Source organism: Theropithecus gelada, chromosome X (assembly GCF_003255815.1).
Source record: "Theropithecus gelada isolate Dixy chromosome X, Tgel_1.0, whole genome shotgun sequence".
Classification (NCBI taxonomy): domain Eukaryota; kingdom Metazoa; phylum Chordata; class Mammalia; order Primates; family Cercopithecidae; genus Theropithecus; species Theropithecus gelada.
This window is the reverse complement of record NC_037689.1, coordinates 134,050,014-134,282,394: the sequence shown is the minus strand read 5'-3', so window position 1 is coordinate 134,282,394 and position 232,381 is coordinate 134,050,014. Positions and strand designations below refer to the sequence as shown.

Below are 232,381 nucleotides of genomic sequence, written 5' to 3'. Positions count from 1 at the left end.
CCCCCCCCCCCCCGCCCGGGGCAAAAGAGGAGACCCCCCCCAAAAAAAAAAAAAAAAAAAAAAAAAAAAAAAAAAGAAATGTCAAGATAGGCCAGGCATGGTGGCTCATGCCTGTAATCCCAGCATTTTGGGAGGCTGAGGCAGGCGGGTCACTTGAGGTCAGGAGTTTGAGACCAGCCTGGCCAACATAGTGAAACCCCATCTCTACTACAAATACAAAAATTAGCTGGGCCTGGTGGTGTATGCCTGTAATCCCAGCTACTCAGGAGGCTGAGACAGGAGAATTGCTTGGACCCAGGAGGTGGAGGTTGCAGTGAGCTGACATTACGCCACTGCACTCCAGCTTGGGCGACAGAGCAAGACTCCATCTCAAAAAAAAAAAAAAAAAAAAGTCAAGATAACCGGAGAAGCAGCTTCTGCTGATCAAAAGGCAGCAGACAAGTTTCTAGATGTCATTAAGACAATCATTGAGGAGAAAAGATATCTGCCTGAACAGGTTTTTAGTACAGATTAAAGTGCCCTATTCTGGAAAAGAATGCCAGAAAGGACATTTGTTAGTAAGGAAGAGAAGCAAGCACCAAGATTTTAAGCAGGAAAGGACAGGCTAACTCTACTGTTTTGTGCAAATGCAGTTGGTTTTATGGTAAGAACTGCTCTTATCTATAAAACAGCTAAACCCCTGAGCCTTGAAGAGAAAACATAAACACCAGCTGCCAGTCTTCCGGTTGTATAACTAGAAGGCTTGGACAACAGGAACCCTGTTTCTGGATTGGTTCCATAGATGCTTTGTCCCTGAAGTCAGGAAGTACCTTGCCAGTAAGGGACTGCCTTTTAAAGTTCTTTTGATATTGAATGATGCCCCTGGCCATCCAGATCCCTATGAGTTCAACACCGAAGGCCTTGAATTGGTCTCCTTGTTCTCAAACACAATGTCTCTAATCCAGCTTCTAGATCAGGTAGCCATAAGGACCTTTAAGGCACATTACACATGGTACACTATGGAAAAGATTGTCGATGCTATGGAAGAGAACTCTGATAGAACATCATGAAAATCTGGAAGGATTACATCGTTGAAGAAGCCATCGTTGTTATGGAAAAAGCCGTCAAGCCCAAAACAATAAATTCCTGCTGGAGAAAACTGTGTCCAGCATGACTTCACAGGATTTACAACAGAGCCAATCAAGGAAATAATGAAGCAGATTGTGGAGGTGGAAAAAAAAAGGTGGTGGTGGGTGGTGGGAAGGGTTTCAAGATGTGGATCTTGGAGAAATTAAAGAGCTAATCAGCACCACACCAGAGGAATGAACAGAAGACAACCTGATAGAGATGAGTGTTTCTGAACCTGTGCCAGACAATGAAGAAGATGTAGAAGAAGCCGTACGAGAAAACAAGTTGACATTAGGCAATTTAGCAGAAGGGTTCTGATTATTCAAGATTGCTTTTGACTTCTTTTATGACATGTACCCTTCTATGATGCATGCACTGAAACTAAAGCAAACTGTGGAAGAATTGGTACCATATAGGCACATTTTTAGAGAAATTAAATAGCAAAAAAGTCAGACAGAAATTATCGTGTACTTAATTTCCATAAAGTTACACTAAGTGTGCCTGTGTCTCCTGACTACACTTCAACCTCTTCCACCTCAGCCACCCCGAGAAAGTAAGACCAACCTTTCCTCTTCAGCCTACTCAACCTGAAGACGAGGACAAAGACTTTTATTTAATTAATTAATTAATTAATTTATTTATTTATTTATGAGATGGAGTCTCGCTCCCATTGCACAGGCTGGAGTGCAGTGGCGTGATCTCGGCTCACTGCAACCTCCACCTCCTGGGTTCAAGTGATTCTCTTTCCTCAGCCTCCTGGGTAGCTGGAATTACAGGCACGCACCACCACGCCCAGTTAATTTTTATATTTTTAGTAGAGATGGTGTTTCGCCATGTTGGCCAAGCTGGTCTCGAACTCCTGACCTCAGGTGATCCACCTGCTTCGGCCTCCCAAAGTGCTAGGATTACAGGCATGAGCCACTGCGCCTGGCCAAAGACTTTTATGATCCACTTAATAGCAAATACATTTTTTATCATGATTTTCTTCATAACATTTTCTTTTCTCCAGCTTTTGTTATAAGAATACAGTATATAATACATTTAACATACAAAATATTTGTTAATCGACTGAGTTATCAGTAAGGCTTCTGGTCAACAGTAGGTTATTAGTGATTATGTTTTTGAAGAGTCTAAAGTTATATGGAGATTTTCAACTGCACAGGGAGTGCCTCTAGCCCCCACATTGTTCAAGGGTCAACTATATTTTCTTCATATATACGTGTGTGTGTGTGTGTGTGTGTGTATATATATATATATTTCATTGAAATTTCAATGAAGACTTTTGAAGACTACATAGACCTTTTATCAGCTTCACGACCTAGAAATGTCTTTCTCAAAGACCTGGGAGCCATTTCTTTAAAATGTAAACATCAAGTGAGGTAGCACCCCATCTCCCAGTTTTTGTGGGAGTGTAGAAATCTAACTTTGGTGGGCACCTTGCTCCAAATTGCAAAGCTATGTCTTGTTATAAAGATATGATTATTTTTTTCCTCTAGATAAAGCCAATTAACTAGCACAGAATGTCACCTCAATTACTAGGTAAAGTTTGGGTGAAATATGTGTGACAACAATGCTGCCAAATCTTCTTACTTGAGGACTAGTCATTATTTATTTACTTGAAAACATGTAAATAATGGATTGTATCTGCTTGGCTGTATTAGCGGGTGAGATTCCTTTCTGTTTTTGCAGTCTCTTAGTGAGTTACTTGGAATGTGCATCATGCTCTGGTTTAATGCTGACTCAATAATAAAACGTTCTTTCTCTACTACCATTGTGGAGAGGAATTCTGGGTTAGGAGAAGATTTTGTGTTTAATTATATTTCCCCAACAATTTTGTTGATGAGAACATGGAAATATATGGTAGCTCCTGACATGAGCAGACAACTGACAGTCTGTAACCATAAAACAATCAGGTAGGAGACCTGGAATTATAAAAAGTCTTCTTTCTAGTGCTCTCTTTTTTGGGATTACTACCTAGACAATCCAACCTGTCCAAATTCAATATGTTACTATTAAATAAACATGGGTAATGTAGACTCTAAAATTCAATCAGGGTCATCATATGGTTGAAAAATATGGGAAGACAGGAATATTGCCTTCAAGTCTCTCTCTTAAATAGTTAATATCTCTCTGTCACATTTGTGATGGTTATGCACATGAGAATCCAGTTATGTAGTGGTGGGAGGATGGTTCTTTTGATTTGGATAGATTAACACATCCTTGGAGGGGTTTCATCCTGAACAAATGAGTTCCTGGTATTTATGGGATAAATATTGTTCTAAGAGTAGTGTTAAAAATGATTTAGGGCTGGTCAAAGTACAGTGCTGTTTACAACTAATTGATCACAACTGATTATAGATTTCTTGGTGTCTTCTCCACTCCCACTGTTTTACTTGACTAGCCTTAAAAAAGATTCAGATAGGCTGGGCATGGTGCCTCTCGCCTGTAATCCCAGCACTTTGTGAGGCCCAGGCAGGCAGATCACCTGAGGGCAGGAGTTTGAGGAGCAGCCTGACCAACATGGAGAAACCTTGTCTCTACTAAAAATACAAAATTAACCAGGCATGGTAGTGCATGCCTGTAGCTTGTGATGAGCCGAGATAGCGCCATTGCACTCCAGCCTGGGCAACAAGAGCGAAACTCTGTCCAAACAAAACAAAACAAAACAAAACAAAAGATTCAGATAGCCAGATGAAAAGAAAAAAGAGGGGAAATGCAAAAATTAAAGGCACTTTCTTTTTCATGGAGACCTCCTCCTCCTTTCTCTGCTGTGCCTGCTCCCTCTGCTTCCCCTGCATGTCCTTATCCTTCTTTGCTTCTAACTGACTGTAGTGGCTCCCAGGCAAGGGGGAGGTGATGATCTTTTAGAGAATAGATTTCCCTGTAAAGGGAGATGAAGGTACAACTTTCTACAACTACCTGCTCTATTTGAGGATACAAGTTTGCCTGGTGGCCTAGCCCTGAGTCTACTTTATGTTTTAGACCAGATTCCACCTCCAGGAGGTCTTATCATCTACATACCACACAACACACAACTAGAAAGGCAGAAATAATAAAGAGACCTTATCATGGGATGATTGAGAACTTGGATAAAAGACTGTGCTGTGGTTTGAATGTGTCCTCCAAATTTCATGTGTTGGAAACTTAATCCCCAAATTCGTATTTGATAGTATTTGGAGGTGGGGCCTTTGGGAGGCAGTTAGGATTAGATAATTTCATTAGAGTAGGGCCCCCATGATGGGACTGGTGGCTTTATAAGAAGAGGAAGAGAGACCTTAGCTGACATGCTGTTACTCTTTTGCCATGTGATACCTTCCAGCACGTTATGTCACAGCAAGAAGGCCCTCACTAGATGCTGGCTCCTTGATGTTGTACTTCCCAGCCTCCAGAATCATAAGGTAAATAAACTTCTGTTCTTTATAGATTACTCAGTCTGTGGTATTCAATTATAGCAACAAAAAATTGGCTAAGACAGACTGTGTTCCCATATGAGGCAACAGAATGGAGAGTAGCTGCACTTGTCAGTTGGAAAAAGACAGGCAACCAAGGTATTAAACTTATGAATGTCAAAACTGGAACTGAAGTGTTGTGTAGTTTACATTTTTATTGTCTCAATGTGAGGAAAACCAGACCTTCCTATTTGGATAGCCAGCAAAGCTGATGCCATTGAGTAGCTAGCTACCCAGGACTCTTGGGTGGTTCAGATCCTTTTCTTACTCATTTAAAGGCTTCTCTTCCCTGTGCCCCAGAAATATGCAGTACTATGCAGCATGTTTTCAGTTTACAGCCCCATGTGTGGAGATGTGTACTGGCTACTGCATGGAATTTTGCAATGAGCAGACTTTGATCCTTTGATGGAGCAAGGATGTTGGTGCCCAGAAGATTACCACATCAGGGGTATGGTGGCCAAGAGAAGTTGACTATCCACCATCCCCCACAAATATGGATAATCTGAGGATAGAGGTTCCTTGAAACCTTTCTTGTAAAGAGGAACTGGAAGATATTGCAGGTGTTCACTCATACGACAGGTGAGTACCTCATTAATTTCCATCAGTGACTTGTTCAGGCATTCTAAAAATTTATTGGCATGGATCCAAGGTCATATAAAAATTGCCCTCTGGCTCTAACCACCTTTATTTTAGCTCTCTCACTGACTATCCAAACCCAAATTAGGGAAAAGGTAGTAGGATGGCAAAGGCAAACTATTATTCAAATCTTAGCAGCAGCTACTCAGTTTTGGGATAATCTAAGAACAAAAAAAGAAAAGAAGTGATTAAAGTTTGCTTTGTTCTCTGCTTAGTTAGAACTCTTTACTGAAGAGAATAACCCCGCAATGACCAATCCAGAAAGGGAAGAAAGAAAGATGGGAGGCTATATGTTGTTATTGCAAGAAGCCAGGGTGTTGGAAGAGGGATTGCAGAAGGACACTCTGGATGATGCAGAAACTGCAAAGATAAGAGAATTAGGAGAGCCTAGAACAAAACTTTCAGCGAGGAAATACTTGGCAGATGGTTCAAAATTGACAAATTGAGGGAATCCCAAAGGTGAGAACTAGTGGACTGTAATGTGTCAATAACTTTTCCCATCTGGTGACAGGTTAATACAGGTTATGAATGTTTTGGGTCAGCCTTCTACTTGTCCCCTTTCCTCTGTCATTCCCATAGAGATAGGTCCTTTGACTAAGGAACATGTGTTCTTCATTTCTCCTGAATCTCCTATAAACCTACTGGTGAGAGACCTGCTGTGCAACTTAATAGCTACTGGATTCTGTACTGTGGATGAAGTGTCTGTGGAGCCTTTTGGGAGAAGGCACCTGATTTGGATACTATATACTTCTGAAAGAAAAGAGGTATGGCAAAGAGTGGCAGTCTCATACTGTGCTGGAAAAGTCCCCACAAGCTGAAACAAGTCACTTAAATGTGAAGTAAAAAACTATAAATCTTCTAGAATAAAACACAGGAGAAAATCTTCATGACCTTGAGTTAGGCAAAGATTCTTAGATACAACACCAAAAGCATGACCCATAAAAGAAAAAATAAATAAACTGAACTTCATAAAAAATGAAAAAAAAATTGCATTTCAAAATATTCCATTGAGGAAATGAGAAGACAAGCCACAGACTGGGAGAAGATATTTGCAAATCATATATCTGATAAAGGACTTGTATCCAGAATGCATTAAGAACTCTGACAACTCAATCATAATAATGATAATAATAATCAGACAACTGAATTTAAAAGTAAACAAAAGACTTGAAGGAGCATTTAATCAAAGGGAATGACAATATTGGATTAATTTGAGATATAAAAAATAGCTTAACAAAAAGATGAGCCATGGCTATGTGTCAACAATATCCTTTGTTGAGACCTCAATTAAACATAATAAAACCAGTTATAAAAGAATTAGAAGAACATGTAATCCCCATGCTTTGGAAGGCCAGGTTAGGAGGATCCGTTGAGGTTAGGAGTTTGAGACCAGTCTGGGCAACATAGTGAGACCTCGTCTCTACAAAAAATAAAAATAAAAATAAATTAGCCGGGCGTGATGGCAGGTGCCTGTAGTCCTAGCTACTTGGGAGGCTGAGATGGGAGGATCACCTGAACCTTGGAGTTTGAGGTTACAGTGAGCCATGATCACACCACTGCACTCAAGCCTGGGTAACAGAGTGAGACCCTGTCTCAAACAAACAAACAAACAAACAAAAACAAAGGATAATTTAAAAGGAGTACTTACCCTGTAGTAATCCCACATTTCCAGTAAAGAAGAAAGGTAAATTTGATAAACGTGGGTAAGCTCTGTATAGATTTGTACTGATTTTAGAGAAGTAAATTAATTTGTGGTCCCATTAACACCTGTAGTTACTAATCCTTCATCTATTCTGATGTCAGTATCGTCTGAAAAAAATATTTTTGTTTTTCTATGCTCTGCCCTCCCTTCCTCTCTCTCTCTCCCTCCCTCTCTCTCTCCTTCCCTCCCTCATTTCCTTCCTCCCTTCCTCCCTTCTTTCCTTCCTTCCCTCCTTCCCTTCTTCCCTTTTTTCCTTCCTTCTTTTGTTCCTTCCCCCTCTTTCTTTTCTTGTAAGTGGACAAGTCTAAATTCTTATTTGCTCATAAAGGAGTCTGATGCTTATGGCAGACAATTCCTCAAGGGTTTTGAGACTCCCCCTACTGTTTTATCTAGTCATTTACAGAAACACTTAGAGAAATTTGTTTCACCAGAAGGATCTATAATTTTTCAAAATATAGATGATTTTGCTGGTAGCTTCAGAAACTAAGGAGCAATGCAAAACGAACACTTTGACTTTGTTACAATTCTTTGCTTCACAAGGGCATGAGGCCTCACTAGATAAATTGCAACATTGCTTTTCTGAGTAAACTATTTAAGACATCTGTGTTCAGCTGTGGGCCTTAGAGTGGTACAATCTAAGAGTCATCTCATTTTGCAGATCTAACGGCCAAATGTAGTGCTGTGGTTGGAATGTTTATGTCTCATTCTCTCCCCAATTCGTATGTTGAACCCTAATCTCCAATGTGATGGTATTAGAAATAGGGCCTTAGGAGGTGATTAGGGTGTTGCCCTAATGAATGGGTTGAATGCCATTATAAAAAAAGGCCTCAGAGAGCTTCCTGGCTCCTTCCATCATGTGAGGATGCAACCAGAAGGCACCATCTATGAGGAAGTGAATCCTTACCAGACACTGTATTTACCAGCATCTTGATCTTGTACTTTCTAGCCTCCCAAAATGTGATTAATAAATGCCTATTGTTTGTAAGCTACCCAGTTTATGGTATTTTGTTATAACAGCCCAAATGGACTGAGACACAGTTTTGGTACTAATACGGTATTAAAGAGAGTAGATTCCAGGTTTTGCAGAGTGGGCAAAAACCTCTGATGAAGCAACTACATGATAATCCTTCAGATCTTCTGGTTTGGTTCCTAGAATCTGAAGAGGCTTTTGAACAGCAGAAATTGGTGATAGCCTCTCTGTTAGCTTTGAAATGTCCAAAGTTTGAAAAATCTGACCTGATTTATGTAATATTCCTGTTCAAAATGATATAATAATGTTTATGAATTGGTAATGTAGTATGGCTAAAAGTGACCCACTTAAAAAGCTTCCTAGCTGCAGCGACTTATCACATGGCTTCGGAAGCTTATGCTTTATCTGCAATTAATTCTGCATAAGCAGATGAGTTAATACCAGTTAGTAGAACTGCAATTCTTAGTTCTGGAGTAAAAATAAACATAAAAATATAAACATAATAAATATATGTTTGGTGTCTGTCATGCAACAGATAACATTTTTTAAATAGAGGATTTTTGACTTCAATGACAACTAAAAAAATCACATGGAAAATTGATAGCTGATTTGTTAGGGACTTCACACCTGCTTTCTCAGGTACCAGTAATTCATTTTGCTGATAGAGCTGTAAAAGCTGCTTTTATTTATTTTTGATTTTTATGTTTTAGATAAAGTCTCTCTGTGTCACCCAGGCTGGAGTGCAATGGCACGATCTTGGCTCACTGCAACGTCCGCCTCCAGGGTTCGAGCGATTCTCCTGCCTCAGCCTTCCAAGTAGCTGGGACTACAGGCATGTGCCATCACACCCAGCTAATTTTTATATTTTTAGTAGAGACAGGGCTTCGCCATGTTGGCCAGGCTGGTCTTGAACTCCTGACCTCAGGTGATCTGCCTGCCTCGGCCTCCCAAAGTGCTGAGATCATAGGCGTGAGCCACTGCGCCCTGCCAAAAGCTGCTTCTAAAACATGGCTGGCTCCAAACTTAGAAGCTCTATTTTTAATACGACAAGAAGTTTTTGTTCATTTTTTAAAATGTGCTTCACAAAAAGAAATGAGCAAATGAATTGAAAAAGGAGCTAAAAGAAATTTGATTGGACTGTGGGAATTACCTAACAGTAATTCCTATACTTCAGTCCCAATTTGCTTGGTTAGTGGTGGTGTGTCATCGACACAATGATGTGAACAAAAGAGGAATTTTAAAGGCATTAGACCCCTACTAGGCCTACCAAAAAGATACAATTGTTCACAACATATTAAAGAGATTTGCTATGTAATGTATGCTATTGATATGCTATTCTTTACGGGCACTCCATATATAAGCACAGGAAGTTCTCTGTAACCAACTTTACCAGGAACGTGGTGGCAGTTAGATTTCACAGAACTAATGCTTATAAAAGGCAAGAGATATTGTCTAGTTGTGGTATGTATGACATTTGGATGGCCTGAAATCTTTCTGTCTTCAAAAGCTGATCTTCAGTTAAGCAAGATGAATAAACTCTAAAGATCTACTGTACAACATTGTGCCTATAGCTAGTAATACTATATTGTACTCTCAAAAATTTGTTAAGAGGGTAGATCTCTTGTTAAATGTTCTTACCGCAATCAAATAAAATTTAAAAAGCTGATGTTTGGAACAGGAAACCAAACACCGCATGTTCTCACTCATAAGTGGGAGTTGAACAATGAGAACACATGGACATGGGGAGGGGAGCATCACACAGTGGGGTCTGTTAGGGGATGGGGAGCAAGGGGAGGGAGAGCATTAGGACAAATACCTAATGTATGCAGGGCTTAAAACCTAGATGACGGGTTGATAGGTGCAGCAAACCACCATGGCACATGTACACCTATATAACAAACCTGCACGTTCTGCACATGTATCCCAGAACTTAAAATAAAAATAAAAAACTGATGTTCAGGCAGTGGTAAAGTTTCTCTTAAAACTCACAATTCCCACTTCTGGGATACCAGAGCACATTGACTAGGACAGAGGAAGTCATTTTACTTCTACTGTTGCCCAGGAATTATGCCAAATGTGTGCAGATTCCTATAAACCTCAGTCCTTTGGACAAGTAGAGTGAATGAATCAAACTCTAAAATTAAACTACTTGGCCAAGATTTAGTAATCTAACACGTTAAAATGGCTTAGAGCTTTGCCACTAGCCTTATCAAAAATTAGAGTGACCCCTGCAAGTAAGCATAGTATCTCTCCCTTTGAACTTATGGTTGGCAGGCCTATGAACTTGGGTCTGAGACCATGTTCTGTTCCCAATTTAACTGAATCCTCTCATAATAATGTTCAATAGTTAAAAGGCCTTCTCTTTTCCCTAGAAACCCTGAGACTTAAAGTTATAAGGACTTGCCTGAGTCAGTCTGCCACCCTTATAGAACAGTAGACTTCATCCACATAAAGGTATTTCAAAGGAAAGACAGGTTGTCACACCATTGGGAGAGACCCTTTCAGGTGCTGCTGATCACTCATACTGCTATCAAAGTGAAGGAGAACCATAGCTGGATTCATGCTTTCTATGTGAAGCCAGCACCGCAGGAGGACTAGACAGTTGTTCCCACAAAGAACTTTGCTAGAGTAATGGATATTGGTACTGAACTCAACTGAAAAGAGGTATTCTTTATTTTTAAAAAAATGTTTTCATACACGGTATCACTCTGTCCCCCAGGCTGGAGTGCTGGAGTGCAATGGTGTGATCTTGGTCACTGCAACCTCCGCCTCCCAGGTTCTAATGATTCTCTTGCCTCAAAAAGATGTATTCTAAAAAATTGATTGCTATTCTCATAGTACTACTCAGGCAGAGGTTATTTGAATCACCACAATAAAGAATCACATTTATTGGAAAGCAAACATTATTATTACACCAAAATTTCTGCACTCCCAGTAATGGTTCCTCCAACTACATATTTCCAATGAGCTCTAAACTGTACTCCCATTGTGGATATGCTCTGGATTATTGGCCAAGTACAAGTGAGATCATCCTCATTAGTAATTTTTGATAATAACAAAGTTAAAGTAATTAGTATGCATCCAGGTACTCAAGTTCTAACTTTAACACAAAAATGTTTTATTAACTGGCTTGATTGAAAGAATGACATAAAAAAGAAAAATATCTAATTAACAGATGAACAGAAATCTGGCACCTACAGATTACTAGCAACCACAAAAGACAGATATAGTGTCACTACTAACATTGGGAGGCAGATTTTCTCCAGTATGGGTGGATAAACAAAGGTGGATGCCTGTTATTTATAGAGATTTAGCTGACCGTTATATAACTATTTAGACCAGTGGAAAAAATGGCCCATAGGATGGATTTTTCCTTAAGGCTTAAAACACTAAAGTTGGCTGGACATGGTGGCTTACACCTGTAATGCCAGCCCTTTAGGAGGCCAAGGCAGGTGGATCGCTTGAGCCCAGGAGTTTAAGACCAACCTGGGCAACACAGCGAGGCCTCATGCCCTACAAAAATATAAAAATTAGTTGGGTGTTGTGGTGTGTGCCTATAGTCCCAGCTACTTGGGAGGTTGAGGTGGGGGAATTGCTTGAACCCAGGAGTTTGAGGTTTCAGTGAGCTATGATCATGCCACTGCACTCCAGCCTGGGCGACAGAGTGAGACCTTGTCTCAAAAAACAAAACAAACAAACAAAAACAAAAAAAGAAAACACGAACAAAAAACCAAAAACCAAACACAAAGCAAATTAAAGTTGTGCACATTAAACACTAGAAGTTCAATCCGTACTCTAAAATCAGTGTCTTGTAAGACTTTTAACTAGATGATGGCCATGGATTTCTTTCTACTTCTCATCTTAAAACAAAGTTATTTAGGAAGATGGAGCAATCACTGAATGGCCTAAATTACCATGTAAATGTGATGTTACTCATGTAATTGATGGAAACTCAGGAGAAATTTATTGGGGCATCAAAGAAAAACTCTTAATTAAAAACTGAAATTAGCATGGTTCTGAGTTAAGCTACTCTATAGGCTTGGATTGGGCAAGACTTCATGAGGAACTACAAAATATTGCTCCATAGTTAATTATTTGAAAGTGCAAGCAATAAAGAAATCACAACAATTTGTAAAATTAATGTATGAATGAAACTTTTTTTGTTGCTAATTAAGACTTCGGGCTTCTGCCATCTTTTCAGCCTCAGCTGGATAGGCACAGAGACACTTCTGAAAGGAACATAATGGTGGCTGCCCAAGGAGAGCCCCAAGTCCAGTTCAAATTGGTATTGGTTGGTGATGGTGGTACTGGAAAAACTGCATTCATGAAATGTCATTTGACCAGTGAATTCGAGAAGTGTGTAGCCACCTTAGGTGTTGAGGTTTATCACCTTGTGTTCCACACCAACAGAGGATCTATTAAGTTCACTGTATGAGATACAGCTGGCCAGGAGAAATTTGGTATACTGAGAAATGGCTATTATATTCAAGCCCAGTGTGCCATTATAACATTTGAGGTAACATCCTGAATTATTTACAAGAATGTGCCTAACTGGCATAGAGATCTGGTATGAATATGTGAAAACATCCTCATGTTGTATGGCAACAAAATGGATATTAAAGATGGGAAACTGAAGGAAACATCTATTGTCTTCTACTGAATAAAGAATCTTCAGTATTATGACATTTCTGTCATAAATGCCAAAAAGTATAACTTTAAAAAGCCCTTCCTCTGTCTTGCTAGACAGCTCATTGGAGACCCTAACTTGGAATTTGTTGCCATGCCTGCTCGTGCCTCACCAGAGGTTGTCATGGACCCAACTTTGGCAGTGTAGTATGAACATACTCTAAATCAGAGGTTGCTTGGACAACTGCTCCCCCAGATGAGGATGATGACCTGTGAGAATGAAGCTGGAGCCCAGTGTCAAAAGTCTACTATTATAGGCAGCTGTTCTGTGATGTCAAGTGGTACACTGTGTGTGCCACTTTATTATCTAGCTAAGGGCAACATGTGCTCCATCTGTGGGATGCTGAAGGAGATGAATGGGCTTTGGAGTGAATGTGACAGTTTAAAAAATACCTTCATTGTTTGGACCTGCATATTTAGCTGTTTGGGAATGCAATTGATTTCTTCTTGAGTTTCAAATGTAAGACTGCTACTGTCACATCACAATATTCAGTTGTGCCTAACTGGCATAGAGATTTGGTATGAGTATGTGAAACATCCTTATGTTGTTCAGTGGGGAAATTTTGTTTGTTACTGTCATTGCCATTCCTTTTTGTTTAGAATCAGAATAAAAGTGTATTTCAAATATCTTTTAAAAATCTAATTTAACTATTCAGCATTAGTATAATATATTCAAAGGTTTTTTCCCCAAGGCAGATAAAAATTTCTAAAAATTTCACTTTCTACAAATTTAGTAATTCTGATGTTCTATCATGCTTCTAATAATTGCTTTGCTTTGTATTTTACTACAGATTTGCTGATTTTAGATGGCTACAACTGCCCAGAGAAAGGGGAAAAAACCACAATAAAGATAACTAAAAAAAATTTCACGTTACTATTTTATAGTAATACAGGCAGGAGATTGTAAGGACAGATACAAATTAACAGTAAGAGGCTTAGTTACCCCAGTTGAAAATAAGGCATGAGATTTCTCTCCCCTCCTTTTTTCCAGAACATTTATTTGAGAAAACTTATAATTGTAAGCACTTTCTCCTCTCTTTTAAATGTGCATAAATCCTTTTGCAGACTAAATAGGTCTTTTGCCATCTTTGTGACCCACAAATATCTTTCTCAAGAATGGACCTAAGAGTCATCTCTTTGAAATGTAAACATCAAGGGAGAAAGCATCCTCATTTCCCAGTTCCGGTGGGAGGGTAGCAGCCTAACTTTGGTCGCCATCTTACTCCAAGTGTCAGAATCACTTCCTGTCATAAAGATATGAGAATTTTATTTTTCCCCTGGATAAAGCCAATTAGCTAACACAATGGTAATGGTAACCTGGTGTCTTAGTCTGTTTGTGCTATTATAATGAAATACCACAGACTAGGTAATTTATAAACAACAGAGATTTATTTCTCATGGTTCCAGAATCTGGAAGGTCCAAGATAAAGGAATGGACAGATTTGGTGTCCGGTTGTTACTGGAAATGAGTCCTGATCCAGACCCCAAGAGAGGGTTCTTGGATCTTGTGCAAGAAAGAATTCGAGGCAAGTCCATAGAGCAAAGTGAAAGCAAGTTTATGAAGAAAGTAAAGGAATAAAAGAATGGCTACTCCATAGGCAGGGCAGCCCCGAGGACACTGCCCATTTTTGTATTTTTTTAGTAGAGACGGGGTTTCACCGTGTTCGCCAGGATGGTCTCGATCTCCTGACCTCGTGATCCGCCCGTCTCGGCCTCCCAAAGTGCTGGGATTACAGGCTTGAGCCACCGCGCCCGGCCTACACTGCCCATTTTTATGGTTATTTCTTGATTATATGCTAAACAAGGGGTAAATTATTCGTGCCTCCCCTTTTTAGACCTTAGAGGGTAACTTCCTGACGTTGCTTTGGCATTTGTAAACTGTCATGGTGTTGGTGGGTGTGTAGCAGTGAGGATGACCGGAGGTCAGTTTCATTGCCATCTTGGTTGTGGTGGGTTTTAGCCAGCTTCTTTACTGCAAGCTGTTTTATCGGGAAGGTCTTTATGACCTGTATCTTGTGCCAACCTCTTATCTCATCCTGTGGCTAAGAATGCCTTAACCTCTTGGGAATGCAGCCCAGTAGGTCTCAGCCTTATTTTACCCAGCTCCTATTCAAGATGGAGTTGCTCTGGTTCAAACGCCTCTGATGTGGGTGAGGGCTTGATCTCTGCTTCCTTGTTGCTGCATCCTCTGTCTTAATTAGCCCAGAAAGACCCATGTTGGACTTCTACAGAACTTTAAGATAATACCTGTGTGTGTTTTTTTAAGTCACTAAGATTGTAGCAATTTGTTACTGCATCAATAGAAAACTAATAGAACAAGGTATTTCCCAACAAATGAGTGCAATTCTATGGAGAAGATTGCAGTTATAAGCTGTTAGCAGCAGCACTCCCAGGAACTGGAGGGTGGGTGCACTCGTCGTTAAAGGGTTGGCAGTGTCCACTTTAGTAAATCTGCCTAATTCTGGGATGCAATTTAAGGAAGGCTACTGTTTATGATTTTGGTTGCTTTTTGTTGGTTTGTTTTGGTTCTTTTTAGAGAGCTATTCCTTACCTCAAGGTAAAAAACATATTCTCTTACATGTTCTTTAAATACATTTTTAGTTGGGTTTTACACATATAAAGATTTAATCCATCCCTTCCAAAATTTGTGTACGTGTGTGGTAGGAGGTGGAAATTTACCTTTTTCCAGATGATAGCGAATTGTCTCAATTTCATTTATTGAGGAGTCAGTCTTCTTTCCCTATTGATTTGAAATATTATGTCTATCATAAACCAAATCCACAAATGCACGGGTTAGTTTCTGGGCACTAGTGATTTGCTCACCTAATCCCAAATCAGCACTACACTTATTTAATTATTATAACTTTACAGTATGACTTCGTATCTTATGAGTAAAATTTGTTTTCTTTATCTTAAAAAATTGTCTTGGCTTTATGAGGGGGTGATGATGGTATTGGTGATGTTGACTTCATCTCTTATTTAAATATATATATGTAAATATATATGTAAACAATTTTATTGAGATGTAATTTACACACCATACAATTAACCCACTTAAAGTGTACAATTCAGATTTTTAGTATACTCACAGACATGTGCCAGCATCGCTGCAATCAACTTTAGAAACCCTGTACCAAATAACATCCTATGAAGAAACCCTGAAAGAAATTCCTCATTCTCCCCTCCCCCTGAGCCCCTGGCAACCTCTAATCTACTTCCTATCTCTATGGATTTGCCTGTTCCAGATAACAAATAAAAATGGAATCATACAGTGTGTGATCTTTTGTGTCTGTCTTTTTAACATAATGCTTTAAAGGTTCATTCATGATGTAGCCTGTATTGGTACTTCATTCATTTTTATGAGTAAGTAATATTCCATTATAATGATAGTGACTGGAAGCAGCCAAATGCCTAGGCAGATAGAGGTGGGTCCCTAGTGAAACCCCACCTTCAAACCCAAAACAGCCTGAAACCCAGGGCCCAGAGTGAGAACTTCTATTCCTGTTTGCCTGCTCTCTCCTGATTGGTTCTTTCTGAATAATGCCTTTTAACCAATTGAATGTTGCCTTTTCCAATACTACCTAGGGCCCACCCTGTGCACGTCCTCTACCTAAAAAGACCCCAGACACAGTCAGTAGAGAGAAAGAGATGACCTGACTTCAGGGAAGAGACCTCCTGACTTCGGGGAAGATGACCTGCCCTTCCCATTCCCTTTCCAGCTCTCTTCTCTGCTGACAGCCATTTTAATTGCTCAGTAAAATTCTCTACCTTCACCATCCTTCAGTTGTCGGCGTGACCTCAGACGTGCACCACCACACCCGGCTATTTTTTTGTATTTTTAATAGAGACATGGTTTCACTATGTTGCTTAGGTTGGTCTCGAACTCCTGATCTCAAGTGATCCGCCCTCCTCAGCCTCCCAAAGTGCTGGGATTACAGGTGTTAGCCACTGTGCCCAGCTGACATTTGATATTTGACAAAAGTACCAGAACAATTCAATGAGAAAAGATAGCCTTTTCAACAAATGGCAATGGAACAATTGAAGATCCATTTACAAAAAAAGAACCTCAAACTAAACTTCACATCTTATGCAAAAATTGATTAAAAATGTATCACTGACCTAAATGTAAAACATAAAAAGCATAGGACAGAATTCTTTTTTTTTTTTTTTTTTTGAAACGGAGTCTCGCTCTGTCACCCAGGCTGGAGTGCAGTGGCACGATCTCGGCTCACTGCAAGCTCCGCCTCCCGGGTTCACGCCATTCTCATAGGAGAGAATTCTTAGGATTTAGGACAAGGCAGAGTTTTTAGACTAGACACCAAACATATGGTCAATAAAAGGAAAAACTGACAAATTGGACCTCATAAAAATTAAAAACTTCCTCAGCAAAAGCCTGTGTGGAGAGGATGAAAAGACAAGCTACAGACTGGCAGACTGGGAGAAAATATTTGCAAACCCCATATCTGACAAAGGACTAGTATCAAAATTTCATGAAGAACTCTCAAAACCCAACAGTAAGAAAACAATCCAACTAGAAAATGAGCAAAATATATAAACAGACATTTCACTGAAGAGGATATCCAGATGGCAAATAAGCACATGAAAAGATGTTCAATATCATTAGCCATCAGGTAAATGGAAGTTAGAATTATAATGAGATATCACACATGTATCAAAATGGCTAAAGTAAAAAATAGTGAGAACACCAAATGCTGGCCAGAATTTGGAAAAACTGATCACTTGTATGTTGTTGAGGGGAATGTAAAATTATACAATCACATTGGAAGTAAATTTGATGGTTTCTTACAAACCTAAACATGCAGCTATCACACAGCCTACCAATTTCACATTTGGGCATTTATCTCAGAGAAATAGAAACTTATGCGTACACAAAAACCCATACACAAATGTTTGTACTTATTCATAATAACCAAAAGCTGAAAGCAACCCGTATATCCTTTCATGGGTGAATAGTTCAATTAACTGTGGTACATCCATGATGGAATACTACTAACCAATAAAAATGAATGAACTATTGACACATGCCTTTTCAACAATCATGTGACCTTCTCAATATCCAGCTAATGAACTTCCTTTGTAATTAACCATCCAGAGTAATCTCCTCTTGCTTGCAGCTAAGAAAACTGATTGATACAAAGAGAAATAAATGTAAGAGGAAACTACAAGAAACAAGAAGTAGAAGTCAGTGAATGCCTTGTTAAGGTTTATAGTTGCCTAAATAACCAAAACCAAAAAATGATACCATAGATAAAACTAACAGTCAGGTGATAGGCTGAGAGAAGATCTTTTCAATGTATAAAATTGACAAAAACTTAATATTCAAAATTTAAAAGGAATTCTTCAAAAACTACCTGAAAAGACTGGCAACACCATAGAAAAATGGGCACAAGGCCAGGTGCAGTGGCTCATTCCTGTAATCCCAGCATTTTGGGAGTCTGAGATGGGTGGATCACTTGAGGTCAGGAGTTTGAGACCAGCCTGGCCAACATGGCAAAAACTCGTCTCTACTAAAAATGCAAAAATTAGCTGGGTGTGGTGGTGGATGCTTATAATCCCAGCTACTCAGGAGGCTGAGGCCAGGAGAATCACGTGAACCTAGGAGGCAGAGGTTGCAGTGAGCTGAGATCACACCACTGCACTCCAGCCTGTGTCACAGTGCAATACTTTGTCCCAATAAAAAGAAAGAAAAATGGGCAAAGCACTTGAATAAGCAAATCACGTAAGGGGAAACCAAAATGACTAAACGTGTATGAAGAGATGCTCTACCTCACAAGTAATCAGAGAAATGCAAATGAAAACAACAATGAGATATAAGTCTGGACCCATCACATTGTCAAAAGTAAGTTTAATGATCAAGTGGTTGTGAAAATATGAGAGGATGAGAGCAAATCCTTGGATTCTGCTAGTGTGAGGTTAAACCTGTGCAGCCATTCTGATGAGCAATCTGGCAGTGCCTAGTGAAATTAAGAATGTGTGCAACCCAGAGCAATTCGACAGGGGAAAGGAAAGTCAGTTTAATGGAGGGTACTTGAAAAACTGCATATTTATATGGAAGTTAAACTAGATCTTTGACATCCCTACTCAATACAATACACAAAATAAATTTGAGAGAGATTACACACTTAAAGGAAAAACTAAAGCTATAATGCTCTGGAAGAAAACGGGAGAATTTTCTTTCTTTTCTTTTCTTTCTTTTCTTTCTTTCTTCTTTCTTTTTTTTTTGAGACAGAGTCTCACTCTGTTGCCCAGGCTGGAGTGCAGTGGCAAGATCTCGGCTCACTGCAACCTCCACCTACTGGGTTTAAGCAATTCTCCTGCCTCAGCCTCCCGCATAGCTGGGATTACAGGTATGTGCCACCACACCTGGCTAATTTTTATATTTTGGATAGAGACGAGGTTTCACCATGTTGGCCAGGCTATTCTCAAACTCCTGACCTCAAGTGATCCACCCACCTCAGCCTCCCAAAGTGTTGGGATTACAGGTGTGAGCCATCGCACAAGGCCAAAAACGGAAGAATTTCTGTATGACCTTGGGATAGTCAATGACTACTTAGAGGACACACGATACACTAATTGCAAAGAAAAATAATGGATAAATTGGACTTCATCAAAATGGAAAAATGAATGCTCATGAAAAGATACCTTAAATAAGCAAGCCAAACACTGGGAGAAATATATGTTTTTTAATTTTAGTTTTTAATTTTTGTGGGTACATAGTTGGTATATATATTTGTGAGTTACCTGAGATATTTTGATACAGGCATGCAACACATGTTAATCACATCAGGGTAAACAGGGTATTCATCACCTCAAATATTTATCATTTGTGTTTCAAATAATCCAATTATACTTTTAAAGTTATTATTATTTTGAGACAGGATCTCACTCTGTCGCCCAGGCTGTAGTGCAGTGGTGTGATCATGGTTCACAGCAGCCTTGACCTCCTGGGTCCAAGCGATCCTCCCACCTGAGCCTCTCAAGTAGCTGAGGCTACAGGCGTGTGCTATTACACCCAGCTAAATTTTATCTTTGTAGAGACAGGGTCTCCCTATGCCCAGACTGGTCTTGAACTCCTGGGCTAAAGCAATCCTCCCACCTTGGCCTCCCAATATGCTGAGATTACAGGCATAAGCCACTGCACCAAGCCTCTTTTAGTTATTTTAAAGTGAACTATTAAATTATTTTTTACTATAGTCATTCTGTTGTGCTAGCAAATACTAGCAAATACTAGGTCTTATTCATTCTTTCAAACTATTTTTCTGTATTCATTAACCATCTCCCCTTCCCCCTCCAACTCCTGTCCTAGCCTTTGGTAACTATCCTACTCTATCTCTATGAGTTCAATTATCTTAATATTTAGCTCACTGGGAGAAATATCTACACTACAATGCACCTGACAAAAGTTTTGTATTCAAAATGGATGAAGAACTCCTAACTCAATAATATAAACAGAAACCAACTTTTAAAAAAGGGCAAAGCATTTAAACGCATTTCTGAAAGAAGATATGTGAATGGCCAATAAACACATGAAAAGGTGCTCGACGTTGTTAGCCAGCAGAGAGATTAAAATTACAACTACTATGAAATATCACTACACACAAGAATAGCTAAAAGCCAAAAGAATGATAACACCAAATGTTGGCAAAGATGTAAAACAACTGAAATTTTCATATATGCCAATAGGAGTATAAAATGATACAATCACTTAGGAAAACTGTTTGACAGTTTCTTAAAAAGTTAGACATGTATATATTTTACAGCACAGCAATCCTACTTCTAGGTATGTATTTCATAGAAATGAAAGCTTAAGTTTACAAAAAGTCTTGTATAAGGACAATCATAGCAGCTTTATTCATAAGAGCCCCAAGCTAGAAACAGAGCAGATGTCCCTCACCAGAAGAATATATAAACTGTGGTATATTCATACAGTCAAATACTACTCACCGATAAAAATGAATAACTACTGATGTATGCAACATGGATGAATTTCAAAACTATCAGGTTGAATGAAAGAGGTCAGGTAAAAAGAAGTACATACTATAAATTCCCATTTATCTGATGTTATGGAATAGGAAAGACTAACCTATAGTGATAGAAATCAGATCAGTGGTTACTTCAGTCAGGAGGACATGGGATTAATTGGGACAGGGCATGAAGGAACTCTCTGGGGTGATGGAAAAGTGCATATCTTGATTTGAGTTACCTGAGTGAGTGCATTTGTAAAAACTGGTTGAACTGTACTTTCAGATCTGTGAATTCTGCTAAATGTAAATTATATTTCATTTTTTTTCAAATACAAATATAAAACCTGCTGTTAGAATACACCTCAACCGGCCGGGCGCGGTGGCTCAAGCCTGTAATCCCAGCACTTTGGGAGGCCGAGGCGGGTGGATCACGAGGTCAGGAGATCGAGACCATCCTGGCTAACATGGTGAAACCCCGTCTCTACTAAAAATACAAAAACTAGCCGGGCGTGGTGGCGGGCGCCTGTAGTCCCAGCTACTCGGAGGCTGAGGCGGGAGAATGGCGTGAACCCGGGAGGCGGAGCTTGCAGTGAGCCGAGATCGCGCCACTGCACTCCAGCCTGGGCGACACAGCGAGACTCCGTCTCAAAAAAAAAAAAAATAAATAAAAAAGAATACACCTCAACCTCACAGTAGTGGTTACCTGGGTAAAGGAAGAAAGTAGAAGGAGCTAAAGTGAATGCCTTATCTGTACTCATAACTTGAAATGAAGAAAGAGAGAGAGTGTGTGTGTGAAAGGGAGAAAGAATGCATGTCCCATGAACTTGCTCTAGTATTCCTCCTAATTTTTTTTTTTTTTTGAGACACGGTCTTGGTATGTCGTCGAGGCTGGAGTGCAGTGGCGTGATCTCGGCTCATTGCAACCTCCTCCTCCCAGGTTCAAGAGAATCACTTGCCTCAGCCTCCTGAGTAGCTGGGATTACAGGTGTACACCATCATGCCTGGCTAATTTTTTTGTAATTTTAGTAGAGATGGGTTTCACCATATTGGCCAGGATGGTCTCGATATCCTGACCTCGTGATCCACCCACCTCGGCCTTCCAAAGTGCTGGGATTATAGGCGTGAGCCACCGCACCTGGCTTTTATTTTTTTTATTAAAGGATAACTTGCATACTGTAAATCTTAATGAATTTTTACATATAAATAGACTTGTGTACTCATCACCCAGAATACTGCCATCAACACAGACAGTGCCTCATGCCCCTCCACAGTCTATACCATCTACCAGAAAGAATCACTATTCTGATTTGTATCATTGTAGATTAGTTTTACCAGTTTTTGAACTATATCTGCATGGAATTATACAGTATTTACTCTTTTATGTCTGTCCTCTTTTGTTCAAAATTATATCCATGAGATTAATCCATGTTGTTGGTCATATCAGCAGTTCATAACTATTAACATTTTGATGTATGTCTTTTCAGAAGTTTTTCTATACACACTCAGACACTAAAATAGTGTCTATGTTATGACCTTTTTCTCTTTTTCATGTCATACAGGAATGTATCATCTTACAATTGTTTTGTTTGGGTTAAAAATTCAATACATTCTTACTGTATAAAATGAAATGCTACTGAAATACATAATTTAAAAAGAAAAAGTCTCCCACAATTTCCTAATACACCCACAATAGCACTAACATAGAGGAGGTCATGGACATTTTGGCATTTATCATTCATTCAACAAGCTTTTATTGAATGCCTTTTATGTGCTAGGCATTTTTTTGACACTGAGGGTATAGCAGTAAACAAAACAAAGCCCTAGCTATCATGAAACTTACTTTATAGTGGGAGCTACTAACAAATAAACAATTAAATATGTAATGTAATATCAGGTTAGTGATAAATGCTATAATGATGTTAAAAAAAGAGAGAAGGAGTGATGGTGGATTTTCAATAGTATGGTCAAAAAGAAGGCTTTTGGAAGAAATAATATTTTATGAACAGAAAGAAAAGCAAGTGCAGGCCAGGTGTGGTGGCTCACACCTGTAATCCCAGCACTTTGGGAGGCCGAGGCGGGCAGATTACCTGAGGTTGGGAGTTCGAGACCAGTCTGGCCAACATGGTGAAACCCCGTCTGTACTAAAAATACAAAAAAATTAGCCAGGCGTGGTGAGAACCTGTAATCCCAGCTACTCGGGAGGCTGAGGCAGAATTGCTTGAGCCTGAGAGGCAGAGGTTACAGTGACCTGAAATTGTGCCACTACACTCCAGCCTAGGCGACAGAGCAAGATTATGTCTCAAAAACAAAAAAAAAAAAAAAAAAAAAGGAAAGAAAGTGCAAAGGCCCTGAGGTTGGGACCTGCATGCATGCAAGGAGGCCAGTGGGTCTGGAACAGACCAACCAAAGAGAACTGTAGTAGAAAATAGGGTTTGACATTCTGGACATAGGAAACGGCAAAGATTTCACGATGAAGATACCAAAAGCAATTGCAACGAAAGCAAAAACTGACAAATGGGATCTAATTAAACTAAAGAGCTTCTGCACAGCAAAAGAAACTATCAACAGAGTAAACAGACAACCTACAGAATGGGAGAACATTTTTGCAAACTGTGCATCTGACAAAGGTCTAATATCCAGCATCTATAAAGAACTTAAACAAATTTACAAGGAAAAAACAACCTCATTTAAAAGTGGGCAAAGTACATGAACAGACACTTTTCAAAAGAAGACATATATGCGGCCAAGAAACACATGAAAAAAACCTCAACATCACTTATGATTAGGGAAATGCAAATGAACACCACAATGAGATATCATCTCACACCACTCAGAATGGCTATTATTAAAAAGCCAAAAATAACAGATGCTGACGAGGTTGCAGAGAAAAGGAAGTGCTTATACACTGTTGGTGGGAGTGTAAATTAGTTCAGCCATTATGGAAAGCAGTGTGATAATTCCTCAAAGAGCTAAAAACAGAACTACCATTCAACCCAGCAAACCCATTATTGGTATGTACCCGAAGGAATAGAAATCATTCTGTCATACAGACACATGCACGTGTATGTTCACTGTAGCACTATTCACAATAGCAAAGACATGGAATCAATCTAAACATCCATGAATGACAGATTGGATAAAGAAAATGTGGTACATAGACACCATGGAATACTATGCAGCCATAAAAAGGAACAAGATCAAGTCCTTTGCAGGAGCATGGATGGAGCTGGATGTCATCATCTTATGAAACTAATGCAGAAACAGAAAACCAATACTGCATGTTTACATTTATAAGTGGGCGCTAAATGGTGAGAACACGTGGAGACATGGAGAGGAACAACAGATACTGGGGCCTAGTGGAGAATGGAGAGCAGGAGGAGGGAGAGGATCAGAAAAAAATAACTAATAGGCACTAAGCTTAATATCAGGGTGATGAAATAATCTGTACAACAAACCCCCATGACACGAGCTTAACTATATAACAAACCTGCACATGTACCCTTGAACTTAAAATAAAGGTTGAAAAAAAAAAAAAAAAAGAAAACTTGAAAGTAGGCAAGGGTCAGATATTGTAGGGCCTAGTAGTCTATCTAAGTCCTTTGAATTTTATTCTAAATATGATGGATCTATTCTAAATATGATGGAAAGTTCCATATTCTAAATATGATGGAGAGTTGAGAGCAGGTGAAGGAGATTACCTCATCTGTGTTTTAAAAGAATTATTCTGGCTCCTGTGTAGAGAATAGACTGCATAAAGGAAAGAATAGAACTGGGTACCCCAGGTGAGGAGTTATTGGCAGTGATCCCGGTGAGAGACAATGTGGCTTAGGCCAGGGTAGCAGCAGGGGAGGAGGTGAGAGGAGCATTGGTTCTGGACTTGTGTAGAACTGACAGGACTTGTTAGTTGCCCTGATACAAAGTGTAAGGAAGAGGATACAAAGTAAGAGGAAATGAAGCACAACTCCAAGGTTTTTAGACTTGATGATTTCAGTATTCACATGGATCAATCAAACCTCCTTGCCTCTCAGTTCCTTTAGGAAGAACTGGCTTGATGCATGCATTGGGCGAAAAGGTTAGGTGCCCAATTTGGGTCATATTGAGTTTGAGATTAGATCATCCAAATGGAGATAGTGAGTGGGCAATGGAAATATGAGTCTAGAGTTCAAAGTAGAGGTCAGGGCTGGGGATTTACTGCCATGAAGCTGGATGAAATCACCCAGGGAGTAAATGGAGATAGAAAACTGAAGCTGCCCAGGGCCTGAGTCCTAGAGCACTCCCATATTTAATAACCTGAAAGAAGAGGAGAAACTGGCAAAAGAGACAAACAGAAACCAAGGAGGCCAAAGGAAAACTGTGTGGAGTCATGGAAGCCAAATGAAAAATCTGTTTCAAACAGAACCACTGCTATGCCATATTATTCCTGTGTGAAAATAAAACAATACAAACAAAAAGCCCTATCTCTTCCTCAAGTAGAAGAAAATAATTAATATTCTATTTATTTCCAGTAAGAGTGGTTACAAAACCCACATACTCATTTTGTATAAATTGTACATATCAAATATTGAACACAAAAGTATAGACAATCCCAAAATTTAATCACAATTAGCAACTCAAAGCCACCAGGATATAATAATTTATTATAAAATAATTTCACATCTTGCTTTTATCAAAACAAAATTCTTTATGGCGGTTTCAATGCTTGCTTGCTTGCTTGTCACTATACATGACAGTCTTTCTTTTAACACTGTACATATTAGGTAGTTCTTAATAAATTTTAATTTTGGGAAGCTACATTCTTTAATGGTGGTCATTGTTGACAAAATTAATATATCCCGAGAGCTCATGAGCTATTTGGAAATGTACTGATAAATTATTGCTGCAAATATGTTGCAGCACTTCAACAAGAGTCTTAATCGGTTTTTTTATTTTTTATTTTTTAAGACAGAGTCTTGCTGTGTCACCCAGGCTGGAGTGCAGTGGCATGAACAGGGCTCACCACAGCCTCAACCTCCTGGGCTCAAGCAATCCTCCCACCTCAGTCCCCCAAGCAGCTGAGACCACAGGTATGTGCCATCACATCTGGCTGATTTTTAATTTTTCGGTTTGTAGAGGCAGGGTCTCCCTATGTTGCACAGGCTTGTGTCAAACTCCTGGGTTTAAGTGAGCCTCCTGCCTCGGCCTCCTAAAGTGCTGGGATTACAGGCACAAGTCACGTCTGGCCTAGAGTCTTACTAGATTTTAGTAATCAACTTTTTAGTTCCAGATTTTAGTTCCTCACACATTAAAAATCATCAGTATCACACTCCATATATATTTTCATCAGTCATTTCAATTGTAAAATTTTTGTAGATGTATTTGTTAATTTTATTATTGGTTTATATTATTATTTTATAATAATTAAGTTTTATATGTTTTTTAGAACACTGTAAAGGTAATTATACTTGGCTGAATAATGGTCCCCCAAAGACATCAGTTCCTAATTCCTGGAACCTGTAAATGTAACTTTATTTGGGAAGCAGATTTTTGCAGATGTAATTAAGTTGAGGATTTTTTTTCCCCCCCGAGAGAGGGTCTTGCTCTGTTGCTCAGGCTGGAGTGCAGTGGCACAATCTCAGCTCACTGCAACCTCCACGTCCTGGGCTCAGGTGATTCTCCCACCTCAACCTCCCGAGTAGCTGGGACCACAGGTGCCTGCCACCTTGCCTGGCTAATTTTTTGTATTTTTGGTAGAGACAGGGTTTCACCATGTTGCCCAGACTGGTTTTGAACTCCAGGGCTCAAGCAGTCTGCCTGCCTTCACCTCCCAAAGTGCTGGGATTACAAGCATGAGGCACCATGCCCAGCCCAAGTTGAGGATCTTGGGCTTAGGAGGTTATCCTGGATTGTCCAAGTGGGACATAATGCCATCACAAGTGTCTTTATAAGGAAGAGGCAGCGGGGAGACTACAGACACACAGAGGAGGTACTGTGAAGACAGACACAGATTGTGGCTACAAGCCAAGGAATGCCAGCAGCCACCAGAAGCTGGAAGAAGCAAGGAATGGATTCTTTCCTGAAATCTCTGAAGGAAGCATGGCCCTACTGACAGCTTGATTTCAGACTTCTGGCTTCCAGGAGACTGTGAGTGAATATATTTCTGTTGTTTTAAGCCACTGAATTTGTGGTAACTTGTTATAGCAGTCATAGGAAATGAATACAGCCATTATAATCTTTATTTTAAATTTTTCCTTTAAATATGACATTTTATTTACTTATCTATTTCAATTTGAAAGCACGTACTGTTTGTTAACTGACCAGATTAAAAAAATAATCACAGTAGACACCTTAGTTCATTCTTCTAAGAAGCCTGCTGATCTGGTCCTCCCTGTTGCCAGCATCTCCACCTTCTACAAAATGGGAGGTCTTTTTCTTCATTCCACCTCGTGGAGAGGAAAATTTGAAGGGCCATATGAAGTTATTTGTTTCTTTGAAGCATTTTTCCAACAGTATAGATCTCATTAACAAGATCATCCCTGCAGACGATACTGTATTTACCAAGAGATCGAGCAATCAAAGTGTTATCTGTCAAGGCAACTCATTTCATTTCTTTTTTTTGGAACCCCAAGCATCAGTTTATAAAAGGAGCTTTTGTCTTTTTTTTTTTTTTAATTTTGTGCCACATTTTATTTTTATTTATTTATTTATTTATATTATACTCTAAGTTCTAGGGTACATGTGTACAACGTGCAGGTTTGTTACATATGTATACACGTGCCATGTTGGTGTGCTGCACCCATTAACTTGTCATTTACATTAGGTATATCTCCTAATGTATATCTGCTATCCCTTCCCCCTCCCCCTCCCCACAATAGGCCCCAGTGTGTGGTGTTCCCCTTCCTGTGTCCAAGTGATCTCATTGTTCAATTCCCACCTATGAGTGAGAACATGTGGTGTTTGGTTTTCTGTTCTTGCGATAGTTTGCTGAGAATGATGGTTTCCAGCTGCATCCATGTCCCTACAAAGGACACGAACTCATCCTTTTTTATGGCTGCATAGTATTCCATGGTGTATATGTGCCACATTTTCGTAATCCAGTCTCTCACTGATGGACATTTGGGTTGATTCCAAGTCTTTGCTATCCTGAATAGTGCTGCAATAAACATACGTGTGCATGTGTCTTTATAGCAGCATGACTTATACCTCTGGATATATACCCAGTAATGGGATGGCGGGGTCAAATGGTATTTCTAGTTCTAGATCCTTGAGGAATGGCCATACTGTTTTCCACAATGGTTGAACTAGTTTACAGTCCCACCAACAGTGTAAAAGTGTTCCTATTTCTCCAAATCCTCTCCAGCACCTGTTGTTTCCTGACTTTTTAATGATTGCCATTCTAACTGGTGTGAGATGGTATCTCATTGTGGTTTTGATTTGCATTTCTCTGATGGCGAGTGATGACGAGCATTTTTTCGTGTGTCTGTTGGCTGTATGAATGTCTTCTTTTGAGAAGTGTCTGTTCATATCCTTTGCCCACTTTTTGGTGGGGTTGTTTGTTTTTTTCTTGTAAATTTGTTTGAGTTCTTTATAGGTTCTGGATATTAGCCCTTTGTCAGATGAGTAGATTGCAAAAATTTTCTCCCATTCTGTAGGTTGCCTGTTCACTCTGATGGTAGTTTCTTTTGCTGTGCAGATGCTCTTTAGTTTAACTAGATCCCATTTATCAGTTTTGGCTTTTGTTGCCATTGCTTTTGGTGTTTTAGACATGAAGTCCTTGCCCATGCCTATGTCCTGAATGGTATTCCCTAGGTTTTCTTCTAGGGTTTTTATGGTTTTAGCTCTAACATTTAAGTCTCTAATCCATCTTGAATTAATTTTCGTATAAGGAGTAAGGAAAGGATCCAGTTTCAGCTTTCTACTTATGGCTAGCCAAATTTTCCCAGCACCATTTATTAAACAGGGAATCCTTTCCCCATTTCTTGTTTTTGTCAGGTTTGTCAAAGATCATATGGCTGTAGATGTGTGGTATTATTTCTGAGGGCTCTGTTCTGTTCCATTGGTCTATATCTCTGTTTTGGTACCAGTACCATGCTGTTTTGGTTACTGTAGCCTTGTAGTATAGTTTGAAGTCAGGTAGTGTGATGCCTCCAGGTTTGTTCTTTTGCCCTAGGATTGTCTTGGCAATGCGGGCTCTTTTTTGGTTCTATATGAACTTTAAAGCAGTTTTTTTCCAATTCTGTGAAGAAAGTCATTAGTAGCTTAATGGGGATGGCATTGAATCTATAAATTACCTTGGGCAGTATGGCCATTTTCATGATATTGATTCTTCCTATTCATGAGCATGGTATGTTCTTCCATTTGTTTGTGTCCTCTTTTATTTCACTGAGCAGTGGTTTGTAGTTCTGCTTGACGAGGTCCTTCATATCCCTTGTAAGTTGGATTCCTAGGTATTTTATTCTTTTTGAAGCAATTGAATTGAACTCAGCTCTGCACTAAGCGGACCTAATAGACATCCACAGAACTCTTCACTCCAAATCAACAGAATATGCATTCTTCTCAGCACCACATAGCACTTATTCCAAAATTGACTACATAGTTGGAAGTAAAGCACTCTTCAACATATGTAAAAGAACAGAAATTATAACAAACTGTCTCTCAGACCACAGTGCAATCAAACTAGAACTCAGGACCAAGAAACTCAATCAAAACCGCTTAACTACATGGAAACTGAACAACCTGCTCCTGAATGACTACTGGGTACATAACGAAATGAAGGCAGAAATAAAGATGTTCTTTGAAACCAATGAGAACAAAGATACAATATACCAGAATCTCTGGGACACATTTAAAGCAGTGTGTAGAGGGAAATTTATAGCACTAAATGCACACAAGAGAAAGCAGGAAAGATCTAAAATTGACACCCTAACATCACAATTAAAAGAACTAGAGAAGCAAGAGCAAACACATTCAAAAACTAGCAGAAGGCAAGAAATAACTAAGATCAGAGCAGAACTGAAGGAGACAGAGACACAAAAAACCCTTCAAAAAATAAATGAATCCAGGAGCTAGTTTTTTGAAAAATCAACAAAATTGATAGACCTCTAGCAAGACTAATAAAGAAGAAAAGAGAGAAGCATCAAATAGACGCAATAAAAAAATGATAAAGGGGATATCACCACCGACCCCACAGAAATACAAACTACCATCAGAGAATACTATAAACACCTCTATGCAAATAAACTCGAAAACCTAGAAGAAATGGATAAATTCCTGGACACTTACACTCTCCCAAGACTAAACCAGAAAGAAGTTGAATCCCTGAATAGACCAATAGCAGGCTCTGAAATTGAGGCAATAATTAATAGCCTACCAACCAAAAAAAGTCCAGGACCAGACAGATTCACAGCCGAATTCTATCAGAGGTACAAGGAGGAGCTGGTACCGTTCCTTCTGAAACTATTCCAATTGATAGAAAAAGAGGGAATCCTCCCTAACTCATTTTACGAGGCCAACATCATCCTGTTACCAAAGCCTGGCAGAGACGCAACAAAAAAAGATAATTTTAGACCAATATCCCTGATGAACATCGATGCAAAAATCCTCAATAAAATACTGGCAAACCAAATCCAGCAGCACATCAAAAAGCTTATCCACCATGATCAAGTGGGCTTCATCCCTGGGATGCAAGGCTGGTTCAACATACGCAAATCAATAAACGTAATCCAGCATGTAAACAGAACCAAAGACAAAAACCACATGATTATCTCAATAGATGCAGAAAAGGCCTTTGACAAAATTCAACAGCCCTTCATGCTAAAAACTCTTAATAAATTCGGTATTAATGGAACGTATCTCAAAATAGTAAGGGCTATTTATGACGAACCCACAGACAATATCACACTGAATGGGCAAAAACTGGAAGCATTCCCTTTGAAAACTGACATAAGACAGGGATGCCCTCTCTCACTACTCCTATTCAACATAGTGTTGGAAGTTCTGGCTAGGACAATCAGGCAAGAGAAAGAAATAAAGGGTATTCAATTAGGAAGAGAAGAAGTCAAATTGTCCCTGTTTGCAGATGACATGATTGTATATTTAGAAAACCCCATCGTCTCAGCCCCAAATCTCCTTAGGCTGATGAGCAACTTAAGGCAACTCATTTCTCATTGATTTTTCCATAACCACGCTTGTAGATTAGGTCATTTACTGACTTCAGCTTTGGGTACCCCCATGCAATATATGGTTTTACAATCATCAACTTGTTAATTGAATCCTTGTTGAGCTTCTCAAAGGTTCCATTGAAGAAAGTGAAGAAGCTGCAACACCTTTCGGACCTTTGGGCTCAGAGCATTGCTACCTCTGATCCTGATGATAAATGCCAATTTGGGTTTGTGGGTACATAGAAAGTTGCCAGCTTTTCTTGCCATCCTAGCTATTTTGATTTCAGCTCTGTACATTTATCTATATTCCTTGTGACAGTGCTTCATTTTTTTCATACAAAAACTTCCTCCTAGCCTTTCAAAGCATCTTTTGAGCAAACTTCTTTCTCAGGCTCTGCGAAATTCCTCCACTTTTTCTTAAGGGTTTCTGGAACAGCAGGAAACTTCTCTTTGATACCCTATGGTTTCAGCCAGAAAAGAGCTAAATATGATATTTTATACAATGCTTCTTTTTCTTTTGAGACGGAGCCTTGCTCTGTGGCCCAGGCCAGAGTGCAGTGGCATGTGATCTTGGCTCACTGCAACCTCTGCCTCCCGGGTTCAAGTGATTCTCCTGCCTCAGCCTCCCAAGTAGCTGGGATTACGGGCATGGGCCACCATGCCCAGATAAGTTTTGTATTTTTAGTAGAGACGGCATTTCACCATGTTGACCAGGCTGGTCTTGAACTCCTGACCTCAGGTGATCTGCCTGCCTTGGTCTCCCAAAGTGCTGGGATTACAGGCGTGAGACACCGCAATCGCCCAAAATGCCCATTGACCCCAACGTGATAGGAACGATTTTTTTTCTTTTTCCAACTTCTATTTTAATAATAGGTTCAGCGAGTGCATGTGTAGGTTTGTTACATAGGTAAATTGCATGTCACAGGTGTTTGGTATACAGATTATTACCCCAGGTAATGAATATAGTACCCAACAGAATACCATTCTCAACATAGGCCCTGGCAAAAATTTCATGGTGAAAACTTCAAAAGTAATTGCAACAAAAACAAAAATTCACAAGTGAGATCTAATTAAACTAATGAACCTCTGCACAGCAAAAGAAACTATCAACAGGGTAAACAGACAACCTACAGAATGAGAGAACATATTTGCAAACTATGCACATGTCAAAAGTCTAATATCCAGAATTTATAAGGAATTTATATAATATTTTAAAATTTGAATTTGAAATTGATCATAGATTGGCTCTATGGGGTTATATAGATCATATATGGGCTCAGATATACAGTTGAAATGAATTGTCTTTTGCCTTTTTCTAGTGTTTCTATATTGGAGAAGTTGGTGTCAATTTTAAGAGACCCTACAATTTGTTTAGCATTATTAATAAATTTTTCTTAAATAGTACATTCAGTTTTTGTCAAATAATTTCTAACTTCTTTCAATGCTTTAAAGAGAACCTGTACTTGGATGATAAATAGCCTTTTCAATTGTGATGACATGCCAAACACTGAGCTCCTGATACTCACCAAACTCGCTGTTCCTCAAAGAACTGAGAAAATAGGATGTTGAATTGATCGTGTACAGTCATATTGAAATCACCAATCTGAAATCCCTGAGTTCTTAAACTTAGAGTCTTTGAATTGTAAAAATATTAAAATATCTGTGATTGTGAATAGCATTGCTTTTAAGGCTCTTGTGCAATGGACAACCTGAACCTCTTTTCTGCACAGAAAAGCACATTACATACAGTATGAGAGAACATGGATATTTAATGACATTTATTATGCATATTAGAATGGCATCTGTGAGGGGAATAGTGTTTGTGAATGAAGGGAAAAAATGGGAGGAGAGTTTTTATATGTATGATAAACTGAGTGGTATGATCAATTTAACCTTCTGCATCTGAAGTTGAGGAAACATCTAATGAATATTCAGTAAAAAGAGCTGCGTTTCTAGTCCTTTTTTTTTTTTTTTTTGAGACAGGGTCTCACTCTGTCACCCGGACTTGTTTTGACTCACTGCAACCTCCACCTCCCGGGTTAAAGAGATTCTCCTGCCTCAGCCTCCCTAGTAGCTGGGATTACAGGCGTGAGCTGCCGTGACTGACCATTGTATTTTTTTAAATAAGGACAATTAAGCATCTATTTTTACAAAGGGGATCAGACCATATGTGCTATTTTGCAATTTGCTTTTTAAACTTAGTATATTTTGGATATCTTTCCATGTCAGTACATGATTTATGTCATTCTTTCTAGAAGCTGCTTAAGTATTTGATTTGATAGGTGCATTATAATTTAAATCAATGCTCCATTAATATTTGATTTTTTAAAAAAGAGTATTTTGTGTATTTATTATTTTATGGCAGAATGCCCAACATAGAGCAATATTGCAAATATTCAACTGTGCAAAAATAGTATGTGGTGGTTTAGTACAAGTGGGACTGCTTTAAAAAAAATACTGAAACAAAACTTGAGGGTACCATAAGAAACATTTAAACTAAGTGGTTTCTAGATCTGCTTAGCTTGAGATCTGTCCTCTGTAGACCTATAATGATGGTTGCTGCCCCCGACCATGATCAATATACAGAATAATCAGTTCCAATGATCAAATGTGATCACAGCGGGTCTCCTTCTCTGTATCTTTCTACAGACATGTCTACAGACATGATCTGGCCTGGGTAAAAAGACAATGGAACTTTCTCAGTGGTTGAAAATAATAAGCATGGTACATATTCTCATGATTCTCTTGGTTCTCATTTCTATTTAGATTGCACTTAGATGGCTTCTTCAGTTTGTCATAAAGAATGAGCATTCCACCAATGCCCCTGAGAACATTGGACTATGCATCTTTGTTAAAGGCTTTTCCACATTCATCTTTAAAATCTTCAACTCACAATATATGAAGGTTCCATTATGTATGATGTCAATTCTTTGTGACCAGACTGCATCATCACCTACCCCATCGTGGTATGGAGTAGGGAAGAGAACACACTGGCCATCCAATTTGGTGATTTTACACAATAGTCTTCTATGCCTTTGAATTTTTTCCCCTTGGCAGATTTCCCAATATTCGTTGCCCAATGGGTTCTGGCAAAACCTAAGGAGTAGGAAAAGCTGAAAATGACTTCTGATGTACCACCAGAGGCCAGATTGTCAGCAAAATGCCTCCAGAACCCAAGTTGCCCCTCCAGAAGAAAAGTATTCACTTCTCCTTGGGAAAGCAGACTGTGTAATCCTCTATGCCTTTGTACTGTTTGTCAGAGGCAATATTTTTACACACACATTGTACCTCTGGCATTGTGAGACCACTGGGCGTCTTTCATTTCAAGAATATTATATAAATGAAATCATACAGCATATAACTTCTTGAGACTGGCTTTTTTTACTCAGCATAATTCCCTTGTGATCCATCTGAGTTGTTGCATATATCAATAGTTTATTCCTTTTTAGTCCTGAGTAGTATGCCATGATATGCATGTACCACAGTTTGTTTAACCATTTAACTATTGAAAAGCTATTGTACATTATGTAAAGTGTACAATTCAATGGCTTTATGTATATTCATAGAATTGTCCAACCATCACCAAATCAATTTTAGAACATTCTTGTTATTGCTCCCCTTCCCCCTTAAAACCCTCATACCTATGAGTGATAACTTATCATTTCCTCTCAACACTCACCCCAGTCCTAGGCAACTGCTGTTCTACTTTTATGTCGTTAGGGGTTTGCCTATTCTGAATATTTCATATAAGTGGAATCATACAATATATTATCTTTTGTGTCTGACTTCCTTCATGTAGCATAATGTTTTCGAGGTTCATTCAAGATGTAGCATGTATCCGTACATCATTAATTTTTTATGACCAATATTCCATTATAACATTTTATTTATCAATTTATCAGGTGATATGGACATTTGAGTTGTTTTCAATTTTTACTGTTATGAATAATGCTGCTGTGAGTACTTGTATATAAGTTTTTGTGTGGATATATGTTTTCATTTCTCTTGGAGTGGAATAACTGGGCCATATGGTAACTATGTTTAACATTTTGAGGAACTGCAAACTGTTTTCCACAGCAGCCCCATCACTTTACACTCTCACTAGCATTGTATGAGGATTTCAGTTTCTCCACATTCTTGCCAACGCTAGTTATTGTCTGTCTTTTTTATTATTGCCATCCAAATGGGTATGAAATGGAATCCCATTGTGGTTTTGATTTGCATTTCTCTGATTGCTAAAGATGTTGAGCATCTTTTCACGTGCCTATTGGCCGTTTGTACATCTTCTTTGTAGCAATGTCTACTCAGGCCGAGGCAGGCGGATCACAAGGTCAGGAGATCAAGACTATCCTGGCTAACATGGTGAAACCCCATCTCTACTAAAAAAAAAAAAAAAAAAAAAGTAGCCAGGCATGGTGGTGGGCACCTGTAGTCCGAGCTACTCGGGAGGCTGAGGCAGGAGAATGGCATGAACCCGGGAGGTGGAGTTTGCAGTGAGCTGAGATAGTGTCACTGCACTCCAGCCTGGGCGGCAGAGTGAGACTCCGTCTCAAAAAAAAACCCAAAAAAACAAAAAACAAAACAAAACCACCACTACCACCAACAAAAAAACCCAAGAAATGTCTACTCAATTTTTATCCATTATACTTATTTGTCTTTTTATTATTATTTAGTTATAAGAGTTCTTTATATATTCTAGATACAAGTCCCTTATCAGATATATGATTTGCAGATATTTTGCTTCCATTCTGTGGGTTGTCTTTTCACTTTCTTGATGGTGTCCTTTTGATATGGTTTGGCTGTGTCCCCACTCAAATCTCATCTTGAATTGTAGTTCCCATAATCCCCACATATCATGGGAGGGACCTGGTGGGGGGTAACTGAGTCATGGGGGCAGTTACTCCGATGCTGCTGTTCTCGTGATAGTGAGTGAGTTCTCACGAGATCTGATGATTTTATAAGGGGCTTTTCACCCTTTTGTTTGGCACTTCTTGCTGCCACCGTGTGAAGAAGGACATGTTCACTTCCCCTTCTGCCATGATTGTCGGTTTCCTGAGGCCTCCCCAACCATGCTGAACTGTGAGGCAATTAAACCTTTCTTTCATAAGTTACCCAGTGTTGAATATGTCTTTATTAGCAGCATGAGAATGGATAAATACACCTTTGAAGCACAAAAATTTTAATTTTAGTGAAGACCAATTTATCATTTTTTTTCCTTCTATTGCTTGTTGTGTTGGTGTTATATCTAAGAAACCATTGCCTAAGCGACGTTCACATAAATAGTCATTCTGAACTATGAGGTGACAAGCTAAGTATGGCAAGGAGGCAGGAGAGTAGAATCCTGGGTCTCTGATGATTACGAAACTGCATTTTAGGCTTGGAAAGCCAAATTCTACATTTATTTTACACAAGAGTGAGATAAAGTATTTCATTTTTAAAAATTAAGACCCTCTGTTCCTTAAAAGGCACCATAAAATGAAAAACAAAGATATAAGAAGATATTTGCAAACACATATAAATGACATAAATTTCATATCTTTAATGTACAGCAAACTTTCACAAACCAGTAACAAAAAGACAAACAACCAAATAGAAAAATGGGCAGTAGGAAGGAGTATCTCACAGAAGAGGAAACATATATGGCCAATAAGCATATTAAATGCTCAACCTTATTAGTAATCATAGAAATGTAAATGTCATACCCACGAAATAACAAGACTTTAAGTCTGAAATATCAAGTGTTACCTATGACATGGAGCAATGGGAAATCATACCCTGCTTGTGGGAATGTAAATTTGTATACTCATTTTAGAAAAAAAAATGATTTGGAGATACCTATGAGGTCAAGGAATTGTAGTGGGAGTAACAAGCAAGCTGGAAAGATGGTAGGTTTTTTAGAAAATGTAATGTTGGGCCAGGCGCGGTGGCTCATGCCTGTGGTCCCAGCACTTTGGGAGGCTGAGTCAGGTGGATCATGAGGTCAGGAGTTCGAGACCAGCTTGACCAACATGGTGAAACCCTGTCTCTACTAAAAATGCAAAAAAAATTGGCCAGGCCTGGTGGTGTGCACCTGTGGTCCCAGCTGCTCAGGAGGCTGGGGCAGGAGAATCGCTTGAACCTGGGATGTGGAGGTTGCAGTGAGCCAAGATGGCACCACTGCACTCCAGCCTGGGTGACAGAGCGAGACTCTGTCTTGAAAAAAAAAAAAAGTAATGTTGGAATTCATGACTTAGGAGACAGAGAAATTTGTGTGATAAAAAAGTACAAGGTGTAACCTTCCAAGAGGTTAGCTAAAGTGGAGAGGAAGTATACATTTAAGATAATAAGATGTATCAGTTGGGGTCCAATCAGAACATAGGCACTACATAGTAATTTTTTTTTTCTTTTTCTTGAGACGGAGTCTGGCTCTTGTCGCCCAGGTTGGAGTGCAATGGCATGATCTTGGCTCACTGCAAACTCTGCCTCCCGGGTTCAAGCTATTCTCCTGCCTCAGCCTCCAGAGTAGCTGGGATTACAGATGCCCCACATGCCTGGCTAATTTTTGTATTTTTATTAGAGACTGGGTTTCACCATGTTGGCCAAGCTGGTCTTGAAGTCCTGACCTCAGGTGATCCACCCACCTTGGCCTCCCAAAGTACTGGGATTACAGGTGTGAACCACCGTGCCCAGCCTATTACATAGTAATTTTAACAAGAAAAGTTTAACATAAAGAATTAACAATAACAGGGGATTGCAGTATTGAAGGATTGGCTCGTAATAAGGGAAGGAAACTCTGAAAAATATGGGATAGCAGATATAAATAGCAGACAATATAAAAATAATGTGTAATGGCTGATACCTCTAGAGCTGTGATAACCCTCCTCTCCACCCAAGGCTGAGATCCAGGCCTTATTGGAGAAGTTGCTCTGGTGCTGAGTCGGTAGAACTTATTGGACGTACATTCTCTGGAACTTGCTGAAATATATCCCTCTACGGTGCTGGTTCACATGGAAGGTGTCTCATCAGAGATGCTTTGCTGCCTAAACACTCAAGGGTAGTGCCTGGGGAGGCTGCTACCTGCTGTTTGTTGGGAAAACCAGTGCTGCAGTAGGTAGGCAATAGGAAAGCTGGGAGCTCGGCAGGAGCTTGTGGAGTGAGCACACAGAAAACAGGAAGTAAAACCCCTTCTTCCTGCAATGTCTCTCCACCACTGCCTACTGATAAAACTTCATATCATGCCAGCTGGCAAAGTCAAAAATATTTCAAGGCCCCAGGTCCATTTTCGCAGAATAGGCATAAAGGGGAAATGAGAGGTAATAAATTGATTACAGGTTGAGAAGGTCAAGGAACTGAGAGGTCATGATGTTGGATTGTTGTTCTTGTGGATATTGAAATGACCCAAGTGTTGGCAGAAATTAGAATGGGGTAGAAGATTAGAGACCAATAAACTCATTTCTCTAAGTGTGACCTTGGTCTATCTGTATCAGAATCAAGTGGGATACTTTGAAAACACAGATTCCTTTATCCCACTGCAGATCTTCTGAACTAGAGTATCTGGGAAGAGAGCTCACAAATATTATTTTTAAATAAGTGCCTTGGTAGATTTGAAATGAAAGAGAATCGGTTAGTAACATTTTAAACACATGAAACTAAATAGTAAAACAGGTACCAGTGTACCCAGCATTCAGTCTTAATAAATGTTCACATTTGCCTTATTTCCTGAAGATCTTTTGATTTTTCATGAAATGTTACCTATTTTAGCTTACGTTCCACGCCTCACAGGAGATGATCATATGAACATTGTTTTCTGTCAATCACTGCTTTAGGCAATAGAGAGCCTTTGAGGGTTTTTGAACAGGGGTATTAACACTAGAGGTGTTTTTGGAAAATCAACCCAAATGTGCCTTGTTAGAGAGTTCATTAGGATGAGAAGATGGAAGTGGGAAAGCCCTTGAAGAGGCAGGTTCAGTGGCCCAGAGGGTGTGGTACCGAGGTTCTGAGGTAGGGTGAGAGATCTTTGCTTTTTTTTTCTCATGCTCTTGTGTGAAGCCTGCTCTTTGTGTTGCTGTGACCCCAGTCTTTGGATTCCCCCTCTCCCCACATTCCCTCAGTTCTTCAGCTCCTTTCTATCTTCATGTGAGTCCCTAACCAGCCTGGGTTTCGTGGGTACCCATTTCACCTATATGCTTGCCACTGCCCTGGAATTCCTAGATTTGTTGACATTTTAGCACACCAACTGTAACTTCCAATCTTTATACAAATAGAACTGGTTCTTTTGCCTTGAGGCAGTGGCCTTGCCATTCTGATATACTTTATTACTCATAGTAATATTTGCTGTAGTGAGTGTCCAAAACGAGGCCGAGTTTTATCCAGATGACCTTGGTGAACTCAAGCCTGTTTTGGAGGAGGCTGGGTTCACAAAATTTACTCAGGCTTTGTTCTTCATCAGAAGATGTAAGTGATTCCTCAATAATACTGCCAGATTTTCTTTGTCTGTAGAGTAAAATTTTGATGAGCAATTGTGAAAACTGTTCAAATGACATATAAAAATGTGTTTAAGTTCGTCAGATTTGGGAATTTTATTTATCAACAAATGGATTATGTTTTTATTTCCATTACATAGATTTGGCCATGGGTCAACGTCAATGAGAACTTTTGATTGACTATACTTATTTTGCTTAAGTCACAAGTACATCAAACAAACCTTGTTATAGAACTATGGACAGACACAATAATATGAATGAGTCTGAAAATGATGATGTTGAGTTAAAGAAGCCAGGAAAAAGATAGTACCATACTGTGTACTTCCATTTATATAAGATTCTTGAAAATGCAAACTAATCTATAGACACTGAAAATAGATTGGTGGTTGCCTGGGATTTGGAGGCAAAGGGGAAAGAAAGAATTGAAAGGGCACAAGGAAGATTTGGGGGGTGATGGAAAGGTTTATCTGGATTGCATTTGTGTGATTGTATCAAAGATGTATGTATATGTCAAAATTCATTAAATCATATATATGCAGTTCCTTATGTGTCAGTTACAGCTTAATAAAATGGTAAAAATCATTAACGAGAAAAAAATTTGTTTTAAGTCATTTAAACTAACCAACAAACAAAAAATCCTTGCTATAATCAGCTACTGTCTATATCAGGGACGCCATCTGAATACATTCATTCATTTATTCATTCATTCATTCAACATTTTTTAACATCTACCGTGTATACCTGGCAGTCTGCTGGTAACACAGTGTTAAATAAAACAAACAAGACCCCGAGTTTAGGAAGCTTACATTCTGGTGGAGGAGTCAGATCATCATATCAACAAGTGATAATAGTGAAGTGTGACAAGTGTCCTGACAGAGCAAGAAAGGGCAGCTTTGAAAATGTTTAGTAGGGTTATCTAAGCTGATTCTTTGGTAGTAGATGCCTGAAGCTGTGTTGAAAAGAATTCTGAGGCTTAGCAGGAAAGAGCTATAAATGATCTGATGTCTCCCATGCTTGAGGAGAGGTGATGATGGTAAGTGCCACACATTTGCCAACATAGAGTTATACTATTAAAGTTGGCCTTATCATACATTTCCCAATAGTATGCCTATTTCAAGTGGTTGTGAAAATGTTTGAGAATGATGAAGATCTCTTGTTATAGACTGTTTTTTTTTTTCAGAGCAGTATTTTGAGTGCAAAGTGTTTTTTTGTTGGGGAAATATGAATCTTCCACATTGTAGTGTAGATAGAGGACAAGTGCTCTTTTGTTCTCAAACATTCTATTTTTTCAAATGTATTTTACCCACTTATGTGACTGAGTCTGAGCCTTTGCTTAGGGTACTGCAGCTGGATTATGTAGTGGAACCAGGTCCAGAAAAAGAATTGCTAAAGAATGCAAGTAAACAGGATGTCAGATGTTATCCTTAGCCTATTTCCCTAAACATAGCTTTTTGGCTGCAAAGTAAAATGCCATTCTTCTAGCTTCTGCTTATACACAGTGATGGCTGACAGCAGGCACAATCTTCGTTTGCTTGGCACGTTGTCACCATGCAACTCAATGTGTTTTGCAAGGAATCATCGTGACACACCATCTCTGGGAGATAGTATGAGGACATCCGGTTATTTCTTGGAAGAATTTTCTGCCTACCTTCTTTGAGCCCTGTTGTGCCAGCGTATCTCCCCATGAGGCTCAGATCTGTCTGACCTAAGAGCCAGTTGGCATCGTCCTCCTAACAGAAGCCAGATTTTCACTGGGGCTAGACTATTTATTGACAGTGTTTTCCCAGACTGGCCCATGAGTGTCTCATTTCCAAGGTCCCCTGAAGTGCTGGCTCACCTCTGTTTCCCAAAGCACTTGCTTGCTTGTCTCTCCTCCCTCCCCAGCATCCTTCTCACTTTCTTCCCTTATAACTTCTCGCACTCTGTGTGCGTGTGTGTGTATGCGTGTGTGCATGTGTTTTTCTTCTTCTTTTTTTATCCTAATGAGTTTGTTTTACAGGTTTTGAAAAGGAAAAACCAGTGTTATCCAGGATTGTTACGTTAATTCTTATCTGTTTCCACGTCTTGGACCGTGATCTCTGTGGTTTTAAAATCCTGTATTTTGAGTGGGTTCCGCTGTTGTTTGAGAAAAGTTGCTTTAAACCTTTGCTCTGCAAGCACCCGAAGAGAACTCATAAAAAGGAAGACAACAGCAGATGCAATCGCGGATGTGGCTTAGTCCTTGCAGCTGCCCCAGAGTGCTGTTTGGAGTGTACTGTCCTCAGTAATGAATCCAGAAGAACAAATCGTGACATGGCTTATATCTTTGGGAGTTTTAGATTCCCCTAAAAAGACCATCTGTGATCCGGAGGAGTTTTTAAAGTCCTCGCTGAAAAATGGGGTAGTTCTGTGCAAACTGATCAACAGACTCATGCCCGGCTCTGTGGAAAAGGTAAGGGAAATTCGTAGTCTCTTTGGGATTGCTTATCACCAGAGAGTAGCAATCATATAACTCTTGAGATTTTTCTATTTCCCAGGCCGTGGGAGTCTCCTACTTTAATATTTTTCTAAGAGTTAGACACTTTTTCTTACTGTTTTTGTAGTTTGAAAATGTAAGAAAATGAAATGTTGTTCTTTAGTAATTGGCCCCCAAATTGTAGTATAGGGAGAACCTGTGACACTACTGGCAATAGGGGACAAGGAGAACACTCATATCACAAGCTTGCTCTATCGTGGAGATGCATGTTACATCTCCTTGTGTACCGAGGACATGTTTTGAACTTGGGGTACTTATGAGTCTGTGGAAAAATAGAATGATTTATAGCAGATCTTGGTGGTGTTTTTTGGCAGTTTGACTAAAATCAGTGTAGATTTCGTTTTACAAAAATCCATTGAAGGAGAGACTATATAGCAACTAAGAGTAATAATTCAAAATGTCACATAAAGTTTGTAAAAGCAATAGAAACCAGATATATGTTTCAAATGCAATGTGCGTTCAAAGTGAAACTAACTTTACTCTCTTTAAAACAATTCAAGATTTTTAATAGCTGGAAACCCATGATCACAAGAATAGGTAATTTCTTAAGTAGGCACTTTAAGTAGCTTAAAGGTACAATTTTACATTTACTTTCTTAAGGTCATCATGGACTGTGAGTATATCACTTTTGCCTGCATGGACCAGTTTGTATTTTTATTGAGCAAATAAATTTACTTATAGTTTCTTAAACTTGAGAAAGAGTGATTACATAGTGATAAAATGTAAAGAAATGGGATCAAATGTAGAGAACAGCCAAGGGGAAATATAATTTTATTAAATTATCAGGGGGAAGCGAGGAGAGAGAGAGGTACCAGGGATTGCTTCCTTTCTTGAAAGCAAGAACTAAGCTAAAAAAACTGTCTTGGTCTCCCTAATTTGCCATCAGCACACTGGAATAGAAGGCATGAGAGAAAGCTTGTAAGTAGACATGACTTGCCACTAAGGGTTTGGTGACATTTGAAACAAAGATCGACCGTTTAGATTTTTGCATCACTTCCTTCAGTGGTTATTTCTCTTCCTGGATTGACAGCAGTGTTGCCCCACACCTTAAGAAGCCTGCTTTCTCTAGTTATCAGCAAATGATGAATATACTTTGCTTGGCATGGGATGACAATCTCCAAGTGACATTTCACTGTGTTCCTCTAGTTTTGTCTAGATCCCCAAACTGAAGCTGACTGCATCAACAACATCAATGACTTTCTGAAAGGATGTGCAACCCTCCAAGTGGAAGTAAGCCTACCCCGGGTGCCTTCCCTGTTGTTATTGTTTTTTTGCTCTGCTAATCAAGATTGGTAGTAAAAGTACTTGGTTTATTTTCACTGTCGTTGGCCACTGAGTTAAACAGAGGTAGCAGACTGGTGGTCCCCAGTAATGGATTGCTAGTCTGTCTTTTCCAGAAACCAGTTCCAAGCAAAACAAAACAAAATCAAAACTCAAACAATGATGTCTTTTATATACAGCATCCAAGCCCTGTAAACAGGCTTCCAGTGACAGAGCTTGTGTGGGTGTGTTCCCCTACTAAGGGGGAACCAAAAGCAGGCCACTGACTGTTGGAGAGGGTCACTGTAATCCTCCCAAGTTGAGAAAAGAGGAAAGGCCATTGTTACTCCTTCCCATTAACACTTTAGAACAGAGGCCTTGAAAAGCTAAGAGAACTTGGCTCTGAGGTAGAAATTGTGTAGTAAATTTTGTTGCATTATTTTATATTATATGGATCCCTACAGTGTGTATAGGAAGTGTTGCTGAAAGGGAGTTGATACTTCCACATGTGCATCAAGTTGCTTAACTTCTCTGTGCTTCATTCTTTTTATCTGTAAAATGGACATGCTAATAGCCAACTCATGGGATTGCTTTAAGAATCAAATAAGGCTGGGCATGGTGGCTCATGCCTTTAATCCTAGGCCAAGGCAGAAGGATTGCTATAGCCCAGGGGTTCGAGACCAGCCAGGACAGTATGGTGAAATGGTGACTCTACAAAAAATACAAAAATTAGCCAGGCATGGTGGCGTGTGTCTGTAGTCCCAGCTACTCGGGAGGCTGAGGTGGGAGGATCGCTTGAACCTGAGAGGCGGAGGTTGCAGTGAGCTGTGATCGCACCACTGCACTCCAGTCTGAGTGACAGAAAGAGACCCTGTCTCAAAAAAAAAAAAAAAAAAAAAAAAAGAATCAAATAAGATACTGCGTAATAATTTAGGGCCAAGAGCTCCAACTTCATAAGATCTATGAGATAATTTATGTACAGTCCTTAACATAGGGCCTTGGGACAGAAGAAGTACTCTATATTAATAGATTAGCTTTAGTCATATTATCTGTGGACAAATAGTTGTGGTTTAAGCATTGACTCTAGTGCTAAACTTCTTGGGTTCAAATCTCAGTTCTCTCTTACTAGCAGCTTTGTGACCTTGGGCATGTTACTTAACTATGACTCTAGGCCTCAGTCTCCCGACCTACAAAATGGGAATAATAGTGGCACCTAACTCTTAGGATTAGTGTGACCTTTTGTAAAAATATTATCTCAATAGTTTGGGGGGAACAGGTAGGTGGTGTTTGGTTACATGGATAAGTTACTTAGTGGTGATTTCTGAGATTTTGGTGCATCCATCACTTGAGCAGTGTACACTGTACCCAATGTAGAGTCTTTTATCCCTCACCCCACTCCCACCCTTCCCCCTGAGTCCCCAGAGTCCATCATATCATTCTTAGGCTTTTGCATCCTCATAGCTTAGCTCCCCTTATAAGTGATAACATATGTTGTTTGGTTTTCCATTCCTGAGTTACTTCCCTTAGAATAATGGTCTCCACCTCCATCCAGGTTGTTACGAATGCCATTATTTTGTTCCTTCTTATGGCTGAGTAGTATTCCATGGTGTGTGTGTGTGTGTGTGTGTATGTGTGTGTATGTGTGTGTATGTATATATATATATATTACCTTTCCTTTATCCACTTGTTGGCTGATGGGCATTTAGGCTGGGTCCATAACTTTGCAATTGCAAATTGTGCTGCTATAAATATGTGTGTGCAAGTGTCTTTTTCATATAATGACTTCTTTTCCTCTGGGTAGATGCTCAGTAGTAGGATTGCTGGATCAAATGGTAGTTCTACTTTTACTTCTTTAAGGAATCTTCATACTTAAGGTTTTCCATAGTGGTTGTACTAGTTTACATTTCCACCTGCAGTGTAGAATTGTTTCCTTTTCACCACATTCATGCCAACATCTAATATTTTTTAGTTTTTTAATTGTGGCCATTTCTGCAGGAGTGAGGTGATATCTCATTGTGGTTTTGATTTGCATTTCTGATGCTTAGTGATGTTGAGCATTTTTTCATATGTTTCTTGGCCATTTGTATATGTTCTTTGAGAACTGTCTATTCATGTCTTAGCCCACTTTTTGATGGGATTATTATTATTATTATTATTATATTTTGAGACTGAGTCTCACTCTGTTGCCCAAGCTGGAGTGCAGTGGTGTGATCTTGGCTCACTGCAACCTCCACCTCCCCGGTTCCAGCGATTCTCCTGCCTCAGCCTCCTGAGTAGCTGGGATCACAAGCGCCCGCCACCACATCTGGCTAATTTTTGTGTTGTTAGTAGAGACAGGGTTTCACCATGTTGGCCAGGTTGGTCTCAAACTCCTGACCTCAGGTGATCCACCCATCTCAGTCTCCCAAAGTGCTGGGATTACAGGCATGAGCCACCATACCCAGCCTATTTGTTTATTTTTATTATTTATTTATTTATTTAATTTTGCTGATTTGTTTGAGTTCCTTGTCGATTTTGGATATTAGACCTTTGTCAGATGCATAGTTTGTGAATATTTTCTCCCACATTGTGAGTTTTCTGTTTGCTTTGCTGATTATTTCTTTTGCTGTGCAGAAACTTTTTAGTTTAATTAGATCCCATCTATTTATCTTTGTTTTCGTTGCCTTTGTTTTTGAGTTCTTGGTCATGAACTCTTTGCCTAAGCCAATATCTAGAAGAGTTTTTCCAATGTTATCTTCTAGAATTTTTATGGTTTCAGGTCTTAGATTTAAGTCCTTTATCCATCTTGAGTTGATTTTTGTAGAGAGGTGAGAGATAAGAGATGAGGTGAGAGATGAGGATCCAGGTTCGTTCTCCTACATGTGGCTTGCCAATTATCCCAGCACCATTTGTTGATTAGGGTGTCGTCTCCCCGCTTTATGTTTTTGTTTGCTTTGTCAAAGATCAGTTGGCTGTAAGTATTGGGCTTTATTTCTGGGTTCTCTATTCTGTCTCATTGGTTTATGTGCCTATTTTTATACCACTACCATGCTGTTTTGGTAACTACAGGCTTGTAGTATAGTTTGAAGTCAGGTCATGTGATGCTTCTAGATTTGTTCTTTTTGCTTAATCTTGCTTTGGCTATGTGTGTTCTTTTTGGGTTTCATATGAATTTTAGTATTGTTTTTTCTAGTTCTGTCAAGAATGATTATGGTATTTTGATGGGAATTGCATTGAATTTGTAGATTGTTTTTAGCAGTATGGTCTTTTTCACAATATTGATTCTACCCATCCATGAGCATGGGATGTGTTTCCATTTGTTTGTGTCATCTATGATTTCTTTCAGCAGTGTTTTGTAGTTTTCCTTGTAGAGATTTTTTTACCTCCTGGCTTAGGTATATGCCTAAGTATATTCTTTTTTTTGCAGCTGTTGTAAAAGTGGTTGAGTTCTTGATTTGATTCTCAGCTTGGTTGCTGTTGGTGTATAGTAGTGTTACTGACATATTGATTTTGTATCCTGAAACTTTACTGAATTCATTTTTCAGATCTAGGAGCTTTTTGGATGTGTCTTTAAGGTTTTCTAGGTATACGATCATATCATCAGCAAGCAGTGAGAGTTTGACTTCCTCTTTACCGATTTGGATGCCCCTTATTTCTTTCTTTTGTCTGATTGCTCTGGCTAGGACTTCCAGGACTATGTTGAACAGAAATGGTGAAAGGGGGCATCCTTATCTAGTTCCAGTTCTCAGGAAGAATGCTCTCATATTTTCCCTGTTCAATATAATGTTGGCTGTGGGTTTGTCATAGATGGCTTTTATTACCTTAAGGTATGTCCCTTCTATGCTGATTTTGTGGAGGGTTTTTTTTTTTGTTGTTGTTGTTTTTTTTTTTTGAGACGGAGTCTCGCGCTGTGTCACCCAGGCTGGAGTGCAGTGGCGCGATCTCGGCTCACTGCAAGCTCCGCCTCCCAGGTTCAGGCCATTCTCCTGCCTCAGCCTCCCGAGTAGCTGGGACTACAGGCGCCCGCCACCACGCCCGGCTAGTTTTTTTTTTTGTATTTTTAGTAGAGACGGGGTTTCACCATGTTAGCCAGGATGGTCTCGATCTCCTGACCTCGTGATCCGCCCGCCTCGGCCTCCCAAAGTGCTGGGATTACAGGCTTGAGCCACCGCGCCCGGCTGTGGAGGGTTTTAATCATAAAGGGATGCTGGATTTTGTCAAATGCTTTTTCTGCATCTATTGAGATGATCATGTGATTTTTGTTTTTAATTCTGTTTATGTGGTGTATCACATTTCTTTACTTGCATGTGTTAAACCAAGCCTGCATCCCTGGTATGAAACCCATTTGATCATTGTGTATTATCTTTTTGATATGCTATTGGATTCAGTTAGCTAGTATTTTGTTGAGAATTTTTACATCTGTGTTCATCAGGTGTACCGGTCTGTAGTTTTCTTTTTTGTTATGTCCTCTTCTGGTTTTGGTCTGAGGGTAATACTGGCTTCATAGAATGACTTAGGGAGGATTCTCTCTTTCTCTGTCTTTTGGAATAGTTTTAGTAGGATTGGTACCAATTTTTCTTTGAATGTCCAATGGAATCATGTGATGTTTCAATGAATTCAAATATATGAAAAGGCCCCAGAAGAGTGCGTGGAATGTAGTAAGTATTCTCAGCGTGGTAGATATTATTATTAGCAATACTGGTAGCTTTGCCCCAGATAAACTTTGCTTCCTTCACCATTTTTCCTAAAGTTAGCCCTAGGGCCAGGTTATATCTGACTCAGAATATTTTATTCCACTTTCCCCTATTGCCCAATTTGCACCCTCTCTCTCAATCTCTGTTTCTTTCTCTCTCGCTGTTTATGTGTGGGTCTGAGTCTGTGACTTTTGAGGTTGGTGTGATGGGCAACCACTTTATATCCCTTATAGAATAATGTCTACTATGGAATTTTTTCTTTTTCTATTATGGTCCAGACTCTTCAGGAAATTTAAAGTTTTTCTTTAATAAATACTGTGATATTTTCCTTTTTTTTTTTTTTTTTTTGTTTGGGAGACAGAGTTTTGCTCTGTCACCCAGTCTGGAGTGCAGTGGTTTCATCTCCGCTCACTGCAACCTCTGCCTCCTGGGCTCAAGCGATTCTTGTGCCTCAGCCTCTCAAGTAGCTGGGATTACAGGCATATACCCGGCTAATTTTTGTATTTTTAGTAGAGACAGAGTTTCACCATGTTAGCCAGGCTGATCTCAAGCTCCTGACCTCAAGTGATCTGCCTGCCTCGGCCTCCCAAAATGCTGGGATTACAGGCATGAGCCACCGCACCTGGCCAATACCATGGTATTTTTTTTTTTCAAATAAAAACATGGTGAAGTTGCCAATGATTTCTGCATTCTAAAGCTGCCAGAAGGTTTGCCGGGCTTCTTTGCAGTTCTAAGAATACTGAATGATACAGAAATACCTTCCAGGTTAGGCATTGTTCAGGATTTTTCTGATAACTAACGCTTACTCCTTTAAAGAACCAATGCTTAAAATATTCTTCCACTTTGAATAGAAATATTTTTTTAAAGTTATGTTTATTACTTTTATTTTTTTATGGGACACTTCACAAATTTTTGTGTTATTCTTGTGCAGGGGCCATACAAATATTCTCTATCTCATTCCAATTTTAGTATATGGGCTGCTGAAGTGAGCACAAGATAGAAATATTTCTAAAATGTATGTCTTAATTTTCTCTCTTCTTAAATAAGAGACACTGGAAACATTTTTATCTCTTTTGGATAATTCTTGCTGACCTGAACATTATATGAATATTGTAATGAGGCAATATCTGGCATCGTGGTTAAGCACATGCCTTCTCTAGTTTGACAGACCTAGATTAGAATCTTGGCTTGGTCAATTACTGGCTGCATAACTCTGGGAAAGTTACTTGACCTCTCTATGCTCCTTTTTCCTTATCTGTATAATGGAGACATTAATAATATCTGCTGTATATGATTGTTTTAAGGATCAAATGAGATAATACATCCAAGGCACTTAATATAGCACTGCACATAAGGCATGCACAATAGCTGTTTTCTGTGGTGTTATTACTAGGTAATGTTCTTTGCATTGCTGTGTGCAAAATTATTCTTGTAAGGGATATATAGGAGCCATATCAAGGCACTCCTAGAACCCAGAAAGAAGACTAATAATCAGTACATAAGGAATGAGACCGAAAGCTGAGCTGGGGAGCATAAAGCAGCCAAGAAGACTCATCATCTTGTCTCAAGCTTCCAGGTAGCTGGAAGACAGACCTAAACATAAATATTTGCAAATGTCACTGGATAGAGTCTCTCTCAGGCCCAAAGTGCCTGGCACAGTGCCTGGCATAGGACATACCTAATAGATTTTTGTTGACTCTATAAAACTGTAGATGTACAAAAAACAAGAAGAGCAGGACTTGATTGTTGCTTAGAACACACTATTATTTATCTAAAGAAAGAATACTGGCTTGAAATTGTCAGCTTGAAAATGCAGAAAAATGGAGCCGCAGATGCAGCACCAGACCGACAAACTGAGTGTTGGGCTCTGAGGCATGGTGACCACATTAAAAAAGCTGTTGCCTTCTGGTCCTCTGGGTGGCCAGTTGGCTTCTCCAAGTGACTTCCATCTGTGTGTTCTCATATGGCTACAATGTCTTAGGGTCTTTAGAGGATCACACATTTAGTAACTGATCAGGAAAGTCTGCTGAGACATCTGGGAACAAAGTGCTCTCTGAAGCACCCCACCATCTTCTTGATAGTGTCCTTTGTAACACAATTTTTTTGTTGCTGTTGTCTGTTTGTTTGAGAAGGAGTCTTGCTCTGTCGCCCAGGCTGGAGTGCAGTGGCACAATCTCGGCTCACGGCAACTTTGGCCTCTTAGGTTCAAGTGATTCTCATGCCTCAGCCTCCCGAGTAGCTGGAATTACAGGCGCCTGCGACTATGCCTGACTAATTTTTGTATTTTTAAGTAGAGATGGGGTTTTGCCATGTTGGCCAAGCTCTCCTGGCCTCAAATGATCCACCTGCCTCAGCCTCCCAAAAGGCTGGGATTACAGGCGTTAGCCACTATGCCTGCCCCATAAAAGTGTATTAATTAGACATTTTTGTTTTTTATTTTCAATTTTTGTGGGTACATAGCAGGTGTATATATGTGTGGGGTACATGAAGTGTTGTGATACAGGCATGCAATGTGTAATAATTCCATCATGGAGAATGGGGTATCCATATTCTCAAGCATTTGTCCTTTGTGTTACAAATAATTCAATTATACTCTCTAAGTTATTTTAATATGTACAATTATTATTGACTATAGTCACCCTGTTGTGCTATCAAATAGTAGGCCTTATTCATTCATTCATTTTTTTTTTTCATTTTTTTGTACCCATTAACCATCCCTACCTCCTTCCCTACTACACTTCTCAGTCTCTGGCAACCTGTCTTCTACTCTCTATGTCCATTAGTTCAATTGTTTTGATTTAAGTGAGGACATGTGATGTTTGTCTTTCTGTACCTGGCTTATTTCACTTAACATAATGACCTTCAGTTCCATCTATGTTGTTGCAAAGGACTGATTCTCATTCTTCTTTATGGCTGAATAGTACTCCATTGTGTATACATACCACATTTTCTTTATCCATTCATTTGTTGGTGGACACTTAGGTTGCTTCCAAATTTAATTTGCCAACAGTGCTGTAACAAACACAGGATCGCCGTTATCTCTTCCATATACTGATTTCCTTTCTTTTGAGTAACATACCCAGCAGTGGGATTGCTGGATCATATGGTAGTTCAATTTTCAGTTTTTTGAGGCACCTCCAAACTGTCCATAATGGTTGTACTAATTTACGTTCCCACCAGCAGTGTATGAGGGTTCCCTTTTCTCCACATCCTCTCCAGCATTTGTTATTGCCTGTCCAAAAATTTTTAATTTTGATGAAGTCAAATTCATCTCTTTTGTTACTTGGGCTTTTGTTGTCATATCTAAGAAACTCTTTTGTAATTAAATGTCTTGAATTTTTTTCCTGTTTTCTTCTAAGAATAATATAGTTTTACATTAAGGTCTTTGATCTATTTTGAGTTAATTTTTGTATATGGTAGGAGATAGGGGTCCAAATTCATTCTTTTGCATATGCACATCCAGTTGTTTCAGTACCATTTGTTGAAAATACAACATTAACCAATTCCTCCATTGAATTGATTAATGTAGCTATGTAGTAAGTTTTAAAAGCAGAAGGTATGAGTCCTTCAACTTTGTTCTTCATTTTCAAAATCACTTTGGCCATTCTGGATCCCTTGCATGTCCATGTGAATTTTAGGATCAGCTTGTCAATTTCTGCAAAAAAAGACCAGCTGAGATTTTGATAGTGATTGTGTTCAATCTATAGATTGCTTTGGGGAGTGTTGCCATCTTAATAATATTAAATGTTTGGATCCATGAACATGGGATGTATTTCCACTTATTTGTCTTTAATTTAATTCAGCAATATTTTGTACTTTTCAGTGTACATGTCTTATACCTTCTTGGTTCAATTTATACCAAAGGATTTTATTATTTTTGGTGTTATCAAAAAATAGGATTGTTTTCTTGATTTGGTATTTAAATTGTTCACTGCAAATGTATAGAAATATAATTTTTTTTTGAGACAAGATCTTACTCTGTTGCCCAGGCTGGAGTGCAGTGGTGTGATTATAGCTCACTGCAGTCTCAAACTCCTGGGCTCAGGTGATTGTCCTACTTCAGCCACCTGAGTAGCCGTGACCACAGGTGTGGAGCACCATGCTTGGCTAATTTTTGTATTTTTTATAGATACAGGATTTCACCATGTAGCCCAGGCTGGTCTTGAGCTCCTGCGCTCAAGTGATCTACCTGTCTCAGCCTCCCAAAGTGCTGGGATTACAGGCATGAGCCACGGTGCCTGCCCAATTGATTTTTTCATGTTCATCTTGTATTCTTCACTTTGATAGAACTTATTCATTAGTTTGAATAGTTTTTTAGTGGATTCCCATATGGTTTTCTTATACAAGAGTATGCCATTGGTGAATAGGGATAGTTTTACTTCATCCTTTCCAATCTGGATGCCCTTTATTACATTTTCTTCCCTAATTTTTCTGGCTGGAACCTCCGGTACAATGTTTAATAGAAGTGATGAGAGCAGACAGTCTTTCACCATTGATATGATGTTAGATGTGGGTTTTTGGTAAATGCCCTTTATCAGATTGAGGAGGTTTCTTTATATTCTGAGTTTGTTATAAATGTTTTGTTTTGTTTTGTTTTTATCATGAAAAGGGTTTGATTTTGTCAAATGCTTTTTCTACGTCTGTTAAAATGACCGCTGGTTTTTGTTTATTATATTTGTGTGCTGTATTACATCAATTTATTTTCATATATTAAATCAATCTTGCATTCCTGGGATAAAAACCAGTAGATTATGTTATATATGCACATAGAAATTCGTGCACATCTGTGATTATTCTTGAAGGATCTTTCTTCATAGAAATTGGATTACTGTGTGAAATTATGATAGATAATGTCAAATTGCCCTACAAAAATGTTATACCAAGTTACACTCTCACCAACAGTGTACACAGTGTCTTCTTCCTGTCCCTGGCAACACTGGATATTATTTGTCTTTAATGTTTGCTAAACTGATGGATGAAAATGGCACTTCATTTAATGCTGTAATTTGTATTTCATGATTACTAATGAGTTTGGACATCCTCTTATCCCTTTATAGTCTATTTGCATTTCCTTTTTGTGAACCAAATATATCTTTCTTATTTTCTTACAGAATGGAGAAGGCAGGGAAAATGCTCAGATCCTAAGTGAAAAGTTTCCAGAATATATGGAAGAATCCTCCTGTCTAGGTAGAGGGTTACTGATGTCTCTCAACAACAAAAGTTCTGGCAATGGCAGTTTTATTTTTGTGTTGCCCCTGAAGTTGGTGAGAGTTGGGGGCACCTACAATTCTTCTGATCAGTCAAGAATGGCCTGGGTAGTACCTCTTTGATTGCATTGTCCTGGCTACAACTACATGATCGACTGGTCTCTGAAAGCTGTAAACCTATGGTTTTCCTCTTAGCCAATCCTTTCCCCAGAAGGTAATCTGCCTTTGTCCTCAGCCACCATTACTACCAACCCATTGCCAGGGACACCCTACCATCTCCAATTCTGCTCCTGAGCCAAGTTTATTATTTATTTATTTATTTTTGAGATGGAGTCTCGCTCTGTCACCCAGCTGGAGTGCAGTGGCGTGATCTAGGCTCACTGCAGTCTCCACCTCCTGGCTTCAAGGGATTCTTGTGCCTCAGCCTCTGAAGTAGCTGGGATTACAGGTGCCCGCCATCATGCCCGGCTAATTTTTGCATTTTTAGTAGAGACAGGGTTTTGCCATGTTGGCCAGGCTGGTCTCGAATTCCTGACCTCAAGTGATCCATCTGCCTCTGCCTCCCAAAGTCCTGGGATTACAGGCATGAGCCACCGCACCCAGCCCCAAGTTTATTTTTTAAAAAGATATTTCATTCTGGAGGGATTACATTGAATGTATATGAGGTTCAATTAGTACTTATTTCACTTTCTTTCTTCCTCTTTCCCTCTCTTCCTCCTTCCCTCACTTCCTCCTCTCTTACTCCCTCTCTTACTCTCTCTCACTCTCTTTCTTTTTCTCCCCCTCTCTCTTTCTTTCCAGTACCAGCTGGTAGCAGTATGTTTTTTTCTCTGCCCCCACCCCCTCATTCCCTCCTGTCTCCCTGAGTCACTCCATCTGCCTTGTCACCGGAACAGCATGGGTGCCCTCCCCAAAGTGAGGTTTGTGGGATGGACGATTTGCCATTTCCCAGGGTCTGCTCTGCAGGGAAGGAGTTCTGAAAGTAAGGCAGCTCTACTAATGATCATGAGTCAAGGCTAAATATCTAGCAGCGCAATGCCTCCTGGGAGGAGTTAGGCACAAGGCCCAGCAACTAACTAGTAGTTGTAATGGGTATCAGCAGATCTTTCAAGCCCTGACCCTGCCACTTGTGTGAAGTCAGGATCTCCTTTTCCAGGCCTCAGTTGAGTCATCTGTAAAATGAGGAGACTAGAGTAGGGGTTGGGTAATGTCTGGTGGTTGTAATGTCTGTTTTTAACTGGCCCATTTCCATCAGTTTCTGCTAGGCAAAGCTTTGCATATTTAGCTGCTCAGTTGGAACTAGTAGGAAGACCAAAGAGGATTTTGGCAAGTTCTTTTCTTCTGTTGTGCAAATCTGACATGCTTAATGGAATTTCCAAGAGTTACATTAAACGTCACCCATGAGTCTGGCCATCCTAATGTTTTACAGAGTGCATTGTATTTCTGTAAAGATTAGACTTTGAGTAAGATTTTAAATATTTCCCATCTATCATGAACGTTTTCGTTCTCTCTCATAAGAGACTATTTGATTTGGGGCCTGTTATCGGAAAGGCCGGGAAGGGCATCGAGGATAGTTGGAGGCAGGGTGGTATGTGAAGGGCCTCTGGAGAGCCAGCGCTTCTCGGGTGTCTCGGCGGCTCACCCTAGAGTTTGGGGGTTCTGAGTTGCATCTGGGGGTGAGGGAGGAAGCAGGCCACCAGAAAGGGCTAGTCCATGAGTCCGGGAATCCCGCCTGAAGCTCTGGCAGTGACCCGCAGCATGCCAGGCACCACCGGCAGCCCTCCCGGTAGGGGCTGAAGCAGACGGCGGCAGCATGCGCAGTGTGGCCGCCGCCAGTACACCGCGGCTTTTGCTGCTGCCACAGCTACCAGGGCTGCTGCTGCTGCTGCTGCTGCTGCTGCTGCTGCTGCTGCTCTGCCTGCGCCGCTGTCACTTCCAGTTCCTACTTCTGCGATCCAGGTCCGGGTCACTGCTTACCCGCTGCTGGCCCAGTGCCTCCAGGCCGCTTTCCCTCCTCTGCTCGGCTCTGGCTCGGGCTGCGGGCAGGAGGGGACCGGCATGGGCAGCTGAGCGTGGTCTGGAGAAGCCTCGCGGGCTGGCTCCCCCGGCAGTCGCTACCCTCCAGTAGCCGCCCTGCGCACCCTCGCCCGGCTCGCAGCCAGCGCACCCAGCGGGGCGCGCCCCCGGCGCCCCCAGTTCGGCCCCGCGATCCTCCGCCCGCCAAGCGGTACGGCTATGGCAACAAGAACTTGAGGACAAGACTCTGACTTCCCTTTAGATTAAAAAATAATCTCTGGGCTGGAGAGGTTGCGGGAGCGGCACAGAGTTTGGAGACGGGCGCCCCCTCCTCGCCCGCGTCCAGGCGCAAAGTTGCAGCAGCCCCTCCCCGCTGGGGCGAGCCTAGCCCAGCTCTCCAGTTTCGCCCTGGTGGCGGCCGCGCTCAGGGCAGGGTCCCAGCTCCGGCTGGGTTGATCGGTTCCCGCAGCCTTGGCACAGGCTTGCCCGCCCGCTCCCCGGCCCCGTGACTCGGGAGGGCGAGCGGCTTCCAGGAGGCGGCGGCGGCACGGCTGGAGTGAGGGAGCAGCCGGAGGACAGGCGGGCAGCGGCCGAGCCAGGTGACCTGCCTGGGGGCAAAAGGGTCAGGGGAAGGGGAGCGCGCGAGGGCCCGGGGGTGGGTGCCGAAGGACCCCCTTTGGAGAGGAACCGCCCTTCTTCCCCACTGCCGTGGCTCGCAGCCCCAGCTGCGGGGTCCGTTCTCTGCCAGGGCCTCACAGTTCGCTAAGATCCAGGGTGCCGGGAAGGGGGAGATGGGGGCCGAGGGCGCAGAGCGAGGACGCGCCAAACTTAGGGGCGAGTTGTCCAGCTCTGGCCGCAAGGTTTGCATCCCACTGGATTCTTTCCTTCCCCCAGAACCAGAGCAGGAGTTAACAGTACCATTTTTAATACTAATTTGATGCCCTCCCAACCCCGAGCATCCATACATTTGGGGATGTTTTCTGCGTTGAGTACAGAGATCTGTCGCAGAAATGGTTTGTGGATGGAAAAGACCTGTATTCTACAAGCTGTTCCAAAGTGCCTGTAGTTAATTTCAAGTTTTCATTTTCTAGTCATTTAGGAACCCAACAGGTATATGAGCTATTTCGTTTCTTAGCTCTACGGCGGAGAGCCCTCAAGTTTATCTCTGCCTCTTCAAAGGTCTTATATTTTCATTTTTGATTTGTTATTGTTTTTGGATATAGGGATAACTCACATGATATTTTTCCCTTTTCTTAATGTGTAGTGGGAGTAAAAATACAGTAAATGAATATATTTTCCTCTGCAATTATGTGTATTTTGGTCGATAAAAGCTTCGCATAAACAAAAAGAACCTTACAAAATAGGATAAATTTCAGTTGATGTTCTGTAAAGTATTAATAATTTTAAAGGCAAGATTCAAAGGTTCAAACTGTTTTTTTTTTTTAAACTTATATTTGCCTGGAAAACTCATAGTGTCCTTGGACTTCCTATCTTAATTTTGACATTGACCATGGTAAGAGGATCTCTGATGACATCATTTGCTCCAGGCACAGTCTGGAATTCTGTGACTGAGAGCACCTCTCTCCAAAACATAAGGCCTGGTCCTGCCCTTGTGCTTCAGCTGAGGCATTTCCAAGGATTTCTCTTCAGCAAAGTATTATGCTACGTGCCAGGCAATGCTGCAGTCCCTTCTTACATAATAAGCCAGCTTCAGGCCGGTGTACACTTTGGGTGTGCTTAGAGCAATTAAAACAAGGGAGTGTTCTGTCTTAGTCTGGGTGCTGGGGCAGATGATTGGAGTTTTGGACAAAGTAAATTTCCAGCTACTATTCTCATATTGCATTTCTTTGGTGCTTAATTTTTTGAATGCCTTCTACTTATCTGAAACTCCCCATGCCCTTGTAAAGGATGTAGGAGAGATGGCATTACTTTCACTTGACAGAGAAACAGAAAAGTTTAGTTAATCGAAGTCATACAGCTTATCACTGGTAGGATCAAAACTCTAACCTGCATCTCCAGCTTTCAGCCTAGGTTTTTTCTTTGTTCATTTGTTTTTACTAAAACGTGACATTTTATACAAAAGTGTTTTATTTGGCACATTTTATGGATGGTATGTCTTCCAAGCTACTAATTTTTCCTATTCTTTTTTGCCTACTCACATCTCAGCCTTGTCTTTGCTTGTGCAGGGCTGGTGCTGTTCTTAGGGGTAAGGACAAGAGCAGAGTTTTCCAAAGGATGGTCTGTGGTTTGTATTTACCTACAGTCTGCCTCCTCTCCACTCACATTCAGGGATAGCAGGTGCTGAATAGAGTGAGTAGCCAGGGCCCCGAAATTTCTGATATTCATTTGACATCATTAGTCCAAGTATAATATTACTTCAATCTTTACAAAGAAACTCATTCAGGAGAGGAAATTGAAGAGTATGAGTTTTGTTCCTTTATAGCAATCTGTTTATCACTGTGCTTAGGACCGTAGATGCAAAGGAGGAAAAGGAGTTGAGTATCTGCCATTTCTCAGGCACCTCCTATGTTCCAGGCACTATGCTAGGTGCTTTAAGTCTATTATCATATTTAACCCTTGCAACACTCCTGGGAGGTAGGTGGCATTGTACTCATTATACCCTGGTGGAAACTAAGGTTTGGAGATGATCCAGACTGATGCCTCATCCTGCCAGTACCAAGAAGAACCGGAATGTAATCACTGATGTACTTGACTCCAGAACTCATTCCCTTTGTCTTGTGCTAGGCTGTTGCCCCCAAAGCTAGTAATAAATATAGGAACACCTAGCTCCTTTGTGTTCAGACATGGCTGTACATTGGAGTCAGTTGGGATGCTTTTTAAAAATACAAATGTTGGAGTCTTGTAACCCAGAGATTTTGAGTTAATTGGTCTGCAGTGAGGCCCAGCCACTGGTATTCCTTTTTAAAAAAATGCTTAAATCAACTTTATATTTACATTCAGGAAGTTGCACAAATCCTAAGTATATAGTTTGGTGAATCTTCACAAACTGACACACTTGTACAGTCTGCACCCTTACTAAGAAACAGAAGAGTATCGGTGCCCAGAAGCTATCCTCGTGCCCCTTCCCAGTCACTATGCCTCACCAAGGGGCACTACTATCATGACTGTCCACCACTATCATAGTAGATTCTCTGCCTTCCTGCCTGTTTTGATACTCTGTATGAGTGGACTCATACAGTATGTACTCATTTGCATGAGGTTTCTTTCACTCAGCATAATATTTGTACAAGTCACCCATGTTGTTGCAGGTAGTAGTGGTTCACTTTTTTTCTTGCTGTATAATATTTCATTGTGTGGCTATACCATGTTTTGTTTTTCTATTCACTTGTTGATGGACATCTACATTGTTTCCAGTTTTTGTTTGCTGTGAACAATGCTGCTATGAAGATCCTTGTGAGTATCTCCTGGAGCATATGTACACCCATTTCTGTTGGGTTTTATGTATTACAGTGGCACTGGTAGGTCATAGGGTCTGTATGTGTTCAGCTTTAGTAGGTACTGTCCAGCTGTTTCCCAAGTTGGACAAGCCTCGTGATTTTTTGTTTTGAAAGCTCTGCAAGTGATTCTAATGTGCATCCAGAGTTGAGAACCATTTCCCTGGTTTATCCACAGTTCAGCAACCTAGTGACCTCAAGTGTCTGCCACTAAACTGAGAACCATACAGAAGGAGATCCCAACTTTCTTCTCAGCCTGGAATCTTCTGGACAGTCTTCTCAGCAAAACTGGGCAGCTTACACCCATTTTCCCATAATCCCTTGTGCCAAGCTATCTTTATACTGCTCGTCCACCCTTGCTTTGGTTTATTTGTGAACACATCTGCTAATCTCAGAACTTTTCAAAGGTAGGAACTGGAGCCTGATCATCTTTATTTTATTTCTTTATTTATTTTGAGACAGAGTCTCACTCTGTTGCCCAAGCTGGAATGCAGTGGTGCGATCTCTGCTCACTGCAACCTCCGCCTCCTAGGTACAAGCGATTCTCCTGCCTCAGCTTCCTGAGTAGCTGGGATTACAGGCGCATACCACCACACCCGGCTAATTTTTGTATTTTTAGTAGAGTTGGGGTTTCACCATATTGGCCAGGCTGGTCTTGAACTCCTGACCTCAAGTGATCCACCCGACTTGGCCTCCCAAAGTGCTAGGATTACAGGCGTAAGCCACCGTGCCCAGCCCTGATCATCTTTATAACCCTAGCACCCAGTACAGGACATGGCACAGAGCAAGTGCTTAGGAAGGGTTTGTTAGATGAAAGATTGATAGAATGACTGAGTACTCAGAGAAGATCTGGGCTGCAAAAGAGACATCCCATCTTTGCACTAAGAATTATGTCCTTTATTCATAGGACACTGCTTCAGGCCCTTGCTCAAAGCCTAATTGCTTTTACTTATCTCAGCATGTTAGCATTATGGGTAATCTGGTTGCTCACCCTGAAACTGATTAGAAATAGCAGATTAAATGAGATGAGGTAAGGTATGTGAAAGCACATTGTAAACTGGAAAATAGCATCTAAATAGAAAGTTGTGATAAAGGGAAATGAGGGGCTGCTCTAGATTAGGTACACTGACAATGGCAGAAAGTCTGTGTATCCATGTATAACATGGAAGAACTGAAATCAACAGCATGTCAGCAAAGGAGACAGAAAATCTATAAAAAGCAGACCCCCAAACACATAACTCTCTGGGGACTTTTGATGTGGTGTCAGGCATGCTGTGTGGTCTAGTCGCTAGAATATGTTCCTTTTCCTGCCTTGGTCTGGGTTTGAGTCCTGATCAGGGCAGCCTTTTTTTCTTCAGAAGTAGTATACCAGTGCAGGGACTAAAGAGCTTGAGCTTTGGACTTGGACTGACCTGGTTGGCCACTTATTAGGTATATGCTAACCTCCTAGGAGGTAGTAGTAATACCACTTATTAAGTATATGCTTCTGGCTGGGCGTGGTGGCTCACGCCTGTAATCCTCACACTTTGGGAGGCCGAGGTGGGTGTATCACTTGAGGTCAGGAGGTCAAGACCAGCCTGACCAACATGGTGAAACCCCATCACTACTAAAAAATACAAAAATTAGCCAGGCATGGTGGCATGAGCCTGTAATTGCAGCTACTTGGGAGGCTGAGGCAGGAGAATCGCTTGAACCTGGGAGGCAGAGGTTGCAGTGAGCCAAGACTGTGCCACTGCACTGCAGCCTGGATGACAGAGAGAGACTCTGGTTAAAAAAAAAAAAAAGTATATGCCTCTTCCTAGGGTTAAATGAAAGAAAGCAAGTAAAGCACTTAGCACTGTCCTTGGCACTGAGTGAACTCTCAATACAATCTAGTTCCTAATTGGAATTTTAATATATCCCAGTAGATCAGTGTTCTGGGATATATTAGATAAAAAACATTGCATTATAAAAAAAAAAAAAGTTCACTTAGTTTAGTTATGTTAAGCTAACTCTGTTTAAGAAGTGAGTCACTGATTTTTAGAAAGATTTCCTTTTGAAGATTTAACATTTAAAAAAATTGAAAGGGTAGGCTGACATGATGGCACACACCTGTAATCCCAGCACTTTGGGAGGCCGAGGGGGGAGGATCACCTGAGGTCAGGAGTTCAAGACCAGCCTGGCCAACATGGTGAAACCCCATCTCCACAAAAATACCAAAATTAGCTGAGCATGATGGCAGGTGCCTGTAATCCCATCTACTCAGGAGGCTGAGGTGGGAGAATCGCTTGAACCCAGGAGGCGGAGGTTGCAGTGAGCTGAGATTGTACCATTGCACTCCAGCCTGGGCGACAAGAGCGAAACTCCATCTCAAAAAAAAAAAAAAAAAAAAAAATTGGAAGGGTAAACTGGGGGCTTTCCAAGAGTTCTGAGGTTTTACTAGTTACATTTGGAATTTAGACAGGGCTAAAACTTGAAATAGGAAAAACAAAATCCAGCCATCTTGTCTCTCAGTTCTATGCTCTATTCGGCAGAGACCACTTGTTTTTGGGAAAACGTTTTTAAAAATAAAGTCAAAGGTAAAATCCTCAAATATTTTCTAATACTTAACACATCTCTAGAAGGCAAAACAAAGTTGAATATTTCTGGGCTTCTTAGATGAATAGTGATGTCAGACTTGGCCTCTGTTCTCCATGCTTAACAGCAGAAATTAATCCTTCAACATTATTAGCATCTTTCACTCACTATTAAAGTGCTTTTGTTTCTGAGTTTAAAAGTCCCTGTGTTTTCATCATAGAAATAATTCAAATTTAGATTACAGCATGTTGAAATGTGTTTAAAATAATTTGGATATTATATTTAATTGGTTTTTATATTTTATTTGGAAGGCTACATAAAGACAGTTTAAATTTCCGTGATATTGCAGCCCAGTGATACCCATGGAACAGAGATTGGAATTTTAAACTACAGTTTCAGACAATATACATGTATTCTGAAGAGTTTTAGGAACTGCTTGTAAGAGTTCTTGTTCTTTCCCTAGCTTATTGACTTGCTGTTGCTCTCAGTGCTTAGCATGGTCAATTTTTAACTGCTGAAAACAATTTGTGTATGGTTTCCTTTATAACAGCTCAGGACTAGAAATATATTTGGGGATTCAGTTGTAAAGAGGAACTGGAGAAGACAAAGCAACTGAATTCTTCAGAGACTATGAATTATTCAGTTGTTAACCACAGTAACTTCTTGAGCTACCATTTTGTGTTCTAATAATAGAAACAGTTTGGATGGATTCCTCTGGGTATTGAAAAATCAGATCTTTTCATTCTTTTCTAGTCTATGCATAAACTAGAAGAATGTGAGAAAAGACTATTTTCAGTTGCTCATGTTTACCTGGATGAACTAATTTTTGTCTTTTAAAACAGACATATTTATTTTAAAATTAAAATAGCTTGAAATTTAAAAATCCACCCCAAAGCAAGATGATCGTTTAAGTTAAGTTAAACAATGCAGTGAATGGTCTTTTATTTTTGGTGATGATTGCCAAAAACCTCCCCCTCTTGCCTTCAGGAAATAAGCAATAAACCTGATGAATTGGGCGTAGTTGAGGGGGAAAATAAAAATCAATGGCTTCTATTTAAAAAACACAGTATGTAATATCTAAAAAAGAAAGACATTGTTTCTGAATTGGAGTGAATGTACCAAATATATACCAAAAGGAATGCATTTTGTTAGAAAATTTGATTAATTATTAGATTCTTCCTGACTGGAGATGTAAATTATCTTGTTTTAAATCTAACTCACTCTAATTTGGTTTTAATGTTGACTGTAATCCAGGCTGTTTCTGGGGACAACAAAACACAATATACCTCTTTATTCAAACCACACAATCTTGGCCAGCTATCCCCTACTCCAGCCGCATTCTAACTTGGTCTTAGAGTTATCATTGAGGTGGCCCTCAAGGATCAGTCTGAGAGGTGATGGGATGTTGCCAGCACAGCATAAGGTATGCAGAGAGATTGGTGATGACATCTGGGGTTAGTACCAAGAGGAAATGCAGGGTCGGGCCTTTGAATTGCAAATGAGGAAGTGTGAAGGCACTTGCCAGTTTCTTAGGGCCCTCACTTTACCAGCTTTTTAGAGGAGGTAGTATATGTCCACTTAGTCCAGAAGCTACTCTGTATCTGCATTTCAGCATGGGCAATGGCACTTCCTCTGCTGTCAGCTGGAAGAAAGACCTATGACACTAGACATCTGTCCGATTAGCTCCAGGCTTTGTCATACCCTGGCAAACTGGGCCTTATCACACAAAGAGATGTATGGGCTTAGAGTGGATCATCCAAAACAGCATGTAGTCACATATCATTTCTGTTGGACTTCTGGCAGAAGATTTACCTTCCTAATTAAGTTCTACTTAGGCAAATCTGGTAAAATCCAAGGTTGATACTTTCTTGGGGACTTGAATATTATTCCAGAGATCAGACATGTCAATTGAGTGAGTGAATAGGGCAACAGGGAAAAGAAGGAATTAAATTAAGGTGAGATAAAATGCAGCAGTTTACAAAGTGGCAAGTGAAACTATTATTAAGGACTTGTCTCAACCTTGACAATAACAAAGATGTTTCCCTACTTCTTGGAAGCATGGACGTTATTTTAAGGGGCATTTTTTTTTTTTTTTTTGAGAGAGTCTTGCTCTGTTGCCCAGGCTGGAGTGCAGTGGTGCGATTTTGGCTCACTGTAACCTCCGCCTCTTGAGTTCAAGTGAGTCTCCTGCCTCAGTCTCCTGAGTAGCTGGGATTACAGGCACGTGCCACTATGCCTGGCTAATTTTTTGTATTTTTAGTAGAGCTGGGGCTTCACTATGTTGCTCAGGCTGGTCTCGAACTCTTGATCTCAAGTGATCTGCCCCCCTTGGCCTCCCAAAGTGCTGGGATTACAGGTGTGAGCCACCGCGCTGGCCTTAAGAGGCATCTTTAAGGTGTCAAACTCTTAACATCGTTTATGAAAAGCCCTGCCTGTGAAGCAGGCCTGAACACTAATTTGTATGTTCTTCGTGTGGAGGTCTCCAGCAAAAAAGAGGTATGTACTAATAATTTCTGAGAAATGTATGCAAATCAGGAGACTGCAGTCTTTCACTAACAAAAGAAGTTTAACGACTTCTTTGTGAGAATATACATTGTGATAGTGGAAATAAGCATTTACACTGTTTGTATAACCACTTTGCATTCTCTGAAGAAGGACTGGTATTTGGGAGTGTGTTGTGTATTGGGGCAAATCTTGATTTGAGATTAAAAAATCACCTTCAAGTAGAGACAACAGAATAGAAAATGGTTTTAGGGCTAATATACCTGTGGGTGACTTCATTTGCCAGATTTTATATAGTGTTCTTTTTATTTCTCATCTTAAAACAAATTTATGTATTACTGCCTGGCATAGACACCAGGTGTTCAATAAATATTTGCTGAATGGATAATGAATGAGTATTTGAATGGAAATGAACTTTTAAAATTTCATTGTAGACAGCTTGTGTATTTAAGAGTCTACATGTAGATGGTCAGGAGTTGACTTTTATTCATAAAAATGACTCTTTAATGGGTAAAAATGAGGACAGAAAGAAAGCTGGGTTTCCCCTAAGATAGCATTACTTTATGCCAAGCTAGAGTACTTGTTTCAAGTTTTTTAAAAATTAAAAAAAAAAGAAAATTAAAGGTGTGAGATACTAGCTCCTGTGATGTCATAAAAGCACCATTTCTGATGTCTCTGAGATCTGAGCTCCTGAATGCCCACCTAACAGTGTTTGGATTGTTTCCTAAGTGCAAATCCTGTTTGGAATAAGTTGGAGTAGGATTCATTAATTAATTGATGTCTGTTAGGCATTGATGAGTGTCTCTGAAAATGACATACTTTTAAAAAAGTGAATCACGCAGATATATAAACGGGAAGAGCCAAAAGTCTTTGCCAAATGAATGACTGAAGGTAATCTCTAAGTAAAGAGAGAAAATAATAATAACTTTGGCACAGCATCCTTTCCTCCAAGTTTAGCTGGTGTTAGGAGGATTTGGGGCATGTGAATTGTAGTCTTTCCAATTACACGTTACCCCTTCTTGCTGCTGGTAAGTTGCTTTGCCATGTCCCGTTGTGCTCTGGCTGTGAGTTGGAGCTAGTTTTAGAGCATGGGCATGAACAGGGGAGGGTGGCTTGTAGTGTTTGTCATTTATTCAGTTTTACAACAAAAATGGTTAAAAATATAACCAATTCCAGAAAAAGCAGTAAAATCCCACAATTCTTTGCAGCTTCTCTTCTCTGTAATGATGAGGTCGTGGTGCTTTGTGATGACGTTTAGAGGAACCTCTATTACCTGGGACAGGCAAGCAATTGAGGATGTTGCCTACACTCAGCACACAGCTTAAAAAATTAGCAACCATAGAGTTTGAAGCACCTTTGGTCACCTCACGGTCACACAGCTTAATTTTGCTGATGAGTACAGGTACATCTAATTTTAGATGTTACATGTTTCCTGGAAAATTGCGTGGTGATTTTTTTTTTTCTTCCCTAAGTGATATCTCTTTCTGAGTTTATTATACTTTCTGCAATGCTTTTTCTTCAAGTATGACTAATTATCTATTGATGAGAACATCTAAACTCTCATTAATTAATCAAATATCTGTTGAGTGCCTACTATGTGACAGGCACTCTTCTAGACACTGAGGATCCAGAAGTGAAAAAAAAATTGAAATCATAGGGCTTGTGTTCTAGGCATAATTTACCTTTAAGTCTCTCTGACAGAGCATCCTGTCAATCAACCAATGAATGGTTATTTATCAAGTATTTTGTATATGTTGAATACTGGGGCCAGGGCTGTGGGGGAATGTGGACTTCAAAGAGCCTACCTTTTAATAGGAAATTCAGGAATAATCTCAACACCTGCATAATGAATAAAGAATACTGGGCTGATAGACCACTGAGAGCTTAAATTTACAATATCTCTACAGACTGTAAAGCTGTAGCTGTTTGGAAAAAAAGAAACATGAAGGTAGGTCAGTGAGGACATTATGGATAGCAACAGGTGATACTACTGGAAGGGCTACTGCTGAAAATGACTAGCAGTGGCTCTTTTGTTTCATGGCCCTTGTTTCTCCCTAGTCTTTGTGTGGAGCTATTTACCACCAGTCTCTGCTGTAAATTCTGGTAGGCTCTGGGGCTCCCACCCTAAATCTTAGTAGCTGCTAGGAAAGCAGGGACCAAGGGAGCCCTCTCTCCATAGGTGAGGCTCCTCTCTAACTGCCTGGATTGTTAAACAGGCAGGGAGGAGCTGCTGACTACTGAAATTTCTGAGGATATTCTCATAGACTTCATATATTTACCTTGATTCTCTCATCACTAAGAGTTCTAAAATAAATAGTACCCTGAATGTCTCGGGCATTTGTTCATCTTTTATATGAAAGGACAAGGAAAAAGCATAAAGGATGTTGGACATTGATTTGGGAACACATGTCTGGCCACTCTTCAATATAAAAACAAATTATTTTCCAAAAGTTCATTTTTAAGTGATTATTAGGGACACAGAAAACATTTTCCCATAGAAACAAGGCTCTACACGGTGATTATGTTTTCTGGCTGGCCCACAACAGCCTGTTGAATACTTAATGTGGCTGAACTATAGAACTCACAGAGGCTAAGTGGCAGGTGTGATGCTGTTTCTGGGAAAATGTGTTCCGCATTCCAATTTGGAACACTAGGGAGTCAGTCCCTGTTTCTGAAGAGGTGGGAGTGGGGGCATTGGGGAAGACACCCTCAGGTCTGGCACACAGATGCTCCAGCAGCTGAGGGTTCACCCATCCACTCCACCCCACAAAACTGGCAACCAGTGTGCTTTTGCAAAGGCTCTGGTGACAGGAGCACAGGAGGAGGGGCAGGAGCCGGCCAAGCCACAATGGCTGGCTGACTGTGAGGCAGCTGAGTCTAGGCCTCCTGCTTCCTGTCCTTGGCTTGGCAAGCGCTATTGACGAGAGATACTTCATTTTTCCCTTTCCTTCGTGCCTACTCTCTTTTTGATGAGATTATTCAAAACCATTTGTTCCTTCTTCTTTTTTCTTTTCTTTCTTTTGATTTTTCTTTCTCTTCTTTTTCTTTCTTTTTCTTTTTTTTTTTTTGTTTTGAGGTGGGGTTTTGCTCTGTTGCGCAGGCTGGAATGCAGTGGTACAATCTCAGCTCACTGCAACCTCCGCCTCCCAGGTTCAAGCCATTCTTCTACGTCAGCCTCCCGAGTAGCTGGGATTACAGGTGCCTGCCACCATGCTTGGCTAATTTTTGTATTTTTAGAAGAGACGGGTTTCACTATGCTGGCCAGGCTGGTCTTGAACTCCTGGACTCAAGTGATCCACCTACCTCGGCCTCCCAAGGTGCTGGGATTACAGGCGTGAGCCAGTGTGCCCAGCCATCAGTTGTTCTCTTTTGCTCTCCCTTTATTTAATCCTGTGACTGGCCCCACTAAGATGCCTATATTGTTCCTCATTAATTCCCCTCTTACCTGAACAGTTATTACTCAACTAAAGATAAATCTCTGTTATAGAGAAAGGGGTTCTCCCCTATAGGAGTGCTAACAAGGAAGAATGAGAGTCCTGTGGTGATGCTGAGGTAGCCATCAGGAATGAGATTGGTGACTTTTAACGAAGAGTGAGGGAGCAAGCTCAGATCTTGGCTTCTGTCATAGGAGCTCCATGGAGCTGAACTTCCTGGCTCTGGATTCCATGAGGTTCGAGTAATCTAGGAGTCCGTATTAGTTATGTAAAGTGACTTTATAGGAATCCACAGAGCCAAAAAGAAAACAGAGAGAGTTAAAGCTGTCCATGATCACAGTCCAAATGCCACGATGCAGTGGCAGCAAGATAAAGCCAGAATTTATAAATAGGTCATTTAAAAATGACATTTTGAAAAATCAGCTTGTAAACAGGTTATAATCATGTTAGGCTGCAATACCCCAGACTCTCTTTGCTCTGATTCTGTAGTACTCAACACAGTTCTGATTATAATTTAGCTCACCAGAGAGATTTCTCTATTGGGAGAGAGTGCTCTGGCCACAAAATGGGAGTATTTAGTCTCCTTAGTGCTTCATTTATTTTTAGTAAAAATTAAGAAATTGGCCTTTTGGTTTATTCATTGGCCTTTTGTGAGCTTGGCTTGTGTGAGTCCATTCTCAAGAGACTTGAGAACTGAAGACCAGATTCTGGGCTTTGGGGACCCAGCCAAGATGCTGCCTTTAAGAGCTCCTATTTAGATGATGGACCACAAGACCTCTCGCTGAGCTCCTTTGCTCAAAGACACTTTCCAGATGGGAAATGGAGCCTCATAAAGGTAGTGTTGCTTTCCTAAGGTCCTCACAACTGCTCAATAGTGACAAAGCTGAGATTGGAGTCACAGTCTTCTGACTCTCACATCAGTGCTCTTTCCACAACACTGTATGTTGTTTCAGCTACAGGCACAGATTAGATCTTGGAGAGAAAGGGAGGAAATAAAAGTTGAGAGCCGGGTTTGCTCCCTTAAGTTTGGTCCATATCAAATAGGAACAGCTATTATTTAAAACCAGGCAGAGTAGAAATGCCACCCACTATATTCTAGTAAGTCGAATACCAGTGGGTAATGAATCCAATTTCTGAGCTAAGAGCATTATTTGTTGCTGACTTTGTGACTGCTTTTAGTAGGAGCTATGTGCACACATCCCAGATCACGTTCACAGAGCCAGGAGCGGTACCACCCAGTGAAATATGACTAAGCAGCTCAGATTTTCTTGCTCTGTTGCACTATGTAATGACATTTCCACCAAAGTTGAGGGGTTAACAGAGGCAGTGTGCTCAGCTGTGAGAATTAGAGAATGTGATTCAAGATGAGCTAAGTTAATTTAAGATTTTGTTCAATAAAAGCAATAAGAACAAGGAAGAGCTGGAATGTTCCTAAATATTTGGAATCTTTTTTAAAAAACAGGCTTGAAGTATAAGCTATATGTCCTTGTGGTCCCAATGAATGACTTGCTTTTCAGTTGATTAGACTTTTAACTCTTGAGTAATGGAACCTATTATAATCACCCCCAACCTTAAATTACCTTTAAATAGAAGTTGATTGGGTGTTACTGAAACCACATGACGTTAAGGATGACCAGTTCTGAACCAGGATAGGGTATGCCTTCTTTTCTAACCAAGATATGGCTAGACTGCTGTGACTGGTTAACTCAGGTGGTTAGAGCATGATGTCAAGAAAATCAGGAGGCTAGGTGTTATTGCACATGGCCCAGATGTTTTAGCTTGGTTCTGTAATCACGAGCTGGACCCCTACCAGACCAGGACCTCACAAATATGGGCCATGGCTCATGAGGCAGACCTGGTTCAACAAATAGGAGGAGCTTAGTGCAGTTTTTCCCCTCTTTTGGCAAATGTGGCCAAGTGCCTCCTGGGTGAAGGCTGACCCTTGAAATGAGAAGGACAGCACAGGAATTAGCAAGGCCCCTGCGGAGACAGTCTTGTAATATGGAAGATTTTCTCTTTGCTGTGATTAGTTGAATTAATCATTTTAGAGGCTATAACAAACTCGATGCAGATGACACAGATGCTACTTGTATTGACAGAAGCAAAGGATTTCTTTTTGTATACAGACTCATGGATTGCTTTTTCATTTTTTCTCTATGTCTCATGGAAACATAAGGCGTGCATGGAGGACTACAATGCCCCTCAGAGCACTTTCTTGTGTATCTTTATTGGCTCCATCATTTTCTTGCCCTGTGACTTAACTACTCTGAGTCTTAGTTTACTCATCCATGGAATGGGGAAAATAATTGTACTGACATCATGGGCTTGCTGGGAGAATCAAATGCACATAAAAAAATATAGTTGTATCTTAGTCTGTTCAGACCACCAGAACAAAATGCCATAAACCAGGTAGCTTATAAACAACAGAAGGATATTTCTCATAGTTCTGGAGGCCAGAAATCCAAGATCAAGGCATATTTGGTATCCTGGCGAGGGCCTGCTTCCCTATTCGTAGATAGTACCTTCTCTCTATTTCCTTACATGGTGGAAGGGACAAGGTAGCTCTCTGGGGCCTCTTGGATAAAGTCAACAGTCCCATTCATGAGAGCTATGCCTTCGTGATCTGATTACCTCTAAATGCCCCCACTTCCAAATACCATTATACTGGTGATTAGGTTTCAACATATGAATTTGGGAAGGGCACAAACATTCAGACCATAGCAGTATGTATGTGATGTCCAAGCGTGGTGCCAGGAATATAGCAGGAGCTCAGTAAATCAGTAGCTATACGATAAGTGAGGGAATGGAACAGGGAGCTGGGAAAGTTTCTTCTCATATGCTTTCTGGCTTTTCTAAGTTTCTAGGGAAAGTGTCATAAAATAGCATACATGTTGAAACTGAGAACTACTCCAAAAGGTTCTATTTGTAATGCTATAGAAATATTAACTTCTTGCAGTTTACATTGGCAGATCCCCAATAATTCGCAATTAACACCTGGTGTTTAGTGGTTTGCAAATAGGTTTTGCTGTCATTGCGGATATCTAGAATAAAAAGCTGTGAGGAAACATTTAAAAATTAAATGTCTGGGCTGGGTGCAGAGGCTCACGCCTGTAATCCCAGCACTTTAGGAGGCCGAGGTGGGCGGATCACTTGAGGTCAGGGGTTCGAGACCAGCCTGGTCAACATGGTGAAACCCCGTTTCTACTAAAAATACAAACAAAAACAAACAAAAATTAGCTGGGCATGGTGGCAGATCCCTGTAATCCCAGCTACTCGGGAGGCTGAGGCAGGAGAATTGCTTGAACCTGGGAGGCAGAGGTTGCAGTGAGTCGAGATCGCGCCACTGCACTCCAGCCTGGGGGATAGAGCGAGACTCTGCCTCACACACACACACAAATAAAAAAAAAATAAAAATAAATAAATGTTTGATTTCATCTGCTGATGTAGGAATGCAACTTCGGTTGGCTATATGTAAATACTTAAAATATCTTTAATAAAGTTTAGTCCCTGTCTGTCCTATTGGTTAGAGTAAATGTTTTTATTGTTGTTAGATTTGAACCTTACATCATCTGATTGCAGGAATGATACCTTGACACCACCTAGCAGTAGTCTAAGAAGTAGTACTTTTTTCTTGTCTGAGTCACAGTAGTGGTAAGATGAATGGAGGGAGGGAATCCTGCTGTTCATCTGGCCTTCACGGATCCAACTGGAACTAACTGGCTTTTTGTGCACCAAAATAGGTATAAAGAAAGTTCAGCTAATCTGGGACTCAGTCACAAACCAGAGACACTGAACAGACTAGTGAGGCTTGCACAGGGTACTAGAAGATGAGTATCATCATGACTTTGCCATGATTTGACTTTGACTTTAAAATTTCATTGAAAATGACTTACGAAAATTACATACAGCATAAATGTGCAAATTTACATTAGCTTTTTAACAGATTCCAGTGCTTTGCAGGCAGCAAGGGGAATTGGTTCTCTATTTTGAATGTATAAATGAGTGGGTACTGTAATCTACCTTTCCCTGTTCTTCTCACACCGTCTCTACACTGGGGAATTCTCCTTTGCTTTATCCTTATTTGGGGACCAGAGCCCTTAGTCTTTCTCCACATCATCATCTCTAAACTTGGTCTCACACTTCTCATTTCCACTAAGACATAAATGACTGATAGTGGCTGAAAATGTGATCCCTCCAGATAATATTTCCATTTTCATAGGGGAGCTCTCTGAAGTGCATGGAAGAAAGATCTAGGGTGGAATTTTCAATATCGTTCAATTTGGGACTCAGAAGGGTATAGTGTGGTGGAGGGTGTTTGTGGTTGTATCTGATTCTCCAGTTACTCTGAAATAATAATGCTTAGGCGTTGCTTTCTCTAGCAGTTCCCAGAGGCTTCTTCCAACTCCTTCCTGTGTAGTTTCTAGTGCCTCAGAATAGGCTTGCAGCAAGAAGAACAGTATCCATGGATAAACTTGAGTATATTGGGGTTTTCTCAAAAGAGAACCGGGTACAGTTCAGGAAGCTTCCCTCAGGCAGATGCAGTGACTCTTGTTGATGCACATTTCATTTTCTGATCAGTTTATTTATTTTCAAAATCAGTCAAGTACCAGTACAAATGAATAATACCAGTGTTGCCATGTATAGCATTTAATAACCCTGGATAAGGAACAACTAAAACCAGAGGGAGAGGTTTTTTTTTATCACAACTTTTGCTCTCATGCCTTATTCTGCTAATATTTAACTTTTGCTTGTTATTTTAGATCTACTCATCTCTACCACACCCACCCAAAACATGTATCCACATGCACACACACATGCACACTCCCATTAGGACCGGTGGGCTAAAAACAAGTGAATTTTTTTGCTTTGCTACTATTTTGGCATACATGTCATTAACATTTTCCCAGTTGATCAGTTCTAAGGGAGATTCAATAAGTCTGAAATCCCCTGAGATACTAGACACTCTCTCTAGTCTATTGCCTCTTGTTCACCCAGGCTTTGACAAACTAAAACAGAACTCTTGTCCATGTATTTCTGGAAAACTTTGAATTTTATGTTGTAGCATTCAGAAATATATTTGGATTGTGTTGTTGTTTAACTCTTTAGTAATATTAGTATTACTCTTTTATCAGAAATATATTAATGTCTCATTTTTAGATGCAACTGGGCTTTTTGGTCATTTTAAGTTTGAATGCAAAACATTCATTGATTAAATGAATAAAGCGGTGAATCCTAGAATAGGCAGATTGGTGTAGGTTTGCATTTGCATGTATCTTTATTGACCCCCCAAAACGTGAAAAAATTGATATTACATATTTTCATTCTAAAAACAGATTATAGGTTTTCAAGAACATGTACAAAAAAGATAGAAATTTGTCTTGATATGGTTCCCAGAAAATATGCAGATTAAAAATGGAACAAATGCCTCTACCTAATGGGAAGACAGACCCTTCAAAATCCTATGCCCATTACCAATCATGTCCCATATAAAAAGGTACATTTTATTTCCGTCACCACATTTGGGGAAAAAATGATGCAATCTGTTTTCTTTAGGAGACTCCTAGACATCCGGGAACAAAATGTTTTTAGAAGGGGCATTTCCATCCAGAAAGTGGGCATCTGGTTACCTACAGATATACATATTTACATTGTTGGCTGGTACATTAATAGATTGTACCTGTGCATGAGAACACTTCTAATTTCAAATATACGTATTTGGGATTCAATATATTTTAACACACTGACTACATTTCAAAGGTAACAGTTAAATTGCATTGTAAACAACAACATCTGATTGGTATCTTCACTGGGGACAATAGCGTATCAGATTGACAGTTGACTGGTAAAGTGAAATGTATTTACTTAATGTGTTTTTTGCCAAGAGTTGAGTAGTATCACACAGGCTAGAGGTCATATTTGGAAAAGTCATCTAAAGCCAGGAAGAGCCCATAGGCCCAGGCAGGCGAATACTCGAACTCATGATGAGCTGAGAGGGGCAAGGTCAAGCAGCAGAAACTGGGAACTGAAGCTGGGAGCGAAGGGCAGACCTGGGCAGAAAGTTTGGGCAACGTGGAATTGGGATCCTAGGCAGTTGGGATGCAGCGGGTGGCAGTCGGAGGAAGGAGAGCAGAGAAAAAGGCACTTCTGACAATGACTCAACTAGGCACAGCTAATAAACTGTACAGATGCAAGCATGTCAAAAAGGCTCCACCTCCTTATTTGTGGACTGTCCAGGACATTCTGTAGGTGATGGACATTAATTGTAACCCATGCATGTGAGCTTCCTGTAACTGGGCTGAAACTATTGATACATTCAGGTCAGAAGAGTGGGTCTGAGTATGCGCTGTTCATTTCCTGGTGGGCGCTGCCTTCTCAGCTTGGCTCTCATTTCCCATTACTGCTTTGCTCTGACTCACTGATGGCCTGCCACATGTCATTAGGCAGCTCAGCTGCTGCTCTCATTTCTCCCAAAGGTATACGGAGGTTTGTGTCTTGGCTTTTGCACTTTTTTTTTTTTTTTTTCCGGAGAGCTGGAGGAAGTGGCCTTTTGATAGTTTTGTTTGTTGAGTTGAATACTTGTAGTGTCTTACGGTTTCAATTTTCCTTTCTCATAGGTATTTGATCCTGATGACCTTTATTCAGGGGTCAATTTCTGCAAGGTTCTGAGTACTCTCTTAGCTGTCAACAAAGCAACAGAAGGTAAGCTGGGCTTGTGATTTATGTGTTCTGGGTGACATTTTTGAATCCATGTGTTTGTGATTACCCTAGGAGCCAACTCTGGCCAGGATTGTTCTCTTGATGCAAATTTCCCCCCTGCTCCCCCAAATATACCCCAACAAATGTCAAATGCTTGAATTTTTCATAGCTTAGGATTTAAAACATACCTATGATAGATGTTATTCTAATGCCCTTAATATAATGATAAGAGCCAAGAAGTTATTCCATTCAAAGCTCTGAATAGTCAACTGAGTATAAAAAAATAGAAAAGAAAAAGGAAAGACCAGTTCCCTTTTTCATAGAGTTTACAAAATACAGCCGTCACTTCCCTTTCCCCACTAGAGACATATTTTTCTCATTGTTTTCTGTATGCCTTTGTCCATGTAAAGGAACCCTTCAGTAGCCTTGCACCAAAAATGAAATCTTGGGTTCATAGGGAGTGAAAATAATATATTTTATTTAAATGTTTAACACCTACCACACTAGAGGTATTAAATATAAATGCTAGTAAATGTGAAGAAAATGATGATACATGTAGAATGTATCCCTGGTGTAATATTTAACCAACAGCTGGATAGTAATAATCATACTTAAAATGCTTTGAGCTCTTGCCCTGGATCTAGGCTGTCAGAAGAGCCACAGGTGATCTCATTCAATCCTTGAAACAACACTGGGGGCAGGTATTATTATTATTAGGTCCATATTACAGATAAGGAAAGTCAGGCCAACAGTTGCCCAACTAGAAAGTTAGTGGCTGAGTTGGGATTCAGACCCACATCTAACTGACTACCGAGCCCTTATGCCCAAGCACGAGGCTTGCTGCTTAAACTGTTGGAGAGTCAAGAGGCTGTGTAGCCAGCATCACCAGGTGCTACAAAAAATGTCAAAGCTATGGTCCCTGCCTTTGAGAAAATTACTGTCTACTTAAGGAGACTCAACTTACCCATGTGAAACAATTAGAGGACAAGAACAGACAATATAATCAAGTGCCAAATAGGTTAGAGCATCTAGGAAGCTATCAAGTAATTATAGTTTTAGTCCAAAGAGCTGTATATAATAGCAATACATGTAAAAATACTTCTCCAAAGTTGTTCTTTTGCTATTTGGAAAAAAAAAATGCTTTTGAGCTATTGCATGGCGTATAGCTGAAAGTACAGCTAATTCAAGTAACTATATTTAACACACATGACAACTATCCAGTTCTAGTCAGGGAGGATCGTGTAATTCTAACATTATGCCACACAAATTATACGTTCCTTTGCCAAACTCTCCTAGCAAGTTTTACAGTCTCTTCCCTTGCCACAGATATTTATAAAATACAAGGAGGTGAAAGTTAAAACCCACAGCATCAAGGAAATTACTTGGATACTGAGCTTGTCGCCTAGGGAATGTTTGGGCTTTAGACTTTTGCAGTTTATATCTTTTAAAAATAAATGGAGAGGAAAAGAACTCTTATTTAAATTTGTCAAGAAGCCAGCTTCTCTCTTTTGTATACTTTCAACAAACTGAAAACATCCAGCTCAGCTCTGGCCTGGTCGAATTTCACAAGGTTTCAAGGAAGAGAAGACTCTTGAATCTGATTGTTAAAAAAAATTATTCTAGTATCAAGATTGCATCTTTCCCAAACACACCTTCTCTTTCACTCTCATTCTCCACCCTGCCCCACACACATCAGGGAGATTTTACATTATATATGCCACACATATTTTTACGTGTGAGTAAGAAATGAGCCACTGAGTTATGGGCCAAAAAACAAAGAGAGAAATTTGAAATATTTCAAAGTAATAAGAGCCACAAACAGCTGTTTGGTGCCCAATATAGTTCTGCCTTGGATAAGAGGGCATAGTGTTGCAACTGGTTCAGGAGGGAAGAGTTGTAGGGAAATGGTTAAGAGAAAATGTGGTTCTGTCGCTGTTTTTCATTCTACTGGAGCGCAATGGCCAGTAAGGTTAAGAACAGGAAGTTGGCCACCAAAAAGGGAAGGGGGATTGAAAAACACTTGCCGTGTTCATGATGATAACAGTTAGAATTACAGCCAGGATGCCTCTGATAGTATCCCGAGAAAGATAATGTTATGTGGTAGATGTTTTTCTGACCTGAGTGGTTCCTTTAACATGCCTTTTCCTCTTTTCACAGATCAGCTATCAGAAAGACCATGTGGACGTTCCTCTTCTCTTAGTACTGCTAATAATTCTCAGACAAACCCACAGGGAGCAGTTTCTAGCACAGTTTCAGGGCTGCAAAGGCAGTCAAAGACAGTGGTAAGTATAGTCCCCAATTCTCCGTCTGTTTTAAAATCCATAAAATTAGATTGATATCCTAGTTGCATCTCCATATGTGGTGAGACAGCCATCCGGTTTGTTTTGGGCATCACTGAGAAAACTAATTATAAACTGAGCACCAATTCAGGCTGGCCCGAAGGAGCAAATCAAAGGCATGTGGTGGGGACAAAAATCCAGATTGACGCTCCAGCTCTGTCCCTTACAAGAATTAGGCAAGTCACTTAACTGAGAATGCTATGCAAACGGAAGTCATTATGGCTACTTTCTGATGGCAATTTGCTATTTTTTTCCCTATCCTTTGTTTTATTAGAACTAAATAGTGCCTGACACATAGTAGGCAATGAATAAATATTGATCAGTATCCTCATTATTATTGTCATTTTTATTTTTCTCTTTCCATTCCTAATGAGGAAGGCCTGATTTTAAATTTCAGTCTATGATGAGCTTCTATATTGGGATCTCCCAGTTGCCTTTTCACTTGGTCTTATTGGGAGCTTTTATTTGGGAGGAAATGCCTCATCTTCTACTCTTTGGGTGAAACCTTTATTTCCTGTCAAAAGCCACCCACTTCTAGTGAGACATTATGACCAATTACTTCCAAAGCATTTGAGTATGTGGTTCTTAACCTTTTTATATCACAGATCCTTTGAAAGGCTGATGAGCACTATGGCTCTACACCCTGGTACCCTCTTAAATTGTATACAAAAGCCCATGTGTATGAACTCGTTTAGACAAAGATCTGTTGTGCTTATCAGATTCTCTAAGGGGTCTGTGACCCTCAGAAAGGAAGTCCAGTTTATACATGACAGATTAGAAATTCCTGACTTCATATATCCATGTAATAAAACTGCAGTTGTACCCCCTAAATCTATACAAATAAAAAAATGGAAAAAAGAATTCCTGACTTAGGCAACTATGGGGTATTTGATCTTTGCATATAAATAAGTCTTAGCCAAATTAAGATATCCTTAGTAATTAGGAGATGGGAGGCAGATTTTTATGGAGGGTAGGTTAGTACATCTTAGTTATATAATTATGTGGACTGTTTGTGTGTTGAGTAGAGGCAGGGTGGAATAGCTTATCCACGGTGGAATAGCTTATCACTCTACTTTGTTATCTGGCTTAGTTAAATAGATAATCTTTAGATAATGGGGAGGGGTCTGGAGAGAAAAATGAAAGCTGTGACCCACTTCAAAATACACATTCTCACAAATGCCAAAGCTTATATACTGTTTTGAGGGATTTATTAATCCCTCTGAGACCCATTCATGGACTCCTAAGTTAAAAACTCAGGACTGAGATGGATTTGGGGTTTTGTCTTTGCTTCCTCCACTTTATTTGCCTAAATCCATATCATTTCTACCCCTGCCTTATTTAGATGAATGCTTAATCTGGTGTGGCTTTTGTTTCTCTAGGAGATGACGGAAAATGGAAGTCATCAGTTAATAGTAAAAGCAAGATTCAACTTTAAGCAGACTAATGAGGATGAACTGTCAGTTTGTAAGGGGGACATCATTTACGTCACTCGAGTTGAAGAAGGAGGCTGGTGGGAAGGCACATTAAATGGGAGAACAGGCTGGTTTCCCAGTAATTATGTCCGTGAAATTAAATCCAGTGGTAAGTGAAGTTTTTAAAAGCCTTTTTGATTGTGACTCTTGTACTTTCTTGGTATTCTTACTGAAAATTGTGTAGTTTTAATTGGTTAACAGAAACTGTTTATACTTGTATGTGTATGCCAAAAATAAGAGTAGAACAGAACTGGGAAAAATCTATGATTAGATATTTTGAAACAAATTGTATTTAGATTACATTAAGGCAGCAGAAAAATAAAAAAAGCAAAGGAATTCAAAGCTCAGACAACTGGTCCACCCTAACTGTATCCCTTTATGTCTACTAATTCTAGCCCATGTTATATAGTACATAGTCCTTCTTACTACTCTAAAACTTACCATGGCAGAATCCAATAATAAGAGAGGCCATGTGCTAACTTCCTTTTTTTAGCCCTAAGCCCTGTAAGCAGACCTAAGACTAAATGCCTCAGACATGAGAGATGATAATGATAGGGCTGCAGGAAGCTGGCCACTTTGATTCTGAACAAGATTGCCCTTAACTCACTGCATACTGCTAACTGTTTACCTTTGTTTGGTAACAGTAGCCAGAGAATGACATCGAATTGCTCTTCAGTAGTGTTTTCTTCTCTCTCTTTCTCTCTCTCTTTTTTTTTTTTTTAGACCGGGTCTTGCTCTGTTACCCAGGCACAGTGCAGTGACTATAAAAGCTCACTGCAGCCTGAACCTCCTGGGCTCAAGTGATCTTCTTGCCTCAGCCTCCCAAGTATTTGGGACTACAGGTGCACACCACCACACCCAGTTAATGTTTAAACATTTTGTGGACAGGATCTCCCTATGTTGCCCAGGCTGGTCTTGAGCTCCTGGGCTCAAGTGATCTTCCTGTGTCTGCCTCCCAGGGTGCTGGGATTACAGGCATGAGCCACTGCGCCTGGCCACTCTTTAGTAGTTTTCCTTAGAGTTCTTTTGATAATTCACTTGCCCTATATTGTTTAAGAAGATAGGCTCCGCTGATATTGCAAAAAACCCAGCAAACCCTTATACATAAAAATATGTCACAATACACATAAAACAGTATTTAGTTATTCACATGACTGCATCTCTTTACTTTTCAAAAATATTTACACAAGGGCTCTTTTGAGTGGTTAGCTCCTCATCGCATCATTTCTTTTGTAGATATCTTACTGCTTTTTCAATGCCTCAAAATTGATACTATTAATTAATTAATAAAATTATAGGCTCACTGTAAGTAAAACGAAACGTTGTGGAAATATACAGTTGACTCTTGAACAACATGGGAATTAAGGGCACTGAGCCCCCATGCAGTTGAAAATCCATGTATAACTTTTGACTCCTCCAAAACTTAACTTCTAATAGCCTACTGTTGATTGGAAGCCTTACTGATTGTATGTTATATGTATTATATACTGTGTTCTTATAATAAAGTAAGCTAGGGAACAGAAAATGTTATTAAGAAAATCATAAAGAAGAGAAAATACATTTACTATTAGTTAGGTGGAAGTAAATCATCATAAAGATCTTCATCTTCATTGTCTTCATGTATAAATGGGATGGGCCTGCAAAGTTCGAGCCCATGTTGTTCAAGGGTCAGCTGTATAATGTAGATAATGAAAGTTCCTCTTCTCTTTGCACCCTCCCCCAGATAACCAGAGTTAGGAGCTTTTTCCTAAAGTGTTTAAGATAAAATTAATTTGCACACTTTTCTGTGTTCTGTGTTGTGTTAAAAGGGATATCTCCTTTAATGGAACATGTTTACTAGCAGACTTATAATTATATACCTATATGGAGACTTCTTAGCATTTTTAATTACTGGGAATCAAGAAGGTTCTGTTGAGCCCTGGAGTATTTCCACAGGCTTTGCCTGGAATTTCTTTGGTTTTGATGATATTCACAGACGATTTTTACCTCTCACTACATCTTTCAATTGATTTAATTTTGTTGACAGGATCCCTGAAAGATTTTCCAGATTCACTCTAACATTGTTCCCTGATACAGTGTCTTTATCTGCAAAACTGAAAGGAGCAGTAATTTTGTCCAGGAATCCCAAGCACTGCTGAGGGGACCTGGGAAGTGAACAGCACACCCTCAATTTGACGACTCTCCTTATAATGTCCCTCATTGTGATTCCTTGTAGCAGTCCGGCCACTCCCTTATAGACTGCCCCAGGTTATTTGTCCTGGTCTTAGGGCTCTTCTTTTTAAAATTTCTTCTATATTCTCTCTGGTTTAGGACTCAGCTTAGGATTCATGTGGCAAGCTCCAGCTCTGATTTGAGCACTTAGGTAACCCTTAGAAGCATCTAACCCAACTGTCAAGGACAGGTCTGAGTTGCTTGGGCCAGGAAATGAGTGCTAGTCAGGGAAGGCCTGGAACTAGTAGTGTACGGAACAACCTCTCTCATTTAGCTTATGACAGCAGCTTCCTAATTGGCATCTCTGCCCCTGTTTTTGTTACTCCTGTAATCCAGTCTAAACTCAGTACCCAGAGTGATTCTTTCAAAATGTATCTTGGGGCCGGGTGCAGTGGCTCATGCCTGTAATCCTAGCACTTTGGGAGGCTGAGGCGGGCAGATCACTTGAGGTTGGGAATTCACAATCAGCCTGAGCAACATGGAGAAATCCCATCTCTACTAAAAATACAAAAATTAGCTGGGCATGGTGGCGCATGCCTATAGTCCTAGCTACTTGGGAGGCTGAGACAGGAGAATAGTTTGAACCCAGGAGGTGGAGGTTGCAGTGAGCTGAGATTGTGCCACTGCACTCCAGCCTGGGTGACAGAGCGAGACTCTGTCTCAAAATAATAATAATAATAATAATAATGTAACTTTTGTCATGGCTCCCCATCTCAAAAAAAGAAAAGGCCAAGGTCATCACAATAGCTTCCAAGGCCCTCGAGGATCTGGCCTTCCATTGCCCTTCTGGCCTCCTCTCTCATCTCTCTTCCCCTCACTCATTCCACTTTAGCCACACTGGTCTCTTGGCTGCCTGTGCCAGACAGGCTCCTGCCTCACTTGGTGTCCCCCTGTCTGAAACACTCTCCAGCTGTCAGCACGGCTGGCTCCCTCACCTCCTTCAGGTCCACTCACTTGTCCACTTCACAGGAGGGCCTTTCCTGGTCACCCAGGAGAAAATTTAACCCTATCCCCACTCCCTCTATCCTCCTTCCCTGCTTAAATTTTTTTGCTTATTATTTTTCCCCATCTAACATAATACACATTTACTTATTTATTTCATTTACTGTTTATATTTTACCATTAGAAATGTAAATACCACAAGGGCAGAGACCGTTCGTTTTGTTTATACTCAGTAAATATTTGTAAAATGAATGAATATTATGGGATAGGTAATTCAATTCTGTTCAGCTTGTTCACTGAGTACCTCCTAGGCACTCAGGGGGTCTATAACAATCTATACCTCATAGACGCCGTCCCCTAGCACCTTACAGTCTAGTAATCAACACAGGTTTGTGCACAACTAACTGTTACAGGCCAGGACAGAGTAAGTAACACAGACAAAGGACTGAGTAAGATGCTGTGGGAACAGTGAAGAAACAATTTGATTAACAATAACATAAGGAGTGCGGAAGCACTTGAATTGGGTCTTGAAGGACAGAAGAAGCTTCTGAATGGGAGAAGAAGATTAGAGGAAATTTTTAAGTTCAAGCATGGAAGTAAGAGTGGATGGTGGGGTAATTTGGGTTGAGAATCAGATGCATGATGATAAGGAATGGGACCTTGAGCTGGAACTACATTAAGAGGTGGTGTCAATGTCAAGTTTTAGGCAAGGGATAACATGGTTTAGGAAGATCTTTCTGGAGGTAACGTGGGGGATGTATTTCAGGGAAGTGGTGGGAATAACCAGCAAGGGTGTAGAGAAACTAGCAGAGGCTACTGCTAAGGTCCAGGCAATCCAGATAGTGGTATGGACTGCTGTGGGGATAGTGGGGAGGAAGAGAAGTGGATGGATGCAGTATATACTGTTGAAATGAAATTTTAAAAACTTGCTGATGATTACTTTTGAGGATAAGGGAACAGATGAGAACAATACCAAGTCTAGAGGTCCAGCTTGATGGTGAGCTCCTTAATGGCATGCAGTGTCATGCACCTAGCCAGCCCACAAAGGTTGATTTCTCTTAATGAGGGCGTCAATCTCTGTCTTGGACACTGGTGTGGTGGAGAAGCATAAGACATGGCTTTTGCCTTCAGGGTGTTCATACTCCATTGTAGAAAGACATCATTAGAATACAATATGATAAGTTTAGTGATAGAGCTAAATACAGGATGCTCTGGAGAGGTGGGAGGAGAAGAGAGGAATATAACTCATCTTGACAGGGAAGTCAAGGGGACTTATTCCTCTTTGTATACCGTCTTGTCTCCATATGCCTAACATGGTGCTTTAGACATAGGAAATGTTTGATGTGTGCTGAACTCTGTTAATAGAGAAGATAGGAGGAGGCAGAGGTTGAGTGTGCATGTCTCTCTGTGTGTCTGTGTTGGGGGGGTGATTGGTACTGAAGATGATGAACTGTTTTGTACTTGAGCAGAGGTGCACCGAGTCATAGGTCTGAAGATTTCTAGCAAGTAGTTGGCAGTATGGTTATGGAGCACAGGAGAGAGATAAGAGCTGGTGATGAGGCAACTGACAGTATAAGCCAGTGGACAATGAAGTGTAAAATATATAGCAGAGCATTGGTGTTCAGAGACAGAGAGTGTGTTATGCCTGAAGAGGTTGGGGGAGGCTTCCTGGAGGAGACAGGGCTTAAGCTGAACACTGAAAGACAGATAGGCTGTGAATAGGCCCAGAAGAGAGGCAAGGACAATCTAAATCATAGTGATTGTTCAGGGAAAGCAAAACACACGATGGTTCTGTGGTAGGACTGAGCAGAGTGAGCTTGAGGGACAATGGAAGAGACTAGCTTCAGGTAATAAAAATGTCTTGCTGGGAAAGTAGGTGCTCAATGAATCTTTGTTGACTTGAATTCTTTCCTACCCCAACTCTTGCCACCACCACAAAATAGTAGGTAAGCCAAAACCTATCTAGGATGCTGCCAAGGAATATTTTAAATTAAATGCTATGTTGTGTTACGTTTGGTCTAGAAAATACTTTTCCATTTTTAATTAATTAATTAATCTTTCTCTCTGTCTTTTTTTTTTTTTTTTTTTTTTAAACACGGTATCTCACTGTGTTGCCCAGGCTGGTCTCAAAACTCCTGGGCTCTAGCGATCCTCCTGCCCTGGCCATCCAAAGTTCTGGGATTACAGAGGTGAGCCACCATGCCTGGCCTTCATTTCTTTCAACGAACTCCATACTGATGTATATATTTTTTTCTTTTTTGAGATGGAGTTTCACTCTTGTTGCCCAGGCTGGAGTGCAATGGCGCGATCTCAGCTCCCCACAACCTCTGCCTCCCAGGTTCAAGCGAGTATCCTACCTCAGCCTCCTAAGTAGCTGGGATTGCAGGCATGCGTCACCATGCCTGGCTAATTTTGTAATTTTAGTAAGGAATGTTGATCAGGCTGGTCTCAAACTCTCGACCTCAGGTGATCCGCCCGCCTCGGCCTCCCACAGTGCTGGGATTACAGGCGTGAGCCACCGCGCCCAGCCAACGTAGAGTTTTAAACCCCATTGCCATACAACCTTTTAGGCCATTTATAAAATTCAATCAGGCATGGAACTAAAAATCTTTAGCGATCTCAGTCTGCTTACTATTGGGTCAAACATATAACACTGTGGCCACTCGAAGAGTCAGTAATTCTGACACATTCATACATGCAGCCTGGAGGGCGGAGGGACATTTAGCCTGATACTACACATTCTTTTGTAATGTCTTAAAAGCAGAACAAAACAAGCCCAAAGCCATACAACCCTCACCCTGCAGATTGCTGTGCCATGGGAGTGCTGTGCATAGTTTTCCTCCCTTCAGTCTGTCATTGACAAGAGCACTTTGTGCTCTGGTAAATTTGCCCTTGGAGAGTGGCGTTTTAAGTTTTGGATTCCACTGTAACTCTCATCTAGAGATAATTATGGCCAAAGCTCTGGGGATAGCTTTTTCCCGCTCTTTGAGAAGAGGCTGATTTCAGAGGTTGTATAGCATAAAGAATCACCCACCTAATACCATAGAAAGTTAAGAAATAGAAGACTTGAGTATGAAACACACACAGACACACACACACACACACACACACCCCTCTTTTTAACATGAGCTTGTGGCTGAAAGTAGAGTAAGTTTTTGTGACCATGATGATAAAAGCCTCTCTCCAAGGATGATTGAACCTGGACATTGATGACATCATGAAGCCACTGTCATCAATTCTGCTTGCCTACCTCTGAATTTCCTATTACATGAAAAAAAAAAAACCCTATTTTGACCAAAAATATGTTTTTTTAAGGATCTTATTTCATGAAAAATACATGTATTAATAACTTAGTCATTATATAAGTTACAGAACATTTTTTTTTTTTTTGAGACGGAGTCTCGCTCTGTTGCCCAGGCTGGAGTGCAGTGGCCGGATCCCAGCTCACTGCAAGCTCCGCCTCCTGGGTTTACACCATTCTCCTGCCTCAGCCTCCCGAGTAGCTGGGACTATAGGCGCCGCCACCTCGCCCGGCTAGTTTTTTGTATTTTTTTTTAGTAGAGACGGGGTTTCATCGTGTTAGCCAGGATGGTCTCCATCTCCTGACCTTGTGATCCGCCCGTCTCGGCCTCCCAAAGTGCTGGGATTACAGGCTTGAGCCACTGCGCCTGGCCTACAGAACATATATTAACGGGCTTTGCTCTTGTATTTCATTTGAGCCAGATACATTATAAATGAGAAAATTAGCCACTTATATACAATTTTCCATTCTCTCTTAAAAATCAGTGGTAACTTGTAAGTTAACTTGTTATTAATACATCAAAGTAATTTCTGCTAGTACAGTGGCAACATAATGGTGATTATATCCTTTTTAAATTTTTGTCTCTGTTCTGTTACCTAGAAAGGTTGAGGGTTTTGTTGGTACTTTGCATTAAAAATTTCCTGGCAAAATTTTTAAGCCAAGAAATTATTGAGGCAAGTGCGATTGAGCAGATATTTTAAACAAATTCTATTTTCTCCCACTGATTCAATTAAGAGGTCATCAAATCCTTCTTCTAAAACTTCTTATTAGCAGTAAATATAGATATCAATTGAGGGGATTAGGTACATGGTTAATTAAATTTGTATTAAGGCAGATTAAGAAATCAGTCTTCCTGCTCATTATAAACCAAAGCTAGGATTGAGCTTTATATTTAGACTTCCTGTTTTAATCCCCTGGGTGTATCACATAGATGTTTCCTGTCCAGCGAGACTATTTGTCACTCGATTTCTTTTTGTCCTATCACCACCAACAGGCAATAGTAATCTGCACACCAGCAAAGGAAGAGAAAGAATCAAAAATTAATTGGAAAGGGATCTTTACATCAGAATCAGGAGGATTTCTTATGCCTGTATTTGTGTGACACTCTTGTTTGAGTTATATCATACAAACAATCCACTGGAATTCTTCACTATATTGACTGATTCCCCCCCCCCCACTGATTGGATTACCCAATCTCCTCATTGCCTTAGAACACCACCTAAAATGTTTACATTTTCATGTTCGTTCTAGTTAGGTCACTTTCTAATCCGCCACCAGGGACTGAACTTGTCTCCTGAGAACCTCCACATATTCATTCCTTCTTTGCATGTTGCTGAGTGTGGGTTTCAGAGAGTCTTTCACGTGGCGGGAGTAAGAAGTGGTAGGGGTGGGGGTGGGGAGCAAAGAAGGAACAAGAGGCCAGAAACTGTCACTGAGGTCATAGTGCTGGTGTTTTTCTCTTTGCATTCCCTCTTGTAGTGTTTCATGGAGCCAGTCATTTGCAAGGTCTACGTTTTTTTAGACTTTCCAAGTTTATCCTTCCAAATCTGTCTCCCTTCTGTTCTTTGTGTTAATTCCCCAGCTTAGACCAAGACTGCAGGGAGAGCTAGAACTTCAGTGCTATGCTGAATTAATAGTGGTGAGAACATGCATCCTTGCCTTGTTCCTGATCTTAGGGGGAAAGCATTTAGCATTCGGTCTTTCCCCCTTTTATAAGATGCTAACTGTAGGCTTTTTGTAGACGCACTTTATTAAGTTGAAGAAGTTCTTTATTCTTATTTTTTCCATGAGTTACTTTTTCTCAAATAGGTGTTTAATTTTGTCAAGTGCTTTTTCTGCATCGATTAATATTATCATGTGACTTTTTTCTTTTAAGAATGTTAAGATCATGGGTTACATTAATGGATTTTAAAATATTTAACCAACCTAGGATGAATCCCATAGTATACAATTCTTTTAAAATATTGCTGAATTCTACTTGCTAATATTTTGTAAATTTTTTTGCATCCATATTCATGAGGGATATTGGTCTGCAGTTTTCTTTTTTGCACTGCGTTTGTATGGTTTTGGTGTCAGTGCAATAGTGATTTCATAAAATGACTTGGGAAGTGATCTCTTTTATTTTCTATGTGACATATGGAATTAGTATTGATTCTTCCTTAAACAGTTAATAGAATTCTCCAGTGACACCTTATGGGCCTGGAGATTTCCTTTTTCAGAGTTTTAAATTTACAAGTTCAATTTCCTTAATAGTTATAAGGCCATTCAAATGATCTATTTCATATTGGGTGAGTTGCGGTAGTTTTTGTTTTCTGAGGAATTGGTTCATTTCACACCTAAGTGTCAAATTTATGTATGTAGAGTTGTTTGTAGTATTCCATTATTATCCTTTTTATATCTCCAGGGTCTGGACTGATGTTCCCTGTTTCATTTCTGATAGTGCTCACATTTTCCCAGGAAAGCCTTATGAACCACCAGTGGATCCAGGTGGATCTTGAACTAGCATAAAGCTTCCAGGAACTGGCTATGCTCCACTTGTCCTCACCGGGGAGTGACAGAATTGTCCCTCATTGCTACTTTTCTGCCTTATTTTCACTCTGCCTAACCTGGTCCCACTGGATAACTCACTGTCACAAGAACAGTTCTGCCTTGAGCATTGCCATTTATACATCTGTGTTTCTGAAATCTTCCCCGAAAAGAAAACTCTGTACTGCCTTCCCTGCCTGTTTGAATTCCATCTGCCCTTCAGGGCCAGATCGAGTACCTCCTTCCCAGCAAGGTCTTCTCTAACCATCCCAGATCAAACTCATAGCCTCTCTGAACTCCAGCAGGAACCCCGGTCCATGCCATTGACCAAGCCCTTCAGTAGCTTTATCTCTGGGTATCATATTGGTTAGGAACACAGGCTCTTGTCAAGACATACCTGGGCTTCAGTCTTGGCTCTGCCATTTCCTAGCTGCATGACGTGAGACAACTGACTTCACTTCCTTGAATCTTAGTGGCCTCTTCTGTAAAATGAGAAGATAGTCTGCCTGTCAGAGTTGTTGTAAAGATCAAATAATGTGTCTTAAATGCTATTAAGTATGAAATAAATATTAGGGACATTCCAATACAATAATAATTAAAAATCAAGGTTAAATGGGAAAATATTTATAAAATAATATTGTAATAGAAGAATTATAAAACTGCAGGTAAGGTTAGAAAGATCCAATCACAAACATATAAAAAAGAAAGGGAAGACACATTTCAAAAACAGTCTAAATGATGATGGTTAGCTCTAGGTAATGGGCTAATTGCTGGGTTTTGTTTTCTGTTCTATATTTAAAATTTTTGAGGGTGGGATTGCAATAGATTTATAATTTGAAAATATTATTTAAAAAAGAAAAATGAAGATCTGATGATATGTTATTATTTGATTATTTATACTGCACCATACTTTAGAAAGGGTTTAAAACAGCATACAGTATAGCAAGTTAAAATTAAAATATAAAACAAAGTGAAGCAGAGGAGAAAATGCAGGTAGGAAAGATGCTATGTTGTGACACTGCTAAAAATTTGTTATGAATGTCTCATATTTTTATTGTGTGTTTTTTTTTAAAGAATGTCCTAGGATTTCCTTTAGTCATGAGTTTAATAAGTAAGATTAATTTAGGTAAAAGAAGGGCAGCATTTTACAACGCAATGGAATAATATTAAAATTATACTTAAAAGAGAATAATGTCCTGCTAGTTTTCATCGAGTTAAATCTTCTGATTATTTTGTTGTTGGCATAGTAGACACACCCAAGAAAAGCATGCTTGCCATTATTTATATTTTATTATACTTGTATAGTAAATTGCACGTTATAAGTACAGATGCTTCTTGACTTACGATGGGGTTACATACTGATAAACCCATTGTAAGTTGAAAGTATCATAAATCAAGAATACATTTAATACACCTAACCTACTGAACATCATGGCTTAGCCTAGCCTACCTTAAATGTGCTCAGAAAACTTACAGTAGCCTGCAGTTGGGCAAAATTATCTAACACAAAGCCTATTTTATAATAAAGTATTTATTAGGTCATGTACACAGTAGTTTGCCAAGGCAGGAAAATGTCAAAACAAATTATGATTTCTACTGAATGTGTATCACTGTTGCACCATTGTTAAGTTGCAAAATCATAAGTTGAACCATCATAAGTTGGCGACTATCTGTATGCATTTGGCTAGTATTGGTTTTGCGTATCTGTTTTGAATAAGTTGAATGGAGAGGGCAGACAACCCCAACCGGGAGTAAAGTTCTTGCCCTGCCCCTGCTATTTCTTAGTTAGGTCTTAACTCCTTGGCTTATTCCTCCTTTGGAAATTGAGGGGTCTAGACAAGAAGGTCTAACTTTGACCATCTATAGTTTAGCACAGTTGTAGTTTCACTTGTTTAAGAATGTACATTTCCATTGATCCTTCCACTGGGAATCTTTATAGCATGTTGGTTGACCTATGTTATAAAATGTTCATAATAGCCTTCTGTGATATTAACATAATTTAAATGTCTTTTTCACAGAGAGACCTCTCTCCCCCAAGGCCATCAAAGGATTTGAAACTGCTCCACTTACCAAGAATTATTATACTGTGGTAAGTGTTCAGATGATGAATAAAAATTTTCTTGACTCTATATGGAACTTTTTCACTTGTCAAACCATTGATGTGTTGAGGTGACACAAAGGAAAGACTGAATAAAGTTGCATGCATGAGTCCAATGCCATTCGCATTACAGTGGAGCTCTTCTACTTTATGCTTCTTACAGATATCTAGAAGTCTTATATCTACCGTGCTGAAAAATTCAAAGGTAGCATGGATTCAGAGCAAGCCCTATTAAACAGCATGAAATAGAAATTGGCTAATATGTAAGAATTATGGTGAAATTCAGCAGTTAAATATACCCTTACCAGATATTTAGAAGGCGAATTTCCAAGTTCCTGTAATGCAATAAATTTTAAGTGGTTGCATTTTGTGATTTTACTTCAGAATCAATGACTTCATTATTATATCCTCTGGAATATTATCATCCTTTAAAGAGAGCCCAAAAGGAAAACTGCCCTTTGGCACAGTGGGAGGAATGACATGGCTCTGGCTTAAACACAGATATGTCAAAATATGTTAGCTATAAATAGGGTATGTGCAATACTCAAAATAAATCCCTATTTGAAAAAGAAGTCGCATCATTCTCCTTCATCTACTCTCTGCTTTCTCTTCACGTCTCCTTTCCAGACTTGGTCCAGTCACTAATTAAAAGGTCAAGTCATGATTAACCTCTAAGTTTTCCTGTCTGGTAGCCTTGTCATTCCCCTGGCCCCGCCTCACCACCTCAGCTGAAATACAGTTTCACTTTTTTACCCAGTGTTCTATGTGCATTTGTCTTGCATACTCATCTCCCTTTGTGCATGGATAGAGTTTTTAAACATCTCTATACAGGTATGTGAATATCATTTTGTTTCAAAAAGTTGAATTTCACTCTTCAGTGAATTTGCTCCATAATGATGACATGAGCAATAGAGAATATGAAAAATCAAGAAGGAACTCACTAGCTAACATGGACAATAAATAATCACAGGGGACTATTTTGTTAATATCTTTTATCTTACGTTTCCAAGGCTAAAATATATTACGCAGCAGAGGTAGATTCCCTTCTCCCTTACTTCCTGATCACTTCTTTTAGCTTTTAGATAACTCCTAATTATTTAATTTTTAAAGAAAGGTTGTAGTGGAATGATGGATGAAAATATTACCATAGCTGCTTCTACCTGTGGGTCTAGAGCATATCATCACTCTGCTTTGGATCTCTCTCTGCCTCTGCTGATTCCACCAACTTAAAATGTGGTTGGGATTATCCAAGGCAGAGTAAACTCTGTGATTCTCATGGAATTTATATCAATCCTATATATATAATGGTCGAACTCTGGACATGCTGCAGTTTATATATCCCACCTCCTGTTGGAAGACATGTTGTTTCTAGTTCCTTGCTGTTATAGACAATTCTGCATTGAATAGCTTATATATATATCACTTGTCAAAGTATATGAAGATCTGTATAGTGAAAGTTAAGTGCTTAGGTCAAAGGATATATATGTTTAACAATTTTTTTTTGGTAGATATTATCCCAAACCTCAGACCTAATAAAGAAAACAAATGTCTTGGGGGAACCATGATAGCCTGTGAAGAACCTGTAGAACTTTGATGTGAATATTGCTTAATTATTGACCAGCTGGATATATTGTAACTAGATATGGATGTGAAGAGATTTTGGTTGGTTGGGTTTTTTAAATCCACATTTCTTTGGCCTTGAATATTTAGGCAAATTTTTAGTGTCAATTAATTCAAAATATGTTTTGAGTGTTCTGATTGTCCTCCTAATCTGTGTTGAATAAAAAAAAATTATTCCATCCACAGGATTTGTAGACTTGTAAAATCAATTTCACTCACATGAAAAGTGCCCTCAACTGATGGTATATTAACTCTTCTTCCCTCCAAGAGTCATTAATTGTAGATATTTTCTGTTGCTAGATCTATAAGAATACTAATGACTGATTTTTACTTCATTAAAAAAAGAAATAACATTTTTCTCTTATATAACTAGTTATATAAACAGCTGTTTTTAAAATATCAGACGATACAGAAATAATATAAAAAAGAAAGTAAGTACCACATGTAATCCCACCACTTAGAAATAATCACTATTAACATGTTAGTGAATCTCATGCCAAATTTTCTTTGAGGTAGGTGTATGTGTATCCATATATATGCATATATATGTATATATAGCCTGTAATATAGGTGTGTATATAATTTTTCAAATAAAACAGGAAATTACGTATTTTCTTTTTCATAAATATTTTTCTTTTTTATTTTCTTTCTTTCTTTTTTTTTTTTTTTTTTGACACGGAGTCTCACTCTGTTGCCCTGGATGGAGTGCAGTGGCACGATCTCGGCTCACTGCAACCTCTGCCTCCCGGGTTCGAGCGATTCTTCTGCCTCAGTCTCCTGAGTAGCTGGGACTACAGGCAAGCGCCACCACGCCCAGCTAATTTTTGTAGTTTTTAGTAGAAACGGGGTTTCACTATATTGGCCAGGCTGGTCTCGAACTCCTGACCTCATGATTTGCCCGCCTTGGCCTCCGAAAGTGCTGGGATTACAGGCGTGAACCACTGCGCCTGGCCCATACAGATTTTTCTATCCCCACACCCCAATAATACTTGTTTCTGACCAGGCCTATTCTTTTTTTTTTTTTGAGATGGAGTCTCACTTTGTTGCCCAGGCTGGAGTGCAGTGGCATGATCTTGGCTCACTGCAACCTCTGCCTCCCAGGTTCAAGCGATTCTCCTGCCTCAGCTTCCCGAGTAGCTGGGATTACAGGCATGTGCCACAATTCCCGGCTAATTTTTGTATTTTTAGTAGAGACAGGGTTTCACCATGTTGGCCAGGCTGGTCTCGAACTCCTGACCTCAGGTGGTCCTCCCACCTTGGCTTCCCAAAGTGCTGGGATTGCAGGTGTGAGCCACTGCACCCAACTAGACCTGTTCTTATGCTCTTCCATTTAGTGAGTCTTTGCCAGCCCAAGGCTCCCTTTAGTTTGGTCCTGTGTATTAGGTTTCCCAGAGAAACAGAACCAATAGTGGGGAGAGAGAGAGAGAGAGAGAGAGAGAGAGAGAGAGAGAGAGAATGAATAAGGAATTGGCACATGTGAGTATGGAGGCTGAGAAATTCCATACTCTACTGTCTCAAAGCTGGAGACCCAGGAAAGCTGGTGGTGTAATTCCGTACAAGTCCAAAGGCCTGGGAACCAGAGAGCTGATAGTGTTAATTTCACTCTGAGGTCAGGAGAAGATCAATTTTCTAGCTCAAATAGGCAGACAGAGAAAGCAAATTCTCCCTTCTTCTACCTTTTTGTTCTATTCAGGTCCTTAGCAGATTGGATGAAGCCCACTCACAATAGGGAGGCAATCTGCTTTACTCCATCTACCAATTTAAATGCTAATCTCATCTGGAAAACCCTTACAGACATACGCAGAAATAATGTTTAGCGAAATATCTGGGCACCCTGTCTATCCTGCCCAAGTTTACAGGATTACAACTTGGGTCGACACATACAATTAATCATCACATCCTGTGAACTTGGGCAGGATAGAGACCTCTGGGAATTTGTAAATCTGCAGACATATTCTCCCCCTTTTCAAGTTTCTAAGGGATTATCTGCTGATTTCAGCCCCATTTAGGCCTTGATGCAATTCTGGCGTCATGTCAATTTTGAAATGTTAAGTAGTTGTCCATTGTGACCAAGGTGGCTGTGGCACCCAGCTCAGACCCACACCTGCCACTAGGCATGTTTAATGTAGGTAACTGAGACTTGGCCACTCCTGGCCTGTTGTTTTGAATAGGAACTTAGCATCCTTGAGAGTCATGGCAATCCAGATAAAGCTTTTACTGCCCCGACCTTGGTTCCTTAATTGTCCTCAATTATTGCTGCCATATGTTAAACTTCTCTCACTATTAATTATTTTTTCTAATAATCTTCTTCTGCCCATTGTCTTTCTTTGCTCATTGTAACTTAATGTTATATACCAGGAAGATTTAAAAAGTAAAAATCAGAGAAAGGAATTGATGCAGCTTGGTTGTGAGGCTTTATTCGTATGCAGCACTTAGGTCTTGGCACCCATGGTCTCATTGGGAGGGCAGGACAAACATGATAGTGTAAGCCACATGGTAGAGAATGATGTAAGGTTGTAAAGTGTTGTAAGATGGGTTTTTCAAAATGCAGTTGGGATCCTTTGTCTCGGAGGCACCTGGGGAACTTGTTAAAACTACAGACATACGGGTGTGGTGGCTCACGCTTGTAATCCCAGCACCTTGGGAGGCCAAGGCGGGTGGATCACTTGAGGTCAGGAGTTCGAGACCAGCCTGGCCAACATGGCGATACCCCGTCTCTACAAAAAAATACAAAAATTAGCTGGGCGTGGCGGCCCGGGCCTGTAATCCCAGCTACTTGGGAGACTGAGGCAGGAGAATTGCTTGAACCTGGGAGGCAGAGGTTGCAATGAGCCGAGATTGCACCATTGCACTCCAGCCTGGGTGACAAAGTGAGACTCTGTCTTGAAAAAGAAAGAAGGAAGGAAAGAAAGACAGGAGAGAGAGAGAAAGAAAGAGAGAAAGAAAAAGAAAAAGAAAGAAAAAAAGAAAAAGAAGAGAAAAGAAAAGAAAAGAAAAAGAAAGAAGAAAGAAAGAAAGAAACTACAGACATCTGGGCCACACACCTGACTTGCTACATCAAATTCTCTGGCTGTTGATTCCAGGAAATAGCATTTTTAACAACTCCTCCCACTCCTTCCTTAACCACTTCCCCTTAATGCACAGGTGGCTCTGATGCTCACTTCACCTAAAATATGAGAACCAATCAAGGAAAAGGTTGAATGGAGGATGTAGGATTCAAGGCAAATCTTGGAGGAAGGTCGGAAGTTAGACAAGCAGAGAAGAGCTGAAAGTTTATTCAGACAGGGAGAGCTATATGAGCAGATTCTGCCTGGCAAGAGTGTGCCTGTCTGTAATTAGTCCCTGCAGGTCAGAGAGTGGACTGCACTCTCTTCTTCTCCCATCCAAATGTCCCTTGTAAGATGAAATTCTTTATTCACTGCAACTATTGCAGCACACTTAATAAAGCTGTCCTTTGTGCTGTCACAAATAGGCCAGACTCACAGTAATCTTAATATTCAACTCTGGGGATGAGCATCTGTGTGCAGAGTGAAAGATGGTATTTCCCCACATCCAGGTAGGAAAATACAATCACTAAGGACCAATGTAATTTATTTTGTTCTTGCTTTCTTCTACTTTATGTAACATATGGTAGATGCCTTAAAGGCATGTTTTATAGAACTTGCCTGCGGTAGAAAAGGTGGGAGGAAGGCTGTGGCATGTTACATTACAAAAATCCTAGGAAGCTTTGGGTAACCTTTGCTGTAGCTTCCCGTTTTCTGCTCACCCTCATTTTCTCTCTCACTCATCTATCTACCCTCTCACTCCTACCCTGGATTTTTCTACCTTTCTAGTGCTCACTCACCTTTTCAATTCTACTAGCCTAAACTACCTTACACATATATCCATTGATTCTCTTTTCCATATCCGCTCTTACTTCTTTCTTACCCTCTTCCCATCTTACTCTTCCATTCGAGGGCTGGAGGTGGAGGAAGTGACAGGATCCTAGGGAGTTCGTGAATCTGTCTGTGGATAATGGGGACTAGTGCTGCTTGTTTTGTGAAAGCCAAGGACCTGGGCGTGCGGAATCAATCACTGCAGGCGGTTCTACTGGCATATAAATCAAATATGACATAAATATTATAATATATTGCTCTTTTTGTTCTCAAAGAACTTCACCAACATTAGCTCATTTTCATAGGCATCGTAATTATCTCAGAATTCCTATAATGTAATAATTTTGCTTTGATTTAAGGTTTCCTGAGACTATTATAGACTCCTTTATCATTGGAGATATCTCTATTTTCAGCCATTGTTTATGCATTTTAGTTTCTTAAAATAATTTCTTTATACTTTTATGACTCCTTCCCTTTGGAAAACGTAGTTATACAAATGAACTCACTCTAAAGCCTCTCCAGGAAATGTAGGAAATGTGTTTTACTGGAAAATCAATAGCCCAGGATGGCGGTAGCAAAGGCCTCCACCTTTTTTTTTCCTATGGTTTCTCACTATCTATTTTATTCTGAATTCAGGCAAAGGTTGGTTGAGCAAAAGGATGCCCAGTTGTCCTTGGGAAGACAGAGTCAGGGAGGCAAAGGCAGTGTCTGGACAGAGTCTATTTTAGTGAGTTTGAATGGATTTCATCAGATCAAATTGTACTGCTCTGAAGTTGCTTGGCCTGCCAAACTCCTTGCCTTCTGACTCACCACTGAGGCCTTCTGTTTGGGAGCACATAGCCTTCTCTGTCTGCTTCCCTTCTTATCCTTTTACATTAGATGCCCTGTGGCCTGAAAAATAAAGAACCAGTCTCAGAAGTTCATCAGTTGATATTTTGAGATTGAAGAAAGCAATAAAGTTCCGAGTGACTTTGGGAAGGAATCCCAAACATCCACCCTGATGAGCATTCCTGCTCATCCAACCACAGCAAGAGAAGTTCTGTTTAGTATATTACTACTCACATGCATTTTTTTGGGGGGGAGGGGGGCATAATTTGATAAAAAGACTTATTAACCACTTTTGTCATTTTAATTTTGTAAAGTCCATTCTGCCACTCTCAAAACTTGCAGTCATAGGAGTTTAATGTATATTTCCATTTAGCTCTCCAGAACTCACTCCAAGGCAGCAGGAAGTGTCTGTGTGCCTCCCTCCCATGGGAAGTAACTGTCCTATGCCAGTGGTTCCAGCAGAGATGGGTCTCCTAGAAAGTTTGTTGCCTCACCTAGCAAATAAACCCACTGGAGCAGGACACTTGGCATCTTTCTTGAAGAATCTTAGCAATTTCATGTACAAGAGCCCCATATGATAGCATTTTAAAGGGAATTGAAATATTAAGGCTATTTCAATGGCGGAGAAAGAGATTGAATTATATAAACAATGGAATTAAAGTAGTGTTTGTTTTAAAAATCACATTTTATGATGAAAATAATATCTATGATTTTACTAATTTAAAAAATTCCCTTCAAGCTATGACTGTTTGCTGTTGTTTTCCTTTATTTCAACAGATATTATAATTCAGGGACTATGACAGTTATATACAACAGTGCTTTAAGGGAGGGTGACAGCTGGGCATGGTTACTCATGCCTGTAATCCCAGAACTTTGGGAGGCAGAGGCAGGAGGACAGTTTGAGCCCAGGAATTCAAGACCAGCCTGGGCAACATAGTGAGACTCCGTCTCAACAAAAAATTAAAAATTAGCTGGGCATGGTGGCTTGTGCTTGTAGGCCAAGCTACTTGAGAGGCTGAGGCAGGAGGATCATTTGAGTCTGGGAGAGCAACACTGCAGTGAGCCAAGATAGCGCCACTGCACTCCTGCTTGGGCGACACAGCAAGACTCTGTCTCAAAAACAATCAAACACACACACAACAAAAAATAAATGAATAATTTAAAAAATTTAAAAAATTTTAGGAAGGGTGAGGATGTGAGATGGCTTGTTACCAGACATGGTCTTTTTAGAAAAGTGTGAACAGGCCAGGCATGGTGGCTCACACCTGTAATTCCAGCACTTTGGGAGGCCAAGGTGGGTGGATCACGAGGTCAGGAGTTCGAGACCAGCATGGCCAATATGGTGAAACACCGTCTCTACTAAAAATATAAAAATTAGCTGGGCATGGTGGCATGTGCCTGTAGTCCCAGCTACTCAGGAGGCTGAGGCAGAACAATCACTGGAACCCAGGAGGCAGAGGTTGCACTGAGCCGAGATTGTGCCACTGCACTCCAGCTTGGGCAACAGAGTGAGACTCTGTCTGAAAAGAAAAGAAAAGAGTGAACAAAAAGATTAGAAGACTTAATTCCCTCCCAAATATAAGAGGGCCCCATCCTTTTTGATTCCCAACACCAATACTATAGATAACCAAGTAAATATTTTATTTTTATTTTTATATTTTTTGAGACAGACCCTCCCTCTTTCACCCAGCTGAAGTGCAGTGGCACAATTTGATTTGGGCTCACTGCAACCTCCACCTCCCAGGTTAAAGCAATCTTTCTGCCTCAGCCTTCTAAGTAGCTGGGATTACAGGCATGTGCCACCATGCCCAGCTAATTTTTATATTTTCAGTAGAGATGGGGGTTTCACCATGTTGGCCAGGCTGTTCTCAAACTTCTGGCCTCAAGTGATCTGCCTGCCTCAGCCTCCAAAAGTGCTGTAATTACAGGCGTGAGCCACTCTGCCTGGCCCAAATAAATATTTTAAATAAATGTGCATATGAGCCTTACCTCCTCCTTTTTACTTAATAAAATATAGTACTGTTGAATTCTAGTGCATTTATCTCTATTTCTATGAATTAAAAAAATGAATATCAGTGCTGAGTATAAGTGATTACTTGAGGAACTGCAGTGAACAACAACCCACATGGACAAAGAGCTATCATGATGAACAAGCTTGAGTATTGAGGGCCATGACCCTGGATAAGGACTTGGAGTCAGAGAAAAAACAGAAGAGTTTTTATTGACAGGTGAGAAATTTGTGTTTTTAAATAATAGCTTTATTGAGGTATAATTCACATAGCATAAAATTCACCATTTTAAAGTGTATAATTCACTGTTATTAGTGTATTCACAGAGTTGCACAATGATCGCCACTGTCTCATCTAATTTCATAACATTGTTATCACCCCAGCAAAAAACCTATCAATTATCAGTCACTTCCCATTTCCCATTCCCTTCAGCCCTTGGCAACCACTAATCTACTTTCTGTCTGTATGGATTTTGCCTATTCTGGAAGTTTTACATACATGGAATTCTATAATATGTGATATTTTGTGTTTGATTTCTTTCACTTAGCATAGTATTTTCAAGGTTCATCCATGTTGTAGAATGTATCAGTACTTCTTTCATTTTATAGCTAAGTAATGTTCTATTGTATGGTTAGACCAGCTTTTATTTATCCATTTGTCAGTTGGTGGACTTTTTTTTTTTTTTTTTTTTTGAGACGGAGTCTCTGTCGCCCAGGCTGGAGTGCAGTGGCGCTATCTCGGCTCACTGCAAGCTCCGCCTCCTGGGTTCACGCCATTCTCCTGCCTCAGCCTCCCGAGTAGCTGGGACTACAGGCACCCGCTGCCACCATGCCCGGCTAATTTTTTGCATTTTTAGTAGAGACAGGGTTTCACAGTGTTAGCCAGGATGGTCTCGATCTCCTGACCTCGTGATCCACCCGCCTCTGCCTACCAAAGTGCTGGGATTACAGGCTTGAGCCACCGCGCCCGGCACTTTTTGGTTATTATTAAAAATGCTGCTGTGAACATTCATGTACAAATTATTGTGTGGACATATGTTTTCACTTCTTTAGGAGTAGATATGCTGGGTCACGTGGTAACTTTGTGTCTGACTTTCTGAGGAGCGGCCAAACTGTTTATCACAGTAGCAGTACCATTTTACATTCTTACCAACAATTGTAAGAGTTTCAGTTTCTCTATATCCTCACCAACACTTGTTATTATCTGTTTTTTTCTTTGTAATATAACCACCCTATTGAGTATCAAGTAGTATCTCATTGTGGTTTTGATTAGCATTTTCCTAATAGTTAATGACGTTGGGTATGTTTATTGGCCATTTGTATATCTTCTTTGGAGAAATTTCTATTCAAATTCTTTGCCAACTTTAATTGATTATTTTTATTGTTGAGTTGTAATAGTTCTATATATATTGTGGATACTAGACTCTTATCAGATATATGATTTGCAAATATTTCTTCCATTCTATGAGTTGTCTTTTCACTTTCTTGATAATGTCATTTCACACACAAAAATTTTTAATTTTGATGAATTTCAATTTACTTATGTGTCACCCAAGAATCCATTGCCAAATTGAAAGTCATGAAGATTTCTTCCTCTGTTTACTTTAAGACTTTTGTAGATTTAACTCTGAAATCCATTTTGAGTTAATTTTTGTATATGGTATGAGGTACGGGTGTAAATTTTTTCTTTTACATGTGAATATCTAGTTTTCTCAGCACCATTTGTTGAAAAAAAATGTTCTCTCCCCATTGAATGGTCTTTTTTTTATAATTGACAGATAAAATTATATGTATTAATTGTGTACAACATGATGTTCTGTCATGTTTAGTCATTGTGGAATGACTAAAGCTAGCTAATTAACACACATATTACCTCACATAGTTATCATTTTTGTGGTAAGAACAATTAACATTCCCTCTCTAGGCATTTTTTAAGAGTACAATATATTGTTATTTACTATAGTCACAATGTTGCACGAGAGCTCTCTTGAACTTATTCCTTCTAACGGATATTTCATATCCTTTGATCAACATCATCCCAACTGGGTCCCCCAACTGCTGCAGCCCCTTGTAACCACCATTCTATTCTCTAGTTCTATGAGATCAACTTTTTAAGATTACATATATGATGAGATCATGTGGTATTTTTCTTACTGTGACTGACTTATTTCACTTAACATAATGTCTTCTAGGTTGATCCATGTTGTTGCAAATGGCAGGATTTTCATCTTTTTAATGATTGAATAGTATTCCATTGTGTTTTGTTTTGTTTTGAGACAAAACAAATATTATTTGTATAATAGTATTCCATTGAGTTTTGTTTTGTTTGAGGGTCTTGCTCTGTCACTCAGACTGGAGTGCAGTGGTGTGATCCTGGCTCACTGCAACCTCTGCCCCTGGACTCAAGTGATCCTTCCACCTCAGCCTCCCAAGTAGCTGGGGCTACAGGTGTGCACCACCACACCTGGCTAATTTTTTAGTTTTTTATAGAGACAGGGCCTCACCATGTTGCTGAGGCTGGTCTCGAACTCTTGAGCTCAAGCAATCTGTTCTCCCCAGCCTCCCAAAGTGCTGGGGTTATAGGCATGAACCACCATGCCCAGCCTCCGTTGTGTTTTTATACCACATTTTCTCTGTCCATGCATCTGCTGATTTCATGTTTTGGCTATCATGAATAATGCTGGAATGAACATGGGAGTGCAGATATTAACATACTGATTTTATTTTTATTTTTGGAATTTGAATCTGTCAATATTCACAAAATAACTTACTGAGATTGTGATTGGAATTATGTTGAATCTATAGATCAAGTTGGAAATAACTGACATCTTGATAATACTGAGTCTTTCTACCCATTAATATAGGGTATCTCCCCATTTATTTAGTTCTTTGATGTCTTTTACCAGAGTTTTGTAGTTTTCTTTACATAGATCTTGTACATATTTTCTTAGATTTATACCTAAGTATTTCATTTTTAGGGGTGCTAATCTAAATGATATTATGTTTTTTTGTTTCAGATTTTAATTGTTTATTGCTGATATAAAGGAAAATGATTGACATTTGTGTATTGACTTTGCATCTTGCCACCATGTTATAATCACTCATTAGCTCCAGAAATTTTTTTGATTTATTCAGATTTTCTACATATACAATCATGTTATCTGCAAATAAAGACAGTTTTATTGCTTTCTTCCCAATGTGTATACCTTTTATTTTTTTCTTGTCTTATTGCGTTAGCTAGGACATTCAATATGATGTTGAAAAAGAATGGTGTGAGGGGAACATTCTTGTTTTGTTCCTAATCTTAGTAGGAAAGCATCTGGCTTCTTACCATTAAGTATGATGTTAGATGTCGGGGACTTTTTTGTTTGTTGGTTGGTTTTTCATTTTCTTTTTTCTCTTATTTTTTTCATAGCTGTTCTTTATCAAGTTGAGAAACTATTCCTAGTTTTCTGAGAACTAAAAAAGAATCATGAATGGATGTTGTATATTGTCAAATGCCTTTTCTGCATCTGTTGATATGATCATGTGATTTTCCTTCTCTAGACTGTTGATGTGATAGATTACATTAGTGATTTTTTGGAATGTTGAACTAGTCTTGCATACTTTGTTAAACCACACTTGGCTGTGTTGTAGCATTCCTTTTATCTATTGCTGGATTTTATTTGCTAATATTTTATTGATGATTTTTGTAACTATATGCATTAGAGATACTGGTTTGCAGTTTTCTTGTAATGTCTTTGGTTTGGGTATTGGGGTAATTCTGGCTTCATAAAATGAGTTAGGAAGTATGTATTCTCTGTGCTTCTATGTTCTGGAAGAGATTGTAAAGAATTGATATAATTTCTTCCTTAAATGTTTAGTAGAATTTACCAGTGAACCTATCTGGGCTTAATGCTTTCTGTTTTGGAAGGATGTTAATTACCAATTCATTTTCTTTACTAGATGTAGGCCTATTCAGATTATCTATTTCTTCTCTTGTGAGTGTTGGCAGACTGTACCTTTAAAAAACTCCATTTAATCTAGGTTATCAAATTTGTAGGCAGAGTTATTCATAATATTCCTTTAACATTATTTTAATTTCCATGGGATCTCTAGTGATATCCTGCCATTTCATTTCTGATATTAACAGTTTGTATCTTCTCTCTTTTTTTCAATGAAGTTCACCAATTTTATTGATCTTTTCAAAGAGCCAGCTTTTGGTTTTATTGATTTCCTCTACTGATTTTCTGTTTTCAATCTCATTGATTTCTGCCCTAATTTTTATTATTTCTTTTCTTCTGTGTGTTTTAGGTTTAGTTTGCTCTTCTTTTTGTTGTTTCCTAAGGTGAAAGTTTAGGTTGTTTATTTTAGATCTTTCTTCTTTTCTAATATATGCATTCAGTGCTATAAATTTCCCCACAAGCACTGCTTTCACTGCATTCCACAAATTTTAATAAGTTATACTTTCATTTCCATTTAGTACAAAATATTTTAAAATTTCTTTTGAAATATATTTTTAGAAAAGAAATGTGTTATTTTGAGATGTGTTGTTTAATCTCCAAGTATTTTCCTGTTATTGATTTCTAGTGTGATTACATTGTCGTCTGAGATCATAGATTGCATGATTTCTATTCTTTTAAATTTGCTAAGGTGGGTTTTATGGATCATAATGTGGTCTATCTTGAGGAATGTTTCATGTAGGCTTGAGAAAAATATGTAATCTGCTGTTGTTGGATGAAGTAGTCGATAGATGCCAACTATATCCAGTTGCTTGATGGTACTATTGAGTTCTAGTATGTGCTTACTGATTTTCTGCTTGCTGGATCTCTCCATTTCTGATAGAGGGGTAGTGAAGTCTCAACTATAATAGATTTATCTATTTCTACTTGAAGTTCTAGCAGTTTTTGCCTCACTTTTTTTTTTTTTTTTTTTTTTAACCCGAGTTTAAAAAAACGGGGGAATTTTTTCCAAAAATGCCAGTCAACATACTGGAAAATGTTTTTAACTTTAGTTTACAACAATAGTTTACAACTATAATGGCCTTTCATATAGCTGCTTCTAATGTCAGTACTCACTGAAAGGCATAATATGAAAATATAACTCAGCCAAAGAAAATGTTTTTTTGTTCATTTCTTTTGCTCATTTCTTGGAATAGCAATTAGCAAGTACCAATGTGTATAAAATGCCTAAAAAATACATGATGCCATTGTCACATATGTTTGAAAAACACAGTATCATATTGGCCCTGCTTAGTTTCAAAATATACTTATCATACTAAAAGTTCTAAAACGCTATGCATAAAGAAATTTGTATAAATTATTTAACAGTTTTTCATAATTGTTATTGTTATTCTTTGGGAAGTTAGATATATCAATATACTTTCAGATTTATCAATATACTTTATTCACCTGGTCTTTGAATGAGAGTAGGTTAAGTAAGCAAATTTATTGTCATTTGCACTGACAAGGAACTAGAGTGTTCCTTTTTTTTTATTATTGATTGAAGGGAGAACATTTGCACCACAACTTTGATGGAAGAGTTTTCATTTGATTATAAAAGTTGTGCCCCGTGTATTTTGATTCTGTTTTTAGGCACATGCATATTAAGGACTGTTATGTCTTGTTGGAGAACTGACTTCTTTATTATTATGTAATGGCTCTTTCTATTCCTGATAATTTTTCGTGCTCTAATGTTTGCTCTGTCTAAAATTAACATAGCCACTCCAGCTTTCTTTTGATTAGTATGAACATGATACCTCCTTTTTCATCCCTTTATTTTTAATTTATAAATGTCTTTATATTTAAATTGAATTTCTTATTAACAGCATATGGTTGGGTCTTATTTTTTGATTCACTCTGAAAATGTCTGTCTTTTCATTGGTACATTTAGACCACTGACATTTAAAGTGATTATTGATATAGGTGGATTAATGCCTACCATACTTGTTACTGTTTTCTATTTGTTGCCCTTTTGGTTGTTCGCTTTTTGTCTTCCACATTTTTTTGCTTTTTGTTTTAATTGAGCATTTTATATGAGTCCATTTCTGTTTTTTCACATATCAATTATATTTCTTTAAATAAACATTTTTAGTGGTTGCTCTACGCCTTTATAGCTAGTCCCAGTTCGCTTTCATATAATACTATACAAAGATATACACTATATTCACAGGTAGTGCAAGTACCTTATAATAACATAGTATTCCTAATGATTACCTCCCATCCCTTGTATGATTGCTGTCATTCATTTTACTTACACATAAATACACATTAGTATATACACACACATAATCAAATACATTGCTGCTATTATTATTTTGAATAAACTGTTATCTATTAGGTCAATTAAAAATAAGAAAAAAAGTTTTTATTTTATCTTTGCTTATCCCTTCTCTAATATTCTTTCCTTCTTTATGTAGATCCAAGTTTCTGACCTATATTGTTTTTCTTCTCTGTGAAGAACTTCTTTTAACATTTCTTGCAAGGCAGGTCTAATGGTGACACTTCCCCTTAGTTTTTGTTTGTCTGAAAGTCTTGATTTGTCTTTCGCTTTGAAGGATAATTTCACAAGATACAGAACTCAAGGTTAGTGGGTTTTTCTCTCAACACTTTAAATATTTCACCCCACTCGCCTCTTGCTTGCATTGTTTCTGAGGAGAGGTCAGATGTAACTTTCATTTGAACTCACGTATAGATAAACTTTGTTTCCCGTGGCTTCTTTCAAGAATTTTTTCTTTATTTTTGATTTTCTGGAGTTTGAATATTATACGCTTAGAATTTTGTTTTGCATTTATCCTACTTGGTCTCTGAGCTTCCTGGATTTGTGATTTGGTGTCTAACTAATTTTGAGTAAATTCTCAACCATTATTGTTTCAATTATTTGTTCTATTATTTTCTCTTTCCTCTCCTGATATTTCCACATTACGTGAATGTTGCACCTTTTGTAGTTGTTCCACAGTTCTTTCGTATTCTCTTCTGTATTTTTCCCCCCAATCTTTTTTCTCTTTGCTTTTTGGTTGTAGCAGTTTCTATTGACATATTCTCAAGCTCAAAGATTCTTTCCTCAGCCATGCCCAGACCACTATTGAGCCTATCATGGGCAGGCATTCTTCATTTCTGTTACAGTGTTTTTAATCTCTAGCATTGCTTTTTGATTCTTTCTTAGAATGTCTGTCTCTCTGCTTATAATGTCCATGTATTCCTGCATGTTATCTACTTTTTCTGTTAGAGTCCTTAGTATATTAATCACAGTTACTTAAAAACACTGGTCTGATAATTCTAACATTCCTGTGTTATCTGACTTGAGTTCTGGTGCTTGCTTTGTCTCTTCATACTTTATTTTTTGCCTTTTAATATGCCTTGTAAATTGTTGTTGGAAGCCTGACATGATGTACTGGGTAAAGGAACTGTGGCAAATAATCCTTTAGTAATGTAGTGGTAAGGTGTAGAAGGAGGGGAAGCATTCTATATTTCCATAATTAGGTCTCGGTTTTTAATGAGCTTGTGTCCCTGGACCATGAACTTCACCAGTGCTTCCTAGTTCTCCCCCTTAGGTGGGACAGGATGACTAGAAAGGACTGGAGTTGGGTTATCTTCCTTCCCCCATGTGGAAGGCTAGAGCTGGCTGGAGTTGCTTATTGACCTTCTCCCATAACAGTTAGTATTTGATAAAACTTCAATAGGTTATGCTTGGGCCGGGCGCAGTGGCTCATGCCTGTAATCCCAGCACTTTGGGAGGCCGAGGCAGGTGAATCACCTGAGGTCAGAGGTTCGAAACCAGCCTGACCAACATGGTGAAACCCTGTCTCTACTAAAAATACAAAATTAGCTGGGCGTGGTGGCGCATGCCTGTAATCCCAGCTACTAGGGAGGCTGAGGCAGGAGAATGGCTTGAACCCAGGAGGCAGAGGTTGCAGTGACCCGAGATCCCGCCATTGCACTCCAGCCTGGGCAACAAAAGTGAAACTGCGTCTCAAAAAACAAAAACAGAAAGAAACAAAGCAAACAAACAAACAAAAAGTAGGTTATGCTCTGGTAAAATCGTTTCTCCTGAGGGCAGACCTCGTTAAGAAGAAGAGAGTGCTCTGGCATATTCAAAAAGGCAACTTTTTCCCTCCCTCTGCCTGAAGCATGAGGGTATTTTCCTCTAATCTTCACTGAGAGAACCTGGAGCTTAAACTCACAAAACTGTGGGTGTGCTGTCTTAATATTGCCCCCTGGAGTTCCTAACTCTCAGACTTGTGCATCCGGAGCCCCCAGAAGTTTGTCAATTATAGTGTAGGTTTTTCTATCCTAGTGCTGGTTCCTGTGGAGGCTTCTGCTTGTGAACCTCTGCTCTGGTGATTTGTGATTCTCTTTATCTGCCTGTCTGTTTCCCCAATTTTTAGAGTAGCAGTTTTCCCTGTGACCTCACTTTTCTGACAGATTTAAGAGAAAACGATGGTTTATTTCAGTTTGTTTAGCTATTTACTTCCTGTTACGATGGAGTAATGACTTCTAAGCTCCTTACATGTCAGACTGAAAAACGAAAGTCTTTTTTTCTTTTTTAAAATAGGCATTTATAAATATATAGTTTCCTTTAAGCACTGTTTAACTGCACCCTGTGAGGTTTTGTATGTTGTGTTTTCATTTTCATTCATCTCAAAGTAGTTTCTAATTTCCATTCTCGCGCTTGGACTTTCTATGGAGGGGAATATTTCTATTCCATTACTGGGTTAATTTCTGAGAACATCAATACCTCCAGAACCCTGCATTTACACTTTTAGAGGGTAGTTTCTGAGGAATAGAGGAACTGAAAGTAGACATGAGTGGCTCGGTATAGGGGCTGCAATTTAACCCCGAGCTTTTGAAGCCATCCTGTGTTCTTCTAAGCCAGTGATTCTCAACTGGGGGCAATATTGCCTTTCAGGTGACATTTGGCAATGTCATGGCAATGATATGGGCATTCCGTCACAACAAAGAATTATCTGGTTTGAAATGTTAATAATGTTGCTATTGAGAAACCCTTTTTTAACCCTTTAAATTGGTAGGTCTGTTTCCCACTTACCCAGCACCTATCTGTACAGTGTGTCACTACATCTTCATAATGGTCCCCAAGGTAGGTGCAATATCATAATCTGAGATGATGTAAGCAAAGTTTTAAACTGAAGCAACCTCTCAGTCAGCAGCAGAGTCAGAACTACCACCCTGCACTCCAGTTGTTTCCCAGAAAACCCACGGTTACCGGGATCTCCACTTGTTTTGACCATTCCACCTTTCAAAAGCAGATCATCATGCATTGTCTTGTGAGTATATGGCTGGCATATTGGTAGGCTAATACACTTCTCCTAGTTAAGGACACTTCACTCCGTATTGTAACTCTCTGTTTAATGTCTCTGCAAATACAGTATAAACTCCCTGTGGGCAGCACAGCAGTTGGCAGAGTAGGCACTCAGTCGATTTTGTTGAATGAATTAGAATATATGAAAGAAAATTATACCAGAATGTTAACTGGGTTGTCTCTAAGAGCTTAAATGAAGGTTTTTAAAATTATTATGCTTTAAGTTCTAGGGTACATGTGTACAACGTGCAGGCTCGTTACATAGGTATACATGTGCCATGCTGGCCCACTGCACCGCACCCATCAACCCGTCATTTACATTAGGTATTAAATGAAGGTTTAACCTGCCACCAGAAGAGGCTTGGAAATGGGTTGTGACATGACCCTAGAACTGGTGGGGGAAGAGAAATTGTGAACCCCCATATTGGTTGTTTTGCCTATAGGATTTTAATTACATGATTAATAATAATGATAATTTTTATTTCTCTTGTTAAATTTCTCACACTTCAGCCTACTTTGTTCTTTGAATTGTTCATGGTAGCACCTTCTGCCTTTAATAAAAGACTAGTTTTAACTCTGCTTAAAAATTCACTGTATCCTCAGATTTTATTCCCTAAACGTCTTATCACAAACATAACTTAAACAAAAATCTCTTGTGATGTTTGATATCACAGTGATCCTTAAATTATGCTGACATTAAGTCTCTGTGTCTAAGGTAGCTGGCCTCAATTTTCTCCTCCGTAAAAGAGGAGTAATGATTCTTTGTTAACTAACTGAGAACTTCCTGAGGATAAAATGATTTACAGCACACGAAAACATTTTAAACAGTACTGTGGGGTTTGATGTGGGCTCACACCTGTAATCCCAGCACTTTGGAAGGCTGAGGCAGGAGGATTCTTCCAGACCAGGTGTTTGAGACCACCCTGGGCAACATAGAGAGATCCTGTCTCGACAAGAAATAAATAACCAAGCAGTACTGTGTAAATGGCAAGGCCCATTCAGTTATGGGTAACTGAAAAATTTTATTCATATGAATTGTGCAATATAACCAGTTGTCATGCAATAATTAAAGTAGTTTGCTAGATTGAAAGAAAGCGCATAGATTTTGTGTTCTTTGCTTGCAATGGTAGCCTGAGTAAATAGGACCTTTTCTCTTCCTAGTAACTTGGTTAAAAGATCAAAGCTACATTTTGCCTTAGACTATTTTGATGATTATAATATATTGACTTTTTTTTTTTTTCATAGGTGTTACAGAACATCCTGGACACTGAAAAAGAATATGCTAAAGAACTTCAGTCTCTTCTTGTTACTTACTTAAGACCCCTGCAGTCCAATAACAAGTAAGATGTTTATTTTAAACCCCTCACTAAGTAAAGCAACATAATGTCAGCATATGGATTCATTATTCGTATGTCAGTCACTGAATAATTGATTTTGCCCTTTAGAAGAATTTCCACAGATCACAGGTTGCCAAGAACATGGTCAGGGCAATAGAAATTATGCAAGATGTTGCTTTTGGAGAGCTTGGCTTTCTTTCTCTTCTGGCTGTGAAAGGAATGAGCAGATCTGTGTTTCTTACTGTCACAGTTTTTATCTTGTACATTAAAAAAAAAAGTGATGTGCCTGGTTTTACCTTATAGGAAAAGAATTCCCTGGTTCTTTTATTCAGAAAGCACATCAACTGGAAATTCTCATGCTCACTCTGACCTTTGTTTGCCAGGGCAGAACTTCTTTCCCATGCTCTGAGAATGGAAAGAGTATGGCATTTTGTGAATGCTCATAAGAACTATTCAAGCCATTATTTCACCCAGGCAAATGTGAATGATAAAGAGATGCTAAAGTGTTTTTAAAGACAAAATGTTCAAACCTTACTCTGGTCTTAGAAATCTGAAGTGATTGTGTAAAGCCTGAATTGAAAGCTTCAGTTTTCATGAAAGAAAAGTAGTGACCATTTTTTTTAAATCCTTGTAGGCACAGCATATTTAACAAATAGTGGTAAACTGCATTTATTTGTTTTTATTTTAATTAATTAAATTTCACTAGAGATCATGATCAAATAGAAAATTTACCAGTCAGCCCATATAATGGAGAACAAAAACCTCTCTTTTTACCTTGGAAAGAGTTTACTATTGATAAACAGTTGCCTAAACTATCAGCTTCAAACTTAAATAAGTTAATATATTTGAGAAATTTGGCCAGGTGTGATGGCTCAAAATCCCAGCACTTTGGGAGGCTGAGGCAGGCAGATCACTTGACGTCAGGAGTCCAAGACCAGCCTGGCCAACATGGTGAAACCTTGTTTCTACTAAAAATACAGAAGCAAATTAGCTGAGCCTGGTGGTGCAAGCCTGTAATCCCAGCTACTTGGGAGGCTGAGGCACGAAAATCGCTTGAGCCTGGGAGGCGGAGGCTGCAGTGAACCAAAATCACATCTGCATTCCAGCTTGGGAGACAGAGCAAGACTCCATATGAAAACAAACAAACAACAACAACAACAACAAAAAACCAAGCAGACAAAAGAAAAAGAAAAGAAAAAAATATTGTGAGAAAAATTCTCCCCTTTTCCAAATTATGCTTGTTTAGTTATAATGTCTTTTTTCTTGCTAAATTTCCTACTTGTTTATTCTCCTGGCACCATGGAAATCTACTTCAGTATGAAAAGATTTTCTATTCCTGTGTTGTAAGAGTTTAAACATGATCCATAACAAAGTGTTATTTGGGGCAGGCGCAGTGGCTGGCTGGGCACGTTGGCTCACGCCTGTAATCCCAGCACTTTGGGAGGCCAAGGCGGTGGATCACTTGAGGCCAGGAGTTCAAGACCAACCTGGGCAACATGGCGAAACCCCATCTCTACTAAAAATACAAAATTAGCTCGGCATGGTGGTGCGCACTTGTAGTCCCAGCTACTCAGGAGGCTGAGGCAGGAGAATCGCTTGAACTCGGTAGGCAGAGGTTGCAGTGCACCAAGTTCATGCCACTGTACTCCAGCCTGGGGGACAGAGTGAGATTCCATCTCAAACAAAACAAAACAGAACAAAAAACGAAGTATTTTTTATTATTATCATGTGAAATATGAAGTGTTCTGTGAATCATAGTTCTTAGAGCTGAAGTAAATCAGTAAATCATTGGGTCTAGTATCCTGGGAGAAATGACTATCTCTATTGGATAGAGAAGAAGCTGAAGTCCAGACAAGTTTACTCCCTTGCCCATCACACAGCCAGTACGTGGCCAGGCTGGAGCCACTGTGCCCCCTGCTGCCAAGTGAAACATGCTTTCTGTTTTCTGGAAGTGACAGGCAGAGAAGATGGAAACTGAAGTGGTAACTCTGGGAGGGGAGATGGTAAGATTTTAAACGAAGGAGGGACTGATTAGCGATCAAAAGGCAATACATGTCCCACTGTACTCCAGCCTGGGTGACAGAGTGAGACTCGGTTTCAAAAAATAAATAGATAAATACATTCCTGATTCCTGTCCCTCTTCCAGTCTCATTCACAATCCCTAACCCAAGGGGGTGTGATTGGTGATAAGGTGAGGTGTGTGCTGAAAGGGGCTCAGGGATCTGGGAACGGTCATTTCCCAAGGAGAATATGGGTGCCGGTACAGAAGAAGGGAGAATGGTTCGGTTGTTGGGTGGCCAAAACATAGATCATCATAGACTGTCTTTTTCTCCTGTACTTGTATGTTGAAATTTTTTTCCACTTTAAGGCCCAATAAATGCTACCTTTTCAATGCAAAAACAAAACAAAACAAAACAAAACAAAACAAAACAAAAAAAAAAACAATACAAGGATTTAATGAGTTATTTTCCTTTGGCTAAATACTCAGTAGTGAGATTGCTGGATGGAATGGTAGATCTACTTTTAGGTTTGAGAAAACACTGTAGTGTTTTCCAAAGAGGCTGTACTAATTTACATTCCCACCAGCAGTGTGTAAGTGTTCCCTTTTCGCCACATCTACGCCAACATCTATTTTTTAAAATTTTATTTATTTATTTTTATTTTTTTGAGACGGAGTCTCGCTCTGTTGCCCAGGCTGAAGTGCAGTGGCGCGATCTCGGCTCACTGCAAGCTCTGCCTCCCAGATTCACGCCATTCTCCTGTCTCAGCCTCCCGCCACCACACCCGGCTAATTTTTTGTATTTTTTTAGTAGAGACGGGGTTTCACTGTGTTAGCCAGGATGGTCTTGATCTCCTGACCTCGTGATCTGCCCGCCTTGGCCTCCCAGAGTGCTGGGATTACAGGCGTGAGCCACTGCACCCGGCTGCCAACATCTATTATTGTTGACTTTTTAATAATGGCCATTCTGGCTGGGCGGAGGTGGTATCTCATGGTTTTAATTTGTATTTCCCTGATATTAGTGATAGTGAGCATTTCTTCATATGTTGTTTGGCCATTTGTAAGTCTTCTTTTGAGAAGTGTGTGTTCATGTCATTTGCCTACTTTTTGATGGGATTATTTGTTTTTTTTCTTACTGGTTTGTTTGAGTTCTTTGGAAAAGAGTCAGGGCTGAGGAGGTGAGAGACCTGAGTCAGACCTGTACTGTTCCTAAATGAATTCAGAATGCAGTGATAGTAAGTTTCCATTACTTCTGACTGTCTTGTTGGCCCCAAAGTGATTTGAGCAAACCAGACTGACTATTATCTGATCGCGAAGGGGCCAGATAAGCCCCCAGTCAGGTTCAGATAAGGCCCCAACTTAAGTTCTCACTGCTCTGAGAGAGCAACAACGAGGGAAGTTGGTTGGCTAAAGGTTTCACTTTAGAATAGGGGTTTTCCAGCTTGTGATTCAGGATGGCATTACAGCAGAGGAACTAGCAGTTTTTTATTCTCTCAGAGTTACTGGTAATGTTTGTTTTGGTCTTCTTCCCTTTCTTTCTTAGTCAGCAAAAAAAATATTCTCTTGGGAATACTCCCCTGGTATTTTATATATATAATATACATATATAATATATTATATATTTAATATATATAATATATAATAAAAAATAATAAAAAATATAATATATTTTATATATATATATTTTGAGACGGAGTCTCACTCTGTCCCCCAGGCTTGAGAGCAGTGGCGAGATCTCGGCTCACTGCAACCTCTGCTTCCCAGGTTCAAGCGATTCTCCTGCCTCGGCCTCCTGAGTAGCTGGGACTACAGGCATAGGCCATCACGCATGGCTAATTTTCTATTTTTAGTAGTGATGGGATTTCACCATATTGGCCAGGCTGGTCTTGATCTCCTGACCTCAAGTGATCTGCCTGCCTTGGTCTCCCAAAGTGCTGGGATTTCAGGCGTAAGCCACCACACCCGGCCTAGTATTACCATACACTCCAGGAGAAGAACATGTGGCAGACAAGGGCGTTTGTGTGTGTGTGTGTATGTGTGTGTGTGACAGAGTCTTACTCTGTCACCCAGCCTAGAGTGCAGTGGCACGATCTCAGCTCACTGCAACCTCTGCCTCCTAGGTTCAAGCGATTCTCCTGCCTCAGCCTCCCGAGTAGCTGGAATTACAGGCGCCTGCCACCACACTCGACTAATTTTTTGTATTTTTAGTACAGATGGGGTTTCACCATGTCAGTCTGGCTGGTTTCAAACTCCTGGCTTCAAGTGATCCACCTGCCTCGGCCTCCCAAAGTTCTGGGATTACAGGTGTGAGCCACCACGCCCAGCCCAAACTTGGCTTTTTAAGCAAATCTTCAGAAATGTTTTCTCCCAAAAAGTGGTTAAGAGCATGGACTCTGCAGCTAGAATGTTTTGGTTCAATTTCTGTCTTTGGCATTTCCTGGCTTTGTAGCTTTGGATGATTTGCTTAACCTCTCTATGCCTGGGTTTCCCCACCTGTAAAATGGAAATAGCCCTGGCATAATACCTACCTTATAGAGTTATTATAAGGTTAAAATGAGATTTTAATTGTAAAATGCTTGTGTAAGTGTTCAGTGCTCTATGAGTGTTGGCTCTTATTATTATTATCACTTACTGTTTGGTAGGGGAGGAATAGATAAGAACATTCTTCATACAGAGGCCCTGGATAAAGTGGTTCAGTTTGCCTTTATTTGACTTCACTCCACTCTAAAAACTTTATTTGACTTCACTCCACTCTAAAAACAAACAAATCGATACTATTTTTTCCCTCCTACTTCATCTCATAAAGATTTCCTTTAATTGATATGTGAGCATTTTAGTTTAGGAGAAAGTTGATTTTGCTATTTTTTCTTGTGTATTATATGAGCATATATAATGTCTTTCAATTACTTTTCCAGTTCATCCAGTGGAAGGTACTCAAGGGTTTTTTTACACTTATTCATAGCTATGATGTATTTTTATCTATTTATATACTTCAGTATTAAACACTTGTTTTAATTTACTCCTTGCTTTATAAAATACCTAAATGTCCCTTACGACCACTCCTTTTCTTTAGGATCATTATTCTTATTATATAAAAGAAAATCAAGGGGAGAAGCTTAAGAAGTTGCCCAAGACAATAGAATTGTTGTAAATTGAAAGGCAAAAGTTAAAATACAGGGATTACTTCCCTTGTATTTACCATATGTTTGCAAACTATTCGCCAACTAGACTAGAAGAGATAACTACAAGTACTGTATTTTTTTTTCAGTCTGAGTACTGTGGAGGTTACGTCTTTACTGGGAAACTTCGAGGAAGTATGCACATTTCAACAGACACTCTGCCAAGCCTTGGAAGAATGTTCAAAGTAAGTGTGGCATATTTCTGATAGGATAGCCAGCAACATTGCTGTTTGTGTTTTGTTTTCCTTTTACCTGTTGCCTTAGGTAAGGGCACTTCATAGTTAGGTATTTGTTACAGCTTTGAACAAAGTAGCAATACATAGGCAATGTACTAGGTGGCAGTGTTCACAGTGTCAAACCACTAGTTGTGTATTAGAATTCTGTATCTCGTAAATTACTTTTGACTTTATTTAAAAATACCTGAGTTTGCTGTTTCTGGTCAGTATAAGAGACAAATAAGGTCTTTTTAATTTTTTAAATGTTTCTTAAAGTTCTGGGATACATGTGCTGAATGTGCAGGTTTGTTACATAGGTATACATGTGCTGCGGTGGTTTGCTGCACCTATCAACACGTCATCCAGGATTTAAGCCCCTCATGCATTAGGTATTTGTCCTAATGCTCTCCCTCCCCTTTCCCGCCACTCCCCGACAGGCCCCAGTGTGTGATGATCCCCTCGCTGGAGACACATAAGGTCTTAATTGACCATGAATGACACCTCTGGCACTGATTACATATTTTCTTTTGTACATTGCAAATTACTTGGAAAAGTCATTCAAATGATTCATTCAGTTTAACAGATTTGGTCTCTTTGAATTGCTCCTGATACTGTGTCTATTATATTAAGAGTTGAAACACACAGAAAGTGAGGGAAGGAAAAATATATCTTTATGTGAACCAACACATTTTTGATGGTTAGCTAGATTGTCCAGATGTTTAACTTCATACTACAGAGTGAACTATAATGATCATCAGGCAACATGTTTCTATAGAAAGACTAATTTTTCAAGTAGCTTATCTTGAAGAAGTTGGCAGCTTTCATCTCTACAGGGAAACTGAGATGATTACCTGTTATTTAAGCTTAATGGGACAGAGGTGGTTGTCCAGGGAGAAAGATGGAGAGGGCCCACACTAAAGGGACTTGAGGGACCAAGAGGGATCTAGATTATTGATATGAAAAGATGTTCACTAAGCGAGAAGGGCAGATTGCAAACTAGATTAATAATCCTTATGTTTTCCATTTTATAGAGAAACATTAGAAAAAAGCCCAAGAAATATGTCAACATTTTTAGAGTCAGTATCTCCAAATGGTGGGAGTCTGAGAAATTCATTTTTCTTATTATGCTTTTCTGATTTTTCTACAAATGAAGACAGGTGGCTTATACTTTAAAACATTGATTTAAAAACTTTTGAGGCCACCCTGCCTAGCAAACACCAGGCCTCCAAGATTACATAATATTCTTTTGTGGTATGTCATTTTTGGATTTGATTAGTTTTGTCTGTACTCAAACTTTAGATAAATTAACCAAGAGTATTTTTAGTGTACCCAGCTAAATTTGAAAATAATCATCTTAAAAACAAACAAGCAACCGTACCTACTAATTCCAAGTAAGTATCTGACTCTATGTATTAGAACTATGTTTGGTGGCTAGAGTTTAAAGCAGTGGGCAAGAATATGAGTTTCATGGGTAAAATGGTTATAATATAGTTTCTCTTTTAACCTTGGCAAAATATTCAGAAGGCTTTCATGCTGCCAGATATAATTGGAATAATCTTCCTTTGCCTCCTGTTTCCTATTTTGCATTCTGTGTTTTGTCCATTTTATTTACAGGTTTCCAGAAAACCAGCAAAAAGTAGGAGGTTGTCTACTGAGTCTCATGCCTCATTTTAAATCTATGTATCTGGCTTACTGTGCAAACCATCCTTCAGCTGTAAATGTACTCACTCAGCACAGGTAAATAGTTAACATTTCCCCAACTAGGTGATTTTACAATGAGATCATTTCTTAGGACCACGTCATTTGGAAATCCAAGGTCTTCAGTTGGACTCTTGATTATCCCTGTTCATGATGCCAGGAATTGATTCATTGTTACATGGATTGATTGTTCATTAATCCAACAAATAAATTCTTGAGCACCTACTATGTGCAAGGCCCTGTACCAGTTGATGGGGATACAGGAATGAACAAGGAGGAGGAGGTCTCTCCCCTCATGGGGCACAGAATCTTGAGGGAAATGCAGATATTAAATTAAACGTTGTAAACATGTCATATTATGAAACAGTAAATTAAAAGGGTTCTGTGAGACAACAGTAACATGATATCAACTTAGTGGGATGTGGAGAAAGGGTCAGAGAGGGCTTTCCTGAAGCAAAATTCTATTTAGAGCCTATCGTTTAGCTTTCCCTTGCCCCAATGAATGTTTTATCTGAGTTGCTGACACATAGCTAAACTGCATAGGTTCATCTCTTTTTGCCTTCCCTTGTCTGTGTAGAGAAAGTTTCAGGCAATGATTAGCTACAAAGCAGGTGTGAGCTGTGTGACAGATACTTTAAGCAAAGGGCTCTGATAATAATTATACATGACTATAAGTTGCTTCCGATTCATGATGAACAATAGAATAGTGTCTCCTTTAAGAATATGAGTCCTTGCAAGGGACCTAGATAAGTGCCACACCTCTCTTGCTCATCTTTAGCTTCTGACTACCCAACCCTGACACATTCACTGACACATTCATCTGGGCCAGAAAACTGTAGTGTAGGCTTGATGACAGAATTTTACCTTTGAAGTCATGTGCTGGAAATCCAGGTGGGACAAAAGCAAGTCCAACATAGAGACTCTTCACTTAACTTGGAGACTAAGATGCAGAATGGACATGGATTCTGGAAGCTGTTCAAGACTGAAAAGAATATTCTCTTAATCTGACCTAGATTTGAGCTCCCAGAGCTAGGCTAGAACATTAGTTGACACCAACCTCCAGAAATGACAGAATTTTTTTTTTTTTGTCACTCTTCTCAACAATCTTTATTTTTATTTTTATTTTATTTTATTTTATTTTTATTATTATACTTTAAGTTCTAGGGTACATGTGCACAACATGCAGGTTTGTTACATATGTATACATGTGTCATGTTGTGTGCTGCACCCATTAATTCGTCATTCACATTAGATATATCTCCTAATGCTATCCCTCCCCTCTTCCCACTTCCTGTGTCCAAGTATTCTCATTGTTCAATTCCCACCTATGAATGAGAACATGCGGTGTTTGGTTTTCCGTTCTTGCGATCGTTTGCTGAGAATGATGGTTTCCAGCTGCATCCATGTCCCTAAAAAGGACACAAACTCATCCTTTTTTATGGCTGCATAGTATTCCATGGTGCATATGTGCCACATTTTCTTAATCCAGTCTGTCACTGATGGACATTTGGGTTGATTCCAAGTCTTTGCTATTGTGAATAGTGCCGCAATAAACATACGTGTGCATGTGTCTTTATAGCAGCATGACTTATAATCCTTCGGGTATATCCCCGGTAATGGGATGGCTGGGTCAAATGGTATTTCTAGTTCTAGATCCTTGAGGAATTACCACACTGTTTTCCACAATGGTTGAACTAGTTTACAGTCCCACCAACAGTGTAAAAGTGTTCCTGTTTCTCCACATCTTCTCCAGCACCTGTTGTTTCCTGACTTTTTAATGATCGCCTTTCTAACTGGTGTGAGATGGTATCTCATTGTGGTTTTGATTTGCATTTCTCCGATGGTGAGTGATGGTGAGCATTTTTTCATGTCTGTTGGCTGCATAAATGTCTTCTTTTGAGAAGTGGCTGTTCATATCCTTTGTCCACTTTTTGATGGGGTCGTTTGATTTTTTCTTGTAAATTTGTTTCAGTTCTTTGTAGATTCTAGATATCAGCCTTTGTCAGATGGGTAGATTGCAAAAATTTTCTCCCATTCTGTAGGTTGCCTGTTCACTCTGATGGTAGTTTCTTTTGCTATGCAGAAGCTCTTTAGTTTAATTAGATCCCATTTGTGAATTTTTGCTTTTGTTGCCGTTGCTTTTGGTGTTTTAGACATGAAGTCCTTGCCCATGCCTATGTCCTGAATGGTATTCCCTAGATTTTCTTCTAGGGTTTTTATGGTTTTAGGTCTAACATTTAAGTCTCTAATCCATCTTGAATTAATTTTCATATAAGGAGCAAAGAAAGGATCCAGTTTCAGCTTTCTACTTATGGCTAGCCAATTTTCCCAGCACCATTTATTAAATAGGGGATCCTTTCCCCATTTCTTGTTTTTGTCAGGTTTGTCAAAGATCATATGGTTGTAGATGTGCGGTATTATTTCTGAGGGCTCTGTTCTGTTCCATTGGTCTATATCTCTGTTTTGGTACCAGTACCATGCTGTTTTGGTTACTGTAGCCTTGTAGTATAGTTTGAAGTCAGTGTGATGCCCCCAGCTTTGTTCTTTTGGCTTACGATTGTCTTGGCAATGTGGGCTCTTTTTTGGTTCCATATGAACTTTAAAGTAGTTTTTTCCAATTCTGTGGAGAAAGTCATTGGTAGCGTGATGGGGATGGCATTGAGAAATTTTGGTTCTTGTCCTGGTTTATTAAGGTGCAATATTTATTGGCTTTACAAAGATGTTATGTAAGGACATTTTAAAGGTTGAATTGCAGTAAGTCCTGTTTGAAGGTCAGTTTTATTCCTCTGATCAAATTTTGAACTCTTATGGAATAGCAAATATGGAAATTGTAGTTTAAAGAAAGAGAAGTCATGAACTTGGAATTTTTAGGCAAGTGGCTCAACTGCTTATAGCTGACATTAGCTAATAATAGCACTGACCATGTGCCAGGCACATGATGTAAAAGCCTATGAGGGAGTTGTTATTATTGCCATCTCTGCTTTACAGATAAGACATTGGAAGGCTTAGGTTAAGTAATGTGCCCAAGAACTCAGAAATCTTAAGTGGTTGAACCAAAATCTGGGTCTGTCAGACTTCTAAAAAATGTTTTTATTAAGATATATATTTTATCCACAGAAAGAATAATATAAATGCAAATTTAAAGGATCACAATAAAATGAGCACCTGTGTATCTACCACCCAGCTTATGCAATAGAAAGTTTCCTTTCCTTTTCCTTTTCCTTTTCCTTTTCCTTTCCTTTCCTTCCTTTCCTTTTTTTTGACAGAGTCTTGCTCTGTCACCAAGGCTGGAGCACAACTGCAACCTCCACCTCCCAAGTTCAAGTGATTCTCCTGCCTCAGCCTCTAGAGTACCTGGGATTACAGGCATGCACCACCACATCCAGCTAATTTTTGTAGAGATGAGGTTTCACCATGTTGGCCAGGCTGATCTCGAACTCCTGACCTCAAATGATCCGCCCGCCTTGGCTTCACTTGACAGAGCAAGACTCCGTCTCAGACAAAAAACAAAACAAAACGACAACAACAACAAGAAAAGAAAGTCACTGCACCAATTTATTTTCTCACTATCTGTGTATGAGGGTTTCATTTTCTACACACCCTCACCAAACATTTGTTATTGACAGTCTTTTTGATTATAGACATATTAGTAGATATGAAGTGGTTTCTCATGGTGAGATTGATATGCATTTTCCTCAGGAATAATGATATTGAGCATCTGATATGGTTTGGCTCTGTGTCCCCGCCCAAATCTCATCTTGAATTGTCAACCCTACATGTCGAGGGAGGGACCAGGTGGGAGGTGATTGGATCATGGGGGTGGTTTCCCCCATGCTCTTCTTATGATAGTGAGTGAGTTCTCACAAGATCTGATGGTTTTATAAGGGGCTCTTCCCCCATCGCTCTTGCTCTCTTTCCTGCCACCTTGTGAAGGAAGTACTTGCCTTTCCTTCGCCTTCCACCATGATTGTAAGTTTCCTGAGGCCTCCCCAGCCATGTGGTACTGTGAGTTGATTAAACCTCTTTTGTTTATAAATTACCCAGTCTCAGATAGTATCTTTATAGCAGTGTGAAAATGGACTAATACAGCATCTTTCATGTACCTACTGGAAGTTCGTATGCCTTCATTCAAAGAAATGTCGGCCGGGCGCGGTGGCTCAAGCCTGTAATCCCAGCACTTTGGGAGGCCGAGACGGGCGGATCACGAGGTCAGGAGATCGAGACCATCCTGGCTAACATGGTGAAACCCCGTCTCTACTAAAAAATACAAAAAACTAGCCGGGCGAGGTGGCGGGTGCCTTTAGTCCCAGCTACTCGGGAGGCTGAGGCAGGAGAGTGGTGGGAACCCGGGAGGCGGAGCTTGCAGTGAGCTGAGATCCGGCCACAGCACTCCAGCCTGGGCGACAGAGCGAGACTCCGTCTCAAAAAAACAAAACAAAACAAAACAAAACAAAACAAAACAAAACAAAAACAAAAACAAAGAAATGTCTATTCAGATCCTTAGCGTGTTTTTAAATCAAGTTATTTGTCTCTTTATTGAGATATAATTTAGATAACATACAATTCACAATGTTAAACTATGCAATTCAGTGGTTTTTAATATATTCACAAGATTATGTAGCCATCACCACTGCCTAGCTCCAGAAAAACCCGTCCCCAGTAGCAGTCACTCCTTATTATTAATGGCTAATAATGATGCACATCTTTTCATCTTGCTTATTGGCTATTTTAATGTCTTCTTTGGGAATATGTCTATTTAAATCTTTTGCTCATTAAAAAAAATTCAGTTAGCTGTCTTTTCATTGTTGAGTTGCAACAGTTTTTTATATATTCTGGATATTATATTCTTATCAGATACATGTCTACCTTGGAGATACTGTGCATTTGGATCCAAACCACTACAGTGAAGTGAATATTGCAATGAAGTGAGTCACATTAAATTTTTGGTTTCCAGCTGAATATAAAAGTTGTGTTTACACTCTACTGTAGTCTATTAAGTGTGCAATAACATTATGTCTAAAAAACCAAGGTACATTCCTTAATTAAAGAATACTTTATTGGCTGGGCGTGGTGGCTCACGCCTGTAATCCCAGCACTTTGGGAGGCCGAGGTGGGCAGATCACTTGAGGTCAGGGGTTTGAGACCAGCCTGGTCAACATGGTGAAACCCCGTCTCTACTAAAAATACAAAAATTAGCCAGGCGTGGTGGTGCATGCCTGTAATCTCAGCTGTTCAGGAGGCTGAGACAGGAGAATCGCTTGAACCTGGGAGGCGAAGGTTGCAGTGAGCTGAGATTGTGCCACTTCACTCCAGCCTGGGTGACAGAGCAAGACTCCGTCTCAAAAACAAAACAAAACAAAACTTTATTGATAACAAATGCTAATGGTCATTTGAGCCTTCAACAAGTTATAATCTTTTTGTTAGTGGACAGTTTTCTCTTAACGTTGATGCTTGCTAAATTATCAGAGTGGTGGTTGCTAAAGGTTGGAGTGGTTGGGGAAAATTCTTAAAATAATACACCAATGAAGTTTGCCACATCGATGGATTCTTCCTCTCATGAAAGATTTCTCTGTAGCACGTGATTCTGTTTGATAGCATTTTTACCCACGGTAGAACTTCTTTCAAAATTGCAGTCTTTTCAAACCCTGTCACTGCTTTATCAACAAAGTTTATGGACTACTAAATTCTTAGTTGTCACTTCAATAGTGTTCAGAGCATCTTCATGACAAATAGATTCCATCTCAAGAGACCACTTTCTTTGCTCATCCATAAGAAGCACCACCTCATCTATTCAAGTTTGATCATGAGATTGCAGCAATTTAGTCACGTCTTTAGGCTCCACTTCTAATTCTAGTTCTCTTGCTGTTTCCACCACGTCTGCAGTTACTTCCTCCACTGAAGTCTTGAACCCCTCAAAGTTGTCCATGAGGGTTGGAATCAACTTCTTCCAAACTCCTGTTAATGTTGAAATTTCGACCTCCTCTGCAAATGTTCTCAATGGCATCTAGAATGGTGATTCTTTTCCAGAAGGTTTTCAATGTACTTTTCCCAGATCCACCAGAGGACTCACTATGGCAGTTATATATAGCCTTCTGAAATGTACTTCTTAAATAACAAGACTTGAAAGTCAGAATTACTCCTTGATCCATGCACTGCAGAATGAATATATTAGCAGGCATGAAAACAACGTTAATCTCCTTGTACATCTCCATCAGAGCTCTAGGTTGACCATGTGCATTGTCAATGAGCAGTAATATTTTGAAAGGAATCTTTTTTTTTTTTTTTTAATCTGAGCAGCAGATCTCAGCAGTGGGCTTAAAATAGTAAACCATGCTGTAAACAGATACGCTGTTATGTAGGTTTTGTTGTTTCATTTATAGAACACAGGCAGAATAGATTTGGCATGATTCATTTTTAAGGGCCCTAGGATTTTCAGAATGGTAAATGAGCACTGGCTTCAACTTAATGTCACCAGCTGCTTTAGCTCCTAACAAGAGAGTTAGCCTGTCTTTTGAAGCTTTGAAGCCAGGCATTGACTTCTCCTCTCTAGCTATGAAAGTCCTAGATGGCATCTTCTTTTAATAGAAGGCTGTTTCCTCTACATTAAAAACCTCTTCTTTAGTGTAGCCACATTCATCAGTGATCTTAGATCTCCTGGATAACTTGCTGCAGCTTCTCCATCAGCACCTGCTGTTTCACCTTGCACTTTTATGCTAAGGAGATGGCTCCTTTCTTTAAACTTCATGAACCAACTTCTGCTAGCTTCAAACTTTTCTTCTGCACCTTTCTCACCTCTTCCAGCCTTCATAAAATTGATGAGAGTTCAGGTCTTGCTCTGTATTAGGCCTTGGCTTAAGGGAATGCTGTGGCTGATTTGATCTTCTATCCAGACCATGCAAACTTTCTCCATACAACAATATGGCTGCTTCGCTGTCTTATCATTTGCGTGTTCATAGGAGTGTCACTTTTAATTTCCTTCAATAACTTTTCCTTTGTATTCATAACTTGGCTGACTGGTGCAAGAAGCCCAGATTTCAGCGTATCTCAGCTTTTGACATGCCTGCCTCACTAAGCTGAATCATTTCTAGCTTTTGATTTCAAGCGAGAGACGTGTGACTCTTCCTTTCACTTGAACACTTAGAGGCCACTGTAGAATTACTAATTGGCCTGATTTCAATTTTGTTGTATCTCAGAGGTGGAGTAGTCAGAACACACACAACATTTACTGATTAAATTCACTGTCTTATATGTGCATGGTTCATAGTGCCCCCAAACAGTTACAATAGTGACATCAAAGATCACTGATCACAGGTCTCCATAACAGATATAATAATAATGAAAACGTTTGGAGTATTGTGGCTGGGCGCGGTGGCTCATGCCTGTAATCCCAGCACTTTGGGAGGCCAAGGTGGGCGGATCACCTGAGGTCGGGAGTTTTAGACCAGCCTGACCAACATGGAAAAACCCTGTCTCTACTAAAAATACAAAATTAGCTGGGTGTGGTGGTGCACGCCTGTAATCTCAGCTACTTGGGAGGCTGAGGTAGGAGAATCGCTTGAACCTGGGAGGCGGAGGTTGCTGTGAGCTGAGATCGCGCCATTGCACTCCAGCCTGGGCAACAAGAGCAAAACTCTGTCTCGGGGAAAAAAAAAAAAAAAATTTAAAAAAAGTTTGGAGTATTGTAAGAATTACCAAAATGTGACACATAGACACAAAGTGAGTACACACTTTTGGAAAAATGGTACCGATAGACTTGCTCAACACACAATTGCCACAAAACTTCAATTTGTAAAAAATGCAATTATCTGTGAAGTTCAATAAAGTACAGTGCAATAAAATGAGGTGTGCCTATATATGATTTGAAAAAATGTTCTTTCATTTTTTGGGGTGTCTTTTCAGTTTCTTGATGGTGTCCTCTGAAGAACAAAAATTCTGATTTTACATTTTAATTTTGATGATGTCCAATATGTTGTTTTGTTGTTGTTGCTTGCACTTTTGGTGTTATATCTAAGGAATTATTGCCTAATCCAGGTCATGTAGATTCATGCCTATTTATTTTCTTAGAGTTTTATAATCTTAGCTTTTATATTTAGGTCTTTAATTAATTTTGAGTCAATTTGCACATACGGTTCCATTTTATTCTTTTGCATGTGGATATCTAGTTGTCCCAGCACCATTTGTTGATTTCTATTCTTACAAATTGAAGTTGTGTTGTATGGCCCATAATGTGGTCTGTCTTGGTGAATGCTCCATGTGAGCGTGAGAAGAAAGTGTGGCTGTTGATTAATGAAATATTCTACAAATGTTAATTAGAACCACTTGATTGATGGTTCTATTCAGTTCAACTGTCTACTTACTAATTTTCTGCTGCTGGATCTGTCGATTCCTGATAGAGGGATGTTAAAGTCTAACCACAATAGTAGATTTCTCTCTTTTTTCAGTTCTATCAATTTTTGTTTCATGTATTTTGATACTCTGTTGTTAGGTGCATTTACATTAAGGATTATTATGTTTTGTTGGAGAATTTGCCCTTTTATCATTGTATATTTTTCCCTCTTTATCCCTGATAATTTTCCCTGATCTGAAGTCTGCTTTGTCTGAAATTAATATAGCTAGTCCAGCTTTCTTTCAATTATTGTTAATAGGATATATCCTTCTTCATCTCTTTACTTTTAATTGTCATAGATTAAAATATATGTTGTAGACAAAATATAGTTGAGTCTTGCTTCTTAATCCTTTCTGACAGTCTCATTCTTTTAATTGGCATATTTAGAAAATTCACATGTTAAGTGATTATTTATATATTTGGATTAGTATCTACCATGTTCGTAACTGTTTTCTATTCATTGCAATTGTTCTTTGTTTCTTTTTTACCTCCCTTTTTCTGCCTTTTCTATTTTTAGTAAACATTTTATATTATTTTATTTCCACTTTCCTCTTAGTATATTATACTCTCTTTAAAAAATTTTACCAGTATCCCTAGAGTTTATGTCATGTATTTACAGCTAAATCTAACAACACTTTCACATAACACTACACCATTTCATAGGTAACTTATAACAGAATATTCTCAATTCTTCCCTCTTATCCCTTATAATATTATTGTAATTCATTTCACTTTTCCATAAAGTAAAAATCACCCAATACACTGTTGCTGTTATTACTTTGAACAGTTATCTATAAAATCAATTAAGAATAAGAAAAATGAGGCCAGGCGCAGTGGCTCATGTCTGTAATTCCAGCACTGTGGGAGGCTGAGGCGGGGATCATGAGGTCGGGAGATTGAGACCATCCTGGCTAACACGGCGAAACCACGTCTCTACTAAAAATACAAAAAAACTAGCCGGGCGAGGTGGCAGGCACCTGTAGTCCCAGCTACTCGGGAGGCTGAGGCAGGAGAATGGCGTGAACCCGGGAGGCAGAGCTTGCAGTGAGCCGAGATCGCGCCACTGCAACACAGCCTGGGCGACAGAGCGAGACTCCATCTCAAAAAAAAAAAAAAAAAAAAAAAAAAAAGAAAAAGAAAAAGAAAAATGAAATATTTTGTTATACCTGCATTTATTATTTTTCTGATACTTTTATCCATGTATATCCAAGTTTTGTTTGTTTGTTGTTTTTTTAACCTATATCACTTTCCTTCTCTCTGAAGAACTTCTTTTAACATTTTTGCAAGGCAAGTCTTCTGGCCACAATTTCCCACATTTTTTGTTTGTTTGAGAAAGTATTCGGAATTCTAGGTTGTCATTTTTTTTCCTTCAACACTTTAAATATTTCATTCCATTCTGTTGTTTGCATGGTTTTTAATGAGAAGTCTGATAGAATTCTTATCCTTGTTCCTCTATAGGTAAGGTGTATTTTCCTCTCTGGCTTCTTACAAGGTTTTCTCATTGCTTTTGCCTTTCTGCAGCTTGAATATGAAATGGCTAGGTGTAGATATGTTTTGCTATGTATCCTGCTTGGTGTTCTCTGAGATACCTGGATCTGCGGTTTGGGGCCTGTCAATAATTTTGCAAAATTCTTGGCCTAATAGGCTCAACATTTTAAATATTTATTCTCCTTTCTCTTTCTTTTCTGTGTATATTCCCATTATGCACATGTTACACCTTTTGTACTTGTTCCACAGTTTTTGTGTATTCTCTTCAATTAAAAAAATTTTTCTTTACATTTAAGTTTAGGAAATTTCTGTTGACATATCTTAAAGCTCACTGTTTCTTTCCTCAGCTATGTTTAGCCTATTTATTAGACTATCAAAGGCATTCTTCATTTCTGTCACAGTGTTTTTTATGTCAGGCATTTTCTTGTGATCATTTCTTAGTGTTTCTATCACTCTGCTTACATTACCCATCTTTTATTACATGTTGTCTGTCTTTATCCATTAGAACCTTTAACATATTAAGTATAGTTATTTTGAATTCCCTAATAATTCCAAGATCTGTGTCATATCTGAGTCTGATTCTAAAGCTTGCTTTGTCTCCTCAGACTGTTTTTTTTCTTGCCTTTCAGCATGCCTTGTAATTTTTTTGTTGGAAGGTAGACTTGATAAATTAAGTAATAGGAACTGAGGTAACTAGGTGTTTACTGTGAGGTTTTCTGTTAATCTGGCTAGAATCTTTCCTGTGTTTAATGTTTGCTATAGCTGTAAGTATGAGGGGCTTTAGATTTTTCTTGTTTCCTTTTCTTCTCCCTTATTAGCTTTGACCTCCCTCCCTCCCTTCCTTCCTTCCTTCGTCTCACTGTCTCCCAGGCTGGAGTGCAGTGGTGCGATCTCAGCTCACTGCAACCTCTGCCTCCCAGGTTCAAGCAATGTTCATGCCTCAGCCTCCTGAGTAGCTGGGATTACAGGCATGTGCCACCATGCCCGATTAATTTTTTTGTATTTTTAGTTTAGACAGAGTTTCATCAAGTTGGCCAGGCTGGTCTCAAACTCCTGACCTCAGGTGATCCACCTGCCTCAGCTTCCCAAAGTGCTGGGATTGCAGGCCTGAGCCACCGCGCCCGGCCTATCTTTGGGTTTCTTAAGAACTCCTTCTTAAATAGAGTCTGTGTCTTGCAGATCCCTCCCTGTTATTATATATTGGGGCCCTGTCAATGTGGTGATATGGTGTTGGGAAGGGGATACATTCTATAATGTTATGAACAAGTCTCAATTTTTTAGTAGACCTGAGTCCCTGGAAATTGACCTCCAGAAGCAGTTCTTAGCCTTTTTTAGTCCTCTCACATAGGGCAGGAAGATGAGAGAGGGCTGAAGCTGGCCTATTGTACCTTCCCCAGGTCATATAAGACTTGGCAACATAGTTTCCCTTTGTTTTGGACAGGCCTTTGTTTTGGAAAAGGTTCTGGGATTATTTCAAAATGGATGCTCCACCCCGCCCCCACTCCTACCCCAAAACGTGAGAGGATTTTTCTCTGATCTTCACTATGAGAAAATTTTTGGGTTTTTGGATCCCAAACCCACAAAAGTGTTGCCCCACCTCCTCAAGATGGTTCTCCAGGAGTTTTTAAATCTCAAGTTGGGGTCCACATTCAGACTTCAGGAATTCATTAAAATCACTATGCAGGTGTTCCTGCCAGTTACTGGGTCCAGTGGCTTCTGCTTTAGAGAAGCTAATCTCAGCTGTAATTCTCTGTATTCACTGTCTCTCCAGATTTTGAGGTGGTGATTTTTTCTGTGATCTCAGTTCTCAGTAAATCTAAGAAAAGTCATTGATTTTCAGTTTGTTCAGTATTTTTAAAATTATGACTATAATGTGATGACTTCTAAGCTCTTTGGATGTCAGAGCTGAAATCAGAAGTGCTTTAATGATTTTTTCACTATATTTTAATTTTCTATTATTTTAAACGTTTTTGTTATAAATATTCTCTACAATATTTCACTATATTTTGGGGTTTCTTTCAGTGGTTACTCTAAAACTTTCCATATATATCTTATGAGAATGGACTTCATTTTTTATGCTAACTTAATTCTGGTTATATACAAAAACGTGATTCCTGTATAACTGTTTCCTCTTCCCTTTTTGTTATTATAAATATTAACTCCATATACACAATAATACATGTTATAATTGTTATTTAATTTTATGTCCATTAATACAACTGAGAGAAGAAAAGAAAGGAAAAATATATTTATAGTGTTTGTTATATTAACTTCCTTATTTACCATTTCTGTTTCCCTTCACTTTTTCCTGTGAATTTGTGTTACTATCTGATGGTATATTCTTATTCCAATAGACCTTTGCTCCCACCCATCTCCTTCATGCTGTGTTTTTCAAATATATTAAATTTATGTGTGTATAGGTCCAACAATGAAATTATAAAATTTTGCTTTGTCCAATTGCTTTTATATCAGTTAAGAGAAGAAGAAGCACATATTTATACTGTCTTTCATAATTGCATATTTACCTTTATTGGTGCTCTTTGTTTTACTATGTGAATTTAAATTTAAATCTGGGTTTACTTGCTTTCAGCCTGAATGTCTTCATTGAGTGCTTATTGTAAGATGGATTTTTTAGAAAGGATTCTCTCAGTTCTTGTCTGGGAATGTTTTCATTCCACCTTCCATTTTGAAAGATAGTTTGGATGAATACAGAATTCTTGGTTGGCAGTTCTGTTGAGTATGTCATCCCACTGCCTTCTGGCCTCCAAGATTCTGATGAGAAATCAGCTGTTAATATTATCTAGGTTCTCTAGTTCATGACTAGTTGTTTTTATCTTCCTGCTTACAGTTTTCTCCTTGACTTTCAGGATTTTTATTATAATTTGGGCATGGACCTCTTTGCATTTATCCTACTTGAAATTCATTGAGCTTCTTGTATGTGTGCGTTGATGTTTTCCTCAAATTTAGGATTTTTTAGTCATTATTTCTTTGCATATTTTTTCTGCTCCATTCTCTCTCTCCTCTCTTTTTTAGTACTTCCATTATGCATATGTTATTTTGCTTAAAGATTTTCCAAATTTCTCTGAGGCTCTATTCATTTTTCTTTATTCTTTTTTCTCTTTTTTTATATTGCATAATCTCAATTGATGTATTTTAAGTTTACAGATTCTTTCTTCTGCCAGTTCAGATCAGCTGTTGAGCCCCTCTAATGAAATTTTAAATTTCAGTTATTTTACTTTTAAACTCTAGAATGTTCATTTGGTTCTTCTTCTTTCTTTTTGTTTACAATTTCGATATCTTTATTGATGTTCTCTATGTGGTGAGACATTGTCATCATAGCTTCCTTTACTTCTTTAAGCATGGTTTCCTTTTGTTCTTTGCACATATTTATAATGGCTACTTTGAAGACTTTATTAAGTCTGACATTTTGTCTCTCTTACTGACAATTTCTATTGTTTCTTATTTGTGTGAGTTACACATTCTTGTTTCTTTGTGTGCCATATTTTTTTTGTTGTTGTTGAGAACAAGGCATTTTAGGTAATTTTAGATTTCACAACTGTGATACTGATTTCATTCCCCACTCTCTGGGACATGTTTCTGTTGTTTTTATGTGTTTATTTAGTAACTTGATTGGACTATTTTAGTGAAGTCTATTTCGCTCACAGTGTACAATCTCTGGCATCACTCTTCAGAGGGCACAGCCTTGGTCAGCCATGCAGTCACTCTGGAATGACAGTGGTCTTAGCAGAGCTCTCTTTGACTGTCTCACTCCCTGATCTCTCTTTTAAGCCCCATTGGTATCACACCCAGGTGTTAGGCTCTCCTAATTTCCAGCTGATTGGCTCTAATGTTTTAGACAATTTCGTGGGGGCATAAATTGCTTCACCATCTGATCTAATTAAGTTCAAGTGGAGACAGTTTTTGAGACCAGACTTTGAGGTTTGTTGTGATCCTTCTTAGCACTTGCTAGCTGTCTCTTTCCCTGGCTCTCTCTCTGGTGACCTAGCTGGCCTATAGGTTAGCTTTTTGCACTTAAGTGACAGGAACTACCTGCCTCCTTTTATTTGCTTACTACCAAAATCTCCTTTGTTTTGGCATGAGCCCTTATGCTTGAATATCCCCACATGCCCTTTTCCAAATAAAACAAATTTCTTCATGGAGAGCTTCAGAATTCTGTTCCCATGGACTGTGTCTCCCTCTGGAAAAAATCTCACTACTCTGGGAGCTGGGAAGCATGGGTACCCTCTGGTTACCTCTTCCAGCTTGCCTTTTCCAGCATGGAACTCTCTACCCTACACTTGGGCTGGGGTGAGGGTGATTGGGCCTACCCTCCAGCCTGTGTAGTGGCTGCGTGAAGTGAGCTTTTGACCTCTCAGGCACGCTCACCAGGAATTTAGTCTCTTTTACACAGAGTCGAAGGGGAGAGATGTGCTGATGGCCTGTCCCTCCTGGCGAGATATCATATTTTTTGACTGGTAGCTGAGAGGCCAGGGAGGCCTCTCTTCTTGGTCACAGTTGCCCAGAACGGAACTTCTGTCAAACTGAATTGGGAGGAGAGAGAAGAGGGAGGGCTGGTCATAGCTCAAATGCTGTAAATTCTCCCTGTTCTTACTGAGTTTTAGTAGATTTTCCTGAAAAATTTTTTTTCATTTATCTTATATCATTAGGACAACTTCTAGATATTTTATTTATTTTTATTTTTATTGGTTTTTTAGAGACAAGGTCTTGCTCTGTCACCCAGGCTGGAGTGCAGTCATACAATCATAGTTCAACACAGCCTTGAACTCCTGGGCTCAAGCAATCCTCCCACCTCAGCACAGCCTTGAACTCCTGGGCTCAAGCAATCCTCCCACCTCAGCCTCCTAAGCAGCTGTGACTACAGGCACACACCACCACACCCAGCTAATTAAAAAAAATTGTAGAGACAGGGCTTTCACTATGTTGCTCAGAGTTTGCTGGTCTCAAACTCCTGGGCTTAAGTGAGCCTCCTGCCTCAGCCTCCCAAAGTGCTGGGATTACAGGTGTGAGCCACTGCGCCTGGCCTAAATGGTTTTCACCTGTTATGCTTTTTTTTTTTTTTTTTTACTGAGTAGTACGTCCAATGAGTCTCATGCCACCATCTCAAAAGTGGAACTCCTTACTGTTTCCTTTTACATCCTGTGCCCCTGCCTGATCTGAGCCTAAACTTTTTACCACTTTTATAATGTCTCACTTCACAATTCTACCACTTAGAGGCTGTTTTACCCAAGGTGATTCACTTCACTTCTAAGCCTTAATTTCCTCACTTGTAAAATGAGGGTCAAACCACCTACCTTGTAGGATTGATATGAGGATTAAATGAAATAATGTATACTAAGCACCCAGTACAGTGTCACCATGCCCCATGTGTCCTTTAAACATTTTCTACCTACCAGCTACTAGTTTCTTTTTAGGAAAAAAAGTAGAAAATATTTCAAGCATACAAAGAACAGAGATATAAAGTACACCGATGTACCCACTATTCCGCTAACAAACAAATTATAGATGCAGTTCAAGTGCTGTGTGTCCTCTTCAATATTTCCTACTCTTCTCTCCCTCACCAGAGTGGACCACAGTCCTAAATTTGTTTTTGTCATTTCCAGGAATGTTTTCGTAATTTTCTACATATCTACAATAAAGAAAAAATGATTCAGAGACATTTTTTCGTTTGATGAATACATAAATGTCCTGTATGTATAAGGGCAAATTCTTTAACACCAATAAAATGAGCACATGTTCTCCTTTTGATATGAAAACAGTATTCTGGATGAATACTGGAAAGAAATGGTTTACCTCAAGTGGCAGACTTTCTGTGGTGTTTAGAGAAGTTTCCATTGTAACTCTGTGTGTTAAAATGTTACTGACTACATTTACCTATGTTAGGAATTTAATTTTATAATTAAAATTAAGTAAAGGTTCCCTCAAACATTATGGTTTAAAGTTTGTTACACAGTTGATTTAAAAGATTCTCAACTTTTTGGTGAAGTATAATGCCCTGTTTAATTTTAGTTAATGGTGTTTTTGAGAATTTTACAGTATCCCTTGAAATGATGGAAGACTCAATGGAGTCCTCATAGAACTAAATTTTTATCTTACTGGTTTATTTACAGGTAAAAGGGATGAAAATTAAAATACTTGAGGTTTTTCTCACATGTGCTTTTAATATAATCTCAGCTATTTTACATGCATCTAGGTGGCAATTTATGCTGACCTATTAAAGGCAAAGCACAGTGAAATGAAATTCATAGAAAATTCACATTAAACATTTTTTAGATGAAGATTTCAGCTAAAATAGGGACATTGGTGGATTTCTGTTCTTTCCTTGCTGAAGCTGTAATGTTCAGGTGAATTTCTTTCTTTCGGCCTTTAGGTGGCAGTACCATACCAGGAATGCTCATAACAATTGGCCCTGAGAAGGGATCCAGCCTTAAAATTGTATGATTGCATGCAGGTGTCTTGTTAAAAATGCAGTCGTGTATGGCGTGAATTTGGATATGTAATCAGACCCCAACCTTGATGTGTCCCCATATTTGCATATCTTTGAATGGCCGCTCTAGTATTTTGTTGTGCCCTGGGTAAGGTCTTTCGGGATTTCCCCTCCCTCTCCCCTGCTAGCTTGCTACGGTAGCTCCTGTTTCTTCCTGGGAATAACCTCTCTTTTACAAAAATACCCTCTTCTCTCCTGTGCTTGCTTCAGTGTGGCATTTATCCTTTTCACGAGGGAGAGGGTTAAATGAGAGATCAGAGAGAAGAGGAGTTGGTGCTAAGACAGATCCGGACCTCACTTCCGTCTCTGCTGTGGTGTGCTTTTGCTCTCCTTAGTTCTCTTCACTCTTTGTTTACCATGGTTGCCAGCAATGAAGACTTTGAGAACCCCCCTCCCCCGGCCAAAAAAAAGTTGTGTACTCGCTCTGGGGACAAGGAGCACAGAAAAAATTCTGAGCCTGGGTTCTGTTCTTTTCTGTCTTTGAAGGACCAGAGAAGGGAGCAAGTAAGACTGATAACAAACCAAAGGTGGTAGGGACAAGGCCAGGCGCGGTGGCTCACACCTGTAATCCCAGCACTTTGGGTGGCCAAGGCAGGTGGATCACTGGAGGTCAGGAGTTCGAGACCAGGCTGGCCAATATAGCGAAACCCCATCTCTACTGAAAGTACAAAAATTAGCCGGATGTGGTGGTGTGCGTCTGTAGTCCCAGCTACCCAGGAGGCTGAGAGGCAAGAGAATCGCTTGAACCCTGAAGGCGGAGGTTGCAGTGAGTCAATATCGCACTAGTGCACTTCAGCCTGAGCAATAGAACAAGACCATTACAAAAAAAAAAAAAAAAAAGGAGTGGGGACAAAAAAAGAAGCAAAAGACGCACACCACCTAATCTCTGGGGCTGGATAAATGAAAAAGAGAAGAAAGGGAACCACTAAATCCAGTGTGAGTGGCACTCTTGAAATTTTCCACTGGCCAGAGGCTGTGGCAGCCAGCTCCTTTTGCCTCACCTCCCCTTTTGGGCCACAGTGATTTCCCCCGAAAGGACTGTTGGGGGAGTAATTGAGGTGGAAAGGAGGAATCTCTGATCTGCTAGGTAGAGTTATGATCATTCAAATTAGAAACCTATACAAAGATGCCACAGAAACACTTCTATATGAGATGGCTAAGCTCTGTAGCGTTATTGTAGTATACATAATTTTCTTCAGTTTTCCAGTCCAACCCAGAATATCCCAGAGCCCCATCCACCATGCATTCTATGAAATAAATGTGTGTTGTTTTAAACAGCATTTATACACTGAGAACTGCTTCTATTGTATCACGCCACATATACAGAACATGTTAAGCTTGAAAAGCAAGTCTTAATCCACTGCTGTTTCAAATGGGCTGTATAAAATTAAAAACTGCATTTAAAAGATTGTTCTTTGGTATAATAATATATATTTATGTATTATATTTGTGTATAATGATACTAATTTGTGTATTATGTTTATTTGGCTAAATAAAATGTGTCTTTTAGGATCTATTTATCACAGACAAAAGGCATTTTAGGACAATTTTGTTCTTTTGTTGCCCTAGTAAAATTATCTTTTCTGAAGAACCAGTGTTTTAATCCAAGATAGTGATCTCATGTTGTATTGAAATAAATTTAAACTCTTTTATAATATTTAGCAAGCCTAGAAGTTAGAATGCTGCATGGAAAGTAATAATAAAGTACACATTAGCATTTGCTTTTAATTGCTGTAACTCTTGCATCAATTAGAGTAAAACGTTGAGGATGCGGGCAGTCATTTAGTCACTGAAAGAAAAAATAAAACTTGTTTACTAAATTGAAAATAAATTAGAAAAATGATTTTCTCCAAATTACTTTTCTACTCAAATGCACTCCAAACCTGAGTTATTTCCCTAATTATATTTTATATGCAATGAATTTTTAAACCTCTTTATGCACTTTATGCTCTTGGTTGGCAATTAAACATCAATTGAATTTCCATTAAGTTGGAAACCACAGGTACTGGTAGTTTTTAAAGATGTGATTTTAGCAAGGTATTTGTCTTGGGATAATAATAATAATAATGCATCCATTGACTAAAGTTTACAAAATACTGTCCTGCAGAGAGCCAGTATGGTATCCTGAAAAGACCTGAGACTTTGGCTTCAGACCTGAGTATGAATCCCACTGTAGCCACTTACTATCACTCTTCCTCTCAGCTTTCTCATCTGTAAAATGGGGACAACACCTATGTTGAAATGTTGTTATCATTGAACAAGAGTGAATGCATGTATAATTCTTAGCATGAAATAGTAACGTTAAAACCCCCAATATTTAATCTTTGCAATTTTATTAGGAAGTAGATTTTATCTCTCTTATAAACATGAGTCAGTTGAGGCTCAGGCAACTCATCCAGGGTTGCCAACTCTGTTTTATGACTCCAAGTCTAGGACATTTCCCTCCTTTTGGCTACTTCTGGAACAAGACTACAAAAACTGATAAAAGGATTAGCAGCAGGGTGGGTGCGGTGGTTCATGCCTGTAGTCCCAGCACTTTGGGAGGCCGAGGTGGGAGGATTGTTTGAGCCCAGGAGTTCGAGACCAGCCTGGGCAACATGGCAAAACCCCGTCTCTGTAATTTTTTGTAAGTTTAATAAAAAGGTTAGCAGCAATTGCTAGATATGACCTCTCATATGTGATCTAGACTCCATTAAGGCAGCCATTCCCAGCCCTTATTTTCTCTGACATACGTGCCACACTGGGCTGCTGTTGCGTTAGCTGAAACTCCATCTTTTCTCTCCTGCTCAGAAAAACCCACGAAGGGAGAGTGTGGGTGGGTGTCTATAATTAATAGGGATAACCTGCAATCCGCTCTGTTTCCAGCCTCCCAGTACTTTATTACTTACAGCAAGTTTTTGGAACACACTTCACACCTTATCGCAGCACACCACAGTTGGGAACCATGGCATAAAATGTGTTCTAGGGAGAATAAGTAGGTCGCTTTGCAGTAGGGGTTTCCTGCTGGGGAGTAGTGAGAAAGATGGTGGAGCCAGTAGGAGTCTAAAAAGTCAAGACTTGATCTTGTAGGCACTCAGAGCTTGGGTAGGAAAGCAGTGAGGCTAAAATGGTAGTCTGCAGGACCTGGGAAAAGCCTGGAAGCCAGGAAAACAGTTGGTCTATTGAAGTGAGCCAGATGGGATGAGCTGAAGTCCTGAACTAAGGCAGTGGCAGCAGGAATGGGAACAAATCAACAGATCCAAGAAGATTTGTGACTGACTGGATATGCATGGCCAACCAAAGAGGTAAAAGGGCCATGTAATAAAGCAGAAGTTTCAACATAAACTGACACTTAGGCAGTAGCTTTCCTTCTCTAAGTATATTTTGCTTAAATGTGTATTAAAATGATCTTGCAGCCCCAGGACTCAATATCCCTGTTGGTGGAAAGTAAACAATCTGGAACAGTGCTAAACAGCAGAGAAAGCACCGGCTTAGAATTAGACATTTACAACACACAGTTCATAAAATATTAATACATTTTTTTCATCAAGTTACTGCCTTATGTAAGTGTTTGGTTAACCTGCTGCACTGGTTTTAGATATTGGGCTAAGTGACTTTGTGGTTAGTCATACAAACATGCTGGTATCTAAATGTAGGAAGTGATTCTAGAACATTACAAGTGGGTGATACAACCTTGTGGATTGTTATCTTTAGGCACCTGACCAGTCCATAACTAGGACGTTTGAAGTGATTAAGAAAATCTATTTTTTAAATTATACTTTAAGTTCTGGGTCATCTGATACACTGTATATCTCATGACCATGAATGTAGGCTCCTTAAGGGTGGGGATTTTTTTTTTGTTTGTTTACTGCTGTAGCCCCATCAGAGAACAGAGCCTGTCACTTAGTAGATGCTCAATCAGCAATTGTTGAATGTATGACACCAGGAATCACGACTGTCTGGCTCACCAAAGGAGCCCTGATGCTGATTTTACAGAAGGAGCTTAATAAAGCGTGATTTAGTTGAGCCAAAACAAATTGAACAGCGTTTGGACTAGTGAAACGCATTTTTATTTGGCTTTATGTTGTGTGAAATACAGTAAAATAATTTTAGGTTGATAATTCTTTACATGAGATATTCAGCAGTAACAAAACTATATTTGTTCTTTTGCTAGTGATGAGTTGGAACAATTCATGGAAAATCAAGGTGCATCGAGCCCAGGTATCCTCATTTTAACAACAAGCCTCAGCAAACCATTCATGCGACTGGAGAAATATGTTACTCTCTTGCAAGAGTTGGAACGGCATATGGAGGTAAGGGAAGGTGAACTTTTTCAAGCTCCTGTGCCAAGTATGATCCTGTGCTCTGGAGGACGCAGCCAATTTGCCTCCAAAATGGCCTTGCAGAGGAATCAAGGTCTTGGATTCAAAGTTTACTTTATCTGTTCTTCCCTCCTCTCAGGCTTCTAGTTTTCCTCTTTATGCAGCAAAATAAGATCCTTATTCTTTGCTACTAGGTATTAATGATCATTTGCCATTTTTGCTCTTCTCTTCCAAGCCTTGGTCCTGTGGCTTCCCTTAAGTCTATGCTTACTTGCTAACTGGGGTTTTCTTTTGCCCTCTCAGTAGTTTGGTCAAAATCCAACTAAGAAATCTTCTCTGGTTCTGGTATATTAACCAACTTTATCGTGGGAGATAAAGCAAAACAACATCAGAATGTACAAAGAACAAGTTCACTATAGACAGGAATATTTATCTGTAGAATTCTGCCATCGTTCAATTTCCTGACTCTGGATGACAATGGAAGATTCTGGTATTCCTTAAAGACCAATGAATGGGTACAATATTAGTGGTATCTCTCTACACATCATGCATGTACATCAGAGTCCCTCCACATTTTTATTTATAAACCTACAGTTTACTTGCAACTCTTGTAGCATAGCTGTAATCTTTTCTAAATATTAAGATTTTGCAATGAGGCCTGATAATTGAATGTTTTTTCACCAAGAACCAAAGGCCTCGTGTTATGAAAAACCAATCAGCAGAGCTAGCTCCTTGAGGCTTTCTTTTGTGATTGTTCATGGGGGATTTAAGTGTGGGTGGGAGAGGAGGGCCTGCTGGAGGAGGCTGCATTTACCCTAGTTGCTCTTCCTGTGTCTGGGGAAAGGTTTTGAGGTTTCAAGGGGTTTGATTATCTTTAAAGAAAAAGGGTGCACCCGCACTTTGCCGGGCTTGTCAGCATTTGTCAGGATTGAAAGCATGTTCTCTGAGCGAAACCACATTCTCAGGGTATTTGACCTGCCTGAAAGCTGGAGGCAGTGGGGAGCTTGTGAGCAAAGCCTGTCAGTGTGAAATTTCAGTTAGGGCTCAGGAAGGTGTTGACCTCTGGATGCCTTTCCATAAGCTAAACCAGTTTGCTGAACCGTTTGAGGTTTGCCCCTCCTTGCTTATCACAAAAATCCAGAAACGAGTGGCCTCAGTTTCTATTACTTTTCAGTGTCGAAATACAAATATGCACTTAGTTTGGGGAGAAACAAATCCCAGACGCTCCTGCTGCCTGGATCCTATATCTCAGCCTTTCTTGTAGTGGAGCCTGTTCTCCTCCTGCCTCCATTTGCTGTGGGTCACATGTCTTTGGCTGCCTCTCATTTCCCATCATCAGAAAATACAAGCCCTTAGTACTAGTTCACCACTGTAAACTTTGTGCAGATTTCAGAGCATTTGGCATGGCTGGTAACAGTAGAATAAAACCTGAAATTCTTGGCTGTCAGTTGATTTGGATAAGGATAAATTTTACTGTAAAGGAATACAACCTTACTTTTTATGAGCAATGTAATTCTTGGCTTATATCAGGCCCTTAATCTGTTCAGCTCTGTATTTTATCACCTGAGACTAGTAGGGCAGGAAATTTAGTCGTCCCTTACTCCAGCTGAGTTCCAAAAGTCATACCCCATATGCCCCAATGTTAGGTGCACATCTACCCATAAGAATCTCTATCTTCCCTTCATAAACAGTTATGGAATTGTGGATTCCTCTAAGCCATTTTTGAATCTGTCCACTTTTCGGAATTGCAAGTACCACAGGATTGCAGGCCATGTGTAAGAGCTTGCTTAAGAAGGAAAATATGGTATGAAACTTGGAATCTTTTCCCATCTGCCATGTTCACACTGCTGAAAGAAAATGGAGGCATTTTAGGAAATGAAATTAGATTGATTTTTCTCTTGGATTTTTGTTGTTGTTGTTTGTTTGTTTTGAGACAGGGTCTCACTCTATCACCCAGGCTGGAGTATACTGGCACAATCACAGCTCATCACAGCCTTGACCTCTGGGCTCAGCTAATCCTCCCAGCTCAGCCTCCCAAGTAGCTGGGACTATAGGCATGCACTACCATGCCGGACTGATAGATTGATTTTTCTCTAACCACGACTCTTGTTTCCACCATTCCCTACCTTCTGTCATCTACCAACAATATGACCTAATGATGTCCCCCGAATAATTATTTATTATATTTATTATTAAATAGTCATTATCCAAAGTATAATAGCAAAAAGGGAAATGGGAACTCTTGCCTTTTGCTACATAGTTACTAAATATATTATGCATTACCAACTCTCTTAATTTCTAAATCACCTAATAATTAGAGTTGCTGAGATTCCAGATGCTTCCATGCTGCTCTATTTTTTAATCTTTAAATTAGTATACAGTAAAATTAATATTTTTCTTCTGGTGCACAGTTCTATGAGTTTTTACACAGGTAAAGATTCATGTTACCATGACCACAATTAAAATACAGAACAGTTCCATCATCCCCCAAAATTCTCTTGCTATCTTTGTGGCCATACCCTCCTTCTACCCCTAACCCTTGACAACTGCTGATCCTCTCTCCTCTAACATTGTTTTCAAATGTATTCTTTTGATAGGATACTCATCCAGATCACCAGGATATTCTGAAAGCAATCGTAGCATTCAAAACTCTCATGGTAGGTGATACTTTAAAATCACAATTCTCCATTTTGTATACTTTATTCCTGAAAGAGCAATTTGTATGTAACATTTCTTTCCCTATACAAAGGTCTTTAGAATGGAAATAATAAGCTTTCATGACAGTATAGCAGTGATTGTTTCATTTAATTTTATCCTCCAAAAATCATGCTTACCTAAGAAAGGTTGCCAGGCTGAGGGTATAAAGCAATCACATTTACAGTCTCAGCCACATTAAGCCACATTAAGCATTGGTGTGTAGGTGGGGGGTTTCCTTTTGTCTCTTTGTCTTTACCCCCATTGCTCACCTAATGACGAGTCTGTGTAACTCGTCATTCACTGATTTGCATCAATACTGGATTCAACTAGTTATGCCAAAGGGTATGAGTTTTTTCTTTGCATATGAAGAAGAAATCCTTCGTCAAATTTAAAAGGGGGGAAAAAACCCAAAGTACTAAAATGCAATTGCTTTATATAGGTTGCTATCAAAAGTACCTGTGATCTTGTATCTTCAGTATGGTGGTTAATGTATCTTCTTGAACCCACTGATATAAAACCACTTGGTGCCATTTTAGGGGGAAAGAAAACTTCATTTTGGGCAATTGATTAAACTTAGCTTCATTTTACACAATTCTGTAGCATTATAAGTGATTTGGACTAATGTTTAATTATTAATCCTTGTTGAAAGATCAGTAATTGACGTGTCTGTAGTTGAACAACAAGTTGAAGACCAGAGTATTAGGTTAAAATTGCCATTGTTATATGCCAAAAACAGTCCAATATTGGCAGTTTTGCATGGTGCAAGCTAATAGAACAACCCAGTGAAACCCACAGCATTTATTATAATTATGGTTCTATTTTTTCTTGTATAAATAGGAATGTAAAATGAGTCTTTTTGAAAACCTATATTTCTTTCTGATTATGTTATATAACTTGCCTTGATGGTTTAGTATATTTATTCCTACTATAGGTGCTCTTAAAATATGTGTACAGTGAATTTATTTCTTTGAGTTTCCATGTAGCTGAAAGGGACAGCAGAGATTTTGTAGAAAATATACCCCCCAGAATATTATCTTGCATTCATTTGGAAACAGTAACAGAACTAGCCATGTGCTTATTTTTTGTATTCAATTTGGAATGCATGCTGTTAAATTACTCTAAGATAAACTCAGTGTCTTAAGCTATATATACACATATATATATAGTATTCATACCCCACATAGTGTTGGCAAACTGTAAATTGTTTCTTGGTTTGAATTTTCAGTATGTCATCATGAAATTCAGTTGTATCTCTTTTTTCCAATCCTTTTAGAAATAAAAACTAATTTTGTATTTTTTTCATAGCAATCTTGGTCCTTAAAGAAAGTATAGTAGTGCCTAGGTTTCATTATCAGTTTGATTCACTGTGGCATACAGAATTTAATTTTCTCTTTCACTATAACTCCAGGAGAAATTTTTTGTTTTTTATTATTTTCAGGATGTTACCTTGTTGGAAATTGAGCATATGTTCGAAATACAATTATTTTGTCACTAAAGCCCTATTTATGCAAAGATAGACAACGTAAGAGGAGCTCAAGCAGGGGCACCAACCAGTAGATCTGAATCTACTAGGTCCTCACCTGGCTCTGGTCGGTGTGATTTGGCTGCTTGCTTTCCCATGTTCTTTACAGGGAGGGAGAAATAAGCTCTTTCTAGCATTTTGTTTTGACGCTTTGGCAAAATGAAAAATAGGCCTCCCTCACAAAACTTTTGGGGGCTCAAGCCTAGAGATTTAGGGTAGTGGATCTTTCTGTCTATCAAAAACAGACCTGGTCATGGGATTCATGATGAGGAAATAGGGACTCAATGGGAACCAAAGAGTCAGAAGCCACATCTTACTTTGGTCTTATTTTAGTCTATTTCATAAGAATTCCTATTCCATTATGTTCTGCTTTGGTTCTGTAGGGGCAATGTCAAGATCTGAGGAAGAGAAAACAGCTGGAGTTACAGATACTGTCCGAACCTATTCAGGCATGGGAAGGAGAAGATATTAAAAACTTGGGAAGTGTGATTTTTATGTCACAAGTAATGGTGCAGTATGGAGCATGTGAGGTAAGGTGTTTCAAATCTCAACATCATTTCTTCCATCTTTCATATTTTTCTTCCTTTTTTTTTTTTTTTTGACAGAGTCTTGTTCCGTCACTCAGGCTGGAGTGCAGTGGTGCCATCTTGGCTCACTGCAACCTCTGCCTCCTGGGTTCAAGCGATCCTCCTGCCTGAGCCTCTTAAGTAGTTTTTCTTCCTTGTTCTTCCATCAAAGTGAAATGGTACAACATTGAAATCAGAAGCTGAGCACCTATTCTTTGCTCAACATTCTGCTAGGTGCTGTGGGAGATAGGAGAAAAGAACAAGCAATGATCCCTGTTTTCAAAGAACTCATTAAAAACAGACTAAAACACAAGTTGCAACTAGCAAACAAACCAAATAGTCAACGTTCGATTTTGCAATCTCAACAATAGAGTCCATAAAAGTTCACAGGAGGGAGAGATCAAGAAGACCTTATGGAGACAGGAATTGAGGAGGGGGCACAAAAACAAAAGGGGAGGATTTCACAAGGCAGAGGTCATTGTTACTTAGGAGAGAACAGAAATGTGGCTTTGGTTTGCTGCAGCACAGTAAGGAAACCAGCCTGTAGGGAGCAAAAGAAGCAACTTGGCCATAGTAAAAGACTGATAGAGTCAGGTAGAATTAGATTATGCAGAAGCTTGACATCAGGCAAGAGTAGTTCAGATGGATGCAGCAGGCCGTGGGAAATAATGAAAGAGTCCAGAGTCATAGAACAACACTCTGAAAGGGATGTTTCACACTAATCTGACACCCATATATGTCAAATGAACTGGAGGGAATGGACGAGAAGCAGAAAGGCCAGCTGGGATGGAAAGTGAGAAGGAGTCCCCTAAGACAGTGGTGACAGAGGGAATGGAGAGAAGGGGCAAATTGGAGGCATCTTTAGAAGGGAAAGTCAACAGGAAGTGGTGCCCCTGGGCTAGAGGAGATGAAGAATATAATTTTAGACCTGTAGATATCCGGGTGGAGATGTCCCATAGGCAGCTGTTAACGTAGTATGGAAATGTGAGTGAGAGGTCAGAGTTAGAGGCAGAGACTTAGATGTCCCTAACAGATGTGCCTTCCTAGGAAGCAAATATCCAGAGAGAAGCCCGGGGGGTTGGGGGGGGGGGTGCTGAAGATGGATTATTTCTTTTAAGAAGGGGCCAGGGAAAGGGAGAAAGGTTGATTATGGCACCTGGTTTGATTTATCGGGTGTTAGAATTGTCTTCCTTCTTCCAAAACATCTTCCTATACTCTCTGACACGTCTTTGGCAGAGATTCATTACTTTGGGTTAATAAGCAATCTCATTTAAAATGCAGATACCCCAGGGAAGGTTAATGCAGTGAGTCTAACTATTAGTCATTCACACCTTTGGGATAAACCTCTTGGGTGAAGGCAGGAGGAATCAGTGCCAGAAAAAATAAAAAGACAAAGAGGAAGGTAGAGAAGAACTGGGGGAGCATGGTGTCATGGAAATTCCACGAGGAGCATTTGAAAATGGCCAGTGTGCTGACTGCTGCTGAAGGTTCAGAGGGCAAGGAATGTGAGGACCAAGAGGAAGCCATTGGATTTTGCTAGAAGGCAGTTATTGATGACTTTGCAAGAGCAAGGAGGGTGCAGTTAAGGATGGATCAATGCAGAGAAAATGAAGGCAGCAAGTAATTTGGCAATAAAATGTCAAGAAATGGGATATTATGCATAAAGAGCCACATGGGGGCAAGCCAAGGTCTGTTAGGATAGGAGGTGTACATATGTTAAAGAAAAAGAGGAAAAGCTAGTAAAACAGAAGAGGATGCTGGGAGAAGAAGAGGAGATGTCTGTAGAGGAAAACTAAGTGAGACAAAGATGTGAGAGAATGTGGAGCACTTGTTAGAATAGTTAGCCTGGAAGGGTTGCTCTTCTCAAATGGAAGGAAGGAGATGGAGACAGGCATAAGGATAATTTCAGCTAAGATGACTGGGCATGGAAGCTAAATGTAATTTTTGCGTATACTAATTGCATATCTGTTGAAGGGGCTCACAGCAGCCCTCATGTGTCGAGGTTTCCTCAGTGCCATTAAAAAAGTGTATGGGAGGCCAAGGTGGGTGGATCACCTGAAGTCGGGAGTTTGAGACCACCCTGACCAACATGGAGAAACCCCATCTCTACTAAAATACAAAATCAGCCAGGAGTGATGGCACATACCTGTAATCCCAGCTACTTGGAAGGCTGAGGCAGGAGAATTGCTTGAACCCGGGAGGTGGAGGTTGCAGTGAGCCGAGATTGTGCCATTGCACTCCAACCTGGGCAAAAAGAGCGAAACTCCATCTCAAAAAAAAAAAAAAAAAGTGTATCTACTTTTACATTTTACATAAATCCAATAATTATCTTGTTCTTAATGACTAAAGTTAATTTTGTAAATATGACTTTAACACGTTAGAGCATACTAAATTTCTTATCACCTGAAAACCCCTTCATTTTGCCATTTTTTCAAAGTAAAATATATTTTCATTTTGTGAACCTGGAGACTTATTTTGTGCCCAGGTCTAGCACATCTCACTGGCTGCATAAACTGTGGTGACTCCTCAGGCTTTCATACATGGAAAGCAAGCATGGTTATTTGTATTTAATTGTTATGTATAGGAAGAAGAGAGATAAACTGTGGGTTTATATCCATGTCAAAGTAAAATTCAACTAGTTTTATGTTTTCAAGTTGGGTATCTTTTAAAAAAATTATTGTTAACGTTTCAGTTGTTTATATAAGGTCTATGTTATAAGGCAGTGATTCCAGAAGTTCTCAACAGATAAAATGTCCAATTCTGTTCTTCATGTGTTATTGTTCATTCTCTCTCAGGAAAAAGAGGAGCGGTACCTTATGTTATTTTCAAATGTCCTGATAATGTTATCTGCAAGTCCTCGGATGAGTGGCTTTATCTATCAGGTTAGTAGATTTCACATAAAACACATAGCAGACCCGCTAATGAAAACAGGTTTCCATCCAGATGCAGTATCTCCACTATGGCATTAAAAGCTCAAGCCAGGAGAACCAGAATGTTCTGACCCTTCATTGTAATTAAAGAGCTTGTAAGAGCAGATGTTCCTTAGATCAAAGACCTTTGTATTAGTATAATGAGTTTATCTTGAATATATCCACCGCTTTAGTTATGCACTAGGTTTTGCATGCATAAATGGAAACTAGATAAATTAGCAGCAGTATTGTACAGGCCCATGTCATTATTGCTGAGAAAACATAAAGCTGGGACCTGCTCCTATGTTTGTCTTATTATAGTCACAGCACATGATTCAGGCTTCTAAGAAGCATGTTAAATAACAGGCTTCTAAAGAAGCATGTTATTCCTTAGGAAATTAAACATCCCTCAGTCAACTCCCAAGATATAGAGCATTATAAGTTACTATTGCCTGTTACATCTTGGCCTGACAATTAGTAGTTTTTATAACATCTGAGCCTTCACTTTTTTTTACGGATTCTTATGAAAATATATTAGAAAAGGAAACTGCTTTGTAAATCCTGATCTTATAGTTTAGGGTGTGTTAGCCAAACACAATCCACATTTTCCCCTTGCTTTCTTAGTCTGATTAAAATTTAGAACAGGGAATCGTATTATCTGCTCTTGACATAGTGGAAAAATACGTCTAGCCATAATTTTGCAGTGCTGAGAGGGTCAGCAAATCTAAGTGAAATAAACACAGACCTGTATGACTGCAGAATTAATGAGAATGTTCTTTTTCTAATAGGGAAAAATACCAATAGCAGGAACGGTGGTGACTAGATTAGATGAAATTGAAGGGAATGACTGCACATTTGAAATCACTGGTAGGTAATTTTCTCTTTTTCATGTAACTACTTCCAATTCTTTTTGGAATGAAGGGGAATTTAATAAATAAATGCCATTATTTTCAGTTACATAGGCCACGAGCAAATTTTACGCAGGCATGGCAAAGTATATTCCATTTCCTGGGATAATTAGGGTACAGCAATAGCACAGAGAAGTCTCCTCTCATTCAAAAGCCATGGCTTTGCCATTAGTTTCAATCTTCTGTTGCATAAGAGCTACTTGTGAGAGCTAAGGAATAACAAAATGGACTGATGTAAATGCAATTTTCTTCCCTTCTGTCATTTGTTCCCTGGTGGCAGAGGAGCCAAAGATATGGACTTTTATCAGCAATTTTATCATCAGCCCATGAGTTAGTAAGACTTGGTTGTATTTCTAAAAAGTTCTGAAAAGACATCAAACTTTCTTCACAAATTGAGCATAATGCCAGGCTTCAGTAATTCTCCCTGACATTTTAGCTTATGATCCCTTTTGCCAGGCCTGTGTCATTTATATGTAGTGGCTTCACTGTTGGTGCTGATATGGCACAGTGGCTAAGACTGGGATCATGGCCTTACCCTCTTCTTTCCCAAGAAGGAGCCTAAGGTTTAGTATTTGCCAAAAGGTTGTAAATAGTCTTAATTGGATCTTGTTCCAACATTGATACTGGGGGAACCAGTACAATATTCCCACTTTAGACTTAACTAGATGGACTATGTACTTACGTTTTTGGATTGCAAGTTTGTATATAGTGAAGTTTTACACTACTTTTAAGCTTCTGTAAGCAGTAAAAATCAAGGACAGTTTTCTAAATCAGACATGAATATTTATTTACTTTATCATCACAGGTTATCTGTTTCTGCTGTAGAAATTTCAACAGGGTTATCCCATAGGTATGAAAACCCCTGAAAATACACACCCAAGTCCTAGTTGCATGAAGTGTATTTATGAATGGGAGAAGCTCAAGTTTTTCCTTGCCTTCTGTTTTCAAATTGATCATAATTGGGGGATGTAGGTAACGTGGTGGAGAGAATTGTGGTCCATTGCAACAACAACCAGGACTTCCAGGAATGGTTAGAGCAGCTGAACAGACTGATCAGAGGACCTGCTTCTTGCAGTTCATTATCCAAAACCTCATCGTCATCATGCAGTGCTCATTCCGTAAGTAGTCCATGTGTTCTGTCCAGAGATTATTGAGTCTTTCATCAACTCCTGCCTGCTGGAGACTTATTTAGAAGAAGCAGCAAGCACACCCTCAGCCTTTTGGGCAGCCTATATTTGTAGATTTTGAAGTACAGTTAAACCTCACTCATTCTGATTTCTCATTATGAGGCCCATCCAAATTAATGAAAAGGTTTACTTAGAGGTGTGCAGTTCTGTTTGACAGTATTCAGGCACCCCAACTAACTGCTAGCAAAGTATTTCTAACCAGAAGTCCTGCTAAAATATTTTAATGATAAGCAAGGCTTATTTCAATCAGCAATGGTTACTCTCCTACTAACAATGGGCTAAGTAGAAACAAATAGTTTACCTCCCTAAGTACTTAAACATCTCCATGTCATCTCACTCATGCTCTCACATTTGCTCAGTAACCTTCTTCAAAGGTAAACTTTTAGCATTGTCTCTTTCTGAGTTATCACAAATTTACACTTTGGAATTTGAATTGATGAGATTTTACTGTACTTGCTGAGTGAGATGGAAGATATACTGTGTTGTTTGTTAACATACAAACCTATGATGCCAAAATTCCAGTTTTGAGCACTGTGTGTTGTGGTCGGAAGAATATGGGCTTTGGCTTCAGATCTGGGTTCAAATCTTGGCTTTGCCAATTACTAGTTAGTTACTTCACTTGACTGAGTCTATGTTTTAGGCTGTTCTCATGAAATAATCTATTTAAGCACCTACCAGAGTGCCAAACATATCACTGAACTCAAATGTTGACTGCTACTCCATTTTCTTTCCTTACAGAGGAAAGAAAATTAAATTAATTAAATTCCAGATGAGAAAGAGGGGACAGGATCATGGAATGTTGAGTCAATTTTGTGCTGTTTCTTAGAGACCCCGTAGTCTTGACTGGAAAGAGCCAGTTCTCAAACTGGAGACTTTTGTTCTTCCGTCTATCCCTTTCTATGGCTGTCTTTGCTGATCCAATGAAGCTATTGTTGTTCTCTCACTGTGTGGCACAAGGTCGGGTTCAGATGGCAGATTGCCAACATCTCATCAGACATTTTCCCAGTCTTTTAGCTCTACTGGACAGCCCCGAGGACCCTTGGAGCCTCCTCAAATTATAAAACCGTGGAGTTTAAGTTGTCTACGACCTGCACCTCCACTTAGACCATCAGCAGCACTAGGTTATAAAGAGGTAATTTTGCTACCTATGGTATAAAATGCTTCTGACAAGTTAATTTCATAGCTTGTTACAAATAGTTCTGTGGGAATGTGCTAGAATTTAAGATAGGTGGTATATGTGAGTCAGTCTTGAATTGCTAGACTCAGTGATTCGTTTGGTTTCTTAATTTTCTGTTTCCCATTATCCATCTGCAAATATGTACTGAATATCTATAGGATCTATGTGCACTGCCTGAGTGTTCCCAGTCTCCTCCTGAAGTGCCTCTGGTTTACCTTAATGATTATTATGATAATTCTTTAGATTCATTAATAATGTACACAAATCTCAAACAAGAGCTACTTCATTGTAGTTGAGTTGCCAATGAAGCAGACCTAATTCAGCATTTGGGATCATTTTGATCAATTTGAACCAAATTAGTAAAGTGTTATGGGACCAAGCTATGAGTCCAAACTATAAAAGTGATATTTGCTTCAATTGGAATGAGAAAAGAATTTGATGAAAGGAGTGTCTTTTAAAAAGAGGCTTCTCAGAGACAACCTTAAAGGCCATTTGATATTTGGGTAGTGTGGGGATTTAAAGGTTTTGTGTATTTTTTTTTTCTCTTGAAGTTGCAGTCAGGAAGTGTCACTCACTAGCTTCTGTAACTGTGTGGAGTATTACTTTTCCATCCAAACAGTGGCTTTATCCCTAACCTGTCTCAAATCATTTCAGATTTCAGAAAAGATACTCATTTATTAGTAACTGTTCTTTAAATCAGTCTCGTTGGGTGAAGATTAAGTTTGTGACAGTTATGAGATAAGTCTTAGAATTATGGGGCAAAGGCAGCATATATTTCTAGATCAAATGTGTGTTTTGATGAGTGATGCAGACTCAGCTCAATTTTGAGTGTTTTGATTTAAACCACCATGCTTTTTTTTCGATTAATTGTTGCTACCAACTCTAAGTGCAGTAAAAATAAGACAATATTTGGACACTGGAGGATGTTTTGATCCTTTCAACTTGACATGATAGGACAAACAACCCTTGAACTGAATCTTTGTTATATAACTGTATTTAGAATTTGGTCAGGAAGCAGTCCCACAGATTTACTTTGGAAATTTACCTGCAATTCTTGCAGTCATCCAATTTTCTTCTTTGATTATGTAAACCAGGAGTGCCACTTCATAGTTACCTCGGTCTCCTTTTTAATGACGGATATTTTGTAATTATCAGTTACTAAGTTCAAATTAAGGTGAGCTTCGAAGAGTAAAGTTGACTTAATCCTTCACATAACTAATCTATTAAAACTAAGGCATGATCACTTCGTTTCTGCTGGGGGAAAAGAGTTATTAATATATTCCTACTAGATAGTATGTATTTCAGTTGTTTTCAGCATTTGTTATTCTGCACAGAACTGTATTCCTCAGGCTTTTGCATGATAATATTGCATCTGAAACTAATGTGGGAAATGTGATTATATTCCCTCTGTGTAATTTATGATAACACTAACATTTCAAATGTTGTTTTAGAATTATTGATAAGTGGATTTGGTCATTATAACCATCGACCTCTCACGCTCATCTTCTCTTTCTTTACATATTCATTTTAGAGGATGTCTTATATCTTAAAGGTAAGGGTAGAACAATATCTTTGGCTTACAGTGACATCATAATGCTGTGCTGTAACCTTTGATGAATGAAGCTTTCCCTTATGCTTGTTTTGTCCCTTGTTGTAATTGGTGGCTAAAATATGAAGATGCAATTCTGACATGTAAGTACTTTGTTGAAAAAGCAGGCTTGTGTGAAATACATATAAAAATGTCATAATGCCCTAAAATGCCCCATTTTCCTGCGTTTTTTTAAAGTGCTGCTTTTTCCTGTTATTTTTGTCATGTGAGAGTTTTTCATATCTGTCTTTTTTCAAGTATAAGTACTGTGGCTGAGTGAAATAAATTAAATGATTTGTTTCCTGTATTTTTAAGCTACTATTAATAATTAATATCCATGCTCCATGTCTACATATTTCTTGGAAAGTTGGGATAAGGTGATCATGAGAGATTTTTCCTAAGTCTAAGTTGCTAATCTGTTTACAGATTATTGGATTAAGGATTAAGGATATTGTCAATGAGTATTTTTTTGACCTGCTGGTTACTCATATGGCAAAAACAAATTCAATACATTTATTTTGTCTACTAGTTAAATACATGGCTTTATATATGAAAAATTAAGTTTGGCTGTGGGCGTGTTACTTCTAACCCAAAATTATTTATTAGGAAATCCTTCATTTGATTCTTCTCTCTGCAGAAAAATGACTTAGTCTCTCTGCCTTAGTTTTCCTGTCTCACAAATGGAAATTATATTCTTCTTTGTGGGACTGTTTCTAAGGCAGAATTATTTAAATAGCTCTGAAGCTCTTTGAAAAGTGATCAATACTACATTAGTGGTTACAGTGGCTTAGTTCCCCTAAAACTGTATCAGTGGGGAATGTAAGCCAAATTAGGAATACTGTTACGTTTTTAGGGTGACATCCCTTACTTTCTCTGCAGATGGTTCCCTAAAGCCATTTGGCCTCCAGGAGAATCTGCCACGTCTTCAGTAGGCACACTCCACTCTTAGTCCCACCTGTGTGCAAATTGAGAGGATAATGTCATTGCCTCTGTTTTATTTAACCTTTTAGAGTTTATTGGAACCATTTTAATTGTGCATAGTGTTAAACATTGATGTACTCCTAACTGAGACTGTCAAAATAAGGGAGAGGAATTCTATTTAGTTTCACTCGTGCTTTTACTTTTGTTTTTGAGGGAGAATTTTAATTCATTAAGAAACTTCTGTCCTTACAGGAGTCTAGTAAAAGCCCTAAAACGATGAAGAAATTTCTTCATAAAAGGAAGACTGAGAGAAAACCATCAGAGGAGGAATATGTGATTAGGAAAAGTATGTGTTTTGTACTTTCTGAAAGTTGTTTATGGATAAATTAACATGAGAATCTTCTTTTATGTGAGGATTTATTTGAAAGCAGATGATTGGAGCAATTTTTTCTTGACATTGTCTTTTACATATAAAGAAGAATGCACGGAAAGCTTTGGTCACTTCTTAAACATTTGAATAAGCTTCTTACAGCTGCACTTCATGTCATCTCAGGCAGATGTCATCTGTATCATTTTTGTGTTGAGCATTTTGCCTCACCTGGTTTAGAACCTCTAAAGGGACCCATTTCTTACGGATACATTTTTTTCCCTCTTAGTTTCTGATACTTGAGATATTTTTCTCCAGGGAGATAGACTAAATAGACCCGAAGGCTGAAGTCCTTCCAGAAATCACATGCTCAGTGATGCTCACAGTTACTCAGGGAATCAGCCTGCCCACATCTAGAAACATGGCTTCATTTGGAGACAGACTGCAAAGTCGGTCAGCCAGTCGATATGGACATATTTGGCTATAAGGCTGTCAACAAGGTACTTAGGGACACAAGGTACTTTAGGACACATGTGAAGGAGTAAGCGGTGTCTCACAAAGAGGTGGCAGAATTGTGTGTATCAGCTGGGAATATAGTTTGGATAAATATTTGCTCCACCCCAGCTTTGGCATGCCTCACCCTCCACCCCACACCTGGTTATGCACATTGGCATGTTCACAGGGTGCTGCCATCCAGCCATTGCAAGAATGAGTTTGGAGTAGAAGAGGAGGGGGGAGGGAGAATGAGTGACTACACTGACTCGTTAGAAAATTGGGTGGGGTTAATGAGGGAAAGCTTCCTAAAGGTGAACCTTGAAATTTAAAGGAGAGGAAGGCTGGGGTATATCGATGGGAACTAAGCTAGCAACAAGCTCAGTGCTGTGATTTTGGCCTCACTGAGACCACTGACAGAACACCACCCCGCTACCCTGGTTCCCAGTGTAGAGCTCTGGGCTTCAGGAGTAGGCCCTCCACTAAGTTGAGCTCACTGAGGCTGACTCCAAAGCTCCATGAGGATGCTGTCACTCTTCTCCATAAACAGCGTTGGACAGCTCTTTCTCTTGCCTTTCACAAACTCTACTGGTCAGAGAAGCCAGTCCCAGGCAGTAGAGTGCACTGCATCATTTTGAGGGTCCAAAGGCATGTATCTATGAAAAGTCATGATGAATTAAATTTCACAGGTACAGCTGCTCTGGAAGAGGATGCTCAGATCCTTAAAGTGATCGAAGCCTACTGCACCAGTGCAAACTTTCAACAAGGCCATGGCTCAAGTAGGTTCCCCCAAACTACTTTCTCTAGTGAGTGACGTTTCTTCTTTACTGCTTAGTGTCTTTTAGAAAAAGAGAAAAGCAACCCAGATGGGTTGCAGGGTGTGGAAAGCAGGTGACTTAGTGCAGAGGAGTGGTGCAGGACTGCATCTTTCAGATAAGGTGGTTTTAGCTACCAAGCGGTTTGTTTACCCACTGTTGTTTTTCACCCAGAAAGAGAGATGCAAGAGTAAAAGAGTTGGAGGTGATAGAAGTGAAAAAATTTTTTAAAAGTTGTTCTCCTTTGAAGTACACAGATACCTTCACCAGCACTAGTTAGGAATTAAAGGGCCCAGAGAGTTCCTGTGTCTGTGAACTGATGCTAATCTCTTCTTATAGGCAGATTTGGAAAGGAAGTCAAAATACTATCTTTGATCAGCTGCATATTTAAACGAACAATCTTCACCAAACTCAAGTTTCAAAGTTGCTCTGAAAATCTGGAAATGTAGCTGCTTAGCAGAGGTTGTCCAAAATGTATACAATTTATCAGGGAGCTATTGGGTTAGGGTATTTCCCCAAACAACTTTCAGGTTACAAACGAAAGCGAGATAATATTTTCTGATTCATCTTTATGCTTTTTAAAAGCCAGGTCACTTCGATTATGTCTTTTGTCTCCCATTATTATAGACATTCAGAATACCTTTTGTGAGGTTTTTGCACCTACATAAGAAATGAATACTCCACAGCACTCCATTTTGGACAGCCAGTGACCAATCATTTGAATGTGGGAGGGGATTTCTTAGGTGCCTTGACATATTCTTTCAGAGTAATGCATCTCTAAGGCTGACATAAAGGAAGCATTCTACTGGGCATGATAGCTCACGCCTGTAATTCAGCACTTTGGGAGGCCAAGGCAGGCAGATCCCTTGAGGCCAGAAGTTCAAGACCAGCCTGGGCAACATGGCAAAACCCTGTGTTTACTAAAAGCACAAAAGTTAGCTGGGTGTGATGGTGCACACCTGTAGTCCCAGCTACTTGGGAAGCTGAGGCAGGAGAATCGCTTGAACCCAGGAGGTGGAGGTTGCAGTGAACCAAGATTGGACCACTGCACTCCAATGACAGAGTGAGACTCCATCAAAAAAAAATAAAAGAGAGAGAGAGGAAGAAAGAAAGAGAAAGAAAGAAAAAGAAAGAAAGAAAGAAAAAAAGAAAGAGAGAGAAAGAATGAAAGAAAGAAAGAAAAAAAGAAAGAAAGAAAGAAGAGAAAGAAAGGAAGGAAGGAAGGAAGGAAGGGAGGGAATTCAATGTGAAAGTTGACACATTTGGCCATGAAGAGAGGACTGTCACACTCTGCTTCACAGAGAAAACCTGGCTGTGGCTTTGGGCATGCACAGCTCTGATAACATGTTTCAAGGAACCAGGAGAGGAAAGTGAGGGCAGTTTTTGTTTTGAGAACTGGAGAAGAGAGGGGGACAAAGAGATACCAGAAGCATCCCTTCTACAAAATCTGACCTCATCTCCTCTTGCACCACCTATTTTTACATTTGACGGAGTGGATGGGTCTGCAGCTGGGAGGTGCAGCCAGATATTCTGGCTTAAAAAGACACATCTTCACCCTTGCTCCCTACCCAACCTTTTACATGTGGAAGATGTCTGGCACTGTGCTTGTCACACAGCAGATCATTTAGCATCGTGGTGACCTCCTATCTTCTATCCCTCTCTAACTGGAAGTCCTGTTTCTCTAGAACTGACTACCGTCGGCTCTTACTGCATTCAGCCAGTCATTCACTTTGCTTTCCACTTATATTCGTCCCTTGGTATCTGCAGGGGATTGGCTCCAGGACCCCCAGAGATAACAAAATCTGACAATGCTCAAGTGCCTGATGTGAAATCGTGGAGTATTTGCATATCACCTCCATACATCTTCCCATATACTTTAAATCATCTCTAGATTGCTTATCATACCTAATAAATGTAAATGCTATGTAAATGGTTGTTATACTGCATTGGGTTTTAAATTTGTATTGCTTTTTATTTTTTCTGAATATTTTCAATGCACGGTTGGTTGAATCTGCAGATGTGAAACCTGCGGATATGGGGGGCCACCTGTATTAAGCACCTACAAAGTGCTAGGCACTGGAGAAGGCAGAGACACATCTCACCTCAAGAAAGGGGAGGTGGTCAAGTGAAGGCAGTGAGTGTACACACCTCTGAAGGAACTTGGCCTAGAAGAGAGGAAGCCAGTGACTCAGGGAGACCAAAGATTAAGCACTTGAGCTCTGAGAGGAAGGATCCAGAGTGAGGGAGGTGCAGGAGAGCTGTTTGGTTGGGCCCCCATGCCTGTTGTGTCACCTCTTCTGTCCCAGAGCCTGAAGACATTCTGAGTAGTGGACATCTGCATCTTTGCTGATGATGTGATAATCTCCAAACCTCACTCCACCCTTGATTAAAATGGTCTTAGGAGACATATCTACTTTACCCTATAAGACTGTAAAGAGAACAAATGGGAGTGATGATGCTTCTGAGGCCCTTAAAGCACATTGTGTTTCAGTGCAGTGCTACTGTCAACCTGACTTTTGCTACAGTGACAAAACACTGTAGCATAGGATGTAGTGTGTCCTTCCCTGGAGATTTGCAGGGAAGAGTGATCACTGGTCAGCTCTTTGCTCTGGAGGAGGCAAAACAGGAAAGAATGGAGGTCTTGGTTGTGGACAGGTATTACAGGGGCTCTTTTGCTTTATTTTTCTGAATACAAAATGCTTCCCACCTTGGGAAGATTGAATCAGTATATTTGGCCATTTAGAATTCTCATGTCAGGAAAATTTAGTCAGCAAATGATAGGTGACTGTCCTCTGGGTGTAATGTGGCAACATGCTATGAACAAAGACCCTTCTGTAACAATAGTGGAAAGGAACTAACACCCACTATTTCTACTCTTCACTAGTAACTCTCCCTCCTCCTCCCTCTTGCAACCCTTGTTTGTAGGTACTCGAAAAGATTCCATTCCACAAGTCCTACTCCCTGAGGAAGAGAAACTCATCATTGAAGAAACCAGAAGCAACGGCCAGACCATCATGGAAGAAAAGTGAGTAGAGCAGGCAAAACCTTGCCTACTTTATCTTGGAGCTGGCAAGAAGGTCTGGTAGGACGGTAGGGCACATGGAGAGCCTATGATGAGGGACAACCCCTCCTTATCTGGGAATGTGGCCTGCTTTGCTGAGCATGCATTTGGGAGACTTTAGAGGGCTGCCCACTAACAAAACGAAAGAGGAAGGAAAGGCAGAGGTGACAGAGCCCTCCAAAGCAGCTCCAGCTGGCAGCTACCCTTGTAGCCAGCTCCCCAGCCATTAAGCTGCTTCTGAGCACATGGGAACATCAGTGCCCTGGATGGGTTTAGGAAGTGATTGGGAATTCCAGCCACAGAACCGATTTCCCTGCCCAGACAGATGCCACTCACATGTTTTGAGTCAGAAGCTGTGCTTTCACATATTTGACATCATTTAAAATCCTACAGCAATCCGGTTAGATAAACATTACTCTCACCACTTTCACAGATAAAGAAACTGAGGTACAGGAAGTTCAGGGAAATTATGTCTCCGACTTACCTTTACACAGTAGTGTGGGTGACCTAATGGGGGAAAATCAGGTTAAGTACCTTCTGGCTCATAAAATTAACACAAAGTAGCCAAATAATTCATTTGTCTAAACTTGAGTCATTTCTGAAGTCAGGCCTAAATTTGCATGGGACAGCATATTTCAAGGTGCTTGGCACTGTCAATGCATTTTACATCTGCTGTGTGAAGTGATACAGCAAAATGGTTAAGTACTTGGGCTCAAGCGAAAAACAGTGTGGTTCAGCTCCCAATTCTGCTACTCATTAGCTGTGTGACCTGGGGCAAGTTGCTTCACCTTTCTGTGCCTCAGTTTCCTCATCTGTAAAATAAGGATGGTGGTAATGCTTTCAGCGTTGTTGTGAGGTTAAATGAAGTAAGTATAAAGGCTAGCACTCGATAAATAATGATAGTTAGTTCTTATTATAACTATATTCATTTTTACAACTTTGTGAGGTTTTCAGAAAATGTGCTATTATCCCCATTTTGCATGTAAAGAAACTAAGACGAAGGGAGGATGAGAAGGAAACTGGTTCCCGGAGAACAGAGGACTAGTAAGTGGCAGGATCAGAACCAAAACTTAGATCTCCAAAATCTTTGTCCAGGGAGAGACCCAGAGAGGAAAAGGCTATTACACAACCCAGCCAGGGTGCTTCATCCTTTTTTGGGTAATATTTGACTGGGATATTCCAGAAAGAATGCCTCTGACTTTGTGTCATGTGCAGTGGAGAACTGAAAAGGGCAATGTCACAGCACAGATATTGTAGAATAGGCAGTTTTCTGATACCTCTCATTATGTGATAGGTGATGTTCATTCCTGCCCCAAAGCTAGATAAATCAAAACCTTATGATGGGAATTGAAAACATCGAAATCCTAAAAACAGAGAGCAGAATGGTGGTTTCTAGGGACTGAGGGGAAAGGGGAAATGGGGAGATGTTGGTCAAAGGGTACCACATCTCAGGTATGCAGGATGAATAAGTTCTGGAGAACTAATGTACAGTATGTTGACTACAGTTGGCCCTCTGCTTGCATGGGCTCTGCATCTGTGGATTCAACCAACCCTAGATCAAAAAAAAAAAAAAAAAAATTCAGATAAAATGGATGGTTGCATCTGTATTGAACATGTACAGATTTTTTTTCATACCTAATAAAGGTTTTCTTTTTCCATCTTTGTTGAGGAATAATTGACAATGGTGTTCAATGTGATGTCTTGATATATGTATGCACTGTGTTATACCATATTGTTTTTTCCTAAGTCATATGGTATAACAACTATTTACATGGCATTTACATTGTATTAGGTATGATAAGTAATCTAGATATGATTTAAAGTATGTGGGAGGATGTGCGTTGGTTATATGCAAATGCTATGCCATTTTATATTAAGGACTTGAGCATCTGTGGATTTTGGTATCCATGGGGGTCCTAGAACCAATACCCCATGGATACCGAGGGAGGGAAGACTGTATAGTTTACAATGCAGTATACTTGAAATTTGCTAAGAGTGTAGATTTTGAGTGTTTCTGCCACACACATACGAAAGGTAACTATGTAAGGAGATGGATATGTTAATTAGCTTGATTGTAGTAACCACTTCACAATGTATACATATATCAAGACATCACATTGTACACCTTTGTCAATTATTCCTCAACAAAGCTAGAAAAAGAAAAACTTAGTGATGGGCCCTAGTCTCTTGTGTTTTTTTTTTTTTTTTTTTGGAGACGGAGTCTCGCTCTGTCGCCCAGGCTGGAGTGCAGTGGCCAGATCTCAGCTCACTGCAAGCTCCGCCTCCCGGGTTCACGCCATTCTCCCGCCTCAGCCTCCCGAGTAGCTGGGACCACAGGCGCCCGCCACTTCGCCCGGCTAATTTTTTGTATTTTTTAGTAGAGACGGGGTTTCACCGTGTTAGCCAGCATGGTCTCGATCTCCTGACCTCGTGATCCGCCCATCTCGGCCTCCCAAAGTGCTGGGATTACAGGCTTGAGCCACCGCGCCCGGCCAGTCTCTTGTGTTTTGTTCACCCAAGCTGGGAAGTGAGTAGAAAAGGAGGAGGGAAGTATAGAAAAAGTGTAATGACATTGCATTTAGCTAAGCATGTGTGGTGGTGGTTGTTCTTCCACCAAAATGAAGAAGATGGAAGCCATTTAGAGCAGTACCATTCCCAATCAGCTAGAAAGTTCACTGTTTTTCAGGATCTGTATTTTTATAAAGTGGCTTTTATTGTTTAGTATTTTAACAGTACCTCAGTGCAAGCCATTTGTCTCTGAATTTTATCTTTATGTTCTAGGAGCCTTGTTGATACTGTTTACGCCTTGAAGGACGAGGTCAAAGAACTGAAGCAGGTAATAAAATATAAAAGTCATTTTCTTGGGTAACAGAACCATTCTCTTTTCCTTGCCTCACACTGCCCATGCTTTCAGGGAAGGCCTAGGAGGAAGGTAGCAAGGGGGCATTTTTATTTTCCTTGTGTCATCAAGGTAGGTTTTGTTTGTTGATTTTATCATGTAGCCTTGAATTTAAATTTCTGAGGCTTGCCTGTATTTCCATGTAGTAGTTCACAATAGAGTCCCAAAGTTAGTTACAACTTTCCTGTTCTCTGACATCCATAAACAGACTTTAAGAAAAGACTAGTCATTCATCAGTGTGTAAGTGTAAAGAGAACCATTAATCATGGTTTGTGGGCTTTTCTGCCGATGTGGTCCAGCATCACTGCCGATATGGCTCAGTGATGCACACTGTCACACTGTGTCTTGTATGTGAGGACTGACTGTATCTGGTGACAGAGTGAAGGATGGATGGGAGGGGAGAGAGATCAGGGACTAGAAGACCACTTAGGAGGTTCTTACAAAACTCACGGTGAGATCTGTCAGAGTCTTGAACTGAGGCAGGGCAATGAGGCTGGGGAGGAGGAAAATGAATGTAAAGGATGGCATATTGCAGAGTTTGAACCTATGGACAAGGATAATGTGATTTTGAGATTAAGAAAGAGCCAGGGATTAAAGATGAAGCTTCTTCCCAGGGTGTCTAGTTGCATATGGTGGTGCTCCTTCATGGGGATCAATAACCACAGGAGGAGGAGAAATGTGAGGTGTTGAGAGAGATACTGAGTTCACTTTAGGACCTGATTAGTTTAAGGTGACATATCTAGGTGGAAATACCAAGCTGCTGCCAGGTAATCTCAGGTACATGAGAGGATCACTTAAGCCCGGGAGTTTGAGGCTGCAGTGAGCCATGATTATGTCACTGCACTCCAGCCTGGCGATAGAGTGAGACCCCATCTCTCAAAATAACAATAATAATAAAAAGAAATACCAGGCTGGCAGTTGAGATTGTGGACCCGATTCTCAGGAGATGAGGTCAGTACCGGAGATATTTGGGAGTCCCCTTAATAGACACTTGGATTGAAAGAGAAGTGACACTAAGTGAAAAGCGAGTTAAATTAGAAGAGGGTCAGGGCAGGGAAGAAGAATCCAAAAGGTTTCCCAGAGACAGGCAGGAGGATCGACAGGCTGGTTTGTGATAGATGCTGAGGGAGGGAAGGTTGAGGAAGGAAAGAGAGTCAGTGATGAAAGCTGCCCTGAGGATGAGCAGGAGGAGCCCTTGGAAGGGCCCCCCTCTGTTTCGTAATCAAGAAATCTTTCCCCATCATAGGAAAATAAAAGAATGAAGCAATGCCTGGAAGAAGAATTGAAGTCAAGAAGGGACCTAGAAAAGCTGGTGCGGAGGCTTTTGAAGCAAACAGATGAGTGTATTCGAGCCGAGTCCAGTAGCAAGACCTCAATTCTTCCATAACCATCACTGTGCCACCGGGTGGAGTGTGCCTTCAGGGCATCTTGAAATGTCCTGCTGAATGATTTGACTCAGTTTGCTCACTTCTTTGGCTTTTGTTTTGTGTTTGAGTCTCATTCTCTCTCTCTCTCTCTCTCTCCCCCTCCCTTCCTCCCTCCCTCTCTCTTCTCTCTCTCTCCCTCTCTCCCCTCTGTGTGCGTGTGTGTGCGCACGTGTGCGCGCTTGGGCATTTGCTGTTGTTTGGTTATTGGTTGGCTGTTCATTTCTTTTTCAACAGGGGAAAAAGCAGGAGGTGGTGGTAGAAATGGCCCCAGAGTCTTTTCCATTCAGTGAGAAAGAGAAAGGGAACACAGGCCAGTTACTTAAAAGGTCTTCAGATTGCCTTCAGTTCACAGTGCCTCTGCAACAGCCATTGCCCTCAGGTCACATTCTTTGGGCTGGCTGCCCTTGCAAAGCAGCTGGCCAAGGCTTATTAAATGTGAACCCAACTTTTCCCCCAGTGCTTTCCTGTACCTGCAAGCCTCTTAGTACTTAATTTACTGAAGGCAGATATTCCAGACTATGGCTAGAGTAGGATGAAAGACAAACACATCTGCCCAGTGATCCAGCTGCCCTTCCTTAGACCATCACATGCCTCCCCTCAATCACAGGTTTTAAAATTACTGCCCCATGTTGTCTCTAAGACCAAGAAAACTGTAGTACCCTTATTCCTTTTATGTCATGTAAACTGTAACTCACGGGGGCAGAAGCTCTGGTCACCCCACACCAACATCAAATCCATCAGCAAATTCTACTGGACAATCCTCCCTTTCAGTAGCAGAGTTGACCGCCTTTTCCCATTGCATGATAGGTTTCTTTCCCTCATCTTCTGCCTAGTGTGTAAGTTTTCTATTTCCCCAGTGCTTTTAGCCAGCCGTACCAAGTGGTGTGTAAACTAGTATGTATGTGCTTTGCTTACTTTTAAAAAAATGTAGTTAGACTGTGAGCAGTTACTTTATGTATGTTGCATATTCAAACTGTGACCTTTTATCCTTCAAAACAATCTGTATTAAGGAGATATTGTGCCCTAGTAGACAGCTTTCATTCACTTTATTACTCTCTCATATATGCTGTGAGAAGTTGTAATATTCATTGGCCTCTTTGGGTGGGACTCTAAGCAGTGTTTACAGAAATATGCTTCTGGTCCAATTTGTACATCCAGAACAAAAGGGCCCCTCTAATAGCTGTGTGCTGGATTATTTGGACTGATTAACTCAAGTTGCTCATTGAATCGCACCATCCCCTTTATCCCAGAAACTAGAACCGTGAGAAACCAGGTTTAGAAGACAGTCACAGAACAGCACACATCCAAATTCAGCACCATTGAAAGTTGGCCTAAGGCTCAGTGCCACTCACCCCTCTCTTCCCCAAAGACAAGAGAAATTTGGCCAGATGGGGAAGGTCACTGGAAAGTGAGGCCAAAGGGCTGATCAAAATTGCCTTTATAATAAATTTGATGGATGCCTATAAATGTGGGTTTTGCAAATGTTTAAAAACAAAACTTGAAGCCAGGCATGGTGGCCTACACCTGTGGTCCAGCTACTCAGGAGGCTGAGGTGGGAGGATCATTTGAGCCCAGGAGGTCAAGGCTGCAGTGAGCTGTGATGACACCACTGCATTCCAACCTGGGTAACAGAGAGACACCCCTGTCTCTGAAAAAGCAAAACTTGAAGTTTGAAACCCCCAGCTTGCGAGGAGCCCTTTTTATTTTTGGTACTGAGACTCTCAAGGTCCCATAGCTATGTGGTACAGGGCTATTGTCTGCTTGCTGCACAGCAGAAATTATACCATCCACAGGAAATGGACTATTCTTGCAGTCCAACATCAGCCAACCACACACAGCCGTGTTTGGAAGCTGAAGAGTAAAGAAATTTCTAGGAATGACTGTTGTTCTGTTTTTTAGCACAGCCATTTAGATATAACATCCTTCACTTAAAAATTAAAAACATCATCACTACTACCACCACCAATAACAACATCAACACAGATCTTCACATCTGCCCATTCTGTGGTTAGTCAATGGCTTGCAATAAATGTGCAAACTGCATCTGTAGGAAACATTTTTGTGATTATGAAATACTTTAGTTGATTGCTGAAAATATTGAAAGGTCTTCATTTTGTAGCGATGTGTACATATGCATGTTTTGGGGACTTGGCCCTTCTGATGAGGGGCCCTCGGTACTCTGAGTAACAAAGCTTGTGCAGAGTGGTAACCATGCTTACACACTAAACAATAATATAAAGGAAATGAAGCCATGTTAACCTGAGAGCAGTGTCGCCATAGTTGTGTTGTTTACAATACTCTATAAATGGGTTCCTGTTGCCCTGTAATTAAACTGCTGCCCGTAGAGGCCTTTCGGTTCCTTTTCTGTCCTGTCCCTTCTTAACACAAGCTCAAATTTTCTAACTTGTTTTTATTTTGAAGACTTTTAAAATGGACATTTTCAATACATAAAAATAAACAGTGCTTTATAAAAATAAGTCTTTTGCTTCTTTTTTTGCTAGCCGGTGTGCAGAAAGATTTCTTGTGCTGTGTCAGCTTCCTCTCTCATTTCCCTCATTAGCTAGTCTGCTCTCACCAAGCCCTCTAGCCAGTCTCAGCCTTTTTCACTCAGGGCAGATGACATTTGCTCCCAACTTTACAGAGATAATACATGGCCTGAGATAGAACCTTCCTTAACTTCTCTACCTCTCTTCTTCTGGCCCAAACCTATAAACCTATAAACTATATCCCTGCTCACCATCTGCTTTTCAATATTAGAGAAAAATATATTTTCCTGCTCAAGTTTATCCCTTGATATTTATTCCTGTCCTGATTCCTCTTTGAATTTGGCAGAATTTTGTCAATCAGTGATAATCCTATATTTTGACCGCAGTTGGAATGCTGGTGTCAGCACTCAGGATGAAAATATTCGTTCCACTTAAAGATTGATGAGGTGGAAATTATCTGCTGCTCCACATGCATTCCTACCCCTTTTCTGTTTCTTTCCAAAAACATAAAGACTGAAAAATCCATTTCCCAGACTCCCTTCCAGCTAGGGTTCTGGATAAAATGTGGGTTCAGATACATGTTCACTTCTGCCAACAAAATTTGGAAGGCTTAAGTTGGGCAGAGGCTATCTTCTTGGGGTTTGGTGGCCAGCAGGCGATTCCAAAGATGTGTTTGTGGCTTTTGTACTCCACATTCCAGTGTGTCTATTTACAGCTTTGTGAGTGAGAGACTGTAGTGGTGGCAGCAGCCTCCTAACATGTGGATCACAACTGCAATGATATGACCTTGAAGCCATTAGTCCAGTGGCAGCCTCCTGACTTCCCCCTACTTCCACTTCTGTAGCCCAGTGGTTTTGTAGACAACTAATTATCTTCCTGCATGAGATACCTTCAGTGGTTTATGATTCCTGCTCTGAGCCAATAGATAGAACATGGCACCTCATGTGTGCTAGGCACTGTACTAAGTGGTGTATACCATTAAGCTCATGTAAGCCTCACAACAACCTTATTAAGTATTTACTATTGTTATCTCCACTTAAAAATGAACAGAGGCACAGAGATGTTGAGTAACATGATAGTACATGGTGGAGCTGGGATTTGAAACCCTAGTCTGTCTGCCTGTCGGACCCATGCTGTCTCTAGCACATATCCTCCTGTGCACTTGGTTCATGCTAAGGTTCCTACCTCAGCCATCCACCTTTGTGAAGTCACCATTAAGTTTATAATTGACAAATCCATGGGCTTTTTGATCCTCATCTTGATGTCTCTGCAGTATTTGACCCTTGCCTTCTTGATAAATCTCTCCTTCTTTGGTTTTCATGAGCCCACACTTTCTTGGCATTCATTCAGTCATCCCTCAGTCTCCTTTGCTGGACCTGCCTCATTTGGCTGTCCCCTGAACATTGCTGATCCTCTTTTCTTCGTCTCTTCCAATCTGTAGACTATTCCTGGACAACCTTGACTACCCCCATAACTTCATTTATCAATGTTCACAGTTTTCCATTCTGACTTTTCTCCTAATCTCCAGACCCATGGATGCAGCTACCTTATAGATAACTCAGTGGAACTGCAGGAGTGGGGCAGGGAAAAATAAATACATATTTAGCTAGTTTTCCTGAAAGTTGCTGAATTGCTTGAAGAATGACTCAGAGGAGTGCGAAAGTGTGGTATGGAAGGGGGAAGTTTGTGTGCTGATGCCCCTTAGACTGGGAATCAATGGTCATCGTCTTTTAAAGAAACATTCCTAAATATAGAACTTTGGCTGGGCACGGTGGCTCACGCCTGTAATTCCAGCACTTTGGGAGGCTGGGGTGGGTGGATTACGAGGTCAGGAGATCGAGGCCATTCTGGCCAACACGGTGAAACCCCATCTCTACTAAAATACCAAAAAAAAAAAAAAAAAAAAAAAAAAAAATTAGCTGAGCGTGATGGCACGCACCTGTAGCCCCAGCTACTCAGGAGGCTGAGGCAGGGGAATTGCTTGACCCAGGAGGCAGAGGTTGCAGTGAGCAGAGATCGTGCCATTGCACTCCAGCCTGGAGACAGAGTAAGAATCCGTCTAAGTATATATGTATATATACACACACACACACACGCACACACACACACATATATACACACACACACACACACACATACATCTTCTCAAACCTATCGAAAAATTTGGCAACTCCAAGCCCCCTGCGCTTAACAGTTTTTGACAATAAAACTATACCACAAAAAAAGGGTCTTTGCTATCCACAGGTCTACTGTAATGTTTGCTTTTTCTTTCTTTCTTTCTTTCTTTTTTTGGTTTCACTTTGCTTCACATTGGGTGTGGTCTTTGATCTAGTACATGAGCAAGGGCTCTCATGTATACCTGGGTTGCCAGGCATTCTCCTTGGTCTCAGAGGTTTCAACCATTTAAGATGGTACCCTGTCCACTTGCACCACCGAATGCAGACAGGTGTGCTGGGGACCATGTAGAGACCCACCTTAGTGTTTCTTACATGGTGATCTTCTCCAGAGAACAGATTCTGCTGAGGACTTTCTGTGGACAATCTCACTGGATCTTTATAAATTTTTTTTTTTGAAATGCAGTCTTGCTTTGTCGCCCAGGCTGGAGTGCACTGGCGCCATCTCGGCTCACTGCAACCTCCCTCTCCCGGGTACAAGTGATTCTCCTGCCTTAGCCTCCCACGTAGCTGAGATTACAGGCAAGTGCCACCATGCTGGGCTAATTTTTGTATTTTTAGTAGAGATAGGGTTTTGCTATTTTGGCCAGGCTAGTCTCGAACTCCCGACCGCAAGTGATCCACTTGCCTTGGCCTCCCAAAGTGCTGGGATTACAGGCGTGAGCCACCATGCCTGGACCAGCATGTCTTCTTTTTATTCCCACTTTACAGATGAAGACACTGAGGACTAGAGGAGGTGAAATGACTTGCCTGTACTTATAAAGCTGGTTAATAGTGGAGCCTAGATTAAGACTATATCTGTCTGACTCCAGATTTAATTACTACACTACAATGAGCATTTCTGGTTTTGTTTTGTTTTGTTTTAACGGGGATATGGTTCACAGAGAAAAAGAACATAAAAATCATACTTAGTTCTATGTTTCTGTGTCTCAAAGTACTTCAGACTACTTTAAAAGTCTAAAGCAGTGCAGTTCCCAACACGGTGGCATTAGACCCTGTGAAAATAGTTGAATGTAGCACAGAATGTATTCCCTGCTGAAGCCCAAAAGTTTACATGTCATTTCCGTTTAAGTGGGGGCGCCCTGTTCTGACAGCTTGCTAGAGCACACTGTTTGCATTTTGTGGTCATTTGCTAATCATCAAGTAACAGAGGCAGTAATATTTTAGCCTTTGTTTATTTTCTCTTTACCTAGAAATAAAAATTATTGGGTATTTCAAACATTCCCACCCTCCCCCTTAGATAGAAGGCAGAAGTCACATGATTATAAAAATGGAACTAAGTTAATTTATGACCAGACTATTACAGGTAGATCAGAAATGTACTCGAGTCTTTTTCATTTATAGGAAAATGCTGAAATTGTTCAATTGAAGTTTGGGACAAACATATTATTTTGCAAATTATCATGAAATATATAATAAAAACATTATTTATTTTTAGCTACAGCATAATTCTCAGTTATTTTTTGCTCCATGAGTGCATTTTTATCATCTAGATATTTTTGACACAATAAGGATCCTTTCAGTGTTGCAAATTTTTACCTCAGCCAACACACGGTATTATTTCCTGGGCTATTGAGTTATAAGCAGCTGTATTTATTCATTCATTTATTCCTTCATGCACCAAATAAAGGGCCAATTCAATGCTGGGTCCTGTGGTAGACGCTGAATGTATCATGGTGAACGGGACAAGGTCTTGGTCCTCAAGAAGCTCCAAGTGTAGTAGGGAAAACTTCAACCATGATAAGTGCCGTGAAGCACTTGCTAAGTGCAGAGTGCAGTGGGGGAGAGAAATGGGTCTTGCAAGAAGAGAAAACAGCATTCCAGGGCCCTAAGGTAGGAAAGCATTTGTAACCTTGCTTAGAGGAACTGAGGGCTAGAACTTAATAGACCGAGAGAGGTGGCAGCAGGAGATGAAATGGATTATTTTGGTCTTTATTACAAGATTCATAAGAAGCAGGGGACTGGCTGTGCTTGGAGAATGGATGGAAGGGAGCAAGAGTGGAGGCAGGGAATCTAGGAGGCTGTCGTACTATTCCAGAAGAGAGATGGTGATAGTTGGGACTAGGATAGCAGTAGTAGAGATAGAAAGAAGTAGATTAACTCAAGGACTACTTAAGAGATAGGGTTGATGAGTATAGGCTGGAGGGATTGAACATGGGGGTGATGAGAGTGAAGTCAAGCCAGTTTCTGACTTGAAAAACAGGGTAGATGAAGACACCATTCATTGGAATGTGAAACATTGAACACAGATCCCATTGTGCGGGGGGAAAAATTAAGAGTTCCGTTGGAATGTATTAGGTCTGAGGACTAGGTCCACCCTTTGGAGATGCAGGCAAATTCTAGGAGACAGTTGAGAACAAAAGGCATGGCATTAGTGGCTCGAAGGTGCTGCTAAGTTCAAACCATGAACCCAGGGAGATAACCAACAGTGAGCATGTAGGACTTACCCAGTAAAGATGAACACTCCACTCTGAGTTTCTTACATGAAAAATTCGTCTATTAGAGGTGACAAGAAATGGCTCCATTGACTTCAGTGGAAGACTGGGGGACCAATACTTCCCCTCAGATTTTCCCAGCTCCATTTCCTCTTGCCTAAGTGGAACCATCTAGACAGCTATTAATAAGCTATGCCACTACTTCTCATTTAAGGAACCCCTCCAGCCTCACTTGGCTGTGATTAATTAAAAAAATGTTCTATCAATCTCCTGCAACTTTTTCAAAAGAAGCTGGAAATAAAGACCTAGATTGCTTTTCACTGAATAGGCTAGCACATCATCCATCAAAGGCTGTCACAGACTTCCAGAAACCGTGCTGCCACCAAGATATTTTATAATATAAGTAGCTTGAGAACAAAGTTTATGAAAACATCACAAAGGTTGGGGAAATTCCCTCCAAGTGCTTCCTCTTTTCCCAACCTGACTGGGAGCTTTAGATACTCAAACAACAACGATAATGTTAAGAGGTCTTTATTATCCAAAAAATAAATAACAAGATAATTACAAGTTCACTCTGGAAACAATGGAGACTGCAGGTAGATACAATAGATTTCCTTTAAATACAGTTATTTTGTGATGAGGAGTGGGCAGGCTCAGGGCTGCACTCCCTACTCCTCACCCCCATCTATAGTGGTAGAGATAGGAACAGGGTGGAAAGAAGAGAACTGACTAGCAACGGCCTGACTCTGTGTGTGTATATGTGTGTGTGTGTGTGTGTGTGTGTGTGTGTGTGTGTTAGAGAGAAAGAAGGATTGAGAAGAGAGACTGGGGGAGAGAAGAGACTAACAGAGGGAGACAGAGAGATTGAGAAAGAGAGATTGGAAGAAAGAGGTTGAGAGAGAGAGAGAGAGAGAGAGAGAGACTGAAAGAGAGAGATGGACAGAGAGAGATGGAAAGAGAATGAATAACTGTCCGAGTGGGTGGCAGGGTGGGGTTTTTCGGTTCTCCGCTGTGTTAGACGTTCTAAATCTTGGCCTCCTCCAACAAGGCCACAGGAACCCAGAGTCAACCATAACTGAATGTGAGCTGAGGCTACCCATTTCCCTTCTGCATCTTCACTGATAAATCAAATGTATTATCCATGGAAAGACACTGCATGCAAAGAAACAAAACTGAACTTGGCAAATTATCTGCTGTTTACTCAGAATTCAACCTGTGCATAATGGCCTTGTCTTTTCATAGGAATCTCTGGATGTCTGCATCAGTGGGGTTGCTGCTTCAGATATATAAGCTCTTATGGAGCAGGGCCCGTTTTGGTTTCATGTGACCTGTAATTCACTTATTACAGTTCTACATGCCTTGGAGTGTATAATAAATAGCTCTCCATAAGGAGGATCCTAGGGTTATAAATAGGCAGTTAACAGGGGGTGGGCTTAAATGCTGTGCTGTATTATGAAGACTGCCAGCGTCAGCTCCACCACAGCCTGCAAGGTGACACTGTTCAGAGTTTGAGTAAGCCAAAGGACGTGAAGCCAGTGCCATGGCTCACTTGGCTTGGATCAGTCACATTGACAAACACCGAAGCACCTGGTTGCAATTCAAATACTCCTCCCAAGTGAATGGATTGTTGCCCGCAAGGTTTGGCGGAACTGTGGGTATTTGCAGCTCTGAGTAAGATTCTCTCGAATCTACCGGGGGACTTTAGGCAGAGGCTGGCTATAAATGGAGCTTGACTCGAAGCTTCCCGATTGGAACAGAAGGTGACTTGGGCATAGATATAATAGAGTCCTTGTCTTTTAACGGTCAGCTGTTTCCCATTTTCCAGGGTTACCAAGTTGTTGCTCATGGTGTAGTATCCTTTTTCAGCCCACTGTAGTACTGTTACAAAGAGAGGGAAAGTTTGTGGTGAGGTGAAGCAGAGCATGGTTCACATTCTGACAAAAAATATAGTTTAATGTTAGATACTGGCTTTGTATAGGAATGGATTCTCAAGGCCCCTTCCATGGGCTTCAGAGTCAGACAGAGCTATATTCCAATCCAGGCTCTATTTAAGCTTGGGCAAGTCTCTAAATCTCCCTGAGTTTCAGTTCCTCATTTGCAACACTGGGCTCATATTGGAGCATATTTCAGAGACTTGTGAAGATTAAATAAAGTAAGAGATCACAGTGAGTTTCTTTCTCTTGTTAGAGTTCTTATAGACAATTTGCCTTGAACTTAAGAAGGCACAAATGATTTCAAAATTTGACATAATAAATTATACATACCAAGTTACTCAGACCAAATTTTTACTAATGTTACCATGAATACCTTACTTGCCTTGAATTTTACAAAGTCAAAGAGTTGTCAGTCTACCTAGCTCAGCCTCAGCACAGAGAAAAGACCCCATTTCTTCCTACCTGGTCATGCTGTTGCAAACCTGATCTGCCTCCCCCAGCAAGGACTAAAATTAGGCAAGGAAGTATGAAAATAAACTGTGTGCTCATTTCACGGTATGTTTTGATCTCCCATTGTAGTGGGTGCCACCAACTTGAAAGTACCAGTATTCTTGTGGCTAAGCCAGAGTACCCACCAACAGTGTGCCATTTTCTCGGCTGAGATGTTGAGTGGGTTCAAAGTAGTGTGTGCACCCGGCTTCAAATCTCAGCTCCCACAGAAAGCTAGACTGACTGATGGGGGTGAGGGGTGAGGAAAAGTGAAAGTACTGATGTGTTTGCTTCCTTGAGCTTTAAAAAAATAATTCATATTCGATAGCCTTAGGTCTATCAGGGCACAAGATCCCACCTGCTAAGACTCACCCTTTACTAATGGGGAGACATCCTGAAATGCCTGACAGATCTGGGCCCTCCAGACCACTCCAGAAACAATGCTTCATTAGAATGTTTGCCCTTTTGAACCATTTTATTGAGGAAAAAAGGGCAGGTTCTCAATATTTTAGTTCAGTAAGTTTACTTTGGTACGTCCTTACCTAATTTTAGTACTTGCCATGGGATGTAGGGCAAGATTTTAGCAGCATGGCTAGGTAGGAAGAAGAGGTCTGGGACTGGGGTGAGGGTGGAATGTTACTGTCTTCCCACCTGATCCTCTGGAAATCTATTGTGATGCAGACTGTAAGATATTGTAGGACTGATGTCCATTATGAGCCTTTTGGAAGAATCTGAGCTCTATGACATATATCCAAGAGCAAGGGTTTAGATACAGGTGAAAAAAGACCAGTGGGAAGCTATTCTAGGAGATTGCTCTGTTGTTGTCATCTGATCCAGAAGAGAGAAGGGGTACTTGACAAAATTATTAAATATTGTGTAACTAACTGGTATTAATGAGGGGCTTTATGTCACTCTTTTGACATCTAAGCCATGGTGAAGTAAACTAAGTAGTGTCACCTTACAGCACTTGACAGCATCACTTTCAGCCATATTAGCTGATTTGATGCTCAAAGTCACCCTGTAAAGTACGTGAAGTAGAAAACTGCCACATAGGTAAAGGGTCTTGCTCAAGGTCACCCAGCAAGCGGTGGTCATGGTCCTTGAATCCCAGCGTTCCAAAACTCCCTATTCAGTGCTCTTACTTTGGTACCATGATCCATGATAATGATAACTGTCCATGTGTTACACTTACTGAGAAGCCCAAGCCACTTCAGAGATGAAGTGGTGTCTTTTCTGTCTCTCTGTCTCTCTTTCTCTCTCTGTCACACACATACACACACGCACACACACACATGCACTGTTTAGAACTCCATTCTGGAGTACTCTGTTGAATTTTTGAAAGACTCCTCTGATGCTCTTGCCTTTATGTTGATGGGGGACTTTATGTTAGTGTGCATGTTTCCATCCATTTATCAGATATGACATATTCTCCGGCACCAGTTATTGCAAGGTGAACATTTGGGAAAAAATATCTAAAGGCTAGAATGGAGGCAGAACGTATGTGGAAATAAAATCGTTCAGAGTTGAAAAGATCACAATATGTCGTCTGTTGTTACTTCATTGGAAAATCTAACGTCTTGGGACCTATTGATCTTTACAGAATGATTTTACCTTTAATTTCCCTGAGGTTGGCCTCAGTGAGGCTGAGCTTAATCATACAGGGATTGACAGATGGCAGGAAATACCCCACGAGGCCCATTTCCACACAGTGAAGAGGGGTTAGGAGGAGGGATGCTCCCAGTCAGGAGGTCACTACCTGCCATTTCTTCTATGTTGTCAGAATAATGGTCCCTCCACCCAGTAATTCATCATTTAGAATCAGCCACTGAACAAGAACATAATGAGAACATCGAGATTGCATTCCACCTCCTTTTGTCCCTCTAAGTCCCATCTGTGCATTTGAACTCACTTTGAAGACAAAGAAAGGAACAGGAGAAGTGTAGGGGTAGGTTTGTAAATTGGGTCCCAGGAGAAAAGAGGAGTTTAACCATTAGGTAACATGACTTCGGCATCCCAGCCTTTCCCCGTGGGTGGCTACCACTCAGATGCTGTGTGACTTACCAGATGTTGTTTTACTACTGGCCTCACTTATGACATGTGCCGCAATTTGAGGATTCTGATCACCTGAAATGAAACCAAAAACAAACTGTCGGGCTAAAATAATGCAAAAACTGCCCACAAAACTATTCTGTCCAGTTGTGTAATAGAGACTGTGCAAAAATAGATTATGTAAAAGGAAAGATAAAATGATCTGAAATCTCTCCCACTGAAGGAAAAGTTGGTTTCTAATATCTGAGTAATTGAATTGGCTGTTTCCATTGATCTCATTCTCCTAATAGTTGATCAATACTCGATTCCATTTTGCATAGATTGACACAGGCTAAAAACGCTGGTCTTCATCAAACATACCGTGAATGTTGCTTTTAGGAACAATTCCATACACTGGGGATTTTAGTGGGCTCCAAAGTCTGTACGCTTAGTAAGATTCTTATGGTTTCTGATTTGGTCAGGCAACTGGCCAAACTATTGAATCTATCTTTAATTATTTCTTGCGTTAAAGCCTTGCTCCCTAATGAGATGTCCCAATCTTCTAAGGGCAGAGGCTGTGTGGAAGTTTCTTTTTGTCCAGTATGAGCTTGATATTGGGCACTTTGTAAGTGCCCTATAAATGTTGAGTTAAATTGCATGACTTAAATGGCAAGTTTTGTTAATGTTATAATTTTCCTGAAGACTTCTAGACAGCATCTGCATAAACTGTTTCCTCAGATTTCTCTGTAATTAACAGACAGCATGGTACTATTACTCAACATATCTTGCAGTCATTCTGAAGATAAAACCTTCATGGAAGTCAGATGGCCATTTAGTATCCAGAACAACAGTTAAGGCAAGTTCTGAGTACTCTCTTTGCCTCAGAAAATAGTATCTCTATCTCTGTGTGTATGTATGTTTTGTGTGTATTAAGTTTGCAGAAGCCATAACATCGTGTTCACCCACTTTGTGATATAATATTCCCTCTAACAACACCCGCTCTTTCCCATAATCTGCTGCTGAAGTTACTTCAGGCATTATTGTATTGGTTGGCGGTACCAAATTCTAAAAGAACAGGAAAAAGTTAGTGTGTCCAAGAAAAGGAGGTGTGTGGCAGAGGGAAGGGCCTGGAAAGGGTCATAGGCGAAACAGTGGAAGACATCAGGGATCTTTAGCCTGGAGAAGAAAGAGCTCAATCAAGGCTTAGTGGCCATGATTGCTGTCTTCCATATCTGGATGGCTGCTGGGTAGGAGAGCAATTATACTTTGTTTACTATGGCCTCAAAGAGCAGAACTGGGACCAGTGAGTGGAGTTTATAGGAACAAAGTTTGACTTGAAGAGGAAAGACTTCTCTCGAGTAGTATAGTAATCTTAGTATTATTAGAGCCATTCAAAGATGGATCAGGCTGCCTTATGAGGTGGAAGGTGCCTCATTCCTAGACATGTTTGATCAGAGGCTGGATGGTCAGTGCTATTGTGAAGGAGATTTTTGTTGTGGGGATGGTGCTGGATTTGAGAACCGTCAAGGTCTCTTCCAACCCTGAGATGTTCAGGATGCTCTGACTTTAAGAACAGGGCAAATAATAGAACACTGTGACATTGTCACTCCTTGATCCCAGGGGCTCCACCGGCCACTGTGCCCCATGAAAAACTGTTATCAGTGAGTGATGAATGCCACTGTTACCAAATGATGACTTTCCTGTCTTCTCATTCCACTGTAGGTGGTACCAGGCTATATGGTTGCTTCTATTAAGGTACTGAACATAATGGGATTTCTTCAGATTTGGTATCATTGGCATTAAAGGAACACATCCTTTTTTCATAAATATATATGTACAAAGTCTTTCCAAATCACAGGGACCAGAGAAGGTGTCAATTTGACAATTGTGTTCCTGTTTTATTTCCAGGGCTAAAAGTTCCCTGATGCAACAACACTGGGTTGTTCAATATAATCAGCCTAAAGCTTCCTTTTAGTTTTTAGGCATTCATAGAAATTAGTAAATAGCAAACCTACCTTTTTGCATTTCAAAGCTGTTTTCTTTCTTCTTCTCCTCTTTGTTTAGCATTATATCCTAAAATAAGAATCATTGCAAGAGGTCATTTTGACAGGGGTTCTGCTGTGGGGTTTTAAAGTTATCATTTGTGTTGCATCTGTCATTACTCTGTTGTCTGTTTCTGGTGAGGATTATAATATACACTCAGATCCTGTCATTAATTCCATCATGCCAATTGGGAGTCCATGGATCTGACAGACGAGCCGACAACCCAGAAAGCCAGGGAAGAATCTGGAAGTAAAATCCAGGCCTTATTATCTCCATTCCAGTGTTCTCTCCAGACCAGAGGCTGTGATCCTGACCCTTCCTATGACCCCAACCTCCTTGGCTTTGACAGATATTGACAAATAATGTTGAATGGGGAGATGATTCTACCCTGGGAACTGGCGTATGGAATGTTATTAAACATAAAGCATGGTGTGTATCTATTAGAATAAATTTGGTCTGAAATCCTGTAGGAAAAGATAATAGTAAGTTTGACCTTGGGAGAGAAATGCCAGACTACGAAAAGACCCTCAGACATTTTTAATTTTTCTATCCCTTTCAATGGGCTGAAGAGATTCTCTTGTTGATAGTTGAACTGTATTTATTTAGAATAATCAGCATTTAGGAAACACAGGTCATCTCCCAATGGTGCTGATGTTCAAAGGCAAATGCAACACTTCTTAAAAGGTTTCTTTTCACTTATAAACTGAAGGAAGCCTAGAGGTATTTAAAGAAGCTAACAAGAACTTCCATCAACACAGGTTGGAAGATAATAAAGGCTATTGCTGCCACTTTAAAGAGACTGAGCAAAAGGCCTGGAGGGCTTAACTGGTCAGTATGAGGTCACCCAAAGAAGCTGAGGTTTAAACCAAGGATGGAAACTGTGAGATGACATTCATAGGCTGGGCTTAGCTTATTCCATCTGTCTATCCTCTGAACACAAGGAAAGAAGACAGTAGTATTTTCACATCTTATGAAATCACAGTCCTGTGCTCCTTCCCACTCCTGGAATCAGTTGTCTACAGGACCTTTCCTTTTCTTTCCTCCCCTAGAAGGAATTTGTGTTGTCACTGTTGAGTGCTGGCTGTAGGCTCAGCTCAGTTGCCAGATTTAAGGGTGTAGTTCACAGAGCCTCCAGGGGAACCTGAGCCTCAGAACGCTCACATGGGCCCCAGAGCTTCAACTTTCCATTTGAGCTGAAGCGCAGCGCTATGAAGATGTGGTGACAGGAAAATGTTTGTGAGATCACAAGTAAACAAATGACTATTTAGTGTCTTTTCAAAAAGTAGAGTGTGGTGATCAAGGTTGAGATACTTTTAGGCTAAGTTGTTGCATTGGTGTTGAAGCCTGGCCAAGATGAAAACATGAAGTCAGCAAAGCTTGTGTTTCATGAACCCAGCCTAGCCTTTCCGTGAACTTCCCCCAACCACACTCCCTAGAGCCTTTTTTTTCTTACTTCACTCCCTACCTCAACTGAAATACTTTTTAAAGTGGACTTTCAGAAAATCCAGAATGAGTTATTTCTCTCTTAGTGGGAGTTCCACGTGGCAGGTATGGACAGGTTGCCCTTTAACTTGATATATGCTTTGACTCTCTCAAAGGCATCACAGGCATTGGTGGGCAAATAATCCTGGAACTGAATATTCTAGCAGAGGTGGGGTGGGTTGTAAGTTTTAATATGAAATTATACTACTCAAAATAGTACCTCTGCTTACCCTCACTTAAGCCCGGAATACCGTCTTTTCCCCAAAATAACAGATTGGTGCTACCTGCCTCCAGAGATAATGAGTTCCTTGTCATTAGAGATGTTCAAACAGAGATTGGATGACCACTTAGTCAGGAGGTGGAGAGAAGCCTGAAGTTGTGGATTGAGAATTGGATCTGATGACTTCTAAGACCTCATCAAGCCCTAGGATGATTCAGAGACCCCAAATTCAAACTTTAGGTTGCTTAGGTGCGGCCAGATTGTGGCCCGGAAAGAAAGCCTGCTAACATTAGCTGAGAAAATATGAATCCAATCTGGAGCTATTCTATAACTGGCCTATTGAGTTTTTTCAAAATCTAAAATATTGTTTTAGAGTGAGCAATTTGGGGGAAAGTGTATTGGAAAGGGAATCCATCATTGGGGGAGGATTGAGTAGCTGGAGGACTTTGTATCTACTCATTGTGCATAATCTTAGGTATAGGTGGTGTTGACTAGGGTTCCACACCTGCTGCAGTAGAGACAAGGGGCCTCCTTAGTTGTGTGTAAGGAGGAGATTCCTGGGGCCCTGGCTGACATGCCTGAGAAGATCTGCCTTTTAAGAATATGAAACATTGGAGCTGTCACTTTTTTCATACAAGCATAAGCAGGGAGGCCAAACTGACTGTTTTCCTTACTCCTATCCTTGGTAGCTGATTTTGGGAGCTTTACATACATATCCAACCCGAAATATTGACGTGAGGAATTGACAATTCACCCGTAAAAGTCTCCGTAAGAAACGAGGGGGACTGACAAGCCACTCTCACTGCCATTGGAGGGAACTGAAGGCTTATCACATAATTATAGAATGTCAGAGCTAGTAGTGCCCTTACAGCTAATCTGTCTTCTCATGTTATAGATGACAAAACTGAGGCCCAGAAAGGTGAAGTTATTTACTCAAAGTCACACAGCCAAGCACATTCAGTCTGTTATTTGGATTATTAACCATTGTTTTGAAAGTGCCTTTATTCACATTTAATCTCATAACACCTTCCAATACTCTGTAATACTGGCCCAAATCCTCGAAGAACCGAAGAAACTCAAATCGTTTTCCTAGCTGGCCAGTCTTGCAAAGAAAGGGTTTAGGAGTTTCATCTACAGCCTAGATTAGTGTAAAGAACCTGAAGGCGAGCAGTGGATTTGAGCTGCATTCTGATCTCCGTAGGTGACTCAGGAATAAGCTGTTAGAGTCTTCACTAATGAATTAAAATGACACCTTGGTAACAGTACAGGAGGGCAGGAATAAGATCAGAAATAAGATCTTAAACATTTCACACCTGCATTAAATTACACATAATCTATATGTGAGAACTAATTCCTGTTGGTTTACCCAGATACCCACCCATCTGGCCCAGAACTGTCGTCAATGTGGAGTGCTGCCTCCTAGAAATGACCCCTAAGTGAGCCGAGGCCCAAGGGTATTTGACTCAGTGTTCTGAGAGGGACATAGGCAGAAAGAACTCTTGATGTTCTGCCTCAGGAGAAAGAGCCTCTAGACCCCATGTCTGTGACGATGGAATTAATGTAAAGGTTGTAAAAATTCTTGTTTTAAGTATCTGTTATAAGCCACAGTCACTGCAGTGACTTCATGCTGGCTACCAGCCTGGTGGGCTAAAAGGCTTTGAACCCTCTGTGCCTCTGGTCATGACCAGTCATAGAGTGGGTGGGCTTCATGAGCAAGTGATATTATATAGAACCTGGTTTGAGCGGCACTGAGAATGTCTATTATTTACTCCCCGCACCTCTCTCCCCAGTAAAAGGGAAAGATCTTACTGTCAGGACATCTAAAATTCCATCATTAGAGAAGCACCACAGACTGTTACCAGTCTTCAGGAGTCCCTTCACTTGTGGCCTGCTGCCACGGCAGCTGTCGATGGCTATTGCTTCCCTAGGAAATGGGGATCAGACCATGGGTCCCCAGTGAGAGAGCATCAAGGTTTAGATGGGGAGACACAGAAATGCAAAAACCAAGCTTGGTGGACTTTATCATTTTGCCTAGTGGTAGCTGCATATGTAAGCTCACAAATATGTTTGACTGTGCCCCTAAGGGTGTGTTTTCCCCAGAGAGTGTCTTTTTTTTTTTTAACACACACACACACCCATGTATGAGTGTATATATGCATGTTTGTGTGTGTGTGTGTCTGTGTCTGTAACCAATCTTTAAACATTGGCATTGTCAGTTTCCCAATTTAGAAAATGTAGTAGAACATTTCAATGACACTTTTACCAGCAACTAAGCTCCTTACCTTCACGAAGCCTTCAAACTGGCTTTTAATCTCCTCACAGTTCAGTAAGGATAAGGATCTTTCTCCTGTGTTGCATCTCTGTATCGTTTTCATGAATACAAAATCTTCATGAAGATTCCTTTCATCTTCTATCTATTTTGAAATAACAAGGATATGATAAATGTCATTCAGAAGGAGAATACAGCTAATGGTATCTGTCTCTACATTCATTTCCATGGCATCAACAAGAGGAGGACTTTCAGGCATAAATGGGGAATAATAAGTTATTATATTGGCTGATTGCTATTTTGTATTTGCAGTTTAAAAATCTATAAAAGCCAGCAATTAAGATGTCATGTTATCAGAAACTCCAGGTAGAAATCAGAGCTATTCTACTAAATGTTCATTACAAAATGCGTATTTTTTCAACATACTATAGCAGCAATATTCTGTAATTGTCACATTTCTCATTGCTTCAGTAATGATTGGTCATTTATAAACATCAGCCTAGAAAATAGTTTTCTGCAGAGCTAATTTGCCCACTTCATTTTAGTGTTTGTGATGCAGTGCTTTATAAAAAGAAGTTAATTTGCAATGTGTCAGTTAATGAGTTCTAATTACATCTCTCTCCCTTTTAACTTTAGTATTTGTAGAAAACATTTGCATTTTTAAAGAAATCATCTTTTATCCTCAAAGTAACAAGATATTTTATTTTCCAATGTCTTAGAATAATTAAGTGTATAGAATTCACTTGCACTATCAACTAATTTTACACCATTTTCTTGCTTTAAGAGTAGATTTTTTTAGATTCAAAACAAGATTCAGTTAGCTGGCAGCTTTTGCTGTCATTAAGAGCACATGTAAATAATATGGTAAATATCAGTCCACCGAGGTCACTATTGAAGCTAGGTCTATGTCCAGACATTTGACTGACAGAGCACATCAGGCCAAACACAAATAACCAACCAGACCAGAAGCCTCCTCTTTTTTCAGCAGTGAAACCTAAAATTTGGATAACCCAGTGGATGACTTCAGCCCTCACTATCTCACTTTATCCTGATAGAAAAATCTCGTGACATTAATTCTAGGTCCAGATCCTAAGAGAGGACACTCAAGTATCCCTGATAAAGTGCAATCATCCAGATGCTTTCTAGCCACAGTTCCTGCATCCAGAATTTTAGGAACAGCCAGAAAACTAATCAACTTTCTGCTTTACATCTATGATTGGTGTTTTGTCAACACCAGCCAATTATACTCCTCAGTGGAAGTGAAAAAATTCATGAAAACAAAATAAATCCTGATGGTTTTCTTTTCCTAAGAATGCAAAACAGCCTACTAAGTTACTCTGCTCTTTTGTTCCTGCAAGTCTAACCATTTAAAAATGTAAAACATCTCAGAGGGAAACTGAGCATCTTGCAACTACAATCAGTGTTTGCGAAGAATTACACAGAGAATGCTACTTTACTAAAAGACTGCAAATTCTGGGACTTATCCATGTCTGTTAATCCGAAGCACTAAGAAATTTTAGATCAAATTGACACTCTTCTTGCCTAGCTGGAAATTTAAAAGAAAAACGTTGTCTCCATAAAATAATAGCTTACTTTTCAAGCAGAACTTTAGCAAATAATTATAGCTAGTGCGTACATAGTGCTTACTATGTATCAGACCCCCTTCTAAGCTCTTTACAAGGCTAAACTCACTTGATCTATGAAATGGACACCAATGCCATCCCCATTTCTCAGATGTGGAAACTGAGGCACTTGCCCCAAGATAACAGAGATGGCATGGGCAGAGCCAAGATTTGAGCCCAGGCAGTCTGACTCCGGATCCCAAGATCCTAACCAGAGACAAGAATATGAGGCTTCATCGCTAGGCAACAAACATTATGCCACAAGACCATTCTTCTATTTGGTTTCTACCATCATCCATCATTTGGGTAGAACCAACCTATGAATTAGTAAGGACCCCAGATTTAGTTAATAAAGGCTTGTGGTTCATCTTACCTTGTCCAACCTTCTATGAAGATACACAGCAAAAAGTGCTGACCCAATCATCTGGGTGATAAGAAAAATAGTAAGTAAATACATAAAAATTTTCATTCTGACGGGCAGTCCAGTGGCCGCAGATCGGGGAGAAGGTTGGTTGTATGTTTCGATCATGCTGTGTTAAAGTTGAAATGGTATCTTCTGGCAGAGAAGGTGGCAGAGGCAGCATGAGAAGACTGTCAAAGTGGCCACCTTACTCAGGATTAGTTAAGAGCGCACAATCGTTGCAGCCCACACTTCCTGGAAAATGTGCTTCGTAGTCTTCTCTCCCAGCAAAAATGTTACGTAAAGGTTTTTTTTTTTTTTTTAATTATACCCATATCATTCACTTCCAGGCTTTCCTTTTTGTTAGTAAAGAAGAAACAAGTTTCTTCTTCCATATATTCATTCTTGCCTTGAAATGTCATAGACTTCTTAACAGACAATGGCAGTATTTTCCTATCACTGTCTAACTTTTTGGGTTCACCAGTTTCAAGGAAAGTGACAAATTCATCCACCAGCAATAGATATATTTCAATTTCAATCTTACTAATATCAAGCGGGAACCTGGTATATGGGGAAAGAAACACATGTCAACAAAAGTTTGGATTGATTTTATGACTGGTGTCCCATCAACTAATTGCTTCTCAAAACTTTACTTCTTTAATCGCTAAACTCAATGAAAGCCTGGCAGGTTTTCAGGTCAAGTCTACATGGCATAAGGCAAAAAAAGGATGCTGATGGTTATTAAATAAAATTTAGCTGGAAAGATAATGCAAGAAAAATAAATTTCTTAAAGGCAAAGACAAGTAGGATCTTGAGGGAAATCAGGCCAAGACTCTGGAATTGAAGTTAAAGTAAAAATCGTGGCTTGATGTAGCTAAGTTGCCTGTGTACACTGTTCCAATCTATTAGATAACTTTTGATGCTGATGTAATGGTTCAGAATCGGGAAAATAGGCTGCAGTTAAGAGATCTGAATTCTAGTCTTTGCTCTACCAATAAATTGCTATGAGCCTTGGGCAAATCTCTTCATCTCTTTAGACCTCAGTTTCCTCATACCCAAAGGAGGCACTTGCACCTGTCTTGCTTATCCCATAGGTTGCTGTGAAGATCTAATAAAGAAGTGCATGGAAGAAATTTGAAACACGTTAAGCAATAAACAATTCTCATCCTGAATTTTTTGGAATCTATTTAGCCTAAGACATGAGTTTTACAAATAATTGCCAACTCCTTACATGTTGGTAAAAACCAAATGAACAATAACGATATTAAAAACACCTTAAGTTTTGACAATGAATTGAATCACTGAAGTGTGTAGGATTACACATTTCTGAAGGACTTTTGCATCATCTTATCAGATTTCCTTCAAACTAAAAGCAGCTGTGGAAATCCCTACCTCACATCCAAACCTGGTCTAGAAACCATGATAAAATTACTTTGATGATTCCTATAAAATTGTTTTGAGAGACAAATAGGAAATGTAAAAACTGCTCTGATAGGCATGCTATCTATATAGTTAGCACCTGCTTTCTTCCCCTCCCACGCCCCAGCATCCTGTCCTGGGCCCAGATCTATGTAGCTTTTCACTACATCTGCCAAGTAGGTGGCTTCAATGCACGTGATGAACTTTGATCAGTCAAGTCAGAGACTTCGGTTCTTAGACAAGTAACCTTAGTTCCACTGAAGGAAAATTATCATGAGAGCCAAAATGGGCTCAAGGACTTCTGCACTGACAGTTTTATACAACTTGAGAGTGCCAGAGCTGCAGGGGCCCTGCAATCAGCTCAGCCAAGACCCGAGGGAGGGGATGCTGAAGGAACCACAAAGATGCAGACAATGTCAGGATTTGTTCACGTGACCAACTTGAAAAAACAGTTGTTGTCCAACCTCCTTGCCTCAACTTCTTGATCCCCAGTCTCCTACAGTCTGACTTCTGCCCACAATATTCCCCTGAAATTGATCCCACAATTATTAGCTCAATAATAGTTTTGGCTGAATACTTCTTAGGGTTTATTTTTAGTGACCTTTCTATTACTCTGTTGACCTATTATCCTGTTGTCATCTTCCTGAATGCTCTCCCCGCTTGAATTCTATATCACCCCATTCTTAAGGGCTTCTGCCTCTCAAAATCCTTCTTCATGTTATCCTCTTTTCTCTTCATATCCCTTAAAACTTTGGTGTTCCTTCTCACTATTTCCTTTCTTTTTCCCTTCTCCTCTCCTCCCCTCTCTTCTTCTTCTCCATGGTTTCATTGGGTGATTCGTGGGTTTCATGAACTTTCATGGGTTTCAATCTCACCTTCATTGTGATAAATCTCAAATCTATAACTGAAGTCCTGAACTTCAGAGTTGTAAGCACAGTTGCCTCTGAAAATCTCTACTTGGGTATCCCAAAGCCATCTCACATTTGGTATGCTCCAAACTTAATTTATCTCCCCACTCTAATTCCAATCCAGACCTGTTCTCCCTTAAGGTTCTCCATATCTCTGTGAATGGTCCCACCACTCACCTAATTGCCCAAGTCAGAGATCTGGGATCCACTCATGATTCTTCACTCTCTTGCCCCAGATTGCCCCACTTCTAGTGGCTTCTTCCTCCGAAACCTTTGGTTGCCACCACTTCTCTCCATGGCCCCTGCCGTCATCTCCAGGCCCATATATCCTCTCTTTTGTAGATTACTGAATTGTACCATCCTAACTTATCTTGTTTCTCTTTCTGTCCCACCCCATCCATCTTTCACACTGACAGCAACTGACTCCAGAATGCCCTGCTCGTACCTCAATTCTTGAAGCCTTCTCTTTCTCCCATCCTTCTGCCTGGTCCTCTACCAAAATGCCACAATTGGCTACCTTTCCAGCTTCCCAATTTAGGCTGTTATTTTGATTTCTGATTCTGTATCAGAAGTCCTTTGTCTCAGAGCCTCTCATGCCTGTTTCTCCCCAACAGGGAGCGGGCTCCATTTTAACATCTTCAGCTGCCTAACACATCCAGAAATGATTATCAAATTTAGTTTCCAAGAAATGTATACATGTATAGGAGTGCATGAAAGTGTCTATAGCCAAAATCAAATATTGGCCATCTTTTTCTAAGTTTATAGAAAGAATTAAGTTAGTGGATTGAAGTCTCATTTTCAGTTATTTTTACACAGAATTTTCTCAAATATCGGTCACCCTTTTCTACTACTATTTTTCTGCTAGCTAGTGATTGATCTGTAGCAAATATCAAGGGAAAAATAAGAAAAACAATGGATCATACTTCAACAGTTTGTTTTTGATGTGAATATGCTTGTGGTTGTGATTTTATATTGATAACCCAGAACACAGTCATAGTTTCTGCTTGGAAAATTATTTCCAGTACATATGAAAGAGTTAAATATATCAGTATTTTGTTTGTTGTACAAAGGGCCTCCTAAGGGTTCTTTTCCCTGAATATATCTGAAAAGCTCTAGACTAGAGGAAAGGGTCTCGATACTTAACAAGGCAGATGAACTGACCCCTGCCCACATTTCTCTCCTCATCATCTATGACTCATTCAGGTTTAATCCTAAGCATCAAGCATTTTAAGCTAGTTTTATTTCCTGAAATGTTCTGTGCTTATTAATGCTATTCCTGTGCCCAGGCTAATTCCCTCCTGTCTTATCTATTAATGTTTTTTGTTTGTTTGTTTGAGACAAAGTCTCACTCTGTCGCCCAGACTGGAGTGCAATGGAGCTATCTCGGCTCACTGCAACCTCCGTCTCCCAGGTTCAAACGATTCTCCTGCCTCAGCCTCCCAAGTAGCTGGGACTACAGGCGTGCGCAACCGCGCCTGGATAATTTTTAAAAATTGTTTTTAGTAGAGACGGGGTTTCACCATATTGGCTAGGCTGGTCTCAAACTCCTGACCTCATGATCCGCCAGCCTTGGTGTCCCAAAGTGCTGGGATTACAGGTGTGAACCACAGCGCCCGGCCATCTATTAATGTTTCAATGAAATATTCCGCTCCAGCTGACAAGGTGCTCTCTTCTGTACTTAGTATTTTTTTTTGTTGTTGTTGTTGAGACGGAGTCTTGCTTTGTCACCCAGGCTGGAGTGCAGTGTCATAATCTTGGCTCTCTGCAACTTCCACCTCCCGGGTTCAAGTGATTCTCCAGCCTCAACCTCTCGAGCAGCTGGGATTACAGGCGTGCACCACTCTGCCTGGCTAATATTTGCAAATTTAGTAGAGACAGGGTTTCACCAAGTTGGTCAGGCTGGTCTTGAACTCCTGACCTCAGGTGATCCACATGCCTTGGCCTCCCAAAGTACTGGGATTACACAGGCATGAGCCACTGTGCCCCAACTCTTCTGTGCTTAATCTATCATAGCATTTGCCACATCATATCATAATGGACTTGTCTGATTTTTCTACCATTAACTATTAGAGGAAAAAGGTAATTAAAAAAAAAAAAACAAACCCAGAACCTTTGGTTCCTGACACTTTGTAAAGAGTTGTGACACATTGTAAGGTGTCAGTAAATATTTGCCAAATTACTAAATATTATTTTATAGAGATAGAAGGGGAAGCTGTAAACCATTCTAACCTGGGAGAATAGTGTTTGGCTAGCTTTTCGAGCAGTATGTGTCAGAATATATTTACATTTTCTTCAATTCCCTTAATTCTATCTCTTTCCTCTGGGTCAGTTCCTTTTGTTTACTTTTCCTTTTCATTATGTTGCTAGTTTTTCTCAAATGCTTGGCGATTTATTTATTTATGAATGAAAACCTGTGTTGGTTATTATGGGTAGATGGCATGAGTTTCCTCTGCAATTGTGTTGATCTATCTGTTTCCCCCACAAACCTCTCTCCGGAATGGGAGGGCTGACTGTGGGTTCTGTTTAAGTGGGTAGGAAATGTCAACAGTCAGGCTTCCCTTTAGGTTATGTGGGTGGAGAGGCAGGAAGACCAGGGACCCCCACAACTGATGAAGTAAGGAGGGCTTTTCTATGGGGGCGGAGCCTTGTAGAAGGTTTCACTCTTGACTAATACCGGTTTTCCTTTTGGTTTTGTCCTATCTGTTGTGGAGGTCTCAGCATCCTTCCTAGAGCCCTCTCTAGGCAACTTTAGCCTGAGGGCCAACACCAAATGCCTCTCCTAACAAATGGTCCACTGGGGGAAAGGAAAGAGAGGGAGAGGGCCACCTGTCCCAGCTGTTTCCACTGCGGCTCTTCAATGACTGCCTCATAGCCCACCCCTGCTCCTCACATTCATTGACTGTGATTAATGCTTCTTTGGGAGAGCATACTCTTACAACTTATTGAATTGCAGTGTTTACTGCTCTGATCTCTCTGTTAGTCCAAATTCATGGCCTTTCTTGCTTGTCAAAATTTATGTCACGTTGATGTCACTTTTTGTATTTCCTGTGGTTGTTGTGGTTTCTTCCTTTTTATATTTATTTTTGACTAAATAATACATTCACATGGTCTAAAATGTAAATGAAAGAGTATGAAAGCGTATGTAATGCAGTCTTTTTCCCCATCTCTTCTTTTCAGTCTTCCATTGTTAACCAGTGTTGTCAGTTTCTTATGTATCTTCCTGGGATGCTTTTATGCACCTTCAAGCAAATACATAGATATTCCCTTTCAGCCTTTTAACACACAGCAGTATATAACACATTGTTCTACATCTTAACAATGTATCTTGGAGATTGTTCTAGGTCAGCGAAACACTTCTTTATTCTCTATTTTTTTTTTTTACAACTTCATAGTATCCCATTACATGAATGATGATGTACTACACATTTTTTAACTAGTCCCCTATTGATGAACATTTAGGTTGTTTCCAATCATATGATATTTTTAAATGCTGTAACAAATAACCTTGTACTTACTCATTTTTAAAAGCTTTTTTTTTCCAGACATTTTCATGGGCTCTGGAAAGGCTAAAATTTACATATATTTTAACACTGACCAATCAACTTTTATCCTAAACACATTACACTTCAAGAAAGATGATGTATGGGCTATTGTTTATTTTCCATTAGTGAGATTGATGCACAGTAAATTTGTGTTATACGCCCTCTTCAAAGCCAGACATCACATTTTAAAGTGTCCAATGCAAAGTCCTATCTAACATTAAGGATTTTAGCTGCACCATGTGTGTTTCTTCATGTGGATCTGTGGCAGAAAGCTGAAGATGATGTGATCTCTGGTACCTCCATTTGGAATACTGCATTTGTTGGCTAGATTTGAAAGAAGCAACTTCAAGAGACACTTCTTTGAATCAGTTCATTTGTTCACATCAACATTCACTGAGTGCCTACTGTAAGCCAGATGCTGAGCTGGACCCTGGGGATACAAAGAAAAAGATGACAGTCCCTGCTTTGCCAGGAGCTTCCAGTTCAGAGAAGCTGAACAATACATGAGCAGACAGACAACCATAAATGGTGTGAAAAGCACCACTGTCGAAGTGAACACAGAATGCTGCGGGAACAAGAAGGAGGAGTACCTATACACCCAGGGGTGGGGCAGGGTAGGGTGGGATAGAATGTATATCTGCGAAGCCTCTCTAGAAGCAAAGACACCTGTCATAACTTTGCATCCTGTCTTGCAGCACTCCACTGACAAATCTCAACATTCAGTGTCTATCTGCTGTCCTCGGCCTTTCTAGTCTGGAATCTTCCATCCTTTTCCATTCTGCAGAAGTCTTCTAGTTGGTTATGTTTATTCTGGCACGCCAATGGCTCAGGAAGAGTAACATAGGAGGGGTGTGGGGATAATCATCTCCAGCATAGATGAGTGTGGTTGGGAATGGGGATGGTGGGTGTGTTGATCTGGTTTCTGGTATTAGTTTTGATAGTGTGACCAGAATCCTCAGTCTCTCTTTCTAACAGATGCCTACCTCCATCCCAGGTTCCCAAGGTGAGCTCTCTTGCTACATGTCCACTCCAGAGTTGTATCCTAGAGGCAGGATTCTGTCTCCTCACCACTGCCACACACTCCCCACCCCAAACACAGCAGGAGAATCATGCTTTGAAGGGAATTCTAGAAGAAATTTCTAGTCATAAGTGGGCTCTTGCGTGCTGTTGTAACCCTTGTATGACTCTAACACCTATTGCTGTGAGCTTAGCCAAACAAACAAACAACAACAAAAAACAACAAATCCATAAGTTCCCCACCCCGTCTCTCTATATAATTCCAAAAAGTTCTCCCATTGATGTTTCCTATGGCAAGACTGTCTGAGGGGCCTTGTGGCTAACATTGAGTAGTCAATATCCTTTCAGTAAGTATTTTCCCAGCATTTGGCAAGCACTAGGCTCTCTGATAGGTCTGGGAATCCAAAATGAAAAAGACAGAGCTGCTAGTTAAGGGGATACAAAAGCCAGAGTTGACTACAGTGCACTGGGTAAGCACCCACAGTAGAGAATGGCAGGGGTTTTGGGAGCATGCAGAAGGAGGGAAGGTGAAGAGGTGACAGACTCAGGGAAGACTTCTTGGAAGAGGAATCCCTGAGGGAATTTTCTGGGTCAGGAAAGAATACATTCCAGGTACAGGAAATAGCATGTGGAAGAACCCACAGGCCGTAACTCATGGGCTCATTCTTCTCTTAGAGTTGCAGGCTTAGGATCAAAGCCTTCCTCTTGTCTCTGTACAGCACCTCAGGTTCTCCAGTCAACCCTTAATGTGGAACATGAAATATCAGGTTTTTAAAGAACAAAAAAATTCCCTTTCTTCCACAGTGAAGAGTCTCAGGGATGGTGTGCTCTGCAGGTGGGTACACAGTTGGCACTTGTTTTCCTTCAAATATCAGCCTGACATGATTGAACATTTAAGACTTGTCTGTGTGGTTCTAGTCCGTTTTGTAAACCTCCCTTGCTTTAGTCTCAGCCTGCCATTTTTTTTTTTTTTTTTTTGAGACAGAGTCTTGCTGTGTCGCCCAGGCTAGAGTGCAATGGCGCATTCTCGGCTCACTGCAATGTCCGTCTCCTGGGTTCAAGTGATTCTCCTGTCTCAGCCTCCTGAGTAGCTGGGATTATAGGTATGCACCACCACGCCTGGCTCATTTTTATACTTTTAGTAGAGACAGGGTTTCACCATGCTGGCCAGACTGGTCTGGAACTTCTGGCCTCAAATGATCTGCCCACCTTGGTCTCCCAAACTGTTGGGATTACAGGCGTGAGTCACCATGCCTGGCCTCAGCCTACTTTCTGAATCTCCCCTAGAGCACCAGAACTTTAGTAGGCTAGCCCCTGGCTCCACTGCCCAGAAACCCCTCTCCACAGCCTTTCCCTGCCTACCCTGCAATTTACCTCTACCATGATCCTTCTTCTTGACTTAACTCGTTCAGGGCTCTCTCCTCTCTTTTCAACTTCTAACTGCTGCCCTCTTTAGTTCGGACCCCAGGCTTGAGCAGTCTCTGTCTCTCTGATTCTTCCTGAGGTCTGCTCCTGACAATCCCTTGGGGGCTGTTTGTGAAATGCGCCCTCTGCTTCTAACTCATCTCCTAGGTATCCTCACAGGAGACTGCCTTCTTAGTGGGGGCCTGACTCAGAAGACCTCTAGTTCTCCCACAGTGTATTCTGGGGCCAGGTCCGCTGTTTCTCACCGAGGCTTGGAGAAAGGCAATGACTTACCATGGTCATGCAGCATGTCAGCGGCAGAGGTGAGACTACCCCAGGCCTCCTGACTTCCAGCCCAGTAGTCTTTTCCAGGAATCAAGCTGCCTCTCGGAAGACTCAGGTCTTCTAGCCAGCATCAGCTCCCACCCACTGACTGCACTGTGCACCCATCTCTGTTAGCACTTCCTTCCTGAGCCACTCTATTAAAACTGAAGCTGGCCCGTCCAGGCTTCTGACTCAGCAGCCCCGCAAAGAACATCCAGCCATGTCTGCATCTGATTAAGGAAACGCTAGGGGCAGGAAATTTTTTTTTTTTTTTTTTCCTGACTGAGTTGAGGAGTGCAAAAAGAGGTGGAGAGATTCAGTAAAATAGTTAAGATTTGAGAAGAAGGTAATCTCTCAGCACAAGATGTACCACAGGGACCACAGGGGTGGAAGAGAAGTGGAAGGCCTTTATCAAAAGATTTAGAATTACCGGTTAAATACATTTTGGTACAGAAGGATATTTACTGGCTTAGAAGGACCCCTGTGATACACTGATAGCGCAAATATCATGGCGGAAATAGGATGTTTCCAGTTTTTTGTTTTGTTTTGTTTTGTTTTTGATGGAGTTTCACTCTTGTTGCCCAGGTGGAGTGCAATGGCGCGATCTCGGCTCACTGCAACCTCCACCTCCCAGATTCAAGTGATTCTTCGGCCTCAGCCTCCCGAGTAGCTGGGATTACAGGCACCTGCCACCATGCCTGGCTAATTTTTGTACTTTTAGTAGATACGGGGTTTCGCCATGTTGGCCAGGTTGGTCTTGAACTCCTAACCTCAGGCGGTTCACCTGCCTCGGCCTCTCAAAGTGCTGGGATTACAGGCGTGAGCCACTGCAACTGGCCCAGTTCCAGTTTTGTAAAAATAAGTTAAGAGTGTCCCCAAAGTGCTTATGAGTAGCAGCTAAAAGTTCCCCTCCATGCTCTGCACCCATGTTAATTTTTGCCCACAGGTAGATAATTGGAAAACAATTACCACAACCTTTAATAGCTATTGTGGCAAGGGTGCTCCCTTGTGAATAAGTGGAGTTGGGAATCTTTCTTCATCACAATGCCCCACGGTGAGCTGCACCATCTTGGTAAGCGTGGACCTGCGACAATTTCCACTAGATCTCTTCCACATAGAACTCAATAGCCCCTGTCTTTGACATCAAGATGTTTTCTGACTGTAAGGAGGACATCCTGGTACTCCTTGCCACAAGGTGACTGGTGCTTGGAGCCCTGTCTCTCCCCTGACATCGGGGAACCAACCACATCTGAAGCAGTTTCAAATAAGCAGTGGGGTTGTTATCTGTTCTGGGTTGAACAGTGTTCCCCTTCCCAAATTCATGTCCATGTGGAACCTGTGAATGTGACTTTTTTGCAGGGGAAATACTTTGCAAATGTAATAGGGAAATTAATATAAGGTCATACTGAATTAGGGTGGACCCTTATTCAATAACTAGTGATCTTATAAGAAGAGGGAAATTTGAACACAGACAAACACAGAGGGAAAACAGTCACGCAAAGACAGAGGCAGGGATTGGAGAGATGTGTCTACAAGCCACAGAACATCAAGGATTGCTGGCAACCATCAGAAGCTGGGAAGAAACAAGGAAAGACCCTCCCCTAGATCCTTTAGAGAGAGCATGGCCCTGTCAACACCTTCAAGTTCAGACTTCTGGCCTCCAAGACTGTAAAAGAATACATTTCTGTAGTTTTAAGCTCCCCAGTTTGTAGTAATTTGTTATGGCAGCCCTTGGAAACTAATACAACACTTCTGTAGAAGAAACCAGTTCCATCTCTTGAAATGCTGCTCCAGTCATGACCTGAGCAGAAAGGTGCTCATCAGCACAGGACACACAGCCAAGTGGAGGAACCGCATGGCTCTTTGATTATGCTCTACACTCATCTACATGTGCATACAGAAACAAGTCTGCAAGGTACCACAAGACTTGTGTCTGGGTGATAGGTTCTGGAGTATCTTTACCTTTTTGCTTTAACTTGTCTATATTTTTGAAGTTTCCCACAATGAATATGTGCTACTTGTATAAAAAACATGTATTTATAGCTATATCTACCCATTATCTATCTATCTATCTATCTATCTATCTATCTATCTATCTATCTACCTATCTGTCTGTCTGTCTGTCTGTCTATCTATCTATCTTTAAGTGTGATAAAAGCAAACTCTTCTGGAGAAGTATCTTCTGCCACTAGGAACATTTTTGTTCAGGCCAGGCTGTTGTGCTCTGCAGAAGGCAAGCAGGGCTGCTGAAGGGGACCTGCTCTCTTTCCAATCTCTGTCCTTCCACAACCTGGCCCCCAGCCCCAGGTAAGAGTTAGCTAGTTCCTAGAGCTGGACTCTCACATCATCTACAAGGAGGCTTCTACGTAGGGTGGTTCAAGGCGGGACTGGAAAAGGCTCTTTGTCCAAAAATAGTGACACTAGGCAAAAAGATCCAAGGACAAGGGAAGGGCAGGCCGAATGATTTGGGACCGGGACAAGGAACAGGACACAGCAAAAAATATTCAGGGACAAGGTAGTGGAAAGGTGCATGGACAGTTTAGGAATAGAACAAGAGGAGTACAGAAAGTGTCCAAAAACAAGTCAGGAAGGAAAATCTTGGTGAAACAAATGGGAAAAAGGAAGGTGGGAGTAGTGTAGGCAAAAAAGTCTTGTCCTCCCCACCCAACCACTGCCCCGCCCCAGACCAACCTTCCTTCACACACTTTCTCCTCAGGATAACCTCCCACTTCCCCCACACAGGTGGCATCTTCCCACCTGGAGGCTGTGTCCAGGTCTTCTAAAGGACAAGCTTTGTACAGAGGGGCAGGCTCCCTCCCCAAATGTCCTTTTTAAGTGCAAATCCTCCTGGGAAAGCTGTCAGGGAGTAAATTTCCAGGAAGCCCTAAAGCTGCCCCTTCCCCTGCCTGGGAGGGTGGGGATGGGGCTACTCTCAGTGCTGGCAAGGACTGAGTTGGGAGAAGCTGGGGAATTTGAGAAGCGGAGGGAGTTCAGGGGGCCTCCGAGGGCTGGGGTTAGGGGGCAGAGCTCTGGGGACTTTGAGGATTTCACAGTCCTTCCCTCCCCTGGCCCTCTTCCACACACCCCAGGATGGGAAGAGGAAGCTTAAGGAGGATTAAGGGCCAACTAATTATAGGTAAGGAAGTTACCTTAAAAAACCAAACTCACAGCACTATCTCAATGGCCATGTCTGGCTAATTTACTAGACAAGGGGAGCGGTGTGGTTTTGATAGCAGGAGAGCACACATTTCTGAGTCCAGGTAGACCCACAGGTGTTTGGGGAAAGGAAGTCTCCTGGGGACTTTGAGCTATACCAGAGGGGAGTCACGAGGGTGTTTTTCTTCTCTTCCAACATTGCATACCGCTGTCCCCAGCCTTCGATGGGTTCGCAGCACTAGTAATCACTAGGTACAAAATGCCCATCCGGGATTTTACTCATGTGACTGAACTCGAGAATTAACGCATTTCGTCATTTTTCAATGCTCCTATTTCCATCCTTCTTAACGAAAACTTATCTCAAAATCCTCTTCCACCTGGGAGCACAATGCTTATTTGCAGCTTAGGACACATAAGGATTTTCTGTCACTGGGATGAGATTTGGGAATATCCTTCACAGAGTGAGTGAACTGTAAAAAATACTGCATTTTCAGAGTTAGCTCCTCTGAAACCGGAAATGTGAACAGAGCTGACTTAGTGCTAATACTTTCTCTTACTCCTGTAAGAAAGAGGAAAGACTGTGCTAGAGTTAGCAGTGATGTGCGAAAACCACAGTAGAGGTTTTGTGAAGAAGAGCATTTGTGGCTTTTGCACAAGTTATTCCTAAACCAAGGCTGGGGACGGCATATGACACTTTTCAAAGTAGCTTCTTGATTGGTATTTCACTGAAACAAAGATCTTTCAGCAAGACCGGAAAGCCAAAAATCTACGTTTCATGACCTCTACAGGAAAGTAATAGTTGCATTGTGGAACATTCTAGAATGGCAGGCTCAAACCATGGCCCGGAAGAACTGTAGGCTTTTGGGGGTGGGAGGGGGGTGAGGCAGGGAAAATCTAATTCCCAATAAAGGTTTCTGATCGGTTTCCACTCACTCTCCCCACCCCCTCACCTAGTTCTGTGGCTCTTCTCCAGCCACCTCCTCTAGCACAGAGGCTCCTATTAAATAGCTGGGAAAGAGAAGGTAGAAGAAACAAAGAAGAACAATTAATGCTAATCTCAGGAAGTCCATAACACTTTTAACTCAAATGTTGCTTGCATATGCAAATAATTTGCATCAGGTACCCAATTATACTGTGAGTGTTCCAAAGTATGTCATGCACCTAGATGTGGCCTTGGAAAAAGTCACTGTTGTTTTGTAATTAACCCAGACTTGTATAAGAAGAAAAGAGGGATTTACCAGGTAAACATATGTTTATCACTATTAATAAAAGTGAATGAGAAAAGGAAAGAAACAGCCTAATGGAGTAAAATGAGTATCTTTGCCTCTTTGGGCTGATTTAAGTCCCTATGGAATAAACTAGTATTTTTAATGTCCAGAGAAAACTGTGTTTTTGTTTTTGTTTTTGTTTGTTTGTTTTTGTAAGACAGTCTCACTCTGTTGCCCAGGCTTGAGTGCAGTGGCATGATCTCGGCTCACTGCAACCTCCACCTCCTGGATTCAAGCAATTATCTTGCCTTAGCCTCCTGAGTAGCTGGGATTACAGGCCACACCACCACACCTGGCCAATTTTTGTATTTTTAGTAGAGACAGGGTTTTGCCATGTTGGCCAGGCTGGTCTTGAACTCCTGACCTCAGGTGATCCACCCAGCTCAGCCTCCCAAAGTGCTGGGATTACAGGCGTGAGCCACGGTGCCTGGCCCAAACAAGGAGTGTTTTTAAATAGCCAATTCTCCTAAATAACATCAGGCTGAGGCAGTTTCATTCATTAATTCTTTCAAACTTTCAAGGAACAAGTAATTTTGATACTTTTTCGAATGTTCTAGAACAGAGAAAAACAAAAAAAATTCTCATTAAAAAAATCAAATCCAGCATATCAAAATCTGACAAAGAGCATAAAAATTAAGCTGCCTGCAGTCTTACACATAAATATTTATTGAAAATATGCCAAGTAAAATATTAGTAAATGGAGTCTAGCAGTATGTGAACAGAGTCATACCTTCACCAAGGGGGACCCATTCAAGTAATAAGAGGGTAGTTTAACGTTAGAAAATTCATTAATCTAATTCACTTAACACAACAAAGAAAAAACATTATTGTGATAAATGGTGAAATAGCAAAAAATTCAACAATAATTCTTGGTGATGTTTTCAGAAAAGGAAGAATGGCAACGTTCTTCATTCCTAAGATGAATTAATATTTCTATCTTACTATCCTTATAACTTCAGGCATGTCACTTACTCTTTGTGCCTCCATTTCCTCATATTTAAATAGGGATGCTTCTCAGTATTGTAAGGATTCAATAATACATTTGTAAAGTGGTATCACACTACACCCAATTCCCCCCATCCTCTCACCACCTTATTTTCTCACCTATGTAATGCCTATTAAACTGTGTGGAACACACTAAGGGAGGTGATATACTATCATTTTTCTGTTTTCCTGTGTTTTCTTCACTTGCATCAGTGAATGTGGAGTGTTTTACTGCTGCACTGGCTTATGTTTATTAATGCACGGTGTCAAAGTCAAATAAAAATATAGAGTCAAATATCTAAAACAAAACATTTTATTTGGAAAGCAAAATTGCAATTTTGGGCATACATGCAGACTGGGTTGGCCTTCGGTGTGTTCAAAGAACAAAGAGAAGGTTGGGGGTTTTAGTAGAAAGAGAGGCCAGGCATGGTGGTGTGCACCTGTTGTCCCAGGCACTCGGGAGGCTGAGGTGGAAGGATCACTTGAGCCCAGGAAGTTGAGCCTGCAGTGAGCTATGATCGCACCACTGCATTCCAGCCTGGGTGTCAGGGGAAGACTCTGTCTCAAAAAGTTAAAGAGAGAGAGAGAGAGAGAGAGAGAGAGAGAGACATGTTACATATTATTTTGAAAGAAAACTCATTGGAACTAGCGAAAGTTTTGGGAGTGGGCAAGCTCTGATCAGTGAGTGATGGCGGTGGATAAAACTGGTCTTAGGGTTATGGCAGGTCATTTTGATAGCTGGCTTGTGGCATAATCTCTGGGCAGGTGCTTACTCCATGGTCTCTCAACTCTAGCTGGGTATGACAAGATAACTCCAATTCTCCAATTCATAGAATCAATTTTCACAATAGTTTTATAAACAAAGTAACATTCTTCCTGACCACTTAGGCATTTGGACTACCTCCATGCTACTCCTAGACTCCCTTAAAGTAAGATTGTATTAAATGGCTTCGTTGATTGTAATAACCCAATGGTTCTCAGCCCTGTTTGCACATTAGAATCACCTGAACAAGTTCCTCAGGTGATTCTATTGGGTATCTAGAATTGCAAACTGATAAAGTAGTCATTTCATTCCAAGTAACAATACTTTTGCTAGCGCTACACAAATTGATGTATATGACATTTGATTCTGAAATCAGCTCTGATTCCTTGCTAAAAATTAATTGCATGACTTCATAATACTCTAAAAGGCCATTCATCAGAATGAATGCATTGTCAAAAAGAAAGAGAACTTAGAGGACAGAACAGGGTGCAAGTAACCCAGTTTTGGGGACAATCTCAAAATTAGGTAAAAGAAAAAAAGAGAAGCAAGGAGGGATTTAAAAACAAAACAAAACAAAACAAAACAAGAGAACCAGGATTGGGAGGTACCACAGAAACCAAAGTGGGAAACAGATGCAAGAAGGACTAAGCTCAACTTTCTTTTCCCCTCAAACATCTCCCATTCTAAAAGGAAGGCTTTTTCTGGGCTAATGGGTGTGGCATGACCCTCAGAACCAAAACCACACTGCCTGGCTTCAAATCCCCACACTACCATTCCCCAAGAATACAACATTGGACAAGTCACTAAACTCGCTGTGCCTTTATTTCATCACCTAGGAAATGGGAGAATGGTAGTCTCTTCCTAGGGCTATTGTGAGACCTATGCAAGGTACCAAGAACAGCACCTGAGAAACAGTATATATTACGTTGAGTGTTAGCTATTTTTATTTAAATCGTGCCATGCATTCCCCTTCTGCAGCATTAGTCCCAGTTGTCATCTTACAATTTCTTTTGTGATTAAGTTGACCCACCCTGTATATCCTCCCTTTTGAATTAACTGAGTCAACTAATTTGGGACCTTAATTACATCTGCAAAATCCCCTTATCTTTGCCTTAAAATGTAACCTAATAACAGGAGGAATATTCCATCATATTCACAGATTCTCCCCATAGAGAGGGAAGGGAATTATACAAGGCATGTACACCAGGGGTAGGAATCTTAGGGGCCATCTTAGAATTACCTACCACAGGAACTGCAGTTGAGCCTTGAACAACTGGGGGTTAGGGAAGTTGGCATCCCATGCAGTCGGAAATTCTTGTATAACTTTCGACTTCCCAAAACGTAACTAACAGCCTACTGTGGGCTGGAAGCCTTACCAGTAACATACACAGTTAATGTATATTTTGCATGTTACATGTATTATATACTGTATTCTTAAACTAGAGAAAAAGTGTTATTAAGAAAATCATAAAGAAGAGAAAATAATTTTACTATTCATTAAGTGGAATTGGATTATAATAAAGGTCTTCATCCTCATCGTTGCCTTCATGTATAAGTGGACCTGTGTAGTTCAAACCTGTTGTTCAAGTGTCTACTGTATTTGAGTAATCTCTCTCTCCCCCACTAGATCATAAACTTTACAGGGGACTGGGCCATGTCTGTTTTGTAGAATGAACAAACCAATGAATGAATCAAAAATGAAAGAGGACCAGAGAAAAACAGCTGTGTATATATCTGTTTTGATTTACCAAAAGCCTACCAGTATGTTCAAGAAACAGAAGAAGCCCCTACAACTTCACAAAAATCTGTGGAAAGCTATAAAGCTGATGCCCAGGTGAGCAGCGAGACTGAACCCCTGTTTGGTGCTCATCACATTCCCTGGAGGCAATGGGGGAACTGCCTGGGACCTCCACTGGCTTGGGCAGTTCTCACATCACAGGGTCTCCATACGCCCAGCTCTAGCTCCTTGACAGCACCTGGAGCATAACACTTGGTTCTCTGAACACAGGGGCACCCTCTGATCTCAACTGTTTATGAAGAGATCAAGGGCATCCTGAGTGAGGAAAGGAAGGGGAGAAATGGTATTTAAGGCCAAACCTAAGAATTTCAGAGAAAGAATTCAATGTCTTACCTCAAAGGCACCCAGAGTATTTTTTTCTTTTCCTTTTCCTTTTTACTTGGGGTGTATGAAGTGCCACAATTGCTATATGGTCTGAACTGTATATCACCCTATTGTTCTGTCATGCACTGGCCCCATTCCTTTCCTAGCGACTGAGCCCCCGTTCTGGGCCAGGACCCAGGATGGGTCCACTCAGTATTTTTTTGTAACACCATTTTCGAGATACAATTCTCATACCCTATGATTCACCCATTATAAAATGTATAGTTCAATGGTTTTTAGTATATGAGTTGCACAACCATCAGCACTATCTAATTCCAGAACATTTTTTAAACACCCCTTAAAGGACACCCAGTCCCCTTTAGCAGTCATGGCCCATTCCTCCACCTTCCACTCCTCACTCAGTTTTGATTGAGGCAGGATCCCTGCCCTCAAGGCTCTCTCAGCCTAGTACCACATCACTGGGCTCTGGGGGACAAGAAGGCCAAGATTGCAGTACTGGCTGTGCTCCTGACTAGCTAGGTGACTAGCCTTCTTTTTCTAAGGCTCAGTTTTCTTAGATATAAAATGATGGAGCTGGACAATTAAAAGGGAGTTTGCTGCTTGCATATCTTATCCACAAACTACTACTGTGAGCAAGGTAATAGTCCAACAGCTTAGCATTCTTCCTGCCTTCATAATGCCTTCACTTTGGTTCACCTCACCTCCAATGCTTTCTCTTCCTTTAGAGCCACCTCAGATGTACTTCTTCCAGCAAGTTTCATATGGCATCCTCTTTTATCTAAACTCCTATGGCAACTAACCATCTACCACACAACTTGGTCCTTCCTTATCTAGAGAAAGTCTGTGCTTCTTGTGGATGGCGAGGGTATGGTATCCCACAATGTCATTATCTTTCTTCACCCATGTTTTTGCAATTCTTTCCTCTTTGACACCTAGCAAGATATTGTAGTACTTCAGAGTGTGGCTTGGGTTGGGAAAGAAACAGGATGGGGCTAAAACGGTGTGGGTACTTCTTATATGCCCAGTTCGTGCTAAGAATCCAATATGCCACACTGGAGGCTCCCAGTAGCAACTTGTGGGGTAGAACCAAGTCTGGGAAGGGTCAAATTACTTGACCAAGCTAGTAAGCAACATAAAAAAGATGAAAATCCATCTGTGTAAATCCTGGGTTTGTGCTTTTAAACTCTATGCTATGATGTCTCTCACTACAGTAGGAGATGCTGGAGGGATGTAGTCAGATAAAGTCCAAATTCTTCCTGTAACTAATGGACATTGGACTCACGACAGACAGCAGTGACCTATGCAGCTCCATCACAGCCAGCACCACGCTGGGCACACAGTAGGTCCTCAGCTCCTGCTCGCTCAGGCTCTGGGTGAACTGTCAAGACACTGAGATAAGACAGCAGACTTGTGGGAGGATGTAGCTGCCCCCTGAATCTCAGTAGAAAAAAAGTTTACCTCAAACAGGCCTAATTTCTCTTAAGAATTCATTTTCAGGTAGCCAAGGATTTCTTTAAAATTGCCTTTAAACCCACCTTATTATTTTCACGGAGAAGCTCTACATTTTAGAACGCTTCACCCACCAATGCTCGATGGAGCTCTGGTTTTCTGATGAGAAAAGTGATAAGTGTTCATTGTGGGAAACTTTAAAATGCAGAAAAATATAAAGAAGGAAACAAAAGCACCCACAACCTAAAGATAACCACTGATAACATTTTGGAGTATTTCCTTCTAGACTTGCTGGCTTGCATGCATTCTCTCTCAATAAAGACATAAATACACATATATTTGGCATCACTGGAATCATATGGAGTATATAACTTTGTACCCGCTTTATCCCTGTGCATTTTTTCATTGGTTTCCAAATTTGTCCCTGTTAGGAACTGATTTTGTAAACAAGTTGACTTGAGCACTGACTCTCAGGCACTTTCCATAACGATCGAGTACTGAAACCTAATCAAGTGGCAAGAGCTCCAAAGCCTGGAGGGTGGCAGAGTAATTCGCAGAAGTTGTTGTTCTGATAGCCTAGGAATTCTCTTCCATTCACCTGGCACTTAATTATGTAGCACCAGGCAATGGTACTTAACTGTTTTTTGTCTCCTCAATTAGTTTATGAGCTGCAGAACAAGTGCAAGGTATGAATCTTTGGTGCCCTATACACTCTGCATTTTTTCAATAAACAATGGCTAAATGGGCTTAAACATATTTTTGAGATACTTTTGGTCAGTATAGTAAGCGGCCCCTACAAAAATAGTTTGGTAAATCTGGTGATTCGTTTGATGATCTGTGAGACCAGGGAAAGCTCTAAGTGGAAAATCTTAGCCACAAAGGTCATCTTCTTTCCCAGGAAGAGGAGACGCCATCTTGTACCCAATACACGTGTCCTCTGTCTTCCCTACTTGAGGAACACCCACACTGAACTGAAATTGGGCTCTCCCAACTGTTCCTTATCCTCCTCCTGAGACTCAGCTTTCTAAAACCACCCTGGCAGGCACTCATAAAAATGGGTTGCACCAAGCCTTCAACTTAGAGGAACAGAAGGGAATGAGGCTGATGGCTCTTGGGCTGGGGTGACTCAGTTTCTCTGGGCCTTGTTACTGAGAGCCAAGAGCCCAGCTGAGTGCCTTTCCTGGGCAACCCTTTGAGGATGAATTATTGCTCACCCCATTGAGATTCTCTGTTTCTGGAAGATTGGGGTAGGTGAGGGGAAAAATCAACTCATGCTTTCAGCCTAGGGACTTGATTGTATAATACCTGCACAGAAACCCCTCTTTTAAATAAAATTCTAAAAAAGCATAAAAGTAATTTAACAATATTACCAAAAAAGGAGAAAAGGAATACAATTACCAATTACTCAAAAACCTACCTTTCTAACATAACTATTGTTGTCATATTTCCCTCTTAGTCTTATCTTTATATATTTTTTCCATGGTTATAATAATAGAATATATGTAATTTTTGCATCTTGCTTTTTTTCACTTAGCCTTTCCTAATAAGCATTTTTCTATGTTGCTTCCTATTTTAATAACCACTGTTTTAAAAGGCAAGATGATAAAATATTTCCTTTTAATGACATCACATCACTGTGAAATTGTGTTTTTTCTCCTATTTCTCTGCAATAGATACAAGGTTAAGAGGTTCAAGACATGACTTCTGTCCTCAAAGAGCTTTTACTTTTTCTGGCGGGGATAGTCATTTCTTCAAAGACCCTTAAGTTGGAGCTGCATGAGCCGCATCAAGTTCACGAGAAATGGAGTATGTATGAGTACAACTGGATGAGTCATTTTTAGTGACCCAAGTCTCCCACCCTCAAACTTAGATCCTATATTGGCACCTATCACCTACATGACCTACTCCTAGCTAAAGAGGTGTTTCAGTGGCCTTGATGTGGGGGTTGTGTGTGTAGGCCTCTCCCACATCCTTTTAATCTGGTTGTTTGGTTTGTTGGAGAGTGTGCCCCGGTGGGTTTACACCCCACCCCCGTGGTAACCAATTAAGAAGATTCTAGCGTCTTGGAGGACATCAAGTTAAACCTCGACATGAGAAGCAGAATCTTTCTGACACCAACTGGCTCAGCTGATGGAAGTGTCACTGAGACGCTATAGTCCTGATAAGAATGACTGCATTTTGTCACATTGCTGAAAACCTCTAACCCTAAGTTTTACTTAGAGGCCAGTTAATGCTTAGGACTTTTTGAAATCTATAATTTGTGGTTGTTGATTTGCACTGGCATTGCCAACCCAAACCATTTGCATCATGGGCCTCTTTTATTAGGATGGACCCTCTTTAGTATCCTAGATTACATGAAAGAAGCATGTTCTTGATACAAGGAAATCTTCATCACTGGCTGCCAAGCCTCAGGAAATAACAAAGCCACCAGCACCATTGTGTTCTCAAGTGAAAAGAGCCATTTGAACATTTGGTGGCTTTGGGTATACTAAGAGCTATTCCGACTTCTAAACAGGGTACTACTCCTTTAGCCAACATTCTGCTAAAAAAAAAAAAAATGACCTTTCTGTGCTTTTCTAACTGACTCTACCGTATGTTTTTAAACTGAGCCCAAGAGTTATTGACTTTGGTCAATAGTTTCCTAGATCAATTGAAATAAGCAGCTTTTCCTGACGAACCAAACTCAGGCATCCCAAGTACTGGAATGTGGGCAATGCCAGATGATTTGAAAATCAAAGTTTAAACTTTGAATTATAGAAAGACTGTGAAAAACAGATGTCACAAGAAGGCCCAGGAAAACATCCTTCAATGCCATTCCCTACAGTTCATCAGAGGGAATCTTGAATACTCACATTTTTTTCCTCATCTTTAAGAACCACTTCTGGTCATTTCCTTGCTAGAAGGTGGCAGATGGTACTCCACCCTTACAAAAAGTCTCTCCCATTTGAATTGCCTACTTAGCTTCCTCAATAAAATATTTCAATAGTTTGTCCACAGCCATTAGTCTTCCTCTAATTGCTCTGACTCAAATGAAGATTGACTTTGTGGTTGGAAATTTCGTGACATTACCAAGAAAGCTCAGTCAGTACCAGGACTCTTCTCAAACTTCTATTTGCAAACCCAAGGAAAGACCTTTAGCAGGAAAGGACAAAATACTGATATGCAAAACAATTATGTGATGTTTGGTAGAACTCAAATGATTAGCGAACCTACCCTTCTGTTTTTTTTTTTTGTTTTTTTTTGTTTTTTTTTTTTTGTCAAAGGAATGAGTTCAAGGAAATAGTGAGGGTACCTACTGATCCTTTGTGCTCATGAGGGACAAACAGGTTCTGGAAAATTAAAAGCCAGGCAATATCAAAAGTTTATGTTAAGCTAGTAGTTTCAAAACTATTTCTCACCAAAGCTTTATTTTTGCTTTTCTCCTTGCTCTGGGATCATTCTTTGCTGGAAGTGGAAATATGGCTTTCACAGCTAGAAAGCACTTCAGGACATCATCAGCTGTATTAAGGATCAAACTAGAAGCTAAGAGCAGCATGGGGTCCAGGCATGATCCTGTTTCTAAATAGATGATGGGGATGGGGCAGAGTGGGTAATATATCATAGACTCATGAAATGTGAAGGCGAAAGAGATCTTAGAGCAATGAAACTTATTAAAAATGCAGATTCTAAGACTCTAACACCAGAGATTCTGATCCAGTGGATCAGGGCTGGGAACAAGTACATCAAGTGATTGTGTTGGCAGTGGTCCATGTTGGGCTACTTTGAGAAACCCTACCTTAGCAGGATGGTTATAGAGCCAATTTATTTTACAAAGAAGGAAACAGAGGCCCTGAGACATTGGTCATTTGCTCAAGGGCCTTGAGAACAAAATTAAGATGCCAGGTTACTCAGCCCAGGGCCTTTCCTTCTCTGTGATGGTCCTAGTGAGAGTCCTTTTTCCTTCTGGGCTCTCCACGTGAGTGTGTACCAATGGCCAAGGATTCCAGGTGGCCTGTTGTTTCCAGCTACAGCCAGTATTACTGCTCATAGAAGCTTTAGACTGGATGGGCTGTGCTAGCAGGGGAGGGACACCCACAAAATGGATCTGGCCCCCTCAACTTCATTGTTCCCTGTAAACTGACTGAACTGCAACACAGGCTTCCTTGGGGCCAGAGTGCCAGGCTGTAAGGACAAAGTGCCATTTCTGTTGGCTAAGCCAGCCAGCTATTTCACATCCAGTTACACATCTGGATCCCTGGGCCCTGGAATATATCTATTCTGTTGAGGACTTTCCCCAGGAGACCCGACCCCTTGACATATACACAGTATTAAAAACTTGAACATCTGGTCACCTTACCTAGCCAAAAAGAAAAATATTAATTGACCACACATATATAGTGTATTAGTTTGCTAGGGCTGCTGTAACAAAGTACCATAAACTGGGTGTGGCTTAAACAACAGAAATTTATTGTTTCACAATTATGGAGACTGGCAGTACAAAATCACGGTGTCAGCAGGATTGGTTCCTTTTGGAGATGCAGAGGGAGGGTCTGTTTCATATCTCTCTCCTGGTGGTTTGCTGACAATCTTTGGTGTTCCTTGGTATGTATATGCATCCATCACGATCTCTGCTTTCATCTTCACATAGCATTCTCTCTCTCTCTGCCTCTCTCTCTGTGTATGTCTGTGTATGTGTGTTTGGTCTGTCTCCTGATTCCCCCTTTTTATAAGGACAGCAGTTATATTGGATTAAGAGCTCACCCTACTCCAGTGGGGCCTCATCCTAACGAATTACATTTACAATAACCATATTTCCAAATGAGGTCATATTTTGAAGTACTAGGGTTAGGACTTCAATCACCAGCTGTACTAAGGATCAAACCAGAAGGCAAGAGCAGCACAAGGCCCAGACATGATCCTGTTTGTAAATAGATGATGGAGATGGGGCCAAGTGGATACTATGTCATAGACTCATGAAATGTGAAGGTGAAAGATCTTACAGCAGTGGAACTCATTAAAATGCAAATCCCAAGACTCCAACACCAGAGATTCTGATCCATGAATTTCAAGGGACACAATTCAATGCATAACATGGCATCTTTGTTTAGTCCAACAATAAATAGGAGTGAGCAACTGGTAGTGGCGGTGAGATGGATGAGGAGTGGAGAGAAGAGCAGAAGAGTAGAAACAAACCTGAGTATAGGGCTGCTTAGTGAAGAGAGAGGTGTTTGTTAAGCAAGAGAACTCAGATGTCAGGGAGGAAATTCCATCAATTCAATGCTAAAATTATGCACCATATACTTTTTATTTGCACTAAATTCAACATTTCATAAGGACAGATGAATGTTTTGTGAAAACTCTCCACATGCATGAAGTAATATTTTGTTGACAAAATGTGCTCTTCTGAATCAAGAAAAAAGTTAATCATGACCTTGGAGCTTTCTAATATAGTGTTCTCCAAATCTCCTAACTTTAAGAGAAAAATAGAAAACATTAGCTTAGAGATTAAAAAATATATATATAGACGCATTTTACTACTGAGAACGTAAATAGAGATGTTATAGACCTCCTATTCAGATGCTCCAAAGGTGTGGTTTGCTACGGCTGACTTTGAAAAATAGAAGATATAGCTCAAGGGTAGCCTGGCAAGAGGAGGGAGGACATGTTATCAGGAGGGGGATGGAAAAAGCCAACTTGGTGATGACAAAAGTGTCTTGAATCAGTCCTACAGTTCACTAACAAAGATTAGGAAGTTATTTTTATTAGGAGAGAGAGGGGCCACCCAACAGACACTGCCAAGATCACCCACTGTTGTGGTTAAGGCTAGCCTCGGGCTTAGGGTACTACAGGAGAACTAGCAAGTGAGGGCTGAGTCACCTACTCAGAGTTTCTAGAAGACAGAGTGGGCAATTCTGGGGTTTGGTGGTCACAGAGTGTGGCTTCTGGTGGGCCACAGTCTAACTACTCCAGATCTCAACAACAGTGAAAAGAGGAAAGAGAAATGCTTGGTGCATGGATGTTATAACTTGAAGGTTTAACCTTCAACTTAATGCTTCTGTTTTGTCTATTTAGTGGCCTATCCATGGGCCAGTTTTTAATCACAGGTTCCTTTATTACCTGAAGCAGCATAATCACTTATGTTGCGTTTACTATGTGCCAGGTGCTATGTACTTTACAAATAATAACTCACTTAATCCCCACAACAGATGAGGAAATGGAGGTACACAAAGATGAAGTAACTTGCCTAAGGTTATTGTGCTAGCAAGTTGGCAGAGCCAAGATTAGAACCTTAGCAGCCTGACTTCAGAGTCTATGCTCACCATCACTGCAACTGCATACTGCCTACGCTGCATATGAAGGAAGATCAGTGGAGGCAAGCAAGTCCACTATCCAGAACCATCAGGGGAAACACTCTTCTAGAGAAGCTCATTTTTCAAATACAATCAAGGGCTGCATAATGACATTTTGGTCAACATGGAACTGCATATACAAAGGTGGTTCCATATGATTACAATACCGTATTTGTTTACTGTACCTTTTCTATATGTTTAGATATGTTTAGATACACAGATACCTAGCACTGTGTTACAATTGCCTATACCATTCAGTACAATAACATGCTGTACAGGTTTGTAGCCTAGGAGCAATAGGCCATACCATATAGCCTAGGTGTGTAGTAGGTGATACCATCTAGGTTTGTGTAAGTGCACTCTATTATGTTCATACAATGATGAAATTGCCTATCAATACACTTCTCAGAATGTAATCCTGTCATTAAGCAATGCATGATGCTAGTTGATGGCCAGTCTTTTACAGGTGGAAACTTCCAAAGTATAGCTGTTGTTGGAAAGAAACTTTCTAAAATGTTATGTCCCAACAGAAGACTCTAAACATGTGGTCATGTTTTCTTGAAGATTAAATGTTTCATTATGAACATTATTCATGCATTCACTCCACATTTATTAAGTGCTTGTGCTGTTATTGTAGATGCCAATGGTGACTGCACTGAACTCTAGCTGAATGAACTTTTTGGTCACTATAGGACAACAGAGCCCAGTGTTCTACCTGAATGTTGCAGCATACCAGTTGACATGTCTTCAGCTGGATTGGCTCTACAATTAGATAGACCCTAGGTGGTTCATGTTCAAGTGACTCTACCACTTACCAGCTTTGTGACTTTAGGTAAGTCAATGAGCTTTAGTTTCCTCATCTGTCAAAGGAAGATAATTATGTCTTGTCTCAAGAGTTGTGAAGACCCAAATGTGATAATGCAGGGGAAGCACAGTGCCTGGCCCCTAGTGAACCCTGTGATCACAAACCAAGCAGAAGATTCCTCTCATTCTACATAGGAAACCCACCCTTCTTAAGCACTGGGTATCACCTCAGGGGCTTTGGTCTTCCCAACTCTGTTTTTTTGCGGCTGCAAGCTCAAGTGCAGCTTCTAAGCTATTGCAGAAGCCTTTCCTCATCCTGAGCCAAGCAAACCTAGGCCTGTCTGAATGGGAGAAATAACATGGGCTAATGGTTGACACTGCTCAAGCATTATGCCTTGTACAAAGTAGGCACTCAATGAGTGGCAACTCGAATGAAGTAAAGAGTAAGCGAAGTGGTTGATTCACCTTGCTTGCCTCACCCTCACCCCGCCTTGGCTGTGCCTCACTTTCTCCGCCTGTATGTGAGCCTAATAATACTTGCCACCTACACACCTTATTGCTGTTGTGAGGGTTATTGTGGGCAAAGGCCATAGAGTGCGGGGGATCATTAAAAGGTGTACATCTAACAAAGTGGAAACCTTTGAACTTTCAGAGCTGTGGGGTTGTCATGCAGAGACCTGTTATCTTCATCTTTCAAACTCCTCTTCAGCATTTCAATTGTGTTAGAAGTGAAAAGTGTTCCCTTCCGGCATTGAGCCATTGCGTACATATCCAGGAGGGTGTCTTGGCCTCTAGGCAGCCTGTACTCCAGCTTACCTCTCACCAAAAGTCCACTGAAGTGAAATAAGCCAGGCGCAGAAAGACAAACATCGCATGTTCTCACTTATCTGTGAAATCTAAAAATCAAAGCAATTGAACTCACGGAGGTAGAAAGTAGAAGGATGGTCACCAGAGGCTGGGAAGGGTGGTGGGTAGAGAAGGAGGTTGGGAGGGTTAGTGGGTACAAAAAATAGTTAAAGAATGAGCAAGACCTAGTATTTGATAGCACAACGGAGTGGCTATAATCAATAACTTAATCGTACATTTAAAAATAATTAGAAGAGTGTAATTGGATTATATGTAACACAAAGGATTGATGTTTGAGGGGATGGATACCCCATTCTCCATGATGTGCTTATTATACATTGCATGTCTGTATCAAAATACCTAAAGTATCCCATAAATATATATACCTATATATTTATTTATACATAAATATATGTACCCACACAAATTAAATTTTTTAAAATACATACATAAATAAAGTTCATTACATGACAGTGACTAACTGACCCACACTTCCTATCACTGCCACAGCCCCATGCTAGTTAATGTTAAGGGAGAACAAAGGGTAGTCTCTTTGCCCCATAAAAAATGTATGGGGTCTGAATTGTCAAAGGCTATTGGGAAGGGTGAATGATTTATTTTCAGGAGACCTTGCTTAAAAATCATTTCAGTTCATTATTATTTCATTCGCATCACAAATATTCATCAAGCACCTATTGTGTTCCAGGCACTGTTCTGTTTCCTGAAAGATACAGGAGTAAACAAACGAACAAAATCCCTGTCCTCATACACATTATTGAGAGAGTAGACAAACAATAATCAAATAGATAAATTAATAAGATGCTTTCAGGTAGTAATAAAGATTATGAAGAAAATGAAATGGGGTAATTGGTTAGATGACCAGGATGGGGGAGATCGTTTCATTGGAATAATTAAGAAAGGTTTCACTTAAACTAACTGATTTCATCCTGAGGCTTGGAGACGAGAGGTCACAGGGCTTGGGTGTCCATTTTAGAGATTTCTCACCCTATCTGAGATTCTCTTCAAATTTTAAGTACTACCTAAAGGGGTTGCACCCACACTACTCATGCCTTATTGCGAATTTGGTGTCAAATCCTTTTCACTCCATCCAGAGGGATGAATCAAAACGTGGGCTGAGGAACCAAGTGGGGTAGAGGATGAGGTGGGGTAGAGAAGGAACCCTTTGCAGCCACTGTGTCATCGTTTCCGCCTTCATATCAAGGTGCTTTACCCCTCAGGAACAATCTTTAGATGACGAGTGACTAGAAATTGGTTTGAGAGGTTTCCAAAGCCGTAGATCTTGTGATCACTGTTGCCATACCTGCATTCTTCCCTTCCTATCAACAAACACTGGAAAAGCTCTGATTCAGGGCAATGGGCTTGCCATGTGGGCCTCTTGTTCTGAGTCAGAGTGGAAGAGCTTGGAGGCCTTCGGTTGGTAGGGCTTAGTAATGAGGAAGGAAACGGTTACTAGGAAATGAAGAGTGACATTCATCAAAGTGATCAGTAACCAAAGAACGGTGACTTGGTTCTTTGTTACATGGTGGAATAGAAAAGAGTAGGTGTGTGACAGACCCAGACTCAGATGACCCCGCAATCCACAAAGGGCCAGTGCCAGCTTCCTATGAAGCTGCCTAGGAAGTAGGTGGGGACGGCCCCAATTGGACCTCCATATTGTTTATTTTTGCTTTTCCCGAAATAAGCAATCTCAATCTTTAATTTCCATGTGGAAACACTCCCCACTTTCCCCTGCCCCTCAAATGTGGGTGTGTAGAAGAACAAGAACATAAAAACAATGTCAACAATAGATTTTGCAGGCAGTAATCAATGACCTGAATTGGGAAATTTTACTCACTGTGGCTCTTTTCTTACCTGCCTTTGAATTGTTTTGTCATTAATGGCTACTTGCTAACTTAGCAGCCAAAGTCAATTGAACGTTCTAGAAACATCTAGAATTCAGCAACAATATACATAATATACATCACTAAATATGTGCTTGGCTGTGTTTGAATCACTTTCTATATAGATTAAAACACATTTAATCTTGCAGTAGCTCTGTAAGGTAGCAATCCGATTATCATATCCATGTTACAGATTAGGAAACTGAGGTCCAAGGAGGTTAATTAACTTGTCCAGCTACGGAAAGGTATGGCAGGATCTAAATCTGATTCTCCCACTGTCTGTGACGGGTGTTACCCACATATCAGTGTTTCTGGCTCTTCTTGTGTATTTGCTTCAACTCTGCCTCTGCCACTCATTTCATGTGTTATTTATCTCCTCCGCAACTACTTCCAGAAAATATTGGAGGCAGTGACTTAGCCTCTAAGGATTCAACCTACCTAGAGGAATGTCTACCAGCTGGCTTATAGTTATTTGTTACCCACCCACAGACTTCCCCCAAGTGTTTTTTTGTACTCGCTCCCTCCTTAGAGAATCAGGACTGTGAACTTCTGAAGCCCAAATGAGCACCATAGTATTATCTGAAAACCATGAGTTGAGTGGGCACCATGCCCAGAGATGGCCCTGGCAGAAAGTCTACTTTTTAGAGATTATTGATTTTATTTTCAGAAACTCTGAGCCAAAGCAAAATCTTGCTGAATACTGGGATGAGAGCCCAGAGTTTGGTTATTACATATAGTGAGAAATCCTGCCTATGTCTCTTAGGGAAAACAGTTCTGTAGTTCAATGGGATGGCTTAGCTATGCTACGTTAGCTGATTGAAGCGGTGTGCTTATAATGATAGGGTCACGAGTTTTCTGTTAGGTGCAAGGGTATGATGGTTGGGTGCAATTTGGGTTTTGCCCCTAGGGATACAGGCTAAGGGGAAGAATCTGAAGCTTCAAACCAAAGATATGTCCACATTCCTGGAGGAACAGGTCAAAGGGAAAACAGGAACTGAAGAGGCACAACTTAACTGGCATTCGTAGTATGATGGGATGAAAGAGTCCCAGGGAGCTGGGTGCCAAACTTGTACTTGTTTACTGTAATCCACAAGTCAGTTTCGACATGTCCTTATAGAATAAAACTCAGTAAGAGTGCAACCTCGAATTCCACATTCCCTTCCTCTCAGAGACCTATCACTTAGGTGACCTGACTCAGTTTTCTCTCTCTTCTTGACCATACTTTCCAAACCCCTTTTTAAAATTCTGACTCCATAAAGGGGGTTTTTGCCCAGGGGAAGATTAAAATCTTGTCTTCTTCTCCACAGAGAGAAAAACAAGAGGATATAAGTTTACATTTAAGAAAAGGGGAATTTGCCTGATGACCACTCCCAACATCCTCTTCATTCCTTGATTAGGGATCACTTCAGTACTTGAGTCATTAATTTCCAGTTTATTACTTGACATGTGGCCATCTGTTGCTTCAAGATGGTAGTGCCAGGCGGGGCATGGTGGTTCACACCTGTAATCTCAGCACTTTGCAAGGCCGAGGCAGGCTTGAGCCCAGTAGCTGGAGACCAGCCTGGGCAACACTGGGAGACCCAGTCTCTAATAAAAATAAAAAAATTAGCCAGGGTGTGGTGTCGTTTGACTATGGTCCCAGCTACTCGGGAGGATCACTCAAGCCCAGAAAGCACAGGTTGTAGTGAGCCAAGATTGCACCACTGCACTCCAGCCTGGGAGACAGAGCCAGACCCTGTCTCAAAAAAATAAAAAATAAAAAATAAAAATAAATAAGATGGCAGTGCCTGTTTTTTGTTTGCTTGTGTGTTTGCTTTTCTTAACAAAGTCCTTTGGGGCTTCTCACAAATCTAAGTCAGGTTTCAAACATTCAAAAATTTGGACGATGTGAAGCAAAAACCTAGAGGAGCTGTTTTTGGGTTTGAGAGAGCAAATGTTACCCATTCCCATGTGGGACAAGTTTGTGCCCAGTTTGTGGTAGCAGTGGTTCTCCAGGTGTGTGCTGGCCTTTTTAGCAATCACTTTATACTTGGTTGTGCACTGTCAAGCACTGAGAAGAGTATAAAAAGTCTGAGATGACTAATGAGCTCCACTATTTAAAGACACCAGTCTTCAACACATCAGAACCGCCCCTTTTACTGAACACTGAGGGGAAGGACCCTCATCTGAGCACACCAGGAAGTCAAATGAAGGGTAAAAATGGTTTCTGTTTATAAAGCACTTGCTGTGTTCAAGGAATTTCACCAGGATTGTCTGTTTTTATCTGCACAGTAGCTCTGTGAAATAGAAAATGTTAGGATCATGTTTATTTTACAGGAAACTGAGGATCAGTGGGATTTAAAAGCTCACCCAAGCTTAATCAGCTTGTAAATGGCATAGCTGGGACTTGAACACAGACTAGTGAGAGGCCACCACCTGTGTTATTTGCCACCACACTATACTGTATCTCAGAGTTTCACAATGCTTGAAGGTGGGCCTGGAATTGGACCATAGGTACCATTTAACCACTATTTGGATTTCCTCAATTATAAGATACCATCGGGTATCTTAAGAGGCATAATTGATTTCAAAACAGCTTTTGGAGTCGGGTGCGGTGGCTCACACCTGTGATCCCAGCACTTTGGGAGGCCAAGATGGGTGGATCACTTCAGGCCAGGAGTTCGAGACTAGCCTGGTCAACATGGCAAAACCCTGTCTCTACTAAAAATACAAAAATCAGCCAGGTGTCATGGTTAGAGTCATTGACTCTGCCTACTTCTGCCACCTAATAGGTGTGTGTGTGGGTATGTGGGGGTGTGATACCTCGGAGAACTTAACTTTTCTGTGCCTCAATTTCCCCAACTGTCAAAAAGAGTATAATAACTATATTTAACTTACAGGGTTGTAAATGAACTAATATAGATACAGCACTTAGACTAGTGCCTGGCATATATTAAGTTGCACCTAAGCGTTAACTATTATCATCATCATCATCATCATCATCACCGCCACTGTTATCATAATTATACAGTCTGATTTCAGTAATGATAAGATGTGAAAAAAAATGTGTTTATTTATTTATTTGTAACAGAGTCTCGTTCTGTTGCCCGGGCTGGAATGCAGTGGTATGATCTCGGCTCACTGCAACCTCTGCCTCTTGAGTTCAAGCAATTCTTATGCATCAGCCTCCTGAGTAGTTGGGACTACAGGTACATGCCACCCCACGCAGCTTTTTTTTTTTTTTTTTTTTTTTCTTTTTTTTTTTGTATTTTTAGTAGAGACAGGGTTTCACCATGTTGGCCAGGCTGGTCTCGAACTCCTGACCTCAAGTGATCCACCTGTCTCGGCCTCCCAAAGTGCTGGGATTACAGGCATGATCACGCCTCCGCACCCGGCTGAAACATGCTTTTTAAAAGTGAGAAAATAAAGATAGTGATCTGATTCAATGACTGCTGGTCTAGATTGTGCATATTATCTTATAACGTTATCATCTATGTGACCTAAGCACTTGTCACTTCTGCCACCCCAATGGTCACTTTTTCCCTAAAATCTTGGGGAAAGAGGTTTTGTCCTCTCACACTTACTCTTCAGTCAGATGGTCACTGGGCAGCCACTTCTCTGAGTTTAGATCCCTCCAGGCCACTCACAGTGATTTTTCCTTGCAGGCCACTGCTCACCTCTGAGCTGCGCTTGTCACCACATGGATCTCCTAAACGGTGGCCTTTCCTGATGTGCTGCCACTCCTCTGCCTAGACCTCAGCCCAACATCAAATGTGGTGCAGGCCCTTCTCCCCTTCCTGCTCACTCTAGTAATCCCCACAAGCCCACCACAGAGTTCTGTAGGAGCACTGGACTGTACCGAAGGGTTGGGAGTAAGGGTAACTAAGAGAATTACAATGAGGGAGGGAAGGATACAAAACTGTACACTCAAAATGGCTTTTGTCTTTGTGTTGTGCAACAGAAAAACATGAAAGAATTTATCCCTACACAGAGGTCCTGTGTGAGCATTCCGAGTTCCTAGACTTGCTCTCCCCTGTTGAAGGCTGTGGGGCCCCCCTTCTTAATAAGGCCTCCATTTTCAAGGTGGGAATTACTACCTTCCTTTAGGGCAGAGATGTCCCATCTTCCACATTGGAAGAAAAAAATTGTGTTGGGCCATACATAAAATACGCTAACACTAACCATAGCTGATAAACTAAAAAAAAAAAAAAAAAAAGCAAAACAGAATCTCATAATGTTTATGAATTTGCGTTGGGCCACATTCAAAGCTGTCCTGGGCCACATGCGGCCTGTAGGCCATGGATTGGACAAGTTTGCTTGAGGGAAATCACACTGCCTCATAGCAACCTTTGAGCACTTACTATATGCCAGGCACTGCTCTAAGTACCTGATCAGTATTAACTACCGTATCTCATTGATTCTGAAATAAATGCATCTATTTCACATTTTAACTTTTTTTTTTTGGGACAGAGTCTCACTCTGTCACCCAGGCTAGAGTGCAGTGGCACGATCTTGGCTCACAGCAACCTCCACCTTCCAAGTTCAAGCGATTCTCGTGGCTCAGCCTCCCAGGTAGCTGGGATTACAGGCACGCACCACCACACCCACCACACCACACCACAAAATAATTTTTGTATTATTAGTAGAGACAGAGTTTCATCATGTTGGTCAGGCTGGTCTCGAACTCCTAACCTCAAGTGATCCACCCGCCTCGTCCTCCCAAAATGCTGGTATTACGGGCGTGAGCCACCGCACCTGGTCCACATTTTAACATTTCTGAAACCAGGATGTGTCTCAAAATCAGTAGCATATAGAGTTTAAGGGGCAACTTGTTATTTTCTTAGTGGTACATAAAATAATGGTTTATCTTATAATTGATGATGCCTTAGAATCAATGAGATGTAGCAATTTAATTGTCACAATGACTCCATCATGTAAGGACTATTTTTATCAACACTTTACAGATGATGGAATTGAGGCTCAGGGAGCTTACACAGCTAATAACCTCAAGGTTGCTCAAGGTCACACAGTTAGTAAATGGTAGATTTGAACCTAGGCAGCCTGACTCAAGAGCTCATACCCTTAGGAAATGATCTGCTTCTCCTGGATTAATACCTCTCAAGGGTTATCAAGGATGGTCCAGTCTGATTCATACTGGAAAGGAGAGAAATTTTTCCAAAGCTTCACAAAACCTGCCCAGCTGGCCCTGCAGAGCTCTGCTTCCCCTTTCAGAATGTGCCCAAAGGGGCAAGGTAGAAGGGCATTCCAGAGGCATAAAAAGTAGGCCTATCCCAGAGTCACCAACCCCAAAAACTAGCAGAAGAACTGGAAAACATTTTCTTTATTTTGGAGGCCAGGTCAAATTCCAGGGACAGGCTCTCTCCTGCAATCTCTGAGAATGGAGGCTGAATGAGGATTTTTCTGTCCTAGCAACCCTGGCATAGAGAGATGAGGGGACAGGCAGTGGCTATCATTCCAGTTACATATCTTTGTCATATAATGCATTGTGTCTTGTCTATTAAATGTGTGTTTTTCATCTGTTCTTTCCCCATGAGCCTGTGACGGAAAGAAGGAACTTTAACACCAGAAGCAGAGATTTATGTCTCTCAGACTGTGTCTGTATCACAAACAAAAAACCAGAATACTTCTAAGTAGGGATGACCCATCCCAGCCCCACTTTCTAAAAATTGGAGAGAAACAGCTATTTCAACAGCTTATGAAATAGTTCATGAGTTTGGGAGCAGTCTAGTTTAAGAGTTGCAAACACTGCAAAATATGCATTTTGTGTTCTTCCTTTTGTTACACAGAACTTTGTAAAACAAGAAAAAGCAAACTGAAGAATAAACGTAGTACTATACCTGACATAAGGATAATGGAACTTCATTCTTAATATTAAATGGGTGTTACAGGATATCTTTTGAGAAGGAACAGTTCACTGTTCTCATGTGTAAATGTTTTGTGTTCTATGTCATATTTCATATAAAATGTAAATATGTATTATTCTATCTTGTTATATTTTGCAGTTTTTAGTATTAAAGTGATATAGTTTCTTATTTTTAGATGCAACAAGAAGTTGCCCAATAGAAATAGGCAACATTTATTATTAATTTTTATTGTAGATGTTTAAGGTACTCAACATCATGTTTTGATACACTTACCTTGATTTAATTTCTCTATTTAAAAATTCTTGGCCAGACGCGGTGACTCATGCCTGTAATCCCAGCACTTTGGGAGGCCAAGGCAGGCAGATTCCTTGAGGTCAGGAGTTCGACACCAGCCTGGCCAACGTGGTGAAACCCTGTCTCTACCAAAAATACAAAGAAAATACTATGCAGCCATAAAAAAGGATGAGTTTGTGTCCTTTGTAGGGACATGGATGCAGCTGGAAACCATCATTCTCAGCAAACTATCACAAGAACAGAAAACCAAACACCGCATGTTCTCACTCATAGGTGGTAACTGAACAATGAGATCACTTGGACTCGGGAAGGGGAACATCACACACCGGGGCCTATCACGGGGAGGGGGGAGGGGGGAGGGATTGCATTGGGAGTTATACCTGATGTAAATGACGAGTTGATGGGTGCTGACGAGTTGATGGGTGCAGCACGCCAACATGGCACAAGTATACATATGTAACAAACCTGCACATTATGCACATGTACCCTAGAACTTAAAGTATAATAAAAAAAAAAGAAAAAAAAAAGAAAAGTACAAGAATAAGAAAAAAGAAAAAGAGTAAATGTTATATGATTCCATTTATATAAAACTCTGGAAATTTCAGACTAATTGATAGCGACAGAAAGCAGATCAGTGTTTGCCCTGGAGATAGCACGGGGAAGGTGGCTGATTAGAACGTGGCATGATAAAACTTCAAAGGCAGTGGATATATTTGGTATCTTGGTTGTACTGATGGTCTCATGAGTGTACACTTATGTCAAAAAGTCTAATTAAACAACTTACGCTGTCTGTTGTAAAAAAAAAAAAATTAGCTGGGCATGGTGGCGCACACCCGTAATCCCAGCTACTTTGGAGGCTGAGGCAGGAGAATTGCTTGAACCCAGGAGGCAGAGGTTGCAGTAGCGGAGATTGTGCCACTGCACTCCAACCTGAGTGACAGAGTGAGACCCTGCCACACACACATACAAACACACACACACACACACACACACACACACAAAATTCTGTAATAAAGACTAAATCAGCATATGAATCACATCTTGCTCATATTTGTAAGCAACAACTAATTGGGAAAACTATGTTTTGCTTTCTGCTATCTGCATGTGCTATCCATGGGCACCTGTTGGTGTGTTTGCAATAGATTATAATTTTAAAGTATTTAATGGCTAAATAAATTTGAAAACTCCTAACAGACATGCTGAACTTTTAAATTGAGAACCGAGTAATATAAGTCAGGCTTGCCGGGCACTGGGGCTCATGCCTGTAATCCTAGGACTTTGGGAGGCTGAGGCAGGCAGATCACCTGTGGTCAGGAGTTCAAGACCAGCCTGGCCAACGTGGTGAAACCGCATCACTACTAAAAATACAAAAATTAGCCAAGCATGGTGGTGGGCGCTTGTAATCCCAGCTACTTGGGAGGCCGAGGCAGGAGAATTGCTTGAATCTGGTAGGCAGAGGTTGCAGTGAGTCAAGATCGCGTCACTGCACTCCAGCCTGGGCGACAGAGCGAGTCTCCTTCTCATAAACAAACAAACAAACAAACAAACAAACAAATAAATAAATAAGGCTTTCTGGGAGTCACTCCTGAAAAAGTTTGCCCTCTAGTTTTTTTTTGTTTGTTTATTTTGTTTTTTTTCTTGCATGACACACCCCCTCTGTACAGGTCTTTTCCCTGTTTTTCTTTTATGCTATTAGCTGTAGAAACACGATACTGCTCTGCTTATCTTTATAAATACTATGAGATAATAGCTATCCTGAATGAGGTTCTACAGATGCTGCTGTTGCAGTAGTATCACTCCGCCTTATCCACGGGGGATACGTTCTGACTCCTGGTGGATTCCTGAATCCGCAGATAGTACCATATACATTCTGTTTTTTTCTATGTATACATACCTATGATAAAGTTTAATTTATAAATTAGGCATAGTAAGAGACTAACAACAATAACTAACGAGAGAATAGAACAATTATAACAATATACTGTAATAAAAGTTATAAGAATATGATCTTCATTTCTCTCTCTCTCTCTGAGTTTTTTTTTTTTTTTTTTTTTTGAGACGGGGTCTTGCTCTGTCACCCAGTCTGGAGTGCAGTGGCATGATCTTGGCTCACTACAACCTCCGACTCCCAGATTCAAGCTATTCTCCTGCCTCAGCCTCCCGAGTAGCTGGGATTACAGGCACCCGCCACCACGTCTGGCTAATTTTTGTATTTTTAGTAGAGACGGGGTTTCGCCATGTTGGCCAGGCTAGTCTCAAACTCCTGACCTCAGGTGATCCACCCGCCTCAGCCTCCCAAAGTGTTGGGATGACAGGCGTGAGCCACGGTGTCTGGCTGTCTCAGAATATCTTATTGTACTGTACCTTGGGTAACGGAAACCGCGGAAAGCAAAACTGCAGATAAGGGATGACCACTGTACAGGGAAAATCACTCGGTCAGTAAAACAAGTTGAGCCATGCTCTGCCTTCCAAAATAAAGAGTTATGCCCTTCCTGCCATCCCCTGCCTAACATTGGCTGCTTTGACCTAAATATGATGCTTCCCACAGGCAAAAGCAATTGCTCTGTTGTGCTCCACCAACTCCTTGGCAAAATCTGATGCCATCATCCATGCGTATATCCCCTTACACTTTCATTCTTCCTACTAGTGTGGGAGAATCCTGAGCTCTGGCATGGAATTTCACTACGATGCTTGACTATCTTTTGCTGGGATTTGTACCTCTATTTCATGAGTTATCTTATGCCCAGGCAAAGCTTATTGGAAGCTAGAGAGTGTCCAATATTTTTCTTTTACTTAAACAATTTCTCAGTAGTCCTAGAAAAGTCTTTTTGCAGTTCTGCCTCTGAAATTTTGAGAGATGTGAATTTTTATATACTCACAGATCTGTGCAATCATCCCCACAGCCAACTTTAGAACATTTCCATGACCTCAAAAAGAAACTGTGTACCCTCTGGCTATCTCATTCTATTGCCAAGCCTCCCAGCCTTTAACAACTGCTAATCTTCTTCCTGTCTCTTCTCTATTCTGGACTTTCATATAAATGAAATCATATGTCTGGGGGCAGTGGCTCATGCCTCTAATCTCAGCACTTTGGGAGCCTGAGGTGGGTGGATCACTTGAGGTCAGAAGTTCGAGACCAACCTGGCCAACATAGTGAAACCCTGTCCCTACTAATATATATATATATATATATATACACACACACACACACACTATACACACACACACACACACACACACACAAAATACAAATTTAGCCAGCCAGGTGTGGTGTCACAAGCCTGTAGTCCCAGCTACTTGGGAGGCTGAGGCATAAGACTCGCTTGAACCTAAAAGGTGGAGGTTGCAGTGAGCTGAGATTGTGCCACTGCACTCCAGCCTGGGTAACAGAGTGAGATTTTGTCTCAATAAATAATTAAATAAATAAATCAACAAATAAATAAATAAATAAATAAAAGGAATAATATAGTATGTGATATTTTGCATCTTGCTGCTTTCGCATAGCATAATATTTTCAAGGTTCATCCGTGCTGTAGCATGTATCAGTACTTCTTTCCTTTTTGTGGCTGAAAAATATTCCGTTGTATGAATAGACTGCATATTGTTTCAACAAAGCAACTTAAATGGAAACAATGGGGACCAGTGAACAGGGGCTAGGACAGGCATCAGCAGGCCTGATGGGCCTTAGGATCTGAAAATTCTGGGAGTTTCTCAGACTAGATGGAACACATGAATATCATGCAGGATTTTCAAATACTGGTAGGTAGACAGAGCCCACGGGTCTAGGTTTTCACCAGACCAGTTTCCAGGCCTACTGTACCAGAGATGCTTATAATTTCCCTGCCCACCCATAGGGGATCTGTTCATCACTCCTGGGATCCTAAATGTCTATAGAAACTGCCCCCGTTCCTAGTCTTGTCTGATTGCAGCAGGATTGGTGATCATCTGATCTGATGATGGCCCCCTTTTAGGCAGGTTCATGTTCTATGTAGAACTTCTGTGGTCTGGAGCTTGGGAAATCGGATTTCTCCCTTGGGGGTGTGGTATTGGAAAGCCAAGAGTCTGGGAGTCTGAAAGACTAATATACTGAAACTGAAAGGCTATAATACAGACAAGGAGCTCGGTCAAACGTGAGGGGCCATTTATGGGCAAAAGTTCTGAGGAGATCAGTCAGTAGAAAGAGGAGAATGAAGCAGGTATACAGTGAGGAGCAGAGACACCAATAGAAATATCATGGGCCTCTGGAGAGAGAATCAGACATTGTAGCTGCCTTGCTACCTGTTCCAGGTCCCACTATGGTGGCCATCTTGGGAGTGTCATGAGATCTTGGTCTCCTTACAATGACCTGTGTCCCGCCTTCCTGCCTCACCAACACCCACAGCTTGTTGTTGAACCAGCTCGAATGTGTCTCTGTTCCTTGAGTCCAAAGGAGCCCTGACTGAAGCCTATGCAGAATGGGTATGGAGTCAGGAGTTTGGAGTGCAGAGGGAGGCAAGTCGCAACAGTGTAAATTCAGCAGGGTGATGGACATTGGCCAAGCAGCACTGGGGCCATCTGGCAACATGGGAGTGGGTGAAGGAAGAGTGCCTGGTAACAGGGTAAAATAAAGAGGGGCAAAGGCTTCTTACAAGCTTCCTGGCCAGAGCTAGATGTGTGTGTGTGTGTGCATGAGCATGTGTGTGCACACGTGTGCATGTCTCAGTGTGGCAGGTTTTGGCAGGGAAGGGGATCTCATGGCAAAATCTTAACCCAAGGTGGGCTTTGCAGCAGATCAGGCAGAGTGGCACAAAGGATAGTCAGACTTGGCTGGCAGCAAGAGCACTGCCTCGCCCTTCTGCCTTCTGCCTCGTCCACATATCATGGTATCGTTCATCTAACCATTGGCTTATGTTGGCAAGGACAAAACCATCCTGCTTAGAAGTTCCCTGGTGAGGACAGCTGTTATAAAACGGAGAAGAACCTTGAGGAAGTGGGAGAGGGAAAAGTGTCTAATGAACACATTTTTCTAGATTTTTCTTCTTCAAATATGCACCTATAGAGATGTACACAGACTACAGTCATGAACCTATGAAGGCTTCAAAACAATAATCCCAAACTCCTCAGCTAGTACCTGGGAAATTCTTAGCAACCTGTAGAAGTCATTCTAGAGCCCACTGACATTGGTAAATTTGAATGCCTGGTTGACTGTCTTGACTGTCCAGAAGTCAGCTGCAGGCATTTCCTTGGGGTTCTCAAAGGCAGGGCAATGCCGTAGAATCCAATGAATCAAAACATACAGGAAGGTACAAAGAAGATTTTACAAATGTGAAGTTAAGTCCACAGCCACTGACGTCCAGGGGCTACACCGTGCTGTATGTTAATTGCAGCTCTTTGCCCCATATTCACACCACTCTTCCTGGCATTGTGCCAGTGCCAGGCCGGCATGTACTTGGGCTCTGGTGCACACTAGCCTGGCAGAGGGAAGCAGAAGTTGAGGCAATCCTGCCACCTGCTGCCTGATATGTTCTGCTAGGCAGCTTTTTGGCTCTTTCAAGCTCTTTTACTTTTAATAATCCCTATTTTGGTATTTTTCTAATTACAAAAATGAGATATGTTTGCTATAAACTTTCAGATAGTAGAAAAGCCTATGAAGCAAAAAGTGAAAGTTGTCCTTCCATAATCCCACTCCCCAGAGGTACCCACTATGACCAGTTCAGTGTGGTTACAGATCTTCTTCTATGTGTTTATATAACTATATATGATACAGTCAATCACTCATTCAAAATATTTCTTCCAGGCCATCTATGCACCAGGTCAGACACTGGGGCTACAACTGTCAACAAAATATGATTTCTTCCCTGTTGGAGCTTACATTTCAGTGTAGAGAGACAGGCCCATAAACAAATTAATAATGAATCCGTAATATGCCAGATGATGATGGGGAGAAAATAAGACAGAGTAAGAGAGCTGAGGGGTGGCCAGCAGGGTGGAAAGGGGTGGGTATTTTACAGAGAGTAGAGAAGGAAGACTCAGAGAACGTGACCTTTGGGCAGGCCCCTTAAGGAAGTGAGGAGTAACTAATGTGTCTATCTGGTGCAAAAACAGAGACCTGAAGGAGAAATATACTTGAGAAACATCAGAAGTATTGTGTGGCTGGAGTAGAGTGATCAGAGGGGAAGAGCAATAGGACACAAGGTCACAGAGATAACAGTGGGTCGGGGGAAACCCTAGGCCTGCAGGGGCTGGGAGAGGAAGCAGCATTACCTGAGCCCAGTGAGAGTTGGAATTATGGAGGAAGAACCCTGGGACAGCAGCCACTGGAGTGTTTTGAGTTGGGGAGAGGAGGAACGTGATCTAACTTAAAGTTTAAAAGGGTCACTCTGACTACTGTGTTGAGAATAGACTGTAAGAACGTAGAATATGAGCAGGGAAGTGAGGAGAGGTGGAAAGCAGATATCCAAGACCTGGTCTACTCCAATGTTTAAAGATCAGAAAAGTGAGGAGTAACTAGCTAAGGAGGCTGGGGAAGAGACCAAGGTGAGGGATGTTGGTTCAAAAGCTAAGGGAAGAAAGTATAGCAAAGAAGAGGGAGTGACCCACTGTGTCAAATGCTGCTGATGGGTCAAGTAAGTTAAGGTCTCAAAATTGGCCATTGGATTTAGAAATGTAGAGGTCACTGGGGGAACATGGTGGCCATTGGTGATCTTGATATGAATATGGAGTCAGAGAAGAGCAAAATCCTGATGTAGTGGATCCAAGAGAGAATGGTGGCAGAAAACAGGAAATGCTACAAACACCAGGAAGAGAAAGAGAATAGAATGAGGGGGGAAAGTGCAATAAGAACTCCAGCCATAGAGCAATTCTTCCCAAAATATGGTCCTCATAAGGGTAGGAAATGGGGTGGGGTGGAGAGCTGCTGTTTCATAGGAGACAAAAAAGATACGGTAACTAAATGCAATGCAGGATTCTTGATTAGATATCACACTGAACTGCTGGTTGTGGTGGCTCACGCCTGTAATTCCAGAACTTTGGGAGGCCGAGGCGAGCAGATCACTTGAGGTCAGGAGTTCAAGAACAGCCTGGCCAACATGGTGAAAACCAGTCTCTACCAAAAATACAAAAAATTAGCCTAATATGGTGGCTTGCGCCTGTAATCCCAGCTACTCAGGAAGCTGAGGCAGGAGAATCTCTTGAACCCAGGAGGTGGAGGTTGCAGTGAGCCGAGATCGTGCCACTGCACTCCAGCCTGGGTGACAGAGTGAGACTCTGTTTCAAAAAAAAATAAAAATAAAAATAAAAAACAACAAAAAACAGTAAACAATTTATTGAAGGTATTGTGAGACAATTTGAGAAATATGAATTTTGGCTGTTTTTAACATTACTGCTTTGATGTTAAATATCTTGGGTATGATAGTGACATTGTGCTTATGGTTCTTAGAAGATACATGCTGAAGTATTTAGGGCTGAAGTGCTGCTAAAATATGAGGACAAAACTCTGATTTTTTTATCTTGCCCAAATTCCTATCTAAGGGGCCTGGGGAGTCATGGCCTACAAATCATAAATTCTCATCAGATGGATTTATTTAACCCTATATATTGTGACTTTCCAATCTGACTCTGGCATAACATTGCAAGACAAGGAAGAAAATAAAAATATTTTACCCCAAAATAAGTTTCTTTGCCATATTTTGAAATGGCCCTACAAAGCCGTTCTTTGTGGGGGAAAATTTATATCTGTAAAGAATCTCTATTAACATACCTAGATATTTTTCTTTCAGATCCTCCCAATCCAAAAGAGATTAAGATCTGAACAGGAAACATTTGTCATCTATTGTCTCTAAGGGCAGCCACTATAAGACTTGAGAAGAACTTTGGTCTCCACAATCTTTACCTAAACCTGAACATTCCCTTTCTATGAATCCCAGGTCTTTAGACAAACTCAACCGATTAATTGTCAGCCAGAAAATATTTAGATTCGCTTATAGCCTAGAACATCCCCCTCCTCCCCATGCCCTGCTTTGAGCTGTCCCACCTTTCTGGACCAAACCAATATATTTCTTAAATATATTTGATTGATGTCTCATGCCTCTCTAAAATGTATAAAATTAAGCTGTTCCCCAACCACCTCAGGACCTCTTGAAGGCTGTGTCATGGACCACGGTCACTCACATTTGACTCAGAATAAATCTCTTCAAATATTTTACAGAGTTTGATTCTTTCTGTCAACAAATGACAAATGTCTGCAACTTTTCAGTGTTCCAGAATTTACACACACGCACACCACATGTATCCAGAGAGATAGAGGAAACGTGTCAAAATGTTAAAAATTTTAAGTGAAATATAAATTTAAAATACATGTATAATTCTTGGAGTACCTGCATCAGAATTGCCTGGGATACTTCTTAAAAATACATATTTCTGGCTCACTTCAGCTCTCTTTCTCTTTTTTCCACTTGCATATTATTACAAATACAGATTTTTTTTCTTTTTTTTTATTATTATACTTTAAGTTCTAGGGTACATGTGCACAACATGCAGGTTTATTACATATGTATACATGTGCCATGTTAGTGTGCTGCACCCATTAACTCGTCATTTACATTAGGTATATCTCCTAATGCTATCCCTCTCCACTCCCTCCCCACAATAGGACCCGGTGTGTGATGATCCCCTTCCTGTGTCCAAGTGATCTCATTGTTCAATTCCCACCTATGAGTGAGAACATGCAGTATTTGGTTTTCCGTTCTTGCGATCGTTTGCTGAGAATGATGGTTTCCAGCTGCATCCATGTCCCTACAAAGGACACGAACTCATCCTTTTTTATGGCTGCATAGTATTCCATGGTGCATATGTGCCACATTTTCTTAATCCAGTCTGTCACTGATGGACATTTGGGTTGATTCCAAGTCTTTGCTATTGTGAATAGTGCCGCAATAAACATACGTGTGCATGTGTCTTTATAGCAGCATGATTTATAATCCTTTGGGTATATACCCAGTAATGGGATGGCTGGGTCANCTGCTTGTCTGTTACTGGTGTAGAAGAATGCTTGTGATTTTTGCACACTGATTTTGTACCCTGAGACTTTGCTGAAGTTGCTTATCAGCTTAAGGAGATTTTTGGCTGAGACAATGGGGTTTTCCAAATATACAATCATGTCATCTGCAAACAGGGACACTTCGACTTCTTCTTTTCCTAACTGAATACCCTTGATTTCTTTCTCTTGCCTGATTGCCCTAGCCAGAACTTCCAACACTATGTTGAGTAGGAGTGGTGAGAGATGGCATCCCTGTCTTGTGCCAATTTTCAAAGGGAGTGCTTCCAGTTTTTGCCCATTCAGTATGATATTGGCTGTGGGTTTGTCATAACAAAACTGATAGACCACTAGCAAGACTAATAAAGAAGAAAAGAGAGAAGAATCAAATAGATGCAATAAAAAATGATAAAGGGGATATCACCACTGACCCCACAGAAATACAAACTACCATCAGAGAATACCATAAACACCTCTATGCAAATAAACTAGAAAACCTAGAAGAAATGGATAAATTCCTGGACACTTACACTCTCCCAAGACTAAACCAGGAAGAAATTGAATCTGTGAATAGACCAATAGCAGGCTCTGAAATTGAGGCAATAATTAATAGCCTACCAACCAAAAAGAGTCCAGGACCAGACAGATTCACAGCCGAATTCTACCAGAGGTACAAGGAGGAGCTGGTACCATTCCTTCTGAAACTATTCCAATCAATAGAAAAAGAGGGAATCCTCCCTAACTCATTTTATGAGGCCAGCCTCATCCTGATGCCAAAGCCTGGCAGAGACAGAACAAAAAAAGAGAATTTTAGACCAATATCCCTGATGAACATCGATGCAAAAATCCTCAATTAAATACTGGCAAACCGAATCCAGCAGCACATCAAAAAGCTTATCCACCATGATCAAGTGGGCTTCATCCCTGGGATGCAAGGCTGATTCAACATATGCAAATCAATAAACGTAATCCAGCATATAAACAGAACCAAAGACAAAAACCACATGATTATCTCAATAGATGCAGAAAAGGCCTTTGACAAAATTCAACAGCCCTTCATGCTAAAAATTCTCAATAAATTCGGTATTGATGGAACGTATCTCAAAATAATAAGAGCTATTTATGAGAAACCCACAACCAATATCATACTGAATGGGCAAAAACTGGAAGCATTCCCTTTGAAAATTGGCACAAGACAGGGATGCCCTCTCTCACTACTCCTATTCAACATAGTGTTGGAAGTTCTGGCTACGGCAATCAGGCAAGAGAAAGAAATCAAGGGTATTCAGTTAGGAAAAGAAGAAGTCAAAGTGTCCCTGTTTGCAGATGACATGATTGTATATTTAGAAAACCCCATTGTCTCAGCCAAAAATCTCCTTAAGCTGATAAGCAACTTCAGCAAAGTCTCAGGATACAAAATCAATGTGCAAAAATCACAAGCATTCTTATACACAAATACAGATTTTATCATTAACTCTTTAAAATGTCTTTTAAATTTACAGAAGTAACATAGTCATTGCAAAAAAAAAAAAAAAAAAAAAACTCTGAACAAACAACAAACAAAACACCTCCTTCTCAAGCACACCTCCTAAAACAGTACAGGACCAAATGAAAACACCTCTGTCCCCTTAAGCCACCCAGAGGTCACACCCACTGTCAGTACCTTCTTCTCCTTCTTCTCCTTCTCCTTCTTCTTCTTTTTTTATTATTTTGTAGAGATAGGCTTGTGCCATGTTGCTCAGACTGGTCTCGAACTCCTAAGCTCAAGGGATCTGCCCCCCTGGACCTCCCAAAGTGTTGAGATTACTGGCGTGAGCCACCACACCTGGCCTATCAATAGCTTCTTGTGTTTGTTCATATATATGTATCTTTGGTTTTCTTTCCTTCTTTTTTACGCAAATGGGATTGTAATATACATATTGTTCTGTGTCCCATTTTTTCACTTAATATCATATTTCAAAAATCTTTCCATGTGGATATATACAGGTCTACTTCCTGCTTTTCATGAGATGTATAGGCATCTATTGAAGGATGCACTGTAACTTACTTGTCCATTTCTCTATCAATAGACATTTGCATTGTTTTGCAAGCTCACATTTTGTAACAAAAAGTTGTTGATGAAGGTACATTGTCCCCATACAACACACGACAGAAAAGAATATTGCCAAAGATGAGAAGGGTAGTAAAAACATACATTTCTGTTTTATGTCTAATCAAAAGGAATGGAACAAGCCACACTCTTCCCTTAACTGCCATCATTATGTTCGTTAGAATGCCTGCACTTCAGGGGACACTGCAGCTCAATCTGAGTGAGGCCTCGTTTTTGAGTTTTGCCAGTTGCTTGACAGGGCAGGCTGGATAGGATGCACAGAACGGGGACAGGCTATACAGATTTGTGTCACAGAAACAAAAATCTTTTCATTCAATGAAATAAACAATTACAAATCATCAACAACAAACACATCTTCTGAAGGCCTTCTTGTCTTTTGCTAATTTCTTCATGACTCCTGCCCCAATAACTTGTCTGTTAAGAAGCATGATACAGATTTGAAATATTTGTCTGTGCATTTTTTTTTTCCCGGGAATTAATAGTAAGTTCTTCTCTTGTTTGTCCCCAGGGGAAGTAAAGTGATTTATCTGATTATTAAACCTGAAAATAATCAACTGGACATGCTTAGTTCTAAAACAAAAAATTACTGGTATGCAACCAAATTTTGCCTCTACACCAGAACCCAAGCAAACCTAAGGATTTCGAGGGTTGCCCTCATGTCATTTAGTGCTCTCTCTGGGATTCATAAGGGGAGAGGCTTTTCTATTGTCATGAAGCAAGCTAAACAAATAATTCTGAACAGAAAGGTGGTGCTCCAGACCACTGAAGGAGTTCAAATTTCCATCATGATGATTTTGATTTCTCATTACCCCTCCTTCACCTAGGAAAAAGGCCTTTGATGTATTTCTTACCAGAAACACCAGTCTCTTTTTGGAGATTTCCATTTCGAAGATGAAATCAATGGCTTTGCTCTGTTCTAATGAAATCCATTATATGGACACTTATTTGCTCTTCTTCAGATTTCTGCTTTTAAATGTATCACTGATTGAGTGTATGATTCCTGGGGTGAGAGACAGTGCAGTTGAAAGTAACAGCCACTAACTCAGGAGGCAGCATAGTATAGAGCCAAAAGCTCTGGCCCTAGCATCAAACAGACCCAAGCTCAAAACACAGTCATATCAAATGGGTATGTCACTTAACCTCTCTCTGCCTAATTTTCTCTGCATGTCAATTGGAGATAATATATTATTGGCTTTAAGAATTGTGAGCATTATTGTAATAAAAATAGGCTGAACTTTCTGAATTTCTCATTTCTGTAGGTAAAAACCAATCAAATATCAGCAATTTTGTATGGTTCAACCTATACATGTAAAGCACAGTGCACTTAGTAAACATTAGTAATGATTATTCGGGAGATGTAGGTTCTGTATCCAGCCCCATGGACCAGCTGTGTGACTTTACACAAGTCCTCTAGGTCCCAGAGATTTTGTGAATCCATTAAGGATGTTGAACTACTCTGGAATCACTTTAAAGTTTTTTAATGCCTTTACTCTCTGTGTTTTCACTGAATGATGTCAGTTTTCCCCAATACACAGTGTGTATAAGCTCTTTGAGGGCAGAGATCTTTGTCTAGAGCCTTGTTGTCTCCTTAGTGCCTAGAACAGTCAGTGCCTGGCACATAAGAGGGGCACATTTAGTGAGTGAGCAGATGACTAAATGGATAAATGAAGGCAAAATCAAGGCCAAATAGGAGGCGATTAGTTCTGATCATCTGAGTGCCTTTTTGCCTTTCCTCCCCCAAGGCTGTTGAGACCAAGTTGAGGTGAGATATTCTAGATTGGTGGTCAACAGTGAGTACTGATTGTCTTCCAAAGATAATTACTTTTTCTCTACTTCTTTTTTTTTTTTTTTTTTTTTGAGACGGAGTCTTGCTCTGTCGCCCAAGCTGGAGTGCAGTGGCGCGATCCTGGCTCACTGCAAGCTCCGCCTCCCGGGTTCACGCCATTCTCCTGCCCCAGCCTCCCGAGTAGCTGGGACCTACAGGCGCCCGCCACCTCGCCCGGCTCATTTTTTGTATTTTTAGTAGAGACAGGGTTTCACCGTGGTCTCGATCTCCTGACCTTGTGATTCGCCTGCCTCGGCCTCCCAAAGTGCTGGGATTACAGGCGTGAGCCACCGCGCCCGGCCTACTTCATTTTTTTTGAGGAGATAAATGGAGTTGCTACTTGTTCAAAAGAGTCAGGTGCTCATTTTCTCCCCTGATTCAGTAAGTATTTTAAAAGAAAAGATGAAAAAGTTGAAATGATGACTGGAGAGGTAAAGATGGCCTGCCATAAGCCTTCTGGAAAAATCTGTGGAAAAAACCCACAGCACTTTCTATACAGATAGGAAAATAAATCTATGTATAGAAAAATAATAGTGTTATCAAGAATCCAAGGTACATTTTAAAAACAGTTTAAATGCCATTTTAATAAAGTGCTGCAATTTTAGAAAGGTTATGAAACATCTTGACAAGCATTTGGTTTCTACATTTCCTTAAGGTAGGAGGCTGATGTTATAATATTCAATCCAAAATAAGTAATGAAAATTCTTGCCATAGCACAGATCCCCAAGCCATTATGTGAGGTGTTTCAAGTCAATAAACTGTTACAAGATTAAATCTGACAGCTGCTTTAAAAAATATGACTACTGTTGATTTTTTTTTAGCACAATACAAAATGCGGTAGAAAAATTTCTGATTGTGATAGATTTGAGGTTAAATATAATTATTTTAGAAATGAAATAGAAAAACAAATTCTGAATCTGTTATCTTACTGCAGCGGACTATCATTTCCCCTGTATCTTATTTCTTTCTATGAATAGCATGGGACAAAATAACTTCATCAATCCAGAGTGATTGAGATCAAATGTTACAATGGTGAGGTGGACAGAAGAGGGAGACCAGAGAGGGACAAGGACCTATCTATGTCCTCCCACGCCTAGAACCACCATGTATAAACATTAGTTTAAAAGGAATGTCAAGGACAGTTTTGATGGAGAAAAGAATTTACAGAAAGACAGGTGTAGTTTGAGAGATGGGGAAGGAGCGGTATTTGGGAGTTTGAGCTAACAGTGCATGTGTTGATTATGCATATTTATGTGTCTCAGGCTTTTGTTTTGCTTTGTTTTTTTAACTGCAGCTAGAGTCTTCTCCTCAGTCTCACTAAGAAGTGGCCCAGAGCAACGTGTTTACTTGTTGATAGGGAGATGGATAGCTGGGCCAAACACTGTTCAGTGCCTGCTCATTGGCTTTCCTGTCTTTATGTCTTACTTGATAGCAGAACCCTGCTTGTGTCAGGCTTTCTAGCCAAGAGCTCTTGATCTCAAGGAATGTGTCCCTAGTCATTATCATCACTGGTCCAAGCCAAGCATGGTCATCCCATTCCTTTTGCCATATTTATAGGTGTCTGCGTGGCCTAGCTTGGGTCAGTGAAACAAGGTGAAGTTCACTGGGGGACTTCTGGGAAAGATTTCTCTCTCTGATCAAAGACAGAGGCATATATAGAGAAAGTATTTTCCCTACATTCACTTCCTGTTTTTGGAAGTTGTCAGGTGATGGTGTGATGCTTGGAGCTGCTAAGTACATTTTAGACTAAGAGAGACATCACTTGCCCATGGAAGACAGCATAGTGGAAAGACAGAAATGGGGGCTTGAGCTGTGGTCCCTTCCCTGTAACTACATCTAAACTTTTTATTATGTGAGAAAATTAGATGTATTTATTGTGTAAACTGGTGTTAGCGAGTTACTCTATTACTTGCAGTCAAATGCAACTGAACAGATACAAAACATGAATAAGGTAAATGACATATTCAGGAGTACTCAGATTGTTATGTCAGCACAAGGGATAGATCTGGAATGAACATGGAGCTTGGAGTTAAATAGGCCTATGTTTGATAACGAACTTGCTGTGTGCTCTCAGACAAGTTACTTCACCTCTCTAGGCCTCAGTTTTCTCTTCTGCTAAATGGGGATAATACCACCCACCTCATGGGATTGTTGCATGGGCTAAATGAAATCAAGTAATATGGCTGATGGTCAATGAATGTTAGCTTTCTTCTGTTTCCTCCATGACTCTGCTTCCAGTGCAATCTTTTTATTCCATTTCAAAAAAAGTGTTCATTTTCAGAAACTTAACTTGAGAATTCTTAATGCAGTGCTTTAATACAGTAAAACTTTTTAGTTTTTTTTCCTACAAAATGCATTTGAAAAGTGCACTCTTGACCTTGTCTTTTCTTTTCTTTAGAATCATATTAGCAGTTGGGTGTAAATATGAAATATTAGTAGTACATAATCTCAGAGTACCTAAAGGATTTATTTTATTTCAGTGTAAGCAATTTTATATATTTACAAAGCACCTTTTCTCCGAAAGCCCCACAAACAGTAGATTAGTTAGTACATTAGTATCTGGATGAGTAACTGCTGAAGATCTAAACTCTATTCTGAAAATTAATATAGATTTCCTGCAATTTGATGCACTATCTTGAAAATCTTTAAGTGCTTCTTAAAAGTAATCCTTAGGTCTCTGTTATGAATGCTATTTTCAAATGACAAAAGCAGATGGAAATAGAGAATGGCTCAGTTTTTCTTATCTATGAATACTGGAAAGCAAAATGATCTCAATAACAGTAATTTATAAAGTGACCATGGCATTTTATAGCACAGATGTTAACAGCTTCACACGTGACCACATACTGTTTTGTGCCAGGTGGTGCACTAGTTCTTTCCAAATCTCATTAAGTTGTGCCAACAGCTCTCTGTGGTAGATTCCGTCATCCCCACTTGAGAGATGAAAAGACTGAGACTTGAGAAGTTTAACAATCTGTCCAAGGTCACCCAACGATTTAAAGTGGCACAGCTGGGATTCAACTCAAATTCTGTCGGATTTTGGAGCCCTTGCCCCGAATTCCTACACCATACTGTTGACTACTAAGCTTGCTAAACCTTCCTGAGTTACCATACTCTCTTGAATAACTGGACCTGAACATATATCACATTCATTACAATACTAGTTAGCATTTATTGGGCACCTATCTATGCCAGGTAAATGATAACATTTAATTATCAGAACAACCCTGAAAGGTAGATAAAGATATATATTTTTGTTATTATTATTATTCCAACTTAACAAATGAGGAGAGTGAGAGGCAGTGGTGGGCTGTGACTTCTCCAGGTTTGCACAATTTTGGTAATGCACATTCAAACCCAGGACAGCCTGACTCCAGAGTCCATGTTTCTTTCCACTCTACCATGTAACTTCCTATTGTAACAAAAGTAAGCCACCATGGGGAAGCTGCTGCATGTTTAAGATGGGAAATGTATCTGCATTCATATACTTTTAAGTATCTCAGGGCCTTACATTTCTTTCTTTTTATTATTATTATTATACTTTAAGTTCTAGGGTACATGTGCATAACGTGCAGGTTTGTGACATATGTATACTTGTGCCATGTTGGTGTGCTGCACCCATCAACTCGTCAGCACCCATCAACTCGTCATTTACATCGGGTATAACTCCCAATACAATCCCTCCCCACTCCCCACTCCCCATAATAGGCCCTGGTGTGTGATGTTCCCCTTCCTGAGTCTAAGTGATCTCATTGTTCAGTTCCCACCTATTAGTGAGAACATGTGGTGTTTGGTTTTCTGTTCTTGCGATAGTTTGCTGAGAATGATGGTTTCCAGCTGCATCCTTTCTCAAAAGAAGACATGCATACAGCCAACAGACACATGAAAAAATGCTCGTCATCACTGACCATCAGAGAAATGCAAATCAAAACCACAATGAGATACCATCTCACACCAGTTAGAATGGCAATCATAAAAAAGTCAGGAAACAACAGGTGCTGGAGAGGATGTGGAGAAATAGGAACACTTTTACACTGTTGGTGGGACTGTAAACTAGTTCAACCATTATGGAAAACAGTATGGTGATTCCTCAGGGATCTAGAACTAGAAGTACCATATGACCCAGCCATCCCATTACTGGGTATATACCCAAAGGATTATAAATCATGCTGCTATAAAGACACATGCACGTGTATGTTCACTGCGGCACTATTCACAATAGCAAAGACTTGGAATCAACCCAAATGTCCATCAGTGACAGACTGGATTAAGAAAATGTGGCACATATATACCATGGAATACTATGTAACCATAAAAAAGGATGAGTTTGGGTCCTTACATTTCTTTTGTTCCTGAAACAACTAGAGTAGTGCTAGGCACCTACTTGGTACTCAATGAGTGATTGGTTGATTAATCAATGGACTGATTGATAATAAGCAATAATATCTCCTTTGAACACATTTCCTTCTGAAGAAATATTAAAGGCCAGACAATGACATGAGTTGACATGAGTTACATCATAACTTACTCTCTCTCTCTCTCTCTATATATATATATATATATATATGTTTATATATATAATTATTGTGAAGGTAGGGAAAATGCTTTCTCTATATATGCCTCTCTGATCAGAGAGGGAAATCTTTCCCAGAAGTCCCCCAGTGAACTTCCCCTTGTTTCGTTGACCCAAGCTAGGCCATGCAGACACCTATAAATAAATATATATATTCACAAAGACTGTGTGTGTGTGTGTGTGTGTGTGTGTGTATATTCACAATGATTGCAGGATAATTTCACAGCAATGACAATTTCATCAGTTTCTGGAAGTCTTGAGGATACAATTGTCAAAATGAAAGTTGATCACATCATTTTTAAAAGGTCAAATGTAGCAGTAGTTCTACAAGATGAAAACAAAAAGGCTGGAGGCCTGATTTTTCATGAGACCTTCATGTCAGAGTCAAGCATTGGATATGAATCAAAATAGTTTGCAGAACTAAAATTTTAAGTGTCACAGTCATAGTAACCCTCCAGTAGATATATAACTTAAAATTCTTGTCATTTTGCATATTCATGAACTTGAAGAAATAGAATGAGTTGGGGTGGAGAGTAATGTGTATTTCAGGAAGAAAATAAAGTTTGATGTTTTAAAAAATTGCATTGCAATTTCATTTACAAAATTTCAGATTGGAGGCCTGTGGGAAACTAGTGAGTCAGAATAAATTGGGAGAACTAGAATTGAGTTCTGGCTCTATTACTAACCTATTAGTAATAAGTAATAATTATTAGTAATATTACTAATAATATTTGTTCTCAGTAACAAATTTTTGTATTCGTACAAACATTACTAGTAAGAAGTTAATAATAGAGCCAGAATTCGATTCTAGTTCAGAGAGGGGAAGGGATGATGTGCAACTTTGGGAGCACATCATCCCTTCCCATCTCTGGAGCTCCATTTCCCCATCTGTACAATGGAGGTTTGACCAGATGATCTGTGAAGCCCCTTTCATGTACGAGTACTTAGGAATGTCAACCCATTCTCTTTCCTTTTCTTCCTAGGTCATTGCCATAGGAGGAAGAGTGGACATTCTTGAGAAAAGTCATTTTGACAGAAAAACTGTCTTTAGTTGAAAGTACTTGGAGACTGCAAGGCTCTTCATTTGTTTCTGGAGCTAATAGCATGTTCTGTGTGTATATTTGTCAGGATTGTTGTGATTTCCAGTGACTGAAAGCCAGGTGGAATTTTGCTTAGGCAAAAAAAAAAAAAAAAAAAAAAAAAAGGCTTATTGGTGATCATGTAACCGAGCCATGGGAAGGCAGGAACAACTAGAACAAAAGACTTGAGTAACTAACAGGATTTCTCTCTCTCTCTGTGTCTGTTTCTCTTTCATTCTGTCTCTCTCCTTTCCCACCCTTCCTCCCTCTTTTTTTCTGTCTCCCACCTCTGCCTCTCTGAGTGTCAGTTTCATTCTCGCAGACTTCTCCCACACCACTGATGCATGGTAGCTGGCCAGTTCTGTACACATATACCCATGCCCCAGAGTTGCTACCAGAGAGGACTTTCTATTCACTCTTTCTATGCCCATGTATTCAAAGTCCCTGGAAGGATTTTAATTGATCCAGTTTGGATCAGGTGCCCATGTCTCTACCAGTCACTGTGTGCAGGCAACAGAGTTCCAGAAGAACATAGCAGGCATCCTTCAAAAGCATGGTTGGAGTGGAGAAAAAGCATTTCCCAGAAGGGGAGTGCTGCTCTAGGTAGACAGAACACAAGACTAGATAACCACTGCAGTGAGGTTTCATTGCAGGGCTTCATGGAAGACTGCTGAACACAATCCACAATGACACCAAAAGGCTCCATGGTATTTTTGTAATCAGGCGGGTTCTAGAAAAGCAGATATTTTAATGTCGAATCCAAAGGTTGAATACATTTTTACCAGTTTCTTTTCTACAATGCAGCTATGCCCTGTGGTTTGGCAAGAGACATCCATTTTCTATAATGTCGTTCAAGGAGTAAGCAACAGAAACTTCATTCCTTTTTTCTTATTCATAGCAATACTTGATACTTACATACTCTGGCATTTTCATCAAAGGATCTTAGAACATACAATTAGCAAGTATTAGTCAGTTTTCAGATGGGAAGTCAGAGATGCTGAGAAGGCAAAGCCAGGCACCTTGAGTCTGCCTGGGATGGTGAACTTCTGGAAAGTACCTTTTCTAACCCTGGCCTAGTCAGCGGGAGTTTGAGGGTGACATACCCTCCAGTTCAGAAGCCAGATTCCAGTCACAAGAAAAAAAACTGGAAGGTCAGGCTGTCGCAGAAACAGAAACACTCAGATGTGGAAGAGGTCTTGGGGGCCAGATGCAGCTCGACCTTCCATCCAGTGCATATGCTCTTTCTAGATTATCCCCCATCATGAGTAGTCATGTGGCGTCCAGAAGCTGCACACTATTCAGTTTACTGTGAAAAAGATTTTGTTGTTGGAACTAGGCTATTCTTTAAGTTAGAATCTGTCTTCCCCAGGGCAGCCACTCTTTTTTTTTTTTTGTCATTCACTCTTAAAGGCTTGTTTTGTGACTGACACCCTTCTAGCCTAGGGATGCAGAGGTGAATAAGAGTTGGTCTCCATCTTCCAGGATCTCAGTGTCCAGTGGAAGAAACAGACCCATCTGTCTATGGCAGTTGCTTTAGTGGATGTGTGAACATTGTTCCCAGAAGTGAAAATGCTTATCACCCTGCCGAGAAGTCAGAAAAATTCTCCTTGAGGGGCTAACTCTGGAGCTGATTTTTGAAAGATGATTGAGAATCTGCCACACGATCGAAAATGAATCCTAGACTAGGCAGAGGTGATACCAGAATATGCAAAGTCTCAGAGGTGAACAAGAGAATGGCCCATGAAGGGAACCACAGGTGATTCAGTGTGACTGGAGACAGGTGTGTGAAGTTTAAAAGGCCAGACTAATGGTGCTGGGAAAATTGACTAGCCATAAGTAGAAAGCTGAAACTGGATCCTTTCCTTTCTCCTTATACAAAAATTAATTCAAGATGGATTAGAGACTTAAATGTTAGACCCAAAGCCATAAAAAACCCTAGAAGAAAACCTAGGTAATACCATTCAAGACATAGGCATGGGCAAGAACTTCATGTCTAAAACACCAAAAGCAATGGCAACAAAAGCCAAAATTCACAAATGGGATCTAATTAAACTAAAGAGCTTCTGCACAGCAAAAGAAACTACCATCAGAGTGAACAGGCAACCTACAGAATGGGAGAAAATTTTTGCAATCTACTCATCTGACGAAGAACCTATAAAGAACTCAATCAAATTTACAAGAAAAAAACAAACAGAAA

The 232,381-nt window shown here is 40.2% G+C and overlaps 2 protein-coding genes, 1 long non-coding RNA gene, 1 other non-coding gene and 2 pseudogenes across 5 annotated transcripts; 2 read left to right on the top strand and 4 right to left on the bottom strand.

Annotated features, from left to right (window-relative positions):
* The first annotated feature begins 12,107 nt into the window (after positions 1-12,107).
* On the top strand, positions 12,108-12,766 carry LOC112615284 (annotated as a pseudogene).
* A 14,093-nt stretch (positions 12,767-26,859) lies between these two features.
* Positions 26,860-30,938, bottom strand: LOC112615283 (annotated as a pseudogene).
* Positions 30,939-40,630: 9,692 nt separating this feature from the next.
* On the top strand, positions 40,631-157,568 carry ARHGEF6 (Rac/Cdc42 guanine nucleotide exchange factor 6). The gene is made up of 22 exons (XM_025372211.1): positions 40,631-41,564; positions 42,795-42,878; positions 73,366-73,450; positions 75,605-75,729; positions 77,166-77,367; positions 88,257-88,327; positions 107,210-107,304; positions 112,569-112,664; positions 114,309-114,431; positions 134,925-135,063; positions 137,670-137,729; positions 139,675-139,821; positions 142,653-142,739; positions 143,555-143,633; positions 144,647-144,792; positions 145,868-145,993; positions 147,570-147,590; positions 148,800-148,893; positions 150,096-150,185; positions 153,147-153,246; positions 156,064-156,118; positions 157,428-157,568. Exons 1-22 carry the CDS (start codon positions 41,400-41,402, stop codon positions 157,566-157,568), a joined length of 2,331 nt encoding a protein of 776 aa, XP_025227996.1. The 5' UTR covers positions 40,631-41,399.
* On the bottom strand, positions 48,468-48,574 carry LOC112616688. Its single transcript, XR_003117725.1, has one exon. It is a non-coding gene; the product is annotated as a U6 spliceosomal RNA (small nuclear RNA).
* Positions 157,569-165,218: 7,650 nt separating the features above from the next.
* Positions 165,219-177,490, bottom strand: CD40LG (CD40 ligand). 2 transcript variants are annotated; one of them, XM_025372903.1, is made up of 5 exons: positions 177,164-177,490; positions 175,182-175,313; positions 171,170-171,227; positions 169,188-169,250; positions 165,219-166,581 (listed from the first exon to the last, which is right to left on the bottom strand). In XM_025372903.1, exons 1-5 carry the CDS (start codon positions 177,317-177,319, stop codon positions 166,205-166,207), a joined length of 786 nt encoding a protein of 261 aa, XP_025228688.1. In that variant the 5' UTR covers positions 177,320-177,490; the 3' UTR covers positions 165,219-166,204. The 2 variants fall into 2 exon arrangements, with proteins under 2 accessions (XP_025228688.1, XP_025228689.1); XM_025372904.1 differs by lacking the exon at positions 169,188-169,250 and having other exon boundaries at positions 165,882-166,581; positions 177,164-177,319.
* Positions 177,491-183,153: 5,663 nt separating this feature from the next.
* LOC112616572 lies at positions 183,154-186,036 on the bottom strand. The gene is made up of 3 exons (XR_003117670.1): positions 185,775-186,036; positions 184,719-184,818; positions 183,154-183,489 (listed from the first exon to the last, which is right to left on the bottom strand). It is a non-coding gene; the product is annotated as an uncharacterized LOC112616572 (long non-coding RNA).
* Positions 186,037-232,381: the final 46,345 nt, after the last annotated feature.

Coding starts and splice junctions, on each gene's coding strand:
- ARHGEF6 (XM_025372211.1), top strand. CDS start 41,400: ATGAATCCAGAAGAACAAATCGTGACATGGCTTATATCTTTGGGAGTT. Junction 107,305..112,568: donor CCCCTGCAGTCCAATAACAA/GTAAGATGTTTA, acceptor TTTTTTTTTCAG/TCTGAGTACTGTGGAGGTTA. Junction 148,894..150,095: donor GGAATATGTGATTAGGAAAA/GTATGTGTTTTG, acceptor TAAATTTCACAG/GTACAGCTGCTCTGGAAGAG.
- CD40LG (XM_025372903.1), bottom strand. CDS start 177,319: ATGATCGAAACATACAACCAACCTTCTCCCCGATCTGCGGCCACTGGA. Junction 175,314..177,163: donor TTCATAGAAGGTTGGACAAG/GTAAGATGAACC, acceptor ATTTCAAAATAG/ATAGAAGATGAAAGGAATCT. Junction 169,251..171,169: donor CAGCTTTGAAATGCAAAAAG/GTAGGTTTGCTA, acceptor GTTTCATTTCAG/GTGATCAGAATCCTCAAATT.